The 237,048-nt window shown below is 40.6% G+C and overlaps 1 protein-coding gene across 12 annotated transcripts; it reads left to right on the forward strand.

Annotated features, from left to right (window-relative positions):
* The first annotated feature begins 17,461 nt into the window (after positions 1-17,461).
* On the forward strand, positions 17,462-224,443 carry KMT2C (lysine methyltransferase 2C). Of its 12 annotated transcripts, none has more exons than XM_032840119.1 (60): positions 17,462-17,514; positions 31,242-31,330; positions 56,565-56,706; positions 62,523-62,723; positions 65,924-66,072; positions 67,742-67,851; positions 102,759-102,921; positions 109,986-110,157; positions 112,018-112,132; positions 119,651-119,820; positions 120,274-120,425; positions 121,176-121,289; positions 122,191-122,268; positions 124,751-125,460; positions 135,732-135,851; positions 138,550-138,666; positions 146,137-146,238; positions 146,432-146,536; positions 151,488-151,669; positions 151,918-152,082; positions 153,274-153,383; positions 153,881-153,946; positions 154,919-155,131; positions 157,681-157,809; positions 159,542-159,661; positions 162,322-162,452; positions 165,897-166,077; positions 169,386-169,490; positions 170,842-170,979; positions 171,162-171,194; positions 171,299-171,448; positions 176,328-176,460; positions 176,710-176,924; positions 178,744-178,817; positions 180,306-180,488; positions 180,870-182,753; positions 183,186-183,478; positions 185,172-186,997; positions 188,112-188,223; positions 191,247-191,325; positions 192,887-192,950; positions 194,882-195,114; positions 197,647-199,329; positions 203,778-203,990; positions 204,694-204,858; positions 206,315-206,456; positions 206,604-206,751; positions 208,182-208,360; positions 208,537-208,673; positions 209,499-209,748; positions 211,080-211,219; positions 211,786-211,893; positions 213,719-214,838; positions 215,746-215,882; positions 216,999-217,141; positions 217,411-217,579; positions 221,549-221,665; positions 222,259-222,332; positions 222,581-222,689; positions 224,334-224,443. In XM_032840119.1, exons 1-60 carry the CDS (start codon positions 17,477-17,479, stop codon positions 224,424-224,426), a joined length of 14,793 nt encoding a protein of 4,930 aa, XP_032696010.1. In that variant the 5' UTR covers positions 17,462-17,476; the 3' UTR covers positions 224,427-224,443. The 12 variants fall into 12 exon arrangements, 11 of the variants coding, with proteins under 11 accessions (XP_032696010.1, XP_032696016.1, XP_032696015.1 ...); XM_032840125.1 differs by having other exon boundaries at positions 216,999-217,129; XM_032840124.1 differs by having other exon boundaries at positions 206,318-206,456.
* The last annotated feature ends 12,605 nt before the right edge of the window (positions 224,444-237,048 follow it).

Consider the following 237,048-nt stretch of genomic DNA (forward strand, 5'->3'; position numbering starts at 1 on the left):
GTCCGTAACCCAACCACCTTCTCCATACCCCTCTCCCCCAGTAGCCCTAGTTTGTTTTGTGAGATTAAGAGTCTCTTACGGGCAAATACTGTTTTGATGAATGTGATATAATTTTACATTAATCTACAACAGTGCTTAGGACGCAGAGAGGTTCTTGTCAAAGAGATTTGATTCTGAATTGCCCTTTTCTCTTAGAAGGGTCTGAAACATTTGAAGAAAGCGTAAAGACTAAAATAGTCTCCAAAACCTTATCAAGTTTGGACCCCAAAAGAGAACTCTTTTTAAAATTCTAATATATTGTTTTTCCTGATACAATCCCAGGTAGTCTTCAGGTTAGAACAAAGTTTTGTTAAAAGGAATGTGCTTGGTTAACTGTTGTCAGAATCCCCTGATTAGAACATACTTCTCTGTGAGTGAGTGAGTGTGTGTGTGTGTGTGTGTGTGTGTGTGTACTTAACTGTTTTAAAATAGATTTACTTGGGGTGCCTGACTGGTTCAGTCTATAGCACATGCGACTCCTGATCTCAGGGTCATGAGTTCAAGCCCCACATTGGGTATAGAGCTTACTTTAAAAAAGAAAAAAAAAATTTACTTACAGATGCCTACATATATATCTCCATATAAATGCAGTTGATCAAATGATATAATCATTATGAAGACTACAGCTTTTTCTACTATTAAAATGTTTTAAAATTTGTTTATAGATGTGTAAACAGATATTTCCAGAGATGAATGAAATTGATCAAATGACATATTCATTAGAAAGGGCTATAATTTTTTTTCTCCCAACCCGGATGTTTCCCTACATATTATGGTAATTTGGGACTTTGGGAATTTGATAACTACAATACTGTGTATCATAGATATATCTTTTTAAAAGTATTTCTTATTCTAAAAGTTTGTGTGTTCATCATAAATTCAAACTCTAACTAAAGATGTAAAGGGCTTAGTTCTACTCCCCAGAGATAATCACTGGAAACTTTTTTATATTTTCCAGATATTTTTCAACTGTAGGTATGAGTTGTATGTGCATAGAAGAAAAACAGACGTAGGTGGAATTAATGCTGTAAATACTGTTATATAATTTCTTTCGCTTGATTAATGGTATACATTTAGTTCAGTGATTGAAATAAAATGATTATTCCATTTATTAAATCCCATTTAAAAATTACTAATGTAATAAAATCATGTTATATAGTTATCAATAAATAGGGATGGCTCAGGTAAAATCAAGTGGGAAAAGTTGGATTTAAATATTAAAACTTGGGGCACGTGGGTGGCTCAGTTCATTAGGCTGATGCCTTCAGCTCAGGTCATGATCTCACGGGTCCTGGGATGGAGCCTGCCTGCACTGGGCTCCTGCTCAGCCCGGGGCCTGCTTTGGTTTTCTTTCTGCCTCACCCCCACCACTCAGGCTTGCTCTCTCTGTCTCTTTTTCACACAAAAATAAATAAAATCTTTAAAAAAATAAAAATAAGATCCTAAAACTTGTACTGTTATGGGCTATTTACAAGGATAAGGAAGTGTCTCTTTAACATACATGGTTTTGTTTTGTTTTTTGGTACATGGTATTTTTAAAATATCTTATTCCGATGTGTTTCTTGTCTGTTGTAAAAAATCACACTTTTGGGGAACTATTTATGTTTTTCTGCTTAAGATAATATAGTTATCTTAAGTTATCTTAAGTTCTGGGAGTTTAAGTGAGTGTTTCAGGAATGCATACCAAAATTACATATTAGATGTATCTGTTGTAAATTAGAAATTCTGGTGCCACTTACTGGTCTCACAACACCTAAGAGCCCGAGCTCTATATTAAGCCAGTGCTGGTTTAGGTCCTAGACGCACCACTTAATAATTGTGTGACCGTGGCTCCTTCCAAGCTTCCGTTTTCCTGTCTGTAAAATGAAGAGTAAGGATTGTTGCGATGGATCCAGAAAAAGTATGTTAATTGAAGTTATGTGAGCTGCTGTAACAGATAAACCCTGAAATCTTAGGGATTTAAAGGCAGTAACAGTTTATTCTACCGAGACTCTACTGCTAGTCTGTTGTCTGCTCTCTTCAACACTTGACTTCCAGGATCGCCCTGGGCGTTGATACCCGCTTGGCAGATGCGGGAGAAGACATGGAGTGTGAGAGACGTAGGGGCAGGGCCTGGGACTGGTGAAGAGGTGTTCAGTCCCTTTGCTTACATTTCATTTTCTGGAAGTCAGACACATGGAGGGAAGTTGGGAAATGTAGTCTAGCCACACATCCTGCGAGAAACGGAAATATGTTGGGTGATTAGCCAGCCAACCTGCAGTGAGTCCTCAAGTCTAGGAGATGGTTGTGAGGTGGCTGTTAAGCAAGTCACTTCACCTCTTGGGGGTCTGGGTTTCCATCTGTACAGTGTTGGGGAGGGTGTTGATGAGGCAGCTTGTTAACATCACAAGCCTCTGTGAAATAATTGTTTTAGGACAACTGTATTCATGAATTCTGCAAAAGTCCTCAGAAGTAAAGACTATTATTGTCCTTCTTAAGAAAATCTCTCCCCCACCCAGAGATTGATTTATGTATTTATTTGACAGACAGAGATCACAAGTAGGCAGAGAGGCAGGCAGAGACAGAGGAGGAAGCAGGCTCCCCACCGAGCAGAGAGCCTGATGCCTGGCTTGATCCCAGGACCCCGGGATCATGACCTGAGCTGAGGGCAGAGGCTTAACCCACTGAGCCACCCCCCTCATTTATTGCTTAGCACAACAGTTTATATAGGAAAGGCAAGATGAATGTTTCTTTCTCTTTCTTGAACAGTTTTCATTCTAATAAGTTGGTTCATGGACATTTCCCAACTGTGACTAAGAAGTTTTTCTTACTCTTATTTTCTTATGTATTAGTAGACAGGAAAGTAACTGGGATTTAACAGATAAAGGCAAGATCCCTCAATGGAGTCACTGGCTAGTGGTGGACCAGTACAGTCTGACTGCAATACGATTTATAAGAAATACATGTTCGGTCATTCAGATGACCAGAATATATTTTTCAGATATATTTCGTCTTCATCCACAGTTCCTGAAAATACTTCAGAGCCATAGAGGTGAATTGGGTGTCTTGTTATTAATGAAGGTGACTTTTGGACTCCACCCAAGAGTGGGGACTGGTTGCCAGAAAAACTGTGTGAGTCGAGGGTTGCAACTTTCAGTAGCCCCTCCCTCCCCGCCCAGGAGGAGAAGCTGGCGGATGAATCAGCTAATGGCCAATGACTTAGTCAATCATGACTATGTAATGAAGCCTTCCTAAAAAACTAAGAGCATAGCTTTTAGGCCCTCCCCCTTTTTTTGAGAGCTCCCGTGTTTGGGGAACCAGAATGCTTCTGTATGCCACTGAATTGGTCCCCAGGCTCTTCAAGGACAGAAGCTCCTTTGTTCAGGACCTTGCTCTATCTATCTCTTCATCTGGCTGTTGATTTATATCTTTTATTACATACTTTAATAAAGTGGTAAATGTAAGTGAGTGTTTTCCTGAGTTCTGTGAGCCGCTCTAGCCAATTCATCAAACCTAAGGAGGAGATCGTTGGAACTTCAAGCCAGTTGGCCGGACACATTCCCAACAGCCTGGGGTTTGTTCACTGGTATCTGCAGTGGGGAGGTTAGAGGGACATCCTCTGGCATCCAAGAATTGCTTGGTGTCCCCTACCCGCACATATGTAGGAATTAGGTCAAGGAGCCTTAAGAAAGGCAGAAACAGTGCTGTGCACATAGTGCGGGAGCACACAGCAGAGGTATTTAGCTTTTGAAGGTCAGGAAAGGGCTCTAGAGTTGACCTTGAGCTGTGTTTTGCAGGTGGAATAGCAGTTTGCTTCCAAATTGGAGGAGGTAGAGGTTACTTTCCAGGCAGAGGAGGCAGCACATGCAAAAGCTGAGGTGGGAGTGAATTTGTAACAGAGGGAAGTGAGTGTGCTGGAAGCTGCGTGTGCTGGCGGAAGGAGTCAGGAGGCGAGGCTGCCGGGGTGGTATGGACTTCAAGTCAGTTTAAGGAATCGTTTTGATTCAGCTCCACAGAGTCCGTGGAGAGATGGTGAAAGATTGTGTCTGGGTGAGTGATGTGAGAAACACGTTTTATGAAGACATTGTGGGAGCACGGTGGGGAGTGACTCATGGTGCCCTTTTCCTGGCCTGCTTTTTTTTTTTCTTTTTTTAAAAGATTTTATTTATTTATTTGTCAGAGAGAGTGAGCACAGGCAGACAAAGTGGCAGGCAGAGGGAGTAGCAGACTCCCTGCTGAGCAAGGAGCCCGATGTGGGACTCGATCCCAGGGCGCTGGGATCATGACCTGAGCCGAAGGCAGTTGCTTAACCAACTGAGCCACCCAGGCATCCCCACAGACTTGGTTTTCTTTCTTGATATAACTCCCTGCTCCTGCCTCCCCCCGACACTCCCTATTCCCCCATCTCAGACCTCCTTCTGGAGTCCTGGCTCATGTTCTTTTCCAAGTGTGGGCCACCGGCGAGGAGAAAGTAGGCTGAGAAAGTGATGGGTGGTTGAGAGGCACCACTGCTGGCCCAGAGGAGGTGCGGTGCCGCCTGTCATCATCATGGACTGATGGAGTCATAGCTGGCGTGAATGGGGGTCCCCACCTGCAGGGCAGATGCTGCTCTTGGCACGCCGCTGTCCCCGTTACGTGAGGGGAGCAACACGCAGACGAAGTTAAGTGACTTGCTCAAGGTTACACTTCGGGTAAGAGGCAGGGGTGGCATTGAACTTAAGCATTTGGCCTCTGGAACTCTCGCCCGTGGCATTCCACTAGATTGCCTTCTGGGTCTGGTAATGCCCTTCTCATCTCTGTGTGTTGATTCTCTGTGCCTGACACAAACCGGTCTGTATAGCATCTGCCCTTTAATCCCTCCCTCCCAGGCTTTCCAGGCCTCTCTCCTTCCCCTTGGTCTTGCATCACCAGATTCTTAACTAGGCTTTTGGTCGATTACCCACCTAGCTTATGTCAGAGTGAGAATGCCTAGTGTAGCTGATGACATCGCGGGAGGAACTGTAGGATGTGTTTTTGTGTTCTTACTGAAAATGTTTTTCTTACAGATACATTAAACCAAGGTTTCTTAGGTTTCGTAAGATTTTTAATTATAAATAGGCCTTAGAAATGTTTATTGTATCCATAAAATTTAATGTAAATAAATTCATTAACTGAAATCTATTTTAAATATAAAATATAAATATTCATTAAAATATAAATATAAAATATAAATATTCATTAACAAAAGAAAGTGAAGATATTTTGTCCTATTTTAAGGTTTATATACTCTTTCTAGTGTATATTTTTGACACACAAATTATATATATATACATACACACAATGTAGAAAAGTTTTAGAAAAAATAGGACACACGTAATATATAAAAATACACAAAATAAGGTATTTGGGGTCATATTACTTGTATTTTTCACTTATGAACATAATCGTAAAAAGATCCCATGTCAATTCCTATAGTGCTATAGGCTTTTAGTAGCGGCAGAGTCTTAATTGCTTAAATAAATGATTCCTCTGAATAGTCTTTTCTTGTCGGACAAGGAAGTTTTGTTTTGTTTTGCCTTTTCTATCTCTGAGACTTAGAAACAATGCAGATAAATATCCTTGTAGCTAACTCTCCATGTACTTTATTACTTACCGATGATAAATTCCCACGTGAAATTCCTGGGCCAAAGGTATACAGACTTTAGACTTTTAGTATTAACAAATATCAGTATAGCATAATTGTATCAATTTATATTCTTACCACTAGTACATGAATATACCCTGTTCTCTTGCCAGTCCTGGGAATTGTGATTTAAAAAAATATCTAAAGAACATTAAAGATTGGTTTGGAAATGTGAGTACCCCACTTATCCCCCATTTGGCTTATGAATGAATCATAATTTTAGCTGTCTGGATATAAAAGAGAAGTAAGTAAAAATGAAATGACATTTCATTGCCAAATAACTAAAATGATCTGAGAGTCACCGGTATGGGGCATGGTGGGTAAATGGTGGTGGTAGGGATGACTGTGCTATGAGAATTGTTTGAAAAGATGGGAGATTTGAAGAGGAAGAGGAGTTCAGAGAGATGGAAAGGCAAACAGGGGACGTTCTAAGTAAGGACAGTTAGCCAAGGGGTTTGGGGTTATCTTTCATTAAAAGAGAGCTGTGGGTAGATCAGGATTCCCTATAAGTTGATCCCTTACTGCTACCCTGAGAGTTGAAAGCCTGTCTTTTATCTGAATGAAGCCTGAGTGGCTTTTGATTTCTCTGATCTGGAGAGGTTGTTTGTATGTCCCAGAATAACTCATTTTGCGGAGAGAGGATATCCCATGGAGAGCATTGGGAAAAAGAACTGGAAGATGGATTGTGGCCAGCTGAAGAAAGACCTTGAATGCTAAGTATCAGGTACTAGGTTCTTACTTGGTATGTTGTAGGCACCCTTATGGAATGTTGAGCAGGTGAAAAATGCAGTGCTAGTAAGTAGGATAGCTTGGGAGGGAGGGAAGGAGGAGACGCACCAGGAGCTCCAGAGAAAACAATAACTATTTTAGCCAATGGCACAGGGAATAGAAAGTTCGCGTTATGAGGCATTACATGGAAAAAGAAGCAGCAGAATGTGGTGATTAATTCTGTAGGGACACAAAAGAAAAAGAAATAATCAAACATTACTCAAAGCTTTTAGCTTAAGTTTTTTGAGAACAGTAGTTGTCAGGAGAGGAAGATAATTTTATTTCCAAAAGTTAATGTAAAATAAATGTAGCTTATAAATTTTTTTAAGCCAAATCTCAAAATTCTTGTTATGTTTGGTTCCACTTGTTGAATTACTAAAATGGTGTGCATTTCTTAGCGTATCTTAAGACCTTTATTTTATTTATTTATTTATTTTTAAAGATTTTATTTATTTATTTGACAGACAGAGGTCACAAGTAGGCAGAGAAGCAGGCAGAGAGAGACGGGGAAGCAGGCTCCCTGCTGAGCAGAGAGCCCGATGTGGGGCTCGATTCCAGGACCCTGGGATCATGACCTGAGCCGAAGGCAGAGGCTTTAACCCACTGAGCCACTCAGGCGCCCCTAGACCTTTATTTTAGAATAGAAATAGAAGACGGAAGTAACGTGCATTAAATGGTTGTCTAGGAGGCTGGAGTGGAATGTGCTTCTCTGCGGCAGGGTTTCCCTCTGGAGCTGCTGGTTCCTGGCTCTGGTGGGCTGTGCTGTGCATTGAGGGGATGTTTAGCAGCATCCCTGGACCAACTAGAAGTCTTTGGACATTGTCAGTTGTCCTGGTGGGGAGCAGAAATTGCTCCCCTCCCCCATGCCAAGTCGAGAACCACTGTTCTAGAGTAGACAGCAGGACTACCAGAAAGAAGTTATTGGCGTGCCTAAGACAGTGCCCAGTGCATAAGCAGAACTCAGATATTTTTTGAGTAAATGAATAACCAGATTTTGGTTCTGAATAAAAAACAACAAAACTGGGTGAGTGCCTGTTCAAGCTGCCAAACAGCAGACTGGGGTGTCCGTCAAGCAGTTTTTTCAGATCCCATTTTCTCATCTGGATTATTAAATGGATGAAGTTATTTTTTCCGGTATGTAATTGGTTCTGATCCTTTTTTTTTCCCTGTAAAACTTTCAGAGCCTCTATGCTGCATTTTATTGCAGCTTCTTAGCTTAGTCTTTCCTGGGTCTGTTTACTTGTCAACACTCACTTGTTCTCTTGTGAACATGGCTGAGCTCTATCTAGCCTTTCCTCTGCCTACTCCCCCCATTCTTGCTACCTGAATCACTTTCCTCTCCTCCCCTCCCATTTTCCTTTCTTCCTGGGTTTTGGTCTGAAGTCCTATGCATTCTTCTTGGTGAGGTCTTTATTGATCATAGAGTGGTTTCTCTCCTCTCAGCTAATCTGTTTGCTTTGCTTGCACTTGTAACACTCTGTTGTTTTATTTCCCTACACATTCCTTAAGTTTGATGAATGTCTCTCATTCACAGTTGTATCTCCAGCAGATACAAGTTATTGTTACATGTTGTGTATTGATAGAAGTTGAGGCTGGATGTCTTGCCTGGGATGTTGTAAGTAGTTCATCCGTGCATTGGGTAGTAAGTTGAACAAGCCCTGCTAATACGATGATTTTATGACACAACTTCCGACACACTTCTAGTCATATAGTTGGGATCAAGTAGTAAATGAGTATTTCTAAAACTTTTTGTTAATAGAATTTTAAATAAGAGTAGAAAGTTTTTATTGAACCTCCTGTGTTCCCATCACCTACTTTTAATGGTTTACTGTTATCAGCTTCTGGTCAGTCTTTCATGTTTCATCTGTCCCCTCATTTATTTTGAGACAAGTTCTAGGTTTCAAATTATCAATAAATATTTCAGTATGTATCTAGGTAGTTGTTTACATGACTTCTGCAAAGTGTTTTGGGAAAATTGTTTCAACTGAAAGAATAGCAAGATGGAGATTAGAAAATGCTCAAAAAGTAGCCTCTTTGAACTCTCATTGGTGTTGGGATGTCTTTGGATTGGGGTGAATGGGAGCTGAGGAGGTGGGGGGAAAGCAGTGTATGGATTCTTCTTGGCAGGTAGGCTATGATAGGAAGAGTTCAGAAGAGCTTTCTTTGAAGGGGGGAAATGGAACAACTTTCACGTATTTTGATTCCTTGTAAAGTTTTTAAAGCGTTAAGAGTGCTTGTATTCTTATTTTACTGAAGTTGAAAATAGAGCACAGGGGGTGCTTGGGTGGCTGAGTTGGTTAAGTGTCTGCCTTCAGCTCAGGTCATGATTCCAGGGTCCTGGGATCAAGCCCCACATAGGGCTTCCTGCTCAGCAGGGAGCCTGCTTCTTCCTCTCCCTCTGTGGCTCTCCCTGCTCATGCTCTTTTGCGCTCGCTCTCTCTCAAATAAATAAATAAAATCTTAAACAAAAAAAAAAAAAAGGGGGAACAGAGCACAGAAAAAGCAAGATGCAGTGCCCCCAAAACCCAGGACTTCTGATTTAGTATACTGCAGAAAATATTTGTTTCAGAGTGAAGAAACAGGAATTGGAGTTTGTTAATTGTTTACTGGAACTTGAGTTTGTTAATTGGGTTGCATGGTTCATAATTATTATTTCATATTAACTGGTTAAGGAACGTGTAACTGGCAAGTAAATACCTAGGTGCATATGCAGATGTAAATCTAGAATTGGGTATAAAAATGAATAAATATCTGAATATCTACTTTGTACAAAGAAAGATTCTTGGAGTTTTGGGGCAGGATGGGAAGCCCCAGAGACCTATGTCTGCCTTAAAGAGTTTACAGTCGGGGTGCCCGGGTGGCTCCGTGGGTTGGGCCACTGCCTTCAATTCAGGTCATGATCCTGGAATCTGGGATCCATTCCCACAGGGGACTCCCCGCCTGGCGGGGAGTCTGCTTCTCCCTCTGACACTCCCCCATCTAGTGCTCCCTCTCTCTCTCATTTTCTCTCTCAAAAAAAAAAAAAAAATATGTAAAAAAAAAAAAAAAAAAAAAAAAAAAAAAGTTTACAGTATAGATAGGAAACAAAGTAAAAAGAAGAAAAAAATCCATTGCTTTAATAGTTAATTACCAAATCACAGTTTAAATGATAACAAAAGACATCTGTAAAAGATGTCAAGATAGGACATAATTGATACTAGTACTAAGTTGCATAGGCCTTGAAAGAAGAAGAGATGTGTAGGCAAGGATTGACATCTATAATTAAGGATTGGAAGAACCTGGGATATTTGGGGAGCAGGAGATTGCTTTTTAAGTTAACTTTTTTTTTAAGACTTATTTTAGAATAAGAGCTTGCGTGGGGGAGGGGCAGAAGGAAAGGGAGAGAATCTCATGCAGGCTCCCTGCTGCGTGTAGAGCTCAGATGTGCGGCTCAGTCTCACAACCCTGAGATAACAACCTGAGTTGAAACCAGGCTGAGTTGAAACCTGAGTTGAAACCATCTGCCAAGAGTCGGATGTTTAACCGACAGAGCCACCCAGGTGCCCCTTAACTTTTTTTTTTTTTTAAGATTTTTAATTTTTATTTATTTGATAGAGATCACAAGCAGGCAGAGAGGCAGGCAGAGAGAGAGGGGGAAGCAGGCTCCCTGCTGAGCAGAGAGCCCGATGTGGGGCTCGATCCCAGGACCCTGAGATCATGACCTGAGCCGAAGTCAGAGGCTTTAACCCACTGAGCCACCCAGGCGCCCCTTAACTTTTTAAATTGTGAAATTTCATATTCCTTTCTTATGGATGTAATTCTACATATAATTATATATATAGATTAAAGAATAATACTTTTGTGTACCTTCCGTATAGTTTTTTTTAAAACAATATTTTATTTATCCTTCTGTATAGTTTAACAAATAGAATATTCTTTGAAGTTCCCTAAAATGCCTTTCCATGATCATACCACTTTTTCTTCTGAGAATAACTCAAGTTTGTGTTTAACATTTTCTTGGTTCTTATTATAGTTCTGTAAAGACCACATTTGTATCTATCCCTACACAATGAATGTTTAGGCTTACGTGCTTTTAACATTTCTCTTAATGGAATCATATATTGTGTTTACTGTATATAGTCTTGTGCAACTTGCTTTCCTCATTTTTGTGTGACTTGTCAGTGTTTATGTACGTAACTGCGGTTTATTCATTGTCACTTCTGCACTGAGATTTTTTTCCTCCATATTTCATCTCATGTTCACATTCCCCTTTGGGAGTCCACATTCTGTGTGTATTGTTTTTATGTCTACCCTAGAAATATTAGCATAAATATTTATCTAAAATGTAACATGAGTCAGTAATTCACCTTACTCCTGAGCAGCAACAACTTTAAAATGCTTTACCTCTGATTACCCTGCCTCCTGATGTACATGCTCGTTGTCCCTGAGTGTAACCCACACATCTCAACTTACGGTCATCTTCTTTCCTGAAATCAGCTTTGTGTAGAAATAATAACAAGTTCCCTTTTCTTTCCTTGTCATTCCTTCTTTCACCTCAGATTTTCCTTCTGGGAATGTTTTTCTTCTTCCTGAAACTTGGGAAAATTGATTGGCATCTTTTGAAGGCACAAAAATCTCATGTTTTTCTAAAAACTTGCTGTCCCCTTTGAAACATAGTTTTTGCTTCTGTGTAGTACTTTGTGTGTTTACTTGATCACAATTTAGAATATATTTCTTCCTTTCAGTCGTGATTACAAGACATGTTGGTGCGTCTGAGGTGTGTACAGAGGTCAGCTTTCCTGGGTAATACCGAGTGCATTTCAGAATGACCGCACTGGTTGGCATTCCCATCACTTAGAGGCTAACAGTTCCTGTTGCTTTAGGTTCTTACCAGCTCTCGTTTTTAGATGTAAAACATTTCCAGGACATTGGAGGAATAGCTTAATACTGTCTCACAGTTCATTTTTCCCATTATCTGTGAGATTCATCACCTTTTCCGTCTTTTTCCCTTCACTTTGTTTTCCAGTTGCTCTTTGCCTCTATGTTCAGATGTTTTTATAGCTCAAAACCGTATTTTGTTCATGATTCTAGTCTAGTAATGTTTATCTTTTTGCTGAAGAGTTTAGTTCATTTGCATGTTTTATGATTATTAGTACATGTTTGCATTTATTTTTACCATTTTATTTTATACTTATTTATACTTATTATTTCTTTTTGTCTTCTCTGTGTTTGTTTTTATTTTGAGACCTTTCTACTTTACAATATTTCTGTTGACAAATTTGGTGGTTTTGATTCTTGATTCTTGATTCTTTATAAATATATTTCCCTTCCTTACAATAATTTTAGTACTTTTCTTCATCCAATCTTTTTATATTTTACCACAGAGCATGCTTTTGAAAATAGTTTATTTGGAACACAAGATTTAAAAAAAAATGGGTTAATACATTTTAAGAAATAGACTTAATTTTTTTAGGGAAGTTTTAGATTTATAGAATTCCACAGAAAGTCCAGTTTCCAGATACTCCTCTGCTCAAGAAGATTTATTTAAAAGGAACTTTCAGGCAAACAAAGTAGTTGTTAATTTTAAAGTCTGTCATTTTTAATTCAAGGACCTTCTGAAACATTGATCTTTGTATGGATCTCTTTCGTGTGTGTGTGTGTGTGTGTTTTGTTAATTTTTTTAAACTGTCATTCTTAACAAATGCCCAGACTTCACAACTACCCATCAAGGAAAATTTTGTATGAATTACTGTGAACTCTTTCATTGTAAAGTGGTACAATAAACAACAGCAAAAAATGATTATCTTCTAAGTATTTCTTAGGAAGTTTTTATTTTTATTTATGGTAATTATGATACCTACTTACTCACTTTGTGAAACCTAAACCTAGCTCCACAGTCACACATGTAGATACTGTTGTATGTAATTATCAGCTATAAGTATACCTGGTATAAAGATCTCAACATTCATGACATGAGAGGGATGATGCCATTTTAACTGATAATGCCCATTTTGAGCTGCTGTGATGATTATTGGCCACTTGATGGGACTATGGTTACTCTTGATTTTTCCTTGCTTTAGCGTTAATGCCCCTTTCTGACATAAATTTGCCTTGGCAGGAGCTTGTCACTTGCATAGAGTTTTAGTCTTTGTAATTATCAGAAAAATTTTCTCTGAAACCTTTTGACACAAGAGACTAGATAAGAGCTATACCGTGTGCTCTGTATTTAGGGTATTTTGGGTATGGTTATCCCTTTTACAGTTCTCACAGTGTCTCCTTTCCTGTAACCTGCCTTAATGAAGATGTTCTCACTCTTTGCTAATTTGATATGTAAAATGATAGCTCTTTGCTTCAATTTCCATTTTTAAAATTGTGAGGTTGAATGTTCTGTGTTTAAAAGACCATTTCTCAGGGGTGCCTGGGTGGCTCAGTTGTTAAGTGTCTACCTTCGGGTCATGGTCTCAGGGTCCTAGGATCGAGCCCGCATCGGGCACCTGCTCAGCTGGAAGCCTGCTTCTCCCTCTTCCGCTCCCCAAGCTTGTGTTCCCCTTCTCTCTGTGTCTGTGTCTGTCAAATAAATAAGTAAATAAAATCTTTAAAAAGCAAAATAGAACAAAATAAAGACCATTTCATTCTCTTTTTCAGTTGCTGGTCATATTCTTTGTTTTTCTTTTTTCTTTTTTTTTTTTTTTAAGGATTTTATTTATTTATTTGACATCACAAGTAGGCAGAGAGGCAGGCAGAGAGAGAGGAGGAAGCAGGCTCCCTGCTCAGCAGGGCTCGATCCCAGGACCCTGGGATCATTACCTGAGCTGAAGGCAGAGGCTTTAACCCACTGAGCCACCCAGGTGCCCCTTCTTTGTTTTTCTATTGAGAATTTCTTATTTCTCTTTAAAAAATATTGCTGTATTCATTATATTTTCATGAGAAATTATTTAATATCCAGTAAGTGTAATATTTTAGGTGGCATAAAGATCAAATTATACTTTGACCATCAAATGGTAATGCTTTAACTTGATTTTTAGTGTGTGTGTGTGTGTGTATGTGTGTTTATAATGTGTGTATATAAAGATATGTGTATCTTTAAAAAAAAATAAAAAGCTCATGAGGAATAAAAAATGAAAGGCCCTTTCTTGGCCCCCTGTTTTCCTCCATACCTCTAGAGGAAATCATTGTTACAGGGTGCGTATTCTAGATATTTTGCTGTGTATTTGTATATGCATACACATATGCATGTTTATGCATTTTATACCCTTATAAAACACTCCTGGAATTTCATTATTCTGTAATGTACTTTTTCTCATGAGACTGTGTCATAGAGATCTTTCTAAATTAGTACAAATAGATCTGTCTCATTGTTTTTTTTTTTAAGATGTTATTTATTTATTTGACAGAGACACACAGTGAGAGAGGGGACACAAGTAGCGGGAGGGGGTGAGAGAGAAGCAGACTTCCCACTGAGCAGAGAGGCAGATGTGGGGCTTGATCCTGGGACTCTGGAATCATGACCTAAGCCAGAGGCTTAATGACTGAGTCACCCAGGAGCCCCATGTCTCATTGTTTTGATGACTAGAGATGGAAAACCATTGAATGGATAGAACACTTTGTACCCTTAGACCAGTTTTTATGTTGTTTATTGTTGTTTTATGTAGTGAACATCCTTACATGTATCTATGTTGTTATCTCGATATGTACAAGGCAATGTGTATTTCTAGATATGAAATTGATAAATGATGTGCATTTTAAAAAATTTTAATGGATATATTAATTGCCTTCCAGTATAAATGCTTTTCCATTTACATCTTTGCTGGCTGTCATGTGTGAGTCTTTGCCTCTCCTGTATTTCTGCTATTACTGAATGTTACCAGTATTTTTCATTTTTCATTTCATTGTTTGATTTCCCTGATTACTTGGCCACAGATTGAACAGTGTCGAGTTTTATAGGTCTGTTCATTTTGTCTTTGAATTGTTTGTATTCTTTGTCTTGTTTTCAGTTAGATTTGTCTATCAATTTGCTTGATTCTTTCTTTATGTACTTGCGTAAAGTCATACTATTTCTTATTAAAATTATTATTAGAAACTTAAATATTGTATGTCTTTTCAGGTCAGTTGTTTGCATTTGAATTATCGTTGCTATTCAGCATGAGGTATAGGAAGGTTATTACTTGCTCTGTGTTGATCTGACAGTCTTATAGAACTCCGCTTCTCAGTCAATTAACTTTTCTCTTTCTCTATCTCTCTTTTAAAGGTTTGTTTATTTCAGAGAAAGAGAAAGCATGGGGAGGGCAAAGGGAGAGGGAGAGGGAATCCTCAATCAGACTCCCCGGGCTCAGTCTCAGCTCTGAGATCTCGACCGGAGCTGAAACCAAGAGTCTGACGCCCAGGCACCCATATCTCTCTCGCTCTCTGTCTCTTTCTCTTGTGGGTGCAGTTGACACACACTGTTCCTTAGTGTCAGGTGTGCAACTCAGTGATTTGATATGTTTAGGCATCATGCTACATTCACCACAAGGGTGGCTACTGTTTGGTTACATTGCTATTATTGTCTCATTGGCTGGATTCCTTATGTTGTGCTTTTTATTCCCATGATTTACTCATCCCATAACTGGAGGCTCCGTTTCCCTCTCCCCCTACCCATTTGGCCCAGCTCTTCATCTGCCTACCCTGTGGCAACCATCAGTTTGTTCTCTGTATTACAGGTCTCAGTCTGCTTTTTGTTTGTAACTTGTATTTTTGAAGTAGATGCCGGTGATGTTATCTGCCAACAATGACAGTTTTGTTTATTCCTGAGTGTTATTAAAACCTCTTTTTTAAAAGTTTATCTTAATGACACAACATTCAGTATTATGTTACACAGCTTTCTTTTAAAGTCTGACTCCATATGAAACTTTCTGTTCAACAGGAAGCAGAAGTCAAACTTGCTCATCTTCAGAATGGTGAAGTAATTATTTCAGTTCTAGTTAGTAGAGTAATAAAACCATTATATTCATTCAACAAAACATGCATTCAGTGCCTGTGTTATGTCTAGTGCTGTTAGGTGTTGGGCGTCCAGTAGTGAAAAGGGCAGAGTTCGAGCCCTCATGGAGATTACATTCTAGTTTAAGACACAGACTAATAAAGTGACAAATATAATTAATGTTGGGCATGAACAAGAATGAAGCAGGGAAATGGATGGTGAGTGGCGGGCCTTATTTTGTGGATTTGCTAGTAAGAAAAGTCCTCTCTGAGGCTGTGACATTTCAGCGGAAACCTAAGTGAAGGAAGAGTAGTACATGAGTATCTGGTTAGGGTTAGGGTTAGAGTGTAGAGGAACATGCGGCAGGCCCTGAAGTGGACCGTACTAGATGTGCTCGCGAAGTGCGAGGTTGCCAGCATAGCAGGATTACAGTTCATGGAGGACAGAGTTCGCCTCTGAGGTAAGAAGGACAAGCACATCACGTAAGCCCTCGTAGGGCATGAAGACTTTGGGTTTTATTCTGGGTGTGATGAGAAACCGTTGGAGTGTCGAGAGGAAGAGAGTGACCTGATTTGATTTAAGGCTTAAAAAGATCATTCAGAATTGTCTGGAGAGCCTCTGGGCCACTGAGAAAACAGGGAGGCCATTAATTGCAATCGAGCCAATGGCTAAGAATGTTGGTTATGGAACGAGGCCTGTTAAATTTGGGCATATTCCTTATCTTCTCTGAGCCTCATATGATTCGTGTGTAGAATAAAGATGGTAATAAAACGGTGCCTCTTACATACTAAATGCTCAGTAAAGGTTAATTGTATAATTCCCAATTAAACAGTAACAAAAAATGATGATGACTTTAGGCTGTTAGCAGTGTAATGGTGGGAAGTTCTATATTTGGAGTTTATCTTGAAGGTAGCGCTGACAGAATTTGCTGATAAGATATATGGGGTGTGAGAGAGGAATCTGAAGGTATAGAACTGAGCTACTTGGGTGATTGGTGCCGCTCTTTGAGTTGGCACCAGTTTGAGACGGGAAACATTGGAAAAAGAGCAAATTTCGGAGGTACGGTATGATGTGAAATTTGTGTTTTTTGTTTTGTTTTGTTTTTTACGTATTAACTGAGATGATCGTTTGGCTCCAAGCGGAGATGTTGAGTAGACAGTTAAATATGAGCTGTGGACTGAGGAGTTTGAGGATTGTCCGCATATATGTAAAGGGACTGGGTGAAATTACTGAGGGAACGAGTCTATTGTATATCGAGAAGAGGTCACGTGACTGAGCCCTGGACACTCTATTTTTTCCTGGTTTGAAGAACCAGAGAAGAAAGTGACGTGGGGCAGCCAGTGTGGTAGAAGAATCAGCGGAATGTTTTGTCCAAGACGCCAAGGAGAAAATGATCCCTTATATCAAGAGCGTTTGACAGATTGAGAATTGCCCATTGGAATTGGCAAGCTGTCAGTCCTTGGTAGAGTAATTGACCAAACCAAGAAATCTTTGAATGTGACAGGAACACAGTCATTATGCCAGATGACAGGCCTGAAGTGGGACTGTCCGGGCAGATGCAGTTGTATGGTCACCCTGTTCATTGGTGATGCTGATTACAGACATGTGAGTGGAATGTGGGGAAGGACACTCAGTTGGAGAGGCATGGAGCTGAAGTGGAGAACGTGGGTCAGAACTTTTTCAAGGACTTTTGCGGTAAGGCTGGTGCAGAGAAATGGAATGGTAGCTAGGAGAGGATGTGCACTGCAGAGAGGGTTTTATTTTCTTGCAAGATCATTGTTACTGCAGTAACTTTATAAGCTGATGGGACTGATTTTCAGAGTAGGGAAAACTGATAAAGCAGGAGAAGAGAATAGCTCTAATGGAAAGTTCACGAACAGGAGTGAGTGTGTGATCCAGAACACACGTCGAAGGATTGCTGTTAGCTGGGAACATAGCTAGTGTGTTTACTAGGAGAGAAGGTAGGATATACGGGAAAAGAATTTGGGACAGTTGGAGGATTTCCTAAGAGGAGGATATGGAAACTTTTCTGACTACCTTTGTTTTGCCATTGAAGTTCTATCAACTGAAGGGTGAAGAATGGAGAATCTTAAATGTTTGAAGACAGAAGGGTGTGGAACAATTCTGGAAGGTAATAGTGAACTGACCAAAGTGGAAAGACTGCTGGTGGAGTGAGTGGCTGCTCTGTGGGGTTAGAACCACAGAGCTAAAGTAGAAGCCCAGTTGTGTCTTTGTTCCTTAGCTTGAATTCAGGGCTAAAGTAAGAGGAGGGTTTGATTTGGTCAGGATCGACTTTTGCCAGCAAAATAGAACTGAAAAAAATGAAGGTAGAAATTATTGAGGATATATGGAACAGAGTGATTATAATTCCTAACATGGGATCCAAGGTGGGGAAGGAGGTTATATATGGGGAGAGTCACAATGCTGATAGCTAACAGTCAGTGCCTACCAGGTAACTGGCATTGTAAATACTTTGCATAAACAAATTTCTTTTTATAACTGAAGTACAGCTTCATATAATGACATATATGACGTATATCGTTATATATAACATATAATGACATATATGACATACGTTATATTAGTTTTAGGTGTGCAATGTAGTGATTTAACAATTCTACGTATTACACAGTGATCACCATGATATAGTTACCACCACCTTGCAATGTTATTACAATCTCATTGTCTGTATTTTCTGTGCTGTACTTTTCATTTCACAGACATTATTTATTTTATAACTGGAAATTATAATTTTATATTTTATTTTATATTGTATGTATATATTTATTTTATATTTATATTTTATATTTTATTTTATAGCTGAAAGTTTGTACACAAACTCTTAATCCCCTTCACCTATTTCACCCATCCCCCTGTGAAGGCTTTACATTTAATCCTTGGAATAATTCTGTGGGGTAGTGCTATTATTACCATTTAAAAGATGAGGAAATTAAGGCACCCAGTTTCAGCGGCTTGCACGGGGTCATGTAGTTGACTTTTTTAGCTTTTTTAACCCAGGCAGTCAGGCTCCAGCGTCCATGCTGGTTCCTGCTGTATTATAGCTGCCTCTTCGTTGGGCTATGAGAGGCTGGTAGGAGAGATGAACTGGCAGATCCTGTGTTGAAGAATTATTGGCGTGAGGTTCTAGAAGGAATAATACTGCTGTGAATATGGATGTACAATTATCCGTTTAGGTCCCTACTTTTAACTACTTTTTTGAGAGTATATGGGTAAGGTGTGTCCCAGGCCAATGCAGTGAAATCCAGAACACTTAGAGGAGAGGTGGCCTCCGAGCTTGTAAGATCTTTTCCTTCCCCATTTGAGTGTGAGGGCCTGAGTAGTGGAGTTCTGAATTAAACCTATGGCTTTGGTAGTAAATAATGGGCACTGGCCCTAGGTAGCACTTCCAACAGATTGTTTTAATTAGGTTTTGGAGGAACCAGTAGTTTTGTGGACCTCAGCAGGAGGAGTTCATGGATCTCTCCGGCATGTCTCCCTCACTGCTGGTTAGCTTCAGCTGCTTAAGTGACTTTGAGTAACTTCTTTAACCTTTCTGAATTTGAATGTGCGTATCTGTAAAAAGGGAACAGTAGTGCCTACTTCAGTAGGACAGTTAAGAGGATTACGTGAGAATAATGTAGTGGTGTGTGTATTGTTGTTGTTTTGTTTTTTAAGTAAACTCTGCCCCCAACATGGGGCTAGAATTCACGACCCCAAGATGAAGAGTCACATGCTCTACCAACTCAGGTCAGCCTGGTGCCCTGGTTGTTTTGATTTTGGTTTTGGTTCATGTGTTTTGGAGTTCTGTTGTTATGTGCTCACACTTTGAGAATTATGTGTTGTTGGTGAGTTGACCCTTTAAAAAAAATTTTTTTAAAGCTTTTTATTTATTTGAGAGAGAGAGTGTGTGAGTGAGGGAGGAGGGACAGTGGTAGAGGGAGAAGCAAATTCCCTGCTGAGTGGAGAGCTGGATGTGGGGCTCGATCCCAGGACTCCAAGATCATGACCCGAGCCGAAGGTAGACGCTTAACCCACTGAGCCACCCAGGTGCCCCTTGATCCTTTTATTAATATGTAACGTTCCTCTTTATCCCTGGTACCTTAAATTTTTTTTCTTTATTTGAGTATAGTTGACGCATCTGGTAATTTTTTTGTCTTGTTTTGAAGCCTGCTTTGTATGATATTAGGATAGCCACTCACGCTTAACTTGGATTAGTGTTGCATGGATATCTGTTTGCTTAAATATGTCATTACATTTGAATTGAGTTTCTTTTTCTTTTTTCCTTTATTTTATTTAAAAAAAATTTTTTTAAGATTTTATTTATTTATTTGACAGAGCCATCACAAGTAGGCAGAGAGTCAGGCAGAGAGAGAGGGAGAAGCAGGCTCCCCGCTGAGCAGAGAGCCCGATGCGGGGCTCGATCCCAGGACCCTGAGATCATGACCTGAGCTGAAGGCAGAGGCTTTAACCCACAGAGCCACCTAGGCGCACGAATTGAGTTTCATGTAGGTAGAATGTAGTTGGGTCATGTTTTTAAATCGATTCTGATAATCTCTGTATTTTAATTGGAATGGTTAGTCCACTTACATTTACTGTAATTACTGTTTCAGTTTAGGCCTGTCGTTTATTGTTTGTTTCTAATAATAGTTTATTGTTTTTGATTTTTGTAATTTTTATTTTATTTTATTTTTGTTTTATTTTTTATTTTTTTGTAATTTTTATTTTTAAAATTTCCTGTTGGTTCTTCTTTATACCTTCTGTTTCTTTGCAGATATCTATTTTAAATTTTGCCTTAAGAGTTTTCAAAATTACTTATTTGAACAGTTAATAACAGCTGCCTTGAAGTGGTCATCAGAAAATTCCAACCTCTTTTTCATTTTATCATTGGCCTTTATTCCCTGTATTTTTATGTGATTTGACATTTTGTGTATCAAGTAATTTTGGATTGTTTTCTGAACAGTTTGAATGTTTTGTTGTAAGACTGTGGGGTTTAAAGACACCTTATGGAGAATGTTGATATTTTTGTTTTAGCAGGCACTTGGCCTGGGTATGCAAGGCTACAGGTTCAACCAGCCGTTTGTGGGCTGTGGTAAGTTCAGTTTCGTTTTCAGAACTTTTGCAGTGCAGTTCTTGTCTATACTGTGTTTGGAGTACCAGTGGTAAGTCTGCAACCTGGCCAGAGGTCTGTTAGCTCAGCTCTGGAAGTTTTTGTTAATACTTGCTAGGATCAGGTCCACTGTGAGCATGTTGTGGGTTAGCTCAGTCACGCTCTTTCTGCATCTCCTGGCTGTTAGACTGCATCATCGCTCCTGGCCGTTAGACTGTGCTGGGCTCAGGCCAGGGGATACTGAAGAGGTAAAAATAGTGAACTCAGTGATACTTTGGAAGTTCTTTGAATTCTGGTGTCTGTTCCAGATCATCATGTTGTTCTGTATTTTTAAGGAAACTCAAATAGTTGTGGCATGTATTATGTGTGTGTGTGTGTGTGTGTGTGTGTGTGTGTGGTGAGCAGCAGAGCAAGGTTTATTGAGTCATAGCAAAGCGATAGTACAAAGCTCCCGAGGAGGGAGGGGACCCAAGAGGATTGCCCTATATTCATGTTTTATAGTTGCATTCAGTGACAGTTAAAGTTTGGCATGTATTCCTCCATCTTATCTAGAACGGGAACCCCTTGGTAATCTTTTGCCCTTTTTATATGTGTTTTTAAAGCAAAAAACAGGCTATAATTTAATTTTCTTACATTATTTTTATTTTGATTTGGTATGGCAGGTGTAATATATGTAAAAAATTGATGGCGGAGCGTTCTCTTTTTTCTTGTATAAAATAGGTTTTTTTGACGGATATTGGTTCTATATAATGTTCTTTGATTTTGCTGTCATTGTAATGCCAGCATCATAGAAAGAGTTGGGAAGTGTTCCTTCCTTCATTATTTCCTGGAGATAGTGTAGCATTAGTATTATTTCTCAAACATTTGATAGAATCTGTCAATAAAGACAACTGGGTTTGGAATTTTCTTTGTGGGAAGGTTTATACCTACAAATTCAATTTTAAAAATAGACACTGGGTTATTCAAATTTTCCATTTCTAGTCTTGAGTCTTTGGTAATTTGTACTTTCCGAGGATTGTGACCATTGGATTTATTGACTTAAAATTATTTATATTTTCTCATTCTCTTTCTAGTGGGTATTGACTTTCTAGTGATAATCCCTCTTTCAATTTTTCTGATGGTAGTTTATGAATTTTTTTCTCTCCATCATTTTTACTGGCAAATCAACTATGTTATTAATTTTTTCAAAGAACCATGTTTGAATTTCATTGATTTTTGGGGAGGTGATTCCATTGATTTTTAAAAATTCTCCATTATTGTGTTTTTATGTCACTGATTTTGGCTTTTTATTATTTCTTTCCTTATCGTTTTGATTTTATTTTTATTTTCTAATTTTTTTTTTTTTTAAGATTTTATTTATTTGACAGAGAGAGGGCCTAGCAGTCAGCCCCGTGTGGGTTTCAATCTCAGGACCCTGAGATCATGACCTAAGCTGAAGGCCGATGCTTAATTGACTGAGCTACCCAGGGGCCCCTGTTTTCTAGTTTCTTGAAGTGGAGGCTTATGTTACTATTATAGTTGAGATCTTTCTTATTTCCTGATATATAACTATTTATGTAAATTTCCGTTGATTCAGTGCTACCTGAATCTTACAAATTTAGAAATGCTGTATATTCATTTTCATTTAGTTCGAGCTGTTTTCCAATTTCCAATTTCCACTTTCCTTCATTTCTTTCTTGACTAGTGGGTTATTTAGAATTTTGATTGTGTTTACCAGATGTTTGAAGATATTACTTGTTTCTAGTTTAGTTCCATTAGGGCCAGAGGACATGTTAGGTATGATTTAGTCTTTAAATTTGTTGAACTTTGTGTAAAGGGCTACAATTTGGATTATTCTGGGGATTGTATGCTTGAAAAGAGTAGGTATTCAGTTGTTAGTAGGTAGGGTGTTCTGTAATGGCCAGTTTAGGTCCACTTGGTTGATGAGTAGTCTTAAGTATTCTGTATCTTTATTGAATTTTTTGTCTACTTATGCCAGTTATTGAGCAGTATTGTGGTGTACAGGTGTAATTGTGGATTTAAATATTTCCATTTTCAATTATCAATATTTTGAAGCATTGGGTGCATACATGGTTAGGATTATTGTCTCTGATGAATTGGCATTTTTATCATTATGTAACATCTGTCTTTAGTTCTTATAATACTCCTTCTTTGAAGTGTGCTTTGTTTAATAATATAGTCAGCGTAGCTTTCTTTTGATCAGTATTGTCACATTATATTTTTCTGTCTCTTTATTCTTTTATCCTGTAAGTATCCCTGTAAGTGTGTGTCTTATAGACTGCATATAATTGGGTCTTGCTTTTTAAATTTAAACTGATAATTTCTGCTTTTTAATTTAATTTAATTTAATTTTTTTACATCATGGTGAGTGTGGTCTTTTATTCTCATCACCTATTTTGACCATCCCCCTCTATCTGCCTCCCCTCTGAGAACCCTCAGTTTGTTCTCTATAATTAAGAGTCTGTTTCTTGGTTTGTCTCTATCTTTTTTTCCTTTGTTCACTTTTTTTTGTTTCTTAAATTCCACATTTGAGTGAGATCATATGGGATTTGTCTTTGACCAGCTTATTTTGCTTAGGCTTTATACTCTCCAGCTTTATCTGTGTTTTGCAGATGGCAAGATTTCATTCCATTTTGGGGCGCCTGGATGGCTCAGTGGGTTAAGCCTCTGCCTTCGGCTCAGGTCATGATCTCAGGGTCCTGGGATCGAGCCCCACATTGAGCTCTCTGCTCAGCAATCTAATTTCCCCTCTCTCTCTGCCTGCCTCTGTGCCTACTTGTGATCTCTCTCTTTCTCTCTGTCAAATAAATAAATAAAATCTTAAAAAAAAATGATTCCATTTTATGGCTGAATAATAGTCTATTGCAAATGTATACCTCATATTCTTTATCCATTCATCTATCAGTGGACACTCAGGCTGCTTTCAGAGTTTGGCTATTGTAAATAATGCTACTATAAGCTTAGGGATACACACATCCCTTTGAATTAGTGTTTTTATATTTTGGGGGTAAATACCCCGTAGTGTGATTACTGAATTATAGGGTAGTTCTATTTCTAACTTTTGAGGAAACTTTGAACTGTTTTCCACAGTGGCTGCACCAGTTTGCATTCTCACCAACAGTGCATGAGTGTTCTTTGGTCTCCATATCCTGGCCAACACCTGTTGTTTCTTCATTTTTTTATTTTAGCCATCTGACAAATGTGAGGTGATATCTCATTGTAGTTTTTTGATTAGCTTTTCCCTTTGATGAGTGATGTCGAGCATCTTTTCATGCGTCTCTTGACCACCTGGATGTCTTCAGAGAAATGTCTGTTCATGTCTTCTGCCCATTTTTAAAATTGGATTATTTGTTTTTTGGACATCTTGACTTTGTAAGTTCTTTATATATTTTGGAAACTAATCCTTTATCTGATAGGTCATTTGTACATTCAGTACATTGCCTTTTAGCTTTGTTGATTGTTGACTTCACTGTGCAGAGGTTTTTGTTTTGATGTAGTTCCAACAGTTTATTTTTGCTTTTATTTCCTTTGCCTCAGGAGACATGTCTAGAAAAATGTTGCTATGGGTGATATCAGAGAAATTACTGACTGAGCTGTCTTCAAGGATTTTTATGGTTTCAGGTCTCATGTTTAGGTCTTCAGATCATTTTGACTCTATTTTTGTGTATCATAAAAGAGAGTGGTCCAGTTTCGTTCTTTTGCCTGTAGCTGTACATTTTTCCCAACACATTTGTTGAAGAGACTGTCTTTTTCCCATTGTATCTTCTTGCCTCCTTTGTCATAGATTGACGATATAATTGTGGGTTTATTTCTGGGTTTTCTATTCTTTTCCATTGATCTATGTGTGTTTTTATGCCAGTATCATACTGTTTTAATTACTACTGTCTTACAATATAACATGAAATCTGGAATTGTGATACCTCCAGTTTTGTTTTTCTTTTTCAAGATTGCTCTGGCTGTTGAAGTCTTTTTGGTTCCATATAAAATTTAGAATTGTTCCAGTTCTGTGAAAAACGCTCTTGGTATTTTGATAGGGATAGTATTAAATCCGTAAATTGCTTTGGGTAGTATCAACATTTTAACAAGATTTTATAATTTCTGCTTTTTAATCATAGTGTTAAGCTTATTGACACTTAACAAAATTGTTGATGTGAATGCGTTTAAATCTACTTGTTTTGTATTTTATTTCTTTTTTTTTTCATTCTCTTTTATTCTTTCCCTCCCCTTTTTGGGTTAATGGAATTTTTTTAGCATTCTGTTCTATCTGTATTTGACTAACAAGCTGTGCATGTGTGTGTTTTCATAGAGGAGTTGCTCTTGGTTTTATGTGATAGATTTTTAACTCACCTGAGTTTTCCTTCAAGTAACATTTTATTATTGCAAATGTACTATAAGATCTGTATACCAATATACTTTCATTTTTACCCTCCTTTGTTTTGAACTATTGTTGCCATACAGTTTATTTTAATTTTTATTTATTTTATTTATTTAAAAGATTTTATTTACTTGCTTGAGAGAGAGAGAGAGATCGAGTGAGCACAAGCATGGGGAGAGGGAAAGAGAAAGGGAGAAGTAGATTCTTTGCTGAGCAAGGAGCTGATGTGGAGCTTAGTCCCAGGTATCTGGGATCATGACCTGAGCTGAAGCAGGCACTTAGCAGTCACCCAGGCACCACCTGTTGCCATACAGTTCATATATATATATGTTATGTGCCCTGGAATAAATTACAGTTTTTGCTTTAAACAGTGAGTTAACTTTTAAGGGGATTAAAAATGAGAAAAAAGTCTTTTATATTTGCTACATACTTAGCCATTTCCATCACTTTTTATTCCTTTGCATACAGATATCTTGATCCAGGCTTTTATTAACTGTAGTTTTCCTTTTGTCCAAAGAATTTCCTTAACATGTCTTATAATGAAGGTTTGCTGAACAATTTGTTTGAAAAATCTTTTTCATTACTTTCGTTTCTGAAGGATGCTTTTTGCTGCATGTTTAATTTAAGGTTTATGGGTTTTTTCCCCTTTAATTTTTTCTCCAAGCTTTTCAATTATGTTATTTCACTGTCTTCTGGCTTACATAGTTTCACATGAGAAGTTTGCAGTCACTCTTTATTTTTCTTACTCTGTAAGTAATACATTTTACTTTTGGCTGCTTTTGAGGTTCTTTCATTACTCTGTTTTAGCAAGTTGACTATAAAGTTACTCATGTGTGTATGTGAGTGAGTTTTTGTTGTGCTGCTTGGATCCGTAGGTTTGTAATTACAAAGTTTGCAAGATTTGCAGCTAGTGTTTCATTAAATAGGTATGTGTGTGTATGTATGTGTGTGTATATATATATATATATAGATATATATATATATATTTATTTATTTATTTATTTATTGTTTGTTTGTTTCCCTCCAACTCCAGTTTCACATGTTAGATTGGTTGCTTTTGTCCCATAGGGTTCTGTAGCTGTGTTTGTCTTTTTTCACTTTGTCTTTTATGTTGGGTAGATATTATTTGCTAGATCTTTAATGTCAGTCATCTTTTCTTTTACCGTTTCTGTCAGATGTTAATCAAAGTAAAAGTTTTATTTGTTTTTTTTTTTTGTTACCTTTGAGTTTCATTTTTAACATTTTTTACTATCTTTCATTTCTCTCTCTCATTCATTTTCCATTACATTCTTAAACATATGAGACATGTTGATAATAGCCAATTTAATGTCCGTGCTTGTCCCTTCTATCATCTCTGTTGTTTTCTGGTTTTATTCCTTGATTTTTTTTTCGTGGTCATTACTTACATTTTCTTCCTTTTCTTTATAGTTTGTAAATTTTCACTGGATGCCATACTTTGTGATTTTTTTTTGTTGTGAGCTAGATTTTGTTGTATTACTTTAACAAATGCTGTGTGTGTGTGTGTGTGTGTTTGCGTTTGCCTGTTAAGTTAGTTGTGGGAAATTTATGTTCTTTTGAGGCTTATTTGTGAACTCTTTTAGAGATGGTCTAGAAGATAAGTTGTAGGCTTCATTTAGCTTACTTTTAAAGTCATGTTCTATTTTAGTCTCTACTGAATGTGATAATATAGTCGATGAGGTCTTGGCACTCTGGTTAGAGGGAATGTGGCTGATTCCTGGCTCTGGGAACTTTGGGACTTGTTTGTATTGCAGCTGTGCTGTAATAGTTCTTTCCTTGGAACTTGTTCTTGTTTAGCCTTTTGGGGTTTTATACCACTTTTACACAGATTAGTATACAGATAAAACCTTAAGGGTACCCTTATGCGGATGTCTGGATCTGTGTCTCTGTACAACTCCCTCTCCTTATGTACGCTTTCCCACAGTTTCTAGCCTCCTGAACTGATGATTCTGTGGCTTCATTTCAGTACAGTTGCCAGTCTTTGAGTTCCCCTCTCTGTGCTACAGTTTGCAAATTAACTCCATGCAGAAAGCCTTTGTGATGGTAGGGTTCACCTTGTTTTTTTCCTTTTGCCTGGGGATTACAGTCCTGTCCTTGCCTTTTGTTTAATGTCTAATGATGGTTGTTTCTTATATTTTATATGGTTTTCTAGTTGTTTATGCGTGGAAAGTAATTTGAACCTCCTCTGTAGTCCCATGTGGCTTTAAATAGAAGTCTACTATATTATTTTAGGAACTCAAATTAGTTTTAATTTATTTTTTTTATTTTTATTTTTTTTAAATATTTTATTTATTGATTTGACAGAGAGAGATCACAAGTAGACAGAGAGGCAGGCAGAGAGAGAGAGAGAGAGGGAAGCAGGCTCCCCGCTGAGCAGAGAGCCCGACGCGGGACTCGATCCCAGGACCTTGAGATCATGACCTGAGCCGAAGGCAGTGGCTTAACCCACTGAGCCACCCAGGCGCCCCTAGTTTTAATTTATAATATTAATATGGAACATTGGATTTTTGATGGAAATTTTTCTCAAATTGTTCATGGTATTATTTTACTTCAAATTTGCTTTCAGCAGAAGGAATCAAAATTAAAATGAAGGGTTAAAAGATACAAAAGAAAAAAAATTAGAAGGAAGAAAAGCCAAAGAAAGATTGAAATAAATAATTTTTAGGTTGCCGTTTGTAATGAGACTTCAAAGTTCTATTAAAAACCCAAACTGGGAACATCTGAATGCAATATGGAAATGTAAAATGTGTACATCTATTTCTACTGATGTGGATTTGACAAAGTATGACCATTATCTTTTTGCATCCAGAAAAAAATAAATTCACCATTTGATTAGTCAGAACAATCACATACCAGAAGCCAGTGAGCAGCATTAAAAAGATGTGAGTGAAATATGGGAAACTTAAAAATGACATGATATTGATAAGTTGGTCCATTGAGCAGAAGGAAAAGAATTCTGATGGGTTGATGAATGTAAAAGCATGCTTTATTGGTGCCAAAACCAGGAATTAAGAAGAATAAGAAGGAAAAGAAGCAAAGTAAAAATTAAAAAATTTCTTCTTGAGGAATACAGACAACTGATACATATGTACACACTCCTTACTCCCCCTACCTTTATATAAAATGAGTTTGAAATAAAGCCAATACTGCCAAAAAATCATAACTTAGCAAGGGATAGTGGAGAAAAAAAACAAAACAAGACATAAAACAGAGCGACAGACACTGGCTTGGAAGATTAAATGACAAAGCCAGCTAAGTCACACATGTTTCCCTTCCTTTAGCAGTGAGTGTTCCTAATCACGAAGAATCATAAAGAAAAGATTAAAAGTAAATTCTAGCTCCATAATATCTCTTGAATTAATTTCTTTTTCTCTATTTCACTGTAGCAGTCATGTTAGGATTATTTCAAGAATTTCCAGTCTCTCTGTACATAGTCCTTATATTGGTCTATAGGTTTCTAAAAAAAAAAAAGAAACAAGAAAAAAAACCCAATTGATCCCTTTTTAAAAAAACTTTCTTTGGCCTCGTTATCTCCTTACTGCCCCTCTCACTCACTCTGTTCCAACCACAGTATATTTTTCAACACCAGAAACATTGTTCTTCCAACACGCATACACTTGTAACTTTGCATTCGCCGTTCCTTCAACTGTAGTGCTCCTTTCCCACCTGTTTGCATGGTTTGGTTTCTCTTTTACTTCAGATCTACTGAAACGTCTCCTTACTTAAAAATAAAATAAAATTTTATTTTTATGAAGTTTATTTTTTAAGTATCTTGTTTAAAATGGTAGTCCTTCCATCCTTCATTTTTTTTCATTTGTATTTTCTTTATGTGTGTTTTGTTTAATGGAGTAACAAGTATTTCTTCTCACTAGAATGTAGTTTAGTGAAAGCAGAGATTTTGTTTAACCCTGTATCCTGTGTTTTAACAGAGCCAGACATAGGAGGATTGATCCAAGTTGTAATGATGCTTGTTACATGTGTCGTCCAAGTAATTGCTTAAAATGTTTCTAACTGTATGTCATCTCAGTTTCTGAGTGTGAGATGTGAAAATTTCTCATGATTGTGACTCTGAATTCCTCGTTGTTCTGTAAATGTTTGCTTTATACAATGCGAGTAGTTCTGTTGAGTTTTCATGGTAAATTAATCTTTTTATCATTAATGACAGCCAACTTTAAGCCACTTATATTTACTGTGAGAACTCATATTTTTAATCTTTTTATTTTATTTTCTATATATTACATATTTTTTATTTTCTTTTTTGCCTGCTGTTGGATTGGTCAGACTTTCTTCATCCCATACTTTCTTTTCCCTTTGATTACTCTAAAGTTTTCTTTTAAATTTAAACATAACTACTTAATAAATCCTAAAGGTAATTATCTTGTCCCTTTTTCCATGAGAAATACAATCAGCCTAGGAATCCTTTAGCCCCAGTCAGTCCATGTAGTTTCTTTTTTTTTTTTTTTTTTTTAGTCCATGTAGTTTCTTACTGAATTATGTCTCTTTCCCTTTTGCTCATGAAGTTTGAAGCAATGCTATTTTGGCTCTTTGATCTACTGTGTTATATTGACTAATTTCTAATATTAAATTATACTTGTATGTTGATGATATTTACTAGTATTTTACGTAGTTTTTTTTTTAACATAGATTTTTTCAACTATAGTTTTAGACATATTTGTTAGGATTTTGGTTCAGGTGTTTTAAAGTTCTTTGGGGGTAGGGGTGACTTTCTGACAGTTTGCAGTAGTTCATATATAAAACTACTTAGACTGCTTTCAGCTTCAGAAAATTCTTCTGTTATGTCTCCTTTTCTGGTTTTGATTAATATTTAAAAGAAAGACTTAATTTGGATTTTCTGTTGTTTAAAAAAAGCCTTTTAAGTTTTTTATATTAACCCTTTATTATTTTCTGCCCTGTGTTTTTCTTTTTCTTTTTCTTTAAAGATTTTATTTATTTATTTGACAGAGAGCGATCACAAGCAGGCAGAGAGGGAATCAGAGAGAGGGGTGGGAAGCAGGCTCCCTGCTGAGCAGAGAGCCCAATGCAGGGGCTCCATCCCAGGAGCCTGAGGTCATGACCTGAGCCAAAGGCAGAGGCTTAACCCAGTGACCCACCCAGGCACCTCTGCCCTGTGTTTTTCTTTTTCTTTTTTCTTTTTTTAATTTTTATTTATTTGACAGAGACCACAAGTAGGCAGAGAGGCAGGCAGAGAGAGAGGGGGAAGCAGGCTCCCTGCTGAGCAGAGAGCTGGATGTGGGGCTCGATCCCAAGACCCCGAGATCATGACCTGAGCCGAAAGCAGAGGCTTTAACCCACTGAGCCACCCAGGTACCCGTGCCCTGTGTTTTTCAACTTAAACACTGAGTTTGTGTCTTTTTACGTAATGAAATAATTTAAAGGTCTGAAAGTATCTGAGTACTACTGTCAATTTCTAAATTTTTAAAATATGTGATTTCCTGTTTTTTCTTATGTGTTCAAAAATTTTTTTAAAGATTTTATTTATTTGACACAGAGAGAGAAAGTACAAGCAGGGGGAACAGCAGAGAGAGAGGGAGAAGCAGGCTCTTTTCGGAGCAGGGAGCCCGGTGGGGGGCTGGATCCCAGGACCCTGGGATCATGACCTGAGCCAAAGGCAGATGCTCAACCGAATGAGCTACCCAGGAGCCCCTCAAATTTTTTTTTTTGTTTAACTCATTTCTATCCTTAATTTCTGAGATTTCTCAAAATCTGAAGGCATTAGTGTTTTTTTTTTTTTTCGGCATTAGTGTTTTTGTTTTGTTTTTTAAATGGCATTGGGTCAAAGAAGCTCTCTTTACCATGATTCTTACTTTACTGAAGTGAGTTTTATATAATTGCATTATATTTGTAAGATATGTGATTAGATTATGTTAAATATTTACAAAAATTTTTTTTGAGTGGTTTGCAAAGATACGCATCCCTTTCATGTATGGAAGAGTCTTAAAAATACACTCGTCTTGGGCATCATTTCCTTATTTTCACTAGATAAAGAGGTATAACCTGATGTGTGAATTTTGCAAATAACCCATTAAGTGGTTAAAAACCACTACTGTAGACAGAAGGTCATCTCAAGGTCAGCTCAAAAGAGGGACAAAGCCTAATACAAAGAATACTGAAGTTCTGATGACAAAATACATTGATCTGGGCCTGTCTTCACATTTATGTATAAGGGTGGGCTGGGTTTGAGGGAAAAATAACTCTAAAATGTGATATTTACTATTTGATATGGTAACATATAGTAAAATTTGCCTAATTTTATTATGTATACCTTCAACTTCTTTATGTTAAATACAATTGTAATCCTTAAAATTACATTGAACTCTTTGTCTTTACTTCTCCATAGGCCTCGAAGTAGAGGAAAAACTACCGTGGAAGATGAGGACAGCATGGATGGGCTGGAGACAACAGAAACGGAAAATATTGTGGAAGCAGGTATCAAACTTCACAGATTTTTAAAAAATGCACATCATAATTTGCACAACTAGCATTTGGCTATATACTGAGTTCTAAAATCTCCATCTGCTGAAATAGTCTGATAAGCTATGACACAGTGAAAAAATTTAGTTCTCTCTTTTCCCTACAGCCCTGATTTAGTGGAAAGTATTTAATATCTGTAGAGAAATATTTTATTAAAGCAAAATTAAAACTGGAATACATAGTAATTCCAGGCTGTTAATATGATAACTTATAGTATATTCCTGCTTATGAACCATCCAGCATTTGTTGGAAGCTGATTATGTTAGTATGTGTGTGAGGGGAAAAAATATGTTCCAGTAAAGAAAAATACTGTGAAATGCTGCGTTAAACCAGACTAAGTGCTTTCTGGTCTGTGGGACATTTAGGTGCCTTTAATAAGCTAATGTGTATTATGTATGGGCAAAAGAAAGAAAGAGTAGGTTGCCCAAACTAATTTCCCAACATTTATTAAATTAGTGATTTAAGTTGTCAAAGGGACAAGGTTTCAAATTGTATTCAAAGACTATCTGTGTGAGATGGGTCTCTCACGGGCAGTGTTTTTTTAACAGTTGTTGGGTAGAGTTTAGACATAGCGATAGGCTTTTTCTCTGAAGTTGATTGTCCTCCTCTTGTTGCTTACAGAATATCATACAGTTTTTAGAGAAGAATTAGAAATTGCTGTATCTTGAAATACAGTTATTCATAAAATACTTTTGGTTATCAGTGTGTTGCTGCTAGATGACTGTAATTCTTGGAAAGCCTTCAGATGTTCTCTATTTCTCATCCCTCTCTTCAGTAGGGTCTCGGTAGGTAGAGTGATGACTGAAGGTTGGAGTGCAGAATTCTACCTTTTGCTGTTTTGCCACGAATTTGTTACCGCATTGTTTTAAACTTGAATTATGTAAATTCCCCACTAGTTATTTCTCTTGATTTCTTTTCCTTAAATTTTTTCTGTTACTTTCTAGGGGAGAGGTTTTTTTTTTTTTTTTTTTTTAAGGTATTTGTTTAAGTTTTAAGTGACATTTTCCAATATAACGATACTTACAGGTTGCTTTAAACCAGTGCTGCTGACTGCACCCCAGACCCTTTTTCTGCACTTATCAACAGTCTTCCTGGGCACTTTCCCTTTTGCTCTGAAGATTTAGCACCTGCCTTTCTGTTTTCTTCTGAGGCTTCCATTGTGATGTTAGTAACTATTCAGGACCCAGGGCTCTTGGCTCCTTGATTTCTCAGCACTGCGATTCTCCGGACTACCTCAGCAGTCCACTTCAGGCTGCTCGTGTTCTGGTCATATGTGATCAGCTTGTGTCCTTGTCTCACTTGCTCTGACAATTGCGGTTTCACATCCAGAATCTCAGCTTCATCTCTCCTGCACTCTGACTACTACTTCTTTTTCCAGCTCATTTCTCCTAGTATTAGCGCCAGAATAATTCTTGAACCATAGTGAATCCTCCAATCCAGTGATTTTAGTGACGGGGATGTTGCCCTCCTCTGCTAATTCAGGGTCTGTGACCCACTGAAGGGAGTCCCTCTCTTACTCACCTTTACCTTTTTGACCATCGTCCCAATGTTTTGTTTTTAATAGAAAACCAAATTCTGCAGTGTAGCAGCTGATAATGGCTGGGGAAAATCATCACCTTGCTGACTGGTTTCATTTTAAATTTATGACCTCAAATATCAAGTGGGTCTGATTGCTACTCTACACTCATTCTACTTTTATGTAGAAATTTTCTATCCCATTATCACTGATGGTTCTTTTGGCACCTTCTCTTCTCTGTTCAAATTTTCCACACCTCCTCCTGTTTTTCATTTTTTGGTTATTGATGACCTTCCTTACTTAGTTCAGTGAAAGAAAGAAAAAAACAGAAGCAGTCAGCAGAGAAATTCTACATTCACTCACCATCCTGCTTGTAGCTCCTCCCGTAGATTTTACCTTCCCTGCTGTTGAAATGGGATGAAATGTCTCTGGTTATCAAAGGCTAGCTCTTTGCTCGTGTCCTTGATTTTACCTCTTCATCTCTTAGGGACTTTGCGCCTTCAGGTTTCCTGGGTTTCTTACATCATGTGTTTCCTGTCTCAGTGATTTCCATTAGTATTTGAGCATTAAGTATTTTCTTTCTTTCTAGGATTTTACTGATTTATTTGACAGGGAGAAACAACACAGCGAGAGAGGGAACACAAGCATGGGGAGTAGAGAGAAAGAAGCAGGCTTCCCACTGACCAGGGAACCCGAATTCGAGGCTTGATCCCAGGACCCTGGATCATGACCTGAGCCAAAGGCAGACGCTTAATGACTGAGTTTTCCAGGAGCCCCTTCTTTTTTCCTAGTATTTAAGCAGATATGACATTGTTTCACATATTTGTTTATTGTACGCCTTCCACACTAGACTGCAGGCTTCATGAGGTTAGGGATTTGGCTTGCTCATGGATTTATTTCCAGCGTCTTGAATAATTCCAGACGTATAGTAGGCTTCAGTTCACTAACTGAAGAAGTATTACATTCTTAGAGTTTCTTTTCTGTATTTTCTAAGCTACTGCTATTCTTGGAACATCACTACAAAACTAGAGTTCTGACATTTAATTTTTCCTTATGCGATGAGTACTAAGCCCCACAAATGGACTGTCTTCTCATACTCTCTCTTAAGAGGTATCAAGGCAAATAAAGTTTAGTGAAAGGCTTTAACAGGAGCAGGATTTTTTTCTTATTCTGGCCTTTTATACTAAAATTAAATAAAATCAACTGAATTAGTCTTTGCTCTTTGTCCATTTGTTTTGGTGAACATGTAGGACAAGGAGAATAGTACAGAAAAGAACAGATAATAGTTTTTAAGACTACTAAGCTTCGGGGACGCTTGGCGGGCTCTATCACAGGAGCATGGACTCTTGGTCTCGGAGTTGTGCGTTCAAGTGCATGCTGGGTGTAGAGATTACTTAAATAAATAAAACTTTAAAAAAAATCTGTTCAGCTACAAATAAACCCAGGCAAAGAGAAGAAGAGTTCCATACATTTCTAGTCAGTTTAGAAGCACACTTGAGTTGGCTGCAAGGTTTTAACATGCACGTCTCAAGGCCCAAGGTTTGTTGGAAGGTCTCTTATATCTGTAAATATTATGTCTTGATATATTTGCTTAATGATTTATAGTAATGTAAGAATATTTATTATAATGAGTATAGGGGGCGTGTATGTGTATGTCGGGGGGCTAAGTGGTGGGAACGAGTATCCTGTAAGTGGCCACTGGGAAAATCACAAGAAATTTCACAGATCAGGTTTTTTTTTTTTTAAATTTAAATTCACTTAATTGACATACAATGTAGTATTAGTTTCAGAGGTAGAGGTCAGTGTAGTTTGTTAAGTTTTTATGGTAAGAAAATTCTATGGTTTTTTAGGAGGTGGTGGCTGTTACTAGTCTGTTTTTTTTCCTATATAAATAAAATCAGCTCAAATGAAGTGCAAGTTAAGAAGAGAAATTCCACTTTTCCTTGAGAATCATTATGTAATCAGGGCTTTGCAAACTTGTTTTAGTTAATTATAATTGGTTAATTAGGATTTAGTTAATTATAATTAAAAATTTCTTTTGACTGTTGTGGCAGTTTGGTCTCTCTTCAGCTGGCTTCTTAAGTTCTTTTAAATATTATCTCAGAATGTTTCAAAGCTCATTGCTCTTTGGCAACAGTATTTTTCAGGCCCATCTTTAATTTTCTCTACCTCAGGATATGACATTGACTATTCTCTAAGGACTCCTAGTTCTTTTTAGTGGAGAAAAGTGTTAGAGATGGAAAACCGGGCTCTGGGGATACGTGTTCTGTTGTTTTTGTTGAGAATTAATGTTAGTCTATTTTAGTGACATATTAGTTATTGTATAAATGTGAGAGTGTACTCATGTGCTTATAAACACTGGTTCACATTAATACCTTCCGTTACCTCTAGCAAAGTTTTTTTTAATGAACTTTAGTTTTTAGAGGAGTTTTAGGTTCACAGCAAAATTGAGTGGAAGGCGCAGGTATTTCCTGTGCCTCCTGCCTTTACATGTGCATAGCTTCCCCCGTTGTCAACATCCCCCACAGCGTGGCGTGGTATATTTGTTAAAATTGATAACAACCTCAGTGACACGTCAGTATCACTGTGAGGATGTAGTTTACATTTTGGTTCACACTTGGTGTTGTATGAGTTTGGACGAGTGTGAAATGATACGGATCCATCATTATAGTGTCACACGGTATTTCCCCCCATCTCCTCCCTTCCTCCTGTTAACCCTCCCCCGCCTTTAATCCAAGGCAACCACTCAGCTTTCTGCCGTCTCCATAGTTTTGCCTTTTCCAGAATGTCATACAGTTGGAATCAGATAGTAAATAGCCTTTCAGATGGACTTCTTTCATTAGCAGTATGTCTTTAAATTTTCTCCGTGTCTTTTCATAACTCGAGACCTCCTTTCTTTTTAGCACTGAGTAGTATTCTTTTGTTGGGATGTATCACAGTTTGTTTATCCATTCATCTGCTGAGGGATATCTTGGCTGCTTCCAAATTTGGGCAATTATGAATGAAATCCCTGTAAACATCCACATGCACGTTTTGTGTGTACGCAAGTTTTCAACTCCATTAAGTTTCAACTCCTTTGGGTAAATACCAAGGAACATGATTGGTGGGTCATATGGTAAGAGTATATTTAGTTTAATAAGAAAGTGCTGAACTGTCTTCCAGAGTGGCTGTACCATTTTGCATTGCCACCAGCAATGAATGAGAGTTCTTTTGGCTCCACGTCCTTATCAACATTTGGTGTCATCAGTGTTCCTGATATTAGCCATTCTTCTTTTTTTTTTTTTTTCTTTTTAAGATTTTACTTATTTATTTGACAGAGACACAGCAAGAGAGAGAATGCAAGCAGGGGGAGTGGTGGGAGAGGGAGGAGCAGGCTTCTCACTGAGCAGGGAGCTGGACTTGGGGCTCAATCCCAGAACCCTGGGATCATGACCTGAACCAAAGGCAGAAGCTTAATGACTGAGCCACCCTTTGGCCATTCTAGTAAGTGTGTTGTAGCATATCATTATTTTAGATGATGTTTCCCTGATAACGTATCATATGGAACATCTTCTTGTGTGGTTATTTGCCATCTGCATCTTTGGTGAGGAGTCATCAGGTGGTTTTCTTATTGTTGAGTTTTAAGAGTTCTTTGTGTATTTTGTATTTATCACATGTGTCTTTTTTAAAAAATATTTTATTTATTTATTTGACAGAAAGAGACACAGCATGAGAGGGAACACAAGCAGAGGGAGTGGGAGAGGGAGAAGCAGGCTTCCCGCTGAGCAGGGAGCCTGATGCAGGACTTGATCCTAGGTCTCTGGAATCATGACCTGAGGCGAAGGCTGATGATTAACCACTGAGCTACCCAGGCACCCTTCAGATGTTCTTTTGCAAGTATTTTCTCCTACTCTGTGGCTTCCGTTTTTGTTCTGTTGACAATGTTTTAAGCAGAGTAGAAACTTTAGATTTTAATGAAGTCTAGTTGATCAGTTGTTTCTTTGATGAATCATGAGTTTGGTGTTGTATCAAAAAAGTCACTGCTAGGGGCACCTGGGTGGCTCAGTTGTTAAGCAGCTGCCTTCAGCTCAGGTCATGATCCCAGGGTCCTAGGGTCGAGCCCCGCATCAGGCTCCTTGCTCAGCAGAAAGTCTGCCTCTCCTTCTTCCACTGCCCCTGCTTGTGTTCCCTCTTTCGCTGTGTCTCTGTCGAATAAAGAAATAAAATCTTTAAAATAAATAAATAAATAGCCACTGCTAAATCCCAGGTCATCTAGATTTTCTTCTAAGTTCTAAGAACTTTATAATTCTGCATTTCACATTTACTTTGTTAACTTCTGTGAGGATATGGTCTGTGTCTGGATTGGTGTGTGTGTGTGTGTGTGTGTGTGTGTGTGTGTGTGTGTGCGCGCGCGCACGCATGTTCAATTCCAGCATCATTTGTTCAAAAATACTATTTTTTTCTTCATTATATTGCCTTTTTGCCTTGTTTCAGTGACCAGTTAAGTATTTATTTGGGTTTATTTCTGGCTTCTCTAAACATACTATTGATCTATTTATTCTTTTGTCAGAATTATACAGTCTTTTTTTTTTTTAAGATTTTATTTATTTATCTGACAGGCAGAAATCACAAGTAGGCAGAGAGGCAGGCAGAGAGAGAGAGAGAGAGAGAGAGAGGAGGAAGCAGGCTCCCTGTTGAGCAGAGAACCCAATGCAGGGCTCGATCCCAGGACCCTGAGATCATGACCTGAGCCGAAGGCAGAGTCTGTAACCCACTGAACCACCCAGGTGCCCCAGAATTATACAGTCTTGGTTGCTGTAGCTATATACTGAATCTTGAAGTCAGTTCTTCAACTTTGTTCTTCTCCTTCAGTATTTTGTTATTTGTCTGGGTCTTTCGATAACTTGCTGGGATTTTGATTTGTATTGCATTGAATTTGTAATTAAAATTGGGAGGAACAAATGTCTTGGCAAATATTGAGTCACCCAATCCATGACTGTGAAATATCTCTCCCATTTATAGTTCTTTGATTTCCTTCATTAGGTTTTTTGAGTTTTTATCAGACAGATTTTATGTGTATTTTGTTAGACTTACACAGAAATGTTTGATTTTGGAGAAATGCTAATTTTATTTTATTTATTTATTTTAAAGATTTTATTTATTTATTTGACAGAGATCACAAGCAGGCAGAGAGGCAGGCAGAGAGAGAGGAGAAAGCAGGCTCCCTGCTGAGCAGAGAGCCCGATGCGGGGCTTGATCCCACGACCCCTGAGATCATGACCTGAGCTGAAGGCAGAGGCTTTAACCCACTGAGCCACCCAGGCACCCCGAAATGCTAATTTTAAATGGTTTTTTAAAAATTCATATTCTGCTTGTTCATTGCTGATATATAAGAGAATGATTGACTTTGTATATTAACCTTGTATCTTGCAGCCTTGATACAATTGTCTATTAGTTCCAGGGGTTTTTTTTATTTTTGTTTTTGTATATCCTTTTGTATTTTCTGCATAGGTGATCATAACATCTGTGAAAAAAAACAGTTTTGTTTCTTCCTTTCCAATCAGTATGCCTTTTATTTCCTGTTCTGGTCTTACTTCAATAACTGGAAAAAACTTCATTTACAAAGTTGAAAAGGAGTGGCGAAAGACTGATGTCCTTGCCTTATTTCTGATCTTAGTGGGAAAGCTTCTAGTTTCTCACCATTAAGTATGATGTTGGCTGTAGGGGCTTTTTTGTAGATAGTCTTTATCAAGTTAAGGAAGTTCTGGTTTACTGAGAGTAATTTTTTATCATGAATGGGTGTGGGATTTTGTCAGTACTTTCTTTGTATCTCTAGATAGGATTATGTGATTTTTCTTTTTTAGCCTATCAGTGTAATGGATTACATTAATTAATTTTCAAATGTTGAACAAGTCTTGCATACTCGATAAATCCTACTTGGTCGTGGTGTATAATGCTTTTTATATATTTTTGGATTCACTTTGGTAAAATTTTGTTGAGGGTTTTTGCATTTATGTTCTTGAAATACTCATCTATAGTTTTTGTTGTTTTGTTTTGTTTTCTTGTAATGTCTTTGGTTTTTGGCATGAGGGTAATGCTGTTCTCATAGAGTGAGTTAGGAGGTATTCCCTCTGCTTCTGTCTTCCAGAAGAGATTGTTGAGAATTAGTTTAGTGTTTTCCTTAAGTGATTGCTAGAATTCACCAGTGAAGCTGTCTGACCAGGAGCATTCTGGTTTAGAAGGTTATTAATTAACGATTCAACTTCTTGAACAGGTATAGGGGTATTCTGATTGTCTCTTTCTTCTTGTGGTGAGTGTTGGCAAATTGTTTCTTCTTTGTATTTTAATTAAAAAAAAATTTTTTTAAAGATTTTATTTATTTATTTGACAGAGATCACAAGTAGGCAGAGAGGCAGGCAGAGAGAGAGGAAGGGAAGCAAGCTCCTTGCTGAGCAGAGAGCCCGATGCGGGGCTCGATCCCGGGACCCTGGGATCCTGACCTGAGCCGAAGGCAGAGGCTTTAACCCACTGAGCCACCCAGGCGCACCCCCCGCCAAATTTTTTTTTGAGAGAGAGTGAGTGCAAATAGGGGGAGGGTTGGAAGGGGGAGAGAGAGAAAATCTCAGGCAGGCTCCATGCTCAACATGAAGCCTGATGTGGGCTTGATCTTACAACCCTGAAATCATGATTTGAGCTGATATCAGGAGTTGGACCCTTAACCAGCTGATCTACCCAGGTGCCCCTGCAAATTGTGTTTTTCAAAGAAGTTTATCTAAGTTATCAAATTTGTGGGTTTAGAATTGTTAATTGTATTCCTTTATTATTGTCCTTTTAATATCCATAGGACCTGTAGTGATATCCCTTCTTTAATTTCTGATATTAATAATTTGTATTCTCTCCCTTTTTTTCTTTCAATAAACCTGGCTAGAGCCTTACTGATTTTATTGATCTTTTCAGAGAAGCAGCTTTTGGTTTCATTATTTTTCTCTATTGATTTCCTGTTTTAAATTTCATTAATTTCTGCTGTAATTTTTGTTATTTCTTTTTTTCTGCTTACTTTGCATTTAATTAGCTTCTCTTGTTCTAGTTTGATGGATTGCTGTTAGATCTTGTTTTCTAATATATATACGTTCAGTGGTATAAATTTCTGTCAAAGCGCAGCTTTCACTGCATCACACAAATTTTGGTAAGCTGTGTTTTCATTATCATTTAGTTCAAAATTTTTAAAAATTTCTCTTAAAATTTCTTCTTTGATCCATGTGTTATTTAGAAGTTTGTTGTTTGGGGAGCCTTGTTAATGCGGTTAAGCATCTGCCTTCCGCTCAGGTCATGATCCCAGGGTCCAGGGATTGAGCCCCACCTGGGGCTCCCTGTTCAGCGGGGAGTCTGCTTCCCTCTCCCTCTACTGCTATGCCTGCTTGTTCTCCTACTCTATTTGTTAAATAGGTAAGTAAAATCTTAAAAAAAAAAAAAAAAAAAGAAATGCGTTGTTTAGGGGGTTCCTGGCTGGCTCAGTTGGTAGAGCATGTGACTCGATCTTGGGGTTATGGGCATGGAGCTTAATTTATTAAATAAATAAAATTAAAAAAAAAAGAAAGAAAGAAAGTGTGTTGTTTAACTTCCCATATTTTGGAATTTTCTAACTATCTTTCTATTACTGATTTCTGGTTTAATTCCTTTGTGGTTTGAGGACAGACATTGTATTTATATTATTTTAAATTTGTTTTGTGGCCCAGAATGTGATCTGTTGATGAATGTTCCATGCGATCTGAAGAAGAATGTGGATTCCGCAGTCGTTGGGAGAAGTAGCCTATAGATGTCCATTCCATCCTGTTGATTGATGGTGGTGTCGGGTTCAGCTATGTCATTAGTAATTGTCTGCTTGCTGGATCTGTATTTTTTTTTTTTAAAGATTTTATTTATTTATTTGACAGAGAGAGATCACAAGCAGGCAGAGAGGCAGGCAGAGAGAGAGGAGGAAGTAGACTCCCTGCTGAGCAGAGAGCCCGACGCGGGGCTCAATCCCAGGACCCTGAGATCATGACCTGAGCCGAAGTCAGAGGCTTTAACCCACGGAGCCACCCAGGTGCCCCTGGATCTGTATTTTTGATTGATGGGTGTTAACATGCCCATACGTAATAGTGGATTCATATATTTTCTCTGTAGTTCTATCAGTTTTGCCTCATGTATTTTGACACTTTTGTTATGGGCATATGTGTAAAGGGTTAATATGTCTTTATGGAGAATTGACGCCTTTATCGTTAGGTAATGGCTCTTTTTGTCCCTGGTATTTTTATTTGCTATGAAGTCTGCTGTGTCCGAAATTAATGTAACTTCTCCTGCTTTCTTTTGATCTGCAGTCTACTCTCTGCAAATTTCTAGTGTTCAGCTCAGTATTATTAGCTGTAGTCATCATGTTGCTACATTCATCTTCAGATTTATTTGTCCTGTGTAACTGCAACTTTGTGACTTTTGGCCAATACCTCCCCATCTCCACCCTCCTCCCCCTGCCCCTGGTAGGTACCATTGTACTCTGCCAATTTTACATTTTTTATTAGAAGTTTGACTTGATTTGTTAGTCTCTCTAGGCATACAGACTTTTCAAAATTTGGAGGGAACTTCTCTCAAATTATCCTTGATACCTCAGTTCCATTCTCAAGAATCTAAAGGGTCAGTGCGTGTTTGCTTGAATCCTTCCTTCCATATTTTAATTAACATTACGTTAGCGGACACCTTCAGTACGTTGGCAGCAGTCTTATCCAGAGCTTTTGCCTCATACTAGACTTGAGGCTTGCCCAGAGGACCTCATTCCTCATAAACGAAGAAGATACTCAAACTGAGTGCATGCTTGTGTCTTGGCTTTCACTTTGTGCGGTTTCTCAGTTACCTAAGACTTTTTATAAGAATCACCTCTTCTTTGTGAATACCTATCTAGCCCCGTTTTCAGAAATTCCGCCCTGGTCATTAGACTTCACTAAGCCTGTTTTTCTAGAGCTTTTTACATATCCAGAAGTGTTTGTACCTTACTTCAATGGGGAGAGATTTTTAGTGGATATTGCATTTTACCTGTAAGTCTAGATATGATATTTAAATTTTATTTATGAACAAGTCTAGTAGATCTGGAAGCAGAGCTTATTGCTAAAAACTCTAAGCAGTTTTTGTTTGGCTTTGTTTTTTTTTTTCATTACCACCAAACCTCCTTTGTGCTATTTTATTTTTATTTTTACTTATTTAATTTTTTAAAAGTTTTATTTTTTATTTGACAGAGATACAGCGAGAGTAGGAACTCAAGCAGGGGGCATGGGAGAGGGAGAAGCAGGCTCCCCGCTGAGCAGGGAGTCTGATGCGATGTGGGGCTTAGTCCTAGGACTCTGGGATCATAACCTGAGCCGAAAGGCAGATGCTGAATGACTGAGCCACCCAGGTGCCCCTATTTTTATTTTTAAGATTTATTTATTTGAGAGAGAGAGAGAGAAACAGAGTGAGGGTGGGGGGAGGGACAGAAGGAGAAAGAGTCTTAAACATACTCTGTGGTAAGTGTGGAGTCCAATATGGGGCTTGATCCTATGACCCTGAGATCTGATCTGATCTGAAGTATCCAAGAATTGGACATTTAATCAATGGTGCCACCTAGGCACCCCTGTGCCATCTCTTTAAAGTCATATCTTATCCCCTCCCCCAAACCCTGGCATCCACTGCTTTGTTCTCCCTCACTGTAATTTTGTGTCTGAGAACCCCCTGTAAATGAAGTCGGGGGCTCCTGGCTGGCTCAGTCAGTGGAACATGCAGCTCTTGATCTTGGGGTTGTGGATTAGAGCCCAACGTTGGGTATAGAGACTAATTTAAAAAATTTCTAGATCTTTTAAAAAATTCTAAATGAAATCATACAAAGTGTAATCTTGTCAGACTGGTTTCTTTCATTCGGTTTAATACTTCTGAGTGTCATCCAGGTCGTTATTACATGTGTCAGTATAGACTGTTCCTTTTTCAGCCTGAGTGATAGTGCTTTGTATCGATGCGCCACAGTTTGTAGTATAACCGTTCACCTGCTGAAGGACATTTGGGTGATTTCCAGTTTCTGGCTATCCAAAGAACTCTGAACAGTCTAGGTTTTTGTGTAGAAATAGGTTTTTATAAGTGTCCGTCTACCAGTTTTATTATTCTTTTTCAAAACTATTTTAGCCATTTTTTTCTTTTGTGGGTTTTTTTTTTTTTTTCATATCAATTTTAGAATCAACTTGTCTTAAAGAAAATCCTGCTGGGGTTTTAATTGAAATTTTGTTATGCCTGTAGATCAGTCTGGGAAGAATTGACATCTTTTTTTTTTTTTTTTTTTTTTTAAGATTTTGTTTATTTGTGAGAGAGAGAGGTCACAAGTAGGCAGAGTGGTAGGCAGAGGGAAAGGGAGAAGAAGCAGGCTCTCTGTTGAGAAGGGACCCTGATGCTCTGCTTAGTCCCAGGACCCTGGGATCATGACCGAGCCAAAGGCAGATGCTTAACCCACTGAGCCACCCAGGTGCCCCAAGAATTGACATCTTTACTGTGCTGAGTCTTCCATTCCATGAACTTGGCCATGTGTCTCCATTTGGGATTTCTCTGATTTCTTTCATTGGTGTTTTATAATTTTTTAATATAGATCCTCTGCATATTTTCTTAGAGTTATACTAATTATTTCATTGGGGGGGAGCTAATATAAATGGTACATTTAAAATGGTTTTTATTTGTACATTGCTAATGTATAAAAATATGATTTATTTTTGTATGTTTGCCTTGTTCTTTGCAATGTTGCTGAATTTCATTTACTTGTTACCAGGTTAGCTGTAGGAATTTTTGTGGGTATCCTTTCTAACTTGTAGAGTAAATATTTAATCAGTTTTCATTGCTTACTAAACCAAAAAAAGGGGATTAAGCTGATATGTCCTTTAACATGATTTGTAGTGTTTTCCCTAGGTTGGGATATTAATTATTTTTATTATTCCTTATTTTCTAAATGGTTTTCAGTTTTTTGAGCCTTCTTTTTGACTTATGAGGTGTTTGAGAAACTTAATAAAATTTCCAAGTATTTGTATGGATTTTCTCTTTATTTTTGTTACTAATTTCTAATTTTATTGTATTGTATTGGTTTTATACAATTTGTAAATTTTAGAATTTGAGATTTCTTGAAATCTTCTTTGGTTTTGGAAAATTCTTGGCTGTTATATATTCCAATACTGCTTTTGCCCCATTCTTTCTTTATTCTAATTAAATGCTCACTCATTAGACCATATCACTGTTTGTTGCCATTTACCTTCATTTTTGTATTTTTTAGTCCTCTTGTCCCTCTGTTCTCTATTTTAGACAGATTTATTTAGATGCATTCTAGATAGATGTTCCAATTTACCTGTCTCCCCTTTTGGCATTGTCTAGTCTGCTATTAAACATATGAATTGAGTCCATTTATTATATTTTAAAATTTCTTTACTATTATCTTTCAAATTGCAGCATCACTTTTTATTATTTCTAGTTCCCTCCTAAAGATTTTAATGCCTGGTTTTATTATATTCAACATAGTAAATAAAACTGGCGTAGAGTTTTTGTTTGATCATGCCAATGTCTGGAGCCTTCTGGTTCCACTGTTTCTGCTCGTTGCTCATGCTGTCCTGTCTGCTCTTGTACCTGACTGCCTGTGTCTGTGCGCTGGACAATGTCTTTAACGGTTTATCTATAGAAGTAAGTTGATGTTTTTTTCTTCCAAAGATAGTTCAGCTCTGATTTTTTTCCCGCCAGGTACCTAAAGGGCACTAATAATCTAGGACCACCTCCGTTTGGTCTCATGGCTCTGCTTTTGTTCGAGGCATGCGATGCAAAGCTGTGCAGCAGTCCTTGCAAACGCCGTTTTGTTTCTGGTTCCGTCCTCCTCTTAATGTCCAGCCCTGCCAGTCCTGAGCCCACATTCCCTGGTGGTTGTCAACTTCTAGGACCACAAGTCTTCTGAAGGTCAAAACTGACACCCCCATGGGAAGTGCAGCCCTGGGTGCTGGGCTCACCTTACTCACGGCTTCTCTCCATGAGAGGAGCACTTCCTCTGTCATTCCTCACTACCTTGTTAGGTTTTTGGTTGCTTTTAAGACTTGTTTACTTTTAAATTATTTTCTCAACTTTTTTACTTGCCTTCACTGGGAGGGTTGATCCAAATTACCTAGTCTGCTGTTAGTGGAAATAGATACTCTCTGGAGTTTTCTTTGAATCGTAGTATTTGGCTTATGTAAATTTTTCTGGGCACTGAGTAGAATGAAGTATAGTCACTTTTGTCCCCTTACATAGGATCTGAAACTTGATAGTCGTTTGTTATATTTAGTCAGCTAGTACGTTGTTATTAAAATAACATACAGTAACTCAAACTACAAGAAAGAAGGAAATCTATGGGCCATACACTGTCAGATTCAGAGGTTAGATGGGTTTAAGTTGATCTAATTCACCCTTACTCATATCACAAAGTTCTTGGTTCATTGCATCTCTCTGCACTTTTCTTTTCCTTTCTTCTTTCTTTGTATGTGTTTCTTTTCCTTCTTTCCTTCCTTCCGTTCATGCATTCATTCTTTTTTTTTTTTAAGATTTTATTTATTTATTTTATATATAGAGAGATCACAAGTAGGCAGAGAGGCAGGCGGAGTGGGGGAGGCAGGCAGAGAGAGAGGGGGAAACAGGCTCCCCACTGAGCAGAGAGCCCGATGCGGGCCGCGATCCCAGGACCCTGAGATCATGACCTGAGCCGAAGGCAGAGGCTTAACCCACTGAGCCACCCAGGCACCCTCATTCATTCTTTCTTTGTCAGCTTCATTCTGTGGCTAGAATGATGGAAGCTCCCCTTGATGGAAGTTGGTTGCCTGCAGTCTTGGGTGCTACATTATTTCTTGTCCATATCAAAGTAAAGGGAGCACGCATGTATATCAGCTGAACAATTCTAGGACCAGTTTATTTAGATCCTATGTCTGTCTCTAACCAAGTCCGGTTCAAAAGTAAGATAGTGTGTGGAATCCTAGTATAATAGAGCTCACTCCTAGAGATAATAAGGGGAGCAAAATGATGGCTTTAAGGGCAGAGGCAAAGAATGGATGCCAAAAAAGGCAACTGTGATGTCACTGCATAGGCCCCACCTGTAGATGGTGTCGTAAAGATCCTTCATCTGCTCCTTCACTGTTTACCCGCTTCTGTGAAGGGCTGGGGCAGGCGGCAGCTCATTTTTCCTGCTGCTTTGATCTGCAGATTAAATCCACAGGTTTGGTCCTGCCTTTGTTTCTGGAATGTTTTCTTCCTTAGAATCTTTGAACATTTTTTCCCTTCAGTTTTCTCTGTCAAGTAGTAGTGCGTACGCATGTTGTACTGTTACTCATCCTCCTTCATCACTTCTGCTGTTTTTAGATGTTTCTGTGTGTTTTCTGTAGTTCATCGTCTGCATCCTAACCTCGTTTTCAGAATTGTTGCTTCATGCAGGTCCTCTTGTTTGCAGTTCTGCAGTTCCTTTTTTTTTTTTTTTTTAATTTCTTCAACTCATGCTCTTCACATGCTTCCACTCGGTAGAGGTTAGCAGTTTCGACTCTGGAGCCAGACTGCTTGTGTTGGAATCCAGACTCCCCTATGAATTGTATTTTTCTTTCAATTTTATTTTTAAGAAATCTCTACACCCAGTGTGGGGCTCGGACTTAACAACCCTGAGGTCAGGCGTTGCAGCTCTATGGACTGAGCCGGCCAGGAGCCCTTCTACTAATTGTATTCTTGAGCAAAGTTCCTTGTTCTCTTCCCTTGCTCTCTCATTTGTAAGGTGGAGTTGTTGATAGTAGCTGCTGTTGGGAGATACGCCCCCCTGGTCTCTTGCACTTGACCTATCTTCTTGCATATGCTAAGAATGACTGTTCCTTATCTGGGCCCTTTCTCAGGGTTCTGTTGCAGTGAGTGGCCTTGAAGGATGAGGTACTGTTGGGAGGCCTGGGTGGCTCAGTCGGTTAAGCCGCTGCCTTTGGCTTAGGTCATGGTCCCAGGGTCTTGGGATTGAGTTCCACATCTAGCTCCTTGCTTGAGCAGGGAGCCTGCTTCTCTCTCCGCCTCTGACTGCTTGTGGTGTGCTCTCTCTCTCTCTCTGACAGAAAAATAAATAAAATCCTAAAAAAAAAAAAAAAAAAGAGTGAGGCACTGTCTCCCTCTGGAACAAGGAGCAGACATGTTTAATGCTTATTATAAAAGCAGTGGGTTCCCTGTGCTCTTTGTTCCTTCCTTGTAACACAGTTCACTGCAAGTACAGGCATTCATTTGGGCTCATGGTGTGGCCCCCGTAAGACTTAGGGGCCACAGAGGAACTGACAGCAATATCCTCATGTTCATGTTACTTGTTGGGCAGTGATCCAGGAGTCTTTGTCTTTGATCCGGGAGTCTGTGTTTTCTGCCAGCATCTATAGTAACAGACTAACTTAATAACTTGTGTAAAATCCCAAACTTAGAAGCTGTCTTCATATGGTTGTTGTAAAGTTTCAGTGAGTTAACACATGTTAATCACTTATAGCATTGCCTAGGACATAGTAAGCATGTACTGAAAGTTAGCCATGAAGGTTTTCTTTAATTATTTTTTTTGTATTCTCTGTATGGAATTTTTAGGCCTAAATAAAGATAAGGCTTAGAAGATTAAGGTTGCTGTACATAACTATTATATGGTGAAGATACATGTTGTAACTCATTGGTTTTATTTTCGTTTCTCTTAGTTTTTCTTTTTTAAGATTTTATTTATTTGAGAGAGAGAGAGTGGGAGCATGGTTCACATGGAGGAGAGGGAGAGAGAGAGTCGCAAGCAAACTCTGTGCTGAGTGCAGGGCCGGATGTAGGGCTCAGTCCTGCAACTTTGAGGTCACTACCTGAAACGAAACCAGTTGTCCATCGCTTAACCAGCTGTGCCACCCAGGTGCCCCTAGTTTCTTGTATTAATTGCAGATAATGAATATCCATTAATAAAAAAGTCATAGAAATTAAACAAAACCCTTTTAATAACTGAATAAAACATCCAGAGAGCAGTTGAATTTTAACAATTCCTATTTTATTTATTTTTAAAAAATATTATATATTTATTTGACAGAGAGAGAGAGCACAAGTAGGCAGAATAGCAGGCAGAGGGACAGGAGAATCAGGCTCTTTGCTGAGCAGAGAACCTGATGTGGGGCTCAATCCCAGAATCCTGGGATCATGACCTGAGCCGAAGGCAGCAGCTTAATGACTGAGCCACCCAGACAGCTTAACAATTACGATTCTAATTAACATCAGTGTCTTCTTTGGCTCTTGATAGCTGTTGGACTCTTAGTCTTAATCATTTTGTACTGCATTTCTAAAAATCACATTAAAATTCTAACAGTGATGCATATTTGTGAAAATGTATTGAACTATGGATAAGTATAAAGAGACTAAGTTATCCTTAAAGTATTAACTCCAAGAGAAAACCAGTATTTCACATTTTTGTGTATTTTTGGTTGCTTACTTTTTAAATCTTTACATGGCTCTGTGAAGGTAGTGACTATCTTCACGTTATTAGTGTCAATATTTTACGTAGTTTAGTGAATAAAGATAGGGTAACTATTTCTAATATAGTGCTAATTCTTTAGCTGTACAACACATTTCGGAAGTAGTGGATACACGAGATTCAGCAAGATACAAACACAATGTAAAAAAGAACTGTCAGAATGCAGGCTTATTTTGACCACTGCTATTCAAAAGAAGGAAAGGGCGTGATGATACAATTTCTTAGCTACGTTTTGTTCTGTCATCTTAGGATAAAGGAAGCATGCAAGGCATCACCATTCTGTGGAGTGAAGGAAGTTAGGAGAGGGAAATAATTTTTATTCTATTTAATGTTTGACTAAAGCACAGAGCAGGCATTTGGATAAGAAGTAGACAATGAGTGCTGGTGTTCACTAACATAATTAGTAAATACTAGCCTGTTTAAAATATTTTGTATGTTTTTCTCTGTGCTTTTTGTGATTCTTTATGTATATGTACACAATAAGATTTGTCTGCTTGCTTGATATTAATTATATCACATGCAATTAATCGAGCAGTTATTGGGCGTCATCCAGATTTTGCTCCGAATGGTTTGTAGAACAGATACCGTGCCTGTTTCTGTAGAGTGCCTTGTCTGCGGGGTGTCATCGGCGCCTTTGCCAGGCTCTTTTCCAGATATAGTTTTTAAATGAATAAAATAAAATACATAAGATTGCCAAGATAAAGGATTATGTTGAAATATTACCAAAATAGTAAAAAGCCAAATTTGTAATTTCATATTTTTTAAAATTTACACTTAAATTATAAATTCCAATATAATTTTAACAATTGCCATAATTTTCAAGTCGTGATGAGGGTACGTGATACTGTGGGATGATACCTGCAAACGCTGAGTGTGATAAGAAATTACCTGCTTTCTGTTGGTGACAGACACAGTTGTTGCTGTACCACTCTACATGTACATGTATTCATAATGAAATGAGTTTTTAGGATTCTGAATTTCAAAGGTTACAAAAAAAATAAAGATGAATTTTTCCCTCCCAAGATCCTAGAACACCTGATTAAGTAAATATATTTAAAAATTAGTTTATTTTTTAATATTTTGGGGTGTGGGTGGTGTAGAGGGAGAAAGAGCATGAATCTCAGGCAGACTCCATGCTTGGCGCAGAGCCTGACAAGGACCCTGAGATTGTGACCTGAGCCTAATTCAAGAGTTGGATACTTTTAAATGACTGAGCTACCCAGGTTGCCCATAAAGAAATACACTTTTTTTTTTTTTAAAGATTTTATTTATTTATTTGACAGAGATCACAAGCAGGCAGAGAGGCAGACAGAGGGAGGAGGAAGCAGGCTCCCTGCTGAGCAGAGAGCCCGATGCTGCCGAGCTCCATCCCAGGACCCTGGGATCATGACCTGAGCCGAAGGCAGAGCCACCCAGGTGCCCCAAGAAATAAATTTTTAAAAATTCATTGAAATATAGGTGCTTTGAAAGAATGTGTTATGTATTAATAAGAGAGGCCATAAGCAGGCTCAGGAATATTTCCGACATCTGACAGGCTGTTCTCTGAGGTTGGTGACTTTACTCAGTATATTTTTAGGATATATACAAAGAATGACTTAACCTTTGAGGGAAATAATTTAATTGTCCAGAATCAAAGTGTATTGTTTCCGTGAACTTGGCTGTGAGGCAAATGCTCTCTTTACGCCATAATCTGTCTCAGCACAGCTTTAAAAATAAACAGAAATACGCTGTTTTCAGTTTTCATTTCATATTCTTCATATTCAAGAAATGATTCCTCAGTAACACGGTGCTAGTAAAATATTACCGTTTCCCTTTAACGTTAATCTCCTGCTAAAGCCTCTGTGCTCTGAGAGACTGACGGGCAGTGACGGGGGTGGGGGGGCAGGGCGGAGCCTCCCTGCGCGGCCGGTTGCGGCCTGTCGGGCCTGTCGGTCCCCGCGGCTTCCTGGTCGCCTGTGGTCTCCCGCGCCAGCACCTTCCCGAGCTGAGTTTCCGTGTCTCGCCCGTGAGGCTATGGCAGCTGTTACTGTTCTCTTCTAAAAGAGAAGAATTGAATGAGAGAACCATGCGGCGCACACCTCTATCGGTCCTTTCCGTTTTTGTGGGGCTTTCAGTGCCTTTCTGGAGCCTTCCGGAGCTCTTCTCCCGCCTGTGCCCTCGGCTGCCGTCACACCTGTGGCCCGTCAGGACAGCTGTGCTGCCTGTCGCTCCCCCGTTTCCTGACTAGATCCGCGGGTGATAGAAATCCGGACTCTGCCTCAGAAACGGGCTGCTCTTTGAGTAGAGTGTGCTACACAGGAGTTACTCAGAGTTTTGTTTGGTAAAAATCTTTCTGAAGTATTTAACGTAAAGCTCCTCAGCGAGGAGCCCGAAGCTGCTACGTCAGTGTCCGCTTTATTCTGACTGCTTTCCTCAGTTTGCTGTCCGAGCGTGTGCTCGCACACCAGGACTTCGGTGTCTCCGCGGGCGCTGCCCGGCGGGCCCCGCGAGGCGATAGAGCGTCGCGTGCCGACAACTTCCGGCATTGGGCCGCGCGCTTTGCGTGTAGTGTCTGTTTTCGTCCCGAGGACAGCTTCATACTAGGTGGTATTCGCCGCCTTTTAAATGATTAACGACCTGAAACTGAGGTGAGCGCGCTGGCCGGGGGCCCACCGCTTGCAAATGCAGATTCTGGGCCATCTGATTCCAAGCCTTTGATTTTAACCAACGCCCCGAGCTGAACCAGCCTCGGCTGTGGATTCGCCGAAGCAACTGTCCGGGAGTCTTGAGTAAGTCGCGGGAGGAGTGGCCTTGTGTAGGGACAAGGTCAGAGCTGATGCAGCCGCAGAGGTGTGCCGGGCACGTGGGCCAGGCCGCAGAGTGCAGTGCGCAGGCCCCCCAGGCTCCCCCAGGAGCGTCCTGACGCCGCGGGCCCGGGTCCCCCCCCCCCAGCGTTCCCTCTGCGCATGTGCCACCTAGTGGTTGGAGACCCGGCACAGGTGGGGCCGCCGGGAAAATCCTGTCATCCCCGTGGTCGGCGCCGACTCTCCTGGCTTTAAAAAATTTTGTGACCAAGTAGCATTGCCTTTATTTTAGGTCAAGGTCAGAGTAAGGAGAAGGTTACACGGATTATTTTATATCGAAGAAAAATATAACATGGAAATTTTTTTCAGTGTGAGAAGTGCCTGCTTACTCCCATGTCATAGTTTCAGGCCGCTGGGCGTTTGAACGAGCAGGATGCCACGAAAGGCAAAACTCCGCAGAGTGGCGGAGGAGCCGAGCCTGGGCCATTTTATTGGTGGAATGGGAGCTTCTGTGGTTTTAGCGCAGGCACAGGAGTGCATTTTTGGTAGTAAACTGGATAAGCAACATCTGGCGTCAGCTCTTGACTCGGTCGTCCGTGAGTTTACAGTCTCTTCACCAGAGCATTTCTGGTGACCTCTCTGCTTGGATGTTCGCATGACATCACTTTCAACCAGAGCAGTCTGTGTCCCATTCTGCTGGGAAGACTTGGGCTGGGAGAAGAGAGAGATAAACATTAGTTTAATTGTCCTGGCTCGACTTTGACAGATAGTAAGATCCAATTTATTGTGCTAGACAAAGTGACAATTAAAAAAGATAGGTTCTGTCGTTATGTATAGTTTCACATAATTAGGGATACTTTTTTTCTGTTTTTATTTTGTGGCTGGAACTGCTCCCTAGGAAGCAGTCATAAGATTCCTCTTTATTTTTCCTTATTCCTTAAAAAACAAATGACTAAAACAAAATCCACACAAAAAATCCAGCCCAAACCCAGCAGTCCCTACTCTGTTTTTAGCAGATCCTCGGTAGGATCATGGGCAGACCCAGTAGCAGTGATAGCTGGAAGCATAGAGGAGACAGGGTGAGCCCGTGAAGCCTGCCTTAGCACCACTGTCCTTGTAGATCAGGCATGTTCCAGAGCCCATTAGGAAAAAAAACCTCTCTCGAGTCAGAATCTGTTTTTTGCCCCTCTGAAATGCAGGGAGCCTAATTTCCAAAAGTTGTGTACCCGAGCACCTACCAGCCTACCATTAACATTTGTGTTTAACCTTGCCGTTTCCTTCCGATCTAATTTGAGAGAGGGAGAGGGAGAGAGAGACCGAGCAGACAGACACAGAGAGAGATGGTCTTCATGCTGGTTTCTCCTTAGTTATAAGCAACAAAAAAAGCTCCTAAAAATATTGAAAGTGTTAGGTATTTTCCTTTTGAGGGAGATAAAAATAAGAACGTAGTTGGGGGGCACCTGGGTGGCTCAGTGGGTTAAGCCTCTGCCTTTGGCTCAGGTCATGGTCTCAGGGTCCTGGATCGAGCCCTGAATTGGGAATCTCTGCTCAGCAGGGAGCCTGCTCCCCGCTCCACCTCTGCCTGCCTCTCTGCCTATTTGTGATCTCTGTCAAATAAATAAAATCTTTAAAAAAAAAAAAAAAGCATAGTTGGGAGTGTGCTACAGTTTGCCTGGAGAAGAACTTTGACAAGAGACCGTAAGTGGTAGACGGCAGCATAAACCAGAGAAGGGACAGGCTGTGCCTGACGGAGGGCTTGTGGTTCAGTGGTGGAGGCGAAACAGAGCTGGCCCTTGGGAGAAAAGTGCTCCGAGAGCAATGTAATGGCACGTGACTCTGGTCCATGGGGCTCAGTATCTATAAGCTTTTGAGGTACTCTTCTTAGTACTTCTCTTGTCTTGACTTTTACCCTTCCTTATTACCTAGTAATAGGAGTGGTACAAAAAGAGCATATCCCACATGGGCTCAGAGCATCTCTGGATAGAAATGAAATGCTTCCCGACAGATGTTTTCATATGTATGGTCATTTTATAGTGTTTTAAATATAATGGAGGGGGTCTGTCTGGTAGAACCATGTTACTTTCTGTCTTTGTTTATAAAAGCACTTAGAGGGCAGGCAACGCAGAATAACTTTTGGGTCTTTCCAGATGCTTTCCCTAGACCTATTGGCTCTGGAGGTACCTGGTCTGCTTTCCAAGTTATAGCAGGTCACAGGTCTACCAAATATTTTGATACGGTATAAAAAGGGTCAGTTGATTTCCAAACTCCAGTGTTACTGTTCTCATTGCCAGGTCACCAGCCCACATTTTAACTGTTTGTTACGGCAGTTCCCCACTCCTGTGTTAGTTGGGGCATGGGTTAAAATGCTGTAAACAGAGACCCTAGAATATAGCAATGGTGTAAATAAAACAGATTTATCTTTTTTTCATGCACTCTTTCTGAAAGTCATCTTTGCTCCCAGTGGTGGTTTATGGACCTAGGCTCCTTTCATCTTTTTTTCCTGCCTTTCACGAGAACGGTGTCCTCATCTGCAGCACTGCATCTGCGTTGCTGATGTGTCTGTGTTCCTGTCTGTAGGAAGGAGGAAACGGAACAGTCTATGGCAAATCCCTTCCTGTTAGAAGTTGCATGGTCAGTTTTGGTCCTCCTGTATTGGTGAGAACTTGCCACAATTAGCTACAAAGAAGGTTGAGAAAATTAGTGTCTCAGAAGTTCCGGAGTTTATCCTTTGTCCGTTTTTCTGCAGGGTCATGTGCCTTGTTCAGGTTTCATGATGTAAAGTTCTGTGCATGCTCTAGATTTGAGTGCCCATTTATGGACTAAATCCATGTATTTTTTTCAATCCATGATGTACTTTCTCATTTTGTTCATGATAGCTTTAGTTGAGTAGCAGTTTCATATTTTAATATAGTAAAGTTTGCAAATCTTCTTATAATCCTTTGATACAAGTGTACTTCATATTTATAGATTTGATTCTAGGTACTCTGTCTCAGTTTTGTGGCTGGGGTAGACAGGACAGACATGATTGACAGGCCCACAAGCACTTGATTTATGGTCCACTTCACTATTTCAATTTAAGAAAAAAGAATGTTATTTTATTTTATTTTTTTTTATTTTTATTTTTTTTAAATTTTATTTATTTATTTGACAGACAGAGATTACAAGTAGGCAGAGAGGCAGGCAGAGAGAGAGGAGGAAGCAGACTCCCTGCTGAGCAGAGAGCCCCATGCGGGGCTCGATCCCAGGACCCTGAGATCATGACCTGAGCCGAAGGCAGCGGCCTAACCCACTGAGCCACCCAGGTGCCCCAAGAATGTTATTTTAAATAGGAGAACCAAAACTGTCTGTCTGATGCTTTATTTCATCATTCATTTCATGATTTGACAAGACTTATAATTATTTGTAGTTTTTCTAACTGAACAATTAATAGTTCTCAAAGTTATTTGTCAAAACACTTACCTAAACTTCATTATGAATGAATTTAGCAGACTTTGATAGTCACAAAAATGGGAAAGTCAGATTGGAGAGCTGATCTGAGAGACGTGAGATAAAATTTGGTGTGGAATTTAGTGTTCCAGCTGCTGGATATGTCCCGAATACACTTGAAGCGTGGTCTGAAACAGGACAGGAGCCAGGGCTGCATGTGTCAGCAGATGACCATGAAGTCCAGAGGAGACTCTTAAAACCTGGATTATCATTAAGTTCTTCAAGGAGAAAGAGCAGGGGTGCCTGGGTGGCTCAGTCGGTTAAACGTCTGCCTTCAGCTCAGGTCATGATCCCAGGGTCCTGGGATCGAGCCCCGCGTCAGGCTCCCTGCTCAACGGGAAGCCTCCTTCTCCCTCTCCCACTCCTCCGGCTTGTGTTCCCTCTCTCGCTGTGTCTCTCTGTGTCACATAAAATCTTCAAAAGAAAAAAGAAGAAGAAGAAGAAGAAGAAAGAGCACATAAAGGACACCCCAAGCGCTATTCCCACATTTAGAGGTCTAAAAGAAACCAGCTGAAGAGACAGACACTGGATTATTTAATTTTCATTAGCAACCTTGAGAGATACATGGTAGCTTTTTGGTTTTGCCGGTGAGATGGAGAATTTTATTTAAAAAAATTTTTTTTAAAGATTTTATTTATTTGATAGAGACAGTGAGAGAGGGAACACAAGCAGGGGAGTGGGAGAGGGAGAAGCAGGCTTCCCACTGAGCAGGGAGCCAGACGTGGGGCTCGATCTGGGATCATGACCTGAGCTGAAGGCAGACATTTAACCGACTGAGCCACCCAGGCGCCCCGATGATGGAGAATTTCAGATGACTTTACAGAAATCGCATAGACAGTAGTTACTACAACTGGAACTCCAGAGCAGGTTGTGATGACTCTGAAGCCTGTAGTAGTCCGGTACAACTCCTGCTTCTAAAAGTTAGGAAAGCCTTTCACTGAGGAGGAGGTTGTCCTTGGTGCCCGAATTCCTAGAAAGTTTGAAGGCTTGCGTGTCTTCCTGGATTGTTAGTTCTCCTGCTCTCAGCGGTGCTGGGAGAACAGCATTGCGGTGGGGGGGATGCCCATTAGGAAGGTAATGGAGTGTGGCCCCTCCAAAGTCCCATTTCATGAATTTTATTGGGAAAAGGAAGGAAAGAGAGAAGAAGAGTTTGAAGGACTGTAAGTGCTTTGTATTTGTTTCTTCAGTTTGGGGTGGTGGTGTGGAAAGGTGTGAGTAAATTCCGAGTTAGGAAAGAAGGACCGACCGGAGCGTGGAATGGCATCAGGGTGCCGTGGAGGGCTGTGCCTGTTCTCTTCCAGCGATGCCGGCGGCTAGATGGTTCTTAAGGAGACACGTGACATTCTGTGATGGCGTTTGTTGACTTGCCTCCTAAGAAGGTGTGTGTGACGTGTGAGGTGTTTGGGGTTGGAGTCTTGAGGGTAAATGAAAAAGGCAGTAGAGTAAACATGTGCTCTTTTCAATGATTTACCTTTAGAATGACTATTAATTAAGGCTGTAATGATTGTTTTAAGTGAATAATAGTTTTATTTATAAATTGTGAAGAACCTTTTTTTCAGCAAGTCACTTTGAAGAACATTTGTTCTATAGATGAACTGCCAAGACCCTACAAATAAGGTTCTTAACAGTTAGTACTAAGATGAAACCCCGCTGAGTCTGTTGTAAGGTGCACAAAAAACAGTGGGCAGAGTGTCACGTTCCTCTGAGGATCACGTTGCCACAGAGAGTGAAAAGCCCGGTACGGACTCGAACTGCTGGTGTATTAGTGAGGTGTGCCCGTTGCTCTTTGAATCTTCTTCCTGTGCCATGTCTGCTTTATAGGTAAATTCACCAAAGATGGATTTCACTGTGAAAATGACTTTTTATATCCTCTCGTTCACTACTAAGCAGAAGTCAAAGAGCAGTCTGCGGAGGAGGATGCTGAAGCCGAAGCGGACAGCAGCCGACAGCCGGTGCCAGCCCTTCAGCGCTCTGTGTCGGAGGAATCCGCGAGCTCCCTGGTCTCCGTCGGCGTGGAAGCCAGAATCAGGTTAGAGAATGAGTGCCGCTGGAGGGGGAGGCGTGATGGCCCCGGGCTGGCTAGAGAATTCAGAGCACAAGCTCGCTTTTAAATGCGGAAGGGATTTTATTACTTAATAATTTTAGATTTATGGCTGACGCCTCTGTGGTGTTGAGGTAAAGGGTGTCTGTGAGCTTAGGTGATTGTAGAACAGACCCGTAGACGAGCACGTTGTACCGTCCTCTCCGCAGAGCAGAACAGAGACTCACCAGCACGCTGGTCCTAGCCAGAGAAATAACTCCAAGCTTTTAGTGTAAGGATTGATTTTTGATACTTACCTGTAAACTTTTATGCTCCTGTTCCTTACTCTTTCTTCATTCCTTAACTAAAGAAATAGAGGAGGTTATAACCTACCTGTGTATACTTCAGCTTTGAAGTCTCGGGGTTTTTTAGACCGTATTTGAAAGACATGAGTAACACTATGAAACCGTTTCTCAGTTGAATACTCCCATCTTCTTGAAATGTTTTCTTTCTTTTGCTTTTGGCACCCCTGCCTCCTCATCTTCCGCTGGCTTCTGCAGAGACCCCCTGCTTTTAAAATGTTGGGGTCCTCCGGGAAGTCTCCAGCACGCACACCTTCATCTCTGCTCCCTCCCTGGGGGTGCGCGTGCATGTGACAGCGAAGTTGTCTGTGTGATGAGCCCCATATTTGTATTTCCAGGGCTGACCTTTCCCTGAACTTCAGACTTTCCCATCTGTCTGTCTGCTTGACATCTCCTTTAGAGGTATAGTACACACCTCACCCATGCATGGTGTGTTCCCCGTTTCAGGGAAGGTTTGAAATTCTCAAGATAAAAGAGTACGGTGGAAAAATAAAATAGTCCCCAACACACTTTACCTATTATGACTGCTTTATTTTTCTTTTCTTTACTTTTCTTTTCTTTTCTTCCTTCCTTCCTTTCTTTTTTTAAAGATTTTATTTATTTATTTGAGAGAGAGCATGAGCAGTGGGGAGGGGCAGAGAGAGAGGGAGAAGCAGGCTCCCCGCTGAGCAGAGAGCCCGATGCGGGGCACAATCCCAGGACCCTGGGATCATGACCTGAGCCGGAGGCAGACACTTGACCAACTGAGCCGCCCAGACGTGCCCCTGCTTTCTTTTTCTTAGTAGCACTTGTTATTTTTCAGTTTATTTGATGATTTAATTATCGATATCATGTGAGTTCTGTGAAGGCAGTACTTCTTTCTGTTTTCTGTTGGATTGATAATTATTTTCTGCAGATTATACATTATATTTTGTTTTTTAAGATGGTTTCCCTTAAAACCCAAACCTCATATCTCTTTACCCTATTGAATTTAACTTTGAAAGAATTCACACTTACATTCCAATTGGTTTCTTAGTCTTAACAATGTAAGTGCTTTATCATACTTTCGTATCTCTGCATCTCTCATCCAGCCTCTCATGCTGAAGTTATTTTAGATATATTCTTCCTACTTCTGTTTCCCTTGTCTTGGCCCACTAATTCCCCACCCCCAATTTTGAAAATGGAGGTTTAATTTATATACAGTGAAAATCAGCCATTTTGTGAGATGACAGCTGTACACAGTGACAGGACCACAACCACCAGGAGTTAAAGAAGCGCCCGCCGTGCTGAGAAAGTCCCTGAAGCCTGTTTGTTGTCAGCCCCGACTCCACCTTCCGCCCTCGGTCGCCGCTGGTCTGTAGGTCCCTGTTGTTTTGCTTTTGCAGTAACAGCGAACTGGAATTGTAGAGTATGTGTTCTTTTGACTCTCTCCTTTTTTACTTAGCTGACGCCGTTTTTACTCTGGCCTTGCCGCTCGTCTGCGTCAGTGTGTGCATCAGTGCGCCTCCTCTTCATTGCGGAGCAGGACTCGATTTTATGGAGGCTCCTACAGTTTATCTGTTTCCTACTTCAGGAATATTTGGGCAGTTTCCAGTTTGGGGCAATGATGAATACAGTTGGTATAAATATTCACTCACAGGTTTTGGTGCGAACACAAGGTTTTTATTTCACTTGGGTAAATTCCTAGGCTGGGAGAAAGGTAATTGGAAAAGAAAGTGCCAAAGCGTGTTGTGTGTGCGGTTCTGCTGTCCTGCATTCTCACTGGTGATGTGTGAGGGTCGCTGTCAGAGCGTGGAGTAACAGAGCTTTTCTCGTTGCAATTCAGCTCCGCTCTTAGAAAGGCACTGTGCCTTGTGGTTCGCAGGGTTGTGTGTTCTCAGTGACCCCGCCAGCGGTGGGAGACCTGTGACGGCCTGCGTCCAGGGCACAGTCTTGATTCTCCTCTAGGGTTAAAGCCCCCTTGACCCCTCACTGTTCCTCTGTCTGCACTTGGTCTTCACCGTCGCAGGTGGCGATTTTTCCTGTCCTTCTCTCACAAGCCTAAGGCTTTTGTTCCCTCTGGGCCTTCCCCATACTGCTGCTGTTCCGCTCCCCAGGCCTTGTGTCATGACCAGCGCATTGTACAAACCCGTCGCCGTGCTCCCAGTGCTGTGCCTGGGCATTGGAGTGGTGTCTGTGGTCCCAGATAGTCTGTATTCTCACAGTATCTCACACTTGGACTTTAGCACTTGGTTAAAATTTTTCACTTGAGTTCTTCTTATGCTGCTTACATGACGTACCGTGGCCTCTTCCCCAGATTAAGCAAATGCTTGTGTGTCATCTCTTTCTGGGAGTGCCTCTCCTTCAGTTGGAGGTGAATTGGTTTCCCTGTGACTTCTGCAATCTGATGCGTTAAAGGAAAGTAAACTTGTAGATTGTCTGGCGAGATTTTGCTCTGAGGGTGGGAGCAGTGCTCTTTGCAGCTTTCTGTCCCCAAAGTGAAGACAGAAATTTCCTTTGTCCCACATATAAAATTAATAAACTCGTCTGAGATGTCTAGATGACTGTCCTTACTTCTTCCATCTCTTGAACCTTTCCCAATTCTTTAGTGATCTGAGTACTTCCTTAAAATTATTTTCATTGTGGATCTGTTGTGTGGCAAAATTCCTGTGCTCTTACAAGCCTGGGATTACTTTTAATCACCATCACATTTGAGTGATGGTTTTGGCTATGACATTGAAGGTGAAGATATTTACTGTCAGTACTTCAAGGGATACCTTGGTGGCTCAGTCAGGTAAGTGTCTGCCTTTGGCTTGGATCATGATCTCAGAGTCCTGGGATCAAGCCCCATGTTGGGCTCCCAGCTCGGTGGGAGTCTGCTTCTCCCTCCGCCTCTCCCGCTGCTTATGCTCTCTCTGCCTCTCTCTCTCTCTGAAATGAATAAATAAAATCTTTTTTAAAAAGTATACTTTAAAACAATTTATTATTATTATTATTATTTTTTAATAATTTTATTTTTTATAAACATATATATATATATTTTTTTTCCCCAGGGGTACAGGTCTGTGAATCCCATGTTTACCCACTTCACAGCCCTCACCATAGCCCATTCCCCAACCAATGTCCATAACCCCCCCCCCAACCCCCCTCTGCCCAGCAAAACAATTTATTTTTTTAAAGATTTTATTTATTTGAGAGAGTAGGGGAGGGACAGAGGGAGAGAGAGAGAGTCTCACGTCGACTCCTCTCTCAGTGCGGAGCCCAAAGCAGGGCACAACCCTGAGGTCATGACCTGAGCTGAAATCAAGAGTCAGATGCTTGACTGACTGAGCCACCTGAGAGGCCCCTAAAACAGTATTATAAAAAATTTAAAATCAATGTAGAAAAATCCATAATGAGTGATACGTAATTTTTTTAAAGTTAAGGAATACTGTTTTTCTTTCTTCTGGCATTTAAAAAAATTTTTATTTAAGTTCCAGTTTGTTAAAATACAGTGTAATTGAGTTTCAGTTGTATGGTCCAGTGATTCATCATATCGCTCCACCCCCAGTGCTCATCACAGCGGGTGTCCTCCTCCATCCCCAGCACCTGTGTCCCCCGTCTCCACTCTCTGTCGTTGGGAATTTGTTTTCTGGTTTGCTGCTTTCTTCCATGTTCTTCTGTTTTGTTTCTTAAATTCCACATATCAGCAGAGTGAAAAGGAAAAGAGTGACACAAACCACCAAACAGACGCTTAACTCTAGAGAACAAAGTGAGGGGGAGGTGTGTGTGGGGGCTGGATGAAATAGGTGATGGGGTTGGAGGGAGGGCACTCATCCTGATGAGCACCCACTAGGTTCTGCACCTCTAACTAATATTGCACTTTTATTAACTGGAATTAAAAAAAAACTTGAATAAAATACTCCATCAAAATGAAATAAGGCGTGATAGATAAGATGAGAAAAACAAAGTACTTCTGACAGGTAAAGCTGAAGGACGGGTTCATGAGCATTTATTAACTGTTGTTCTACTTTTGTGTCTTTGTTCAAAAATATCCATAATAAAAAGTCAAAGATGTATATGATCTTTAAAAAACAAAAAAGCCCCCCAAACAACAAAATTCCATGTGAGTGAAATCATACGGTGTTTGTCTTTCTCTGACTTGTTTCGCTTAGCAGAATCCTCTCTCGCTCCACCTCACATTGTTGCAGATGGCAAGATCTCATTGTTTTTATGGCTGATACATATAATGGGAATTGTATATACACCACATTTATTTATCCATTCGTCAGTCAGCGGACACTTGGCTGCGTCCATATCATGGCTGTTGTAAATAATGCTGCGGTAAACGTAGGGAGTGCATGTGTCTCTCTGAGTTAGGGTTTTTGTATTCTTTGGGTAAATACCCAGGAGTGTTTTTGTATTCTTTGGGTAAATACCCAGGAGTGTGATTGCGGGGTCATGGGGTAGCTCTATTTTTAAGTTTTTGAGGAACCTCCATGCTGTTTGCCAGAGTGGCTGCACCAGCTTGCGTTCCCACCGACAGTGTGAGAGGGTTCCCCTTTCAAGGAGCAGACCTTCTAATTCTTTTCTTTCTGAGGTCCCTTATTAAACATCTGTTCCATAAACATATATTGTTTTTGTCTTTTAACTTAACTTTATTGTAGTTAGTAGATGTTATTGCTTAGAATAAATTCAGGTTTTCAGAAAAATTGAGCAGAGGGTACAGGAGTTCTCATTCTCAGCCTGCCCTCCTTCCCTGAGTTCCCCCTTTATTAGTCTTGTGCCTTAGTGTGGTACGTTTGTTACAATCGATGAACTAGTATTGGTATGTTATTATTAACTGAACACCATAGTTTGCACTAGGGCTCGTTCTTTGTGTTATGTAGTTCTCCGAGTCTTGACAAATGCCTGATTGTGCATTTGCCATCGCAGTGCATCACGGGCAGTGATTTCCCTGCCCTACAGTCGCCTGTGCCCCACCTGCTTACCCTCTTCCCCTCTGTTGAACTCTTTCTCACACACCCCTCATCTCGGACTTCTTACTCCAGCAAGCACTTAAATCTGCATTTTTATGTCTCCGTGTTTGTTCCTGTGTGTTTCATATCTACATCATGCATAAAGAGTGGTCTGTCAAGTGCTTAAAAAAAATTGAAAACCACAGGTTTTCGAGAACCCAAATGTCGCCCAGTGGCATTAAACCCATCCCTCTTTCCTAGCCTCAGCCTTACTTGCTTTATTACTTCCATTTTCTTGAATTAGATGAAAATAAAATTGTTTTTCTCAGTACAAGCTAAAGTTTTTTGATTTTTGTGGGGTCTGCTACTTTAAAAAGTCATGCTATGAATTGCAAATGTGTAATTGATTATTAAACTTAATTGTTCTTATGGCCTAAATGTACTCAAGCTTACCTCGCACTAAAGTCGTAATATTTAATTTTAAAGTACAAGTATCTATAATCTGTCACTTTAGAAATAGTTGGATAAAACTACTTTCACATTCTGTTTTTCTTTTCATTTTGACCAGTGAACAGCTCTGCGCTTTTTGTTATTGTGGTGAAAAAAGTTCCTTAGGACAAGGAGACTTAAAGCAATTTAGAGTAACACCTGGGTTTATCTTGCCGTGGAAAAGCCAGCCTTCTAACAAGAAGGACATTGATGACAACAGCAATGGAACCTGTGAGAAAATACAAAACTCAGCACCACGAAAACAAAGAGGACAGAGAAAGTAAGCAATTTTGAATAAATGCTTGGAATGCAGTAAGGCTATCTATAATTCATTTTCATCTCAGGGAATATATAAATGGGGTTGTTACTGAATAATTTCTCATGTTTTTCCCCATTTGTAGAGTGCTTTATGCCTCACCATTAAAATCCCTCATAAAACACTCCTTTCCTCAAAATTTCTTGTGTAAAAAAAAGAAATGTGTTAATTGTATATTAAAATCAGTGTGATCACAAAAGTTAATGTTTAAAAAAAAACTTTAAGGAACATAACATTAACTTAGAAGGAGTTTATGGAAGGAAGGTAAAACAGATCAGTGAAGCGTCTCTTTCGTCCTTTGAGTAAGTTTTTGATTGTTTGTAAGAATGTAACCTAACACAATGACAAAACCAAGATGGTTTTCTCTACCCATGTTCTTAATTTGTTATTTAGTTATTTTTATGGTTCAGAGAATATTGAGCTGTCCTATAAACTGTGATAATACAAGGTTAACTTTCTAAGTAATTATATACTCTTATTTTCCTTTCTAAAGTTGAAGAAGCTCTTCTTTTTTAATGAAATAAGAATTTACTAAGGTATTTATATAACTATATATGTGTGTCTGTATTCATCAACATGATAGTTCCCTGAAACTTCTCTCGAATATGTTTAATTTTGGAGTAAAAAAATTTTTTTTAGATGTTGCTGAGTTTTGTTTAAAGGCCATCTTAATATGTGGCTTTGGCTCTGGTAGTTGAGGGAATAGAAGTTTCTGTAGTTGATGAGAAAGTGTAAAATTAATTTAGCTTGGAAGGCTAACTGGCTCTGCCCCTTGAGGGTGATGATGTAATCATCCAAGTGCTTATCTGGCTTTTATCCAGATTTAAGTACTAAAGTATTGTTGTGTTGTACTTATTTGATTGGCTCCTTCTTTTGGACTCCTGCCAATGCCTTGAAGCCCTGAAGTAGGAAATGAAACAATAACAAGAAAGAAAGTCTTTTTAAAAAATTTAAGGTGGAACAGCTTAAGGAAGTTTAGAAGTACTACGTTGAGGGTCTTGATGTTTGAAAGACCAGAGCTGGATCATATAGAAGAGCTTTTCTTTTTGTTATCAGTCGAGTGCTCACATCCTAATAAAATACATCAGAAGTCTAGCAAACTTCCAGTATCCATCAGTAATTAGCAGATCTAATGGACTGGACCAGCTAATATCTCATATCCTCATGTTCTGCCTTTGAATAACGGCGATTATATAAACACTATTCTGGGAAATACAGTTGGACTGCGTTTACTTATTTTATAAGCTGAGTTAATTTTTAGTGAAAACTTTTATGGGCTAAGATAATTATGTAAAAAGGAACCTTGGTTTAGTCCTTACATACACTTAGTGTTTACCAATGTATTAAGTAATGATAACAAGACAGTTAATGGATGTTAGGAAAAAAACACATTAGTAAGATTTGGAATTCATTTAGGGGTAAACAATTTGGTAATGATTTTAAATAGTTACAAAATATATTCCTGATGAATAGAAACCAAATAAACTTGTTTTTGTTTTTAATATGAAAAGGAGGTTTTAAAAAGAATTTTTCTCTCTTGGTGACATTAAATTTTAAGAATATGTAATTGGAGATTCTTTTTCTCTTTTGTTTTAGACGTAAATTTTGGGAGTATGTATTTCAGCTGTCTTTTCCTGATGGTCTTTCCTAAGTTGGGCTGCTGTCATCCTTAGGGTTGCCATCAGGGTCTTACTGATACCGTATATACATAAAAACTGGTTGCAAAACCTGAAGGTGAAATTTGATTAAGCTGGTGGTTAGGAATTGGTTAGTAATAGACTGGTTAGTCATTGCGTTAGTTTTTATACCTGTCTCCCCCATCAAATACTGGTATAAAGGAAATATCTTAGAACAATACATCAGTCTTTATAGATGAGCTGTTAGTCTTTTTCCCCCTTCTAATAAAAGAACGATGATTAGTAATGAAGAATCTATTTGTAGGAATGGAGGCATTTATAGGAAAGAGTTTGTTCTCACTCTGCTGGGGGCATTTATAAAAATGAGAATTTAAAGTTAGAATAGCATGCTAAACCTTTAAAAAAAGTGAGTCTATGCATTTCTAATGCCGAACAAAATACTGGTTATTTTTATATGGTTTGATATTTAAATGTACTTATTGAAATATGTTAATACTTTTTTCTTTCAATGATTCCAGGTATAAAAAAGTCTAGTACCTTGGTCATTGTGCTGATTTTCTCTTAATAGGAATCATGATAAATATCCAGCACACAGAAGTGCAGTGAGTTACGATCTATATCCAATAGTGACTTAATCCAGAATTATGATCAGGTTAAATACTGTGATATCAGGAGAAGATTAGAGTTTTAGTTCCAGTCACCTGATTTCCCATATTTGCTGTTTAAAGACAATAGTAGTCATTGTTTACTTAATGATCTCAGTTAATAGCTAAAGTTTGAAGGCTTTGAAAGTCTGATAGCCCTTGTGTTGTATGCTTTCTCCAGTGTTCATTTCTATACTGCTGTTTTTGCTGTTACATTATCTTCTTTATTCCCCATTCCACTAGTAGCTGTTTGGTTTTTGCATTTTACTTCTGACTTGTGAGGTGAAGTGTTACTAGAGAGCACTTGCGGCATCAGCCTTAGTCCAGCTGTCGTGTGGAGGTGCCTGGAACAGCGCTCCCGCCGACACGTTCTACTCCCACCGCCTCCCTCTTCACACTTGGTAGTGGGTTCTCATTTCCGGGAAGTGACCTTTCTCTACATTACATGAACTACCAGCTCTGTTGTGCTCGCCCTCGCAATAAAGCAAATCACAATTTCTGATAGATTAGGTTTCGTGAGCATTTAAGTGAGGCTGAAGGGAATATTTATTTTATGTGATAAAATATAGTTCCTGATTAGAATATTAGAGTGTCATTTAAAAAAATTATAAAATGGCAAAATAAACTTGTAACTGTAATTTTTAACACTTCCTTATGGATTTGGATACTTTTTTTTTTGTTGCTTCTTACATGATAAAATACAGCAACCCAGTTTTATATTACACTATGAATAATAACAGTTGTAGTCTAAAAGTTGTTTTATGTCAGTTTATGCGTAATTAAAATTGATTTGGTAATATGTTATATTAAAGTTGTTGTAAACAAAATAATTATCTACTTGTTACCACTTTAACATCTCTTTTGTTTTATTTTATTTTTCCAGAGAACGATCTTCTCTTCAGAATATCGTATCTTGTGTAAGTGTAAGCACGCAGACCGCTTCAGATGATCAGGCTGGTAAATTGTGGGATGAACTCAGTCTGGTTGGCCTTCCTGATGCTATCGATATCCAAGCCTTATTTGATCCTACAGGTGGGAGCTGGTCTTCAGTGATAACTGTCTCTTGATTCTGTTGTAGACATTTTAATTTTAGTGAATTATCAACTTAATAGTAAATAACCTTTCATCTAGAAATAATTATAATCACATTGTAAACAATGTCATTGTTTAAGTAATCTTTCTTAGGTAAAGTAAATTGTCTAATTATGCGTACCTAATTTATTTAGCATCTGCACTGGGCCAGTGCTGGGCTGGATACTCTTATAAATCTTTGTATTTATTCTTAAGTGGACAGCAGGGCCATGGAGATCTGATTATTGAGGAAATAAATTTTTTTTCAAAGATTTTATTTATTTATTTGACAGAGATCACAAATAGGCAGAATCAGGCAGAGAGAGAGAGGGAAGCAGGCTCCTCGCTGAGCAGAGAGCCCAACGTGGGGCTTGATCCCAGGACCCTGGGATCGTGACCTGAGCCGAAGGCAGATGCTTTAACCCAGTGAGCCACCCAGGTGCCCCGAGGAAAGAAAATTTTAAAAGGAACTGTGAGAAGTTGGGGAAGTTGGGTGTCTGGGTCTATTTAATGCAGGATGAAAGACAATAGATGTTAGCCAAGTGGGTATCTTATTATAACAGTATAGTAACCCGTACTCATGATATGGTGCTTTTGGGATTTTGAGTTAATTTCAGTTGAACTGCATATTGATTGATAATGGTTCAAGTGCTGTGTGATAGAGCATTTAAAGACTAACCTGTTTTCAGTGATTGATGTGGGCTTTTGGTGTGGGATGAAGCAGAATGGAGGTAAATGTGTAGCTTATTTGCCATCCATTCTCTTTGACATAAAGTGTTATATAACACCTTTATATTTTATGCAAAGATACCAAATAAAATATCTTACAGTAATATTTAAATAAAATGACTAAGAACTCATTTTTTGTTGAAACAGTCACTCCTTCAAACTTGTGTGCATCAGAATCACCTAGAGGGCTTGTTAAAACACTGATTTCTGGCACCACTGCAAGAGGTTTTGATTCACTGGGTCTTGGTTCTGATATGATATTTTGTACTTCCTTTTTAAAAATTTTTTTAAAAAGATTTATTTATTTATTTGATAGAGAAAGTGGGGGAGGGACAGAAGAAGAGGGAGAGAGAGAATCTTAATGCACACTCCCCGCTGAGCACAGAATCTGATGTGGGGCTCCATCCTGGCACCCTAAGATCATGACTTGAGCCAAAATCAAGAGTCAGATACTTAACCAACTGAACCACCCAGGTGCTCCATTATTTTGCATTTCTTTCTTTCTTTTTTTTTTTTTAAAATATTTATTTATTTGACAGAGAGAGAGAAATCACAAGTAGACAGAAGTAGGCAGAGAGGTGGGCAGAGAGAGTAGAGGAAGCAGGCTCCCTTCTGAGCAGAGAGCCCGATGAGGGGCTCGATCCCAGGACCCTGAGATCATGACCTGAGCCGAAGTCAGAGACTTAACCCACTGAGCCACTCAGGCGCCCCACAGTATTTTGCATTTCTAACAAGTTCCCAGGTGATACATTTGGGAAGGGCTGACGGCTTTAGTGTGATCACAGATACGGGGTACCTTTGTGTGTCGGCATGTCAGGGCTGGTTTGGGGGGTTTACGTCTTATTAGCATTAATACGCTTCATGTGTATTCATTTGCTTCTTTTCACTTCACCCATTTTAGGCACTTGCTGGGCTCATCACCGCTGTGTGGAGTGGTCACTGGGCGTGTGCCAGATGGAGGAACTGTCGTTAGTGAACGTGGACAAAGCTGTTGTCTCAGGGAGCACAGAAGTAAGTAGAAGTAACAAATATTTAATTAAGCCACAGTTTTGTAACGTTTACTCTAGTCAACATGAAGGTTCACTTGGCCAGAATTATTTATTAAATGATTAATGTAAAAACCCTTAAAATAGGAATTTTTAATTTTATATCCAAGAGTATTTTGTGCACACCACTAGAATATTTAAGCTGTGCAATTAATGTTAACCTAACAAATATTTTCCATTTTAAAAAATATTTTACATTTAAATCAGAAATTAAAAATCTTAGAAATGAGAATTCCTAACTGTATTTATATATTTATGTGGTTACTATTTAAGAGAGATCATGCGATGAAGATGTAACATGAAGAGACAACATTTGACAGGTCTTTAGTCCACGATGTGCATTAGCTCTGTTTGCTATTTTATAAAAATTGATCCAGAAAGTTCTTTACAGTCAAGTTGGCAGTTCAGTTCATCTTTTTGGCCCCATCCCAAAGTAGTATCATGTACACAGTCTACTCTCTTTTCAAGTTTTCACTGCAATTTTCATGTGATTTTGAAATGAGCACAATAAATGCAACATTTACCGTCCATCTATAAAGGAAACAAACCCTATGAAGTGAAATTGCTTTGCTGCCCACAGATTCTCTTGGACTTTTGACAGTTAAATTTGGGAGAAGTGAAGCAGCCTTCCCAAAGGAATGTTAAAAATGAAATTTTGATCATAGAAATTATGTGGGCTTTAACAGATAGAGTACAGGTGAAACTCTCAAAAGTGTCGTCGAGACAGGGACTTAGATTCAATTAATTATTCAATTAGTATAATATTAGATTTACTCAGATTATTAAAATGACCTAAATTACATGGATGAGTAACTCCCACCTCAAGCTTAGTCAAATTAGAGTGCTTGTTTTAGAAATGTGACAGTACACTGAAATGCTTATGTCATCAAACTGTGAATAGTGTAGTGCAGAATAGTAAGTTCTGCGGTCTGGACAAGCTTAGATGGCCAGATCAAGACTGTGACAGATCAGTGGGCACTCTTTTTGTCACAGACTACTTCAGAAGTAGTGTTGGATTATTTTGTGGAAATGAAAAATATTATAGGAAAGTCAATGAACAAAGGCTAAAATGAGCTTTGTGGTGTTGGTTTGAAATTGGAAGAATCAGTGTAAACTGGTTTTTAATATTTATACAGATACAGATATACAGATGTGTGTACGTGTGAGTCAGTATGTATACACGTTTCCTAGCTCTGTTTGCCAAGACAGTTGTTAGAAGCTTGCTTCCTCCTGTCCTTCTTGGATAAAAGATGCTATCTTTGTGTCTTAGATACTTCCTGATAAATATTTAAATGGAATTTAGAGATGAAGTCTGTGCCCTGTTGCTGGCGGAGGAATCAAGGGCCATGGGAGGCCTCCAGTCATGTCTCTTTACGAAGCCAGTTGCATGGAGTGGGTGGGAGCAGTGGAATTCAGATGGAGGAGGTTGTGCAGACCGTGTGGGGTCCCCAGGGGGCTGGTGGTGCATCGTCAGACCTTCACATCTTCGCGTGGTGAAATCAGTCCAGACTTAGGGTAGAGCCAGTAGTCTGTTGCCATTTCTACAGTTGGTGTTTTTTTTTTTTTTTTTTTTTTTTTTTTTGTCTTCTGGTTTTTCTCCATTATCAGATAGGCACAGGACTTAGCTAGAACTTTTCTCACTTGTCCCTCAGAAGAGTTTGTGTCACTGGCAGAAAGTCAAACTCATAACAGCATATTTGTTGCTAAGCCTGTGGGGAAATAGGTGCTCTTACACCTTGCTGATAGGATGCAAATTTACATAAATCTTCTGGAGAATAATCTGATGGTACTTAAAAACCACGTTTTGACCTTTCTGGGAATTTGTCCTGAAAATATGCCTCCAGTAATGCAAAATACTTGTGCTATTACAAGTTAATAATTACAGCATGGTTTAACTTGGAAAATATTGGGAACAACCTAAGTGGCACCCATGATAGAATGGTCGAAGAAACTGTGGTACGGTTCATATGGTGGCATATTATGTGTGTACAAATACCGTGAGGAGTATCTCTCTGAAATGAGGTGAAGTCAGTTCCAACATGTATTTTTAAGTGAAAGAAGAGTGCAAAAGACCATTTATGATGTGCACCCTTTTATGTAAGAAGGGATAAAATATAAGCAAATATAGATGCCTCTGGTCATTTTGGAAAAGAAATACAGGAGGGATAAACAGGAAACTGAAGAGATTGGTTACCTATGGCAGGTGGGTGGGAAAGAGGTGGAAAGGAAGTGGGAATGGGACTGATGTAGCCTGGGTGAGGTGTGCCAGACACTCGCAGATCTCTCTCTTTGTATAGTTCCTCTGACTCTTAGAACCGTAGAAATGTTTCACATACCGCCTGAATAAGCAATTACAACTATCTAGGACATGGGGGAGTTCATAAAGGAATACCAGAATTCACACTAAAGGGGATAGGGAAGGAAAGAGCTAACCCTAGTAACTGGCAAACAGTATCTTGGCAGGCGAGCTGGAATTGCTGAAGAAGAAAGCATAGCATGCGCGTGCTGTGGTCCAGTGAGTTCCTGTGCTTCTCGAAAGGGTATGGGTTTACAGTTCTGAAGCCACTTTATGTGTATACCGTGAGTGAACAAATAAGTAGATATGTGGTTGATAATGAGAATGAGGTTTTTCCGTGTTGGAGAAAGGAGCTGCAAATAAGGAAAGGGTAAAATGAATTTTGTGGTGTTGAAATGGAATCAGAAGCATCAGTATAAACTCATGGTTCTTAATATTTATGTAGACAGATACAGAAATACAGATGTGTAGATGTGTGTATGCATGAGGCAGTATGGTTACGTGTAATTCCTAGTTCTGTCCTCTGTGAAGGCCTAGACAGAGTGACCCCCGCTAGCAGTGAGCACACCTGGTGCTCACATCTTGGTTTCTAACCACTATTCACCTATAAAAGGAACCAGGTTCCTTGAGAAGTAGTTCATGGTACCGGGAAAATACAGTCCAAGGTGCCGGAAAGTAAGCAAGTACTCAAAAACAGGAAGACTTGTTGAAAACACAGGAGCCAACCTGAAGGAGCTCCTAAGAGCTGGAATAATTCGAGCCACACAAAAAAATACAGTATTTGGTTTTCGTTCACAGAATAAAGTAAGTACACATGAGTCCATACTGATGCAAATGAATGAACCAACGAATGAATGAATGAACAAATGAATGAATAGCGTTAAGTCAGGTCATATCACTCCTCTACCTACCACAGTTCACTACGGATTTCCTGTTTCATTCAGAGAAAAGAGAAAAAAAAGCCCGTGCTCACTACCTGACAGGGCTCTCCGTGATCTTCCGCACCCTCACAAGTACTCCTAAGACGTCACTCACTGTCCTCTGCCCCCATTTGCTTCCCTCAGCCATACCAGCCTCCTTCATCTTCCTCAGATGCCCCAGACGTATCTTCCTCGGGACCTTGGCACTTCCAGTTCCCTCTCTGTTGAAGATTCTTCTCGGATGTATGACGGCTTGCTCCCTCATGTCCTCTAGGAATTTATTCAAGAGTTGCCTTGTCAGTGAGGACTTTCCTTGGGTCCCTGTTGGAAGTTTCAGGGGTCTCATTCGCAAATAACATCCCTGCTCTGTGGTTTTCTCCTTTGTCCTTGTTGCCATTTAACATAGTACATATTTACTTAATGATCTTGTTCATCTTCCCTTCATTACTAGAGTGATGTTGCCAAGGATCTTTTTCTGTTTGGGTCATTCCTCAATAATTATTTGTAGCCTAAATGAATAGCACCAGAGGTCATTCATGAATCACTCATAGTTACAGGAAATATCCAAAGTGCCAGAATGTTAACGGAGATCACTAATGTAGTTGACTTTATAGAAGTGTATGACTACATAATTGTCAAAACAGAAGCCTCTGCAGTAGAGTAAAGCTTTATTTACAGTTCTACTCAAGTGACGCAGGGTGATGGGCAGTGACAATGCAGATCCTTGCACTGCTATCTCAGAATGTTCTCTAGGGGCAAACTATGTAGAAGTGCTATTGAACTTGGAATACATTTTTATTTTACCAAAAGGCAGGTGTACTAAATTTGTTGACCTTTATTTTGATGACATGTGGTGAATGTATTATGATACTACCTCAAAGAAAATAAACATTTCATCTGCCTCTTCAAGGTAAAGGTGACATTTCAGCAGTGAGAATGTAATGACTTTTCAAAGAAATGTGCTGGGGGTTGGGCATTTTGAAAATGGATGTCTGGAACTATTTCTGTTTGATATTTTATTGTGTTTTACAAACAAAGTCTGTAAAAGCAAAAATTCTCAACGTTTGTCAAAAAGTTTTGGACATGGAATTTTGTGTTCTCTTTAAAATATTCTGAAAAGTTTTAGTATGTTTCAAACCTGTTTGTTAAAAAGTAAAAAATTAATACTTTTTGATTATGGAAGGTGAAAATCTACTAGCTGAATTTTGATAATTTTGGTTGGGATTGAAAACTAGTTCTGGAAGGAAAGCACTACATCTATTTAGATTTTAACTTTTGTTAGAATCATTTGTTTTCAACTCCCAGCAGAGAGTGAAGTAAACTTGTCAGATGCAGAGAACAAGATACAGAGGCCAGTTGGAAGGTGTCGTGCTCTGCAAACTTCTTGATTGTCCACATCTCTTAATAAGAAGCGCTTGAGCCCGCACCCTTACTGTACATTCTCACTGGAGTCTATGTGTCTGCTCTGTGACACTTCACCAGCAGTTGTAAATTGACCGCGTTGGTGTGAGTCTGTTATTAATTTCAGTTGCCCCCACTAGGATGTAAGCACCATGAGTGCATCGATGAGATCTGTTCTAGTTTATCGTTTTATCTCTGGTGCTTAGCAAAGCACCTGGAACACAATTGAGTCATTGATCGGATAAATGTCTGCATGAATGAAATCTGCCGGTGACGGGTTAGCCGAGTGGAGAGGGAAGTGCTACTGGCCCCTGGTGGTTGCTGCCCGGCACCCTGCCGCGTCCAGGCCGGCCTCCCGTGGCAAAGAGAGCCTGTAGTGCTGAGGTTGAGAGATTCTGGTTTAATTAATATTATTATTCCTATTTGAAAATTAACATATTTAATCTTTACATTAAAAAAAGATAGATTTTTTTTGTTTTTATTTATTTTCTTTCTGAATTATTTTATTCAAGAAGGTAGAGAGGACAGACAGGGGACTGAGCTGAGCTCTGAGTCCCTAATGATTTTCTCAGTTTTTAAATGGCATTCTTTATCAAGCTGTTTAGTTTTTCTGGAACTTCCTTCAGATTGTTTCCAGTGTTCCCAGGGGTAACTTTATCTTTTTCTAGATTGAAGAATATACTATACTGTGAACCTGTGTTTCAGGAAAGGTAACGGTGTTTCCTCTTTGGAGCCCTGGAGGTGCTACTAACATCTTGGAGATCTGGATAATTTGGATATTACTGATGGAGTAGTTTAATTCTGTGTGCTACAGATGTTTGATCATTTATTTACTGGAAGCCCCCTGCACTTTTTCCTGCACTCTGCTCATTGCCCTCCAAAAGATAGATAGATATATAAATATATATATATATGTTTTAAGATTTTATTTATTTTTTTGACAGAGAGCACAAATAGGCAGAGAGGCAGGCAGAGAGAGAAAGAGAGAGGAGGAAGCGGGCTCCCTGTTGAGCAGAGAGCCCCATGCGGGGCTCGATCCCAGGACCCTGAGACCATGACCTGAGCTGAAGGCAGAGAGGCTTAACCCACTGAGCGCCCAGGCACCCTCCCAAAGATATTACCAGTGAAGCTCCAACATGCATTTCTGTTCCTTTGACTAGTTCTCTTTAGGCTATTACTCTATAAATAAAACATTAAAAATTACTTATATTATCTCCCTACTTAGAATTGATAATTTTTTATGTTTTTTCCACCCACCTCCTGCCACAACCCCATATTAAAATCTCATTGTATTATACTGATTTTGTGCCAGGTGTCTTACAGAAAACCAGCCTTGTTCTGTGAGAAGAGTTGTAAGTTTTTTATGTTTTTCGTTCTTTTTGTAGACTGCAAAAGAACAAAAATAGCTTCTCTATCATAAGGTGGGTGGCAGTATACACTGAGAATGTAGATAAGCAATGTAATGTAAATGTAATTTTGTTAAAAAAATTTTTTTTAAACAGAATATGGAGAAAATCTCTCCGTACATGTTCTGTGAGCAGCTGGGAGTCCGTTTCTGTAGGATGATTTAACTATCGCACTGTGTCTTTATGTGAGGTGATTCGTAGGCACCTGTTTTATCAACAATGATGTCCAATACTGTTATTTTTTATATAATCCTAGTAATGTAAGTATAAAGAAACCATCAAGTTATATATTCTTCATTTTACCTATAGTTCTTTAAGAGGAGGGGCAAACATTCACAGATCTGAAGTTTGTGTCTGTGGGGGTCCTTGAGGATGCCTTCACGTTGGAGACTCACTAGACAGACGAATGGCGCTCACCATGAAGTTGTCATTGTGGCTAAGATTTACTGCCGTGATACGGTGAGGATATATAATGGAAGAATCTCAGTGGAGAAAAAATACTGACGGGGTCTGGAGGAATTCATGTATAGCCTTCCTCAGGTGCTCAGCCTCCCGCGAGGGGTTGCACAGAGCACCCTCTTCTCTTTGCAGTGAAAATGCAGCAGTATGAGGAGCTCAAGGTCTTTGCTGGTGGCTGATCACACAGGCACCCTTTGCCTAGAGCATACCAGAAGGAAGGTCATGTTTGCACAGATAGGATAGGCACAGTAAACTCTTGTCGCTGAGGGAGCCGTGGCAGCCCTCCCAAAATTCATGTTCCTGGGGACCAGCTGTGTAGACAGGCCTTTCTAAGGAGAGTAGTCTGAGGCCTGCTGCAATAGAACTAAAATTGTATTGTGTAGCAACCATAACATTTCTGTCCTCAGGACTGTAGTGGGTACGCATTGAATAGTCCCCATCATAGGGAGGCTGTGATAAGTGCTCTAGTGGTTATATAGAACTTGGTAACTTTGATCGGAGGAAAGATACTTGTAAGGATACTTTTGACTCTAACAGAAAAATCCTGTGTTTACTTCTGAACTCTGCTTTCTCTCTATTAATGTATCCATGGCAGCTTTCTTTTGACTAGTGTAAGTATGGTATATCTTAGTCCCTCCTTTTATTTTAACTCTTTGTGTCTTTCTATTTAGTGTATGTTTTTTTGCAGACAGTGGTTTTGCTTTTTAAAATCTAACCTGGCAGTTTCTGCCTTTTTAATGGGAGTGTTTAGGACATGTACATTTAATGTGATTAAGTTTTCCTTTTTTAAAAAAATCCTTTTTGTTTCTGTCTGTTCTTTGTTTCCTTTCCTTGCATTCTCTGTTGGATTGAATTTTTTTTTTTTTTAAGATTTTATTTATTTATTTGACAGAGAGAGAGAGAGGTCATAAGTAGGCAGAGAGGCAGGCAGAGAGAGGAGGAAGCAGGCTCACTGTTGAGCAGAGAGCCCGATGTGGGGCTCGATCCCAGGACCCTGAGATCATGACCTGAGCTGAAGGCAGAGGCTTAACCCACTGAGCCACCCAGGTGCCCCTGGATTGAATTTTTTTAATGATTCCATCTTATTTCCTTTTTGGACTGTTTTGTCATTTTATTGATTGCTTTAGGACTTATAGTATACATCTTTTATTATCACAGTCTACCTTCCAGTGATATTATAACTTCATATATAATGAAAATTTGGTTTTGTTCCCTTCCATTTTTCCTCTCCTGGAATTTGTGCTGTTGCTGTCATCTATTCAACTTTTACATGTGTTATAAATGCCATAAGGTATTATTATTTTTTAAAAGGTTTTTATTTATTTAAGAGAGAGAGAGAGCACAAGCACATGGTGGGGAGGGGCAGAAGGAGAGGAAGAGAAAGTCTCAAGCAGACTCTACACTGAGCCTAGAGCCCGACATGGGGCTTGATCTCATGACCCTGAGATCACAACCTGAGCTGAGTGGATGCGCAACTGGCTGCACCACCCAGGCACCCAAGATAATGTTATTTTGATTAAGTTGTCAGATATGTCTGAAAGAGACTTACATAATAAAAAAAAATATTATAAATAGAGTCACCCCTTTTGTTACCAGTTCTGATGTTCTCCATTGCTTTGTGTATTTTCACCTGCTGTTATTCTCTTTGTGTCTGAAGACATCCTTTAACATTTCTTGCAGTGCAGGACTGTAGGTGATGGAGTCCTTCAGTAGTTGTATTCCAAAGTGCTTTTATCTTACCTTCATATCTGAAATATGTTTTTGGCAGGTACAGAATTCTAGTTGACTCCCCTCCTCCATTACTTTAAAGATGCCATGCCACAGTCTTCTCTCTTGCACTGTTTCTTATGAGCTGTCTGGTATTATCCTTATCTTTGTTCCTCTGTAAATGTCTTTTTATCTGTGTACTCTTAATATTGTGTCACCAGTTTTGGACAATTTGATTATGTTATGCCTTTGTGTAATGTTTCTTGTGGTTGGCAATAGCTTGTTGAATTTCTTGAATCTGTGAGTTAATAGATCTCATTATGGTTAGAAAGTTTCTGCCAATTATTTCTTCAAATATTTCTTCTGTTACCCATCTTTCCTCTCTTGGGGACTCCAGTTACCTTAATATTAGGCCATTTGAAGTTTTCCCATTGCTTGCTAATGCCCATCTACCCCCCTCCTTTCCCCCCATTTAAAAAAATACATTTTTTCCTCTATGTTTCATTTTAGTTTCTGGGTTTTTCCCTTCGATTTCACTAATCTTTTCTTCTGTAATTTCTGATCTGTTAATCATATCCAATGTAATTTTCACATCAGATGTTATTTTTATCTTAAGTTTGAGGCTTTTTATATCTTCTGTATCTCTCTTTAGCTTTTTGAACATATTGAATACACGTATAGAACTATTTTATTTTATTTTATTTTATTTAAAAAGATTTATTTATTTGACAGAGAGAGAGAGAGAGATAGATCGATCGATCACAGGTAGGCATAGAGGCAGCCAGAAAGAGAGGGGGAAGCTGGCTTCCTGCTGAGCAGAGAGCCCGATGCAGGGCTGGATCGCAGTACCCTGAGATCATGACCTGAGCCGAAGACAGAGGCTTTAACCCACTGAGCCACCCAGGTGCCCTAATGGCATCTTATAATTTTAACATCTGGGTTAGTTCTGATTGATTGATTTTGATTTTTGATTGATTTTGATTGATCATTTTCAGTTTAGACTCTGAGGTTTTGCTTCTTTTTATACCTGGTAAGTTTTATTTGGATGCTAGGCTTTGTGAATTCTACCTTGCTGTGTGCTGGTTTTTTCACAGTAGGAAGTCAAGAATAGGGTCATGGGTAAGTTCAGTGGCATTGTGATGCCAAGTTGCCAGGTTCTTACTATCTTTGCGTTGTGTATCCACAGTATATTAGATTCTTCCATGGTCCAGTTCTTCTCATAGTCCAAAGAGAGTGGGCAGGAACCCTATGTATCATACATTCATGATAACATTCAGAGCTTGAGGGTTGGGGCGTGGGACCCCCCCACCTTTTCTTAATTATTATTTTAATTAAGGAAAACCCTTTTTATATGGTTCCCTCTACTCTAGCAGTTTTCTTCTAACATTTCATTAGTTAGTTTACTCCCATGTTTTCATCTTAAAGCGATAATCAGTAAGTGTTGGGATAACCACCATTTGATTAAACCATGATTTTCCTTTGGGACCGTGGATGGTGCCGTTTCCTCTGAAGTACACTGCTGTTTAAGGGAGAGTGGACATCTGAACAAAAGAGATCCTTTGGAAGGAAGAAGATGGAATGGTGGTTTCATAGTTAACTAACAGTGTCTATTACTGGAGACACTTTTGACTGAGGGAACCTGAAAATATTTTAAAAGGAGGAAAGATTAAAATGGTACTGCTTGGAGGATGAGTAAGTTTACCCAGTAGAATTTAGACAAAAGGTCATCTTTTTTACTTTTTTTTTTTGTTTGTTTTTTTCCAAGATCTTATTTATTTGAGAGAGAGAGGAAGCATGAGCAGAGGGCAGGGATAGAAGGAAAGGGGGAAGCAGATCCCCACTGAGCTAGGAGCCTGACATGGGGCTTGATCCCAGGATTCCTGAGATCATGACCTGAGCTGAAGGCAAATGCTTGACCGACTGAGCCACCAGGGCGCCCCGGGGTCGTCTTGAGCAGAGTTTAGGGACATGTGGATTCTGGAAGAATGTCACATATATGAAAATAACTGGAGAATAAATAGGTAGAGTGAGGAGTTAATGGGAGATGGGAATGGAAAATGTCCTTAGTTTGGCATGCCAAATTGAAGAATTTCATTAATGAAGTTTTTAAAAGAAGAAGAGCAAGTTTAGCAGATCTTACCCCCTAGCCATTTGTAATTAAATTGGGGGGGGGTTTACTTGAAGACAAAAATGTTTAGGATTACTGTTGTAATTTAAGGTCAACGAATGTAAGTTTCTGATTTTAGGTATACTGTGTGAAATGTAAAGACCGAATGTTGTTGGGATACAGCGAGTTATATTTGATGAAAGAGGAGTTGCAAATGTCTCTAGTTTCAAGCCTGAGAATGTGGGAGAATCAGGAGTTTTGTTTTGACTAGGCCGAACCTTAAACTCCGCAAAACATCTTTGGGACTAAGCATCAGGGTTGGGATCATAGGTAGTTTTCCTAACTAGTAGTGATAGTAAAGCAAACTGCTAAACAAGAGAAGAAAAGAAGGTACAAGATTGGACCCTCTGGTCAAGGTTTAGATTAAGAAGTCCCCAGATGGATGTGACATAGCATAAAAGTTATAGGGAGTTTACTAGGAATTGCTGAGTCTGTATTAATATATTTAAGGACATATGGCCAATGATTTCAAGTGTGTTTTCTGTATTATAATATTTTCTAAAAATATTTTCTAAATAAAACACAATTATTATATTTAATGGGTAAGAATCAGGAACCTTGATTTCTTATTCTATCTGACATTGTTAGGTAAAGTCTTGTGACATCTTTACCAAGTCATGCTACCTCTCTCTACCCGGTTTCTTCATTTTGCATATTAAGAAATTAAATTATCTCATCAGACTAAAATGCAAGGCTATAAGGAAGACATCAAAGATCTATTGGGGATGATTTTGTTAGAATACTAAGTACAGAAAAAAAAGAATATTAAGTACAAAGTATGTATACAGCAAAAAAAAAAAAAAAAAAAATCCAAGATTTGAACTTAGAATGATCTTAGGTATTCTTATACCTAAAAACTGATGTATTTATTTCCTTATAACTTGGCAACATGATTCTTAAATTTTTTTTTTTTTTAGATTTTATTTATTTATTTGACAGAGAGAGTACAAGCGGGGGAGCCAAAGGCAGAGGGAGAAGCAGGCTCCGCACTGAGCAGGGAGGCCAATATGGGGCTTGATCCTAGGACACTGAGATCATGACCTGCGCTGAAGGCAGACGCTTAACTGACTGAGCCTCCCAGGTGCCCCCTTAATTTTTTTGTTTTTTAAGGAATTAAGTTGGGTAGAGCTAAGAGGAAACTAGAAATTTCTGTTTTTTTTTTAAATTGAGAGTTTGATAAGCCTGTTTGGTTAAAAACAAAATTTGAAAGGTCCATTCGGTGAAGATGACCTTGGCCTTATATCTTTCTCAGTAAAAGTCACAATTTCTTTAAAAAAATTTTTTTAGCTTTAATTAAGTTTGATTTAAAGAACTGAGTTTATCTTTCTGATAAGGTGAGTGTTATTCTTCGGTACAATGAAGAGCCCCTTTGGTGTGGGACTTACATAAACACAAAATATCTTTTGAAGGCTACATAGAAAACTGGTAAAATACTTTGGGTTTATGGAATTTCTCCTGTGTGGCCTGTACAGGGCCACTTTCCATTTTATACCAATTAGAAAGTTTTGAATTTTGAACTTTGATTATTTATTTCAAAAATTAGAATGCTTACAGTAGTTTCTAATGTGTCCTTGAAAGTGTATTTCAGAAGTTCATTTCTGTAGTTCTTCCCCAACATTTAGGTATTTTTTATTTTTATGCATTGTGTCCTATAGGAGTATAGTGTTCTTTTCTCACATATGGGGAGCCAGTTGTTAGTATATTATCTCTTGAAATCGCTTTTTTTCCTTCACATATTTGAAAGATAACTTCTGTCATCTAGCACATGTTCAGTGTATGTGTGGATTGTCCCTAAGCTCTCTGTTTTAATTCATTTGCATATTTATATGCCCTAGTGATAATATCACACCACCATGGTTACTATAGCTTTCTAATAAGTTTCAGTATCTGGTAGAGCAGAAATTACTGTATAACAGAGAAACTTGTATTAGATTAGCTCTCCCACTGAGAACAACTAGAGGAGTTGGATAAAATATTTTTTCAAAGAAATGTTTAAAGGCATTAGAGGACTGTCAGAGAGATGAGGACTTGAGGGAGTGAGGGCCCAGAGGGAAGGAGTAAGCCTTGAGGTCAGCCTGATGTCAACTTTCCTTTTCCCCTTGAGGTATTTATCGAGTTGGTAAAAGACCAGTTGAGAGGCTGGAAAACTGAGAGGAGATTCTGGTAGTCTATAAAGTTAGGGAGACAAAAATAGGATTTAGGCACCATTAATACTATAGACTTCCATTTGGGATGCTGAAGGTTGCATCACAGGTTAGCAAATTATGGCCTGTGGATCAAATCCAGTCTACCATCTGCGTTTATAAGGCTCACAAGCCAAGATAGTTTTTACTTTTTATTTATTATTATTTTTTAGGTAGGCTCTACCTCCATTGTGGAGCCTGATCAAGATCTGAGCTTTGATCAAGAGTCAGATGCTTGGGGCACCTGGGTGGCTCAGTCGGTTAAGCATCTACCTTTGGCTCAGGTCATTATCCCAGGGTCCTTCGATCAAGCTCCACATCATAAGGCTCCCTGTCCAGTGGGGAACCTGCTTCTCCCTCTCCCGCATGCTTGTGCTCTCTCTTGCTAACACTCTCTATCCCCCCTCTCTCAAATAAATAAAAATCTTAAAAAACAAAACCAAAAAAGAGTCAGACGTTTAACTGAGCCACCCAGGTGCCCCAGTTTTTACATTTTTAAATAATAAATTCAAAGACTATCTTTTATAACACATGAAAATCATCTGAAATTCGGAGTTTTGTGTTTGTAAATAAAGTTTTATTGGAACCAAAGCCACACTCATTAATTTGCATATTACCTGTGGCTTCTCTTGAGTTACATTGACAGAATTCAGTTGTTGCTGCAGAGACCACACATGCTTTGCACTGCTGTGGGCATGCTGTGAATCACAGTGCCACAATTACAACTCCTCAGTGTCTTATTGCCACATGTATTGTCCCACCATTTTATTAATTTCTTTTAGTACTGGTGCATAGTTAGCATCTTAAAAAAAAGAGAAGAAGAGAAAAGTGGGCTTCATATGTACTGCTTTTGAGGCATAATGGAATAAATTCTGTTTTGACCAAATTAGATGGCAAACCATTATATTTATTATGCTGGGACACTGTAGCTGGGGAAAAGAATACAATATATGCCAAGGTTATCAGACTGAGCACTCATCACACTATTCCAAACTTATAGGAAGATAATGATCAGAAAAAAGTAGTAAACTAAAATGGTCTATCTCATCATAGCAGAAATTCTTTACACAAGTGAAAAATGAAAATGAGACTAAAAGTTAGTTTCTTACTGGGTCATTTGTTAGCCAAGCACAGAAAGCCATTTATCCAAGATGAGTTAATTAAATCATGTCTGACTACAGCGGTCAAAGAAATGTGTGCATAGAAAATAAACTTAGCCTTTGAGCAAGAATAGTTTTAAAAGTTGAGGACATTAAGCGCAATATCAATAGTTATTTTAAAACGAGTCAAATGATTTCTAGTGGTTTTCCTCGGCTGTTAATATGTCAGTAGATATTGCCGTACCATTCAGTTGTTTATTCTAGAGGTTGATGCTGAGTTTGAAGTCACTGAAGAGTTAGGTTTTGTGAATTGTCTGCGGGAAACAATTACAGACAAAATATTTTCAAAGAAGTGGAGAAAAAACTAATTCAGTATAACCTGAAGTGGAATCTGCTAGGATGTGTTAACAGTGGTAAAATAAGTATGGACCCAAAAAAGGGTTTATTTAGTTGGACAAGTTTATAAGCTTCTTCTTTTTTTTTTTTTTAAAGATTTTATTTATTTATTTGACAGACAGAGATCACAAGTAGGCAGAGAGGCAGGTGGAGAGAGAGGAAGAAGCAGGCTCCCCGCCGAGCAGAGAGCCTGATGCGGGGCTCGATCGCAGGACCCTGAGATCATGACCTGAGCCGAAGGCAGTGGCTTAATCCACTGAGCCACCCAGGCGCCCCAAGTTTATAAGCTTCTTAAAACATAATGGTGTTTAAAAGCCTGTGTGTATTCATTATATTTATTCATCAACACACACTTTGCAGAAAACATTTCATCTGTTGTGGTTTTTTAAACTAATGGTGTTAGTAGTGAATTTCATTTGCTCTTGTGGCTATCAACCTCTCAATTCTAGGAATTTTTGTTAGAAATAGAAGCTGAAAGTACTGAGGCGCCTGGGTGGCTCAGTGGGTTAAACCTCTGCCTTTGGCTCAGGTCATGAGGCCAGGGTCCTGGGATCGAGCCCCGCATCGGGCTCCCTGCTCAGCGGGGAGCCTGCTTCTCTCTCTGTGTCTGCCGGCTTGTGCACGCTCGCTCATTCTCTCTCTCTCTCTATTTCTCTTTCTCAAATAAATAAATAAAATCTTAAAAAAAAAAAAAAGAAGCTGCAAGTACTGATCATTTAGCAGTGGCAGAGTTACTCTGCAGCAGATAGTGTGGTTCGAATCAGAAATAATGTCAAGCTGCTTTATACACTTTCTCACACCATCACAATTTAAAATAAAAAGGTGCATCTCCATTCCCACATAAATTTGATATGTGGAAATATTTTCTAAGTTCCATCTACAGTTCAGTTACAGTTTCTGGACCTCGAGGAAGGAAATTTTCAAACTTCGAAATCCATTTAACTCTGTAATTGAGGAGCTTCAACCTCTCCTTTAATTGAAAGTGATTGTTCTGCTAAAAGCAAAGATCAAAAGATTTTAATAAAATTTTACAAATGCTTTTCAAAGATGAGTATGTTCAGATAAAATTATATGCTTCTGTCTTGATATCAGTATTTGGCAGTACCTCTGTGTGAAGAGATTTTTTTCAAAGATTGATATGTAAAATTTCATTTTATATCATAATGAATAGATGAACATTTTACTATCAGTTTTGATAGAAAAGAGTAGCTTTGAACTCCAATTAAGTAAAATGTTATCCTCCTTCCAAATTCCATTCTTTTCATGAGCAGCCTATGTTAACCCCCCAAAAACAAAACAAAAAACCATGTTCAATTGTTAACATATTCCATATTTTTAAAAAAAGATTTTATTTATCTGTTTGTTTGTGTGTTTGGAGAGTATATAAATGGGGGAGGGTCAGAGAGAGAGAGAATCCTAAGCAGACTTTGCATCAAGTGTGGAGCTCAACACAGTTTGATCCCATGACCCTGAAATCACAGCCTGAGCTGAAATTAGGAGTTTGATGCTTCTCTGACTGAGCCATCCAGGCATCTCAGTTGTTACCATATTTTGAATAATAATAGTAGTTACAAAATTTTTGTGAAAATTAATTTTCTCTCTTGGTAGATAAGTACTCACATAGTATCCTTGATTTTGCCTCTTGTTCCACAAAGATGTCCCTAAAATACTTACTATCTGGCCCTTTAAAGTTTGCTGATTCCTAAGCTACACTATTAGAATAAGAGAAAACTGGGGGGGAAAATCTCTCTTCACAAAACCAGCTTCAGATCAGCTCACGTGCAGATTAAATTAAAGAGATCTTCTCTAGCCTTAAGTGCTGGTTTGAAGAAAAAAAATAAATCCTCTCTGGTTGAAAATAGCATCGTTCAGGTGTCTCCACGTATCTCTGTAGTTTTAAAAAAAATTCAACGATAAATCAAATTGCCAGGTATATTAGAAAATAAGACCAAATCACTGAAAACCAAGAGAAGGAACAAATAATAGGAAAATGTCCTTGAGTCATTTTTTTGTTCTTTGCATTTCCACATAAAATTATAAAGTCTTGTAAAGATAACAAGGAGAATATGTTTATAAAGGAAGTCTTTAGATGCAGAAAGCACTGGCTGTGAAGCAACAAGTATGGAGTCATTTCTGGAATACATAGAATACCTATAGTAAGAAAACAGACAACCCCATAGAGAAAAGGGTGGATGATTTTTAAATAGGCTGTTTACAAAAATATAATCCAGATATCTGGTAAGCATATGAAAAGGTGTACAGTTCTATTCATAGTCATGAAATGCAAGGTGAAACTGGCCTGTGATAGCTATACGTTCCTGTCAGACCGCACAATTGAAGTCGGAGTGTAGTCAGCGTTGGCCTGGGTTCGGATCAGTGGGAACTGTGATGCTCTCCTGGTGAGGGAGAGTGAAAACTGCAACAGTCATTTGGGAAAACAGTATGACAACTAGTTAAGCTGAAGACACAATGGTTTCACTCTTACTTACAAACCTTTATGATGTGAGGTTCTCAAACTTTTTGGTCTCAGCACACCTTTATACTCTTATTTTGAAACATCGATGTCTACCTTCATAGAAGACAGTGGAATTCTCATATCTGCTTCTGCATTCTGTGTTGAAATATGCCATTTTGGTTGAAATATATGAAGAAAATCCAGCCACAAAAAGATACATAGTAGGAAAAAGGAAACTTAATTTAATTGCCATTTTAGATAATTATAAATATTTCTGGTTAATAGTGCACAAAATCTTGACAAATAGTTAGATTCTTCAAGATATGGTCCAAAATGGAATCTGAAGCCTTATCAGTGAACATTTCTTTACTCTTTAATATTATAATCCATTATCTTGCAGTTTCAGCGGTCCTTTTACTCATGTATGCTTTTATAACAATATTAATTGCTATTTTGGAAAATATTGGTTCATTGAGTGATCCAGATATTTTAAATACTGACACATTTTAATAAATAACAAAATTCGCATTTGTTATTATAACCCTGATCTCATCAGAAAAGTCTAAGCGTCGGAAGCAGTCAAGCTCACTGCAGTAGATACACGTTTGTTACATGTTGGCAGTGGCCGTAAGTGGTCTCAGTTGTTTTCCTTGGAGTGATAGGCCCACTGTATCCATTTTTGTAGAAATAGTTTTCAAATAAGCCTGATTGTCATCATTTGTCAGTTTTCCTTCCAGTAAAAATTATGTTTCACAAAAAACGCTTTTTCACCTTACCAGTCAAATGACCATAGAAGTGCCTTTCTTCCAGAAAGCTTCATACTTTGGTGCAGCACAATAACTTGATACTTTCCCATTTTGTCGCACAAATATTTAAAGGATGTGTACTTACGGATTGAGATTTTGAAATTTAATAATTATACTGCTTCCTCAGTGATACTCTTAAATGGAGCGAGTGACGTTTATGTCTACTGCCATCGCGGAGCAAGTTGAGAATGCAGTGACGGCTGGTACTGTTTGGTGCCACTGCCTTGGCTACCGAAAAGGCACCAGGAATTTTACCCACATTGCTTTGCACCACATGCAGATAGCAGCACAGTGAAAAGGGTAAATAGTGTCTTATTACGAACAGCTTTGACCTCATGGATCCCTTGAAAAGGTCTCAGAGATCCCTTCACTTCACAGGTCTGTGGACCGCTCTTTGAGAACTCCTCCACAGAAAAATGTCCTCACAAGTGTGTCAGGGTACATGTATGAGGACGTATAGGGTATATTTAAAACATCTTTTCTAATAATAGCTGCCAGCTGGAAGCAATGTAAATTTCTGGGTATTTAGATTAGGATATATGCATCTAAAGGAATACTGTCTAGCAACGAAGATGTGTGATTGAGAACTACAAGAATCAAATGGTTGTATTCCGCAAATGTACACTGAGTTGAAGCTAAACAAAAAAATTTACAATGTGTTTATAGTTAAATGCAGTTCAAAACAAGCAAGCCTCAGTTATATTGTTTGGAGATAATATACATAGCTAGTAAGACATCCAAAGAAAAACAGAAGATTAGTTAGTACAAACCCCATAATAGTCTGTACCTATGAGGAGGGCTTTGGAATAATGACATGAACGGTTTCAATGACAGGATTCCTGATGGTATCCTGTGTGTTGATACACAGATGCTCTTTTTTTTTTTTTTTTAAGATTTTATTTATTTATTTGTCAGAGAGAGGGAGAGCGAGAAAGTGAGCACAGGCAGGCAGAGGCAGAGGGAGCAAGCAGGCTCCCTGGTGAGCAAGGAGCCCGATGTGTGACTCGATCCCAGGGCGCTGGGATCATGACCTGAGCCGAAGGCAGCTGCTTAACCAACTGAGCCACCCAAGTGTCCCCAGATGCTCTCTTAATAATTCCTTCAATTATAAAAATACACTTTATGTGATACGTTTCACAGTAAAGGATGGAAGCAAAGAGAATAAAAGCACAATATATCCCCTAACTTGATGTGTAAACTCAATGTAATTTTAATGAGATTTAAACTTCAATAGGAAAAAAAAAACAGCTATAAACATCCTTAAAATAAAGAAAAATGAAGGGATGGCAGCCCTTACAGATGTTGAAAACATATTAGAAAGCTGAAGTTAGAGCTGTGGCCTTAGATTCATAAATAGATTGCTGGAATGAAATAGAAAGTCCAGGTAGACCAAATACATAATAAAAAGTTACTTTATGGTAAAGATACCATTTTAAATCATTCTTAGTCCATTTTCACACTTATTCAAGTTGGGTAATTTCTCCATTCCACTGTTAAGTTTCAGTTCTTTATTTTTGTTGGTATATTTTTCACTTCTAAAGTTGCCATTTGCTTCTTTATGGTATCTTACATATCTTTGCCAAGATTTTGTTTCTTGGCTGAAACTCTGTTTTTTTAAAATTTGCATCAAGCTTATTCATAATTTCTTGGTAAATCATTTTTATATCGTATACTTTATAAAGTATTTGGCAAATAACTAACATGTATGTCTTCACATATGTGCTCACTTTTACCGATTGTCTCTTCTTATTTCTATTGAAATGGTTTTTGTTATTATGGTATGACAAGTTATTTTTGGTGAAATCCTTTATATTTGTAGTATTGTGTTAGGAAACTCTGTGTATTATTTACTACCCCTCCCCCTTTATCTGAAGCCGATTTTATCTGAAACTGCTTTTGGAGTAAAAACCAAAAAGGGTCACACCACTGTGTCACTACTGGGTGTGTGGGAGTTCCGGTTCTGTAGTCAGTCAGCCTCTGCTGCTTGTTGGGGAGGACCCTCCAGTGGCTGTCTCTCAAGAATGAAAGTTTAGACTCTCCTCTATGCTTTGCTTATAGCACCCTGGCTTAGAAGTCTCCTGCTTTGCAGCTGGTCCCCGGTGACACTACAGCGGGAGTGGAGGGGACCATGTTAGCTCTGGGCAGCAGTGTAAGTTCTGATTGTCCAGTAGGTGTCCCCTGTCACTCCCCAGTGTGGAGGGCGGGGATAGGGTCAGGGGTACCTTGTGATCACTGTGTGGATGTTCAGCTCCAGGCTCCCCACTTTCTCTCCACCAACATGGTGGAGGAAGGAGGCCTTATTCCTGTCCAGTGGGCATGAGTGTCCTGGCTCTCAGTCTAGCCTTCTGTGATACCACCCTGTCCGGTGGGGAGGGGAGAGGGGGTGTCTGGGTTGTCTTTGGCCTTTGCTGAGGGTGTGGGATTTGCCTTCAAGAGGCTGGTCATCATCCCGCAGTTTTCTGTCTTGCTAGCCTGCACTTGCCGCTCTTTTGGTTAGGGCGCTCTCGTTGTGTACCTGTTCGTGTTCCCGGACTGTGGCTTCTTTAGCACCCCTGCTGTACACGAATCAGAAAGCAAACCTACGGAATTTACGCTTTTTTATTCCTCAGTGCCTGAGGCTGTGGTAGGTCTGCCACCTTCTCTCTACCTTTCAGGGTCTTCTTGTGTTTGTCTTGTGTTGTGTTCAAGGTTTATAGGTATATTGAGTTAAAATGAAGGGAAAAAGTGCATCTGTCCTCCATTGTATCTGGAGGTAGAAGCCCGCGTTCAGTTTTGAAGACTTTCCCCCTAAATATATAGTTCTGGGTTGATTTGTTTTTTGTTTTTTGTTTTTTTAATTTTATTTATTTATTTGAGTGAGTGAGAGAAAGAGAGAGAGAGAAAGTGTGAGCAGGGTGAAGGGCAGAGGGAGAAGCAGACTCCCTGCTGAGCAGGGAGCCCGATGCGATGCTCCATCCTGGGACTCTAGGATCATGACCTGAGCCAGAGGCAGGTGCTTAACCACCGAGCCTCCCAGGTGCTCCACGATGTGTCCTTCTTTGAGTATTTAAAAGAGGTTCTTGCATTGTTTCCTGTCTCATCGTTTCTGATGAGAAGTCAGGTCATGAGTATCATTATCCCTATGTGTATAATGTTTTGATTATTCTCTGGGTGCTTTCAGGATTTTCTTTTTATCTTTGGTTTTCAGCAGTCTGTGATGTGCCTAGGTGTGATTTTCTTTGTATTCTTCCTGCTTGGGGTTTGCAGAGCTTCTTAAAACTGTAAGTTGATTTTTTTCACCAAGTTTGTAAAAGTTTGACCTTTATTTCTTTTTCTTTTCCTGTCCCATCTCTCGCTCCTCTGCAACTCCAATTACATGCATGTTAGTCCATTTGGTATTGTCCCACAGGTTACTGAGGCTCTGTTAATTTCTTTTTCAATAATTTAGTTTCTCATAATGGATAAATGATTCATTTATTTTCAACATCACTGACCATTTTTTCTGTTCTGTCCAATCTCTTGTTAAACCTATCCATTGACATTTTAATTGAAATTATTTTAAGTCATAGTTGCAGAGTTTGTTAGGTTTTCACTTTGCAGTTTTTATGTCTCTTTTATTATGCTACTCTTTGTTATGGCCAGCTTTTTCTATATGTTGTTGAACATGTTTCTGATAATGGCTTTTTAAAGTCTTTGTGCATCTTGTCCTTTTTTATTTGAATTTTTTTTTTCTTCCTTAAGGGTCCCATTTTCTCATTTCTGGTTTTTCACATGTCTAGGAATTTTTATTGTATACTGCACATTTTAGGTGATAGGTTATAGATTCTGGATTCTATTACCTTATTCTGTTCAATGGCAGATTTTGTTCTGGGAGACTTTTATGACGGCTGGACTTACACTCCAATCCATGTCACCCAGCCATCGGCATCGGGAATCTCTGTTGGGTTTCTTCGGCAGTTCAGGTGTTGCTCTCCCTGAGCTGCTCAGAGTCCTTCTGGGAAGGTACATGTTAAGGGTATAAGGAAAATTTGAGAGTTTAACCTGGGGGCTCCCTTCTCTGTGGCTCCCTCCTTTCAAGGTTTCCCCTCAGTTTCCAGTCTCCCTAGTCCTGAGAACTTCATCTGTCTTCTCACATCAGAACGACTGAAGCTTGTGTGAGGTCTGGTCCCAGTCTCCCCCTTGCCAGGCACATGAAGAAATGTCCGTAGCAAAACATTTGTTTCAACACAAATCTTAGCCAGCGATGTCTTCTTTGAATCGTCAAGTGTCCTTCCAGTCCGTCTGGCTTCTGGTTATTCACAAGTGACTTCCAGTAGTTAGGCTTTATATTTTATTCAGATTTGACAAATCTTATTTTCAAAAATGTTACTTTGACACTAGTCTGTCTGCCATTCATTACCCAATAAATAGATTTGGAAGGTTTTTTTTTTTTTTTTTTTTTTTCTGTGTGAGAGTTCTTAATTTTAAGGTATATTTTACATACAATATAAGTCAGCTCTTCAGAAGAAAGGTACAGCTGAATGTTGTGAGAAGTATTACAGTCATGTATATAACTGTCATCATAATCAAGATACAAAATATTTCTTTCATCCCAAATTTCCTCTCATGACCCTTTTGGTTCTGTCCCCTCCACCACTCTATTTCCTGGCAGTCAGTGATCTGATCGTTTTCTAGACTGAAATATAAATGGAATCCTAGAGGGTGAAATCTTTTCAGTCTGGCCTCTGAGGTTTGTCCATTCACCACCTGAAAGATTTCTTCCTCTGTGTGGCTATTGTTTATAAAGCTGCTATGAACATTTATGCAACATGACACATATTTTCATGTTTCTTGTGGAAATAATTAGATCTGAAATTGCTGATTTCCTGGAAAGTATGTGTCTAACTATGGAAGACAGTTTGACAGTTTCTTCAAAAGGGTTTGCATACTTTTCCATTTCTACCAGTAAGATGTGAGAGAGTTCCCATTGCTCTCCATTTTTCTAGGACTGGTTATTGCCAGTGTTTGTCAATTTTAGCCATTCTGGTTGGTGTTTAATGGTATTTCATTGTGGGTTTGGTTTTGTATTTCCTGATGAATATTGTATTTCCTGATAAAATTGAACATCTTTATGTACTTACTGGCCATTTTATATCTTCTGTGAGTTGTCTGCTCAAATCTTTTACGTCTACCCCCCCTTTTTCTAATTGATTTGTCTTTCATTACTATTAAGAGTTTTTAAAATGTTCTACAGAGAAATCATTTTTCACAGATGTATTTTTTAGGTATTTTTGCCTAGTTTGCATCTTTCTTTCTTCTTTAGTGATTTTCGATGAGCAGAGGGTTTAATTTTGATGAAGTATGTCGCTTGTCAATTTTCAAATGTTTTAAGGATTATGCTTGGTATGTCTTATATGAAAGTATTATTGCATATTCCAAGGCTACCTTAAGATTATTTATTTATTTATTTATTTTTAAGATTTTATTTATTTATTTGACAGAGACAGAGAGAGAGGGAACACAAGCAGGGTGAGTGGGAGAGGGAGAAGCAGGCTTCCCGCTGAGCAGGGATCCCAATGAGGGGCTCTATCCCAGGACCCTGGGATCATGACCTGAGCCGAAAGGATACACACACAGACTGAGCCACTCAGGTGCCCCTGTTTATTCACTTTATAAATCACGTGTATGGTGGGAGAATACAAGATGAAAGGTTCAAGGTTCTTTGTTTTCCGTGTGGATATTCAGTTCCAGCATCATTCTAGAAGTCGGTTGCTGGGGCAGGGACCTGGGATCGAACCTCACATCAGGCTCCCTGCTCAGCGGGAAGCCTGCTTCTCCCTCTCCCAATCCCCCTGCTTGTGTTCCCTCTCTCGCTGTCTCTCTCTGTCAAATGAATAAATAAAATCTTAAAAAAAAAAAAAAGAAGACTTGTTCCCCTAAATTATCTTGAGTCCTGGTCAAAAATAAATCATATAAAAGATATTTTTCAAAATCATGATTTCATACTGATAATTTTCAATTGAATTCAGTAGTTCTTTTTTTTTAAATTTTTATTGCCCATCCAATCTATAATTCTATCTTTTCTTTTAAATAATTTGTCCTCTAATTGAAAAGGTTACTAAGAGAAAAAGGGAAATTATTGTTTATTTTGTGCATCAATTTAAAAGAAATTCAGATGGGGGCCTGGCTGACTCAGTTGGAGCAGCATGGGACTCTTGATCTCGGGGTCATGGGTTGGGCTTAGAGATTTCTAAAAATTAAGAGGGGTGTCTGGGTGGCTCAGTTGGTTAAGCATCTGCCGTCTGCTCAGGTCATGTTCCGGGGATCTTGGGATCAGTCCTATGTCCGGCTCCCTGCTCAGTGTGTGTGTGGGGGGTCTACTTTTCTCTCTTCCTCTGCTGTTCCCCTGCTTGTTCTCTCTCTCTCTTTAGAAAATAATAAAAATTAAAAAAAAAATTAAAAAGTAAATAAATCCAAATAAACACCCAAAGCTAGCAGATCAGTAATGATTTAATATTTTCATTGTTTTTAGCCATCATCCTTTGAGCCCAGGAGTGGCATACAACGTATTTGAGTTATTTGCTATGATTATATAAACACTCTAGATATAATTCAGCTACTACAGGCATTTTAGTTTATGTTAAGATTTTTACTGCCATTTTTTATGTGGTAATGTTTGCCAATGTGCTTACTTACTGAGTAGCATTTTGTTAGTGGACAGTAATAGACTATTCTACCACTTCTCTGTGAGACAGGTGGGAAACAGAGTTTCCTCTCCAAAGTCAGGTATGAAAGTTTTATTCATCCAGAATCTGGTTCACTTGTATTGACTGTGTGGATATATTTACTAGTTTTTTATAAATATAATTTCTATTTGGATGACCTAATTCTATTTGTGTACTGTTTGTAAGAATAGACATTCTCTCTTTTTTAATCATTTATTTTTTTATTTAACAGACAAGATCACAAATAGACACAGAGGTAGGCAGAGAGAGGGAGGAAGCAGGCTCCCCACCGAGCAGAGAGCCCAATGTGGGGCTTGACCCCAGGACCCTGGGATCATGACCTGAGCCGAAGGCAGAGGCTTTAACCCACTGAGCCACCCATGCGCCCCAAGAATAGATATTCTTAGACTGCCGTTGGAATCTTTTATGAAGATGGGCATGTTTCTTGTGCAGGTTCTAAATTTGGGCTAGGGGCACCTGGGTTGCTCATTCGGTTGAGTGGCAGACTCCTGATTGTGGCTCAGGTCACGATGTCAGCTTACTGAGGTCCTGGGATTGAGCCCCACACTGGACTTTGTGCTCAGTGGGGAGTCTTCCCGAGTTTTCCCTCAACCCCCTCCCCCGTAAGTGCACCCTCTTTCTCTCTCAGATAAATAAATCTTTAGAAAAGGTAAATGTGGGCTAAATCTACTAATTGACATCAAAATTTAGACCAAAGAGCATGCAAATATAGCTGTTCTTATGTTTTTAAAAGATATGATTTAAATGTATCCAATTAACTGTAATCATTATGTTAATGCTTGCCTGTACTAACATAAAAACTTTTAAATTTTTTTAGAAGTTTAGAAGTCTTTTCTATAATATACAGTGTTGGCTTACTAACCCTAGTATCATGTCAAACAAACATGTTTAAATTAAAATGTTTTGGTTTTCAAATATCCTAATTTCCAAGCAGTCATTGTTACAAAGTGATTGATAATATATAGTACTTCGTTTTGTGCTCTTAGTAATAACCAAATGATAAATGATTTATGTGGTAGTTATTTGTATCCTTTTCTTTCTTCCTTTCTTTCTTTTTTTTCTTTTTTTTGGGTGGGGGGTCCTAAGGACAAATATCTTAGAATTCGATTTACAGTGCATTCATTCATATTATTCGCACAGCTAATATCTTAATATACTACAGGTTACTGGAGAAGAATAAGAAATTTTAATCCATCGAATGAAAACACATGAGGTAGAGTAGTAATATTTGCATAGAGTTTCATGTGAGAAATAAAAGGGCAGATATTATCCCTTACAAGTTTAGTTTTCACCTAAAATTCTCTAATTTTCTAAAAAAAACTTCTTATTGAAGTATGATACATACACACAAAATGTATTTATTATAGGTGTACATTTCTGTGAACACCCCTAAGTAAGATCAATGCACCTAAACTGTGATTAGCTCAGTAATAGCACCCCAGGATTTCTGTTCCTTTTGGTCACTGCTTTTAACTCCCTAGAGGCAAGTGTTGACATCACATCATAAATTAGTCTTGTCTGTTTTTGTACTTCGTGTACTTTTATGTATTGGACTTATACAGTAAGTATTGTTCTCTTTTCCACATGCCATTATGTTGGTGAAATTCTCCAAATGGCTCATTGTCATTGTCATTCATTTATTCTCATTGATCATAGTGTTCTGTCGTCAGAATACTGTCATTTATCCATTTTACTGTTGGGCATTGGGGCTTTTCAGTTTGAAAGTATTATGAATTATGTTTTATGAACATTCTAGTGTATTTCTTTCGGGAGTCAGTGAGGATTAATATTTTATGAAATTCAAATCCCAAACTGGCTACCTTCTTTGTTTATAACCTAAGTGAGAGTGAGGATATAAGTGAAATAAACTATTCAGTGTGTTAATGGAATTTGCATTAATTACCCATATCTAACTAATTATGAACTCCTCTAATTCAATTCCTCTTTCACTTCCTGGCTTTGTAAGGGTGAGCAAGGAATTCGATCTCTCTGTGCCTCATTAGTAAAGTGAGCAGTAATGGTATCCACCAAAAATGGTGGTTTGTTAGACTTGAATAAGGTCGTGCTTGTAAGGTGTTTGGCCTGGCTGCTGGGAAATAATGTTCACTAAATCCTACATATTAAATATGTTTTATTGGCCCATGTTATGTCTTCCCTAAATTATGTGCTTCTACAAAGTGTCCTTGTCTATTTTTAAGTTATACTCATTTTTATAATGTATACGCTTTTTGCTTTTATATATTCAGGATACTAGACATTTGTAATTCAAATTGCAGGTTATTTAAAAAAATTTTTTTGTCATTTGATTTTCTCTGAGATATGTATGGTTTTTCACCATATAAAGTTTAAAAGTTTTATGTAGTCAGATTTATTAATTTTTTTATTTATGGTTATGTTAAAGCTTGTAGCTAGTATGGTTATTTGTTGAAGATTTATGATTTATGTACTTTGTCGTCAAACTAGAAAATTTACTATTTCCTTGACCCAATAGATAGAGGGCACATTTGTGTACTCAGAATGCTGGACTCAGAAATGCTTGTGTTCGGAGAGTTTCTCTTGGGTTTTGCTGCTTCATTACTAGGATGGAGCTTAAAATATTTACCCTATTTGCTTAATAGTTTTGAGTAAAGAAGACACTGTGTAATGTAAGTATAATAGAAAAATTTTCTTAAAAATACGAATAGTGATTTAGCAGAGAACAAACCGCCATGTGAAATGTGCTAAGTGTGAGCTATTGCTATATAAGAAGTTACCACAGATTTATTGGCTTAAAGCAGCCCTATTTATGAGGTCATACTTCTGTAGGTCAGAGGTTTGGGCAGGCTCAGCTGTGCTCTGTGTTTAGGGTCTTAAAGATGTCTACCAGCCTGTGTGCTTATTCAAAGGCCCTGGGGAAGAATCATCTTCTGAGCCCATTTAGGTGAGGGTAGAATTCCATTCTGTGCGGTTGTAGTACTGAGGGCACCATTTCCTTATTGGCCGTCTGCCAGTTGGCCAACCTTACTTGAGGTTGCTGTCAGCTCCTAGAGGTGACTCCTGGACCTTGCGTGGGGCTGCTTTTGTCTTAAAAGATAGTGATGATGTATTGAATCCTTCCCTTGCTTTGAATTTCTCTGACTTTCCTTTCTCCTACCAGCTGGAGAAAACGTGCTTTTAAAGGAATTGTGCAGTTTGAATAGACTAATCTCTCCCTTGATTAGTCCAGCATCAGGTGAATAGCAGCCTTAATCACATCTGCAAAAATCCATTTGCCATGTGATATAGTATAATCTCTGGCATGATATTTCATCATATACATATATTTTTTATGAGTCTCTGGATTAGGGGTGGGACATGTTAGGGGGTAAAAGTGGGGAGTGCAGGTGTTTTAGGCACTGCCTACCACAGTGCCATCCATATTGAGGAGGCTGGACCTGATCCAGAGGTATCGGGGACTCCCTTAGAAAGACCACTGTGTCGAAGAGGTTACTGCCTATGTTCTCGAGGATTTTGATGGATTCCTGCCTCCCGTTGAGGTCTTTTCATCCATTTAGAGTTTATCTTTGTGTATGGTGTAAGAGAGTGGTCGAGTTTCATTCTTCTATACATAGCCGTCCAATTTTTCCAGCACCGTTTATTGAAGAGACTGTCTTTTTTCCATTGGCTATTTTTTCCTACTTTGTCAAAAACTAGTTGACCATAGAGTTGAGGGTCCATATCTGGGCTCTCTGTTCTGTTCCATTGGCCTGTGTGCCTCTTTGTGCGGGTACCATGTTGTCTTGGCGATCACAGCTATGTAAGAGCTTGAAGTCAGGCAATGTGATGCCCCCAGCTTTGTTTTTCTTTTTCACCATTTCCTTGGCAATTCGGGGTCTTTTCTGGTTCCATACAAATTTTAGGATTGTTTGTTCCAGCTCTTTGAAAAATGTTTGTGGTATTTTGAAAGGGATTGCACTGGATGTGTAGATTGCTCTGGGCAGCAGAGACATTTTCACAATGTTTATTCTTCGAATCCATGAGCATGAAATGTTTTCCCATCTTTTTGTGTCTTCTTCTATTTCTTTCATGAGTGTCCCTAGGTTTCTAGAGTATAGATCCTTGGTTTATTCCAAGGTTATCTTACGGTTTTTGGTGCTATTGCAAATGGAATTGATTCTCTAATTTCTCTTTCTACAGTTACATTGTTAGTGTGTACAGAAAAGCAGCTGATTTCTGTGCATTGATTTTGTATCCTGCCACATTACTGAATTAATGTGTAGGTTCTAGTAATTGGCCACAGCAACTTTTTTCAAGACACCTGTCCAAAGGCAAGGGAAACAAAAGCAAAAATGAACTTTTGGGATTTCATCAAGATAAAAAGCTTCTATATAGCAAAGGAAACAGTCAACAAAACATAGAGGCAGCCCAAGGAATGGGAGATGTTTGCAAATGACACTACAGATAAAGGGCTGGTATCCAAGATCTACAAGAACTTCTCAAACTCAACACCCCAAAAAGAGATAATCAAGTCAAAAAATGGGCAGAAGACATGAACAGACACTTGTCCAAAGAAGACATAAAAATGGCTAACAGACACATGAAAAAATGTTCAACATCATTAGCCATCAGGGAAATTCAAATCAAAACCACATTGAGATACCACCTTACAGTAGTTGGAATGGCAAAAATTAATAAGGCAGGAGACAACAAATGTTGGAGAGGATGTAGAGAAAGGGGAACCCTCTTACACTGTTGGTGGGAATGCAAGCTGGTGCAGCCACTTTGGCAAACATTGTGGAGGTTCCTCAAAAAGTTAAAAATAGAGCTACCCTATGACCCAGCAGGTGCACTACTGGGTATTTACCCCAAAGATATAGATGTAGTGAAAAGAAGGGGCACATGCACCCCAATGTTCTAGCAGCAATGTCCACAATCACCAAACTGTGGAAGGAGCTGAGATGTCCTTCAACAGACAAATGGATAAAGAAGATGTGGTCCATATATACAATGGAATATTACTCAGCCATCAGAAAGGATGAATACCCACCGTTTGCATTGACGTGGATGGAACTGGAGAGGATTATGCTAAGTGAAATACATCAGTCAGAGAAAGACAGTTATCATACGGTTTCACTTACATGAGGAACATAAGAAATAGTGTAGAGGACACTGGGAGAAGGAAGGGAAAAATGAAAGGAGGAATCGGAGCTGGAGTTGAATCCTGAGAGACTCTGGACTCCAGGAAACAAACTGAGGGTTTCAGAGGGGAGGGGGGTGGTGGGATGGGTTGGCCTGGTGATGGGTATTAAGGAGGGCACAGGTTGCATGGAGTACTGGGTGTTACACGCAAACAATGAGTCATGGAACACTACATCAAAAACTAACAATCTACTGTATGGTGACTAACATAAGAAAAAAAATAAAAATAAAAAAATTGTAAAAAAGAAAAAAAGACCATTGTAACAGCAGTGAGGAAGATGTGTCAGAAAGGGAAGATACTGGCAGGAGGAAAAAAATCTCATTCATAGCACTGCCCATTTTGATTTCGTAATGCTATTTAATGTTATTATTTTTCTAGCAGATGTTTCAGTCAGAAATGGATGTTAGTGGACAAACCAGAATAATTAACTGGGCTAGAATGGCAGCAGCAAATCACTCATCAAGATATTCATGATTTTAAGCCAATTTATATATAAGATGTTTTGGTAGATTGAGTTTTATTTCAGTCAGTTTTATTTTAAGCATATTTTTTCTAAAGCAAACACTGATTCTTTTGATAGACTTTAACACCTGAATCTTACGAATAACATCTTCCTAAATACAGTATTCGGGTGGGCTTACTTCCTGAGATGCCTCATCTCATGCAGTGTATATTGGTTCTTACTTGCTTCAGTTTTTAAATCTAGCTTCATTTATTTTTATCCTTTGGTCTTGAGTTTTGCATTTTTCAAGCTGTATTTTTTTCATAACCAAATTTGCCACATCTCAAAGATTTTTGACATGTTTCTTATTCAATCATTTCAAAAATAATAAATGTTTTTTCTTTTGATTTAAAAGAAATCTGCCTTAGATGTGATTTTTTAGTTTTTCTGGTGGATAGATACTGAGTTTATATTGTAAATTCGTAATTGTTAATGTATTAGGTTTAGGAAATACCTGCTTTTTAGAATATGGCCTAGGAAATACTTGATTTTTTTGAATTTGTGGACTTTTTTATGGTCATATGTATAGTGAATTAAAAATAGTTCTAAAAAATAAAAAAAGAAAAAGAATTCTATGTACATTTTATAGGATATATATTCTCTGGTGTTGAATGATGGAAATCTGTGTATGTGTAAGTTTGAATCAACTTGATCATTGTTAATTAAATTCTTTGTTTTATATCTATTTATGTCTTGATTTCTGAGAGATGTATTAAGGTCTGATTTGTTCATGTACATATTTCTACTCAATTTTACTTTTATATGTCAAGGAAATTCACGCTAGGTATATAAACTTCAGTGACCGTTTCTTGTTCTGTTGGAATTCTTAACATAAGACTTTTTTTTAATATGAACTTTATCTTTGTCCTATTTACTGCTTTTTGGTTTGGATCCAATTTTCTTTGCCATAGCTGCTTTCTTTTTGATAGCATTTGGTTGTGCTTTTCCTTCCTGCTTTTATTTTTGGATTTGTTGTGTCACTGTGCCTCATGCACATATATGTACATATACATAAAACATACATACATGTACATGTACATTTTATTTGTTTATGATTATTTATGCTTATAATTAAAATGGGTGTGTATATATAGGTAGCGTGTGTGTGTGTGTACATGTACAAAGTATATTTTGCACATTTTGAAAGTTACTGTTTTTTTTTAAATAGGGAATTTAGCCCATTTATGTTTAATATCCATGGACTTGAATGTAAACTTAGTAGGTATTAAAATTTTAGTTTCACACAGTTTTTTTGTTGACCTTGGAAGATACAGCTTTTTTTGGTTTTTGCATTGAATATTGCTAATGAGAAGGAATGATGATTCTCCTTTCTTTGTAGCTGGCCTGTTTTCTCTTTCACGAGGCTACTGGAATTTTTCCTTTTCTTTGCTACCTTAAAATTTTGCCAGTGTTTCTAGGTGTGAGACGTTTTAATCTGAAGTGGGTGTTTTCCGATTAGGGAAGTAATGCGATAGATATTAAGAGTAGGTGCTTTTGTAGTGTGATACAGAGATCAGTAAAAGAGAGAAAGACTCTGCCGGCTCCCCCACCTGTTCAATGAAATTATGGTTAGTGCATGTTAGCTCTTAGTAGATATTTTCATAATTTTTTAAGAATAATTTCGCTGTGGAGAGGGTGGTTGGGTTATGGACATTGGGGAAGGTATGTGCTATGGTGAGTGCTGTGAAGTGGGTAAACCTGGCGATTCACAGACCTGTACCCCTGGGGCTAATAATACATTATATGTTAATAAAAAAAAAAAAAGAATAATTTCTCTGGGGGCACCTGGGTGGCTTAGTGGTTTAAGCCTCTGCCTTTAGCTCAGGTCATCATCTCAGGGTCCTGGGATTGAGCCCCGCATCTGGCTCTCTGCTTGGCAGGGAGCCTGCTCCCCCCCGCCCCCCGCCTGCCTCTCTGCCTACTTGTGATCTGTCAAATAAATAAATAAAATCTTAAAAAAAAAATAAGAATAATTTCTCTGGTTATAATCCTTCTATTTTCTCTCCTTCTGGTACTCTTGCTTAAAGAGACACTGGATTTTGTGGATCAGTTTTCCATGTCAATTTTACTTGTTTTTCTTACTTTCTGTCCTTATCCTTTTTTCTGCATTCTGGGAGAATCCCAGCTAACTGATAAGAAAAGTTTGGGAAAGGCTAAAAAGTATATGGAAAACCTATAATAATATTTGACTTAGAGCCCTTAGCCCATTGCCATAGTTGATACAGAATAAATACTTCATAATTAATTGGACAAAGAGGAATATCCTCAAGCTTATTGTTACTATTTCATAACTCATCTTTAACCTTAATCTCTGAAATTTTGTGATTCTGCTTTGTTTTGTATTGCAGATTTATTTTGAGAGAGCCTTCCTTATTTTAGTCTAGTGAAATAAAAGTTTTAGAAGTTCCTCAAACTAATTCTTAATAGTAGTTGGCAGTGTGCACTCTGACAGTTCTTTCTCGGATGTGCTCTTGGACAATTGTCAAAAGATACTATAACACTTCTCTTTTTTTCCCTCTACCTCTCCTCTTTTTCTTTTTTTAATAATTCAAAAAAGTAGAAAAATAAAATGATATTTAGGAGTTTTAAATACTGATTCAAATAAATTGTTTAGTTGGTAAACCATTTAAAAGCTGTTTACTTTACCTCCCTCTCCCTAAATGTTAATTAGCTTTGTAATTGTTGCTTAGTTTATAATTTGTTTCATTTCTAATAGGTGTTGTGCAAGAATGCTGATGTTCAAGAAGCTCCCTGTGGAAATTTATTCTTTCATAATTTCGACAATTTTACAAATGCTTTTATTTGGTTCAGAAAGATCTATTCTAGCCTATATATAAAGTATATATTTTCTTTGAATGCCAAATGTCTTTCATTAGCTCTGTAATTATAACAGATGGGCTTGAAACATTCACTTAAATGCAGTTAGTATTTTATTTCCTTTCCTTTATTCCCTGTATCTTTATATGTTACTGTAAATTAGTATGTTGGATACATTCCAGGACTTCTCATAGTAGTTTAGCTAATGTCACATAATATTTTCCATTGCAAATGTGATTAAGAGAACATGTTGATGTTTCTAAAATGATACAGACATTGGGAAAAGGATCAATTTAAATTATTTTGTTTCCTTATTATGTACTTAAATGAAAGTCATTATATTTTATTTGCCAAAATTATTTTTAGTGCAAAAGCCTGTACAATTTGCCATATGCTAAAAAAATGGAGATTTTAACAGTTTAGCTGAAATTATTTTGTTATGCTAATGAGTTAATGTAAAAACCTTTTTAGCCATCAGTTGGACATATAAGTGCTCCTTCCTCCCTCAGCATTTTCTTGGTCTTTCCAGTATGACTCAAGGGTACTCAAACGACTTTGATGTTATACATGTTGTTTATTCTGGGTCGTGTCAATATACTAAACATATTTAGAGACACTGAGAGATCATAACATAAAATAAATTCGGAGAAAGCTGGTTATTATCCTTTATTAAGGCTTGCTTCCTTTTCTTTTGTCTTTTTAATGATGTAGCACCTGTAAGTACAAAAAGAGAAGGGAAATGTTTATTAAGTCTTAAGACTTGTGGACATCATAGACAACAGAAATGCAAAGGCATAGTTCATGAGTCACCTAGAAGCTGCAGTGGTCTGTTGACAGTTCTGGAAATGTGTAGAAGACTCATCAAGTAATATCAAACTTTCTTAAATTGGTTCAGTGCCATGGACTGATGGTTACATAAAATTTACATAAAATGCTGAAATGAATTTTAATTTAAAAACTGTTGTATTCTCTGATAGACTAGCAGAATACAGAAAAAGTATGTTAGCATGTGAAGATCTTCTATGGGCGCCTCGGTGGCTCAGTCCATTAAGCATCCGACTCTGGCTCAGGTCATGATCTCAGGGTCCTGGGACTGAGTTCCACATCAGCTCTCTCTGCTCAGTGGGGAGTCTGCTGCTTCCTCTCCCTCTTCTTCTCTGTGCAACCCCCTCCACCCATGCGTGCTCTCTCTCTCTCTCCTAATACATGAATAAAATCTTTAAAAAAAGATCTTCTTGGTAATGTTAGCGACTTTCTTTCAGGAGGGCCGGTTTTATCACAAATTGTTCCATTTGGCTTCCGGTGTTTCTATTATGCTCTCATGAACCACACTTAACAGTGAGAGTATGAACAGTGAAGTCCATTTAGTACATATAAATATGAACACCTGTTTATTAGGGCTTCTGTGCCAAGCAGCATTCACAGTGCTGCAGATACAAAGATAGCAAAATATGTGCCTCTCCTCAAGGATCCAGGACTGGGATGAAAAGACAAGTAAATAATTCTCCTGCAATGGCACGAATGCTCAAACAGAAGCCCGTACAAGATAGACAGCTAGGCATCTGCAGAAGAGAGATTGTAGACTGTACGATGCGGGCTACCCAGCAAAAGACCCACAAAGAAAATGATACCCAGAGCTTGAAGGAGAGTGTGTTAATCATTCTTGGGGAGAGCTGATTATATGCATGTCGCATTGTAGGCAGTTTGTACTGACTCTTTACACCTTAGTTGCCATGCACTTCCCCTGTGGTTGTATTGGCGCTGTTTTTTTCTGCTTTTACCACGAGCAAGCTAATAGAGGCAGGTTGAAATAGGGAAAGGAGTTAACTCTGAGGATTTAACATTTTTTTTCCATTCCCAGTTTTTATTAAGAAACTTGAAACTAATTGTTACAGGGATGTGTGTAATCTGTAGGTATACTGGAATCCTATGATTGTCCCTTACTAACTTACTCTATGATTGCGTGTTTTATTTCATACTGATATTTAGGTAGGGTGAAAACAGTAAGAGGTTTCATAAATAGTAGAGATACATTTTATTAGTTTATGGTGGGTCTTAAAATGTGTTGAAATACCCCACAACTAGACACGTGCCTTTTCAGTCATATTACTCGTTAAAACATTTTTACTTGTTTTTGACAAAAGTCAGTAGAAAAAAGTGAAATGCTCACTTTCTAAACTCGAATGGATGAACCCATGTTATACCAAGCACTCAGCTGAGTACTTTAGATTTTATCATTTTTAATGGATCCTTTATTTGGTATTATGGAGGTTTAAATTGTTCTGCTAGTAGCATACAGAAGACTTTTTTTTTTTAATACCTTCCTAACTCCACATTTGAGCGCTCCTTTTCCAGTTTTTAAAAAGAGATTTCTTTCCCATTTGTCCCCTTTCAGCGATGTGCATTTTGTAAGCACCTTGGAGCCACTATCAAATGCTGTGAAGAGAAATGCACCCAGACGTACCATTATCCTTGTGCTGCGGGAGCCGGGACCTTTCAGGACTTTCGGAACTTCTTCCTTCTGTGTCCAGAGCACATCGACCAAGCTCCTGAGAGATGTAAGTTTACTGTAGATCTACTTTTTAAACATTTATCAGTGTACTTACTTCAAATGACTGATGTTGTAATTTCCCTAAATATTATTATGCTTGTATTAAAAGGTAGTATTATATAACCTTGGTAATCTAAGGAGTCTTGCCAGAGATCCTTGGGGGAGTCTGTTATCACCAGTATCATCGAAGTTAAATACCAAAGGTATTTCCTCGAAATTTCAAAGATAGTTTGCATGTTTTACATTCTTATTAAAATTTTCCCTAAACCACGGTGGAAAGAAATACTGAGTATAAAGTATTTTAATATGTACTGTAAAGTCATTTAAAAAGTCAAATGGTATTCAGTGTCTTCTACACAAAAAACCACCCACTTAGAGAATTAGATGATGATTCACTCAAGTGTTATTTCAGGATGTACATTAATAGGATCAGCAAACGGTTTCGAAATTCGTGGTAATTGTATAGCCCTGATAGTCATAATAGAAATCTCTGTTAATGTTTCTTCTTGATTTATCTATCTTGGTTACCTATAATCCTCAGTTGTGCTTTTTTCCTTTCTTTTCCAAACAATATTTTATAATTACGTGAAAATATTTAAATGTTTGAAATTTGTTATACAGAAAATTATAATTCTTTCCCATCTTTATTGTTAAACAGAGATATTGCCTTTTTCTTAGTATATGGATTTCCAATGAGCATGTATGCTTTGGGATTTCCCCCCCTAGTAAATGGAATTTCCAGACTCATTGTGAAATCTCTGCGATGCTTTATTCAGTCTTTTTGTGTATAACCTGTTAGTTACATTAGTGTTAGCTTTTATCTGTGTCTTAGCAATATTGATGAAAGCTTTTTAAAAAAATCTTTTCCAGCTCTGTGAAACATAAATATAGCTACCTCAGACTTAATAGCCTCAAATACAGTTAGATTGTATAATCTCAGTCTCATAATTTCATCTTCAGTTAAAATTATTTTTGTTTACATGTATAATCATGTCCTTAATCACTATACAGACAGAAATTATAGGTAGGGCAAACTAAAATGTCAGACTGTATTTGGGCGAATAAGGGATTTAAAGTTTAAAATATGTTTGTGATTACATACTTAAATCTGGGAGAAAAAACATTGATGCACAGCAGCTGTCACGGGTGTCATTTAAGGCCTCAGGTAGTGAATTACTTCACACAGGTGCACCAACTGTGATATTGGTCATCAGAGTTGATTATATTCTGGGTGGTATAATGCACTTTGCCAATCAAACAAAACAACTATATTTGTGTTCAAGAATCTGAGTTTAATTCAGTGTTTTGTACTTAGTCATACTTCAGACCTCAGTAAACAACATACAGAGTTTTCTGTGACCACATTTCTAACATTAGATGTTTTGTTAGTTAATGGCCATCCTTCTGCTTACTGCAGACTGTGTTCTAAGCGGGTACACCTCATTTAATGTTAGAGACCATAATAAACATCGTGTAAAGTCATGAAGTGTAAGGACTGCGGGGAGATGCGCTGCTGTCACTCACCATCCATACAGTGAGAGCTCTGTGCTGCCACACACAACTCAGAGATACACTGAAACTATTGGCACTGTGCCGTGTTCCAAAATAGATTTATGGAGACTCATAAAATATGTGAATAGCAGGATTAAACTATAAATACACAAGGAAATTTGGTCATGGGAAAATAAGGATAGTATAAGTATGAAGATAATAGTGACACTGGCATTTTGGAAAATAAATTTTTGGCTCCAGAGCTCTCCAGCAATCAACACAAAGAAGGGAATATCAACAGTGACCTGATTCATAGTAATGTCAAAAGATTTGACTTGGTACTGGGACTGTATATACATTATACAGTGTAGCAAAACAGATCCCACAGGGCAATTTCTTATATGAAACCAAAGCCCAGTTAAGTACATACTATTCCTTGAGGATCTTAACCACTGCAGTCTCTAAGCACAGCTTTCTGACCGTCTGTCTTAATCCAAGGGTGTAGAGAATATTGTAGGTAGAATGTATTGTAGTAATTTACAAGATTATGCAATAGTCTTCATAAAATCTTTCATAAGTATTTTCAGCTACCCTAATTGTGTGTCATAGCACAAGGTACTTAGTATTTTCAAAAATTAGGGCTTAAACACCAGTGTTACTATGAGGGTTAAATAATAATTAATGGAAACCATGGAGCATTTGACTTTGTATATATGAATTGCTTTACAAAGTGGTAGCTATTCTAGCTCTTTAATCTAAGACTCAGTATATCTGTATACATTGAACATAATACTTTATGCCACTGGCTAAGCATAGAGCAATATGCTTGATAGTTAGCTGGGCTAAGAGTTGGATTGACATCTTTTTATGAAAGTTGAAGAGGAAAATGGACCTCATTAGAAACCCGAGCAAGGAGAGAACCTATGAGCAAGGCCAAGACTCATCAGAAAATAATTTTGGGTGCTTTGTCATAGGTCAGTGCTGGTCCTGGCTTCATCAGTATTTTCATGATGATGCGGTACACTAACCTTGTCTAGGGATTGTACACCAACTGCCATCCCGGAGACATAGCCACATCCACTCACTGAGCAGTATTTTCCCTCTCAGGGAAAGCCAGATGGCAGGGAGCCCACCACGCAAGATCGGAGGGGAGAGCGTTTGAGAACGAGCGAACAGCTGCTCTACAGGTCTTGAGGAATGGGCCTGGCAGGATTGTGAAATGACAGCTCGTCACTGTGCCTGGAATATAGTGTCTCCTAGGTCGGCAGAAGAGACAGCATCCAAGCGAACAAAGACTAGAGCACCTAGGTCTTGTGAACAAGATACTCTGTCTGCAGGGAGGAGTTTTTGAAGGCTTGAATGTGGGCGTGCCGGATCTCCTCCTGCCCTCCTTGTCCCCAGAGCATTGACTTTCATCACTCGACCTTAACTTCTCTCACTTCATTTTCGTGGTCGTCTTTGTATCTCTTTAGACCGAGTCCAGCTACTTTTCTCTTACCCTAAATCCTGTCGGTCTCTGAGCTGCTTCTGCCTGCTCTGTGGGCCAGCCTCTCCAGACAGCATCCGTGACTCGTGTTTCTTGCTGCGGATCCCGTGTGGTGCCGCGCCGTGTTCTGCCGGTAGCGGGAGCCGAGCTGGCAGGTGCTGGGTCGTGCGTGGCAGTGACGGGGCTGTGTGCGTGCGGTCCGGTGGCAGTTGCACTTTTGTCGCGTTCAGTAGTCCCACCTTCCCGCGTGACCAGGTGTCTCTGACACGGCGCCTTCTCGTTTAGGCGCGGTGTTGTGTCTGTTCCTCGGTCTCTTCTTTGGTCACAGCGGTCACAGGGTGTGACCTTGTCCACAGCTGATCTTCTGTTCCTCCCTCTGTTCTCGCTCCTCCTCCGCCACGCAGCTGCCTCACTCTCTGCCTCTGCGGGCTCTCTTCTTCTTTCTTTGTGCCTGTGCGGACACTCTCCAGCACACCCGCCCTGCCAGTGGGAGCACATTTCCGTGAGTAGAGAGCTTGGTCTGCGGGGCCGGACGGACCTGGACTTGGCTCCTGACTTCTCTTAACTCAGCTTTAGCTTCAGTCCTTCCCTCGGTCTCTTCTGCCTTTTCAGGTGCTTAAAGAAAAATTTCCCTTCACTGTTTGATTATTGCTTCAAACTTCGTGCGTCTGTGGGGCATTTATGTATGTATATGTCCAAGTGCTGCTTTCTGACACGACACTTAAGCCATCTAGTCGTACAGTTTTTCCGTGACCTGCAAAAGGCTGTTTTGGTATTTCTATATCTTCTTCCTGATGGGGGAAATGGTTGGAACCAACCTCATTTCTTGATGTAGTGCTTTTTTTCCATTATTATTTTTACATAACGCATAGATGTTTTTAGACTGAGTGTATCAGGTGGATGTTTTTCTTTGTTTAACTTATTACTAGTGATCCATCCATCCTAATCGACCAACATGACAGCATTGCCATTAAGGAATTGGTGCAAACTATCGTGGAGGAAGGAGTGATCTTAGACACGGTGGCCTTATTGTAGAACGGGCTATGCTGTATAAAATAGTGCTGTGCAACAGAAATATGATGTGAGCAAATTGAGCAGATCTTTCTAGTGGTCATGTTGAAAACTCTAAAAAATAATAGTTAATTTAAAGAATATATATTTCAGTATGTCCAAAATATTAGTATTACAACATGTAAGCAATAAAATTTTTGAGATGTTTGACGTTATTTTTCTGTAGTGAGTCTTTAGAATCTGGGGTGCACTTTATATTGTACAGCACGTGTCGTTTTGGACAAACACATTTCAGTTGCCCAGTAGCCACACATGACTAGTAGCTGCTGTGGCAGGTTAAGTAGTGGAATAGTAAACTCTGGAAGGTTTCACAGAAGCCTTTAGATGGTGTTCCCTGCAAATTACAAGGAAAGACGAACTGAGGACCTGATAATCAGAGCACTGTATTTGCTTCCATTTCTGTAAATTTTGAGGATAGGCAAAAACAAGGGAATAGGTTTTATTGTACATAGCTTGAGTAAATACTGGCACTCTCTTTTAGTATTAAAAAAATTCACCCTAATGTGTCATTTCTATCAAAAATGAACTAATTTATGACATTTCCATTTTTAAATTAATGACTTATTTTAAGTGCCGATCAAAGAGTCATTTCAAAGTGATTTTAGAAGTTCTTCATGTAAGATATATTTAATAAGACTTGATTTGTGCTAGGAAATTGAGGATACAAAGTTGAAAAAGACAAGCCCCCTACCCTTTAAGGTTCCAACTGTTCTGGTGTGATTACTTGATTGTGTCACAGTGTGCTCTCAGTATATGGGGAGAGATCTTCAACTGGGTGGATCTTTAGGTGTGGTAACGTTGGAATACTCAGGGCTGTGTGTGAGCAGAGAAGTTTGAAGGCCTCTTTGGAAGGAGCTCAGGGCCTAGCACCGCAAAAGAACAGCATTTCAAGTGGTGGGGAGCAGTGTATGTGAGCATACAGCACTGAACAGTGTGTCGTGTGCATTGCAGACAGCTTGGTATCACCAGGAACAGTGAGTGGTCCTGAGATTCCATTGGAAAGGGGTGAGGGCTTCCCCCCGCTTCTTTCCCTTACACTGGAAAATCTTGATCTTGTTTTCGTTTAGAGTGAAAAAGGAGGTATAGGTAAACTTTTAATTTAAGCAGGGTATAACAGATTCACAATTTTGAAAACTTGCCCTAAGTGTGTAGATGATGATTAGGGAGAGGTCAGATCCATAAGCAGGAATTCCATTTAGAAGATAGTATAACTACCAAGGCAGAGTGGACTCAACTGAACTGTGCAAATAGAAGGAAAAAGGATATATAGGAAGTTGACCCAGTAAGAATTGGTGTCTGGTTGGATGCGTTGGGTCAAGGAGGAGTCATAGTGATACGAAAGTGTCTGCCTTTACCCAGCTGGTTGAGAAAAAAGGGAGAGGTTTAGATTTTAAAAATGTTTTATTTTAGAGGTAGTGAGTTTTGAGTATTTTTTAGAACATCTGGCTGTTGAGGTCCTGTGAGACTTGAACATAACATCTTGTAGTTTAAGTTTGGGGCGGGTGATACAGATTTGGGAATCATGGTGGTATTTTATAACATGGGAGTTGGTGTGATCACAGAGGGGAACCATGTGAAATTATAAAAGAAGGAACAGGATGAAATCCCAAGGCACTCCAGCCCTTAGAGGAATTGTAGGGATACACAAGCCAACACAGGAGTGTGAGAGGGAGGCATGGGAGACCTATGGAGAGATCAGGAGAAAGCTGCCATCACAGAAGCCAAGGTAAGGGGAACTGTCATGTGGGAGTGGATAGGAATGGAAATGCTGCGACAAGCAGATAAGATAAGGTCAAAAAAGTAACTTTGGATTTCGTAGATCACTGGTAGCCTCATGAAGGCAGTGCCCGGTGAATGGGGGTGTGCAGCCCCCAGGGATCCTAGAACGTGGTTTGTACTGTCCTCGAACTGCCAATGGTTTTCGTTAAAATAAAAACAAAAAGTTTGTGAGAAATTCTACGGCCTGTAAAACCGGTTTGCCACGTAAAAGGAATAGATTATTGGTCTGTTTCAAGATGCTTGATTGAGGAAAAAGGAAGGTAGAAAGGCTTATAGCCAGAGAGAACTGATCAAACCTTCAAAAATTAGAAAAAAAGGTTCATATATACAATTTAAAACAGTCTTTAGATAATCAGCTAATCAAACCATTGAGAACATAAGTGTCCGATATAGACATACATGTATCATCAAATTGGTATGATTTAGAACACATTATTTTTCTTATTGTAATATGAGTTCAACTGTGTACTTGGCAAGGCAGTTTATTCTTACATTTATTTTTTGTTTTAGATGGAAAAAGAAGTTAAAAAGTGCTATTTTTTTTAGTCTACATTTAGGGATAGATGATATCCATAATTATGTCGATTTTAATACCTTTTTACAAGCTGACAGTTAATACAGATGACTATAGAATTAGTGTATGAAGTTTTGTATTTGTGTACGAATATGTAGTTTCCATCTTTAATGTTCTCCTTCATACGGTGTTTTCTAGTATTAAAAAATTTATTTGATCTGAGTTAAAGTTAGTGTGTTTATGCTTAAGAAGCATTTAATTTAATTGATCTTAACATTTTTAAATTTTGTCTCTTGACTTACATTGTTAATTTTAAAATCTATTTAACATCCAAGTAAAATGGTTACTTTTGCACCTCAAGGCATTTCTCAGTTGATATTTTCCTGTTTGGTTCTTTTCAGCAAGTCTACATGGAGCATTAACTAGGTGCCCAGCATCATCACTGGTACCAGGGATATAAAATTAGTAAGAACTGCTTATGGTCTTAGGTAGATGTAGGCACAAATACGCAAAACTATATGATTAAACTTACTGTAATAAATTGTAGGTTAAATACGTAACAGTGGTTTTACTGAGACTTTCTTCTCATTGGATATCAGCTCAATGTGGATAACCTCAAGTATCTGAAAGATTTACCATGCAAATTCCCTGCAAGTGATTTTTACATTGTAAAGTCAGAAGAATATTAAACTCTTATACAACAATTTCATTGTTTTACTGTTAATTGTAGCAAAGGAAGATGCAAACTGTGCAGTGTGCGACAGCCCGGGAGACCTCTTAGATCAGTTCTTTTGTACTACTTGCGGTCAGCACTATCATGGAATGTGCCTGGATATAGCGGTTACTCCGTTAAAACGTGCAGGTTGGCAATGTCCTGAGTGCAAAGTGTGCCAGAACTGCAAGTAAGTTTTAATTTCAACTCAAAGGTGTGTATCGAGATTAAGAGAGACCCTATTCTTAGGTTCTGAAGGTTTGTGTTATATGATGAAGATTGTTCATTCTGCAGCTGTATTCATTCCCACTGACTTAGGCATGTTTTAAACAATTACTAGGTATTTATTAACATTATTTTGAAACAAGTCTAAACAAAAACTAATTTTAATAATTTTAAATACCTCTGGTTACCTAGAAAGTAAATTTCAATTTGCCAAACACTTTAAAGGAATGATACTAACAATTTAGAAGAAATGAGCATTAGAAAATAAAGCGACTATGAGACTGGGGGGAGATTCATAGGAAAATACACCTCTAGTTCTGGAAGGTAGTTATGAGAGTGAGTGAAAGGATCGGTGACATGTTTGAATTTCCGTTCCAGGAAGAACAATTTATGCTAAGACTACTTTAAAAAAACCCAGAAACAAACCCCTGTATCTATCTATATACCTACATATACCTTCAGTTGATCCTAATCACCACAGTCCTGCAGTAGGGTTGTCCTTTCCGACTTGTATTCCATCCTTAGGTTATTTCTCCAATCTTTTCGGTGATTTTTTTCTTCCTCCTGCTGCTAATTAGCATGATAATTTGGGGAAGTTATCTGTATCTAGAGCAGTCTTCAAATGGTGTACAAGCTGAGGACTTTTCTAACAGGAGAAATTATGCCCACCACTGCCATGATTAGTCTGTTTTATTTGTAATTTAATTTGATAACAGTAAGTGTCAACATCTTACAATTATGTGGGATAAGTAGGACGATGTGCTTTTATATTTTGGCAAAAATTAAAATGCCAGTCAGCATTTATTTGGTAGCTTATATCTGTGCCTCCTTTCTTGGGAAGGAGTAAGAGAACTTGAAGAAAAATTGCTTTTCCTCTAAGATCTTTCCATGTACCTAAAGAGAGAAAACATGCAATTTTATATATAGAATTGGTTAAACTGAGTAAGAAAGAACTGGAGGCCAACGACCCATCTTCCTTTTTCCTTCTGTCTGTCCCCAGGGGTGACTCAGGGTCCTCTCACTCTTCTTCTTGCACACCCCAGTGTTTCTTTCCCTCCTCTTGAGTTAAATTCTTAGTCTCTGAGAGTGGTCCATAGCCAGGAATCAGGGCAGAGCTCTTGCCGTAGGCCAGGGCCCAATCTTTGGGGCATGGGAGTGTTCAGGTAAAGAGTTTAGGTTTTTGACTGCAGTTCTTAATAACTATTACAAGATGATTCTTATACCTGTTTATTTAGCACTAATGTTTACGGGATATTCTAAGCTCTTCAGCCAGAATTATATTTCTCAGTGTCTTTATTGTTCACATTTTATTCCTGAAACCAAGAGGACTAAGCTTATTTTGTTCAGGAATCACACAGCTAGATAAACAGCAGTCTGAATACAGATACAGGTTTGATGCCAGAGTCGGTCCTCTTTTTATGACAGTGTCTTTCCAATTCCTGATGACAAGATTTGTTCCTTCCCATGCAGCGTCACCTGTCAGTTACAGCTCCTTCCCCTAGAAAGGATGTTTACGGAGATATTTAAAAAGTAAAGGTCAGAGTCCTTCATCTTGCCTTACCCCTCCTTCTTTGCAGGAATCCTAAACTGGCTAAAGCAGGTTCACCATAGGTGAGCATTCAGTAAGGATAATCCTGCAGGGACCATAGGAGGATGTCTGTCTCATCGTTTCGGGGGTTACCTCTGTCATTATCTGGGCATAGACAAAACAGACACTGAGGTATTGATGAACTGGGCACTTCTAGGATTGATTCTTCTCATGATTACTTATGTTATAAACATAAGTTTAAAGATAAGGCATCATTAATGCTATCTTATTTTTTAGACAATCGGGAGAAGATAGCAAGATGCTAGTGTGTGATACGTGTGACAAAGGGTATCATACTTTTTGTCTTCAACCAGTTATGAAATCAGTACCAACCAATGGCTGGAAATGCAAAGTAAGTTGTTTACTTTTCTTAAAAAAAATATCACCTGTATTTTTTTTATATAGAGCAGACAAGTCGGATACCTATTCAAATCTATACATTATCAACTTTTTAAAAAACAGCTTTGTTGATGTATAATTGATATCCAGTAAAGTGCAGGTATTTAAAGTTTGTAATTTAATTTGACACGTGTACATTTATGAAACCATCATCACCTTCGAGATAATGACCAAATTCACCACCCCTGAAAGTTCCATGGTGCTCTTTGGGAACCCCTCTTTTCCAGCTGTTCACACATTGCCACCTCCCTGCCTTGTCTTCCAGGCAGTCTGCTTTCACTCACCATCAGAGTTTCATATAAATGACATCATATAGTATATACTCTTTTTGCAGGGGGCCCTAGCTTTTTAAACTCAGGATGATTATTTTGAAAATCAGCCCTATTTTTGTGCATACCATTGGTGATTGCTTTTCATTGCCAAGTAGTGGCCGTACCACAAATTGTTCATTAGATAACCTGTTGGTGAACATTTGGTCATTTACAGTTTTAAGCTATTATGAAAAATGCTGTTATGAACATGGTAACATATGTTTGGTGCTTCATGGCTTAGAAACTGGTTTTGAATTATTTATCTTTCATTTTCTCAGAAGCCCTCGGAAATGTAGTGGCTCCATGAGGATGCCAAAACACAGAGCAGTAGTTTTAAAATCCATTAATGAAAAACCCAGAACTAAAATACACTACATTTTGGTGATTATGTAGTGATTTTGTATGTACATCACATTTTTGTGTGTATAAATACACTTGTATTAAATATCTAGAATCATTATATATGCATATGTATATTGTCCCCCCCCCCCGTGGTAGTTTTAGTGATTACTTACTTAGTTATTTTATAGATGCTGTTTAAAGATTCTCTTGGTTTTGAGAGAGGTGTGTAGACATTCTTCCATTTTTTCATTGCTTACGATATCAGTCTTTCTGTTGGTGCGACACTTTTTTTTTTTTAAGATTTTATTTTATTAATTTATTTGACAGAGAGAGAAATCACAAGTAGGCAGAGAGGTAGGCAGAGAGAGGGGGAGAAGCAGGCTCCCTGCTGAGCTGAGAGCCTGATGCGGGGCTCGATCCTAGGATCCTGAGATCATGACCCGAGCTAAAGGCAGAGGCTTAACCCACTGAGCCACCCAGGCGCCCTGGTGTGACACTTTTAAGATGTATTTTCAGTTACTTTTAATTTTTTCTGGATATTAGTCAGTGCTTCTCCCTTCTTCCATCTATTCTGTTATTTGCATCTTTATGACCTTGTGTTGTTCTATGCTGGTGTCTTCACGCTTCCCGAGGAATTTACTGAGGCTCTGTCGTCCGTATCTCCCAACCGTGTGGGTTGGCTGACAGCTTTCCCTACTGGGCAAAGATATTAGCACATCACCAGCTGAACAGGACCATATTTTAGAAGTATTCGTCCCTGGAAGCAGAGAGTATTTAAACTCTTAAAGTGAAAGTAGAAGAATAAAACAGACTTATCTTTAATTTTCAACTGAATAAAACTAATGTTTTTTTCCTGTTTGGAAGATGTTTACAGACTATTTCCTGTGACTTTCCTTTACATGTTCTCTAGGATGGGTCCATCATAAAAGTAGTTGATGAGCTTCCTTTGAAATTTGTGTGGCAAACTGGTAAATTCTAGACGAGGGCTGGTGAGGCCCTAGTGGTTAATTGTCCCAAGTTTCCTTATTTGTAAAAGCAGAAAAAGGACTAAAACTCTAAAACTCAGGTTTCCTGTCTTACAGTGTTTTATCCTATATATGATGCTCTCTCCCTATGCTACTATACTGAGTAGCATGGCTTTTCTATTTATTATTATTATTAAAGATTTTATTTATTTGACAGAGACAATGTCGAGAGAGGGAACACAAGCAGGGTAGGGTGACATGGGGGGAGAAGCAGGCTTCCCGCCAAGCAGGGAGCTCAATGCGGGGCTCAATCCCAGGACCCTGGGATCATAACCTGAACCACTCAGGTGCCCCAGCTTTTCTCTTTAGATTAATTAAGAAATATTTCTTTTTTTTTTTTTTTTTTTTTTTAAGATTTTATTTATTTATTTGACAGACAGAGATCACAAGTAGACAGAGAGGCAGGCAGAGAGAGAGGAAGGAAAGCAGGCTCCCTGCCGAGCAGAGAGCCCAACGTGGGGCTCGATCCCAGGACCCCGGGGACCATGACCTGAGCCGAAGGCAGCGGCTTAACCCACTGAGCCACCCAGGTGCCCCTTAAGAAATATTTCTTGATCAAATTTTCTTTTTGTATTAGGATGTAGATATAAAGCCTCTCGATTCATAGGCTGTCTCTGTACACCCCCAAGGTTGAGCTGGTTGTGTTTTGTTTTTAATATCTAAATTTTATAGAACAGACATGAAACTTGACATAAGCTCTTTTATCTTCAATAATTACACGGACTTTTAAAAAATAAAACTAAAGAGAATTTACAAAGTAATTAGTAATTTCAGCTGACACAGTTTTTCTTTGAGACTAAATTACGAAGATTGGGTTTAATAGAACGGTATTTTCTTAGGTCTAGTTCAGTGTGTAAGCTCTTCCTTCGGCTTTAATAATGCCCATGCAGAGACTGCCTTCTGTATTTGTATAAAAATAGTATCGATGATGCCATGACCTTGTTGCTAGTTCAGAATAATCAGACCTCAAAGTGCCAGCAAGCAGTCCTTCGACGTTAGATGTAATGAAGTGTAACTCAGTTAAGTACAGTTTTTTGGTCACGAGTGCACCATCGTGGTAGACTGAAATCTGTACGAAATGGGGGAATCAATCCAGTTATTTCTAAAATACGGAACATTAGTTCCTCACTTTAAGTTACTGGTATGTTGTTTGCTCTTTAACTGTTGTCAGTCGATGTGTATCAAGCATCCTCCGCTGGCCCCGTGGAGGCTGCATCGTTCCCTGTGCCGTCCATCTTTTTACAATAATTTTAGTGTGAAATCTTGCATCTTTTGTACACCCTTGACGGCACTTGGGGCTAACATAAATACAGATGCAAAATGCGGATATTAAAATCTGCGCTGTGGTACCCTTGGAGGTCGGTTAAATTTTATTTATTTTTTTTTTATGTTAGCATTTCTATGGAAACTTACCACTTTTCAGAAAACAGACTGCATCTGTGATCTCTGCGTCCTCTCCCCGCACCCCGCACCGAAACGCTCTCCTGTTACCTGTGCACCGCCCTTCTGGGGACTTGGCGGGGGGCGTCAGAGAGGTGGGGTGGAGTGGGGTGCCTGAAATGGTCCCTGGAGCCCAGGGGCAGGGGTCAGCCTCCAGGTGGACGCTTCCTGGGCTGCTGGGATTGCAGGCGTGAGGTGGCGCCCTCCCGAGGCTTCCTCCAGAAGCTGGAAGGCGGGAGGGAAGCGCTGGCCGAGTCGGGGTGCGGGTGGTTTGCTGTGCTAGGAAGGTCCTGGAAAGGGGGGCGAGCTCCCCTGGAGGACCCCGAGGGTGGGGTGCGGGTGGCGGGGTGGAAGGAGACGCGGAGGGAGGCCGAGCACCTGTGCGGATGCTCCGCCACCCCGACTGCGGGGCACTTGGAACTCGCGGCGCTCGCCTGGTTCTGGGGCGGCGGGCGGGGAGTTCGGCGCGGCGGCGGCCGGAGGGTGGGGTCTGCAGGGGCGGGGGCTTCTGCCCGGGAGCGCGAGCTGGCGGACACCGAGCTCAGGTGTGGCTCCGGGGAGGCGGGGCCTGCGGACACCGCGCTCAGTTGTGGCTCTGGGGAGGCGAGACCTGCGGCGCCACGCTCAGGTGTGGCTCCGGGAAGGCGGGGCCTGCGGGCGGGCCAGGTGCTGCTGCCGCCCGCCTCCCTGCGGTTCCGGTTCCTTCCCGCGCCGGCTCAGCGCGGTGTCTCGTGGTTCTTGGCGGCGGCAGGAGAATCCGGGGTCGGCAGTCTTCGTTTGTGCTTCCATCTCCTCCACGCACCTTGAATTCGTAATTAGTTTTTCTTACTTTCTTGAGGAAAAAAGTATATTTTTAAGACTATAAATTTACCTTTGATTATAGCTTTGGCTGCAACCAAATATGTTGTATTTGTAACTATCTCCGTGTGCATCTGACCTAATCACTGTATCTTTTGGTTTTTAAGTTGTGCTTAAGCATGTTTACTTCTGCTCTAAGTGTATTTAACCCAATTATTTTCTTTTTCACAAATATTTCGATACTTGAAGTAGTGTCTTTAACGTGTAATATTTGTGTTGAAGTCCTTTTTATTTTTTGACCAGCTAAATTCTACAAGGTATTAGGATGTACAAGAAAGTGACCACTGCAATTTTCTTGTTTCTCCTTGTGTTTTACTTTTTCTTTTGTAAACAATACTAATATTTTTTATTGTTATTTAGCAGGTAAGTCAGGTCAGTGTTGATATGTTGTGCTTTTTAGTTTTTATTAGTGTAAAGCTACTCCATTGTGTAATGCCTTTCCGGGGCGGGTGAGGGGGTAGCCATCTGTTTTTGTTTGTAGGGCTTTGGGTTACCAGCTGAATGTGATATATTCACATCTTTCTTATTTTGGATCTTTCTGTGTCGTTTTGATTTTTTTTGAAAGGTTTAATAGCATTAACTATTTATTTCTTTATTTATTAGCATTAACTATTTAGATGAATGGTTGCAATTGAAATGCTTGGATATTTTAAGACAAATTAGTTCTTTTGATTTCCTTTCTATGTTTCTGTTCCTTTTACTTTCTGCAGTGACTTGCAATTAAGAATCTCATTTTGTGAATGTTAAGTTATAGATGTTGAAAGTATTAATATTTTCTTCCCCCACTTGCCAGTGAAAATGGAGAAATGAGCAATTTCCTTTTCTTTTTTTTCTCTTTGTTTTAAATCAACTGAGACTGTAAACCTTCTCACTTTTTCCTTGCAAAAAAAAAAAAAAAGTATTTTCTATATAAGTTCCGATCTTATTTAATTTCCAGTCTTTTGGATTCTTGGTTATGTTCCATTAAGGAGTAGTAGTTTTTCCGAACTCCTAGATATCTGAAAGAGACTGTTGTCTTTAGACTACAATAAGAACTTGGTTTGGTATCATTTTGTTTTACAACTTTTTCTTTTTTAGGCTGTGGGGACTACCCCCCCCCCCCCCCCCCCCCCCCCACCCCCGTTTTCCCAGTTTGTGGTATCACATAAGAAAAATCTTACGCTTTTGTTGTTGTTGTTGTTCACTTAACTGTAATCCTTTTTTCTACTTAAGGGCTTTGGGATCTGTGTTTTTGTCAGTTCTTTGAATTTGCTTACAGGTCATCTCTGATTGTGGTTCTACTGTAATTAATGTTGCCTGGAACATGCTGACCGCTGTCAGTCTCTAGTCAGGCCCCCCAAAAAGGTCTAAAGAAGTGCTGGTTAACGTTGCTTTTGCTTTTTTTTTTTTTAATACTTGCCATCTACACAGTCTCTTAAATAATGTTTAACATCTAGATAACTTTGTTTCCTGCTTTTAATTTGTTATCTTGGGAAAATGTCTTCAGAATTCTGAGTTTATTTCTTGACGTTTTCTTTTATCTTTAGTCTTGCTCTCTGTCATAGTCTGCTGTGCTCTTTCGCAGTGACTGAATATGTATAACATTGCCAAGAATACAACTGGGTAGTGTTTTTTTAAAAATTCTGTTCTGTCGAGGTATATAATATTGGTAAAAGACTAGGCTGTGGAGTGAGATCTCCACTATTCCAGTTACCAAATACAGGATCTTTGACAAATTATTTGACTTCCTTAAGCCGTTTTTTTCCTTGTAGAGAATGTTACTAGAACTTACTTCACAGGGGTGTTGGCTTTACTGAGTTGATGCCTGTAAGGTGTCTACTGTAATGTCTAAATTAAGTCCCCAAAGAATTACCCTGGAGTTTTTCATAGGAAGGCTTATTCACTGAGTAACTTGAAGAATGATCCTCTTCCTCTGTTGTTAAATTCTTTCATAGATGTCTGTAGTCTTTAGTCATAATTCGTTCATTTATTTAACATTTCAAGGCCAGCTGTGTGTCAGACACTGGGGAGGGGCCAGAGATGCACATGAGCAAATAGGTCTTCCTCCATGGGGGTGTCAGACTAGTGAGGCTGTTCACACTGAGGTAAGGGTAATCTTTTCAGGAACTTTGTTTTATACCATTGTCAGGTCTCTTTTTCCTGTTTCTCTGTCAAGGATGCTTGTGTGTTAGTATATATCACGAATTTTTTGAAAAATAATTGCAAACTAGAAGTTGAAAAATACAAATACCCATATGCCATTTACTTTTATCTTTGTTAGGATTTCAGTGTCATTATGTGTACCCCTTTTCTCTCTCCTCCTTCTCTCCCATCTCTGGTTTTTCGCCCTGAACCATTGAGGGTAAGTTCCACATACTGTGTCCGCTTTAGCCTTAAACACTTCAGTGGGATAGGGATGTTCTTACATAATCCCAGTGCTGTTATCAACTTAATATGTTTACATCAATGTAAGTACTTTCATCTAGCCTGTTAACCATATTTCAATTTTGTCACTTGATCTGACATCCCATATAGCATTCCCCACCACCCATGTAGGTTCCAAGATGTGCTCTAGGGTAAACTTTTGTTTCTAGTTCTCACTTTGGACTCTTTTAATCTGGAAAATTTCCTGAATCCTACTCTTGTCTTTTTGATGCTGACATTTTTTGAAGAATAACGTTCTTCCCCACATACCTGGGTTTTTTTCTGCCAAATAGAACTTTTATCACTTTGTCTTTGTCTGCTACTTCTTCACAGTTATATGGAGTTTTGCATTGTTGGCCAGAAAACTGCCAGACGATGATGTGCCCTTGTCAGGGTGCCTCTCATCTCACCCTCATACGTGATGTGCTTTCTGATAATTTGGTCATGCTGTTGTCAAATTGCTCCAGTTTTTTTTTTCCCCCTCTCTTGTAATTAATGGAACATTATATGATATTTAATAAGGTACTTAATATACTATATTAAGATATTTAAGACCATGTGAATATCTTGCTCCTCAAAATGTGCATTTTTGCACAGTTTCGGACTCCAAGCCATTTGGAGTGGGTCATGAGATAGTTCTTGAGTTTGAATTCTTGCTTTTAGTTCCTAAGCTACCTACAAGCAAATGAAGTAGTTAGAAGCACCAGTTTGTTTTCACAATCCAGAGTTCAATAGACTTATCCCCGCATAAGCTATTATCTCCATAAGCTACTTCCTGATTCTGGGATATGTTTCTTTTTTGAAGTTTGGATTGCTATGTTCTTGGTTTTCTTCCTTCCCTATTTATGTTTTCTTGGATGTCTCTAGTCCCTATTTACATTTTCCTGGAGGTTTTAGTGCAAATTGAATGATGTCTCATCAGATGTTCAAAACACACTGCTTTCTCAAAAACATATACCCTAAATTAGTGTCATGAAAATTAAAGCTTAATGTATAATGTACAAATGTTTCATTGATTTCAGAAAGGTTCACACCAGAACTGCAATACAAATGCATAACAGACTTTCTGTTTTCATTTTTTCTGGTGTTTAGAATTGCAGAATATGTGTAGAGTGTGGCACACGATCTAGTTCTCAGTGGCACCACAATTGCTTGGTATGTGACAGTTGTTACCAACAACAGGATAACTTATGTCCTTTCTGTGGGAAGTGCTACCATCCAGAATTGCAGAAAGACATGCTTCATTGTAATATGTGCAAAAGGTAAGAAGATACAGTTCTTCCATTGAGTTTTTGATCAGTTCTCCTGTCCGTGTGATCATCTGCACTACCTTGTCTCTTTGAGTTCCAAGCTTTTATCACTCTAATGATCCTTTGGGTACATAGTGCTGTTAAAGATGAAATTAAATTACATATTTATGAGTCTGAAAGGCATCAGGAAGTGAATAGTCAAAAGACCAGAAATGAGCATTAAAGGGAAATGTAGGGAGGAAGTGGTTTAAAAATAAGGCAGTAAAAATTTGTGAACACCTTTAATGACCTCTGAAAACGCCCATTCCTTTTCTAGAACCTTCACCAATTGCCAACCTCTGTAACTTCACTTCTGTCATGCTTAACCCTTCCCATACTCAGTTCTCAGCAATTGCCTCTTTTTTCCCTGGGTAGTAACTTGTCTTTAAATTAGAAAATTTTATTTAAATATATTTATCCCTGCAGATGGGTTCACTTAGAGTGTGACAAGCCAGCAGATCATGAGCTGGATTCTCAGTTCAGAGAAGAGTATATCTGCATGTATTGTAAACACATAGCCGCGGAGATGGATCCGTTACCGGCAGGTGACGGGGTGGAGATGGCCGAAGTCACTGCAGGTAAATTTGAGGGTTTTGGGGTGTTTTGTTTTTTTGTTTTGATGTTGTGCCAACCAGTCTCCAATAAATTATTTTAATAAAGATGAGGGAATCCTGTGCATCAGGTCCCATCTTGTTCTTAATTTACTTACTCACTTGAATTCCAGGACTGGTGCGCCATATTCCAGTCGTGTTCTTTGAACCAGCGGTGCAAGTTGTCAGTGTTTGGCCCCATGACCTAGTTTGTGCTTTATCACCCAGGTTCTTTCACTCCAAATGAGTGTTAGTTTTATAAGGTCTTTCTTAAATGTTAGTTCATATCTTTTGAGCCCAAAATTTTGTTTAGGTAATTTTAGTAGTATACTGTTGTATACATAATAAGTTTTTTCATGATAAAGAAAACAGACTGCTTATAGATCATTTTTCATTTTCATCAATATGAATGGCAACTTTTATGAAGTCCTGTGTTATCATCTGCAAGAGGTTTAGGTAGACACATTTTAATTACTAATGTTTTGTTTCCAAGATGCCATCTGCATACAGTTGTGAAATGTCCTTTTAAAATAATATGTCAGTAACCTTTTAATTCATAATTTAGATGTTTTTCCATCTACACCTAAAATGTTTGTGGTTGAAAATGTAAGAATGTGAAGAATTTATGGCATTTTGGGTGACAGTTTACCCTCACTATAGCAAAGTAATAATTATTTACAGAGTTAACAAAAACAGAAAAACTTACTCTAACCAAAGAATAAATAACATTCTGTTAAGATTATAACAATGAGATGGAAGTTGAAGGACCTGAGGACCATATGGTATTTCCAGAGCGAGCGGTTAATAAAGAGATCAATGGTCAGGAGTCCACACCTGGAATTGTTCCAGACGGTAAGAATGTTTTTGGTCATAGATATAGTTTATTTTCTGAAGAAAATGTGCATATACAGTGAATATGTGAAATTTATTAAAAGTTTACTGTCCTAAATAAAAATGAGCCACAATGTGTAGTCACTTAGGAGATTGTTTAGAGAGGAGCTTTCTGGTTAAATAACATTAGAAGTTAATAGGGGAAAGGTCGTGTATCTATAGCTTAGCTGAGATTTGGAGCTCATCATCAATACATACTTTGGGGGGGCCAAGTGATTTTCATTAAAAAGCAATTATTTTATCTCTCTTTAGTTATACTTGTAATTACTGACTAGAGCTCTTACTGATCATGAGATGGTTCATGCTGAGATAATGAAAAATTTATTGTTTTAGATTGTCTCGACGGTTCTGTTGGAGGTGTTTCAGGTATTTCGGTGATAGTCAATTAAGCTTTTTGCACCGTTGATAATAGCTATTACTATACCTGAGGATGTGGAATTAATGAGACAAGGTTGGGGAGAAACTACTTATTAAATTTAATCTTGGGTTCATCTGGCAGTATAGGATTTTATGTGAAATTTTATATTCTATAGATTGAGTATGTACATATGTAAGGCTTCAGATTGTCTGAGATTCGGTTTTGTGTTTAATAACTGCCATGAGAGGGTATGTTGCATAAGATGTAAAGTGAAGAAGAGTAAGACAAAGTTATCTGTAACAATAAATCTTGTCCTACTGCATAATCAGATTCCTAATTTCGTCTCCATACCCTACTTACCAATAAATAGTAAGTGTGTTTTGTGCTTGTGTTGAGAATTGGCATTTGACAGGAGGATAAAAGTCTTACTCAACTTACTTTTGAGAGAGCAGTGTTAGAGAAATTGAGTCCTTGCTAGAGGTGCCATAAATGTGTCATTCACAGCAGTTCCCATCCACACAGAAGAGCAGCAGAAGAGTAATCTACCAGGAAGTCTTGATACACATGGTCTTCTCGCTTCTGGTAAGTGTGCTGTCCGACTTGATTGGATTATAGTAGCACAGTGCTCTCGTGACTGCTATGCAGATTCGAGTCATAATCTATTAAGTTAATTTTTCAAATGAATTATCCCAAAGAATTACTTACTACTGCTGTATACACATTACAGTAATGAAATCTTTTAGTTAAGTGATCCTTTTCTTAGAAAGAATTGGCATTGGCTTTCTAAAGGAGGTTGTGTTCTCTGTGGAGTTGTTAAATCAAATGTTCATTATTAAACAAGTGAAAATCAGGGGCTCCTGGGTGGCTCAGTCGGTTAAGCGGCTGCCTTTGGCTGAGGTCATGATCTCAGGGTCCTGGGATCAAGTCCTGCATTGGGCTTCATGCTCAGCAGAGAGTGCACTTCTCACTCTCTCTCTGCCCCCCACCCTGCCCCCGCTTGTGTGCTGTTTCTCTCTCTCTTTGCCAAATAAATAAAATCTTAAGAAAAAAATCAGTTAAGTGGTGCCTGGGTGTATCAGTCGGTTAAGTGGCTGCCTTCGGCTCAGGTCATGATCTCAGGGTCCTGGGGTCGAGCCCCGCATCGGGCTCTCTGCTCAGCAGGGAGCCTGCTTGCCTACACCCCCCCCCCGACCTGCCTCTCTGCCTACTTGTGATCTCTGTCTCTCTGTCAAATAAATACACAAAATGTTTTAAAAAAAGAGAAAGAGTAAGTTAAAATCATTATAGAAGACGACCGGTAGGAGTGCCTAGGTGGCTCAGTGGGTTAAGCCTCTGCCTTCAGCTCAGGTCAGGATCTTGGGTCCTGGGATCGAGCCCCACATCAGGCTCCTTGTTCAGTGGGGAGCCTGCTTCCCCCTCTTTCTCTGCCTGCCTCTTTGCCTACTTATGATCTCTTTTTCTCTGTCAAGTAAATAAAATATAAAAAAAAAAAAAGACTACTGGTAGAACATAATAGAACTGTTTGGGATGAAGAGCATGTTTACATTTTTTACTCCTTCCTGCCTAGTGTACAGAAAGAGTGTACTGGTGGTCTGCATGTGTGCTGCACATTTTCTTTTTTCCAGTGAGTCTTGAGGTAATTGGTCTTCTATTAACCACAATTTAGGCTTCATTTGCCATTAGGATAAGTTTTTTCACTTGAGTCACTCAAATGAATGGAACTCGTTATTTACATGAAATTTTCTGTTTTAAAAGTCCTTTTTTTTTTTTTTTTTAAGATTTTATTTATTTATTTGACAGAGATCACAAGTAGGCAGAGAGGCAGGCAGGGGGTGGGGAGAAGCAGGATCCCTGCTTAGTGGAGAGCCCAATTCAGGGCTCGATCCCAGGACCCTGAGATCATGACCTGAGCCAAAGGCAGAGGCTTAACCCACTGAGCCCCCCCAGGCACCCCTAAGCATTCTTTTTTAATGTTGAGTATTTTCGAAGCATTTTTGTGTGTAAAAATATTTGGATTAGATCCATTATTTGATGTTTTTTTTTTCTTTTATCCTCAACTGTAGTCTTTCAGGGAGTAGGAATAAAAAGTGGGATTTCATTTTGATATCAGAACATAGTTAAGTGCAGTCACCACAGTAAATAGTAATGAGGAAATTAATAACTCTATCAGTGTAACTTAGAAATTACCTTCATAGTGTTTGAAATAAGAGCTTTTTACCTGGTGATCTTACCTACAGAGCCATGTAAGACTCATGTAAATTGGATCTCTGACTTTGTTTTCAGGCGTGGTAGGGTTAAAGGCTTAACACATTAGCCCCCAACTTAAAATTTACCAGTTAGTGACTTAGATATTGCTGATATCTAATTTGCTAAGCTTTGACTGTTTAATTATTGATCATGAGGAAATAACAAAGATTCTGTCCAAAAAATGTATATGTTAGCAGGTACAGCTAATAAGTAAAATAAGTCTTTTCTATCTGTGTTCGTTACTCATTTGAGTCTGCAGAATGAATTTCGGTTATGTCAGTGATATTTCATTTGAGTTGTTTACATCTGAATGCCCGTGAAAAATCGCTGTATATTCTAGATTAGTCTTTACTTTTTAACTTGGACACCTCATGTAACTTCACTGAGCCTCATTTTTCTAGCTGTTGAAAGAATAACTTTACCTACAGAATTGGTAGTCTTTTTGTAATTGTTCAAATTGTAAAACATATATGCTTAATAGAATTCTATTAGAAGTTCTGTTTTAAATATTTTTAACAGAAACCACCTTAAACTCTGGGGATCCTATTAAGGTGATGTTTTTGTAGCTTTTCTGGCCTGATCTGTGACTAGTTCTAATTCATAAATCTTGGTGTATTTTGGTCTTTATTAATTTGAAATGGCTTTCTTGATAAATACCTTCTGATTTAAGTCAGGATTTTAACCATAAGTGTGCTTTGGAAATCCCTTGTCTCCCTTCTCCCCCCTTTTCCTGCCCAAGTCTATTATTTTTAAGCCAGAAAATTTTTAGATTTTAAATTTATAAGTACATTAACATAACATATTCCAAATTTTGTAGAATCCTCCCAAGATAAAATGAATCCTGAAATGGAAAATCAGATTTCTCATGAAGTTGATAGTGAAAAAATGGAAATGTCTTCTAAAGTGATGCATGTTTGTGAAGATCGAAATGAAAACAAAATGGAAGTGACAGAAAATGTCGACGTCCATGCACAGCAGATCATTGTGCGGCACGAGGACCCGCGGTTAGAGGAACCCAGAATGTTGGCTTCTGTGGAAGAATCACGGCCTCCAAAATTGACCATTGAATCTGCCGCTGTTCCACCAGATGCCATAGTGTCCCCGTGTGAGGAAGGTACTGCTTTATGTCCTAAGGAGCAGCTGGCTGTAGAAAGGGTACAAGAAGAAATGGAGCAGAAACCACGTTCTGACTCTTCCACTGCATTTACGGACTTTGAAATGGCTCCTGCAGTCGAGGGCTGTGTGAAAGATGGTTTATGCCAAGAAGACAAACCTGTGAAATTACCACCCGAGACAGAGCTGTCATTTGTGTCTGCCTCAGACGTAAGCAAGGCAAATGTGTCTTCCTCTCCGCTTTCTTCAGGCTTGCCTTCCCACGACATACTGCACACTTACCCTTCAACCCTCAATGCTTCTGTTGGAAACATTCTGCCGACAACATATATCTCAGTCACTCCAAAAATCGGCATGGGTAAACCAGCTATTACCAAAAGAAAATTTTCTCCTGGTAGACCTCGGTCCAAACAGGTAGGGTGATTTTAATGATACGGACAGGAAAAATCTGTTGGAGCAATTCCATAAAATAAGGCGTATGTGGAACTTTGGTTTGGAGGGTTATTTTTCCTATTTCCAGGTAGAACTTAGATGTAATGTTGACCAAAGAGGCCTTTTTTTTTTTTTCTTAAAGCTATGATGAAGACTAATTTATTAAACTTAAAATGATCTTACTCAGAATTAACTTGGTTGGGACCTACAAATGCAACCTATGTGATTACAGTTTCTAATAGAAAACACTAAAATTTTGAAATTCTATGCCACAGTAACAGTAGAGCCTTAAAGAAGCAGTAAAGTTTGAGGTATATTGTAACTAACATTTATTTTTTCCCTCTACAGTATTTGTTTATTGGTATTATTCTTTGCCTAAATTTTTAACTGCTTAAGCATCAAAATTTACTAAGAGAGTTTTTCATGGTGTGTTTTTCTCATTTGGATTTTTCTATTAATTGCTAACTTTGTGACCTCTCCCCCACCTCCAAGTTAGGATTTACTTCAGTGTTTTCATGGAAGAGTCTTAGAATTGCATTGTTGGTCCTTGGGCAGTGAGGGGAGTTCTTCCCATGACCTGGGTAGTGTGGATTCTACCCCTTAAGGTTAAGTTCCAGTTCTTTTTAGTGGAATTTAAGTGAAACTAACTAGAAAATAAAGTGAGACACTGTAGCTAAGATTCATTCTACAAAATTTCTGCTTTCTGTAATTGTCATAAAATGGCAAGATAATCAAACATTGCAGTGTTTAGTCACAATGGTACTTTGAAGTTTCAATTCTCATGATTTAAATTGCTTCCAGTGATTAAAGTTTGACATTCTAGTGGTACCGTCTTGATCTTGATCATCCAATTTTGGAATCTGAAGCAAAGTAGAAAAATAGAATTTTATTGTAATGTGATAATTAGTCTCCTCTAAATTCCAGATATAGCTTATTCCCTAAAGACAGCAGGCTAACACACCAGAGGCAAAGTAACTGCCTCGTGGGAAAGAATGGGTCCTTTGTGGCAAATTTATTATATATGCATATTATATAAGCAGTAACCTAAGACACTCCTTCCTATAGGCCTTTCTCTAAGTATTTTCCATGATACTTATTTTAGGTTCTCCCAGGAGAGGGTTTTCTTCTCAAACCAGTTCATCTCCTCCTTACTCTTGTTTTCTTTTTTTGAAATAATTGTTAAGTAACAGTTACGTGGTTTGGGCTCTGAAAAAATGTTAGCAATGAAATTTCAGTCTCTAATTTAATTTTGGTTCAGATATTTACATTCTTAAAGGTAATGCATCATAAATATTCTTGTCAAATTTTACTCTATAGAGACTTCTGTTCCAACTGAGAAACCATTAGGATTATTTTTCTGTGGACTTAATGTCCTTAAGATCGTGAGTCTGAGTGTATTTTAATGTGTGTGTGTTTGAGAGCGTCTTCCAGGTTTATCCCATTTTATGTGACCTGTGTCCTAACATTTGTCATCGCTTCTGCTGTATTCTCTTTCAGTTCCCAATTCTTGTAGTATCCTACTTTCTGTTGAGTTGCCATTGTCTCATTACTGCTTCATAATTTGCTGCTAATTTCATAAACAGTTCTAGGCATGTTCAGCCTGTTAGCTTGGTCTTAGTTGTGTGGCAGACAACCTTCACTTGGCGATGCATAGCTTGCTAATATATTGCTGTTTTTGTGGAGAGTATGGATTGGATAGAACAAGACAGCTCTTTATTTTTTATCGTTGTTGAGGTACTGAGGTCATAACTTCCAGGGAATATTCCAGTGTTTATGTTGGAAATCCTTGAAGTCTGTCACTCAGTTGTATGAATTTCTTTGATGTCAAGAATTCCTGTGTTATATCTTTGGTTCATGTTTATTTTGCGTATTCTTGTAGTGCGGACTGGATATAAAATGAGATGGATGTTTATGGCAATGATTGTGGTATAAGCAAGATTCTTTGCTGTGTTCTGATTAACATCAGTAGTGTTTCCATATTTTGTTGAAGGTTCTCTGGTCTTTAATGGTATAGTGAAGCTTGTCCGATCATACGAACTGCACATTTCATTGGTTAAATTCTGTTTCATAGTCATCAAATATTTATGTTTATTTCAACCATTTTCTAATATTATGTGAGCTTTTCTGAAGAATTCACTTAGAAATTAAATGAATACTTTAATTAGAAACAAAAAATTTGAAAGCTTTAGAATTTTAGGTGTCAGCTAATGATTGGATTATTGAAATGTTTTTTGGAGAAAGGAGTTAGCCAGTAGAAGGGTAGGCCAGTGCTATCTAACAGAAATATAATGCAAGCCTCATAGATCTACACTTGATCTTAGCCAAAAGGCCAAGAAGCAATAGATCTAATTTAAAAATTTCTAATAGTCCCACTTAAAAGTAAAAATATGCAGGTGAAATAAATTTTAGTGTTTTAACTTAATATATTAAAAATATGTTAGCATTTAATCTTTTATATATGTTATATAATAAATATATATAACAAAAATATATAAAAATTATATGTAACTCTATAATACATAATATATGTAAAAATAATTATATTATGCATATGATAAAAGTTACTAATGCGATATTTTACATTTACTTTTCATGCTAAGTGTTCAAGATCTGGTTTCCCACTACATAATTAGAAGTCTTTTGTAGCCTCATGACTAATGGCTATCTTACTGGACCATGCAAGAGCAGACATTTTTAAAAACAGGAAAATTTTAGTTCGAAAAGGAACTACATTTGAAAAGAAATACCAGCAGAATTAAAGAGTGATAAATTCAGAATGGTTCTCTGAAGTAGAAATAGTCTACACCCTCCAGTTGCTCATGGGACATATTTTAATACGGATGATAAAAATGATTTGTTGTAGCAACAACTCGTTGTGTATTTTCAGTGTATATTAGATTGTCAGTATAGAAGCCCTACATATGTACACATACATGTTCATGTGCTTTTACATACATACATATGAGTACATATATATGAGTATGTGTAGTGATACTGGAGTGTGGATGGGTATATCACCGTTCTGAGTCTGACATGTCAGGACTCAGACCATCTCAGAATCTATACAGGATTATTTTCCCTTTAGAAGAGATTAATCTTTGAAGTTTAGTGTTTTATATTACACTTTTTATATGGAAGAGTTTAGGTGTTATTTATACTATGTTCTTCATGAGCTGTTTGAAGTACTTCTTGGATATATGCTTCACAGCCTTACTATAGAAACAGTAACTTAAGTTTTCCTGATGGTTGTGGATAGAAAATGTTTCTTTTTCTTTTTTGTTTTCTTTCTCATTTCAGACAGAGGATTTCATAAAGATAAGGGAGAAGAGTACAGACATGGTAGGAGGAGAAGGGAATTGGAGCAGTGACAGGCAGCCAGCCAGCTGGACATGGTTTCATATAAATTGTCCCAGTGAACCAGTTGGCTTTTCTTTCTTTCATCCTTTATTGAAGTTATTTTTTAATATATATTTTAGTGTTTCATTTTTTCAGTATTTTTATGGGTATATCCACTTAGGACCTTAGGTTTGGAAAAGTCATTATTGGCCAACTGCATGTTATAATTGCCTCGGGAGCCTTAAAACGCATCAGTGCAGTGACCCCACCCTGCACCAGTTAAACCAGCCCTACAGTCGTCTTTGCTGTTAGCCCTCAAGTAGAGTCCTGAATTAGAGAGATGTGCTACTCATTGTTACTTTTATGCATATGACTTACTTCAAGAAATGCTCTTAAAAAGCAGTGGAAAAGAGGATGGAAACATTTTTTATTTCAGCATATCAAATATGTGTTTTTCATTTTCTACTTATTTCTCTCATTCCAAAGTTGTATTTATCCATTTTAATTTGGAAATTCTGAGATAATAGAAATCTCAGCCCATCTTCTGTTACTTATCCTATTTGTATCACTTTATTTTATGGAAAAATATTGCATATAATCACATGACTGTGCTCTGCTTCAGACACTTGTGTACTACATGCTTTCATGATGGTATTGAAAGAAGTTTGTTAAACCTAGGAAATATGTTTTATTGAAATATTTACTATTTCAGTGAAATTTCATAAAAGTGAACATAAGTACTCAGCTGTATTTTGAAAACTTTCAAATTCTAGGAATTTTTTCATTTTTGATTTTAGCTCTGTTTTTTGTTGCTGAAATCTTATATATGGAAAACTTAGAGATTTCCATTAAGTTCTGAGACTGAAATTTATTGAGGTGTTCTCAGAAAGTGAAATTTCTTCAGTATATGATGTTTCCAAGGATAGTACTCCATTAGATCATAACCACTTTTCCATTACATTGTGAGGTGGATATTTTACTTTTTATTAATTTAACTAATTTTATTATGAGCCATAGAATTTTATAACATTCTTGTCTACTGCAATAGCATTTTGAATGAAATGTTTTGAGTTAACAAATCAGTTTCATAATCTATTCCTGTGAGAGAAAAACAAACCTCCCGGGCAGTGAACTGTAGAGGATTGTAGTTTTATTAACAATTCCAAGTAAGCACTTTCTTTTTTAAAATAGTGGACACCATTTCTGGCTTGTAAACAAATCGTTTAGTAAGAGGCACTGTTGATTTTTTTAATTTTTTTTTTAAGGTTAAAAAAAGGCGTATCTATAAATCATACTGTCCAAATAAGGAGAAGTTTAGTTCTTATTAAATTATTTCATATCCAGCTTTTAATTAAAATGTTTGGATTTTTGAGGCATTGCTTGCTATAACACATACACGATGGCAGTCACTAAAAGGAAAGAAATTACCCCACATAGTTTTAATTGTCTCTTCTTGGATACCTATTCGATAAGGTAAAACCTATATTTCTGATACTTTGTCTTAGAATCTATTGAGGGTTTCATTAGTAAACAGATACATATTCTGTTTTCTCTGTGGAGGATAAAGGGTGCACTGTAGTTGCCCAGATTATTTTCCACTTACATTCTTCTAGTCTAAATACTATGCTGCCTTTTAAAAAAGTGATTTTTAAGAAGTATTTTGTATTGTTTACATCCGTTCTTACTGTAATCGATACCAGGAAGGATCGGCTAATACAGGTTTAGCATGCGTGTTTCCATAGTGCAGTTACTTGGATTCAGATCCTTATTTTCCATTATTGTCTGTGTGACACCAAGCACGTTACCTTGCCAACTGTCTTGTTTCTTCATCTGTAAAACTATATCATATGGGTGATCTTGGAATTTTTTTTTTTTTTTTTAAGATTTTATTTATTTATTTGACAGAGAGATCACAAGCAGGCAGAGAGGCAGGCAGAGAGAGAGGAGGAAGCAGGCTCCCTGCTGAGCAGAGAGCCCGATACGGGGCTCGATCCCAGGACTCCGAGATCATGACCCGAGCCGAAGGCAGCAGCTTAACCCACTGAGCCACCCAGGCGCCCCTGATCTTGGAATTTAATAGTAACACATACACAGCACCCGACCCATAGCAAGTGGTAGTAGTGCCCTGCTTGCTTTCTTGAGTTGCAGAGTAACACAGATATTCTGTGAAAACGACGGCTTGAGGAGACAATAATCTGTACTAAACGTAGCTCTGGAGAACCAATCACATCGACTGATACTTACTTGTACTGAAATGTGCCAACAAAAATACAGGCCTTGGGTGGGTCGGATGGTGTGTAGTAGGTTTCTCAAGTTCAAAGCCAAGCAATGGCTGCACAGATGTTGGAACTGAACAGCCTATTAATTATACTCCACGTGATACGTGCTGCTGGAGAGGAAACCCCAGGTACTATGGAGAAGCAGAGGCATGAGAGGAAACTCAGCTCAGGCTTGTGTGCGGTGCAGCTGAAGTCCAGGAAACACTGCTCTAAATCACTGAGAAGCTGTAGTTTTAAACCTAAAAAATACCTAGCCCTCTCAGTGGCGAGCTGCAAACACATACAGATCAGAAGCGTCCCTTTCCTCTTGGTTTCCTTGTGCCTATTGTGGTATTTCTGAAGCCATCACCAAAACCATTGCTGGCACCAGCCAGATTCACATTCCTAAATTATTGAAGGCTAAAGCTGGTAACAGCTGTTTTTGTACTTTTATCATCTTATCAAAGCACTGTCAAGGACTAAATTTCTTGTTCCATTTGATGTTGAACTCGGTATTATATATGAGACTGACTTATGTGAAAAGAATTCTGTAAGTCATAGAAATGAGTCGTTTGCTGTTATGGCTGTAATGTACATGAGTGAGTGTAGGTACCGAAAAGGAATCACAGATGCTTAGGTTTACTGTTTCTCTTGCTGGTCATCCTTTCTGCTCTCCATTGTTCTCGCTTTCTCTAAATCAGACTCACCCTTCCATAGCAGCCTTGGTTTCGCAGAGCGTGTTGGGAGAGCCTGGGCCTGAGTGAGGGGAACTTGGAGGTGTGATGTCTGCCCAGGAGGCCCCGAACCTCTGCCTGCTCTGGAAACTTCTTCAGGAGGTCCGGATACTCGGGCTCTAATAATGACATCGATCATGTTTAACAACCAGCAACAGGATTGGGCTTCTAATCATAGAAAGTTGACCTTAATATCCTTTGCTCCACTTGCCATTACTGTTTCCATTGCATAATTTACCAGGTTGATAAATTTACCCAAGAAGTTGGCCTCAGGTAAAAAGAAGCTTAGGATCAACTTTGTGTTTTTTTTTGTTTTTTTTTTTTTAAAGATTTTATTTATTTATTTGACCGACAGAGATCACAAGTAGGCAGAGAGGCAGGCAGAGAGGGGGAAGGGAAGCAGGCTCCCTGCCCAGCAGAAAGCCCAATGCGGAGCTCCATCCCAGGACCCTAGGATCATGACCTGAGCTGAAGGCCCCCTGAGCCACCCAGGCGCCCCAGCTTAATATCAACTTTAAACAGGTTTTGGGGTCAGTCATTATTGTTAGGATCTAATTGAATCTCAACCATACAGGTTTTTGTGGGTTTTTTTTTAAGTTTCTGTAGGATTTGATAGCAAGTTGCTTCTCTTTAGCTGTCTTCACAGCTTAGTTTCCTGATGGCTACATTTTGAACCCTTTTGCTTATAATTCATTTTGTAACAGTGCATTGGATGGATTAGTAATTTTTTTTAAGGTGAGGAAATTCAGGAATGTAGGCTATATCTAATGGGGGAATTAGTATGTTTCATACTATAATGCTTATTGATGCATTTATGCATCTAAAAAAATGCCCAGTGGAAAAAAATAGGCATTCAATAAGCATTGAATAGAATGTTTAACAGTGAACAAAAAGAATAGTCTTTACTCATCAAGCTTCTAGTCCAGTGGGAACAAATAAATACAAATGTAGTAAGTATAAATTTAAGTGTAACAACAGTATAAACCTGTTTCAGGAGACAGGGAAGTTGACCTCTGAATTGTCTGTGTGAATTCTTTTTCATCAAAGCTGAGATCTGTAGGATAATTTATAATTGCAGTTGGCAATTATAGCTGTATTTTAGTTTTAAGGTCTAAAGAATATATTAGGTAATTTCTTCATTGTCAAAACATCTAAGTATGATCATAATTTTTCTCCAGTTCCTATAAAATTGCACACAATCTATCTTCCAGTGTCTTATGATAATATACTTATTAAAATTCATAATGTAATTCCCCCAGCTTTTATTATATAAGTTCTTCATAGCAGTTGAATGGTTTTCTAATTATTCCTGAAATGGCATCCAAACATTCTTGATCTATGGAGCCCTCCATTATGTTCATCCATGTTCTATGAAGTGTAAATGTTTTTAAAATGAGACACGGTTTTGGCATCAAAGCTAACTTTTAAATTACGGTGAATATCATGTTATCCGAGAGTACGGCTTTTTATAGTATGTTTTAAGAGCCGTCTGCTGACATACCATTAAATGATCCATCAAAAGGAATTTTATACAGTAGCCAAATATTATCAGAGAAAAGCCAGTGGAAACATTGAGAGAACTAAGTTTAGATAACTCTTGCCCCCATTCTCTACCAGTAAATAATCAGAAACAGTAAAACATATGGCCCCAAATTTCAGTCAGTGAGAAGATGCAAAACATATTGAAGGTAGAGGACAGTGCAGCTGGGGCACTGAAGGAAAGGCCTCTTTGAGGAGAAATGTCCCAGCCCATAGTGAAGAATCAGAAGAAGAACCATCCACTGGAGGGTCGCCATTGCTCTGAGTCCGTCCGCCCCCGAGTGGCGAAGAGCTTGGCACGTTTGAAGGAACCTAGGGTAGCTGGGGCCTAACAATCAAGAGGTGGCCACAAGATGAGGTGGGAGAGAGGCACCAGGGAAGGTTTGCAGTAAAGTAAGTGCACTGGAAGGGTTTGAAGCAAGGGAGTGTCTTGCTTGATTGGATTTCCAGTTTTTGCAAAGTCCCTCTGGCTGCGTGTAGAGAAGGGCTTGAGGGAGAATGCTGGGTAGGGAGAATCCAGTAGAGCAGCTGGCTGGGAGATTGAATATGCTGATTGACTGATGGTTTGGATTGAAGGAGTGGCAGGGGAGAATGATGAGGGAAAAGAACAGATCAGAGGACTCCCCATTTTCTGACCTGAGGTCTGGAGCCCATTTCTAAAGATGGGGAAGATGGTGAGATGGAACTGAGGAAGGGAGTGATTTTAGACGTGGTGAACCTGAGAGGTCTGGCGTGACAGAATGGACGTGCTAAGGAGGAAGCTGAAAACCGTGCTGACTTCTGCAAGAACTCGTGGGAACTAGAAATGTGAATTCGGGAGACAGCAACATCCAAGATGGTGTTTACGGCCCACATGATAGATCATACCACTTGGGAAGAGACTACAGAGAGAGGAAGATTGTCCCGGCCTCAGCCCTGGGAAGCACTGCGGCTTTGGAGGTTAGGTGGTGGAAGAGGACAGAAAGGTCAGCTAGGAAGGGCAGAGAAACTTTCACAGGTGTGCTGCCTTGAACCTGTCAGAACTGTATGGAGGAGCTGACAGTTCGAGTACAGTGAGCATAGAGAAAGGACTTCTGGCAGCATAACAGTTACCCAAAGACCCTGGATGCGGCAGGAAAGAAGACAGAGGTGTAGAGGCAAGTTGATCTGATACTGCGAAGCGAGGTCATTCACCTGTCAGTAAACTCAGGATCGCATTCACTGAGCTGGAGTGCAGGTTAATTAAAAGTGAAACCAGTCTTTTCCTTGTGTGTATTTTTTTTTTCCTCAAAATACTGTTACTGCATTAACTGTCTATTCCCCAAAGGGTAGTTAAACTCTTATTTTGGTTGGTTATTTAAATTCCTGGTGGTAGTTTTATGTGATTAATAGGCTACTACTTGTTTGAGAATATTCTAGAAACCTGGTAAGTACTGTGTTTCTTAAGTTTGGGTCATTTAATTGGTAGAAGTTATAGATGTGTTACGGAATTGCCTAATTCAAAATAGGTTTTTTATTGCTGGACATTTGTTTTGTGTTTTTCTTTAAAATGTTATCTTTGTGGAGTAGACTTTTTTATTTAGGCTCCTTAACATCGTCATCAGATTAGCACAGGGTTTTGCTGAATGTGGTTATTAAGAAGTAAAATGTCTTATTTTCATTTGAACTATTTTAATAAGGTACTGTTTCTTGTATAAATAACCAAGTATCTTAGGCATTTTAATTTGCAAATTTAGGACAATTTGCTTTAACATTTTTCACTGTACAAATTAGCCCCTTGAATGTAATATAAGGATAATAGTCCCTAAATAAAGATAAAAACCAAAACTACCACTCGTGGTCCCTGGAAGGAGGAGTGGTTAGACCCTGGGATTATAACGGATAACTGCATCTTAAGATTGCGGACTGACTTTCCATATTCGAAGCGAATGTGTCTGTCAGTTGCTCATTTCCGATTGCATTTGCTTGCCAACTGCAGCAGGTGAACGTAACGTTCGCTAAGGTTATTTCTCTTTTCCAGGGAGTGATAGTTGTTAGAAGAAACTAATCCCCAAGTAGTTTCTTCTATATAAGTGTTAATTCTTAGAATTTAATTGACTTTTATGTTTTGGTTCTACAATTACAGTTCATGAGTCAATGTTGATGTCCTATAACCCTGATTCCTAATATGTTTCATTGCACTGATGTTTCCATCTGAATAAAATATTTAATGTAAATTGTAGCTGCAAACATTTAAGCATAAAGTCATTGTAAGCCATAAGCTTCCTTTCCCTATCTTGAAGCAATATGTCCTAAATTTCCATACGTCTGCATTTGTTTTTGCTGTTCTAAAATTCCTCAGTTGCTGGCTTTGACCTTTTACGTTGCTGAGTTTTATACATCTATTTTCTCACCTGCCATATCCTAGGGGGCTTGGAGTACCCATAACACAGTGAGCCCACCTTCCTGGTCCCCAGACATTTCAGAAGGTCGGGAAATTTTTAAACCCCGGCAACTTCCTGGCAGTGCCATTTGGAGCATCAAAGTGGTAAATAAAATTGCATTTACATTCATGTATCATTTCTTTCTGGTTGGTTTTGTCCAAGTAGAAGTTAAGAATTAAGCCTTTCTTTTCTACATAAATAGTGCAGATTCCAGAGCCACTTTTTTAATCTAAAAATTTTAGTATGAAGAGTCAACATGCTTGCACTTAAAAATCTGGATTAGGAGGAAATTATATTGCAATTTTCCATGACTGATTTTAAGTGTGAATTTTTAGTAACTTCTTTTTATGGTTGCTTCCTTTTATGTTGTAATTAACAGTTTTTCTGTGGGGGGGAAATCCTTGTTGCACAGGCTATAAAGTAATTTAGGACTTGCTCATTCATGATAATCATAAAATTTTGTTGCTTAGAAAAGAACAAAAGAAAACTGCACTAATCTGTTATGTGCTAATGGAGAAGAAATACCAGAATTGCAGCAGATTTCACTGTCTGTGTTAATAACCTCACAATTATAGGGCCTCTCTCTCATGTCATTGATGGAGGACTCTGCTAGTTCTTGAAGTAAGTTATGTAGTCTGATGCATTTTAGAGGGTAAACAATAATGTGAAAAGTATTAGTCATCAAGTTAAAATATTTTACTACCTCGAGAAGATAATTTTCTTCATCTTCTGTATTTAATATTCTGGAATAAGGCTGTTTATTTCAGACTCATCAGGGATTTCAAAGGAGTTCTAGTTCTACTCTCCTATTTCTGTCACTATTAGAACTCTTTCAGCTCACTCTGATAGGCAAGGTGTTGGAAGTAGAGATCGTTGTTTTAAGAGTATAAAAGATGTTTTGACAATTTTATAGCAAGTACCACCAATTTTTACTTATTCTCACCTGTGTCCTTAGTTGCTGGGAGGAAAATAGATTATTATAGTCCTGATTTAATAATTGACTTAACTTTAAAAAAAATCTTTCATACTTATCAACAGCAAAACTATCCAGTTCAATCCTCCCTATCCCTTGTTCAGAGAAGCACAAGAGATCTAAAAGAGCAGTTTAAGAGAGCAAGGAGAGGCAATTTGTAAATTATTAACACTGAGAAGAAAAAAAGATTACCCCCTTTTTGTTTCTGTGTATCTGTTTTTATGCTCATATTATAACCATAAATTATCAACCTAGGAACTGTTGTGCTAAGTAGGTAATGAGTTCAGCATTTCAAACTACAATAAAAATGATACCAGTTGAAAATGTGACATATTATTTAAGTTATTATGGGAAAATCATGAATTTCCTGATTATTTTAATTTTAGATACACAGAATATTAAAAGTGTTGATGTCAGACTTTTTCAGGAAGTAATACATAAGTCTGGGTATAAACAAGAAAACAATAGCAAATAACCCTAATATTTATTTGTTAAAATATCAGGGAATTTAATCTTATTTCCTGTAGAATATTTTTGTGTGGTGGGTAAAAATTCAGATCAGTTATTTGCATTTCAAGTAAAATTATTATCCAGATGAGTTAAAGCACAGGCTGTTTACCTTTTTATTAGCTTTCCTATAAACTTTACATACATTATTCTCTAAATACTGTGGTAGAGTGAGGTACACCTGTTCAGTTCATACAGATAGCTATTGAATAGTAGGGAATATGACAAGTTTAAGACAGAAAAATACTGTTATACACTAGCAAAATTTAGCTTTTGTGCACTGTAGTAGCCGTGCGGAATACTGCTAAAGAACGTGGACCCTGGAGCCCGAGCGGCTAGCTCTAGATTTTGGATGAGCCACCTTTTTTTTTTTTTTTTTTTTTTTGGTAAAGATTTTATTTAGGGGTGCCTGGGTGGCTCAGTGGGTTGGGCCGCTGCCTTCAGCTCAGGTCATGATCTCAGGGTCCTGGGATCGAGTCCTGTATCGGGCTCTCTGCTCAGCAGGGAGCCTGCTTCCCTCCCTCTCTCTGCCTGCTTCTCTGCCTACTTGTGATCTCTCTCTGTCAAATAAATAAATAAAATCTTAAAAAAAAAAGATTTTGTTTATTCTTTTGACAGAGAGTGAGAGATCACAAGTAGGTGGAGAGGCAGGCAGAGAGAGAGGGGAAAGCAGGCTCCCCGCAGAGCAGAGAGCCCAATGCCAGAGAGCCCGATGCCGGGCTCGATCCCAGGACCCTGAGATCATGACGTGAGCTGAAGGCAGCGGCTTAACCCACTGAGCCACCCAGGTGCCCTGACGAGTTACTTTTTTATTCCTCAGTGCATTTATCTCTAAAATGGGGTTAATAAAACAGTACTGACCTTATGAGATAGTTACGAGTGGAAGTGCTTAGACTAGCATACAGCCCTTGGTCAGTGTACGTCAGTGTTGCTGTAATTGCTGAGAGAATGGTTAGTGGGCGAGTCCTGGTACTTGCTCTGTGTCGAATACAAATTGGATGGGGTTAATGGATGTTGAGCCACACAGGATGTAGGATTAGGAGGGGGAAAAATAAGGCCAAGGTTTGCTGGTACAGGGCATTCACAAAAACAGACCCAACATTTGATTCTAAGATCATAGGCATCTTTTGTTTATACTTTTTAAGTTGCATAATACATGTTGAAAGATAAAAATAAGCCTGGTCTCTTAATATTTATTATCTAATCAGAATAAGAGGAAGCAAGTATTTGTGTAACCTTTAATAACATGTTTTATCTCACGTTGGATTTAAAGTTCTTTTGGACTTTTGCAGAATGCTAATTTTTCCTTATCTGTTATGTAGGGCCGCGGGTCAGGATTTCCCGGGAAGCGGAGACCCCGTGGTGCGGGATTGTCAGGACGAGGTGGCAGAGGCAGGTCAAAACTGAAAAGTGGAATCGGGACAGTTGTGTTACCTGGGGTAAGGCTCATTTCTCATATCCTTTATCTCTACTATAATCCTTAATTTGTTGACTGGTGATGATCTCATTTGTAAAATTACTACATTGTAAGAGCATAGAAATAAGCCAGAATTTTTATTTTACTCTCTACTTCTCCTTTTTTTTTAACTTCTAAAATTTTCTTAATATTTTATATTTCCCATCTTCTTTCTCTTTTCTTACTTCCTCTTTCACTCTGATCTTTGTATAGCAACCATTCCCGAAAATAAATATGTAACATATTTCCTCCTTTATTTTTTTATAAAAGCAAACTCCTGTTACATTATTGAGCTTATTTGAAAAAATTAAGTTGATGGTTTAAGTTCTTTGTTATAATATGGCTCACAGAAGAAACTAGAAATATTGCAGATTACTACATACTTTAAAAATGTTGAAGATTTTATGACTGTCTTTGATATATTTTAATTCAAGATTGATAAGTATTTGCTCATTGGCAAGTATATGAGGCTTTATTTAAGTGTGTACTGAAAAAATCTATAATTGGCAAACAGTGGCAAATATTTCATGTGGTAACTTTACTGTTTTACCAAAATGTTGTTTTTCAAATTCTAATCATCATTTTAAGTTCAGGAGACAAGTAGACAGTTTGTGCCACAGTTTGTGTATCTGTTTACCTATTAAAGGATATTGTAGTTGCTTCCATTTTTTGGCTGTTAAAAAAGCTGCCAAAAAAGCCCCCTGCTATGAACTTCTGTGTTTAGGTCTGTATGTGGACATATGCTTTGTTTCCCCATGAATGAATGTCTACAAGTGGCGTGGCTGGATATATGGTGGGTGTGTACTTAGCTTTTTAAGGAGAGGCTGCTTTCTAAGCAGGGTGTGACATTTTATGTTTGCAAGAGTGCAGGAGATGCCTTTTTCCTCCATGTTCTCACCTGTGCTCACTGTGGTTAACCTTCCTTTCAGCCAATGCAGCAGGTACGTTAGGAATATCTCATTTGCATTTCTCTCATGACTAATGATGTTGGTCACATTTTTAGGTGCTCATTGGTAACATTTTTTGACAAAGTTACTCTTCAGATATTTAGTGCATTTTAAAAATTTGAATAGTTTTTTAACTTGCTCAGTTTTGTGTTTTCTTTATGTATTCTTGTCATGGTAAAGAACTTGATTGGTACAACAAAGCTTTAATTTTGATGAAGTCCCATTTATTAATTTTTTTATTTTATGATTGTGCTTTTGGTGTCTGAGAAATAATTGCATAACCCAAATTTACATCTTCTAGATGTTTCATGGTTTTAGGTGTTACGTTTATCTATAGGATCCAGTTTGAGCTAATTTTCATGTATGATGTGAATATAGATCAAAGATCATATTTTAAATACCCAGTTGTTTGAACACCATTCTCTGAATCGCCTTTGTTACCATTAGTTATGTGTATGTTTATCTGTACCATTAGTACAGATTAGTTATCTGTATGTTTGTGGATCTGAGTATACGGTGTTACACTGTTTATCCATTTCTCCATCTTTAGGCTAATATACTACACTATATTGAATATTTTTACTTTACTATTGAAATCAGACAATTAGTTTTCCTGTTTTTGTTTTTTTTTTTTTTTTTTACACTTTTTCAAATTTGTTTTGGCTGTCCTAAATCCTTCATGTTTCTATATGAATTTTACCATTGGCTTGTCAGTTTCTGCAAATAAGCCTGCCAGGATCTTGATTGGGTTTGCATTCAAACTATAGATCAGTTTGGGGGAAGTTGGTGTTTTAACTGTGAAGAGTCTTTCAATCCATGAACATTGTGTATCTCTCTGTTTTCTTTTTAAATTGTCTCAGTGATGTTCTTTAGTTTACAACATAAATGTTTCTTGCATTATTTCTCAGATTTATCTCCAAGTTTTCTGTATTTTTTATGCTATTGTAAATGGCAGTGTTGTCTCAATTTCAGATTGTAGTTGTCTGTTGCTAGTATCCAGGAATACTTACTTTTGTGTATTATATTCTACAGCCTTATTAAACTCTTGTATTACGTCTACTTGTTTATTCGTAGAACCCATCGAGTTTTCTGCACTTATGACGCTTATGATCATGTTGTTTGCAAATAAAGTTTTATGTTTGTTTAATCTGGAGGTTTTCATTTCTATTCTTTATTGCACTTGCTATAATCTTCAATACAGTGTTGGATAGAAGTGATAAGGTAACCTTGTCTTCTTTCCTGTCTTGAGGAGAGAAAACATTTATCTTTCATCATTGAGTATGGTGTTAGCTCTAGTTTTGTTTTATTTATTTATTAAAGATTTATTTATTTGAGTGAGCGAGAGGGCAAGTGTGTGTGTACAGGTGTGGGGGGAGAGGCGGAGGGAAATGGAGAGAGAGAATCTCAAGCAGACTCCCTGCTAAGTGCAGAGCCTACCATGGGTAATCTCATGATCATGAGATCGTGACCTGAGCCAAAATCAAGAGTCAGAGGCTTAACTGATTAAGCCACCCACGTATCCCTTGTTGTTTTTTTTAAATAGACATCCTAATCAGTTTGAGGAAGGTCCTTTCTGTTCATAAGTTGCTGAGATGTTTTGTAATCAGGTGTAGCTGTTGAATTTTGTCAAACACTTTTTCTGCATTTATGGCTTTTTTATTGATAGGTGAAGTATATCGATTGGCTTTTTTTGTATGCTAAAGCAGCCTGTGTTGTGATAAACTATACTTGGTCATGATGTTTTTTCTTTTTCGTATATTGTTGGGTTCAAATGGCTAAACTATAAGTCTATATGTATGTCTATGTCTATAGACTTCTTTTGTCTATATTCACAAGAGTATTAGTTGGTCTCTAGTCTTATTTTCTTACAATTTCTTTGTTTTTGTTATTGGCAAAATGCTGGCTTCCTTGAGTAAATTGGGAAATAGAATTTTCTCTTCAGTTTTCTGGAAGAGTTGTGTGGTATTAGAAACATTCTTCCTTACAGTATTTATATAGAATCATTAGTGAAGCCATTTTGGCCTAGAGTTTTCTTTGTGAAAAGATTTTTTTCTTAAGTTTTTATTTTAATCACCCAGTGCTTACCATTGACAAGTGCATTCCTTAATCTTCATCGCCCATTTCACCCATCCCCCACTCCGCTCCCCCCTGGTAACCATCAGTTTGTTTTCTGTAGTTAAGATCTGTTTCTTACTTTATCTCTCTTTTTTCCCCCTTTGCTCATTTGTTTTATTTCTTACATTTCACGTATTTGTGAAACCATGTGAGATTTATTTATGACTTCTATCACTTAGCATTATACTCTATAGCTCCATCCATGTCTTTGCAAATGGCAAGATTTCATTCTTTTTTTATGCCTGAATACTATTCTATTGTGTGTGTGTGTGTGTGTGTGTGTGTGTATATATATACACACACACACACACACACACACACACACACAACACATTTTTTTTTATCTGTTCATCAGTCACTGGATACTTGGGCTGCTTCTGTATCTTGGCTGTTGCAAATAGTGCTGCAGTTAACAATGGGGTGCATGTATCCTTTTGAATTCGTATTCTTGTATTCTTTGGGTAAATACCCAGTAGTGTAATTGGTGGGTTCTAGGGTAGTTCTGTTAACTTTTTGTGGAATCTCCATACTGTTTTTTACAGTGGCTGTACCAGTTTCCTTTCCTACCAACAGTGCAAGACAGTTCCTTTTTCTCTATCCTCACCAGTACCTGTTGGTTGTTGTGTTTTTGATGTTAACCATTCTGACAGACGTGAGGTGATCTCTCAGTGTAGTTTTGATTTGCATTTCCCTGATGGTGATGATGAGCATCTTTTCATGTACCTTTTGGCTCTCTGGATGTCTTTGGAGAAATGTCTGTTCATGTCCTCTGCCCATTTTTTAAATTCGATTATTTGTTTTTTTGGTGTTGAGTTCTATCAGTTCTTTATTTATTTAGGATACTAATCCTTTATTGGCTATGTTATTTGTGAATACCTGCTCCCGGTCTGTAAGTTGCTTTTTAGTTTTGTTGATTGTTTCCTTGCTGTGCAGAAGCTTTTTATTTTGATGTAGTCCCAATTGTTTGTTTTTTGCTTTTGTTTCCTTTGTCTCAGGGGGCCTATCTAGAAAAATGTAGCTACGGCCGATGTCAGAGAAATTACTTCCTCTGTTCTTTTCTAGGATCTTTACGGTTTCAGGTATCACATTTAGATCCATTTTGAATTTATCTTTGTGTGGTATATGAAAATGGTCCAGTTACATTCTTTTGCATGTTGCTATCTGGTTTTCCCAAAAAGATATGTTGAAGACACTGTCTTTTTCCCTCTTCATTGGAAGATTTTTTTTTTTTTTTTTTTTTTTTTTAAAGATTTTATTTATTTATTTGACAGAGAGAGATCACAAGTAGATGGAGAGGCAGACATAGAGAGAGAGAGAGGGAAGCAGGCTCCCTGCTGAGCAGAGAGCCCGATGCGGGACTCGATCCCAGGACCCTGAGATCATGACCTGAGCTGAAGGTAGCGGCTTAACCCACTGAGCCACCCAGGCGCCCTCATTGGAAGATTTTTTAACTGTATATTCAATTTCATTGGTATAGGGCTATTTAGGTTATTTATTCTCATATGAACTTGTCTTTCAAGGAGTTTATCCATTTCATGTAAGTTGACAAATCTGTTGGCCTATTATCCTTTTAATATCTGTAGAATATGTAGTGATGTCACCTTTCTCATTTCCAGTGTTGGTGATTTGTGTCTCCTCTCTCTTTCCTGATTGGTTTTGCTGCAGGTTTATCAATTGTACTGATCTTGAGCCAGCCTTTGCTTTTATTAATTTTTCTCTACATTTTTTCCTGTATTCCATTTTATTGATATCTACTGTGATCTTTATTGTTTTCTTCCTCTTACTTTGAGTTTAATTTGCTCGTCTTTTTTTGTTTACTTAATTATGTCCCTGCCTGGAAATCTCCCACTTGTGAGGTTTAGGTTAGACCTTTCTTTTCTTTTAGGCTTATACCTGTGGTCTAGCCAAATAAAACTTCTGTCACCTTTAGGATTTATTCTTTAGGATAAATCAGAGTAATTAATATATATATACTATTGCCTCTATATATAGAGGCAATACTAGAACACTCTCTCAAAGATTGCCTTCTTTACCTTTGAGATAAATAGGTTTTATATATCTCATAGTTTAAAGTTCATGAAATAAAGTATACAATGAAAACAGTGGGTCACTAAGCTATATGCTGTTGTTTTCCTTCTTAACATGTACAGTTGCTGTATAAAAATCATGATTTTTTTTAATCACTTGTATTTTAAATATGCTCTTTGAATCTAGGGCATATTGCAGCTTTCTGTACAGACTTTGTTTCTGGTTTGTACTGGGAATACTATAGTCCATCCTTGTTTTTTATTTCAAATAAAAGTGTTCTCTCATTGAATTTGTCTTTGAAGATAATAAAATTTTATCATTTCTTTGAGGCTGTTCACTAGGTATCATCCAGTTATAAAACCTGTTTTGTTTTCTGTGTTGCAGAAATGGGATGCAGAAATGAATACTTCTTACTTCAGCATCCTTTTGTTAGCTGTATTTTAGCTATGGCCACATTTTCCTATTTTATAATGTTTTCAGTGTATCTTTAGTCATTTAGGTGAATGACTGGTAACTTCACTTTTAGTAGACACTCAGTTATTACTAATGGAATGATATTTTACTTTATGAATCATCTTGTTTGATTTGCTAAAACTTTAAAATGCTAATTTTGAGATACACTTTTTTTTTAAGAGTAAGGAGAGAGACACGGAAGGAGGGGCAGAGGGAGAGAGAGAATCTTAAGCAGGTTTCACGCCCAGTGTGGAGCCCAATGTTGGGCTCAGTCTCAGAACCCTGAGATCATGACCTGAGCTGAAATCAAGAGTCAGATTCTTAACCTCCTGAGCTACATGTGCACCCCAAGATGAACATTTTTTAATATATTTCCTCAAAAAAAAATTACAGTATACTGTTAGATCAGAGTTATTTGTACCACTGCTTCCTCTTGAGTCTTGATTTTCTTTCTTTTACCAGTTTGATGCCTCTCAATATTAGGTTGATCCATATGAAGTTGCCAACCTTCAACCATTTTTGACCTGGAAAAACAGCAATTTCTTCTGAGTCAACCTGTTACATGTGCCAATGAACTATATATAATCGCTTTGTATGTTTTTGTACCATAGTGTTCTACCTCACATAGGATTATGCAGCTTATTTTTCTACTCAGCTAAATGGCTTGATTTTTTTTTTTTTTTAATAGAAATCAAAACAGATTTTTACCACTGTTTCTTAAATGCTGTTTAATTTTCCGGTTTGGATTTTCCGTGGCTTTAGTAATTCCCTAGTGATGACTATTTCGGTTGCTTACAGTTTTCCCTTGTAGTCTTTAGACTTATGACTATAAGTTGCTTTATGGTTGAGTCTATAATAAAATAGTAGTACTGTCCATTAAAACTGTTCTTAAACTTCTTTGCAATGAAAAATATTACTCTTGTAATATATTCTTTCTTAGTTATTCTTTCAGTCATTCCTCAAGAACAACAATACTATTACTTTCTATTTTGAACTTAACCTATTCTGTTTCAGTCTGTTGTTCCAGGCTAGATTGTAAGGGAAGATTTTAAAATATTGGCATTGGTCTCCCTGTTCTCTTTTTTAGTAACTAATGTAGAGCTTTTTCATTATAAGCATTCTGGAAATAATTATTAACAAGCCAGTGGGTACTTAGTTGATTTGGTGAAATTTAACCACGTCCAGAAATGAATATCTGTGGTTGGTAATCTTTTGGCAAAGACTGAAATTTTGATAAGTTATTCAAAATAATATTTTAAAGCAGTGCTGTCCAACAGAAATATATGTATATCACATACACGATTTAAAACTTTGTAGTAGCTACATTAAAAAAGAAAAGAGGAACAGATGTCATATAACTTCAATGTATACCTTTTGACCCAACATATCAAAAATTTTACTATTTCAACATGTAACATATAAAATGTGTAAAATTGTTTATGAGCTATGTTTATGTTCTTTTTTGTTTGATACTGAAGTCTTTGAAGACTGGTAGGTATTTTTACTTACAGCACATCTCAGATTTGACTAGCCAGATTGCAGGTTTGAGAGTCACTAAAACGGAGTGATACAATTTACATGTAGGTATATGTATGTATAGATACAGAGGCATATACATACACAAATATAGTACAGTTTCTTCCGTTTGTTCATTAAAATTTCTGGCTATGATGGTTTATATTTTCTCCCTGCTCCTGATCCATGGGACTTGTAATGCCAAAGAGCACATTAAGTATCCACAGTGTCAGGACTTACACCTTTATGGTATTATCTTGGCAATAGTAGTCTCATTTGGGATTATTGTGCTGGGCCTCGGCAGAAATTGTATTTTGAGTGTGAATCCTCCACGTTTCTCAAGTGTCCTGCACACGGAAGGTGTGACTGTGCCCTCTGTGTTTGGCTGCTTATAGGTATCTGCTGCAGATGTTTCATCCAACAAGGACGAGGAAGAAAACTCCATGCACAACACAGTGGTGCTGTTTTCCAGTAGCGACAAGTTCACCTTGCACCAGGTCTGAGCTCAGTTACGGCCCCCGCTCTTGCGCCCCTCTCTTCCCCTCCGCGGTGTCCCGTGTGCGCTGAAGCCACTTCCTGTTTAGCTTTAGAGCCGTATTAGCTAAGAAGGTAATTTAAAAAAATAAAACTAGTACATTGTTAGCCGAGTCTCCAGCCTAAATTATTATGTTCATGTGTTTTTAATTTCAGGATATGTGTGTAGTTTGTGGCAGTTTTGGCCAAGGAGCAGAGGGAAGATTACTTGCCTGTTCTCAGTGTGGTCAGTGTTACCATCCATATTGTGTCAGTATTAAGGTAAATACACTTAAATTTAAGTCAGTTAAAAATGTGTTGAAATTTGATCTGAGTAGTGTCATGCTGTTTACATTTCTTACAACTAGTTTTTGTTGAGATCATTAGACGTATGTGACAGTATTTAATATTTAAATATTGCCTTTCAAGTGTTTCCGTGAAAAAGTTAACTCCTCTACAAATCTGTGGTCTTAAATTGTAGTGGTTATCCTGCTGTCTCGAAAAACCAAAAATAAAAATGCATGTCTTTAAAATACTTTATACACTTATTTGCTAAGGCAATAGTTTAGTTGATCCATTTGTCTACTGATAATAAAAAGTTGACACCAGCCACAGAACTTAATAGAAATCCCTTCACTCACCTGGTCTCTTCCCCATGTTCCTTCTTCTCAACCCTCCCTTGTATATGAAAGGACATTTTCTGTTAGGCTTCCTGGATCAGTGGCTTGGTATTTTTAAATCAGTTTTGGAGCAATTTTGGCCATTTCTTCATGTTTCTTTTCTGTTCCCCACAACCGCCTTCTGAAATCTTAGTTGTATGTGTACAAAATTATCTGATACTGTCCCCAGATCAGTCTCACTTTGTTGATTTTTCTGCAGTTGCTTTTCTGTCTGTACTTTGGTTTGTATAGTTTCAATGACATTCCCCAAACTCACTTAAAAAAGAAAGAAAAATAAAAAAATAGTTATTTATTTATTTGGGAGAGAGCGCGAGAGCCTGAGCGGGAAGGGCAGAGGGAGAGAGAACTCAAGCTGACTGTGGGCTGAGTGTGGAGCCTGACATGGGGCTCAATATTAAGATCCTGGGATCATGACCTGAGCTGAAACCAGTAGTTGGACGCTCAACCAGCTGTGCCACTCAGGCGCCCCTCCCCAAACTCACTTTTGTCACGCGGGGTCTAATCTATTTTTAAGCCCATCCGGATTTTTCACTGAGATGATTGTATTTTTTTAATCACAGTTTTATTTTACAAAAGTTTGTTATCTTGCAATTTAAAATTTTTTTCTTCATCGAGTTTTTTTTCCTTTCAAGTCCTTGTTGTGTATTTGTTATTGTTAATTCTACCATGCTTAACATTTCTCATTATTTGTATTAGCTTATTATTACTAGTATTAGCTTATTGCCCCTTACAAGGATCTATATATTTTTTTAATTTAGTAATCTTTGATTGAATGTGGCAGTTGTACGTTTTGGCATTATGTCGTGGAGAGTTTGGATTTTGTTCCTTTAGAAAGTATGGAGTGGTGGGCAGTTCTGTAGACATTCGAGCCATTTGAAGCTTCTCGAGGCTTTCTGGGGCAGGTCTAGAGAACCTTCACTTTGAGGTGTTCTCAGAATTTTCGGTCTTGGAACCATTAACAGTCTAAAGTTACTAAGGACCCCATAGAGTTTCTGTTTATGAGAAAAATCATTATTGACCACCCTTATAGAAATTAACTGGGAATATTTTGAAACATAAATATATAAGCATGTTTGTTAGGATATCATGTAATGATGGTTTATATTTTATATATCTTGTAGCCTCTGCAAAACATCACTGTAAGTGGATTAAAGTGAAAAAGGCAAATAACATCTTAGCATCATTTTAAAAATAGTTTTGCCCTCACCCACTAGGGTTTCCTAGACCACACTGTAGTGATGGCTTTTCCAGCTCGAGTTTAATCTGAGACATGAAGTGTGGCCTTCACGACATCTCTACTGAATTCTCCCCGTATCCTTCCCACCACAAGCTCCCCATGAGCCCCTCACGAGTGTCTTTTTACTTTGACTGCTTGAGATTCAAATGTCTTCAGCGTTGTGTGAGCTGTTACAGTTGTTCAGCTTAGAAATGACCAGTAGCTGGTCTTTGTCCTGGTCTTTGTCGTGTCCTTCTTTGGCTTTCCGTATATGCAGCTCGATGTTCAGCCAAAGACGTGAGGGAAATTCTGCGTGGACGTCTAGAGCTCTTTCTCTCCACTGCTCCTTCCTTTCCAGGACTCTGTCCTGCCAGTTGCAACAGCCTCTGCCTCCCAGAACTCCATCATGTGCCTAAACTCAGTGAGGCCATTGTGCTCTGCTGGAGTTCTCCATCCCTGGGCAGCTGTCCAGAAACGGTCTACAGCAGAATATTGTAGGACTCACCTCACTTGTTCTCTCTTCTCAGAAGCCACAGTCTTGTACTGCCTTTTGTTCAATATCTGAAACAAGTGATTAATGCATTTTGCCCCATTTGCTGGTATTTTATGGTGGGACAGAGGTCTCATGCCAGGTACTCCGTTGTAGTTGAAGCAGTTTATCTCACAGACTATTAAACACATCCATCAGAACTTACGAATGAAGCCCTGGGTAATTCCTTTCTTGGAAGAGCTTCCGAAAAGACTAAACCAGTTCAGTGGGAGGAAAAAGAAAGTTGATGGTCGAGCTCCGCAAACTGCTGGGAGCTGGGGGGGCCTTTCCATGAGGGGAGGCTGTCCAGATGGGGCGGAGCTGCAGGGAGCCTCAGGCTTGGGAGGGAGGCGGTCGGACAGACTGACTAGAGCGTTTGGAATGGTGGTGGGCATAGTAACCAGACTGACGTGCGTGGGAGACTGAGTATCGCTGAGTAACCTGAGAACGTGGCCGTAAAGGGCCACAGGGTAGGTGTCTGTGAAGTAGGAAAACTTAGTGGCAATGAAGACGCATGATAGCGAGGCTCTGTCTCCCACTCTGTCTCCCACTCTGTCTTCACCGTTCCTCTGAGCCGGACATGGTCAGTCATGTCCCTCAGGCCAAATCTGGTGTACTGCCTGCCTTTATAAACGAAGTTTTACCAAAACACAGCCGTATTCTTTTGTGGACAGAGGTCTTCTGTGGGCTTCACGCTGTCTTGGCACAGTTGTGTCCATCACAGACCATGTGCCCCACAGAGTTCAGAGTATCTACTCTCTGGCCCTTTCTAAAAGAAGTTTGCTGGTGGCTGCTGTAAGCCATGCTGCTCCTCCTGTCCTAAGCTGCGTCTTCCGTTTGGGTAAACAATACACAATTTGATAATCTGTGAGTAATTTAAAAGCATCAGTGGGCTAATCAGACTAATAAATCTACGTACTTACGAACCAAATAGCTTTCAGAGCCTTATGGTGATCGGCTGCCCGCTGTGCTGCCCGCTGTCCTGCTCGGCCTCCGCGCTCCTGTCCTTTTGCCCAGGCAGCCGCTTCTGACCCTTGCAGGGCCTTCAGGAGTTGCCTTGAAGCTCTAAGTAACATGCTGTTGCTTCTGCTGTTTCTTTGTTTGATTTTGTTGACTTTTTGCTATGAATAAATAAATGCCAATTTAGGTCTTAAAATATACCTCTCCTCCCAATATAGTTGTTCTACTACATTGAGTCAACAGACACTGTTGGTTATGACTCGGTACGTGTTCACGGGAGACCTAAATAGTTTACTATGGCTTTGTCTTGGAATTTCTAATAGCAAAAATAATACAATGATTCATGAATCTTCATTAGTTTTTGTTGTTTGTTTTTACGTACTGTAGAAACATGATCCTTTCAAATTATTTTGACAAGTAACTTTTTCTGGAAAAAGTCCTGCCCACTCCTGACACTCCCCATTTCTTTCTCCTCATCTGTGCTGCTAGCTTCCAGGTCTGTTGCTCATTCTTCAGCTCCCCTGGGCTGAGGTCCTTTGTTGGGGTCATTGTTTCCCACATTGCACGCCTTCCTGGTTCTTGTTGTGGCCCTTGTTTTGTTCCTCACATCTTTGACTTCATTCAAAGAGGTATTTGGGAGATGAAGTTTGAGTCCTTGTATTCCTAAAAGGTATTCTCCTTCCACACTTAATTGTTTGTTTACTTGGCTAAGATTTGTATCTTGAAAAGTATATTCCTGTAGAATTGAAAACTATTACTCTGTTTTAGTGTTCATAGTTGGAAAGTTTGATGCCATTTTGATAGTATTTTTTACTTATTTAGCTCTTTTACTTTCCTCTGAGATAGCTTTTAGACTTTCTTACTCTCCATGATCTGAATTTTTATTCTGTATTTTGTTTGCTCTTTCAGTAACATACCTACTTTGTGGTCCTGTCTTACAGATTCTGTTTTTTTGAGAGTTTTCATTTGGATCCAAGTTCATAATTGTACATGGAATGGCTGCTTTGAGGAGTTTGTCAGAAGTATAGAGATTCTTGGGGCACTGGGGTGGCTCAGTCATTAAGCATTTGCCTTCGCTCAGGTCATGATCCCAGGCTTCTGGGATCGAGCCCCACATTGGGCTCCCTGCTCGGCAGGAAGCCTGCTTCTCCCTCTCCCACTCCCTCTGCTTGTTCTCCCTCTCTCACTGTGTCTCTCTTTGTCAAATAAATAAATAAAGTCTTAAAGAAAAAAGGTACAGAGATTCTCAAACTTTCCTGCTAACTTAGACCTTGTGACAGAGGAGACTAAACAGAGCGGTGATGAGCGTCAGAAGTCCCACCGTCATGGCCTGAAAGCCTTCAAGATCATGAAATGTCCTTGGGATGTATTTTCTTGGGAATTTATGATTTACTCTAAATTTTTTAGATTTTTAAATACTGATTTTAATATATAGATCCTTTTGCAATGTATACAAGTTTTAGACGTATGAATTCATGAAACATCACAGGTGGAAACTAGGCCAATAAATTTTCAAAATTTGTATTAACAGGAAAGGGGAAGTATACTTGATTTCTTCAAAACCTAGTCGCCGCCTCTGTAAGTGGACATAAAGTCTGAGGACAGGGTGGTTAGGCTTTCAAGTATGTTCTGCTTTCTGTTACTCTGTCCCATCAGGGCCCTTGTGAAAGTACATGTCCCCACGCCTGGGTTGGGCCGCTGCTGGTGCTCAGTACGTGTTACTTGATTGGCTCTTGCCTGCTTCCTGGTACACCAGCGCCGTGTCCTCCTGTGTATGACGTATGTGATCATGGAAAATGGGGAGTCGGTTAGTGTGTCAATCACTCGGGTCGGTGGTTTCTTTTACAGATCACTAAAGTCGTTCTTAGCAAAGGTTGGAGGTGCCTGGAGTGCACTGTGTGTGAGGCCTGTGGGAAGGCGAGTGACCCCGGAAGACTCCTGCTCTGTGATGACTGTGACATAAGCTACCACACCTACTGCCTCGCCCCTCCTCTGCAGACCGTGCCCAAGGGGGGCTGGAAGTGCAAATGGTACTGCAGGACTTGCCTCCCCCTCCTTAGCCTCTCAAGTGCACAGCGTTCCCACAGTTCTTAAAAATTAGCCGCACCCGCTTCATTGCCTAATAAGATGTTGAGTATGGTAGATACCATGCCGCCTCTCAGAAAAATGTTCGATTTGCTTTCAGTGATTCCCCCTATTCTGTTCTAGTGTGGCTTCTTGATTATAGTAACTAAATACGTAAATAAAATGAGACTTGTTGGGGGGTGTTGGGTTTCAGGTGTGTTTGGTGCAGGCACTGTGGAGCGACGTCTGCGGGTCTGCGATGTGAGTGGCAGAACAACTACACACAGTGTGGTCCCTGTGCGAGCCTGTCTTCCTGCCCCGTCTGCTGTCGGAACTACCGAGAAGAAGACCTTATTCTGCAGTGCAGACAGTGTGATAGGTATTGTGCTACTTTTTAAATTCCTTTATCTCTTGCAAGCGTTTCTCTTTTAGATACAGCAAGAGGAAATTGGAAAATAACATTCTCCGTCTTAAATTTAAGAAGCAAGACTTTTTGCTTTCTAGATTTTCTGTCGGCTAGAAACTTACACAAGTTTCCTATTTTGTACCTGCAGTTCCAGACAAAGATTTTTAACTTGAGGCTTTTAAGGGTTTTTTGAATTCTTGAAATTAGGTACAGAATTATTGCCTGCATGTATGCATTTTTCTGTGAAGGGTTTTTTTTTTTTTTTTTAAGATTTTATTTATTTGTCTCAGAGAGAGAGCGCACAAGTAGGCAGAGAGGCAGGCAGAGGCGGAGAGAGAAGCAGACTCCCCGCTGAGCAAGGAGCCCGATGCAGGACTTGATCCCAGGACCCTGAGATCATGACCCAAGCTGAAGGCAGCGGATTAACCCACTGAGCCACTCAAACGTCCCCATGGAGAGTTTTTGAATCTTTTATTAGATTCTACAAATGGTCTCACGCATTTTATTTTCCTTAAGCTACTTTTTCTTACAGCTCTGGATACTAAATGTCCAGATGCTGGGTATGAGCTCCCCGTCCTTGGTAGTATGTGAGCAACTTCAAAGTCAGGAGTGTTTTCTTTGGTTTTGGTGGTATAGTCTTGTGCTGTGTTCATAGTCAGCACTGTACGTGTAGTAGTATTAGCCGTAACGTTATTTCGCCAGTTATACAGGGTTCTCAGGACTCTGCCTAGCGATTCTTTGTTCAAAGGCAAGGTAACTCCTTTTTCCCCGTGAGCATTCAGCCTCAAGCACACGAGCTCCGTCTGTTCCACAGTGGGTGCCCGTCACACGGAGCCCAGACACGCTAGCCTGTTCGCAGACGACTTCATGCTTTGCAGAATTCCTTCGTGCTCGCCCTCACGAGCTTCTGCTTCTCTGATGCACTCACTGCAGGATCTGAGGGCACTTAACCCGCCCTCCATGTGCTTTTGCTTCCTTACCAGTACTTGATCGCTCTCCTTTTCTGTGGCTTATTCTCAGCTCTGAAAGTTTTTGCGGGTCAGGAGCTGTGGTCAGGAGAAGGGGCAACATAGGGGGAACATCTGAGCCTTAGGTGCTGTCGGTGTGGCAGCTGCCAGCTCCTGCTGCGGTTCTGTTTTAATGTGCAAAATGTGGTCTTTTTAGATGGATGCACGCAGTTTGTCAAAACTTAAGTACTGAAGAGGAAGTGGAAAATGTAGCCGACATTGGTTTTGACTGTAGCATGTGCAGACCCTATATGCCTACATCAAATGGTAAGAAAATCCCGTGAACAGTGGGTCTGTGCTCCCGTAACTCCCTTGCGCTGTGCTGTCCATACCCAGGGAGTGGACTTGCCTCTCTTTTTTGTTTTGTGAAACAGTTATCTGGACAAGTATTTTATGAAAAATAAGTTCTTTTAGTTGTAAATATTTTCCCCAACTTAATATATTTAAACAGTTGACTTCCCTAAAGAAAATAAATTAAGCATGTGTTGTAGATACACAGTGTAATTTTCCCTTCACGACCCATCATCTTGTAGTTCCTAGGAATACGTAGAAATCTGTGTGCTGCTGCTTACCTGGGCCTCCGTGGTGCGTGTGTCCTCCACTACTTCTGCCTGGTGTTGCTAAAGACAGTCTTTAACTCTATTTAGTGTTTTAAGTGTTTACTTCAGTGAAATGGGTACAGAAGTAGAATATTTATATGTAATTCCTTCAGTGTTCATTTTCTGAAAAAATTACAGATTCTTTTTTTTTCTTTTCCATTTCAGTGCCTTCCTCAGACTGCTGTGAATCCTCCCTCGTAGCACAGATTGTCACAAAAGTGAAAGAGCTAGGTAAAACCTGCAGCCCCTTGCTTCTCCGTCCTTTATAGAGAGCACGTGCGTGCTGGATCACTGGTACAGCCGACCTGCCGTGTGTGCGGCGAAACACGCCTTTGTCGTATGCGTGTTCAGCCCAAGTTCCCTGATGTTATAAATCGTTTCTGTGATTGACATGTGTCATGTGCATCTTACCCAGCTTTCATGTGACACTCTTCCTGTCAATCTCAGCAAAGTAGCAGTGAAATAACCACCCGGAGTAATCATTGACCCCATACGTGCTTTGGTTTCATTGATGTATTACTACGCTTAGTAACCAATTAGCAAAAAGTAAGGCCTGGTTATCGAACAGTGACTTTTTTTTTTTTATGAGAATTAATTCAATGTCTTACTATTTTTTTCGTAATGGATTAACTAGGGTGGTGACTCATAGGATATTTTTATTAAACCATTGTTCTTTTGTCTAATTCTGTTTGGTATCATTGAATACAAAAACATTTGGATAGTGCAGAAATTTTAGTGGATTGCAGTTTTGTACATTTAAACATTTGCAGGATTTCTTCTTACCACCTCTCTGCGTCACTGATTGCACTGGTACTTGGCTCCCCACATGGACTTCAGTAGTATTCTTGTTCCTCTTACATAAATTGATCCTCACCTTTTAGTTTGAAAACATAGTCTGGGAAAGGCTCATAGTATGTAGTGGAAGCATTACTTTTAGTGTCAGTGCTTTCTTTCTAAATCCTTATGTTGATAGATGAGGAGAAAATGCCAGGTAGACCTTTGTAACCTTTCTGCTTATAATCCCAGGAAGTTCGACCACTCTTTCTTAGTTTCAGTTGAGCACAGTGAATTATTTGTGCATTTCACAGGTAATTGCTTTATAGTCACAGTCTCCTCACGAGGTATTTTGGAACAGCCCTCAACTTATCAGTGCAAATTAAAGTGAGACTTTGAATGTATATCCTTGGGATATTGTAATTTTAGATCCACCCAAGACGTACACCCAGGATGGCGTGTGTTTGACTGAATCAGGGATGACTCAGTTACAGAGCCTCACAGTTACAGTTCCCCGAAGAAAACGGTCAAAACCAAAGCTAAAGTTGAAGATTATAAATCAGAACAGCGTGGCCGTCCTTCAGACCCCTCCAGACATCCAGTCAGAACATTCAAGGGATGGAGAAATGGATGATAGTCGAGGTAAGACTGATTTATTTTCCATTCAGTATGTTCACAAGAATGAAATAAAATCGCTTACAGAATACACATGTTTTATCTCAGGGTAAAATCTACTGACTTAGGTAACCCTTGACATGACCTTGACCTTTCTGAGTGAGCTGTCTGCTTAGACTTTTCAGATTTTTGTCCTTTCACATTGTCTCTAGAACAGACTTATTTACATTATAGAAATCTCCAGGAATGCCATATCTTTGAAGTATGACCTTAGATAGGTAGTATGTGAGCAACTTCAAAATCAGGAGTGTATCCCTAGATGGGGAAATTGAGAGGGCCGCATTCTAGTTTGCTAGGTGGCAGCATGAACCTCAGATGCCATGAGCTCAAGTACCGTGGCTCAGTTTAAGTAGAACGTGGTCCCTCCGTTCCTGCACAGAAAAACCATTATTAATGCTCAAGTGCACATTGATGTTCACAGATGTTCATCATAAACGTACCTGTTTATAACTGTTTTTTTGATCACAGGAGACACCAAGGATTTTCTAGCTGAATCCTTGAGATGACAGAATAATTTTAGTAGTATTAAATTCACTAGGAGTCACGTTTTTGCTTATTTCTGAAGATCACCACAAGCTTGTGTCTTTTAGGTTGGTTGTTTCTTTTCAGCTGACTCGAAACAAGAAATAAATACTTCTGTCCATCACATTATTCAACGGTTTCTGTCAAATCCTACTCTGGGCTGGGTGTTGGAGGTCATGCCAGTGAACAAAGCAAACGAAATTCCGTGCTCACGGAACTTACTTTTTAATGTTAGGAGAAAAGATTACTTTCAAAAACAGCACATAATAAATGAGTTGATTACGATGTGTTTGGCAAGTGTTCTAGAAAAACTAGCATTGGAGTAAGAGGAATCGGCGTGCGTGTGGTGGTGGGAGCATCAGGTGAACTGGAAGCAGTAGGTGAGCACAGACGGAGAGGTGAGTGAGAGGCCACCGCATTGTCTGAGAGAAGAGCCTCCCAGACAGGACGGGGGCCGGTGCACAGGCTCCGGGCAGGAGCGTGCCCAGCTGGCATGTTTGGGGCATGTCATGAAGACCAGTGTACCCAGCAGTGAACAGAGGTGGCAGCAGGAGGTGCAGAGATCGGGGTAAGAGGAGAGCGAAAGCATGACTCAGTTGGTCACATAGAACCGCAGGGTTGTGCCTTAGGAGTTTACATTTCCTGTGGATGCGCTGGGAGGTAAGCGGAGGTTTCTGAGCCAATAGTGGCGTAGTCTTCCTCCAGTTTTTAAAAGCACACGTGGCTGTAATGTGCCGAGGCTACTGGGCCCGGGAGTTGTGGCGCATGGGTCTGTTGGGGGCTGTTGCAGGAGGCCGGCGAGGGATCGTTCTGGCTGAGAGGGCGACTTACCAGTTAGTCCTCACTTTTCCTCCGCGGTGCCGTGTTTGGGTCTGTGGGGAGGGGAGAAAACCTTTCTGATGGTGATGTAGAGCTGATGTTCAAATACTATGAAACAAGGAGTCTGATTTGGAAGTTTAGTGATTTGTGGGTTCTGAAGAAATAGTCTGTAACTCTGAGGAATTGATCACATCGCCGTCAGCCAGAGTACAGTGGAGAGTTCCAGTTTCTGTGGACAGTAGGTGTCTGAAAAGGGATTCCATGTTTACTCAAATCTGAGAAATGCTGTATTTCGAACATTTCTTCACAGTACACATTAATTCCCAAAGTCTGAGATTACAGAATCTTTTAAAAGGTTGGTAAAACAGCTTGTCAAAAAGGCCTGAGAAGGTTTTCCCTTTGACTACTGTCACGGGCAACCACCACGGGCAACGATGTTTCCAGATTGAGGCAGTCTGAGGGCACATCCCCATAAAAATAACAAGTAACCTCATGCACGATGTTACAGATAAATACGTAGTTGATTCCACAAGAGTCTGTAACGGCCAAGTGAACTTGGGGTGCTCCTGAAATACTGTAACAGTGCTGTTATTTGTTGCTTTTGCTAGCTGTCCACTGTTCAACAAATGTTTCTTCAGGAAAGTAAGTTATAAACAGTTACCTTAGTATATCAGAAACAAATTCTTTGTGCAACGAAAGCAGGCTTTTTTTCTAATAAATAAAAGTGTCACTCTTTCCCCTGCCCTCAGTTTTGGATAGCGAGGTTTTGGTAACAAGGTGATAATTACAGTTATAGTTGGACCTCGGGAGAGGGTTCTAGGCTAGAGAGAGACAGCCTTAGGTCCTGAGCCTGAAGATGTAATTGAAGGGAAGGGAATGATTATTAACTGCAAACTGATTTATAAATAATTGTCTTTTTGAGCTTTCTCTGTGTGTTTCCCCTTCCCTGATGCTGAGATTTCATTTCCTGAAAGCAGTGCATGAAGCATCACGAGTTCTGTGACTATTTGGGGCCTTTTCCATCTTTTTCTAGACTTGTCCCACCTACTGGGATGCCCAGTTAGAGAGGCTCAGTCGCCACTTGGCCTTGCATTTCCTATTACACAGGAATTCTGTATTTGATAGATTTTTCCAATATTATCTGTGCATTTCCTTTTTTGTTTTTTTCCCCCCAGAAGGAGAACTTCTGGATTGTGATGGTAAATCAGAATCTAGTCCTGAACGGGAAGCTGTGGATGATGAAGCTAAGGGAGTAGAAGGAACAGAAGGTGTAAAAAAGAGGAAAAGGAAACCGTACAGACCAGGTATAGTCCTAAACGAGATATTTTAATGTAATCAAACTTAGATAATTTAAGAAAAATATAATATTGAGGGCTTCAATTGTAATTAAGTACTCGAGGTGAAAGGTAGTTCCTTAGCAACTCTCCAAACTAAAACTTGACTGTAGAAATTGAAGGACTGAACTACTTCAATATGCTTTTGAGGTAGTTCCGTAGATGGAGTATGTGAGTATGATTTACTTCACAGTAAATCATTATTGTAATGCCTTATCCCAGATGTGGTCCATTATATTAAATGCTTTACTACATTGGCTTTTATTTGTACTTGCACTTTTAAAACCACTTACTTATTTTTCCCTTGATGTGTACTTCTGAATTCTTCTGGTTTTCAGCATTCGTTCTTAATATTTGTTTTTGAAACTTATTTCAGTGCTTACGCAGGAGCCAGTAAATGTACAATTAGAAGGTAATACAACAGGGTTCCTGTGCCTCCTAAAATTTATAGTTCAGGTAGTGTATGACTGATAAAATTCTCTCTTATTTCCTCCCTGCCTCAGAGGTGGAGGAAGAAGCGGTTTTGCTTGTCAAATTTTATTTGCCTTATTAGAAAAAAATTACTGAACTGGTCACAGTGCAGAGTGTATCTAAGCTTTCTTCAGGCGGTTTATTAATGTCTGTTTGCTAGTCACATGAGACATGAGATGGCATCAGTTCAGTCTTTATCCTTCTGACTGCTTGTATTTTATTGATAAGAGTTCTAAATACCTTGTGATGTGCCAGGAGACACTTTCTCACTGTTGTCTGTATTCTGCAAGACCTTTAAGGTAACGTTCCGGAAGATGGGCTGCATCTATTAACAAGGACCTAGATACACTTCACCCTAGTCACTGTATGAAAATCATTTCATTTCTTCCTAATTAGGAGCCTTATAACTACACAAACTTTTCTAGACACTGCGAACTCCTTCTAGGAGCTTACATTTATTGTGTTTTTTTTTCTCTCTGTTTCTGCCTCCCATGGAGGTCATCCTTGTAACTGAGGGACCCGTTAGGTCACAGTGCATTAGATGGCTGTGTCCTGTGATGGAAACTTAGCGTTGATTATGTATCAGACACTGTTCTATGTACTTTACATTTGTCAAGCCATTTAGCCCTTATAATATATGTATGAGGAGGTGCGGTGCTAGCCACTGTCCCTGTCTAACAGGGAGGGAACTAAAGGACTGGAAAATTAAATGACTCACCCAGAGTCCCGTAGTAACGAGAATTACAGTGTGGCTCCAGATTCCGTGCTTTGAACTGTGGCGCTGTGTGTGTGTCATGTCCAAGAGCCTTCACCAGACATGGTGCCCCTGAAGTCATACTTGATTTTGTTTGGATCATTCAGTTTCATGTGAACTCTCCCGCAGCTAATGTAGTAATATGAAGGATAATATATGAGTTACTTAATATTTGTTAAACAAGTACAATTTACTGTAATATTTACTTTGACACTGGTGAGAAGAGGAAATGCATGCAATCTTTCTGTGCTATAATAATGTATGTTTATACCTGTTCGGTTAGTGGTAAGCTAACCATCAGTAGCTTTGACCTCTTTTAATTTGCTTATTTCTGAATTCTTGTATTGCACATAAAAATGATTATTGATTTAAATTAGCCCATATTGAATTTGGGAAATGCCTCCAAGCAATTTCACCCTACTTAGTACAGGGAGAAATCAATTATTTACAAAGTTACCCAATTTTCTTTTTGGATAGGTATTGGTGGATTTATGGTACGGCAAAGGAGTCGAACTGGGCAAGGAAAAACAAAAAGATCTGTCATCAGAAAAGATTCCTCAGGCTCTATTTCTGAGCAGTTACCTAACAGAGATGATGGTATGGTACTGATTCTGTTTGATTTACCCTTTTCTTGCTATCCCTCTTGAAAAGAACCATCTTAAATAATGCTGCAGTCACAACCTTGTTGTTTCTATCAGGGATGTGAGAGCCTGTAGAGTTCATACCTGTAATACAGAAATTAGGTGTGGTAAGGAAAAGGTTTAAGTCCAGTAGAGTATATTCCTCTGAGATTTTTTTGAAACAACTTTCTGTTTTTCTTGAGTTAAGTACAAACATTGTAGGGACTGGATCACTTAGTCACACTTGGTGCTTCCCGGTCATCTCACAAAAGGCCCTTCTTAGCCTGTCTTATCTCCTTGGTATGGAATTGGAGACTTTAGACTATTTTGTTGAAAGTGACAGCCAATGCAATAATTTTTAAGAAAATTGTATAATATTTTAGAAATATGTTTTCCAGTAACTACTCTGTCATCCTCACATAGATCTTCAGAGAAGGCTGAATCACTGCTTAAGCCATAGCTTGAGAACTGGTTCTGATGAACACGTTGTGTCAGTATGGTCGCAGTCTGTATGCTTTATGCATTTTAAATGCTTTCTGCAGGATGTGAAGGAAGGAGTTGTTTTCAGAATGTGCTCTGATTAGAGTTCTTCCATTATTACGGGGTGCGGCTTTGACCTGTGAATTAACGAAAATTACAAATTGTGTTTTTAAAAGGAAGCACCAGATGGTCTTAAAGGACTTTCTAACATGACTTACGATGGCTGTAAGAAGCCCGAAGAAATAGGATATGTTCACTGAGACTGGTTTTGTGTTTTGCATCTTTCTGTATTCTGTTCTCTAATTTTAGTTCTGTTAGGTCAGTATTTTATCCCTTAATACGCAGCATTTGGAGTCATCTGGGGAGTGTTTATTACGTTATGGGTTGTTTCCTTTTCTGAATTGCCTTTTTCGTATTTTAACACCTTCTAGTTTCTCCTTACGGCTTGCTCCCCCTAGTCTCGGTGCACTGTTACTTCTGTGTGTCCCGGTGATGCAGGGTAGAAAAGATTAACACCTTCCAGCATAGGGTTCTCCTGTGTGTCTCTCCCAGCCCTTCTGGAGCCTCATTTCACTGTATTTATTGTCTGAGATACATACATACACGTAATATATTTACAATTTTTTTTCTTACCCTGAGTTCATATTCTGTAGAACATTCTCTCAACTTTTTTGAGGACCGAATTGAAGGTGGCTTGTTTCAGGGACAATCTGCCTCTGTTACCAGAGGAGCGAGAGCTGCTACTGCCGTTCCCGGGACTTCTGTAGCTGAAAGAATTTAGCTTAAATTCTTGTCTTGAAGTTTTTTGGTCCACCTCTGTTATAACTTCAGGTTTCTTACACATTAGGACTATCCTGAGTTTATGAACTCTCGGGGAAGATTTCCGGTTTTTGCATTTCTGCCCAGCACCAACTTCCATGACAAGACGACAGCCTTTTTCTTTGCTGTTGGTGGTGGAGACAGAGAGGGGAAGGGGTGATAGGTGGGGGTTGGGGGGATGTGTTTCTTGTTGAACCAACCCTGAGCATCCTTCCAGGTCTCACCTTTATAGGAGGCACCTCTGGCTAATCTCTCTGCCTTGGGCGGCGGGGGGCAGATTTAAACTTTGTGTTCTAGTCCCCATTCCTCATGAGGCTCTGAAAACGGGAGCTCAGACCCTCTGGATTTTTAGCAAAATCATGGAGAGCTTTACTTGGTTCTGTGTGTATTTCTTTCTGTGGTTCCTCTTTTACCTGAACTTTTTTGGTCTTTGAGGATTCTTTATTTTCTGGTAGATTATTCTACACTTAATAAGGTTGTTTAAAGAATGTTTATCCACCATTTGTAGTTTTCAGAAGAGTCAGTCCACTTACATATTCGGGTAACAAAAGTGCCTTCACTGGTTTCCAGAAGGGGTGTGCCGTTTGCCTTGGGAGTATGAGCCTGTCATTTGAGTGCTTACCTATCTGCTTGAAATAGTGTACTTAGTTATTTGCTAATCTCATAGATCAGAATTTTGTTTTCTATCCATTTCTGATTGATTTTAAGATTGGGCATTCATAGCATATTTACGAGCATGTTTTTAGATAGTAATATATTATTACAATATATGTGTACCACAAAAACCCGATTCACAATAAACCCCTGAACTTGGAATTGCTTAATTGAAGAACACATGTTTTTAAAAAGACTTTTGTTGAATTTGCCTGATAAACTCTACAAAAAGGTTGTTCCTGCTAAATTGCCTTTAGTATACGAGTAGCCATTTTCCCCAGACTCAGGAGCATGTGATTTTTCATTATTTTAATTTTTAACACACTGTTGATGTTAAAACCATTTACTGCTCTGCAAGTAAGGAAATACTCCTTAAGAGACAATAGTAAGCTCATATTGATACTAAACAGACATGCGTTGTATTTTTAATGATACCTAAAACTTACTAATAAACTTGCTTTGACATCTTTTTGTGAAAAAGCGTGTTTGTCAAGTCCTGCTGTATACCTTAAACTTACAGTGTTGTATGCCAATTATATCTCAATAAAACTGGAGAGAAAAAAAGAAAAAGCTTGTTTGTTTATATGGATCTGAGTGTATGTTACTAAGCTATAAAGTTACTTTGGGTGGATTTGTCTGAAAACTTTAAATACCACAAACTTACAGATGTGACTGCTGTTTCAGGCTGGAGTGAGCACTTACCAGATGTTCTAGTTGACGAATCCGTTTCTGTTACTGAAAACACTGAAAAAATAAAGAAGAGATACCGAAAACGGAAAAATAAGCTCGAAGAAACTTTCCCTGCCTATTTACAAGTAATGCTTCGTTTTACATTATATTGTGTAGTTGATTAACGAAAGAAATGTGATGTATTGAGTTTTGGAAAAGGTTTTGTTACTTTGTTAAATGTTTTACTTGTTTTAATTCATTATTATAAGTGCCTTTTTTTTAACCTTTCAGAGGCCCAGAAAATTTTACCTTTTTTGTGCCTTGATACTATTAGTGAAGTTCTTTTTTTGTCCCAGTTTTTTTACTTCTAAATATTTCATAAGACATAAAAGGACATTTTGAACTAAGGAAAGCTCATTCTTCCAAACCATTTGCACCTGTGTGCCCCCCACACCCACGTCCCATGGACAGACAGCTCCCTCGGCCAGTACAGGTCAGAGTGATACATTCAGTGAATAAAGATGGCTTTATAGCAGCCAAGTTACAGCTTTAACAACTGTTCACCACTTTTAGAGACCAGTGATCCAAAGCTCTAAGTGGAATTGTTTTTGTTTTCTAAAATACACATCAAAAAAACATCCCTCAATGTGAAGACATGGTTTTCTAGGTGTAGGCTGCATGAAAGAGAATTCTCTCCAGCTGATCTGTAAGCCTGAAGTCACAGATGAGTTCCAAACCACGTGATGCTGTCTGATGCTAGTCACAGGGCGGGGCTGGTCCTCTGTCTTCAGGTGTGGAAGTGGCATTGGAGCAGACCATCACGGGGTCTCCATCTGGTCTGTTCCTCCCACGGAATAACGGCCTACAAAGATACTGCTTTATTGCTTGAATTGCAGTTATTAGTTTTTTACCTTTATTTTCCAGTTGGCTCTTACTGGTTTTAAAATACATACCCATTCAGCTAGCATCCAGCTTTTTCAGTTTTCTTTTTTGGTAGATTAGAAGTATAAAAATCAAATACTCATTTGAGTAAAAATGTCTTCTGTGTTTAATAAAACTTTTAAGCATAGTGTATAGTATGTAGTAATATATATATATATAAGTAGAAATTTTTATTAGCTAATATCTTAAGGGCAGTGACCATTTTAGAGGGGGGCCTTTAAGGCTGGAGTGGCATCCCGGGTTTGAATACCACTGTGCTACCAGTTAGCGATTTGATCTCATTCTGTCCGCCATCTGTGTGCCCCAGCAATGTTGGGAGATTGAATAGGAAGTATGAACTTGTGCCATACGTGTTGGCTTTCTTTAATAAATGTTTTATTTTCCCCGGATTCCCTTCAAATACCCATTCATCCTGTGTACCCCCTTTTTAAACATGTAATAGTCATTTTACTGGTCAGGAGATCTGGCCTTTCATCGCATCCTGTTTGGTTCCTCTCATCCCCTTCCCCTCCCTTTCTTGGGAATATTGAGCACATGACCTGCTTCTCCACCTCTGCCTCCTCCTGCTGACCTTCTGAGAGTGCTGTATGTAGGCACGAAGCCTTCTTTAGCTACTTATGAACACAGGAAAATACTTTGGAAAAGAGCTTTAAGAGTAGTGGATCTGATTTCCTGATCACTGCTATAATCTTGATCTGTTGAGCTGGATTTTTTCCTCTGCTGTCCCTCAGTAACACCTAACCTTTCTTTGGGCAGGGGGATGTGAAGGAATCCTTTGTAATGCTGCTGTTTCTTGGACATCTCGTGGTAGCAGGTTGTGTTTTTCCCCTACTGAGGGAATACATAGTGATGAAAGCCCACAGGAGTTCAGCAGCCATTTCCCAGTTTTCCTTTATTAATCTTAACAGTATCAGGATAAACTGTAAATATGTAATCTACCCAATAGAAATATTTATGTGGTCTCCTAAGACCTAGTGCTGCTGTGTGACCTTAGGAACCCCTGTGGCACATTAAAGTCTCCAGTTTGTTCTGGGAGTCACATTATGAAATCTGAAGCCATATGGAGCCATTCCTTTATATAAAGTTAACAGAAAGTTGTCAGATTGGTACGAATGTTAACACCGTTGCTTATAAATAGCACTAAAGTCATCCTGAGTCACTTAAAGGGAAAAGGTCTTGCTAATCATAGTCTCAGACTTCCACCAAAGGCATGAAATAAATGATCTCAAGTTCCAAGATGCTCTGCCATTCTCGGTTTTTCCTCACGATAAACACACTCTTGAGTGGATCAGACTCTACCTGGTGCTCTAACTCTGCTGATTTTCAGATTTTTCTTAGTGAAACAGTGTGTTCACTTAAAAAATGTGAAAATTTCAAATCAAATAGATCATCACCTCTACGAGATGTCACATACCTCCTTCCCCCATCCCATTGCAGAAGTTAGCATTATTAACAGTTCAGTGTTTATCCTTCCGGAATTCATTCTATAACTTACTTTTGCCGAGTGGGAATAGTCTTGGCTTGTATTTGATGTTTTGCTGGACACATCACTCCACTTGCCTTAATACTGTATTTCAGAGCTTTTCTTTGACAGCATAGCTCTGCATCCTTTTAAAAAATTGATGTGTTTTATAGTTTGGGTATCAATAATTTGTTTAGTCATAATGCCTTTGACAGACATTGAAGCTGCTTTCACTTTTGGTATTGTAAAAAATGTTGCAGTGAACCTTTCCTGTGTATGTGTCTTTGGCGAGAGTGTGTTAAGTGTTGAGTTTCTGCAAAATTGTTTTCTACAAAGGATCCTTCTAGACAGGACCACCTTACAGAAAATAGACTAGAGCTTCTGCTCTGGTTGTTGGGTTGAAGTGAAGGGGGGGGCAGGTCCCAAGGGCTTCCTTTTGTCCTTCTTACTGATCCTTGAAAAGTTTTGGAGTGATTCTCTAGTTGTAAGCAACTCAGCTTGAAACACTGGTCTCTTGGGTAGAGGAAGTATATTGAAATGGAGAAATGTTAATATGAGAAAGTGAATAAAAAGCCAAAAGCCTTTAATACTAAATTTTGTGCACATAGTATGGTTCAAATGACTATAAAAAACCCTCTTTCAGATTTATAGCATGTTCAGTCTTTAATGTGGCTGTGTGAATCAATATGAGGTTACTAAATGTACCTGAAGTATGTAAATATTAAAGCTGTAGATCAAACCCTTGTGTTATTCTCTGCAAGTAATCTATAAATACTAATAATATTCACGAAACTTTAGTTTTTTTAAAAATATGAATCCGTGCCAAGAGTATTACAATTTTATCAGTTTTTAAATTTAATTGTTGCCTGATCTCCTGGAATTAACTGGATTATTATGTTGCATTTCCTAGAAACATGTTTGACATAAGTGTGTGATTTTATTTGCATAATTTTATTTGTCTCCAGTAAAACTACAAAAACATCTTTTAAAATAAGGGGCAATCTGTGTAAAGCAATTGACAGGTTATTTCTGTATTTATATATTTCTGTATTCAATTTCTATATTCTTGAATATCAAGTTTTTGTGTTATTTCTGACTTCTTGTCAAAAATGGCAGAATTACCTGTTAGCATTTTAGAATTATATAACTAAATCAGTCATTTTCATATGTGCTTATCTTTATCTAGGAAGCTTTCTTTGGAAAAGATCTTCTAGATACAAGTAGACAAAACAAGCTAAGTTTAGATAATTTGTCAGAAGATACAGCTCAGCTTTCATATAAAACAAACATGAACACAAATTTCTTGGATCCTTCCTTAGATCCACTGCTTAGTTCCTCCTCAACTCCAGCAAAACCCGGGACTCACGGTATGTGGAATAATTTACGATGCGTTCTTTGTCATGTGACACTTGGATTCCTTGTAATAAAGCCTTTGAAATGCTTTAGTTTGGCCTCATATGCTTTTAAAAGTCAGCTTCTTTGAAGTATAATATACATTCAGTAAGTGCAACTACTTGACAGGTCTTTAGGGTTTGGCAAATAAATTTGTCGGTGTAACCGCCGCCAAAATCAAGTATTGCAGAGGAGAATGCTCAGCTTATAATATGCTAAGGATAACATAAGGAGGTGTAATTTTGCCATAGTTGGTGAGTAATAAATGTAATAACCTTTGATTTAAGTGGGATGGATTTTTGTTAATGACATAACCCAAGGAAATGCAGAAGATGGGAGAAGAAAAGAAGAGCGCTACAGCTGGGGCCCAGCTGCCAGTCTGCGCTAATTTAATGAAATACAGTCTGTTAGATCACCGTTTCTCACTGCTGACCGTTTGGGCCAGATGAACCTTTGTTGGTACATTGTGGGGTACGTGGCAGCATCTCTGTCCTCATGTCGTGATGACCAGCAGCATCTCCAGACAGTGCCAAATGTCCCTGCAAAACTGCCCCGATTGAGAACCACTACCTTACGTAGAGTGAACATGGGGGCTATTTAGAAGCAGGGAAAGGTATGAGACGTTAATACGCTTACAAAGTGATATTAAGGCTCTGAGAGTTTAACTAGTTCAGTATGTAGGAATGATGATCACAGAGTTTCTGCCCCACTTCTAGATTTTTATCTTACTATCAGTCGTATATTAATGTTTTTCTGACAACCTTCCCCTTTTACTATTGATTACCTTTTTTTAACTCAGTGAATTTGATAAACTCAATTTGGAAAATGATCTTAAGGTGACCTTTTACTGAGAGATGACTTTTGATATATTACAGCTCTATTAACTTGGCATTACCCTGGATTGGCATACAGGCTTCTATTTTAACTTCTCAAAATAATTAGAAGCAGTCTTACCCGCTCTTGCACACATACAAGATGTCAGTCTTATTGTTGGCAGTGGGGAAGTTAAAACAGTGGTCTAAATTAGGCCATGGTTTTTGTTTATCTTAGGAGATCATTTTACTTTTACTTTAATTCTGTTGCTTTAAGTGCTCACCTGCTCTTACCAAGTCAGTATATTGTTAATAGATAGCGAAAGACTTGTGGATCCTTCAAACAGTATCTTAATGGAAGGATATCTTCCTGTAAAAATCTTGACTAGCCATTTTAAAAACTTAACTATAATTTACTTTCACTTGAGTTTTTATGAAGAAGAGAACTGAAGTTGGGCAGAAGACATATTGTGGCAGGAAAAATAGTGATATATTCACAAAACTGCAGAGAATGGTTCAGTTGTGAAGCCAGAATGGAGAGGACCAGAATAGCACCTGTTCTAAAACCCAGACTGAATGGGACATTCTCTGCAGCTGAACTACTCTGGCCTTTCTAATAGGGGAGCTTATGAGTAGCAGCTTGTTGTATCTCATTCAGTATAATCTATCACATCATTTCTAATGATTTGTTGGTAAGATAGAAAAATCCCTTTCTTAAAGTAGGGGTGAACTTTTAAAATATTTTTGAAAAAATGTTAGTTATAATTTATGTAGTAGAATTTCATTGGTTTAATAACACACAGAATGCCTGAAATAATTCAGATTATTTTCCTGAAGGCGTCTAGAGAAGACACTATTGAAGTGATTTTATTTCTCTAAAAACTTTACAAATATTTGGGCACTTAATTTACCTTAGTTTTTGGCTTGAAAAATGAAAGTATTCTTACAAATTCTGTTTGAGAAGTATGTTAAGTGGGACAAGACTATTTGTGTCTTACAGGGATATTTTATCTAGGATCTTACATGTGTTTTATGTCCCCTCCCCCCTTTTTATAAAAAGTAAAAACACAGGGATTTTTTTGACAGGGATTTAAAAATGCAGATGTTTCTTATATTAGTTATTAAAGCTAGCCTTTTGTCTTACTGATGAGTCTGGAAACCAACTTTGGGGTCCTCCTTGGCTCTGTTATCTGACACTGCGCCCCGGATGCGCCCACAGATTTGTCTCTGCTTCAGGAGGTAGCCCAGAGTCGACCACGTCTTACCTCCACTCCCCCTCCTGCTCTAGAGTGCCTGGTGTGACCACCTCTCACTTGACTACAGCAGCAGCCTCTTGATAGGTCTCCAGGCCAGCCCTGCTGCCAGCGTTCCCTACGCCCACCTCCCTCAGTCTGTTCTACACACGGAAGCCAGCGCTTTCCCTTTCAGATATCACTCATGTCCCCTTCTAGCTATCCACCTTCCAACAAGTTCCCGTTCTGCTTTATGTTTCTGAATAGAACTCAGCCTTCACCATGACTTAGAAAACCATATGGAATCTCACTTTAGCTGCCTTTTATTTCCTACCCCCCTCCTTCCCTTCACTGCTGTAGTCAACCACACAGACCACACTTGGCAAAACCCCTCCTGCTTCCGTCTTTCCGTCTGCTTTTCCCTTTGCCTGGAGTGTTCTCTCCATCTTTATGCATCTTACTCCCTTACTCATTTACATTAATCCTTGGTCATGTCCTTTAAATGGTCTTCCCTGACCACTTTATCTAATACTTTATCATCTCCACATCTTATTCTTAATCCTTTGTCCTTACTGTTATCTTCATAGCACGTACACTGCTGTCATGTATTTGCTGGCTCCCTCTGAGAAAGTGAACAAAGTGAGCGAGCACTTGCTTTGGTTATTCTGAATTCCCAGTGTCTGGGACAATGCCTGTTAACGTAATCCATAGACATGATTCTGTGGGTCCGGGAGTATTTTTGAACAAGTACATGAATGATTAATCAGTATTAAGATCAAGGTTGGAAGTAGGCATCTAACTAGATGGTACTCCTTTATATTTTACAAGGAATTTCTAAATGCATTTGACTTTGATATTTATCTTCCGTGTCTTATTTTCTAGATGTCACTTTTAGAAATGTCACTTTCTTAATGCATTTTTTTTTTTTTGCTTTCTTAGAGCATTCTATTTTACTTTTATTGCCTTTATTTCTCTTATTGGTCTTTAAGTTTTATTGTTAACAAACAGTCACAAAACAAGAAGTAGTCTTAATTTTTAATGTTTTGTTATTCAAAACGTAGGTGTGTGTTTTCTTTGAAAAATTCCTTACTTTAGAAGTAATAATCTTACGATTCTAGCACTTAACTCCGTATCTGCTATAGTCTAGATGTTTAGTGAATGGTTGAACGAGTGAGTGTGTTTTAGAACTTAATGTCTAGGACAATATTGAGACTTTAAAAATATACTTGCTATGCTTAGGTACGACTGATGACCCCTTAGCTGATATTTCTGAAGTCTTAAACACAGATGATGACATTCTTGGAATAATTTCCGATGACCTTGCAAAATCAGTTGATCATTCAGGTATCTATGTCTGTATTTGTCTAGTGTCTGTTTTATGATATGGTGAAAGGCGTGTGTGTGTGCTCGTGTGTGTGGAATAAGTTTAGTCTTCTCTGAAATGGAAAGAAAGTTTGTTTTGGCTTGTCAACGAACTCATCATTTTATTTGATCTACCTCAGCCCCTTTGCTGTAGGAGAGGAGATAGCAAGTTAATTTCTGTCGTCTTTCTGATGGCATCAGACTTCAGGCTTGTCGCCCTGCAGTCTTGCTGTGTCCTGTTTCTTCTTTGTTTGCGTGGCTCTCACCTCCCGCTCCTGTGGTAACCCTCCATTTATTCGGTTTGGGTCTTGTAGGTCTTCATTTATGCACTTTCCAGGTTGAGAGCTCACCTTTTCCATTTGGTAAGAAACTGAGCCATGGATGACGGCTGACTAGACGTAGTCTTTTCTATAGTGATTTCAGCTGAAACAGCCTGTAGGTGCATGCGTACTGTTAGAGTGCTAATTTGTCACTAATCCACCCTCGCTTTTCCCTTTGTGGGGGCAGCTAAAGCTCGGTACGGCTGTGCTGTGCTTTGGATGACTTTGTCACTAGTTCCTTTTTTTTTTTAATGAATGGTTTTATTCTTCTTATTGTGTAATTTATAGTATTACCCACATGTTATAGAGTTAGTTCCTAATACAAGAGTATATAAGGGGAGACTAAATTTTAGTTTTTAATGGTAGTAGTACTGAGAGAGCATGATAAAGTAGATGGTAGACCACTTTTCAATGTGATTTTTGCCTGGAAACCAATTTGTATGAAATAAACCATGTTATGTTATAAATATAATCTATATCTTGTTTTGTGGCTACAGAATATTTCCAAAATATGATCTGTGGTCGAAATTATTCACAGAAGGATAACGTTGACTAAACATTGAGAATTTTAGAGCATTAACTTTCATGAAAGTCTGTCCCTCCTGTGTCACACACTATAGGTGATTGTTGAACTATACATTGGAAATTACTATTTCCAAGCTAAAGCAATCACTTACATATTAAATACTACATATCAAATCTTCTTGTAGATTACTATATTAATGATGTAGTGCTTATTTTTTGTGGCAGTTTAGAACCACGTGCGTTCTTCTGTTCCTCAGGAAATGTATTTACTTTGATTAAACTTTAAGTGGCACCTAAGTTTACATTGTGCCTGCTTTATACCGATTGACCATGCAAATTGAAACAAGAACCATGATTAATTTAGAATTACAAACTTTTCATTGCTCTGTTTTAATCATATTGTTGTATGTTGATGCAGGTAAATAGTGCTGTGCATTTTATTTGAATATTCAGAATTCACTTGTAATCTGTTTACTTTACTCCTATAGCCGGAATAGATATTGGTCCTGTTGCTGATGACCCGTCCTCTTTGCCTCAGCCAAGTGTCAATCCAGGCTCCCGACCATTAAGTGAAGAGCAGCTGGACGGAATCCTCAGTCCTGAGCTAGACAAGATGGTCACAGATGGTAAAATATTTGCCCCACATCTAGGCTTTCTAAAAGACTTGAGTAAATATGATTTTCAAAGATTTCTGCATGCTTCTTTGTCATTGAACTTCTCTCCTGATCATTTCTGTGTCAAATGCTGTATTGTGTCAGTACGTTGACGTGGTAGTTGTTAATATTTGTGTTTCTTTGTTTTATCCTAGGAGCAATTCTTGGGAAGTTATATAAAATTCCAGGTACTCGTTTGTATACTTCGAGTCTATGAAAATTGCATTCCGTGTACTTGGGCTCCGATAGTCTTTTGTTTTAATCTCACTGTCACTGTCCTTCTGTGTCACAGAGCTTGGAGGGAAGGATGTCGAAGACTTGTTCACTGCTGTGCTGAGTCCTGCAGCCACTCAGCCGGCCACGTTCCCGCAGCCTCCCCCGCCCCCAGCGCCGCAGCTGGTGCCCATACACAGTCAGGGTACGTCACCTCTAGAAAAGTTTCGTAAGTACCCTCGTGCAGTTTCTCTGCTGTTGCTGAAGCAAATCAGCCTTGTCCCTTAGAAATAAGGTATAGAAACCGAAAGCAGAAAACTCTCTTTTGTGGCAATGGAACAACACTTAATTTGAATTTATCTCAGTCACTCCCCTACCCCCATGAACTTCCCCAGCCCTCTGGGATCTACTTTGTGACCAGAGTTCTTTTGCTGTCTTTACTGGCAGTTCCCCTTCAGTCGGCCCTTCCTGCGCACACGTTTGGAGACTGACCCCCTGCACCTGGCTGCCCGGCCTCGGCTTCCCTGTCATATCCCGAGTGAGCAGATAGCCACCTGCACACACGGCCCCATCTTTCCATTGTGGCAGGTGGCACAGCTGTGGATGCCTGTTTGGATAGTTACGGTTTTTGGATAGTTACGGTTTTTCCTTGAGACCGTGAGCTCCTTGAAGGCTGGGGTCATATCTGTCCCTGTCACTGTCTGCTCCCCCATGGAGTGTGTGCTCAGCGCATCCTTTCAGAGTAAATCTGCCACATTTTTCCACTGTCAACTTCAGATCTCCAATTTTGTAGAAATCTGTCTTGGGTCAGTTTTCTTCTACCTACTTGTAACTAGTTGCCAGATAATCTAATTTCTCCGTGTTTCTGGAGAGCTGAAATTGGATGACTTAGACTTAAAATTTGCGAAGGTACGTGAGGGAAACCACCACAGGTGTGGGACTCTCCGTGGAGGTGGTTGGAATCCCGTGGGGTGATGTGGGTGCTTGGTGATTTGAGCGCAGGGTCCCGTCTCCGTACCCTGGTCTTACGGCTTCATGCGGGTATATTGAGCTAAGGAATTTAATGATGTTTTTCTAACCCTTTACATTGTTTTTGTAAAAGTGCTGAAATATGCAAATAATTTAATGTTATCTTTACTACCAATTTTGTATATACATGAAAAATGTCATAATGCACATAATTAAAATATTTTAGTTTCTGCCAGTTTAGCCTCTAAACATAAATTTACCTTGATTTTTTTCTAGACTAAACATGTGATTTACATCTGGATAAAATAGACTCATCATAAGTGCTTCTTGTCTTAATTGTTCCCATATGTTTCCTTAATGATTAAGAGTGCAACACTTCAGTATTTCTCTTCTCAGCATAATAAAAAACCCGTATCTCCATGTTTTCTGAAATGGAAAATAATGATTTTAGAAATCAAATCAAAGATGCTTTTTTTTTGAGAGCGGGCATGTGCTCATGGGTAGGGGGAAGAGGGTAGGAGCAGAGGATAAGAGGGAGAGAGAATCTTAAGCAGCCTCCATACCCAGCACAGAGCCCGAAGGGGGACTCAATCTCACAATAGCTCATGACCTGAGCTGAAATTAAGAATTGGACACTTAACTGACTGAGCCACCCAGGCACTCCAAAGATTCTTTTTTTAAAAAGATTTATTCATTTTAGAGAGCTAGTGAGAGAAAGTGAGGAGGGGCAGAGGGAGAGAAAGAGAACCCTAAGCAGACCCCGATGTAGGGCTTGAGCTCAAGACCCTGAGATCAGGACCAGAGCTGAAATTAAGGGTCAGAGGCTCAACTGATTGCACCACCCAGGGTGCCCCAAGATGCATTTTTAAATAAACAATTTCACTGTGATGATTTAAATCCTCTCACAGTGTAGGCTCATTTTTGAAAGGTTTTGAGGGGATACCTTTGTTTTGTTAGGTGCTTATGTGTGATACACAGATGAGAGAGACTCCTGGAAGGAGTTTTCATCCTGCTATCGTAGACTTTCAGGTGTACAGCTAGTTTATATCATAGTAGACCATGGTTCAAGTAGGACCTTCAAAGTCATTAAGATATCATGTTTTGGAGAATAACAGTTCTGACTTAAGCATGATGAGGCCACATACATAGTGACACATAGATATTCAGTAATGGCAACTTGAACATTTTCTAGAGCAAAGGAAGAGTAGGTGAGTAGCGTTTAAGGAGCAAAAGTAGAAAATGCACGTTGGGTCTAGATTGTACGTAAATGGCTGTGAAAATAGGCAGTGGCAGTTGGCCTTTTCTTCTGCGGGTTACTTAGAGCCATCCGAGATCTCACACCAGTGATGTGACCTGATGGGTTACAGGTTTCGGCAGTATTGGGAAGGAGTTCGAGACAAGGGTTAATACTAATGAGTTTATTGTGGTTGGGACTAGGTGAAAATTTGGGTTCCATGCATGTAAGTGTATCTGCAGTGCTAACTGAAAAAAAGCAGTGGATATGAGAGACAGGGATGTTAGAACACAGAGGACTCTGCTCCTGAGTGGTTGTAAGGTACTAGGAAAGTGGGACAAAAGTGAAGTAGACTGATGGGAGCCAGGCTTGCCTACAGGTAATCAGGCTGTATACTAGAAGCGCAGAACAGAGAGGACTGGGTGTGTGTGTCTGTGTGTGTTAGTGTTAGAGGGCAGTAGAGGTATAACATTTAGTTTCAGACCACTGTTAGTTCGTTGGAAATGACGATATACATTGTTCTTACAGGCGGAGTTACTTGTGGCTGTTAGGCAATATGTGCTGTAGAGTACAGAATCTTGAAGAACTCTTAAATGTGATGAATTACAAGCTTAACTCTCCAGACTTATATTAGATATGCAGTTAGATGTTCCTTTTCTTTCTCCTTTTTAAGAGTTATGTGAAAGTGAAAAAAGCAGTGATGGAGACTGCATGAGAGGCCTAGGATCTTAGAGATGAGGATTGTTAGAGATAGGGGACAAAGTCGGGTAGGATGAATGCTTGACAGATGTTTCATTGGACAGTAAAATTGCTGGTAATCTTCAGCCGAGTCACTTCAGTAGCAGTAGTTCAGGAAGGGTGCCGGAATGCAGTGTTAGCCCAGTGATACAGAAGGTCAGAGAGCGGAGAAAGGAAATTTCAAGAAGATTGGGATAGAATAACTTGAAATCACGTTAGCGGAAGGTTAAGTGAAGTAACTTTTCTATCATTACTATGATTCATGCCTTGAAACATTACTTTTATAAGCCGGTATCAATCATGTTGAGTTGTACGGTAGACGACAGAGACTGAGAGACAACACTTCTTAATTAAAATAGTGACAAAAGAAAAATGCTTTGCATTTACTTCCGTGTCCTTGCGCAAGTTATTTAACCTCTGGGTCTTTGCTTCAAAGGAGCTACATGTGATAACCCGTTTCCTAGGTGGTGGTGAGGATCCAACAGGTAATACATGTAAAGCTTTCAGAACAGTGTTTGGCATATAGGGAAATGCTTCATAAACTATTATTATGAAAGGGTTCAATGTGGTCATGTTGTGGTTGAGATAGTGCTGACATGGATCACATTGTCATTATCAATAAAGAAGCTTTTGTTTCTCTTAATTACATGAAAGACATTTGAGATTTTTCAGTCAAATCTTAACATTCCTTAATGGAACCTACTTTTCATTGAAACTGAAAATAGAGGTAACATTCTGCTTGGGATAAAAGCAGAAGTGTTGTTCCCTGATCTCCTCCTTGAAGGGAACATAGATGTCCTGAGACACTTGTCACTGTTGTGTTCTTATCCAGTGGGTCCAGCTCCAGCACTTAGTAGAATAAGCCCTAGTTGGGAAGTCAGATAGCTTGTAGAAGTCCTTGAGACAAAATCCTGAAAGCCTGTGGTAATCCGTCCCAGAGTCCTCCCTAAGAACTGGAGATGTCTAAACTCGGAGTTGTTCCAGTTAGAGGATCTGGTTTAGGTGACAGGACGTTATGCAGTACCAGACTTGTGGGTGAGATGCGGCTCCTGGTGGTTCTTTTTTCTAAGGGCATGACAAAGTCCTTGTTAGGAGTTCTCTGTCATTACACCAGTTGGGCCAAATATTAGCCAACTCTGTAACTGTATATCCATTTGTATAATTGATTGTTGACGTAGACATGGGTCTCCTACTGTTACTCTGGGTGTTGCAACAGAGGCCATGTGCTTACTACTTCAGAGTAGGTCTCTAGATTGGGAGGAGGTTTTTGAAGGTACAGAAAACTGTGCAGATAAGGACAGTTGGCTGTTCCTCAATAGTTCAGACCAGTAGAGGATCATAATAATCAAAGTTGGCGTTACCTGCTTGAGGAGAGTTAGGGGATGCACATGGTGGTCTTACTACGGTTTGCCTACTGGCTGTTTAGGAAGAAGATGATCAGAGATTTGAAGCTTGTAAATAAGCTGGAATGAGAGTTAAAATGTGTGTGGGTTGAAACTGCAAGCACGTAATGAAAATGAGGCCCAAAACAGAATGTATGTATTTTTAACAATAATCATCTGTTTGATAATGGTAGATGAAATATTGCTTGTTCCAAATAATTTTAGACCACATACCAACTTAAGAATCATGGATGGTTTTTTTGTATTAACACCAACAGGGGTAAAATATAAAGAGCCATCTGTTTGTAAATTTTGAATGAAGGAGAGAATATTTGATGAAATTTACTAGCATTTGCTGCAGAGTCATTCTTTCTGTGGAGCTGATATGTAAGGAGTAGCTCGCCGCATGCCAGGCACCATGCTGAGAACGCCCATCCATTGTGACAGTGACGTCACAGAGTAGCTTCATGGTGTAGAAGCAGTAACTGACTCTTTTTTAATGGGTAGCAGAAATCAAGCTTCAAGCCCAAGGCTGTCAAACTCCAACACACATGCTCTCTGCAGTATACTGTGATGAAGTAGGGAAAAGTACAGAGACCATATTGCAAAATAGTATAACTAAAAACTACTCTTTGTGCAATATTTTAGCTTCATGTTGAAATAAAAAGCCTACTTTTAAAGAGTGCTAGGAATGTTTCTTTGGAAATACTACTCAAAAATAAGCTGCTTTTAAAAAGTTATTTATGAATAATATGCAAACTGAATTGTTGTTTTCTTCTTCAAAGATGTTTTTTCCCGGATGCCACTCATGAATGGCCTTATCGGACCCAGCCCTCATCTCCCACACAATTCTTTGCCTCCAGGAAGTGGATTGGGAACTTTCTCTGCCATAGCACAGTCTCCTTATGCTGACGCCAGGTATCATCGGCTTCGTTTTCCGTGGAAACTTAAGTTGCAATAATTTTTATTATAAAAATGTTAATTGGTCTATCTTAAGTTGCTTTGTACTGCATAAGTGTATGTTACATATATTAGGATCTTTGCTAAAAATTATCTAACATGTTATCTACTTTGTAATAAGAAGAGGTCTTAAGGAAATTTTACTTGACCATAGTATTTAGAAAGTAATTTTATGTGTATGAAGTCAAGTTATTTATTATTTCCCAGGGATAAAAATCCAGCATTTAATCCAATGGCAAGTGATCCTAACAGCTCTTGGACATCATCAGCTCCCATGGGGGAAGGAGAAAACGATACAATGTCAAACGCCCAGAGAAGTACACTGAAGTGGGAGAAGGAGGAGGCTCTGGGAGAAATGGCAACAGTAGCGCCCGTTCTCTACACAAACATTAATTTCCCCAACCTGAAGGAGGAATTCCCTGGTAATTCATGGATATAGTATTGCTGTCTGTGTTACCAGCTTTCCTGCATGTGCAGTGCCTGATTGTTTTTTTGTTACTGTAGTAGAAAGACCGTGTATCACCACTAAATTTCATCAGGTACAACTGCATACCATGTGAAGACTCCGTAGGTGTCTGGAAAGATCTTGCATTTTCTCAGTCCTAGACCCTGTATCCCTTTGCATATTTCCTAAAAGTTAATTTCAGTTAATGAAATAATGTTTTCCTGCTCTTAGCAGTCTTCCTAAATGTGAAACTCAGTGTTGTGTTACCTGTGTAACTCTACCCAAAAAAAAAAAAATCTAGAACAGGAACTCAATGTGTAGTCAAGAGTACAGTTAGGCTCAATCAGACCCTATTCTCAGAGTCTGTTCCCAACCAAGCTAACTCAGTAGTATTTGCCCCTTTCCCTAGCAGTCCAGCCTGTTTGAAAAAGTCAGATGGTATAAAGGTACCCTTTTTGAAAATTCTGCTTAACCAGAGGATGAACTATTTAGATTAATAGAATGTCATTTATAGAATATTTTTAAGCAAACATTGATTAATTATGGTGAGTTCATGTTGCCAGACAGACTAGGATAGAAAACGTTATTCACACTCTGTCTTAGAGTCATTTCCCTGCTACCAGCATATAGCGCTTTTTAAAAAAAATTTTTTAATTTTTATTTATTTTTATTTATTTATTTGACAGACAGAGATCACAGGTAGGCAGAGAGGCAGGCAGAGAGAGAGGAGGAAGCAGGCTCCCCGCGGAGCAGAGAGCTGGATGTGGGGCTTGATCCCAGGACCCTGGGATCATGACCTGAGCCAAAGGCAGAGGCTTTAACCCACTGAGCCACCCAGGCAACCCAGCTTATAGCTCTTTTAAATAACCTGGAGGTTGCCCAGAAGTGGATTTTCTTAAAGATGACACCTGTCTTTCAGGTATCTCTTTGTGCTACTTTATTCATTCTATATAGAAATAAATGCTACCTTACACAACAATAAAAATCAGTGGTTTAGTACAGGGTTGTCTAGTAAAGGAATATACATAATTTTCAAATACTGTTTTATCCCACCTTCATTGGCTGTTTACAGATGAGCATATCTGGCTCTGTTAAGTCACTTTGCATCAATGTCCATTATCCTTAGAATAGAACTATGATTTTTTTTAAAGTAATTTTCTTTAGTAATTTTATTATGTGATTCTAGAACCCCATGAGTTAACATGTTAAGGCTGTTGCTATGTCACCATCTTCATTGGCTTTCTTAAAACCTTTTTTTTTAATGGCTTAATCATTTCTACATTTATCACTGTTGATTTCACCCATATTTCACTTTGTTTGCTGTCCTGACACTGTGAATTTCATAGAAATGATTTGAAATTGTTAGTTTTCCATATGTTTGTTGTGCACAAGTGCTGGTGAGATTCTTATTTATAATTAGGATTACTTCTTTTGGTCAGATTAATAGACTTCTCTTGAGTGCAGATATTTTATAGAACTCTTAGGTTCGGTTCTGTCTGGTGGCATCTACATGGTTGAGGGAACGTGTTACCTTTGGCTTAACTTTATCTTGGCGGCTCAGCCCATTTGACTTAAAAGCTTCCCCGTTCTCTAGCGAGACGGTTAATGAGGCGGCACTTCATTTAGCAGATACATGTCTGGCCTACTCTGTGCCTGGAACTTTATGCTGCACCAAGAACTGGACTTAGGTCCACCCATTTTAGGAGAACGTAGCCAGACTAAGTTGAGCTGTCAGCACCGCACGGCGATGCGTCTGACCTCAGCTCTGTAACTGTGCACGTGCTCTTCTGTTGCAGACTGGACCACCAGAGTGAAGCAGATTGCCAAGCTGTGGAGAAAAGCCAGCTCACAGGAAAGAGCGCCTTACGTGGTATTTACCAAAACTCCCATGTATCAGATTCTTTATTTTTTTTTTAAGATTTTATTTAATTGTTAGCGAGAAAGAGTGCAAAAGCAGGGGGAGATGCAGGCAAAGGGAGAAGCGTGCTCCCCGCTGAGCGAGGAGCCCGGTGTGGGACTCCATCCCAGGGTCCTCGGATCATGACCTGAGCCGAAGGCAGGCGCTTACTTAACTGACTGAGCCACCCAGGCGTCCCTATGTTAAGTATTTTTACTGTCTTGGGTTAATGAAAAGATTTACCATTGCACAAAATACATCTTAATACTCGCACAATTAATAAACAGCTTTGTTTTTATGGTGATTTCCTAGTTTATTATGCGTTAAGGTAGAATGTGGTATTTTCATAAACTGGTTAATTAGAACCACGATATTGAAGATGAAATCAGTAATTTAAGGAGCATGTTTAATTCATTTCACTTTTTTAGAAAAAAGATTTTATTTATTTGAGAGAGGGAGAGCTCATACAGGGAAAAGCAGACTCCCTGCTGAGCAGAGAGCCTGATACGGGGCTGGATCCCAGAACCCTGAGATTAGGACCTGAGCTGAAGGCAGAGGCTTAACCTACTGAGCCACTCAGGTGCCCCTCATTTCACTTAAAAATAGTTTCATCTCTTCAAAAGAGTACTAATTTTTGAGGCTACGTTAGCGTGCCTCAGTTTCTTCTACAATAAGCTTTTTTTTGTATTAAGTTTAATGAAGAATCTTTATGTATTTTGAAAGAGACATACCTGGACACCTTTAAGGAGCTTTTGAAACATGACCTTTGTGAGAAATAGTCAGGATATTTTATAATAAGGGTCACAGTTTAGATGGTGAATTATTTTCTCCCAAAGAGGCAGATTAAGGTTTTCAGCTTCATCCAAATCCTGGCTTCCCTCTTAAAGCATATTAAATGGACATGATTGTTTTTGAAAAATATATGCATTTATTTTCCAACTTGGCTTTCAGTGCATATATTGTCAGAGATAGTGAATGTTTGGGTAAAGCAAAATAATGTTTTTGATGTGTTGATAATGCCTTGTTTTCTTTCACCTTGACTGTGGTAAGGTAAAGGCAGGATAATTTTAGTGTTTCTCACTGTTTTCTTTAATGCTAAGCTTCAAATTCCAGATTTTAGATTTAGAGGATTGATTAAATATTTTCCTTTACTCTCAATTGGAGGGGGAGGTTAATTTTTCCATTTTTGAAGGGTCCTTGAAGATTAGGATTGAAAATAATAGATTACTGGGTTCTCTAGCCTGGTGCAGACAGAGTGATGGAAACCCATCCTCCGCTGAGGTCACATGCTTTAAACATGGGGGAAGACGGGGCCTTGTCCAGAGGCTTCACACGGGAGCCTGGAGGCTCTTTTCAACTCTTTAACCAAACTTTATCGTATAAAGTTTATCATAGTTTTACTTTGTTTCGTGAAACATGTTACATTTGTTGGAATATAACTTCCTTCCTCTTTTTTCAAAGCAAAAGGCCCGAGACAACAGAGCTGCTTTACGCATTAATAAAGTGCAGATGTCAAATGACCCGCTGAAGAGGCAGCAGCAGCAGGACAGCGTCGATCCCGGTTCTCGCGTCGACTCGGACCTCTTTAAAGACCCATTAAAGCAGCGAGAATCAGAGCATGAACAGGAATGGAAATTTAGACAGGTGTGTGTTTTTGTTTTTAATAATTTGCTTCTAAATTGCATTTTTGCTGTTTGAGAGGAGAGCAGTTCATGCCATTATTTCAGGAGATAGTTCTTATTAGAGTATGAAAATGAGATGAAAAATAGGCTTCCCTTCCTCAGTAAGCTATGTCTAATTGGATGTGGGGAGTTCACGGAAACATCGTAAACAACGTGCTGGGGTCAGCATGAGCGGGGTGCGATGCCTGATCACGGCTCCTCCTCGGGAGTTTGTAATCTGATACGGGCCCAGTCTGGTGACGGATGACATCAAACAAATGAATTTTCTGTCGCTTTTTTTCTCCCATGACCATTACATTCTTCTTCTCAACCATGCGATCACTTTCTCTTTCCTGCTCCACAGCAAATGCGTCAGAAGTGCAAGCAGCAGGCTAAGATAGAAGCCACGCAGAAGCTCGAGCAGGTCAAGAACGAGCAGCAGCAGCAGCAGCAGCAGCAGCTCGGAGCGCAGCCCCTCCTGGCCCCTTCCGGCTCGGACACACCCAGCAGCGGGATGCAGAGCCCCCTAACCCCCCAGCCTGGCAACGGAAGTGTGTCTCCGGCGCATTCGTTCCATAAAGACCTGTTTGCGAAGCAGCTCCCCGGCACCCCCACCTCTGCGCCATCGGATGACGTGTTTGTAAAACCACAGGCCCCTCCTCCTGCGGCAGCCCCGGCCCGCGTGCCCGTGCAGGAGGGCCTGCCTCAGCCTCAGGCCTGTCAGCCAGCCTCCCCGCAGGTGTTCTCGCCGGGATCCTCTCACTCCCGACCGCCATCTCCAATGGATCCTTACGCGAAAATGGTTGGTACCCCAAGACCACCTCCTGGGGGCCATAGTTTTTCCAGAAGAAACTCTGCTACGCTGGCGGACAGCTGTGCCCCTCTGCCTTCAGTCTCTAGGCCTGCTCAGATGAGTGAAACGACAGCAAATAGGCCGTCCCCAGTCAGAGATGTGTGTTCTTCCTCCACAACGAGTAGTGACCCCTATGCAAAGCCTCCAGACACACCTAGACCCATGATGACAGATCAGTTTCCCAAACCCTTGGGCCTCCCCCGACCCCCTCTAGTTTCCGAACAAACTGCAAAAGGTCCTCTCGCAGCTGGAACCAATGATCACTTTACTAAACCATCGCCGAGGACAGATGTATTTCAAAGACAGCGGATAGCTGACCCATACACACGACCATTGTTGACACCTGCCCCTCTTGATGGGGGTCCTGGACCTTTTAAGACTCCAATGCAGCCCCCTCCATCTTCCCAGGATCCCTATGGATCCGTGTCACAGCCACCAAGGCGATTGTCTGTTGATCCTTATGAAAGGCCTACTTTAACACCAAGACCTGTAGATAACTTTCCTCATAACCAGTCAAGTGACCCATATAGCCAGCCTCCCCTAACCCCACATCCGGCGCTGAATGAATCTTTTGCTCATCCTTCAAGGGCTTTTTCCCACCCTGGAACCATATCAAGGCCAACATCTCAGGACCCATATTCCCAGCCCCCAGGAACTCCACGACCTGTTGTAGATTCTTATTCCCAACCCTCAGGAACATCTCGCTCCAATCCAGACCCTTACTCTCAACCTCCTGGAACCCCCCGGCCCACCACGATTGACCCTTACAGTCAGCAGCCACCAACCCCAAGGCCGTCTACACAGGCAGACTTGTTCGTTACACCTGCCGCTAATCAGAGGCATGCGGATCCGTATGCCCATGCCCCTGGAACACCAAGACCTGGGATTTCTGTTCCGTACTCTCAGCCACCAGCAACACCAAGGCCAAGGATTTCGGAGGGTTTTACTAGGTCCTCGATGACAAGACCAGTCCTCATGCCAAATCAGGATCCTTTCCTGCAAGCAGCACAGAATCGAGGAGCAGCTTTATCTGGCCCGTTGATCAGGCCACCTGATGCATGTCCCCAAACGCCTAGGCCACCTGGACCTGGTATTTCAGACACGTTTAGCCGAGTCTCCCCATCTGCTACTCGTGACCCCTATGATCAGCCTCCAATGACTCCGAGATCTCAGTCTGACTCTTTTGGAACAAGTCAGGTCACACATGATACTGTTGATCAGTCGAGGCCTGGCTCGGAGGGGAGCTTCTGCACGCCTTCACACTCTCCAATGACTTCTCAAAGCCAACAGTTTTCCGGCGTCTCCCATCTTCCTGGACCTGTACCCACTTCGGGAGTCACTGATACACAGAATACCGTAAATATGTCACAAGCAGAGACAGAGAAATTGAGACAGGTAAAAACGCATCCTATCTCCACAGGTGTTTTAAGTGTATTATTTGAGAAAGCTGTTCATTTCACAAACTGAGTAATTTCTACACAAATGTTAAAGTTTATCTTTGTAGAGTTTGTCTACAAATGCAGTTTGTCTATTAATGCAGTTGAATTTGATATATTCTGCATCTTATTTTTGATCTTCATGAATTTGGGAATTATTAAATATGAAAACGTTCAATTTTATGATTCTTGTGTGGCGGGGAAAAGGACCCAAATTATTACTTTGTTCTTATAACCTGTTGAATAGTTAAGTACATCCGGTGTTTTATCAAAGTTGTGAACACTGAGGTATTTTAAGCATCACCACAGTCCCATATTGGAGATATTTGGACTTAAGAAGCCATCCGTTCGTTGTCAGACCTCATCGTGACGGTCGTTTCTCTCCCTCCAGCGGCAGAAGTTGCGTGAGATCATCCTCCAGCAGCAGCAGCAGAAGAAGCTGGCAGGCCGGCAGGAGAAAGGGTCGCAGGACCCCGCGGCGGTGCCTCACTCAGCGCCGGTGCCGCGCTGGCAGCCCGAGAGCGTCAGCCAGGCTTTCAGCCGGCCTCCACCCCCCTATCCCGGGAACATCACGTCGCCTGTTGTCCCTCCTCTAGGACCCAGATATGCGGTTTTCCCAAAAGATCCACGTGGCCCCTATCCTCCTGATGTTACCAGTATGGGGATGAGGCCTCATGGATTCAGGTAATGCTTTTAATTTCATGCCACATTTAAACTGCTAGAAGGGAATAGAAAAATGAAGTTACTGCTGAGACGCTGTTAATACTTTTTACTTCTTGATTCCTTTGAGATATAATCAGTGTTACTTTCCACTAATGAGAGGTCATGGAGTTTTCTTTTTTTAACCTCTGGAGAACTCTATGTAGACTCTTAAAACCCTCCCTCAGTTATTAAGTATCGACTGTTAGGGTTACATTATAGCCACAGGCAAGCAGCTCATCAGTCCGTCGGATCTGTAGCTTGGAGTTGCCTCTTTAGTTTGGTGAAAGCTTTCTGGATTGTGTTGAGTGAATATTGTCCTTGCCACAAATTTTCCATTTTAATGTATTTTGTAAATAACTGGAGATTTCCAAATTGATGGGCTGTTTTCCTCTAGGAGCTTTTCTTGATGAGAGAGGGTTGTACAGGTAGCAGCATCGTTTCTTTGAGTGAGTGGAGTGGCTGGTACGAGGGTCAGTCCCAAATGTGACACAGTGGAGAGTTCTTTAGGACATGCTTTAGTTTGGTCATGTATGTTTTTTCAGTCTCATACCTACCTCCATGGTAGTCTTAACCTGATTTTCCTTTTTTCTTCCTCAGTTATTATTTATGCCTGTTGTTCTCTTTTATATTTACTTATAAATTGCCTTTAATTTTTTTTAGAATGAGGCATAGTATAAATAATAAAAATAGTCCTATAATTTATTCATCTACTAAGTTTTTACAGGTGATGCCTAGCCTTCTTTTTTTTTTTTTTTTTAAAGATTTTATTTATTCATTTGACAGAGATCACAAGTAGGCAGAGAGAGAGAGGAGGAAGCAGGCTCCCCGTGGAGCAGAGAGCCCGATGTGGGGCTCGATCCCAGGACACTGGGATCATGACCTGAGCCAAAGGCAGAGGCTTTAACCCACTGAGCCACCCAGGCGCCCCAATGCCTAGCCTTCTTTATCTCTTACTGCCTCCTGTCATCATCCCTTTGAAGCAAATAGATCAGTCTTTTCGGTCATCATACCCATTACTTTGTCCTCTCAAGGACAGAGGCCTGGAAGTCTCTCCAGTATGGGGCCCCTGGGTGGCTCAGGCATTAGGCATCTGCCTTCGGCTCAGGTCATGATCCCAGGCTCCTGGGATCGAGCCCTGCATCAGGCTGCCTGCTCAGCAGGAAGCTTGCTTCTCCCTCTCACACTCCCCCTGCTTGTGTTCCCTCTCTCCCTGTGTCTCTCCCTGTTGATAAATAAACAAAATCTTTAAAAAAAAAAAAAAAAGTCTCTCCAGTATAATTTGTTAGACCACCTGCTTTCTTCAGGCATCCCCCCACCCCATATCAGCCTTTCCTTATAACCTCCTTAAATAAGGAACAAAGGGACTCTTACTCTGGGAGTAGTGTGCTTATTTCTGAACGTTGGATTGCATCTTCTCACTGTCCATTTGTTTATGTTGCCTTAGATGATTTGCCTTGAGAGCTCAGATGTGGTGAGCATTGTAGGGTACTTAGCAACAATTACTTGTGTATGGATACTTGGTAAGTGCTTCCTAATGGTGATAATTTTGATTTGCTAAGTCGTTGTATTTCACAACACTAATTTTGTATATGAGTTTAATCTAAAGCTGTTTCTTTTTCAACCTAACTCTAAATTAAACATGATTCTTAATATTAACAATTTGCTTTTTTTTTAGATTTGGATTTCCAGGAGGTAGTCATGGTACCCTGTCAAGTCAAGAACGCTTCCTTGTACCTCCTCAACAAATACAAGGATCCGGGGTTCCTCCACAGCTGAGAAGATCGATATCTGTAGATATGCCGAGACCTTTAAATAATGCACAGATGAATAATCCCGTTGGCCTTCCTCAGCATTTTCCACCACAGAGTTTGCCCGTTCAGCAGCATAACATACTGGGCCAAGCATTTATTGAACTGAGGCATAGGGCCCCTGATGGAAGGCCACGGCTGCCCTACACTGCTTCTCCCGGCAATGTCACAGAGGTACCTCCTCATCCAAGACATGGAAACTTCATTCCCCGGCCCGACTTTCCAGGCCCTAGACACACAGAGCCCGTGAGACGACCTTCTCAAGGTCTACCACATCAGCTACCTTTGCATCCAAATTTGGAACAAGTGCCACCATCTCAGCAAGACCAAGGTCATCCTGCCCATCCATCTTCTATGGTCATGAGGTCTCTAAGTCATCCCTTAGATGGAGAATTTTCAGAGGCCTCTTTGTCAACATCTACACCAGCTGAAACAACGTCTGATAATTTACAGATAACCACCCAATCTTCTGATGGTCTTGAAGAAAAACTTGATTCTGATGACCCATCTGTAAAGGAACTAGATGTTAAAGATCTTGAAGGGGTTGAAGTCAAAGACTTGGATGATGAAGATCTTGAAAATTTAAATCTAGATACAGAAGATGGCAAGGGAGATGAATTGGATACTTTAGGTAATTTGGAAACTAATGATCCCAACCTGGATGACCTCTTAAAGTCAGGAGAATTTGATCTCATTGCATATACAGATCCTGAACTTGACCTAGGAGATAAGAAAAGCATGTTTAATGAGGAACTAGACCTTAATGTTCCGATTGATGATAAGATAGATAATCAGTGTGTATCTATTGAACCAAAAAAAAAGGAGCAAGAGGACAAAACTGTGGTTCCTCCTGATAAACATTCTCCATGGAAAAAATCCATGAGTACCGGTGAGATAAAAACAGAAGTACTATCTCCAAATTCTAAAGGGGAAACCAAATGTGAAAGTGAGAAAAGTGATGAGAGTAAGGATAATGTTGACACTCCCTGCTCACAGGCTTCTGCTCACACAGACATAAATGATGGAGAGAAGGCTTCCTTGCGGTCCTGTGACACAGACCTACTTGAGAAAAGAGCTAATCGAGAAACTGCTGCTTCCAACACAAGTGGTGTTCGTGGCTCCACTCAGCTGCCCGCTGAGGACATAATAAACTCCTGCAGCATAACTGGATCTACTCCAGTTCTCTCAAGTTTACTTGCTAATGAAAAATCCGATAATGCAGACGTTAGGCCATTGGGGTCTCCACCACCAACTTTGCCAGCCTCACCGTCCAATCATGTGTCGAGTTTGCCGCCTCCTTTGATGACACCACCTGGTCACGTTTTGGACGGTACCGTGAATTCTAATGTGGCAGTCGTCTCTAGAGTAAACCATACTTTTCCTCAGGGTGTGCAGGTAAATCCAGGATTCATTCAGGCTCAGTCAGCAGTTAATCATGGTTTTGGGACCGGAAAACCTACAAATCAAACTGTGCCTCTAACAAATCAGTCTGGTACCAGTGGCATGTCTGGACCCCAGCAGCTAATGGTCCCTCAAACATTAGCCCAGCAGAATAGAGAGAGGCCCCTCCTTCTAGAGGAACAGCCTCTGCTTCTACAGGATCTTCTGGATCAAGAGAGACAAGAACAGCAACAGCAGAGACAGATGCAAGCCATGATTCGCCAGCGGTCAGAGCCATTCTTCCCTAACATCGGTAGGAATTCCCTTGGATTTCAGTAATTGCTGTGGGCGTTAGGGTGGCGTGCAGTAAGCTTCCAAGATTTCAGTATTAAAATTACATGTGGACCAGAGCAATGAGGGTCATATTTTTGTTTCTTATTCAGTTTTAAGATGAAAGCAGTTAAGAGTTTTAGATTCCTCCCAGGGATCGAGAGATTCAAAGCTCTTGAGTTTCAGACCTTCTCACTTTTATTGCTTATGCTGTTGTTTAACAGAAATTAGACTCGTCTCCTTTAGTTCCCTCTAACCATTATTACCATGTATTTTCAGAGTCACTGAAAGATGCATTTAAAGAAATTATGATAGAAATAAACTTCTTGTCTTTGGTGTACAATAAATGCTTGGCAAAGTTTTTCACATAAAGCTCTTTCACTTATTTCCAATACCTTATTAATTTGGAAAACAAAAACAAAAACTGTAAAATAGCAATGCAAATACCAGAGGGCCTCCAGCAGTAAGACATTGCAGTCAGAGCCACATGTCAAAGGAACGCTTCCTTCTAAACAGTAAAACTGACATTCTGTTCTATAGGCATTGCCAATTTTATCATGGGGGGGGCGGAATTTCTTTTTCATCTATATGCAAAGAGGTATATTTTTTCCAGTAACCCTATCTTTATTGCAAAGGTATACCCTCAAGAAATAGATACATTCTTCTTTTAAAAAACAACAACTAGGCTGTGTGGAATTCCATAGTATCGGAATAACTAGGCTTTGTGGAATTCCGTAGTATCGGAAATAACTGCAGTTTTTTGTTCATGATGTTGCATTTGGATGGAAAGGAATTGCATTGCTTTAGATCATGGCTACCATCTTCCTTAAATGTGGCAAGCTTCTTGCTCTGATTTTCGCACTACTGAGGTGGGCAAGCATTATGCAAATAGAGATTATTGAGATGAGATCAGATTCAGGATGAGGTTTTTACTATCTCATAATTCCTCACCCAGTACAGAAACCTGTAACAGTGATTATTATAATAAGGAATAAGAGTGTGTAAATTACATGATGTTTGTGATAGTTAAATTACCTCTTAGTGTTACTTGAACCAAGTACTATGAAATAAATAACTTTAAAATATTTCTTCTTTAGATTTTGATGCAATTACAGATCCTATAATGAAAGCCAAAATGGTGGCCCTTAAAGGCATAAATAAAGTAATGGCACAAAACAATATGGGCATGCCACCAATGGTTATGAACAGGTAGGTAAAGATGTTTCTCATTTTTACTGTGCATCTAGAAGTACATGAATTATTACTAGGTCTTAGAAAAAGCATATAGTAACTCAAAAGCCTGTAGCCTAGGAATGAAAATAAATACTTAAATTGATTGTGATGTCAGCTGGATATGGTCAAATGTAAAATGTTTTAGGAATGTAAGGATTTAGTTTTAAGGTTAACATAATAAAACAATAGGGAAAGGTGAGATGGTTGATTTGATTAATCCAGGCATTTAAGTGTGTTCTTTTAAGTACTTTTAGAATAATCTAACTGAAGGCTGCCTGGGACAGAGATCTTTCATCCAAGATGGAGGAAGATGAGAAGATGAAACAGGAAAATAGAAATTGAACTGTTCTGTTGAGAAAAGAAGATAGCTTACTTAAGCCTGTGAACATTTTTTATTCCATCAAAGGAACAATGCAGAGAAAAAAGTGGAACATTTCAGTAAAGATCCTCAGTGGATAAGACAACTGTGAATTCATTTCTAAAATAAAATGTTCCCAAACTGAATTTGAATCAAGAAAGAAAAAGTCAAGAGGATGGTTGAAAGTTAGCAGTTGGAGAATTTATCTTTTCACTGTTAGCAGAAAAGTGGAAATTATGCATTAAATAGGACTATAAGAGTTGGTAGACTCTGGATTTCTGAAATTAGAGTACTTACCCCGAAGGTATATTAGGTAACCACTGGACAGTCTTTCTCAAGTTCTGATTATGGACCACTGTCAGAATTACGTGGGTTTTTTGTTTTTGTTTTTGTTTTTTAAAGTCAGGTTCTTGAATCAGAATGTCTGGAAATGGTGCTGTTGTATCTGTATTTTTGATGAGCACCAAGAATTATTCTGAAATATGTTGTGATTGAGAATCTCTGTCAGTAGAGTAGACATGGGGCCTCAGTGTAGCCTAATTACCTTGTTGAAGAACTGTTTGTCACAACAAGAATTATGGGTGATTATGGAACTGAATACAAAACCTACATGAATTTGAGATAAACATGTTATTTCAGGTAAACGGGGAATCCTTAAAGGTATAATTCTTTTCAGTTGTTGAAATATTTGGAAGTGGTCAAGAAACACTGTCGAGATCAAAGTAAAAGTAGTTTCTAATGCTTTTCATTCTTATACAGCATCTATTAGCACATTTCCTCTATCACAGGGGTTTTTAAACTTTTTTGTCCTGAACATTATTGACATTCTAGTGAAGCCTTTGAATTACTTCTCAACATTTGATATGCAAGACGAAAAAATGTAGTATTATAAGGAATCAATTATATTTAAAATACAGTTATTTAAAATTACGGTATGTGTGCTTCTTAATGCATTAACAGATTCAGCAATAGGTCTAATAACTACCATTATTTCATAGTATGTAATGATGAAGCTAAGTGACCAAATTAGGTACGTGTAGCAACTTTTGTTATGAAAGTAGTGCGAATTCTACTGGTGATAAAGTCATGGTACTGCTAATAATAGTGTAGTTTGCTGCTGTAGTCAAAATAGAAGGAAAAGTTCATTTCATTCAGCCCTTAGTTTAAAGTAGGGACCTCAAGTTAAAAAAAAAAATAGGAGCCTCAGAATCAGACCCCTGGTCTTTCAGCATGGGCACCTCTACCAGTGAGAGACACATTGGTACATTAGTCAGTTTATAGAATGTTGTTTACTCTTTTGCTAAGTGCTTTGAAGAAGAGGAGATAGTCCCTCCCTCAAGCCGGGTGCTGTGGTGACTGCAGATGATAGTGAGTGGTATTGGGATCCAAAGATCATTCCAGATCAGGGCTGTAGTGGAGACAGGAGGTTGATACATAAATTTTAAAAAAGAAAAAAACTGAGTAAAAAATTAAAAAGCATATGTTCTAAATGGTAACAGTACCTAAGTATTAATATGTAATATTTGATATATAATTTGGAAATTATGCTTGTTATATCAAAGCATTCGGTAACTGGAGAAAGTGTTTTCATTAAAGCAGTAATGTTTCTCTGAAGTTTTTATAGCTCTAATTAGAGTAAGTCACATTTTGCCAAACATTTTTATTTATTTATTGAGAGAAAGGGCATTTGCTTACAGGGGTGCGTGGGGCAGAGGGAGAGGAGGCTCCAAGTGCAGCGCTGGGCTCTTATCTCATGACCCTGAGATCATGACCTGGGCCAAAATCAAGAGTCAGACAATTAAGGGGCCGAGCCCCGCAGGCTCCCCCAGCAGACATTTTTAACCATATAGCCTTGTTCTTGGTCAGTGACTAATTTTTGATTTGCCTTAACATTAGATACTGAAATGCACAAAAATGTATGAAACTTTTAAGTTGAGGTACATTTTTTGTTTTGAAATACAAAATAAGCTACTAATTACTTTCTTATAAGAATAATTGACTTAGTTTATATTAGGTTTTGGTGTACAGCCATAGTGATTGGGTATTTATCTACATTATGAAATCGCCACCACAATAAGTATGGTTACCATCTGTCACCGTACAGCACTGTTAAGGTGTTAGTGACTGTGTTCCCTTTGCTTTACATTCTCACCCCCTGTTGCTTACTCACTCTTGCTCTGTAGCTGGGAGATTGTACCTCTTTATCACCTTCAGCCATTTTGTCCATTCCCCCGCCCCTGCCAATAATAATTGGAACAAGAAATAATTGTCTAAGAATATATGTAGTTCTATGTAGTATGTAGTATTGAATGAATTGTACTTTAAGGCATAGCGAGTCCTGTAATTGAGTGTGAAACCCCAGGAGCAGCCTAGCCGGCTTCCTGTCCCAGCTGCTTGGTCCTTGGGGTAGAAGTTAAGTAACCTCTGAATCTCCTGTCATCATGGATGGGGTAGAGGGAGTCCACACTCAGAGCTGCAGGGTGAGGACCCAAGGGGGGGGCACACACCACGACGTGGGCCTTTCGTACGCGGCTTTGATGCCACCGCTCTATCTCCCCTGGAGGAGGAAAGCGTGAAGCACTTACAATAGTTTTCACTCTAAATGCTCGTCATTTTGATACTTAGAACTTCCTTTTCACAGGTTCCCCTTTATGGGCCAGTCGGTGACTGGAGCGCAGACTGGTGAAGGTCAGAGTCTCCTCCCCCAGGCAATCTCGCAGGTACTGCTGCTTGTCACTAGTCACCCGAGAGGGGACACTTTCCTGGGTTTCTCACCAAACCCTACTCTTTAGAGTGAGTCCACTTTTAGAAAACAGTAGAAACCTTAAAACATTGTCAGTACATTCGTGGCTCAGCAGAAGTTAAGACGTTTTACTATTTTTTAAAGGAAAGCCAAATTGAGGTTAAAAAATAGAGTTTCTGAAAAGGACCTCTCTGTTTATGAGTTAGAAAGTCACTTGGAGGAAAACCAAATGCTTCAGGTTTTAGGTTTTGCTTTTATTTCCTTTCAACTCTGCAAGAACATTTTCATGTCCTACATTTTGGGATTAATCCATGACACGTGGAACTGTGAAATACAGACTCAGGTCATTCTCCTTGGCTGTTGGTAGTTCTGTTCTGCTCTTTAGTCCTTGGGATAACTTAGTTTTTAAAGATATTTTCCATTCATAATAATCAGATTTTTAAGTGTAATATTTAAATGTTTAGTGTCAGGCAATGTCCAGAAAAGTAGAACTGTTCATTTCATAAGGTGCTTTTTTTTTTTCAAGTTATCTGCCTACAAAAAAAAAGGAGAAAGCTACTTACTATATGTCTTTTGAAATTTTCTTTTTTGCCGTGACAGTTGTGCCTTACGTTTACTATGCTGATAATTATATTCTTTTCATTATTAAAAGAAGAGAGAGGCACCATTTGATAACAGTGGAGAAAGCATAGACTCCATAGCGGAGTTTAAAAAAAAAGAAATCTCAGTTCCACTATGAATTTACTGTGCAACATTGGGCAAGTTCTTTAACCCGTTTTCTGATCTGTCAAATGTTACACCACCCGCTTTGCACTATTATGAGGATTTCATGAAGTGTTCTGGCTGCTAGTAATGTTCAGAATTGTTACCTGCTGTGCAGCTCATGTCTAACAGAACTTGTAACAACTGAGTAAATGTTATTTTCAGAGTTAATTTTATTTATCAGAGTATTGCCAGGGAATTGTTAGGTTAATAACTATTTATTTAGTCTCCCTGGAAGAAATAAGATAATTAGAAAATAAGACTAATATTTTTAATAATTGTATATTTATTTTATTATTTGTGCATATTAGGGACAGTACTTCTTGTTTGTAAGTAACTGTGTTATAAAGTGAATTTAGTAAATTTGGAACCCATATTTATATCTTAATTACAGAAAAAGCCAGGTAGATTTCATCAAAAAGTGGGATTTTATGTGGGTCTCTAGCTAAGTACTAATGATATTTGACTTGCCCTAATATCATATTTCTGATGAGTAATCCCTTGCCTCAAACATACTTATTTTTCAACTAAAGTCTAGAAAATAAAACAGTTCAGAGATAGCTTTAAATTTTCAGAAATTAGTTTGTCACTACAAAGTTCATCCTACTTTTTTGAAAAATCAAAGCTTTAAAGATGTCTTAGGAAATTAAGGGGGTTTTTCCTTCCATTTCTTTTTCTTTCTTTTTTTCTATTTCTTTCTTTTTTTTTTTTTTAAGTTTTTTCCCCCTTTAACTGAAATGTGGAATAAACCTATTTGTAAATTTTACTTATTTTAGGATGGCAGTATAACACATCAGATTTCTAGGCCTAATCCTCCAAATTTTGGTCCAGGCTTTGTCAGTAAGTATAAATCTAATAAGTTATGTGTTCTCTGGGGATTGCTTGTTTGCGCTATATTTGTGTTCTTCTTAAAAAAAAAAAAAAATTGGAGTTAGTGTAGATGTGTTATTTGAAGTGTAAGTGCCCTCATCTTTTATGGAACATCACTGCCCTATTAGACATCTGTTCCTGAAGGCATGTATTTTCATTGCTCTTTTTCTCTGTGCATGAAGAATTCTAGTTAGAGATCAATATTTTAATACAGAAAAACCGTCTTCCCCATTCTCTTCAATATTGTTGCTGTTTTTATATACAGACTGGGCACTTTACAACCTGTAGAATTAAACCACTTCTTGTTCTAATGACTGTCTGCCTCAGTGACGAGGACACTAAATGGGAACAACGAAGGGAATGTGCTTAGAAATAAGTCGGGTTAGCAGCATGGTGTGAAGGTCAAGGCTACAGGACGCCACAGAGTCCTTTCTAGTTACCTTCAGGGGTCCCATGGTGGTTCAGGATAGTGTTTACAGTTCTCCCCAAACTGAACCTTTCTGAAATCTTCAGACTGTTTAGCTAACTTTTTTTTCACCATTATTTTTCATTTTGCTCACCTCTGCTCTCCTGGTTCCAGAAACCAGAAAGGCTTTCCTTGCGGTAGGTCTCATTCTACCAGAAGCAGAACTTCTGAAATCTTGTGAAAAAGCCTGTTCTTGAAAAATGCCCTTCAAATTTAGTAGACTAGATTTCAAGTTCATACATATACTGGAACTTCTGGGTTTAGGAACAAACCCAAAGTCTAACCTTTTGAAATTAACCCCTGTATTTAATCATAATTATAATTTGAGCACATATTTGCATTAAAAAGTGCACTGCTATAACCAACTGGCTTTTTCTGGCTTTATTGTGCCCATTGGCATTGGTTGGATTCTTATTGTAATGACAATATTCTGTTATCATTGATGTAATTTTTCAGGTAATGTCCTTCTTGGAATTGTATTTATTCATTTCTTTGTCTTATAGTGAGTCAAAAAGGTATATTTTGAATTTTACTACCATAAGATACTTTTTTTGGGTTTTTTTTTTTTTTTTTTTTGGGAGGGTTTTTTTGTTGTTGTTGTTTTTGGGTTTTGGCATCAGTGACGTAAAGTGCCCTTAAAGAATAAAGAAAGAATATTGGTACAAAATGAAGAGATACAACTATTTGGGGAGATATTTATGACAGTCATAAAAATAGAAAAGATTTTACCTGGTTAATAATAATTCCATAACTTTGCTTATTTATAGAAATATAAATTACAAAATTCATAAAAGGTTACAATGTTTTTAACTTATGGATTTCCTTTATAAAACATAGACTTCATGTTGGTCCCTTCTAAGAGTTTATGTACCCTTCCTCAAAGCTTAGGATATTTTTTCACTATTAAGAAATAGGAAAAACCTTATAAACAGGAAAATTAGCATGGGAAATGATACCTAATCCATCCATTGGTAATAGTATATACCTTTGTTTCTTCAAAACAAAACATTTCAAAAAATGTCTTAAAAAAAAAAAACCCAAATATTTATATTCTGTAAAGTCGAATCAATACAATACACCTATAACTTCATAGATAGGTTGGCATGTGGGTTAGAGAATTTCATAATTCAGTAGTGAAAAGCATTCCATTAGATAAAAGTCTTCTGTTTTTCAAAGATTGGATTTACAGTATTTCTAAGTATGAAGTTAACACGTGTACTAAAAATATGCATTTTTTGGTTTCCTCAAATAAATACTTTTCTGAAGTCTCCTATTTGGTAGTTACATTATGGTCTAATATTTAGTATTGTTTTCATGACACCCATTACAAGGTCACAGTGAAACTGCATATCCTTACAGAATGGATTTGTATAACTTCTACATTGTTAGATCTTTTAGGAAATTAACACAGATGAATTTTTCATTTTTTCCTTAGATGATTCACAGCGTAAGCAGTATGAAGAATGGCTTCAGGAGACCCAACAGCTTCTTCAGATGCAGCAGAAATATCTTGAAGAACAAATTGGTGCACACAGAAAATCTAAGAAAGCCCTTTCAGCAAAACAACGTACTGCCAAGAAAGCAGGGCGTGAATTTCCAGAAGAGGATGCAGAACAGCTCAAGCACGTTACTGAACAGCAAAGCATGGTTCAGAAACAGCTAGAACAGGTAATTTGAAGCATTCTGGGTGTTCTTTTTCATATGGGATGTTTTTATTGTTTCTTCTCAATATTTCGGCCTTAAAATACATCAGTATATTTTGTGTAAAAGATGCATTCCTGAAAAATGAACCCCCCCTTTTTTAGACTTTATTTATTTATTTGAGAGAGAGAGTACATGAGCACAAGTGGGGTGGTAGGGAAAGATAGAGGGAAAGGGAGAAGCAGGCTCCCCACTGAGCAGGGAGCTCAGTGCTGGGCTTAATTTCAGGACCCAAGATAGCAACCTGACCCAAAGGCAGACACTTAACCCTCTGAACCGCCCAGGTGCCCCAAATGAAACCATTTTGCTTTTACCTTCCATTATAAGCCAAATGCTTCCCAAATTGCTCATACTGAAATAACAGTTATACTTAAAAAGAAGAAAAATTTAAATTTTTATTTAAAGTACAGTAAGAGTGGTGTTCAAAATGGGTTAAGAACCCATTCATAGGAATTAACCGAGTGAATTAAAATTTGGGTTCACCTAAAAACTTGTGTGCAGGTATTTACAGCAGCTCCACTCACACAGTCCCTGAATACCGGGAATAGCAGGTGTCCTTCAGGGCTGAGCAGGAACACTGAAGTGGGACACGACCATGAAAAAGAAAAGCTGGACGGGCCTCAGGAGTCTCGTGCCGAGTGAGGGAACCTAACCTCGGAGGGTTAGGTACACATTCCACTTACAGAACATTCTTGATGTGGCAGAATGACAAGGACGGACAATGTTCAGTGATTGCTGGGGCTTAGGGTTGGAAGGAGGGTCTGACTCTAAAGGGGTGACATAACATTTTTGGGGGTGAAAGAACTCTTCTGAATCTTGATTGGGTGATGCCTACGCTAATCTCTATGTGCGATAAAGCTCATAGAATTGTACACCCAAGAAAATCTGTATTTCTTTTGTCAATTTTAATTTTTTAAAGAAAAATGAGAAGTAATCCAAATATTTTTTTTTAATTTAATTTATTCATTTGACAGGGATCACAAGAGCAGCAGGCAGAGAGATAAGGGGGGGGAAGCAGGCTCCCTCCTGAGCAGAGAGCCCGATGCGGGGCTCTATCCCAGGACCCTGAGATCATGACCTGAGCTGAAGGTAGAGGCTTAACCCACTGAGCTACTCAGGCGCCCTGATCCAAGTGTTAATAGCAGAAAAGGAGGAATCTAGGGTAAACTGACGTAATAAACTTGGAGTGCTGCAGTGTACCGAACACTGGGGTAAACACGTTTCCATACATTGTCTTACTAACCTTCTCTCCACCTTTCTGAAGAAGCTGGTATTGTCACCATTTTACATAAGAGTCTCGAGTGATCACAGTGGTGGGAGACATGTAGGCTTCTAGCTGATTACCGGGGTAGGGTTTTTTTTTGGCTCAGATGTCTCATCTCCAAGCGATAGCTACCACAGTTACGTACCAACAGTAAGGTGACTGTAATATAAACCCTGTTGTTTAAAACTAGGACAGTAGGCAGTTCTTTCTAAATTTACTCTGTGGGTCCATGTTTGTTGCAAGTAAAGTTCTTTTAATGATAGGTATTTCTTATAAAGTAATTTCAGCACTTTTATTGCCTCTGGTGTCTTTCTGTAAATTCCTCATCGTGAGAGCCTGGCTTTTGTGTATCCACGGATCAAATCCTATTTAGAAGCTAATACTGTCCTCGGAAAATGGAACACATTGTCTGTGTATAGTTGCCACCAATCCAGTGCAATCTCATTAAGATAAGCAACTGATAACATGTTTGAAAGTATTTTAAAATGTCATGGGAAAGGTGTGGATGACCCCCTTTCTGTATTCCTAACACTGTTCTGGGTACTTTTTGTGTACTCCCTGTTGCTTCCCCAGTCCCGTGGTAATTCCTCAGTTCCAGCCAGGCACCTGGTCGGAAAGGAAGAAGGAGTTATACAGCTGCTGGAGACCCAGCAAAACTGTTATGTGAGGAGAACATGCTAGTCTGTTTGAGAAACTGAAGAAAATACGTTTAAAAACATGAGAACTGCTGGGCTCGGTGTCCCTATGTAATAGGCATACTGGGTAGCACCAGGCATCACGTCCCCCCTTTGGAGGACACGGGTTGCATCTTTATTGAGACTGGTCCGTAGCATCTGGAACATCGTGATGGCGTAAGGGTTTTTGGAATGTATTAATGGACACAAGTCAGTCATTATATTAGTAGCCAATTAGGAACTTTTCAAAATATTACCTCAGAGGTTTTTTTTTAGAAGTTACAATTTGACTATGCGATCCCTTAAATTGGAAGAGTTCCACCAATGCAGCCTTTCTGAGATGGGGTGGGGTCACATACTCAAATTGTAACTTCTAAAAAAAACTCTGAGGCAATGTTGATCCAGTTTTTTTGTGATTTTGGCCACTGCCTAAACAAAATAAAAAACTTCTGCCTCTGCAAGATGCGCTTTATACATAACCCCGCCGTAGGCGCCAGCCAGTGATCGCATTTGACCCTGCGGCATAGATACACGAGTAAGCCTGACTTCCTGTGCTTCCAGATCCGCAAGCAGCAGAAGGAGCACGCCGAGCTGATCGAGGACTACCGCATCAAGCAGCAGCAGCAGCAGCAGCAGTGCGCGATGGCCCCGCCTCCCGGGATGCCGGGCGTCCAGCAGCAGCCTCCGCTCGTCCCGGGCGCTGCCCCACCTGCGCTGAGCCAGCCTGGCTTCCCCATGGTGCCACAGCCGCTGCCGCACGCAGCAGTCATTTCGGGCCATGCTAGTCCTGCTAGAATGCCTGGCTTGCCGGGGTGGCCGCCTCCCAGTGCTGCCGCCCACCTGCCCCTTAATCCTGTGAGGATGCAGCCTCCCGTCGCCCAGTTACCAGTAAGAACTTGCACACCGGCCCCGGGGACGGCGCCCGGTGCAAATCCACAGAGTGGACCGCCACCGCGGGTGGAGTTTGATGACAATAACCCATTCAGTGAAAGCTTCCAGGAACGGGAACGGAAGGAACGTTTACGAGAACAGCAGGAAAGACAACGGATCCAGCTCATGCAAGAGGTAGACAGGCAGAGAGCTCTCCAGCAGGGCGGGGGGATGCAGCCTCACGGCCCGCTGCGCTCCCAGATGCCGTTCTACAGTTCCGACCTGACTTGCGACTTCCCCCCGCCTCCCAGGCCCCATCAGCAGTCCCCACAGCACCAACAGCAAATGGGGCCGGGCTCACAGCAGCAGAGTATGCAGCCGGGACCCATTAACTCCCCTCCCACTCAGACTTTCCTGCAAACTACTGAGCGAAGGCAGGTAGGACCGCCCGTCTTCGTTCCTGATTCACCCTCAGTCCCTGGTGGAAGCCCGAATTTCCATTCTGTCAAGCAGGTGCACGGAGGGCTTCCTGGGGCCGGCTTCCCCCAGTCCCCCGTGAGGCCTCCGTTCCCACCTGCCCTCCCTGCGGCCCCTGCGGTGGCTAACAGCAGTCTCCCTTGTGGCCAAGACCCTGCCGCCACCCATGGACAGAGTTACCCGGGGTCGGCCCAGTCTCTCATCCAGTTGTATTCTGACATAATCCCCGAAGAAAAAGGGAAAAAGAAAAGAACAAGAAAGAAGAAGAAAGACGAGGATGTGGAATCCACCAGGGCGCCGTCCACCCCACACTCTGACATAACGGCCCCACCGACCCCGAGTGTCTCAGAAACTACCTCCACGCCCACGGTGAGCACGCCCAGTGAGCCGCTGCCGCAGCCCGACCCGGACTCGGCCGAGCCCGGCCGCCCGTCGACTCCGGGCGCGGCGGCCGGCCAGCAGGGCATGGAGTTGGAAGGCAAGCTGCCCCATGGTGACTTACCGCAGGGAACCCCAAATCCGCAGACGTGCGCCAACCCGGAGGCAGAGAAGCTCTCCGTGGAACCCCCTACCCCCGCCGAGGAGGCCACACCAGGGTCAGCTCAGCCGCTGCAGCAGTGTCCGGGCCAGGACGGGTCTGAGCCGGGGGAGCAGACCGGGAGGAAGGTTGAGCAGAGAGCGGCAGCCAGGCCCGTCTCCTCGGGGCAGAGTCCTCCCCGGTCTGCTGGGGCCCCTGCTGCCCAGGCAGAGCCGGGCAACGAACTTCTGAAACATCTGCTGAAAAATAAGAAATCCTCGTCCCTGTTGAGTCAGAAACCTGAAGGCAGCTTTTGTTCTGAAGAAGACTGCACGAAGGATAACAAACCAGTTGAGAGGCAGAACCCAGTCGAAGGATTGGTAAGTGTGCTCCCTGAAGCCCACAACGCCCCGTTCGCTGTTTGTTTTCATTCTAGCCGCAGCCGATCAGTGCCAACCACGATACTAATTTCAACAAGGCTTTGCAACTTTTAATTTTGTTGTTTTCACTTCTGAGGAGCTCCTGTTTTGACTCCCACCCATAAACCATATTAAGTAATAATTTGCTTGCTTTTTATTCAGCAATCAAAGACATGTACTAGTAATGCATTTCATAGGTAACCTGTGCCTGTCAGCTGACGGTCACTGCATTGAGATGATCTAACTGAAGCAAAAAGTGAACGTCTGTGTATGTTTATTGCAAATAAGTATGCAATTTCCATTAACATCTTCGGAATGCAGAGGATAGCTCTGCACCCGTTCATACCCATGGGGACTCTCAGGGATCTTGGGGTAACCCGTTTTGGGACTCGATTGTGTTACAATGTATTAATACTTAATTTTATACAAATGGAATCTTAGACTATTTTAAGTTACTATTTTATCTTTATAGTTTCCCATGTATCACTGTTCTGCCCTTTTTAACGTACAAAACACTGAGTTTGCCTTTTTTTTTTTTTTAATGGATGAAGAGGTACTTTGTAAATATACCTATACAGGATTCCATGCCCTGCATTTCCCTGAACTGCCTTAAGCTCTCAGCCAGGCTGGGTTTCCTGGGTTGCAGGAGATGGTCTGCTCCTGTGCTCTCGCTTTCTTGCCGTCCAGAAGCTGCAGTGCTGTTGCTGCTTTGTTCGTAAAGCTTTCCCTGTAGCGCTTCTCATTGGGATTTGACAATTTTCATTTCTTTTTTTTTTTTTTAAATACAGATTTTATTTATTTATTTGACAGAGAGAGAGATCCCAAGCAGGCAGAGAGGCAGGCAGAGAGAGAGGAAGGGAAGCAGGCTCCCTGCTGAGCAGAGAGCCCGATGTGGGGCTCGATCCCAGGACCCTGGGATCATGACCTGAGCCGAAGGTAGAGGCTTTATTTTTTTTATTTTATTTTTTTAAAGATTTTATTTATTTGACAGACAGAGATCACAAGTAGGCAGAGAAGCAGGCAGAGAGAGAGAGGAGGAAGCAGGCTCCCTGCTGAGCAGAGATTCCCGAGATGCGGAGCTAGATCCCAGAACCCTGGGATCATGACCTGAGCTGAAGGCAGAGGCTTTAACCCACTGAGCCACCCAGGCACCCCTACAATTTTCATTTCTTAATTGAATGGGCTGAAGTGGTACATTTTGTTCAGATTTTCATTTTTAAGGTTGTTAATGAAGCCATTCTGTAGCAAGTGTTCTTACTCTTTGTTTTATTTGTGTGTTTGACCATTTTGTAGAGTTTGGCTGCTGCCAAACCACTTTCTCCACTGCATCCTGTCCCCCTAGGAATACCTAACTGCTTGCAATCCCCTTGAAGGCCTTTCTGAGTTCACCTTTCCACATGGGGCCATTTGCAGCTGTTTCTGCAGTTGCTATCCTTTCTTTTTCACATCTCGCCAACGTTTTCTTTTCTTTTACAACTCAGTTCTAGAATCATCTTCCCTAGACCTTTCTCAGCTCAGCCATTCTCAGATGTGCCCATGCACATGTAGTCTTTAGAATACTACTGCAGCAGCTTCTCGAAGGGCAGAGGCTACGTCTTGAGGACCTTTGTATTCTCAGTGCTTAGTACAGTATTAGCACATAAGTACCCAGTGTGTGGGATTGAAGTCTTAGTACTGATGATTATCTTATGTAGAGAGGATGTTATGATAGAAAAAGGAGTGAGATCACTTGTAGATGTATACATGTTTGGACTGTGTCACATATTCCCATATCTGTTTAGGAGGGTGGCAAGGAGTCGGGTGCCTTATTACTAAGGGTGATGGTGCCTTGCTATATCCCAGGTAGGTGTCCTATGCTGAGCAATTGCTGCGCTGTCATTTAGTCATATGGCAGGAGCACTTATTACCCCCAGTTTACAAATGATGAAATCCCATTTACTTTCTAGTCACATGACAGGCAAAATTACTGTGGCGGTAGTTGGATAGACCAAGTTTTCATCCATGCTGAGTCTTCTTATTCACATGTGCGTTGGGGTTAGGAGAAGAACACCTTCCTGATTGCTGTGCAGTGAGTGATTGGTAGGGCCTTCCTGGGAGGTTTATGAGGTTCCTCCTCAGCCTGTATTAAGTTCATGTGTCATCACTTACCAGGAGGATGGTCTGGGCATCTTTGGCCCTTTCTGTACCTTGATTTCCTCATCTGTACACAGCAGGAGTAGTAGTATTCCCTATTAGGTAGGGTTGCTGCAAGGATTAACAGTTAAAACACATTCTACTGGTAATGTCTGGAAAAGGTACATACCTTTGACCTACTGATTACAAATTGAGGAATCTGGCATAGGAATATAAAATTCTAAAATATGTAAAGATGCAACCTCATGCATAGCTTATGTTCTATTAATGGAGGAAAAAAAAGAATTTCAGAGAAAGTAAGTTTAGTATAGTAGTTACTGATTAAATTATTGTTTCTTTAAGCTATATCTGAATGAGGGTTTTTTTTTTTTCTGTTTTTTTTTTTTTTTTGTTTCAGCCACTAAAATTTATGCTATATAAGGATGTTTAATGCCATGGGAAACAATGTGTCAGGCCACTAAAATAAAAGAATACAAAGTGTGTCCATTGTGTTTTAACACAATGTATGTAGGCATAGGTAACAGACTGAACACAGATACATTAAAATGTTAACTTTTATCTCAGGCAGACATTTGGATGATTTTTTTAACCTTTGTGCTCTCCTGTCATTAGAAGTATTCTTTGAAATGTGGTGATGTCTGCTTTTTACGGTAATTGTGAGGATTAGAGATAATGTCTGCAGTGCACTTAAAATGCTTGACCCAAACGTACTTAATAAACAACTACATTATTAATCTCTTATAACCCAATAAGAAATTCTTAGGTCCTTGCTACTCAAAGGACAGGCCTTGGGGATCAGTAGTATTGAGCTTACCTGGGGATTTCTTAAATGCAGAATGTTATTCTGCTGCACAGACTTACCAATCAGAATGTGTTCTTTAATAAGAACCACAGTGATTCTTATGCATATGAATATGGGGAGGGGCAGAATTTGAATATATCAACATCACCTAAAGGGCCTATTGAAACACAGGGCGCTGGGCCTCACTCCTAGAGTTTCTCATTCAGGAGGTCTGGAGTGGGACCAGGGAAGATGCATCTCTGACCCGCCCCACCCAGGTGGTACTGCTTTTGCTGCTCTGGGACTGCTTTTTGAGAACCAGTATCTTGTCCTGGGATGGGTAGTCTGAGCCTGCTTGGACGTTTTACCCTTTCTTTTTGAGCTTAGAATGGCTTTTACATTTTCAAATGGCTGAAAAAAAAATCTAAGGAGTAATATTTCACAACATGTGAACATTATATGAAATTCAAGTTCAGTGTCCATGAATTTAAAGGTTCATTGGACCACGGCCACACTTGTTCTCTGCTGAGTGCTCTGCTCAGGCAGAAAGTTGAATGGTTACAACAGGTACTGTATGGACTGCAGAGCCTGAAATGTTACTGGTGGGCTGTTTACAGAAAAAAATGTTGCTGTGCGTTGTCCAAGCCATTTAGATTAAAACCGGAAACTGTAATCTTTAAGCCCTCAAAGGTTCAGTGCAGAATACATCAAAATACGTGTAGCAACTCTAGTTACCTATCTAGCAAAGTATAACCGTAACATTTAAAAACAATGGCCCCTAAAAATATTTCCGTATTTTTAGGTATTGACAGCAGTACCTTCTAGAACCTCTTCAGGGACTGGTTTATTCTCACTTCTTCTTAACCATTAAGTAAAGAGAAAGGTTTAAGTAAGGGGGGGGCACTCATTTGCTAGCAGATGTGTAGCCTCATGGACTTTAAGTATAGAGCCGTTATTACCCAGTCACATTTGTGACCGTGAGCTAATTTGAATAACCAGCGTTGTTTGTTTTTACTGACCCAAGGCTAGCTGTTCCTCTCAGCGAAGGTGCGTAGGCTATGGACACACCTTGTATTTCACCCATTCCTAATGGAAACCCAAAAGAACTCCCCAGGACCTCGGTGCGGGGCTGTCATGGGCATCTGGCGAAGAGCACACGTTCCTTGCAGTCTCCAGAGAGCAGGACCAGGGAGCTCCGGTCTACACTGGCACCCGGTGGTCCCGCCTGAGGAGTAATGCTTGCTCTGAGAGGGAGAGTAGCCACATTAAGAATTCTGGTCTTTCTGCAAGCTTTGCAGCTTACCAACTTCTGTGCTTGAGAACAGTGTTTGAAAAGGGGATGATCATTCAGAAAGCAGACTGTAAGAGGCCACTGCCTTTCCTCGACTCGTAGTACCCGTTAGGAAGGTGTGTCCTAGGATGGGACTGGATGGGCGTGAACTGCGGGGCCGGCGCGCACAGTCCACTTACCTCTTGACCTTTCCAATTACATTAGCGAACTTTGGGGGCTCCAGTGCAAGGTGGTTTTGGATGTGGCAACAACCAATTGCCAAAAACAGATGGAGGAAGTGAAACCAAGAAACCTCGAAGCAAACGGACTCCGAGGACAGGGGAGAAGGCTGCCCCTCGCTCCAAGAAAAGGAGGAAGGATGAAGAGGAGAAACAAGCGATGTACGCCACCGCCGACACCTTTACCCACCTGAAGCAGGTGAGTCACTCGGAGCAGCTCCGTTAAAAAGTCGAGTGCGGCGTCAAATGCGTTTTCAACCCTGTTAAACTGAAGTTTTCTCTTTATCACCATATTTCCTAAGTAATTATAAAGATGAATGATGTCTCAACAAGGAGTCTAGTAGATTTCCTGATTGCGAGCTAAACCGCACCATATCCTATTGACACCCGAAAATGGCAGTAAGACAGGTGGATTGGTAGGTGATGGTCAGGATTTACTTGTGGTCAGAAGGAGCAGCCTCAGCACCAAGAGAAACTGTCTGTGTTACTTGTGACTCTGGATGCAAGGAAATGCAGCTGCCAGTCTCCCCGCAGTAAACTCTGTTCTTACACCTTTGTGGTTGTCACAGAAGGTGGGAGACAGCCACTAAGACTGCCACTGGGGGTACCTGGCCTCCCTTCACGCCCCGATTCTTGCTGAGAAAAGATAAGGAACATGTTTTTCTTGTTAGATGCCTGGTAGCATCCCTTTAAGACAGACGAGAGTAAAGCTCATTTTAAAATATATCCTAGAGATTCTGTGGTCTCTCTCACTCACTTACTCTAGCATTTTGATACTCGAAATTTTTAAGTCTTGTTTTTGTCAAGCCTTATTGGACTAAGTTGCCTTGGGTCTTAGAAAAGTTGCGAAACGCTCTGTTTTGTTGACCGTGTACATTACTCTTCAATGTGTTTTTTAATAGCAGCTCTCTCTGCTCCCTCTAATGGAACCAATCATTGGAGTGAACTTTGCGCACTTTCTTCCTTATGGCAGTGGCCAATTTAATAGTGGGAGCCGACTTCTAGGAACTTTTGGCAGTGCTACCCTTGAAGGGGTTTCGGATTACTATTCTCAGTTGATCTACAAGGTATGTTTCTTCGCCAAGGTCTTACCTTGCTTCCTCTTTGGATACCATATCAGAATTGGGAGAGCTTGTCTTGTTTTTCCATCTAATCTTCGAAGTTTCATTTAAACTTTATTAGTTCAGCTAAAAGGTGAAAATTTCACTGGATGAAGAGTTTCTAACATAAATATTTGTAATTTTTTATAGGTAAGAATACAAATAGTGAAGAACATCCCTTATGTATTTCCATGGTAGAGAAAATACCTGTTTTCCTATAACCTTTATTAACTCTTTAAAAGGAATCCAAATACATAGTAAATAGAAAAAAAGATGTAGTTAGCAATTTTCCCTGAAAAATGAAATGAAAAAAAATTGAAAAGTGTATTTTGTCTAATGATTTAGGTAATAATTACAACTAGACAGTAATTCTTAAACTAAAATACCAAACTAACTCAAATTTATCTTTTGGGGTTACTGTTTTAGCAACGTTTTATAATAGCCTTATTTAGACATTCTTACTTCACATCTGACTTACGTAAAATGATCTTTTTGCAAAAATATTGGAGAGTATCATCAGTTTTCTGGAGGGCTTCTCTTCTTACTTTAGTATTAAAGTCATTCTCTTGTGATGCTCCATTTATTATCATTGTCGGCTTTTCTCTTCAGTTAGAACCTGTCCTCACTCTTGTAAATGCCTTCTCTTCTGATGCAAGCTGTTCTCCAACACACCTTCATTACCTTCATGAAATCCCAGATCTTTGCAAGATTTGTAATTTCACCTTACACTCGATTCTCACGGTATTATTGGTAGATTCCAACAATCCCTGAGAGACGGACCAATCAATGAACAATGACAAATCGATGACATGCTAAGCAGAGAGAGGTGTTTGGAGGGGACTCCCGTTTGTTAACGAGTCAGCCATTTCTGTGTTATTGCTAAGACTTTCGCATCCTACAGAGGTTTTGGACAGTCCAGATTCTAATATTGAGGCTATGAGTTGTAATGATAGGATTAGGACCACAAATTCTCAAGGTTTTTTTGTTTTTTGTTTTTTGTTTCTTTTAATGGACCTGGGGCATATGTTAATGAGAATTGAATAATGGAGTTCTTGAGAATGTTCTACAATTTACTGGTGGAATTTTAAAGCTGTCTTTCACTGGCTATAACAATGAAATTTGAAAAGAGATGTATAGAACAGAATAATGTAACTTTGGTTCTTAATTTCAAGTACTCAAGCTGGGCAGAGTAAGCAAATGGCTAATTGGGCCATATAAGCCCGAGTATTTCTCCTACCAAAAAACCTCCTGGCCTTGTCCATTTATTTTTCTTCTTGGTGCTCATTTAGGATTGAAGATGCGTCTTGATGACATTTCTGTAGCCTTGCTTCCATGTGCTAAAAATTCACAGAACTAAGTTTTAGCAAGGTCATGGCATATTTGCTCTGTAGCATATAATTTAAAATTTTTTGGTCTCCTGCAGCAGAATAATTTAAGTAATCCTCCAACACCCCCTGCCTCTCTTCCTCCTACACCACCTCCTATGGCTTGTCAGAAGATGGCAAATGGTTTTGCGACAACTGAAGAACTTGCTGGAAGAGCTGGCGTATTAATGAGCCATGAAGGTATGACCATACAGCTCTGAGTCGTACACCTTTGAGGAGTGTGCCTTTCCCACCTGTGTATGGTGAAAAGGCAGTCAAGTCGTGACATTCTCCCCTATGTATCTGTTTTGACTAAATCTGTTTTTGGTTGTGTTTTCGCTTTTCCAGTTACCAAAAGTCTAGGACCTAAACCATTTCAGCTGCCGTTCAGACCCCAGGATGACTTGTTGGCCAGGGCTATTGCTCAAGGCCCCAAGACAGTGGATGTTCCAGCTTCCCTGCCAACACCTCCTCATAATAATCAGGAAGAATTAAGGTAGAAGTTCTTTTTCTTGCATTTTTTTAGTTATTTCATTTTTAAAAAAATAAGTATATAGCATTTCTGTATGGATTGCAGGGATAGCATGTAAAAACATTTAAGGGGTGAAAATTTGAACGGTTTTCTTTAGGACTTAGTTTATAAAACATTCTTACTATTAAAAGTAATTAGTTTGTACATTTTTCAGTTCTTAGATGGTTTAGGAAGAAGTTCAACACGTAAATGGACATTAAGGCAGTGGGAGTCTGTATGCAAAATATCTCAGAGATCATTGTCACTTACTGATGTTTGCAGATGTCTAAAATCAAAGGGCAGCAGTCACAGATCCCGGAGAATGCCTTTGGGGAGGAGGATTTAAGGACTGGCCCGTCCAGTTTTGTACTTCCTTTTGTTAGCTCTTTAGACCCAAGACTCTGGGGAGAAACCGCTTCCCTTAGTAGGTAACCACACCCCACCTCATTAGGTCTAGGAAAGGTGCTCATGTACTTCGTCAGGTGATTCTCCTTTGGCTAATCGGGTAACTGCCCTCTGCTTGATGAGACATCATGTAGATTTAAGTCCCTGACTCCACCAAGGAGACAACTGTGGGCCGAAAAGACGTTCCTTGTCCAGATTTAGAATCCAGTCTCCCTGCTCTCTTCTGCATCGTGCTGCTGGAACTTGCTAGATCCGTGAATCGGGGGCAGTTATGTGCATGTGTTGCGCCCTAGGGTAGGGCACTACTGTTTCACAGGGACCCATTCTGGAAGCCGAAGCCACTCTTGGGTCTCCTCATAATGCTACTGCTCAGATTCTCTCCACATAACAGTGTCTCCTTTTGGGGCCGCTGGGCGACCCCAGGTTTGGGGGTACCCTACAGCAGTGGCTTGACACCACACTTGCTCCCTGACCTCAGTCACCCTAGTTAACCTCTAGATTCTTGGACTAGACTATTCTCTTCTTCTTTCCACTGTACTTGATCAATTAGGAAAAATAAAGGCCTATGAAGCTTTAATGACAAAGTTTTCCCCACATAGCCTCTACGAGCAGCAGCCCAGTGGGCTCTGCGGGTGTGCCCGTGGGGGTGTGCGAGATGGCTCTTTCCTTTTCTGGCTGCAGACTGTTCCGTAGTCTCAGGGATCTGGAACTAGCCAGAGGTGTGAGTATCATCCTTCTTCTGCTGTGTGGTAATCTGAACGTCGTCTTTCTTGGCAAGTCTTTACACTTTGATGTTGAAGTTCATTAAATTGCTTCATAGTTGGATGTCTTTCTCGGGTCTTTTTCCGAGAGATTTCTTGTTTGGCCCCAAACCTGTTCTTTGGCTTCTTACATCATTGCCGTTGTCCAGGGGAACCTCAGAGTCCCTCTAGTAGACAGGGCTGGGTCGTGCAGGAAGCCCCATGGGTGGACTTGCCCATGTCGACATGTAATCTGTGTTCTTCTCTCAGGATACAGGATCATGGTGGTGATCGGGACACTCCTGACAGTTTTGTTCCCTCGTCCTCCCCTGAGAGTGTGGTTGGGATGGAAGTGAGCAGATACCCAGATTTGTCCTTGGTCAAAGAGGAGCCTCCAGAGCCCGTGCCATCGCCCATTATTCCGATTCTCCCTAGCAGTGCTGGGAAAGGTACAGAACGTTCTCCGTGAAAGTACTTGTCACTACAGTCTGCCGGTTTACTGACATTCATGTTTTGATTTTGAAAAGCCATTAACACTCCATAATCTTTCCTTTCTCCGTACTTTCCTTCTTCCCTTCCTTCTTTCCCTCTCTCCTTCCTTCCTTCTTTTTTCCCCCCACTTAAGGTTTGGAATCAAGAAGGAATGACATCAAAGCTGAGCCAGGCACTTTATTTTTCACACCACCTTTTGGTTCATCCCCAAACGGTCCCAGATCGGGTCTTATATCTGTGGCAATAACCCTGCATCCTACGGCTGCTGAGGTAAAGATGAAATTGCTTTTTAACATTATAAACTGTCCACGTTCTTACGGGGCGTCAGGCGGCTTAGAGCGAGACGTGCACAGCAGGGTCTTGGCGGGCAGAAGCCCCCAGAGCGAGAACGAGTGGTCAGGTGTCCGGGCTGCTTCTGAGACTCTGAATGAGCGGCACATGGCTCTCCGCGGAGGCCGGGGCAAAATGAAGCTCGTGTTCTCGTGTTCTTATTAAAGCGTGTGTCCTTCAGAGACAAACCTCTTGAGAACTACACATAGAAAATGGAACCGTGAGAAAGAACTTGGTCGACTCTCAGTTTTACAGCAGTAATGTGGATGTCCAGGTAGCAGCTGCCCCCATCAGATGCTAATAAATTCCTGAGAACTTTTTTTTGTTTTGGTTCAGTGAGGATGTTGGCCCCCACACTACGGTCCAGTGATAGGACGTTTTGGCCGTCGGTACAGCTTAGCCCGGTGGGGGGTGAGGGGGGCACCCTCTGAACTGCGCTGGACGAAGTCGACTCGAGGCAGTTTCTGCCCAGCGGTGAGACCCAGGTTTCCCTCCCTCCTGCGGCGGCGACCGTACCTCGAATACTTGAACGCTCACGCAAATGTATCGCGTTAATTGGGATCCCTGTGTGAGGATTTCTGCTCAGGAAAGCGTGATGGGGATACTGATCCATTAAAATGATTTTTTTTTTCCCTGAGACTCTTAAGTGTAAGTGAAAGTGGCTGGATTTGCTCACACCGTGCATGTCCGGCAGACGGCATTTACCCATGCCTGTGGCTCACTGTGGCCTCCGGGGCTAACACCATGTTTACACTTGTGTTCTAGAACATTAGCAGTGTGGTGGCTGCATTTTCCGACCTTCTTCACGTCCGAATTCCTAACAGCTATGAGGTTAGTAATGCTCCAGATGTTCCATCCATGGGTTTGGTTGGTAGCCACAGAGTAAACCCAGGCTTGGAGTGTCGACAGCATTTATTTCTTCGTGGGCCGCCGCCAGGACCTGCAAACCCTCCCAGATTAGCCAGCTCGTACCGGCTGAAGCAGCCCGATGGGCCTTTCCCTCCAACAAGCAATGGTGAGCCAGTCTGCCTTTTGTTAACTTCAGATTCATTCTCCACTCACAAGTTAAGCTTATTCTCTTTAAAAATCTCACTTCAAGGGGTGCCTGGGTGGCCCAGTGGGTTAAGCCTCTGCCTTTGGCTCAGGTCATGATCTCAGGGTCCTGGGATCGAGCCCCGCATCGGGCTTTCTGCTCGGCGGGGAGCCCGCGTCCCCCTCTCTCTGTGCCTGCCTCTCTGCCTGCTTGTGATCTCTGTCAAATAAAATCTTAAAAAAAAATTTTTTTTAAATCTCACCTCAAAAATTAAAATAAAATCCCACTTCAGTTTTGAACAAGTAGTGGCGTGTTGGTGTGTAGTCCTGGGTAGTTGGGCCTCCTGTGGGTGCTCTGTCTTCTGTGGTGTGGTTTGACCTTAGTGGCTGGGAGTCACCCGGGCACTGACAGAGCGCCGGCTCCCTCTGCGGGCTGCTGACCCTCCGCAGCTTTTGTTCCTGTGTCTCCCCGAGGGCCTGTCTTCCGGGTGCACGTGAGGCCGGCATCTGTGACTGTGCCCCTCTTCCTTCTGTGCCTTGCACCCCCACTTGCATCTTGCTGGGCCTGTGCCCTGTCCACACAAGCCCTGCTCTCCCCACGGAAGAGCTGCTCTGTAGGCCCCGGGGCAGGGCTGCCGCCTCGCCCCAGCCTCCACCCACCACCTCGCCCCATTCCCTCCGACTCTTGTTTCAGTCCTGGCCCTACTCTCGGGACCTGGCAGTGCCTCACTCCTCATCCACGAACTCTGACCCAGAGCTGCCCGTGTGGGCTTCCAAGCTCGGCCTCCAGACTGCTCCCGCCTGACTCACTTTCCCTGTCCTGCCTTCCGCCTCCACGCCCCACGCAGATGATATGCCCCGAGTGTGCCTGACCACGCTTGTCCCCTGGCCCTGGGACTCTCCTTAGCCCTCGGCAACTTTCCAGATCACATTTAGGACTCTTATACATGTATCTCTTCCGTCTCTCATAACACATTTTTTATTGTCTTAACCCTCGAGCAGAGGTAGTGTCCCCTGCCCCACTCGCTTTGCACGTAGGGTGAATGTTGGTCTCGTGGTGGATTGGTGTCCTCTCATACTCCTCGCGTGTGAGCACTGTTTCAGCTGCGTGAGGACAGGTGTGTCCCTCCGTGCTCCAGGGCCACGCGCGTAGTAGCTGCCCTATAACCACTGCTTGAAAGATAAGGTTTTTATTAAAAAAGAATGAAATCAGGTATGTCAAATGAACCGTGTTCTGAGTTGATTTGGTGCAGTGCTTCCCTGCATCACGTTGCTGGTTAATGTGGATCCCTAACGGCAGCCTTCTACGCTTAGGTCTTTCTGGATATAAGGACTCCGGTCCCGGGAGAGCAGACAGTGCGGCACTCAGGCCACAGTGGTGCTGTCACTGCAAGGTGGTTGTCCTCGGGAGCGGCGTGCGCAAGTCGTCCAGAGACCTGGCCTTTGCCAGCAAGGTACTAGGGTGTCCCTGCGCTGAGGTGTGCCGCCCGTTGCGGTGGCTCCGCTGCTGTGTCGGGTGTCCCGCCCGTTGCGGTGGCTCCGCTGCTGTGTCGGGTGTCCCGCCCGTTACGGTGGCTCCGCTGCTGTGTCGGGTGTCCCGCCCGTTACGGTGGCTCCGCTGCTGTGTCGGGTGTCCCGCCCGTTGCGGTGGCTCCGCTGCTGTGTCGGGTGTGCCGCCCCTTATGGTGGCTTCGCGGGACTCCGGTTCTGCCCAGGAGCCCCAGTGTATATTCAACGTGTTTAGCTTAAAACCAAATGGTGATAGCAGACTGGTAAATTGGACATTATAAGATGCCCATGTGTCTGAATAGAGTAAAGTATGGATAATAAAGTTTATTTTTGTACATTTATTTTCTCTTTGGCTAAATTATATACTAAATATTGGCAGGGAGTTACTTTTTTACTTTTAAGATAGAGAACTACTTTCACTTTTAACAGAGCATAAAAACCAACAATGGATAGAACGTGTTCTTAGGAAATTTTGGCTCGAGATTCCCACACGTTTCTCTTTGCTTTGCAGGATTCCCGAGAAAGCTCCAATAGAGTGGAGAAGGACATCGTCTTTTGTAGTAATAACTGCTTCATTCTTTATGCATCAACCACACAAGCAAAAAACTCAGAAAGCAAGGTAAGTTGAGGACCGTCTCCATCAGGGAACAGCGTATAATGAGTGGTTTCTGTGGTTTGGGGTTATGCTGACGGACGGAAGAGCTTCCTAGACTCTGGGTAGCATCTCGGCAGATGCTGCGCGCCTGAGGAAGGGCAGTCGTGCTGCTTTTTCAGATAAATTCAGCTTATTTGGGGGTGGGTGGGTAGACTTGAATTATGTCTTAAAAGTTCAGAATTTATTAATAAAACACTAATATCTTTAATTTTACTGAAATAATTACAAATATCTTGACTTAATTACAATAGTAAGACTTAAGGCTTTTATTGCTCTTGTCCTGATGGAAAAACCTGTTCACAGACACATTGTGAGTCTACTCCTGTATTTTGGGAGAAAGCATGTTGCTCATGTCACGGTGGAAATGGTCTGCGGTACCTGATTCTGTGTGAATTAAGTGTATCGACGTGTGGTTGATGGATAAACTGTTTTTGGTTTTTTTTTTAAGATTTTTATTTATTTGACAAATCACAAGTAGACAGAGAGGCAGGCAGAGAGAGACAGGGAGAGAGGAGAAAGCAGGCTCCCCTTTGAGCAGAGAGCCCGATGCAGGGCTCGATCCCAGGACCCTGAGATCATGACCTGAGCCCGAAGGCAGAAGCTTTAACCCACTGAGCCGCCCAGGCACCCCTGGATAAACATTTTGAACTATTTGTGTTAAAGGAAGCCTGCCTGGGTGGGAATGCCGCCAGTCCTTCCTCCCTGCAGATGAGGCTGCTCTTACTTTTATAATAGGCGGTTGTCTCCAGTGTAATGAAATCAAGCTCTATGCCAAATAGATTTAGACTTTAAATTAAAATACGTTGGGGTGCCTGGGTGGCTCAGTCAGTTGAACGTCTGCCTTCGGCTCAGGTCGTGATCTCAGCATCCTGGGATCGAGAGGAGTGTCCAAGAAGGTCTAGGAGCAAAACATTCTCCAGAGATACAGACTGGTCCAGAAGGCCTAGGGCGGGGCTTCCTGCTCCGCGGCGAGTCTCCTTCTCCCTCTGCCACCTCCCCCACCTCACCCCGCTCATGCGCTCTCAAAATAAATAAAGTCTTCTAAAAAATTACTATGTCAACTTCTATAAGAGGAAGAATTGCTTTTTTACCAGATATTTTTAAAATTTGGTGTGCAGTTCTTGCCTGTTCCTGGATTTATGTGAGGTGTGTCTTCTCAGATGCCCGGTTGGAGGGGTCGTGTGAGAACGGGGGAACCTGAGGGCGCCCAGAAAGTCTGGGCGCTTGTCTCTCTGCTCACTGTTTCCAGCAGCCGGATCAGAGCTGGGCAGCCGCAGGGAGGGGTTCCAGATGGTGCGTGTTGATATGGGGGACCATTGCCCCTTCTTTCCTCATACGTATGCTGATGAGTTCCACCTGAGATGGACAGACGGGGGTTTCTGAGTGCGTATAAGCTCAGAGAAGATCATGTTCTGAAGTTCTTACTTGGTCCAGTGGAAAGCACCGTTCCATTGTACAAATTAAGCCAGATAGCTCCTCTCTTCAGCATTGATTTTTCTGGTTTGATTATGGTCAGAGAGGGGTGTCCGAGAAGGTTTAGGAGCAGAACATTCTCTAGAGGTACAGCCTGGTCCAGAAGGCCTGGGGCAGGACTCCCGACACGGCCTGGCTCTCATCAGCCTGCGGGTGTCCGTGGCACCTGCAGCGTCTGCCGTCCACCTCTGCTGCGTGTGACCCTTCCCCCGTCCCCCACCCCTACCCCGGGGCACAGGCCCCGTGACCCTCTGCTGCTTGGCTTCCTGCTCTGGGGCCAACTGCTCTTCTTACTCCTGTTCCTTTCACTGTGTAGGAATCTGCCCCGCCGTTGCCACAGTCGCCCGTGAAGGAGACGTCTTCCAGAGCATTCCATCAGTACAGCAACAACATCTCCACTCTGGACGTGCACTGCCTCCCGCAGCTCCAGGAAGAGGCTTCTCCCCCGGCGTCACCCCCCATCACTTTCCCTCCGGCGTTTGAAGCAGCCAAAGTAGAGGCAAAGCCAGACGAGCTCAAGGTAACGGTCAAGTTAAAGCCGCGGCTCAGGACCGTGCACGGCGGGTTTGAAGACTGTCGGCCCATCAGTAAAAAGTGGCGAGGGATGAAGTGGAAGAAGTGGAGCGTTCACATCGTCATCCCCAAGGGGGGCTTCAAACCGCCTTGTGAGGACGAGATAGATGAGTTTCTGAAGAAACTGGGCACTTCCCTCAAACCGGACCCTGTGCCCAAAGACTATCGGAAGTGTTGCTTCTGTCACGAGGAAGGTGACGGGCTGACCGACGGGCCAGCAAGACTGCTCAACCTTGACCTAGACCTGTGGGTCCACTTGAATTGTGCGCTGTGGTCCACAGAGGTCTACGAGACCCAGGCGGGGGCCCTGATAAACGTGGAGCTGGCGCTGAGGAGGGGCCTGCAGATGAAGTGCGTCTTCTGCCACAAGATGGGCGCCACCAGCGGCTGTCACCGCTTCCGCTGCGCCAACATTTACCACTTCACCTGCGCCATTAAAGCACAATGCATGTTTTTTAAGGATAAAACGATGCTTTGTCCCATGCACAAACCAAAGGGAATTCACGAGCAGGAGTTAAGTTACTTCGCCGTCTTCAGGCGGGTCTACGTTCAGCGCGACGAGGTGCGACAGATCGCCAGCATCGTGCAGCGTGGGGAGCGCGACCACACGTTCCGCGTGGGAAGCCTCATCTTCCATACGATCGGCCAGCTGCTTCCGCAGCAGATGCAGGCCTTCCACTCGCCCAAAGCACTCTTCCCCGTGGGCTACGAGGCCAGCCGCCTGTACTGGAGCACCCGCTACGCCAACCGGCGCTGTCGCTACCTGTGCTCCATCGAGGAGAAGGACGGGCGCCCCGTGTTCGTCATCAGGATTGTGGAGCAAGGCCACGAGGATCTGGTCTTAAGTGATTCGTCTCCTAAAGGTAAGACCCACGCGTGTGCTGCGGAGCCGGCCGCTGACGTCGTATGTCCGTGCTTCCTCCTCCTCTGTCGTTTGTTTCGGATTGTACGAAAACACACATGGATGTTTTGTTCCCAAATGTGACTCTTAGCCTCTTTGTGTTACTGTACCTGCCGGCTGTGCTGGGCCGTCTTGTCGGCACTTGCTGGACTTCCGCACCCGCAACCAGAATGCGTGTGTGAGTGCTCAGTGATAAAGCAGGGACTGTAGATGAGGGTCGCCTGTCATTTGTGTCGGGGACCCTCCTAATGTCAGAAGGCAGGAGACCGTGGCTACAGCATGCGGGGTGCGCTGCCTTTTATGAGGATTACCAGGGACTGAACAAATTTGGCGCTAGACGTTGGACTCTTCATTCTGACCATAGGCTGTCATTTTACTGATGTGTACCGGGGAGTTGTTTTTTTAAACTCTGGCTATTTAAAAAAAAAAAGTATGAAAATGCCCTGAAGATAATTCCAATGGAAATATGAATTTCCTATTTTAATTTAAATCTGAGAGGAAAGAAACCTACTTCTGGATACTGCTAATTGGGCTGATCAGTTAAAAATATAAAGTTATATGCCTGTGTGAAAATGAATTAAGTTCTTATATGAATTTGTTACATTAAACTTTCTTTTCCACTTTCACTGTTTTATTTCCTTAATGTAACACATTCTTTTCCCTAAAATTCCGTAAAGTCTTCAAAATAAACTTGCCGTTTGATAAGCAGGTAGTAGAGTGGCCGGTTCACCACCCCCAGGCTTCACTTGGAAACTGTCTTCGAGTGGTTGGCCCGTCTCTGCTGTTTGTGCCGCGTCCTGCTTTCCTCTCTGTTCAGCAGAGAGCAGGCGTGTTCTAAATTGTTTTGTTTCTGTTTGGGCCCTGTGTAGGTGTTTGGGATAAAATTTTGGAGCCCGTGGCATGCGTGAGAAAACAGTCGGAAATGCTCCAGCTTTTCCCAGCGTATCTGAAGGGAGAAGACCTGTTTGGGCTCACGGTGTCTGCAGTGGCGCGGATCGCGGAGTCCGTGAGTGCCTTGGGCCGGGTGTGGCAGCGGGACTGCCTTTGAGGTTGCAGGTGGCGGTCCCCAGTGCGACCGTTTTGACACGGGCTGCGCTAGGATACTCTGAGGTAGCGCTCTGCTCTCTTCGTGTCTCAAGCCATCTGTGACTCGTCGGGACACCTCAGTGCATGGTAGCATTCTCTCCCTGAGGTGGCTCTCACACTCCAGGTTCTCTGCGCGGGGGCAGACGTGGCAGAGGGAAGGGCAGGGCTGGGCACTGACTGCAGGAGCACATGATCTTCTCTGACCTCTTTTTGCAGTCTTAAGATTAAGATGATTAACACGTTTGCCAGTGAGTCTACACACAATGCTTTCGAGAAGTTGTGTGATTATAAGGCATTATCGTGAGCAAGAAAAAAATCATTGATGGTTGGTGGGGTTTGTTTTGTTTTTGTTTTTGGAGAAGCAGAGGACACCCCAAAAGCCACTGAGTTCTAGGTCTGCTTCCTTCCTTTGGTAGAGCCCTGCCTAAGTGATGTGTATCTTTTATGTCTATAGAGAAATATCTCACAAGAAGTATATTCTAGAAGAGGCCTTTAACATAAAATTATCTTGCAAGTAAACCTTAGCTCATCATCTACACTCTCCGGGAACTGCGTGTGATAACTGACCTCATTGCAGTCAAATTGGAAGAAGCAAGAAATCAAGACAGGAAACCATATCAAAAATTTTTAACTAGATTTAACTTTTAAATTCCAAATAAAGATACACAAGCTGAAAGAACGAAGTTGTAAGTCAGTACACACTGGGTCGGGATAATCAGATCTTATAGTGGTGCTGGCACGTGTGTCGGCTGGCCTGTGGCGGTTCTGTGAGTTAGGTTAGTCTTTTTCTTCAAGGAGCAATTGCCAGGGTTGACGAAGTTCTGCTTTGAAACTGAAATCCGTGTGTTAGTGTTGAAGTAGATCTGAGTGCAGGCGGGTTACGGTGACATACGTTAAAAGACCATTTTGTCCACAGGGAGTATGTTGACAAGTGACTTCCACGGAAGTTCAGGTCGGGCCCTCCCCGGGCCGGCTCAGGACGGTCCGCGGTCTTGATCACATAAGTTCACCCTATGTCTGTTTGGCTCCTTTTCAGCTCCCGGGGGTGGAGGCGTGCGAGAACTATGCCTTCCGGTATGGCCGCAATCCTCTCATGGAGCTCCCCCTCGCCGTGAACCCCACAGGCTGCGCCCGATCCGAACCTAAAATGAGTGCCCATGTCAAGAGGTTTGTGTTAAGGTATTTTGTTTTAACTTCACATAGTACAGCCCAGGGTTTCCAGGCGTATTAGTGGTTTCTGTGCTTGATCTGTCTGCTGCTTACAAACCTGCCGTCTCTGGCTGCGTCCGTGCCGACCGCGTCCGAGAACTCGCCGTGCGGCTCTGCTAGGCGGCTTTCCATGTATGTTCCTGTCAGTGAGAGTTTGAATCCTCTCGGCTTTGGGCGTTATTCGGAGATATCTTCAGTTTTCCTTTCATTTTTTCCTGTTGACGTGCCACTGCGCGCAGGCCTCACACCCTGAACAGCACCAGCACTTCCAAGTCCTTCCAGAGCACCGTCACGGGGGAGCTGAACGCGCCCTACAGCAAGCAGTTTGTGCACTCCAAGTCCTCGCAGTACCGCAAGATGAAGACCGAGTGGAAGTCCAACGTCTACCTGGCCCGCTCCCGCATCCAGGTGAGGAGCTGCTGCGCTCGGGAGGCGGGGGCCGGGCGGGGGTCCGGCCGTCAGGGCTGCTGGTGTCTGGTCTTCGAAGGACTTGACGCGGCGGAGGCTTAGCATCACGTCTGTGAAGCCCCGTCCCGTCTTGTCCGTTGGTAGCTCCAGCGACTGAATACGACTGTGGGTGCTCCTCCTCCCCCAGTGGGGAGACTGGACTCCACATCTCTGTGTCTCGACGAGGGCTGGTGGGCAGCCGGGGCCATGGTGTTCTGCGCTCACTGGGCTTGGGGAGCGCTCACGAGAGCTGTTTCAGATTCTCATGAGAAGTACAAGTGAAACTACTTTCAAAAGGTGCAGCAGTGTGTGGGGTTCTCGTCCGGAAGCCGTCTTCTCACGAGAGCACTGTGTTTTCTGGTGCCTGGAGTGTGTGGAGGACCTTACGGGTTATCTGTGGGCTCAGCCTTTAAGTTACCATCCACAGTCCGTACGCACTGAGCTGCGGACCTGTGTCTGCTCCGCATCTCCTCTTGGATGTCCTGGGATGGGGGCACAGACCTCACTTTGCCTAATGTCTCGGTCCCTGAGCCCAGTTATCCTGAGTGTTTCCCCATCCACGAGTTGTGTACCTTGGCCCCAGTTTGCCCAGATCCAGGGCACCCTTAAGTTCTGTTGCCGCTCCGCCCCACCCCCCCCAAAAGAGCTCTCTCAAGTCCACACTCTGTCTCTAACCCCCGTTTCCACCTGCTGTCGCGCCCGTGAGCACCGCTGTCGGGCCTGCTGCCGCCTCCCCAGCCCCTCTCACCCCCACTGGGATCCCTTCGCAATAAAAATCTCATCTACGTTCCATTGTCCGTACTCATTCGGATTCTTGTTCCTTTCTTGGGAACTTTTTCTCCTCTTGGGAAGACTGTAGGATCTTCCTGTTAGTCTTAATAGTTGGATATTTTACCAAAAAATGTGCTGAATATTTTCTTTTTTGTTGCTTTCCTTACTTGATGACCCTTTTCAGCCTGGAGCACTGGGGCTCAGTCTGAGAAATGTTTCTGTATTGACTCTTCTGCAAGTTCCTACCTCAGTTTCTTTCTTTTTCAACCTGTAGACAAATTTGGACTCGCGAGGTCTGGGCTGTCACATGGTGGACCCAGGCCAGCAGCGGCATCACTGGGGCCTGCTAAGACGTGCCTTTCGGTCCGGCCCCTGCAGTGGGGCCCCCAGAGGACCAGTGCGAACACAGACGGGAGCCTGTGACTCCACCCGGCCTCCTCTCCCCCGTCTGGTGTCGGTTCCCTTGTCCTTGTTCTTCGGCTTCTGTTGTATCTGCGGAGCTTTCTTTTGTGTTAAAAAAAAAAGTCACCTAAGAGCTCTTTCTGCTCTTGATCTTCTCATGTGGTACCATGTTTTTTACGTTACAAATACGGCGTCTTTCTTTTCCTTCTGCTGTTGGGTCGAGAATGCAGCCTCTCCAGCTCCGGGGGGTCCGGTGGCCACTCCGGGGGGGTGTGTCTTTCTCATCTGCCGCATCGGTTCCTTTTCCATTTTAAACGTTCCCAAGCAGCTCGTTCACTTGTTACCACTCCTGTTTCTGCGTCACTTTTACTCCCTTACTGTCATTTCACTGATCTCTCAGGACCCGTGGTCAGTGTGTCGTGTCACTGTCCTGGCCGCACAGCCTCGTCTGCGCACAGATGTTCCCACGGAGCCGCTTGCATTGACTGAGCTGCAGGCTTCTGCGCTCGCTGACCCTCAGAGAACCCTCTGGAGCCGCTTGGTGCCTCCGCTTCGTTCTTTCGTTCTCCTCGGCGTCTGCATGACATTCCTGGACGTTGAGGAACTGTAATGAAGAGCGTGCCAGCCGCTAATCTCACAGAGGGATGTGTGTACTTTGCGTGTTAGCAGACCTTGTTGCTTTGCCAGAAAGGCTGTCATAGCTCATCTCCTCCTGCATTTGGGAGACTGTCTCTCTCCTTTCCCATTTGTTGTGCTGCTGCCCTTTCACATTTCCGCCTGCCTGGTCCTGCTTCCTTCCTGCGGTTTCTGACCGCTGACGAATGAGCCGCGTTTGAGGCTTGCCGCTCGGATTGGCTCTTCCGTGAATTATGTATCCTCCTCTGTCCGTTTTCCAGTTCATGACAACTTGGCTGGGAGATGTGCTCCCCACCACACACCCTGTGCCTATGAGGAAGTCTGATATCTTTTTTCTTATAAAAGTAAATTTTTGCATAGTCAAATGTACATAATTTTCTATAGTTTCTAGTCTTGGTTAAGACAGTGGATTTTATTATATTTGTAGTCTCTTGGATTTCCAGATTTCAGAAATTTTAAGTGTTTTAAGACTGTTCTGTTCCATTGAGTAACTAGTTGAAGCCCCATTTAGTAACCCTTCCGTATTGCACTGAGTGATGACACCACCGTACTGCTGTGTAAGTAGCGCACATGAAATTTTCACACATGTGTGCATCGCCTTGCATTCTCCATTCTTTTCCACTGATCTTGTCTGTTCTTTTTTTTTTTTTTTTTTTTAAAGATTTTTATTTATTTATTTGACAGAGATCATGAGTAGACAGAGAGGCAGGCAGAGAGAGGGGGGAAGAAATCTCCCTGATGAGCAGAAGGCCCAATGCAGTGCTCAATCCCAGGACCTTGAGATTATGACCTGAGCCGAAGGCCGAGCTTAACCCACTGAGCCACCCAGACGCCCCATGATCTTGTCTGTTCTTATATCAAACTATATTGATCTCTATACGTACTGCTTTTTTGTGTATTTTGGTTCGTTTATCTCAGTTATATCTGGAATTGAACAGATACATTGCATAAAATTTCGTTTCCCAGAAGATAATTCAGTTCACACACCAAAGTCCCTGAGACGGGCCCATGATACCATGTGCCCCACGGTGGGGACTTCCCAGTGAGCACACAGTCTTCCCTACTTGGTTACTGCGGTCTTCCAGCCAGCGGGAGTTGAGATGGCACAAACTCAATGGGACGAGAAAGTATCAAATGTTCAAGGAAGTAGTCCATACTTTTCCAGAATTTGTAATGCTAAAAACTTAAAAAGGTACACACAGTATATGATTTATTACTAGCAAGACAGGACGAGCTGCCAAATGAGAGACCTGCGGCAGTTCTCGCTGGTTCAGATTCCTGTATCTTTCTCTGCGGCCTCGAAACTTTAGGGGAGAAAGTTGCCTTTCTGAAGAACTTTATTTATTTCCAGCTTTCCTGGTAAAGCAGAGTAACTTCTCCTGGTTCTCCTTTTGCTCTGACTTCCAGGAAGTCCTAGCCAAATCCGAAACCTCACTATAGTATTAATAGTCCCTCATGGTTAGCCCTACTTCTTATTAAGTTTACTGTCCTTTCTTATCCTTCTAGAAATAGTAATGGGGGCGCCTGGGTGGCTCAGTGGGTTAAGCCTCTGCCTTTGGCTCAGGTCATGATCTCAGGGGCCTGGGATCCAGCCCCACTTCGGGCTCTCTGGTTAGCAGGGAGCCTGCTTCCCCCCTTCCCTGCCTGCCTCTCTGCCTGCTTGTGATCTCTCTCTCTTGCTCTCTCTCTCTGTCAAATATATAAAATCTTGAAAAGAAAAAGAAACAATAATGGGCTAAAGTAAATACCAGAAGCCAATAGCCTGTAATAGTTATTAGCTGTTGGCCTGTTTAGTTGGTGGGATCTCGACATGAATTTCAGGGAAGATAAGATGGCCTGACAGGATGCGGTGGCGGGTCAGTGGTGCTGCTTTGTCAATCTTCCTTCAGAATTTAGAAAAAGACACAAAGTGAGATAGTAATGGCATGACTTTAAGTGATAATAAGATTGTTTCAGATGATAGTATATTCAATAAAAAAGACTTTGAGTTTAGGTGAGTTCTTCACTGTGGCTTTTGATGTGGCCTTTGTATGAAAGGGTTTGTTGTCCAAGAAATCAAAGTGATTTTTAAAGTACATACACACACTCTTTTTTTCCATTTTTTATTTCTTTTCTCCATAGGGGCTGGGCCTGTATGCTGCCAGGGACATCGAGAAGCACACCATGGTCATCGAATACATCGGCACGATCATTCGAAATGAAGTAGCAAACAGGAAAGAGAAGCTGTATGAGTCTCAGGTAAGAGCCAGTCCTCTTCTCTCCCTTTGCCATCAAAAAGCTGGAAACAAGGCCAAGTTGCACTGTCCTGCGAGGCTCAGTTTGAACGGAAGCCACATCTGGATATTTTTTTGAGTTTGAGAGAGGCGCGTGTATGCAAGAGAGCACGAGCACGGCAAGGGGCAGAGGGAAGCAGGCTCACCGCTGAGCAGGGAGCCCGATATGGGACTCGATGCTAGGATCCAGGGATTGTGACCTGAGCCGAAGGCAGACGCTTAACCAAATGAGCCACCCAGGCGTCCCCCTCCTTTTTTTTTTAAGATTTTTTTTTTTTTTTTTAACATCTGGATATTCTTGTGTTTTCCTGGTTTTTTCCATCCTTCTCACTCTGTCTAGTCAGTGTTATTGTTCACGTAGAGGCAGCTGTAGACTAATGAGCCTGGTGTTCTGAGCAGCCTGCTGATCCATTGGATCTCCATTCACACCGTGTGCATACGTGTCCCCTGACATGGTTGTGTGACACCCACAGGACAGGCTCCGTCTCCATTCACTTCCGGCTGAGTCTTCCGGCTCTGAACTTGCACGTGGAGGAATTTCTGACTTTTCTTTTTCAGAACCGTGGCGTGTATATGTTCCGCATGGATAATGACCACGTGATCGATGCGACACTCACAGGAGGGCCTGCCAGGTGAGGCAGCGGGAGGCTGGTCGAGGAAGTTCTGCCCAGTGGGTCCGCGTGCTCACAGCGGCCTCCATGATTAAAAATTCGGGGCAGATAAGCTTTGAAAATAATTTTCATTTGAAATTGTGTTTGTTCTTGTTCTGTGAACGGGCAGGTAGAAATGTAATTAGGAGAAAGTTTTCGCTATGAGCTGAATGTTTGTAAAGTTTCTTGCAGCTGTTTCGTAGTAAATAGTTTTCTGAAATGGCTTGCAGGTACATCAACCATTCGTGTGCTCCCAATTGTGTGGCTGAAGTGGTGACTTTTGAGAGAGGACACAAAATCATCATCAGCTCCAACCGGAGGATCCAGAAAGGAGAAGAGGTAAGCGAGCGGGGTCCCGGGTGCTCCGCTCATAGTCCCCGCGCAGCTCGCTGCCTGCCACAGGCGGCTGGCCCGGGGCTTGTCCAGGGCTTCAGCGCTAGAAAAAGTCTCCTTGTGGGTCAGAGGGCGCTACCCTATCACTTCTCTCGGGACAGTCAAGGGTCTCCTTCCTCCTCGTGGCAGCATGGGAAGTGTGGACTACCATCTCCCCCCACTCCCCTCCCTCTGTGCTCCCCAAACTCCACACATCCCCGTAGCACCCACGGGGCATCACTTTCCCGTGTCCTCAGGCTCCTGCTAGACCCCTTGGTCACAGACTGACAGGATCTTTCTCTTTAAAGATTCTGCCTGTCATCCCACTGATGTGTGCAGACTGTCCCGGGATTGTAGGCTCTGTGGTCCCCGGGAATGTGATGCTCACGTGAGGCCACGGAGGGGGCAGCACAGAGCTCTGGATGGCCTGTTTGCACACTCAGCTCACGGCACAAGCTTACAGACTTTCTCAACAGAGTTTCAAAGAGTTTGGCTCTTTGGGACAGTTGTTTCTCTTCTTTAAAATGCTAGATGCTCAACTTGACGTTTGTTTCTCTGGGCTCATTGGATGACTTTCACCTGTTAAGGTTATTCCTGGTCTAGACCACTTATTTCCGTTCCCCGAATTTGTCTTCCCCAGATTAATCACAGTGTGATTAGCACACATTTCGAGGTGCTCTATGTGCCGCTGAGCAGTGTGGGTTTCTATAGGAGCTTCTCCTGGGGCGGGAGATGAGGGGCCAGAGAGTCTTTGTTGGAACCCCCTGGCCCTTTAGAACAGAGCTATGCAATGATTTCTTGTATTTTTTGGTTATCTTTTTGGAAATCCCTTTTTAAAATCAAAGTATTTGAGAACCCAGCGTGGTGCCGGCAACCACGTTGGGACGGACGGAGACCCCTGAGCTCCGGGTCCTTCCTTCCCGGTCCCGCCTGAGTACTCTTGAGCGGGTCCCTTGGCGTCCCCGAGCCGCCGTTGCATTTACACGAAACGGCGGAGTCTCCCTGCGGAGCCCCGCCGGTGCCCAGCAGCAGGGCGCCGTGGCTGGGTAGCCGGGAGGAGCTGCCCGGTCAACGCCGCGGTCTTCCCTTCCTTCCCGTTCCGTGGAACGGACGTCTTTCCGCACCGGGCCTTGCTTAGGACGTTTGGGTCGGAAGGACCTGGGGAAGTCGGGGGCGCGTCGGGGAGGGCGGGCCCGTGGGTGGGAGGCGCGCGGACCCCGGCGGCCGCGACAGCAGCTGCTCTGGGATGTGGACTGACTCGATGACCCTAAGTAGACCTCCCGAAACATTCTTCTGAGGCAGGAGGAAGCAAAGCCGTCGCTGGCGGGGGTGGGGGGTCGGTCCCTGCCAGGCGTGCGCCCCACCCGGCCGATGAGGTCGGGGCCCCGCGAGGCGCGTGGGAACGCGGCTCTCCGCAGCCGCCGGGCCATCCGTCGGGAGCGCGTTGTCCCCTGCCGTGCCCGTCCCTGTGAGCGCGGGGTCCTCCGTCCCCGTCCGCGCGGGGTCCTCGGCCGGTCGCCGCGCTGCGCGCTCTGCGATCGGGCGGAGGAGGCCGGGCCCCTCCCCGCCCCCGCCGCGGCCTCTCTCACGCTGTGTCTTTGCCGTGGGCAGCTTTGCTATGACTATAAGTTTGACTTCGAAGACGACCAGCACAAGATTCCGTGTCACTGCGGCGCCGTGAACTGCCGGAAGTGGATGAACTGAGCGCCGCGCGGCCTGGCCGCGGCCTGGCCCCGGGACGGAGCGCGCGGAGCCGCCGTGGGAGCGCGCGGAGCCGCCGTGGGAGCGCGCGGAGGGGTGCGCGCCCCGGGCCCGACTTTCTGCCAAGTCGCCTCTGCGCGTTCTGATGCCCTCGGCCCCGGGCGGACCAGGGCCGCGGAGCGGTCAGCACTTTCGTTTTCTTCTTCTTTCTCTCCTCCCTCCGTGGGTGGGTCTGGTTCGCTTTTGTGTGTTTGCGCCTCGCTGAGGAGACGCTTTGACTGGGGCGAAGAGCCGCGGCCGCCCTGCCCCGGGCTGGGGGCTTCCTATGAATGTACAGACTGAGATCACCAGCGAAGGGAGACGGGACGCCCGAAGTGCTGGCCACGGCCTTATCTGAAACGGGGGCAGGCCCTCTAACTTAAAGATTTTTTAAAATAAAGTAGACACCACTGAACAAGGAATGTACTGAAATGACTTCCTTAGGGCTAGAGCTAAGGGGTAATAACTTGCACTAAAATACATTTAAATACTTGATTCCATGAGTCAGTTTATTGTAGTTTTTGATTTCTGTAAAATAAGAGAAACTTTTTGTATTTATTATTGAATAAGTGAATGAAGCTATTTTTAAATAAAAGTTAGAAGAAAGCCAAGCTGCTGCTGTTACCTGCAGAACTAACAGGCCCTGTTACTTTGTACAAATATGTAAATATTTTGAGAAAAAAATACAGTATAAAAATAGTATTGACCAAATGCTACCAGGCTCTGCAGCAGCTCGGGTGCTTATAAGATGTTCCTAGGGATGTCACAGTATAATTTTGTGTTCTTAAATACGCCGTTATAATTATGTAATAACCAAAATTTCAGCCTAGAGCATTTGGGGTTTTTTGGAAACTACGGTCTATTAGTACTCAATTGTTTTATACACCTTCTGATAGAACGGAGTGTAGGCTACGACTACGACTTTTATAGCTGTTTTGGTAATTTAAACTAACTTTTTCATATTATATTGTTGCATCCCTACTTCTTCAGTCAGGTTTTTTTGTGCTTACAATTTGTGATAACTGTGAATAATGCTTAAAAACACACCCAAATGGAGGCTGAACTTTTCTTCAGCGGACGTAGTTTTGACTAGAACTTTGTTTCGAGCTACAGAGAATCATGTAAACATACTAGATCATGTAGCAGGACTCCAGCCTAACTCTAGCCTTCTGTTCAACACAAACATTGGAAAAGGAGAAAAAAAAAAAAAAAAAAAAAGGAGCGTTGTGGTCACGCTTGCAGCTGCAGGACCCCAACAATAGGATTTCGGAAGATGTAATTTTAAAATGTGTTTGGATGAACTGTTTGTTTACATTTCTTTAATTAAAAAAACACACTGTTTTGTGTTTGCTTGTAGAAACTTAATCAGCATTTGGAACCAGGTTAGCTTTTTATTTTGTACTGAAAATTCTGGTACTGAGACTTCACAGACTAAGTATAAATGAAGTTTTTGTGCACAATTCAAGTGGGCTGTAAACTGTTGGTATATCAGTGACGCAGTTCTGAACTTGTAATGTATATGGCATGATGTATTTTTATCCTACAGAATAAATCAATTGTATATATTTTTCTCTTGATAAATAGCTGTATGAAATTTGTTTCTTGAATATTTTTCTTCTCTTGTACGATATTCTGACATCTTACCAGTATTTGTCTTACCGGGTTTTTGTTTTCTGTTCTGTATAATAGTACCTAATGTTGGCAAAAATTGAATTTTTTGAAGTATACAGAGTGTTATGGGTTTTGGAATTTGTGGACACAGATTTAGAAGATCACCATTTACAAATAAAATATTTTACATCTATACAAGCGCCTGAGTGTATGTCGGCCCTGCCCGCTGTCTGGCCGGAGCTGCGGCGCGGGGGCTCAGCCTTCGGCTCCCGGCGCCTGAGGTCATCAGCTCGGGTCTCTCTCCTTTCAGATAAGTTGACGTGTAAGTTCGAGGCACCTGGAGGAGAGACTGTTCCCTGCAGCTGAACAAGGACGGGAACTTGGGTTTCTTCTGAAGGGTGTTTGCCAAGGTGCCCCCGTTCCCTTGTTTACAGTCTCTTTTTGTTTGTTACATTGAGCCTTCTGGGGTTTTTTGGGGGCAGCCTTTTTCAGACTTATTCTGTGATACGGACTCGATTCCTGTGGTACTGGATGTATTTGACATTGAAGGGGATTGCTAAGAATTAAAATAGCTCAGAATCCCCCTCGCAGTTTCTAAAACCAGTTTTTAGCTTGTTTTTAGCTAGGGTGTTCATGAACACCCTAAAATAACAGGTTTTTATACTGCGTGGTTTTACAGAAACTCTCAAAGCACTTCTCTGACAAAAAGGTTTTAAAAATACTCTGCAGCGTCTCCCATTCAGGAGTCTGGCGCTTCGGTGGGCCCGACTGCTCGCGGTGTGCGCCAGGTTGCCAGGCGGCCCCCGGTGCGGCCTTTTCCCTGACCTCCTCCCGGATCGCCGGTATCAGTCACGGGAGCGCCGTGACCCCGACCGCGCGGAAGGTGAGCCGGCGCTCTGCGGGGGCGGCAGGGGTGCCGGGGCGGCAGGGGTGCCGGGCGGGGAGCCGAGCTCCCGCAGCAAGGCCGAGGCTGTCGTACGAGGGGAATCATACGCGGTGCGACCGCTTTGCGGAAAGACCTCAGCTCTTCCGAGGTGCGGGCCCTTCCTCTCCGTCCCCACCCTGTCCTCCCTCCGGTCACCAGGCAGACACCCTTCCTCTGGTCACGTGCTCCCGAAGGCGGCAGGTGTGTTTCGGGCCCGTTGAGTTCCTTGTGCTGGGGACACTTGACCACTGCCACTCTGACCTGACCCCGGTTTTGTGGCCCTCCGCCCTCCCGGTTTTCCTCCCATCTCGCCGCTATAATCTTGTCCCTAAAAGTGCACTGCCCGTTTATTGCTCTTTAAAAGGGACGTGTTTTCCGTCTGAGAAACAGCTCCTGAAAGATCTTCTTTTCCAGGAAACCGCAGCTCTGCGCTGGCCCTCGGGCTCACGGCCAAGAGCGCCTGGAGGAGGAGCTCAGGTACCGGCGCCCTAACACCCGCCGGGGCTTGACTTCCCGGGCGTCTGAAAGCCAGGCCGGCGGCTGCCAGCGAACACCAGGAAGAGAGAAGCTCGAGGTCACAGATGTTGTCGGGACTTATCTGCACGGACACGGGCGCCCTGTGGCATTGAGAGGCCCCACGTCCCAGCAGTTCCACAGAACAGGGCTGCCCGGTGTCACACGCGCTGGTGGCAGCTCCGACATGAGAGGCGCTCCCTTCCCCCCGCCGTGTAAGGGGAAGAGAGACCGCGTTTCCTTTGAGCAACGCGCTGCCACCTCCTGACCAGGCCTCCCCAGAGATGCCTTTGCTAGTGTCCAGCGGGGCCACCAGCGCCTGCCCCCAGCTTCCCAGGAGCCACGCTGGGGGGCCTCACAGGGAAGCGGAAGGGCTGTGTGCCATGTGCCTGAGGAAGCTGGTCACTCCTCTGTTCCAGGGTCCAGCCAGGGCCACTTCATGGCATCTGGTCATCTTGTTTCCTTAGTCTGGGGCGTGTGACAGTAACTCAGGTCTGCCTTGTTTGCGTGACCCTTTTGACAATGCGTTCCTCATACTAAAACTGTCCTTTCCAGGTTTTGGCACACGAAGCCCGCGTGTGAGAGCTGTTTTTAATATGACTTCTGCTAATTCTATCGTCTCTTTTATTTCTGGGCCCATCTTGCTGATGGATGTTTACTCCTGGTGACAGGTCATTTTCCTGCCTTTCCGTGTCTGGTTAACTTTCTCGGATTCCAGAATTTGTGCTTGTATGTTGTCGAGTGCTGGACTGTGTTGTATTCAAAGGCTGTTAGACTTTATTCCGCCAACAGCTGAGAATCGGTTTCCTCCTTTCAAAGCTTGTTCTTTACACATTTTTCGGATGAGCCTATTTTAGTTATTAAAAGATTTTATTTGAGAGAGGGCATGGGAGCACATGTGAGGGAGGGGCCGATGGAGAGGGAGAGAGACGCTCTAGGAGACTCCCAGCTGAGCGCAGAGCCTGATGCGGGGCTCGATCTCACAACCCTGACATTGTGACCTGAGCCGAAGCCAAGAGTTTAAGCCCAAGTCAGCCCCAATACTGCAGTAGGGCCCTTTGGGGAACATACTGGATGTCCCGGATGTCCCCACTGGGCTGTTGCTAGATCAGCCCCGCATGATCTTCCCTGGGACTTGCTCTTTCCTTGACCTTGTCCTCAGCAGGGTCTCGTGGAGTCACGCCTCACCTGTGCGCAGACGCCTCGGCAGCCAGACTCGGCGGAGGCCATGGGCACGTGCTGTCCTGCATGTTCTGTCCTGCACGTCCCGCCACTCTGGCCGCCTCCTGCCGTGACCGGCAGCCTCTCTTGGAGGCCGGCTCCCCGCCCCATTCCTCCACCGCGTCTGGAACCGTCTCGGAGGGTTGGAGTCCGCTGTGTTACTGGGAGCCCATCCTGCGGTCCCTGCCAGCCAGGTCCGACAGTCTATTTTGTTCTGCTTTTCTAGACGCTCGGGCCAGGACAAGCTCACATCCGATTGTTCCCTCTTGGACAGAAGGAAAACTTTACTCCTTTCTTTTTGACTTAAAAATTTCCTCCTAATTCTATTTCTTTTCAAGGCATTATGTATATCATGTTCCTTCATCCCATGTTTCTTTTTATTCATTTCTCAACTAATTTGTAAAATTTCGAACGCCTGCCTGAGCCCTGTCGCACTTCTGAGGTGTCAGGCTCTGCCTTAAACTGTCATTTCCTGGTACGTAGTGTCTGTGTGTGAAAGGAGGGAAGGAGCGGTGGTGGCCAAGAGGGAGGGAAGGAGTCCGTGGGCTGTCATGAGGGAGACCCAGTGTCCCGGTGACCCCGGAGGACAGCAGCAACGACGTGGTCTCTCGGCTCGCTCATTCCCGCTGCCTGCGAGGGTGACGTCCCGGTGGCGGAGGCCGCTCTGGCCTTGGGAAGCGGAGCGGCCGGACCGGAGGCCGCACACCTGGGCGGCCTCGGCCTGCGAGACCCCTTCAGCGCGGGGACGGAGGACTCGTGGGAGCGACGCAGGGGACTCTGGTCACGCGCCGGGGGCTTCAGGCTTTTGTGGGTCGCGCTGTTAGAGATGTGACGACCAGGGACAGACGAGGACGGGCGACACAGATGTGCTCTGTCGTCCTTCCCGCCGCGAGTTCCTGAAACTCGGGAGCTCCCGGGAGGCGAGGGCTGGCGGCGTCGGTCGTGTTCCTGGGGCAGCCGCCGGGCACCGGCACCGCAGTCGCTGCTTCCGCGGCCGCGCCCCGGCCTCCTGGGGAGCAGAGGAAGCTGCGGGGGCAGGGGTCGCGGAGTCGTTCTCCGGTGGCCGCTGCTCTACCGCGTCAGGCCCGCGTCTGGAAGCCTCCAAGGACCTCCCGGGCCGGCCGTGCGGAGGCCCGAGCTGCGGGCACCGAGCAGGGGCGGGCAGGGGCCGGGGGTGGGGGGGCGCCGGGGGCGCGGGGCCCTGCCCGACGCATGTCGGCCGTTGGGATGTCGTCTCCATCCTTTATCGTCCCGTCTCCGAGAGACCAGAACGCGAGTGTTGGCGGGGTTGGGGGCGTCGCTCTAGCAAGCGAACCGACGCGGGAAGGGGCGTCCCGGGACCTTCCACCCGCAGCGGGGGCTCCGCAGCACAGTCGCGTGGGACCGAGCGTGGGGCCGAGCTTGCCCAGCGGCCCGACGCTGTCCCTGGGCCGCGGCAGCCTACGTGCCGGACCCCCGCGGGCGCCGCAGGGAACCGCCGTCGGGAGGGACCTCCGCACGCCGGGGGGCCGGACTGTGCCGGGACGGGGAAGGGCCGGGTTTTCCCTACGCGGCAGGGAGGCCACCGACGGGGTCTTTCCTCGCCGGCGCGTCCCCGCTTCCAGTGACTCCGTGTGGGATTTGATCGGGACCCCGGCGGGCGCTCCTTTGACGAGGCCTGACGTTTTCCCGACCTTGTAGGTGCGGCTCAGAAGCTTCTCCAGGAGCCTTGCCTTGTGAGGCCCTGATTCCCTCCCTCACGCGCCGAGCTTCACCCCTCCTCTCTCTCTGTCACCCCTGCCCGGCTCAGCCTTTATTCCCAGCGGCTCCTCCGGGCTCCGGGCCGCGACCCAAAAATCCCGGCAGCAGCGTCAAGCGTCCAGAGGCGCTGCCGCGTCCCTAGGGAGCCCGGAGATCCTGCGCGGCTGCCTGCCGTGCGCATCTGCCACCGTGTGCCACTGTGTTCCGGTGAAAGCCTGTCCCCACTCTCAGTTCTGGTGCTCGGATCCGCCGCGTGCTCTGCTCCTGGCTCCTCCTGTGGCCACATGGGTGCCGGTGACACAGGCCTTATGGCTGTTGGCCTAACCACGCTGTTTTTGAGATCGTGACTACCTCGCGATGCATCCTTGGGTTTTGGTGTCTCATCGGACATGCGCTGCGACAGCCTTCCTTGTCACTTCCCTGGGCTCCCCCGTGGCCATTTTAATGGGTGGGAAGGGGTGTCTGGTTTATCTTGTGTTTCCCTCATGACTACGGCATGGAACACCTTTTCACATGCTGAGCCATTTACAGAGTTTTGGCAAATGGTCTCTTCAAGTATTTTGCCCATTTAAAAAATTGTTTTGTTTTTAAGATTTTATTTATTTGACAGACAGAGATTACAAATAGGCAGAGAGGCAGGCAGTGGGGGGTGGGGAGGGAAGCAGACTCCCCGCTGAGCAGAGAACCCGATGTGGGGCTTGGTCAGGACCCTGGGATCATGACCTGAGCCAAAGGCACAAGCTTTAACCCACTGAGCCACCCAGGTGGCCCAAAATTGGGTTTTTTAAATTGAATTTTAAAAGCACATTCATACACTTTGGATACGGTTGTGTTGCTTACCTTTTTCCCCAGTGTTGTCTTGAGCAGAAGCTTTTTATTTTGATCAAGTCCAATTTCTTAATCCTTTATGACTAGTTCTTTCAATGCGTTAAGAAATCTTTGCCTACCCTAAAGTCACGAAGATTATCTTCAGTTTCTATTGGAAGCGCTACGGTTTGTTTTCCGTTTCGGTCTGTGACTCATCATCACGCAGTCTTCGTGTAGGGTGTAAAGTAGGGTCAGATTTCATTTCTGTCCACAGGCATATGTAGTTCTTCCAGCGCCAATTGTTGTATTTTTCCGTGGCTGCTTTAGAGAAAATGCCCATATTCATGTGGGGTTTTTTTTTTAAGATTTTTATCTTAGGGGGTTGGGGGAGAGAATCTCAAGCAGACTCTACACTGAGCACGGGGCCCAATATGGGCCAAATCCCACAACCCTGAGATGGTGATCTGAGCTGAAACCAAGAATCAGACACTTAAGCAGCTGAGCCCCCTGGGTGCCCCTCATGTCGATCGATCCTTGTTCCACCAGTCACTCATTATCCATAAGCCAACGTCACCATAAGTCTTGAATTCTAGTGCAAGGCCTCCAGTCTTACTCTTCACAAATTTATTCTTTCAAATTTATTTTGGCCTCTCTTAGGTACATTTCCATGTAAATTTAAAATGAGGCTGTGAACTTCTACAAAAAGCCTGCTAGGATTGTAGGCATTTTGTAGATCAAACTTTGGGAGAATTAACATTCTAAGGACATTTTCTGGTCCATGAATATAGTATATAGTTCTCTAGTTAGGTTTGCTTTCAGCAATATTTTGTGCATTCCATTGCACAAGTCTTACATGTTTTTTATCTATTGTAAACTGCAATACCATTATTTTCCATTCTAAATCATTGGTTCTATAGAAGTACAATTCATTTTTATATTTACCTGTTATTTTGTGGTCCTGACAAACTCCCTTACTGTGTCTAGTAGTATTTTTGAAAATTCCTTATGATTTTCTAATTTCAGTTATGGTCTGCAAATGCACTTTTACTTTTCCAATGAATATACTTTTTATTGAGTTGCTTACAGCGCTGGCTAAGGCCTTCACCGCTAATGTTGAATGGAAGTCATAAGTACAGGCATCCTCCCCTTGTTCCAAACCCAGTCTTTTTTTTTTTTTTTTTTTTAATATGAGACTACATAGTTTTTTTTTCTCATAGATGCCCTTTATCAGGCTGAGGACTTTTCCTGCCATTCCTACTTACTGAGTTCTTGTTGTAGATGAGTGTTGAATCCGTCAAATATTTTTTTCTGCGTGATCGTGCCTTTTCTCCCATATTAACATCATAAACTACATTGTCTAATGTTGAAGGAACCTTACACACTGGGATAAAACCCATTTGTTGATAATGTATTATCCTTTTTACATATTGCTGGATTTGCTTTGCTAGTATTTTATAAGGAAATTTCGCTTCTATATTTATGAAGGATGCTGGTCTGAAGTCTTACGGTGTACTGCTTCTAAATGAATAGTTAAGGCTTGCTTATAATATCAAAAATTAACACAATTTTCCAGAAGCGGTTGTGTATTATTGGTTAATTTTTTCTCCACTGTCTGATGGAATTCATTTGCGAATCCATCTGTGCCTAGAGTTCTCCTTTGTGGAAAGGTTTTTGTGTGTGTGTGTGTGTGTGTGTGTGTGTGTGTGTGTGTTTTAAAGACTTATTTATTTATTTGACAGAGAGAGAGACAGCGAGAAAGGGAACACAAGGTGGGGAGTGGGAGAGGGAGAAGCAGGCTTTCCAGAGAGAAGGGAGCCCGATGCGGGGATCGATCCCTGGACCCTGGAATCATTACCCTGAGCCTAAGGCAGATGCTTAACGACTGAGCCACCCAGGCGCCCCTTGTGGGAAGGTTTTAAACTGCAAGTTCGATGTATTTGAAAGCTCTAGGGCTCTTCGGGTGTCTGCTTCTCCGGAGAAGTGCGATCGTTTGTTTCCAGGGATCCGTTTTATTTAAGGTGTCAGGCTCATGGGCATGAACTTGGTCATCATCGTCCTGGAGCTGCCAGACTGGGCGGGTCGGCCGGACGCGCGGCCCCGGCAGCCTCGCGCTCTGCCCGGACGCGCTCATTGTCACCCGAAGCCCAGACTCGGCGCTAGTCCGCGCTTGGCGTGTGTGTTCTGTGGGTCTGACACGCGGTGACTCGTATCTAGCACTTTGTGTCGCGCACAGCAGTTCCGAGGACTGACAAATCTCTGCTCTCCTCCTCCCTCCCCCGCCCGCCCGCCGCCGCCGCCCGCGGGTTTCGGGCTCCGCGGTTCTGCCTTTTCCGGAGTGTCTCGGGCGGGCGGCAGCGGTGCGGAGCTTCTCACGCTGTTTCCGTCGCTCAATGATCCGCACTGAAGACCGCCCTGGGCCCTTCGCGGCTCGTCTGTCGCCTCCTCCCGGCTCGGAATCGCCTGCCCATGGACGGGTGTCCGGACGCGGCCGAGCGCAGCGGTGAGGCCTCCTGTCCTCGCAGGGGGCCGCGCTGGCCCGTGTTCCGCCCGCTGCTTCCGAGTCCTCTCAGCACCGTCGCCAGCGAGCGGACGCTCCTCGGCTGCGGAGAACTCAGGTCTGTTTTTGTTTCTGGTCAGAGTTTTATCAGTTTTATCGATACTTTTTTTTAATAAACATATAATGTATTCTTATCCCCAGGGGTACAGGTCTGTGAATCGCCAGGTTTACACACTTCACAGCACTCACCACAGCACACACCCTCCCCAGTATCCATATCCCCACCCCCCTCTCCCTGCCCCCCTCCTGCCCCCAGCAACCCTGTTTGTTTTGTGAGATTGAGTCTTTTATGGTTTGTTTCCCTCCCAATCCAACCTTCTTTCATTTTTTCTTTTCCAACCCCCCAACCCCCCTCACATTGCATCTCCACTTCCTCATATTAGGGAGATCATATGATAGTTGTCTTTCTCCCATTGGCTTATTTCGCTAAGCATGATACCCTCTAGTTCCATCCACGTCATTGCAAATGGCAAGATTTCATTTCTTTTGATGGCTGCATAATATTCCATTGTGAATATATACCACATCTTCTTTATCCATTCATCTGTTGATGGACATCTAGGTTCTTTCCATAGTTTGGCTATTGTCAACAATGCTGCTATAAACATTCGGGTGCACGTGCCCCTTCGGAGTACCACATTTGTATATTTAGGATATATACCCAGTAGTGCAATCGCTGGGTCATAGGGTAGCTCTATTTTCAGTTTTTTGAGGAAACTCCACACTGTTTTCCAGAGTGGCTGCACCAGCTTGCATTCCCACCAACAATGTAGGAGGGTTCCCCTCTCTCCTCATCCTCACCAGCATCTGTCATTTTCTGACTTGTTAACTTTAGCTGTTCTGACTGGTGTGAAGAGGTATCTCATTGTGGTTTTGATTTGTATTTCCCTGATGCCAAGTGATGTGGAGCATTTTTTCATGTGTCTGTTGGCCATCTGGATGTCTTCTTTGCAGAAATGTCTGTTCATGTCTTCTGCCCATTTCTTTATTGGATTATTTGTTCTTTGGGTGTTGAGTTTGCTAAGCTCTTTATAGATTTTGGATACTAGCCCTTTATCTGATATGTCGTTTGCAAATATCTTCTCCCATTCTGTCAGTTGTCTTTTGGTTTTGTTAACTGTTTCCTTTGCTCTGCAAAAGCTTTTGATCTTGATGAAATCCCAATAGTTCATTTTTGTCCTTGCTTCTGTTGTCTGTGGCAATGTTCCTAGGAAGAAGTTGCTGCGGTTGAGGCCAAAGAGGTTGCTGTCTGTGTTCTCCTCAAGGATTTTGATGGATTCCTTTCTCACATTGAGGTCCTTCATCCATTTTGAGTGTATTTTCGTGTGTGGCATAAGGAAATAGTCCAATTTTATTTTTCTGCATGTGGCTGTCCAATTTTCCCAGCACCATTTGTTGAAGAGGCTGTCTTTTTTCCATTGGACATTCCTTCCTGCTTTGTCGAAGATTAGTTGACCATAGAGTTGAGGGTCTATTTCTGGGCTCTCTATTCTGTTCCATTGATCTATGTGTCTGTTTTTGTGCCAGTACCATGCTGTCTTGATGATGACAGCTTTGTAATAGAGCTTGAAGTCTGGAATTGTGATGCCACCAACATTGGCTTTCTTTTTCAATATTCCTTTAGCTATTCAAGGTCTTTTCTGGTTCCATATAAATTTTAGGATTGTTTGTTCTATTTCTTTGAAAAAAATGGATGGGATTTTGATAGGGATTGCATTAAATGTGTAGATTGCTTTAGGTAGAATAGACATTTTCACAATATTTGTTCTTCCAATCCATGAGCATGAAACATTTTTCCATTTCTTCGTGTCTTCCTCAATTTCTTTCATGAGTACTTTATAGTTTTCTGAGTACAGATTCTTTGCTTCTTTGGTTAGGTTTATTCCTAGGTATCTTATGGTTTTGGGTGCAATTGTAAATGGGACTGACTCCTTAATTTCTCTTTCTTCTGTCTTGTTGTTAGTGTAAAGAAATGCAACTGATTTCTGTGCATTGACTTTATATCCTGACACTTTACTAAATTCCTGTACAAGTTCTAGCAGTTTTGGAGTGGAGTCTTTTGGGTTTTCCACATATTGTATCATATCATATCATCTGCATAGTTTGACTTCTTCTTTGCCGATTTGGATGCCTTTAATTTCTTTTTGTTTTCTGATTGCTGAGGCTAGGACTTCTAGTACTATGTTGAACAGCAGTGGTGATAACGGACATCCTTGCTGTGTTCCTGACGTTAGTGGAAAAGCTCTCAGTTTTTCTCCATTGAGAATGATATTTGCAGTGGGTTTTTCATAGATGGCTTTGATAATATTGAGGTATGTGCCCTCCATCCCTACACTTTGAAGAGTTTTGATCAGGAAGGGATGCTGCACTTTGTCAAATGCTTTTTCACCATCTATTGAGAGTATCATATGGTTCTTATTCTTTCTTTTATTAATGTATTGTATCACATTGATTGATTTGTGGATGTTGAACCAGTCTTGCAGCCCTGGAATAAATCCCACTTGGTCGTGGTGAATAATCCTTTTAATGTACTGTTGGATCCTATTGGCCAGTATTTTGGTGAGAATTTTTGCATCTGTGTTCATCAAGGGTATTGGTCTGTAATTCTCTTTTTTGATGGGATCCTTGTCTGGTTTTTTGGGATCAAGGTGATGCTGGCCTCATAAAATGAGTTTGGAAGTTTTCCTTCCATTTCTGTTTTTTGGAACAGTTTCAGGAGAATAGGAATTAATTCTTCTTTAAATGTTTGGTAGAATTTCCCTGGGAAGCTGTCTGGCCCTGGACTTTTGTTTGTTTGGAGATTTTTGATGACTGTTTCAATCTCCTTACTGGTTATGGGTCTGTTCAGGTTTTCTATTTCTTTCTGGTTCAGTTGTGGTAGTTTTTATGTCTCTAGAAATGTATCCATTTCTTCCAGATTGTCGAATTTGTTGGCGTGAGTTGCTCATAGTATGTTCTTATAATTGTTTGTATTTCTTTGGTATTGGTTGTAATCTCTCCTATTTCATTCATGATTTTATTTATTTGGGTCCTTTCTCTTTTCTTTTTGATAAGTCTGGCCAGGGGGTTATCAGTCTTATTAATTCTTTCAAAGAACCAGCTCCTAATTTTATTGATTTGTTCTATTGTTTTTTTTAGTTTCTATTTCATTGATTTCTGCTCTGATGTTTATGATTTCTCTTCTCCTGCTGGGTTTAGGCTTTCTTTGTTGT

The sequence above is a fragment of the Lontra canadensis genome, unplaced genomic scaffold (assembly GCF_010015895.1).
Source record: "Lontra canadensis isolate GAN:19392208 unplaced genomic scaffold, GSC_riverotter_1.0 scaffold111, whole genome shotgun sequence".
Lineage (NCBI taxonomy): Eukaryota > Metazoa > Chordata > Mammalia > Carnivora > Mustelidae > Lontra > Lontra canadensis.

What these genes read in the sequence shown, in the direction of transcription:
- KMT2C (XM_032840119.1), top strand. Translation starts at nt 17,477, where the DNA reads ATGTTTGAAGACAGAAGGGTGTGGAACAATTCTGGAAG. An exon ending in GTAGACCTCGGTCCAAACAG is followed by an intron (nt 125,461 to 135,731) that starts GTAGGGTGATTT and finishes GCCATATCCTAG; the next exon opens with GGGGCTTGGAGTACCCATAA. An exon ending in CGTATTAATGAGCCATGAAG is followed by an intron (nt 206,457 to 206,603) that starts GTATGACCATAC and finishes TCGCTTTTCCAG; the next exon opens with TTACCAAAAGTCTAGGACCT.